Below are 286,161 nucleotides of genomic sequence, written 5' to 3'. Positions count from 1 at the left end.
GCTGTTCCCATACTTTTTTTAAATGTTAGAATGAATAGGGAGGATTGAGATCCTTTCTAAACAAAGAAGCTTTGGCTTCTTGATTTTTTTAAAAAAAATATCTATGTGGGATAGGCTTAGGATATCTGTAAGGCACAGTTATTATAGCATAACTCAATACTAAGTTCTAGTCTTTCTCTAGAAGCCATTTCTTGGTCTGGTTTGCCTGTATCTGGCTGACATGCATCTTGCAAACCTCAAGGCCCTTTACCCCCCTTCCCTCTTTGCTTGCTTTTGTCTGTTTCCCTCAAGGTCATATCCCAGATTCTCTACATCTTCTGCATCCTGTTGTCTTCCAGTTGTATTGACATGTAACTACATATGTAGTCCTCAACTTAACAACCACAACTGAGCCCAACATTTCTGTTGCTAAGTGAAACATTTGTTAAGTGAGTTCTGCCCCATTTTACAACTTGGCATCATTGTTAAATGAATTACTGCAACTGTTCAGTTAGTAACATGATTGTTAAGTGATCCTGGCTTCCCCATAGACTTTGCTTCTCAGGTCGCAAAAGGAGATCCCATGATCCCCGGATAATGCAACTGTCATAAATATGGATCTGTTGTCAAGTGTCTGAATTTTGATCATGGGGATGCTACTACAGTGGTCATAAATATGAAAACAGTCGTGTGATCATCTTTTGCGACCTTCTGAGTAGCAAAATCAAAGGGAACGCCATATTCACTTGACATCCAGGTTACTAACTTATCAACTGCAGTGACTCACTTAATAACTGTGGCAAGAAAGGTTGTAGAATGGGGCAAAATTCACAACAAATATCCCTCTTAGCAACAGAAATGTTGGGCTCAATTGTGGTCATGAGTCGAGGATTACCTGTATAGACAATTTTGACCATTCATATCCACATCTGACTTTTAGCATGGGTTCGTACAACATAAGTTAAAGAACTTGCAACTGCCTTTTCTCAACATAGCAAAAGCATGATTAAATGTAATTTTAATGTGTGTTTTATGGTTTAGTAAGTTGTGCAAAGTCAGCTTGGAAAATCTGCCCTACTTATTGTGTGCTTGTCCCATCATAATGCAGTAGTGGCCACTAGATCAGTTTCCCTACTGCCATCATGTGTTGTATTGGGGATCCAATTCAGAGGTGGGTTGCTGCTGGTTCGGCCCAGATCAGGCAAACCGGTAGTAGCGGCGGTGGGAGGCTCTGCCCGGACACTTCTGCGCCTGCACAGAAGCCTCACGCATGCAGGAGCACACCCAAACTGGTAGTAAAAGAATTAGCAACCCACCTCTGATCCAATTCCCAGAACTTTGAGCCAGCCTAGCCAGGAGAGCCAGTGGAGTTCATGGTTAAGGAACTTTTTCAACCTTGGCAAGTTTAAGATACCTGAACTTCAATTTCCAGAATTCTCCAGCCAGCCATATTGGACTAAAGTATTAAACATCAACCTCTCTCCTAATTCAAGTTCCTTTTCACCCTGAAAATTCCATAGGCCAATTGTAGAATGTAATGGAAGGAAATACCATCGACATTATGTAGTCAAGGTGTTTTAGATTTTTTTAAGCCATACCATACAAGCTTTTTAGAAAAACCAACTTTCTTTTACTTCTAACAATTTTGATTTTTAGTACTTTAAAAAAAATGCCTTAAAACTTGATTTCTTTACATTTTTTCTCTGTTCCTTCTCACAAAATTTTCCGAAGCTTTAACAAGCCTTTTTTGTAAATCCAGCGTAGGAAAATTATCCAGGCAACTATTGGTTTCTTATTTGTATATTTTAATTATTAAGATATCAGCCAATTTCTTTTGTCCAGTGTTAATACCTTTTTCCATGTCATTCTTATAGCCTGCCATTTTTAAATTCACGATCAAATCATTTTCAATCATGTCAAGTAAAATTTTGGCTTTTCTATAATATCTTTTAAACATAGTCCATCTATAGAGACAGAGATTCTTAAAATTCTTAAAACTAACTTCTTCCATTATTCAAAAATATGTCCAGTGTTAAAATATTTTGTTTCATTCTGTATTTGTAAGTCAAGTTTCCCTTGTGGTGTTCTTTAATTGTATTCTTTAGATCCTTCTAGTTTCCTCTAATGCTCAATTTTAAGTCTTACCTTTTTTAATAATTCAAAATAAAATCATTTTTCCACTGGAACTATTCTTTATAATTAAAATCTTATTTCAAATTTAACCAAACCCTTATTTGTGACTTTCTAAAATTGAAATTTTAATCATTGTTTTATTTGTATGCCTGTGATTAAAGCTTTGATTTATATACAGTCGTACCTTGCTACTTAACAATTTTGGAAACTTATTGAATTTGGTAAATGCATTTTTATGCAACAACTTTGTCCCGACACTCATTGTTTGCTCGGTACTGAATGCACAAGCTAGAACTTGTCGCTGTCAGCTGCCTTGTGACTCACTATTCATTATTCCTTATGGGAAAATTTGTTCGGTATCTTTGGGATATATTTTTCAAGCAATTTTCAAAAGGGATTAGAAGAGAAAATATCCAAACCCTTTCAAAGATGCTGACCACAGATTGAACAAGATGGCAACTCCCTTGTCTTCTAGAGCTTAAACATACTGGAGATTGCCACTGGTGTCTGTATGATGATTTCAAGTCCTTTCCTTTTTGGGAGAAATTTCAAAGGGTATACTTTTAATCCCACTACAGTTGTTTGCCTGTTTTCTTCTCCAGAACTCCTTTCTTTCCTACCCAGATGTAAAACTTTACATTTGCCTTGAAATTCATCTTGTTGTTCACCTATCCCTGCTCTCTTTGTGTTGTTCACAAATGTCATACTAACTCCTCTTTAAGGCATAAATAACATTGAAGAACAATGTCTACAGTAGGCCAGAATCCTACTGTAAGCCACTGAACACTTTTCTTTGGTTTCATACAGAGCGATTGATATATAGTTATTCCGCACATTTGTCCATCCACCTCTGTATCCATTTAGCATTAGCATAATGCAATCACATTTTGTCATTTTCTCTATTAGAAGCCCATTGAAGTTTGTTGTCAAACATTTTGCTAAAGCCAAAGTTTCTATTCTTCTATTCTTGTGTTCAATTATACTGATCATTCTATCACAAAAACAACAGATTGGTTTAAATTATCAGATAACCAATGCAGTTTCCTGCCAAGCAGCGCACTTTTTTTTCCAAATTTTTGAAACCGCTTAATAATTTTAAAAAGTCACTATTTTTCAAGGCAGTTCTTTTCTACTGGGAGATGGGGAAATGAAAAGAAAATGGAGGGGAGAATGCACGCGCACACACACTTCCAACTCCTGGGTAAATGATAGTATTGAAGTATAATTGCAAAGTGGCAGAAAAATGAAGAAAAATTCTTGCTGGCAAACAACTCCATGAAAATCCCTAGTCCTTGACAGAGTTGTAGTAGCTCATCTACAAAGACATTTTTGAGGATTTTCGCTTTTTTAGTGATTATTGTATGCTGTCCTTCCTTCCATGAAATGTAAATGGAATACATAAGGTTATTTAGGAAGCTCCCCACCTTGGTGTATTGGAGACAGAGTTACGTCGCTACACACCAAAATGACTATATCTAATGGCCTAAAGGGAGACCTGGATCTGGGGTTGAAAATAATTATTTTTCAGCAAATTTCTGTAGAGGAGAATCCCTTAACGTGGCAACGCTTCATACTGGTAATTGTGATTATTAGCTACAATGCAAATCTGGACTTCAATACCCGTCATTTCACATTGAGAACCACATTCAACATTTGTTTTTGCAATCACTCCGTTGTGGGGGTTCTCCATTTTAAATATACTTTATTTTCAAAACAGCATCTCCTGGCCTGTGCCAACTATTCCTTTAGAGATGCATTCTGTTGCAGAAAAATAACTCTTTTTACAGTATTGTGCAGTTGGCTATGTTTCAGTTGGAAAACCACTGCCTCACGCACTCTCCCCTTTCGTTGCACCTGGTTATGTGGTCTCCCTATCTGCTGTAGATGTTGTGGGGAGCTCTATGATCTTTCAGTGAAGTATTACCTTTTAAAGACAGCCACTCCCACTCCTTCCCAATGTTGACTTCCTCCTGCAAAGATGAATCGCTGCAGAACAATGTTGCATGGGCTCAAAGACCCATTTGCACTTGCGCCTGATGGCGAGGCCTATTACAGATTGGTGTGGCCTGACACTTCACAATTTCAAACAGCCTTCAGTGACTTTGGGATGCAAAGAGCCTCTCCAAATCTTGCCTGTCAAATATGCAGATGGCAGAAATTGAAGATGGTCCTTGACTTATGATTTTAATCGAGCCTGATAATTATGGTCATAATTTGTGATGGTTGCAAAGTTGATTACATGGCTGGACCCATTTTTTACTACTTTTCTTGCGGCGATGGTTAAGCAAACACCGTGGTTGTTAAGTAAACTCAATGTTTGCTGTGGGACAGCTTTTACTGGAAACCATAAGTAAATGTCGGTTTCTGGCAAAAAATGTTTTAAATTGCAGCCATGTGTCTGCAGGAGACTGCAAGCAGCTCTAAATGGGGGTCGGGGCTGAAGTCAGAATTTTGGAATCAGGTCATGTCCCTTTTGAGGGGGAGGTCTGCCATAACACTACATGACTAGTCAAAAAGGGAAAGAATACCTGAACTAAATATATAACAATGAATCAGATTCATTGCTTTTAATTTCATTTAATTGTAAAGATATTAAAATGTTGTTGCAATTGATTATTATAAAGTGCATTTCTCCTAGCATGCCACTCAGAAGTCATGGTTGGCCCAAACACTGCATGGTTTTATATTTTAGCACTGCTCTGAAGATCATGTGCTTAGAAATACTTCCCTAAGACTGGCCCTTTGAAGGAAATTAAGGAAGTATCTGCACCATTTGTCTAAGAAACATAGGGAAAGAACAATTTATTCCAGCATTCTGAAAATTATTCCTTTCTCCCCATAATTGATGCTTCTACTGGCAATTGACTATGAGCACTCTGTAGTCTGGGACTGATACTTAATAGGGTTATGGAGTGCTTCAGATTCAAAAGCAAAAAAAGAAAAAAGCTTTGAGATGCACGTTGCTCATGTAGCACTAAATCTCCTCAAATCAGCTGTATCTTCTCCTGAGATTGGGTGATTTTCCACAGTAACTGCAACTCAGTTTTAGGAAAAGATACATTTGGTTTAAGAAGTGGCAGACAGATGTTATGTGGATGCTGCATGGTGCTCTGAAGACTTTTCATTTTTGAATCCATAAAAACACCCAACTTGCTTCCTTTTTACCTGCAACTCATTGCCTTAATTATTACAGAACAATTTGGGGATTTTAATTATTAAAATGTGAAGAGGAAGATTTGATTTATTCAAATTATCATTTATGTAAAAAATCCACTTTACCTTTTGTTGAAAATTGGCCAGAGAGTTTCCCACATTTTGAGAGAAATGTGAAAATAATAGAATAAGTCTTAATAGAATAAACCTTTAAAAAAAAATCCTCAAAGAAGCATTGTCCTTTTTCCTTTTTTCCCCTTTCTCTTCATATGGTCCCATTACTTTGGCATCAGTATCTTATCTGCTGAAGCCTGTATGTTCCCAAATATGTTAAGAACATATTCTGGACATTTAAAAAAAAAAGCCTATCTTGCAATTAATTTGCACTGGATTTAATGAATTAATTTCTGCATTACAACAATACATTGAATCATAAATTGACAAAACAAGCCAATGAATGAAAGCAAATATATGTGTCCTGGGATAATGATGCAAGATTGAATTTGGGTCGGTCACTGGGACCAGAAGTTTTGTCTTCTGAGCTTTTGGACTCATGCTGAAGCCCATATTCAGGGAAATTCTCTCTGTGCTTTACCAGAATAAACCAAAGCATGTATTCCAGTATAGAGAAGTTCTGTGAAGATGGACTCCAGCATAAATCTAAAAGCTCGGAATAGTGCATCTCTGGTCCTGGTGACCGGCCCAAATTCAATCTCAACGCAAGCCAAGTTTATCTCATGTGCTAAGCCCATCTCCACAATTGAAACTAAGCAAAATGCTGTGTAGTACAAAGGCCATTATTAGGCCTTTTTCTAATCTGGTTACATCCTGTGAATTCAATACAATTCAGCTTCTTCCTAGCATCATCATCCTCTTTTTCATTTTTCCGACAATCATAAAGCAAGAGTATAAAAGGCATGTCACTTTTGAAGCATATTCCCTCTCCTCCACTCTTACTGGCTGCCTGTGGACTTTCTATTTGGGAATGTGGTTTCTGGTTTTTCTAACAAGTGTCCACCATTTTAGAATTGCCATTCACCTGACCAAGCTAGTTATTAGGGCACCAGGTTAGAAATCAGAAGACAGTGAGTTCCAGTCTTGATTTAGGCATGAAAGCTGACTGGGGGATTTGGGGCTAATCCCTCTCTCTCAACCCAACTATCTCACAAGGCTATTGTTGGGGAAAATAGGAGAAGTAATAGTGTGTTTGCCACCTTGAGTTATTAAAATAATAAGGGGAAGGAGGGAGGGAGGAAGAAAGGAACCTAATCCTCAGAAAACCTACACTGTATCTTCTATCCTTAGGCGCCCTTCCTTTTTTTATTCCTTTTGTTTTATGTTTCTACTTAGTGTTAAAAACACCAAATACTCTCCAAACTAAATTCAGAATAAGAAATATTACTTATTACTTATGAATGCCAAAGAAGGATATAGGAGACAAAAATGTTTATATTTGCTTTATCAACTTTCCTCTAATTTGGTAATTTTTCACAGGGTTGTTGACATGTTCTACTAGCCTGCTCAATGCTATATTTCACTCTGGATTCTCTGCCATCCCAAGTCTACAATCTCTACTATCAGTTTGCAGGTGCCATGGATATCCTCCACACGGGTGATTTCTTCTGGATGTTGGCACTTGCAATCCCAATCCTGGTGGTTCTATTGGTACTGTGTACTGATTGCCGTGATGCTGATTTAGACAGTTAAGTCTTGCCCTCCCTGTTCGAAAAAGTTTATTTTGGGGAATAGCCTCCAGTTCATAAATCCTCTATAACGCTTTTCAACTCAAGACAAATTGTAGGGATTTCCTAATCTCATTGGTGTGCCTGTTTCTTTTTCTGAACAGCACCTGCTATTGGTGACTACGAAGACAAGTGAGTCCATGACTATCTTATCTTGGGGCAAAATAAAGAATGGGGAACCAGAATTCAGGCAGATTTAGAAAGCAGAAGTAAAACGAGGTCTTAGGAACAACTTTTGTCCCTGGGGAAAAATAGGGCTCTGTCTCCAAAATGTTCTCTTCTATGCAAAAAGAATTATCCTACTTTTGTACGCTCTCCCTCATCAAATGCACACTCCAAATGTTATGGGGATACTCTGATCGAGGTAGCCATCAAAGAATCTAGAGAGAGGCCATAGTTGTCTAGTGCCACACATTTTTTGAGTATCCCATTCAACCCTTGCCATCTCCCAATTTAAAATAGAGGTGAGGTAGGAGGTGATAGATAGGAAAGCTGCCTGTCCCCTGAAAACATGATGCCATAAGAACGTGTCTTTAATTTTTACTTCAGCTTTTCCACAGCTAAAAAGATTTGAAGGTATATTGAGATGCCCTTGTGAGTGCTCCAAATTTTAAGAGTTTATAGAGTGTTGAGCCTCTTTTCAGTCTTACCTTGAAGTACCTTACAGAATAAATAAACAGAAAGAGGCTTGGCCAATACACAGACTGACAAACTCAAAACTTAACTCTATCAGCCATTTTATCAAGCTGGATTATTGACAGTCTTCTCTCTGATAGGGAAGATTATAAAGGTTATAAAATCCATACAAAGCAGTGTCAGTTAATGACAAAAGCAAAATGCATTGCCAAACACAACATCTAAAGCATTTCAGTAATAATGTAACAGAGAAAGTAGCAGCAGTGAAGAAAGTGAAAACAGTGAAATGCAGTTATGTTGGAAAAGATTCCAGAAATATACTTTATTATGACTGTTCTGAGAAGTGACTATTAAGTTTTTAAAAAGGCTATCAAGTTATGAATTGGCTCACCTATAGTGCAAAGTCAAACTGTGGTTTGTTTAGTTTCAATTAGCATCTTCTGTGAACCCTGTCATTATAATTGTGATCCACGGTTTATTGTTTAGTGTGTTATGCGAATGAACTTAATACTTATTCAGGAATTCATATTAAGAAAGTATGGCTTAATTGTGAGTGACCCCTGTCATAATCTGATACATCCACACAACAGTTCAATAGATGAGATTACGAAATGTTTGAGCTGTACCATTTGGTAGCATCTCTAAGGAGATGTATGGGTAAATGGCACCAATAGAGGAGAATTGTATTCGTCTCTCTGTCCATTGCCCTTGCTTTTTATTTTTATTTTTTGGGGGGGAAAATTAGCAGCATTCCATAATATTATATTTTGTATACCTTAAAGTGATACAGCAGTCTGGAACAGTCTTTGAACCTATTCTTTTGGATGAGCTGCTGCTATGAATATATAGCTCAATTCAAAGGGTGTTACAATATGAGTACAGTTGCTCCCTGATTGGTTTCGCCCCACCCCCATTACACAGTACTTGGAATGAATCAGAATTATGTGAAATATCTTGTAGCTATATTTTGGCTTACAACGAGTCTCCTGTAATTCTTATCATAAGCAGCTGCAAAATATGGTTCTAATTTCTGTTTCAAACCAAAGTACTGGTATATTCCTTTCAGCAATGATGTTTTGTCCCAGGACTGATTTGAGTTGCTTTGTCCTGATAAAAAAAGAACAAGGCAGTTATAATTTAACATTTTTTCAAGGACATTCAATGTGGATTTTCTCTTATAACTTGTAATTTAAAAAAAAAAATCTCAGAATTTGCAAGTCCTCAATGAAGAATCTTAAATGGGTCAAGAAGAAGAGTGATAGTCATAGTTAGGGGGAAATTGACAGCAGTGTTAAATAGGAAGATTAAAATATAAATGTAAGCAATTTACATTTCCATCTTGCTTAGCTTAGCAGCATAAGACTACACGTGGAAATATTTTTCTGGTTTAGGCAGGGAGGGACTGGATTCACATATCAAATTGAAGCAGGACATGACTACATCTCACATTGGCTGGATTCACACAACATCCAGCTATTGATCAAGATTTATACGTTGCAATGATTGGATTCACAAAGTGTACGATAGTTGGGATAGTTGTTTTTATTTTTTGTGTATTATTTTTATGCTAACTACTCAATTATTCTGGGAAACACTAATCATACAATTTGATAATTGGGTAAAGCAGAAAGAAAGGAAAATCACACCATATTTGGCTTAGCATTATATATAGATTAAGAGTGGCACCAAATGAGAAGAGCTGTAGCTCAGTGAAATAGTGTGGGTGCTCTGCATGTAGAAGAAGCCAAGTTTATTTTTTGGCTCCTCTGGATATTTGTGGGAAGCGCTTCTATTTTAAAGCTTTCGCAAACAGAAGCAGAAGCATTGCGAACTCAACCACAGGTGTCAGGTTTGCAAAGGCTTGCATAGATGCCATGGAGTGATGAGCAAATCACTCAACAGAGTCTAGAACAGCTGGAAAAAGATTCTCATGATGACTGCTGAGTAAGGTTGTTGAAAAATGATAAATGCATCTTTCAGATTTATGTCCTTTAGAAAATAGTCTCTGAATGATTTATTATTCTCACAGGCCTTCCACTAATATTCATTCCCAGACTTTCAGAGTGTTGAGGCGTCCTCCCTGTAAGTAGACCTCAGTTTTACCGTATTTCAAAAGTGACCTGTTTAAGAGGGTTTCAACATTACCTCTTCACTGACTTTGTTGCTGTTTTTTGAATATTATGGTTTAAAATTTGGGGAAGTGGATCCTCCATCTCAGGATTCAGGAGCCCTGCTACTAAACTCTCAGTTTTACCATTCTTTTGAGAGTTTGAACTCTCAGCATTACCATTCTCAAGCCATTCTGCCTTCCATTAATAGTTTTCAATGTAAGATGCCACCTATGTGACGAAAGTGGCATTTGATGCTGAAGGCTATAACTTACTACCGTAGTATAGTATTTGAAAGGGTTGAAAGTGTTTGGACCTGATTTTAATTTGGACAATCTGTTCTCCAGAAGTTCAAGCCAACATTTAATATTATATTGTGCTGTTCATCTGTTCATTTTTCTTTTAGCATGCGGGGTTATGTATATTTATACAAACCCGTTTGTGCTTAACACAGGAAATGTTTTTCTTAAAAAAATATTGGCTTAGATCTAACATGAACTAAGATTTGTAATGCCAGTGAACAATATTGGGTGGATTACAGGTGTAGTTAAGTTTGGATCTTACCATTGGTGAATTGTGTCAGGCAGAATGGGATGGCTAGCTGAGGCCATTTTCAGCTTGAACAGAAGGCAGAAAATGATTAACTACTATGCCAGTTTACCATTAGTGCTCTGGCTGTTTGTGGGATGGCTTGAGATCACATCTCCCTGCCCTGAACCAAGAATGGTTGGAGAAAAATATTTCTATTGCTCTGTATCAGTGTACTATTGTTTTCTCACTCTTGTTAGAAAAATATCTATTGATAGGAAGATGAAATAAATAGTGTGAGTTGATATGTTGAAGAAAAAGCTGAGTTCTTGGTAACATTTTGTAAATAAGCCCATATTCTTAAAATTGGAAAGTGCCCTTGTTTCAGTTTAACTCCTACTTTTCCCCAGAAGAAAACAATCGGGCAGCTACAGCAAATTTGAATGAATGAATGGTGGCACACAACAACACTCTCTCCTTACATGTGTAGTTTTTTAAAGATATGGAATCTTGTCTAGCAAGCCATTCAGTGGTGGGTTCAATACAATACAACAGCAGAGTTGGAAGGGACCTTGGAGGTCTTCCAGTCCAACCCCTTGCCTAGGCAGGAAACCCTATACCATTTCAGACAAATGGCTATCCAACATCTTCTTAAAGACTTGCAGTGTTGGGGCATTCACAACTTCTGGTTCCTACTGGTTCAAACCTGTCCGGCTGAACAGGTAATGGTTTGGTGGCCTGAGTTGCTGGAATCAGCAGCAACCCAGGCCTGCTATGTCCCCAAACCACCATCTGCCATTTGCATGTGCAGAACATTTTTATTGCACTGCGCTTGCGCACACAGCACACATCAAGTGTGTGCATGAGCAAACTGTCAGTAGTGCCTGGTGGAATCCACCCATTCATTCCCTCCTGCCAGTTGTTGCTTTGAGCCACAGAAAGTAAAAGAGGAACCTAGGTCTTTTCTGAGATTGTTTCTTTCCCCCCATCTCCTGTCTCTGCAGCGCCACCTTGGTCTGCCATCCAGTCCCAGCCAAATTTGCAAAGGTGAGTTGCTTTCCTTCCCACTGTTCTCTCTATATCATAGGTATTATGAAACATCTGCTTGAGATGAAGGATGCTGGGAGGCAAATAGCAGGAGCAGCAAAACACTAAAAGGTTCAGCTTTGTGTCTTTAATCACTTGCTGCATGCCGCCCTAAATTACTTGGCTCCACTTAGCTGCATTGTAGAAAGCTGTCCTGCTTATGAGCTGCAATTTGATTCAGTTGTTAATGGGAGCACATTTTTATTTAATGGAAGCAGACTGTCAATCTGATTTGCTTTCGATAGCAAATGCTTTGTCACTTTGTCTGCTGTTTCTTATTCCTGTAAGGCCCTCCCTAGCTGCTTTTCCATGGGGAAACAGTAATATAGGCTTAAGGCTTCCTACGGGCGAACTCACCATGCCATCTTGCCTTGGCCAACTTGACGCAGTCATCTTTTTGCACCCAACTTGCCATGGACAACCTGCTGCGGCCAGTTAGCTGCAGGACAACTCACCGTGGGACGATTCCACATGGGATAACAACACGATAAATGTTATCTGCAATCGTTTCTTTGACATTTATTTCCATTGACAAAAATGGAAATAATGTAGAAGAAAAAGTGGCAGTCAACATCATGTTGAGTTATCACACATGGATTATATTGTGATGAGTAATCCCGCAATGAGATGGCCATTGTGAGATGGCCACACCAGGTTGGCCGCAACGAGTAAGCCATGGCAAGATGGAAACGCCAGGTTGGCTTCAACGAGATGGCCCTGTGAGTTGGCCGTGATAAAATGGCCTTGACAAGATCGCTGTGGTGAGTTGATCTAGACCCTCCTGTGGACTACATCTGCTATCTTGCCAGAATAGTGAGGAATTGTCCTATTAGGAAATGTTGATGGGTTCCTTGTATCAAGTTTGGGTGTACTGGTGTGAGGGACTGTAGGTGGGAATTCTTGGGGAAATGGATAGGAAACTCATATAAGCTTTATGTTGAAGAGGCTAGAAAAGGGGAATGTAGAATGCACATGTCCCAATAACTTTTCTTGTCATCAAAGATTCTGCTTTGAATTTGAGTAGCAAATCCCTGCATTATGGAAGTGTGAGGAGTTTTTTTCCTTTAAAAAAGAGTTATAGTAGATGTACAACAGTTTTAAGAGTTTTAAATAACTTTCTTCACAGTAAATAGCAAAAAAAGCAACATTTTCTCTTTAACTAGTGATATCACAGCATCCTTCTTATGTACGAAGAGATTCTTGACAGATGACAGAAATGACTAAAAAAAGTTTTTTTAAAAAAAGAGGAGCCCATTTCCATGTTAGATCATATTCTTGTACATGTATTAATCACTTTCTTCCTCCTCTGGTTTGCAGCACAGGCTCTGCATATAGCTTCTGTAGTCAGGCACCTCCATTCATCAAAATTGAGGATAACGGTAAGTTGTAAAAATTCATATATTTATGTGTGCATTTACACAATATAATTGAGCTTCCTTATGTGTATATGTATAGAAGAAAATGGGGGACTACCCATGTTGTAGCTGCTCTAGGACGATAAACCCTGTTGGAATAAACAGCCTTTGGGGGAAAAATTGTGAAACAGAGCAAGGATACAGGTCAGAAATGTACCTTTGAGAATCTGCTGTCAGGTATCGTGACTACCTAATCTCCATTACAAACATTGTCTCTTTTCAGAAAGTGTTCCCAGTTATGAAAATGAAGGTAAGTAGCAGCATAATACAATAGATATTCTTTTTCTCTTCCCCTTCCCACAATCTTTGCCTCACTTTTCTTGAATCTTTTTGGATTTGTGCGTAGTGCAGATGATCCTTCTCTCTATTCTCGGAGCTTCTTCATAGATTCAGTGGGGTTGTGATTTCAAGGTGAGAAGTGAGGGTAGAACTCATTTATATCTAAAGAAGAGTGTCTAATCTTTTTGGACTTTGTCTTCCCAGAATTATGTTGTCCCACTGATGATGATGAAAATTATGTTCCTGGATACATGTAAGTCTTTGGGAAGGATAGGAGTCAGGGCAGGGGTGCTGCTGCTGGGGGTTCGCACAACTTTCGGTGATCCTCTAGCTGGGATTCTGCCCAGTTTGGTGAACCTCCAAATGCCACCCCTGGCTGGCGACGCCCACCCCTCCTCTCCCACTGCCCCAAGAGTCTCCACACGGCCCATTCATCATGCCAGATAAGTGCAGGGCATACATGGAGGTTCGGGGAGGGGGAGGGAAATGGGCCTACTGGAGGTTCCGGAAGTCCGGAAATGGGCCTGTTTCCGGCATCCAGAGGGCCTCCGGAACATGGAGGAAGCAGCTTTCAACCTCCCGGAGGCTTGAGGAAAGCCTCCAGAGCCTGGAGAGGGCAGAAAATGCTCCCCCACTCACCATGGTATAGGAAGCTGGCTGGGCCACCCCCACCAACAACAAGGCAGCGAACCCATTGCTGCAATTTTTGAAGCCTGCTCCTGAATCAGGGGAATTTTCAGTCAATATAGTGCTACTTTTAAGCTCCAAATCATTTAGTCCATCATTCCCAGTTTGCGCAGAGAATAGCCAGAGAATGTAACTACAGTTATAGATAGTTCCTTATTCCCTAACTATTCATTTAGTAAGCGTTTGAAGTTACACAGCACTGAAAAAAGTGACTATGGCTGTTTTTCACACTTATGACTATTGTAGCACCCACATGGTGATGTGATCAAAATGCAGATGCTTTGCAACCGACTCATATTTATGATGATTGCAGTGTCCTGGGGTCATGTGATCAGCTTTTGTAAAGTGTTGATAAGCAAAGTCAATGGGGAAGTCAGATTCACTTAACAACTGTGGCAAGGAAGATTGTAAAATGGGGCAAAACACACTTAGAAACTATCCGACTTAATAACAGAAATGTCCAGCTCAATTGTGATTGTAAGTTGAGGACCACCTGTATAGTATTGTAGTTGACCTGGAAGATGCTACCCTTGTATGTTTTAAACATCTGGGTGAAGAAATGACACATACTTTGTATGAAACCCACCTCCATTCTTCCCTGTGTGTGTATTTGTGTGTGTGTATGTGTGTAATTCAGAAATTTAATATTTATTTGTTTAATATACAATATATTAATACATTTCCTTTGTCTGCATCTGAACAGTTTAGATGTTTTACAACACAGAGACTCAAAAAGTTGTTTAATGTAAAAATATAATCTAGAAGTTGTATTAAAAATTGTGGATCGTAGATGTGTGGGATGAGTTAGAATGTATGAACTAGAAATTTATAGAATGTCTTGGTTCCACACTTGAGAGTTCTCTTTCCTGGATTGCCTCCCACCCACCCAATTGATAGCATTCCTTGTCAGTTAATTCATGGCAGGTCAACTAATTTAATAACTATTTCTTAGCAATTTAAGAGAGATAATACAAAAAGGAAAGAATGAACACTAGAAATAGAGACCAATACCAATTTATAACGGCTTAATGAAGGCAGGTGTGGGCAAGGACTAGCAATATTGATTCACTTGTTCATTCTGCTCTTACTGGCTTGGGTCTTGCTTGCCTTCAACAGAGAGGTGTTGCCTGATGTCCCAATCACAGAACAGAGGAACAATGATCATGCCTCGTCTGGTAAGTTGGCAACCAGGAGGATTCTTTTGTCCCTCCTTGTCATAGCCTCTTTAGTGTGGTTGCATTAAGTTGCCTTTCTTTGCCTTTGGGTTTCTCCTGCTGCTCTCACATAGTTTCGCATGGCACTAGAATTGGAAAGAGAGGAACCTCCAAACCGAGCAAGATTTAAGAAGAACTAAGGGAGGGAAAAAAAGGAAGGGAACCCTTAGAAGAAAAGGAAGTTGAAGAAGAAAACAGTCTACCCAAATACAGATATATTCGTTCCATGTTGCATGATGCTGGTTTTTTAAAAAAATAGTCACACGCATTCCCCATAGTCATGTGATCATCATTTTGAATGCTTGGCAGGCAACTCATCTCTATAGTCCTTTGCAGTGCACTGTCGTCACAAGATTGTGATTTCGATGGGTTTTTTGCTAGTTTCCAATGTTTACTTCCCATTTCCAACAAAAAAAAAAATGCCCATTGGGTAAATGGATTTGCTTTACAATTGCTGCCAAAAATGTCATGAGATTGGGCACAGATTGCACTACTTGATGTGTTTAAAGCTTTGGTTTTCTGAAAAAAGATAATGTGTTTTGTAATTACTATATCAATTCATTATCTTAATTTATCTGTCAACAATCCTGAGTAGTATGTATTGCTTTATCCCTTTTAAACATGTTTTCTTCATCTATTTCCCCTCCCCCCCGCTAGAGTCCATAATGGACCAATATGAAAATGTGCCTGAATCTCAACGGCATTCACTTGGTAAGTAGAAGATATGGACTGATAGGAGGGACAGGACTAGCAAGAAAAAAAGATGTAATGGTGGAGTTGAGTTTAGAAGATGGTCTGTTTGACACATAGTGGAACAAAACAAGTTATAATGGTATTCTCTTCTATGAATGAACAAATAATACTATCCTACAGCTTTAATCATTGTTCTACAATGATTCTCATTTTTCCAGATATATTAGAAGGGTATTTTGTTTTTATTTCATTTATGAAAAATTTTAAAACCTCACAGTAGCCGAAGCCTTCAGGCATTTTATAACAAAACACATTCAAATATTCTTTTTGGAAAAAACATGGAATAAATACGTGTAGTCATTTATAAATAAAATGCAAAATGAAGGCACCATACAATAAAAGCAGCAAAAAGGTGCTCATCTGGAATAAAAATAAATAAATATAAAATTTAAAAACCAATAAAAAGCCTGGGAAAATCGATCTTTGTCTGATACCAAAATGATGCGAATATCATCTCAATTGGACTTCTTTAGAATAGAATTCCATATATGGGATAGCACTATAGAAAAAGATCTCTCACTGTAAACTTTAATGAACAAGAGCAAAGGAAAATAAGATCCATGTTACATTTGCAAGGATTCATTCATATATAAAAATGCACATTTTGAAATATTATTATGGTGAATCTCAAAGAAATATCATAGAAATATCAATTTAAATAGAGATACAGTGAATTTCATGGGAAAGCAGTTCCTAATTTTTGCCTTACAATCTGCCTCCTACGTCTTTTGAATTATAATCACCATAATTTCTAGGAACTGTGAATTTATTATGTTGGCTGAACCTAGCTAGTAGTGGTTTATTAAATAACCCATAATTGAAATAAACTCTGATTCAGTCTGAAAGTGCGATGCCAGTCACTGCTGGAAAAGTATTTTTGTGTGCCTCCTGATTTATTCCTGTTTTATTTTGGTTCCCCACCCAAGCCTTTCCAACTAATCACGTAGGTGTGAGGCAGGAGGAGCTACTAAAAGGGAAAAGAAAGCAAAATTCTATGACATCAAGAAGATGTCCTAATCAAGGAGAGAAGCAACTTAGAACTGAGGAGAAATTTCCTGACAGTTAGAACAATTAATCAGTGGAACAGAAGTTTCCTCCAGAAGTTGTGAATGCCCCAACACTGGAAGTCTTTTTTTTTTAAGTTTTATTATTTTAATTAAACAAAAACACAAAAAAAGAATCTTCTTTTGTTACATCTTGTATAAAGCATGTCGATTGGTTACAAATACATTTCATGTGTTTCTTCCACAATCATTACGTACACTTCATTCAAATTGAATTGTACATTTTAAATAAAAATAATAATAATGTATTTTACTATCAATGTACCACAATTCTCATTTAATTACAATTATTTAAAAGTGCTTTTATCTAAAATCATTTGTATTTAAAGACACAACCACCTACTGGCATTCATTCGCAATTTCAATAAACCTCCAATAACATTACACCTTTATGACATATTCTGAAACAAATTCAGTTAGTAAGTCTTTAAGAAGATGTTGGATAGCTGCTTGTCTGAAACTATATAGGGTTTCCTGCCTAGGCAGGGGGTTGGACTAGAAGACCTCCAAGGTCCCTTCCAACTCTGCTATTGTATTGTACTGACATGAGCCATAGCTATTTTGCCTGCAAAATTTATTCTACCTTTTTCAGCAAATCATGCTGGTTAGGACCTATACTGGGGAAGGCTGTTGTCCTCTACTGACATTGATATGGGATTTAATGTCATTCATTTTTCATTTTTCCTTTCTCCTGCAAAGGTGAATATGTGAATGTACTAGAACCGGAACCGATCATACTAGATTCTTGTTTTGGTGAGTGAGGGAAGCTAAGAGGATGGGCAAGGGAAGAAGTCCTTATTCTCAGCAGTGCATTCAGTTCCTTTGGCCCATTGTTAAAAAAAACAACCAGCCTTTTTAGATTCAAAATTGTATTCCATACTGAACGGTGAGTTGGTGTCTTATTCTTACACAGGCAAATGCACAGTATCCCTTGAGCCTTCTCCTCCAAGCTCTTTCAAAACAGGAGGAAAATAAAAGTCCTTCCTTATTTGCCAGTCCCCTTTTGCATTGCAGCTGCTATTGATTTTTGGGATGGCTATACTTCTACAGCCATAATAGTAGAGATTTCTCAGAGCTTTCTATGATAGAGACAACTCTATGACCATCAGGCTCTATATGAATGGGGTTTTGTTGTTGTTGTTTGTAACAGTAAGTCGGGAGAAAGTGACAAGTCACTGTGACAGGCAGAGCAAATGACCTGGAGAGCCACTTGTAGCCTTGGGCCAGGAGTTATTGACTGCTGGTTTAGTCTCTCATTAACCAATTATCCCCCCCAAGAGCTATTAAAATATATGCGCAGACATGTACATACTTTAATACACTTCATTGTTTCTCATTTTCCAGTAGTTGGCACTAGTGACCGAGAAAGTGAAGATGATGTTCCAGACTATGAGAACGTCTGTTTTGGAGTTTGAGGTATCTAGACCCCTGGAGTAAATAAGACTTGAACTGTGATAGCAGTTACAATGTGATAATGGTTTGTATTAATCCCAGCATTGCCTTTGTTGTGGCAACATCAAACTAATTTGGCTGATTTCGAAAAAGCTAATCATGATTGAACTTGATAAACACCATCCCAGAATTGTGGTCATCAGAAAAATTCCTTGGAAGTCACTAAGAAAATACTGTGGATGTGTCCGAATAGTTAACAGAAGTTGAGCTGAGCAAGAGTTAGTTTTTTAAATTAAGCAGCCTAGAGTTGCCCCAGATAGCAAGCTGGGCAGTATATAAATTTAACAATTAATTAATTAAAACATTTCTACTATATTTGTAATAATGAGGGAAGGACTACAATACAATAAACTGCACAGTGGAGATGCTTGTGGTACTACTACCAGGTCATGCATGTCGACCTCTGTGTTTTAAAAAATAAACTAAAAATGACTGTAATTTCTAAAATGTGGTCATTCTTTTAAAGCCCGTGATAGTGTCTGTTGCTGAAAAGTTTGCAAATCCTGCTGTATCCAGTCTAAGGTATCATTTCCTTTTTTTCCCCCTTCCCCCTAGGTTGAAAGGAGGATTTTAAAGGATCAGTTTTGCATTGGTGGATCTATTCATCTTTGGGAAGGATGGATCATTACGCAGGACACCTTCTCCTGAACAACTTCCAATTTTGCCATATCCTATTTTTACTCCTTTGCACTTTGGATGACACATCCTGAGAATTTCTCCCAATTACCAGTAGCAGTATTTCGATGGACTTTTCCCAAAGCAATTCAATTTTGATTTTAAGTTTGGATGACTAATAAAGAATCAATAATTGCACCATCTTTTCTATTTGAGAGATAATTGATCCAGGGAATGGAGAGAAGTCTGGATTAGTTTATTAGATGGTAACAAGTTGATCAATGTGAACAACTGAGCAAATGAGTCTTAGTGATTAAGTGATGCAGTAGAATCAGCCCTAAACATTAATTCCATTAAAAATGAAGCATTGTGTGTCATTTTTTTCCTCAAAGAGACAGTAGTGTTATTAATTATGTAGATGTGACAGCAATGAGACATACAATGTATTATATAATGTTTGCTTTATTTGTAAATATGCAAATAGCTGCACCCTCTGGATAATAGTCTATATAGCCCAGTAATTGTGTACCGGGCAGGACATATCATACAGTTAAACATCAATTTTCATATCTTTGCAATCTTCAGTAATTGAACCTGTGTCTTTTTCTAGACAATGGAATTATTGAAAGGAGAAGAATATATATGGGACTTTTTGTTTAGGTAAAGTTATGTATTCCTGAGCTTTGATCCCATTTCAACAGCAGGTTTGGAAAATTTAAGCAATTTGCTCTAGGGTTTGCATTAAGCTCAAGGTGAAGCTAAAAAAAGAACAATGCCTTTTGAGAGACTAGGTCAACATAATAAACTATAATAATAGTCCATATCTTTGGCATAGCATATTATATAAATGCAACAATTGTGCTGTATTAAGTCAATCACCTATTTTGTATGTCACCATCACATATTATTCAGTAGGCTTCCCAGGCTGATAAAATCTTGTGAAATGGACCATTGGTAACTCCCATATATATTCTTGGGAGTTCCATATTTAGCAGTGTCTCTTCTCTTGCTCCCTCAAATTCTGTTTCAACTTTCTTCCATTCCAGCACTCTTTCTACTCCCCCCCCCCTTTATGAGGTAATGATCCTGGCATCTTTGTTTCTCCTTCCCCTTAATTTCCTGACTTGTTTGGCTAATGAAGAGGGTTAGAGCAGGGGTGGGGAACTATGCCCCTTTTATGACTTGTGGACTTCAACTCCCAGAAATTCTGAGTCAGCCATGCTGGTTCAGGTATTCTGGGAGTTGAAGTCCCCAAATCAGAAAAGGGGCCATCGTTCCCCACTTCTGGGTTAGTATGAGTTGTGAGATACAAAAACGGGCAATGCCAGTTATTGCAGTGAGCACAACAGACTTGTTGACTTTGTTCCTCACTTCTAGGACTCCGTGGAGGGCTTCAGTGATGGGCTCCTACTGGTTCAGCCAAACTGGTAGTGGTTTGTCAGCCTGGGTCACTGGAACTGGCAGCGACCCGGGCCTGCCATGCCCCCAAACAGTTTCTCCAGGCCCCGTAAGTGCCGCCATCTTGTTTTTGGCTTCTGCACATGCACAGAACAAATTTTATTGCACTGTGCATGCACGCTCAGCACACCCACGAGCGAACCGGCAGTAGTGCATGCCAGAACCCACCCCTGGAGGGCTTAGCAGCTATCTCATTCATTTGTTTTACGCTTCTTAGCCAGTTGAGAAACTGTGACTCCAGACAGGCCTTTCCTAGGTGGAAACTGCAGCTGGAGATGACATTCAATTGAAATGAAAATTTTCTGTACGTGGTCCTGTAGCAAGTTTATTGTCCTCAGCTTCAAACCAGTTGGTGGTGTTGAAGATGATATGGCAATCACATACTGAAAAGAGGTCAGGCTGAGCTAAAAAGAACTGGGGAATGAAAATGCAAAACACATTTCCCTCCATTCTCACAGGTTGATGTGAAATACTCCAGCATTCACAGGTGTTGCCACCTACTTGCCAAAACTATATAGGAAGTCCTCAACTTACGGCCAAAACCGAGCCCAAAATTCCTGCCTCTAAGCCAGCCATTTTTTATGAGTTTTGCCCCATTTTACAACCTTTCTTGCCTGAGTTGTTAAGTGAATCACAACAATGGTTTAGTTAGTAATATAGTTATTAAGTGAATCTGGCTTCCCCATTGACTTCGCTTGCCAGAAGGTTGCAAAAGGTGATCACGTGACCCAGGGACACTGCAACCATCATGAATATTAATCAGTTGCCAAGCATCTGAATTTTGATCACATCACCATGGAGATGCTGCAGTGGTTAAAAATGGGAAAAATATGACTATTTTTTCCGTGATGCAACTTTTAATGGTCAGTAAACAAATAGTTGTAAGTCGGGTCTACTTGTACTATACATTAGGGAAGTGAGCTTGCATATTCTTGGTCAGAGAGCTGGAAACCAGGGGAGGGAGGGAGGGTGGAGTGCTGTGTTTTATATTTTAAAAAGCCTCTTTCCCCCAATCCTGTAATGACTAGACTATCTAAAGTTATTATTCAATATTATTTCTTGGTAGGACCAAAAGTATTATATTTGTATAAGAGAAAAAGAGAAAAGCACTATATTAATCATTACTGTAAAAGAGAAAAGCACTATATTAATCATTACTGGATAACTAGACTTTGCTTCCAGATATCCTGGCTAAGGGTAGATCTCAGTTAATGGAGTGATAACACCAGTTACTGCCGTTTTGTGGTGAGGGATCATGAAAGTTCATTAGCAATTCCTGAATTCCTGGGTTAGGATTTTTGTTACTCTGGGACCAATGATAGCTCTAAGGTAGGACTCTGTTTGCACTCTTGTATTGTTCATCTGGAGGGGGAAAGGTGAGCATTAAGAGATGTGCAAAACCAACTACAGGTAATTCTTGACTTACAACAATTTGTTTAGTGACCACTCAAAGTTACAATGGCACTGAAAAAAGTTACTTGTGATGTTTTTCATACTTATGGCTCTTTGGCACTTATGGCCAATTTCACTGAACCACCTTGTTACTAACTTAAACAACTGCAGTGGTTCACTTAATAATTGTGTCAAGAAAGGTCATACAATGGGGCAAAACTCACTAAAAATAAACTCACTTGGCAAATTTTGGCCTCAACTGTGGCTGTAAGTCAAGGACCATCTGTATGTACGGAACAGAATACTCCAGTGGATTCTGGAAAGTTCTGCTGCTTCTCTGGATCAAGCTGGTTTGTGGCCAATGCATTATTTTTGGAAACTCACGGTGCCTCTCCAGATTAGCCAGCTCAGCATGATCCAGAGAAGGAACAGTAGATTTTGCCAATCCCTAGTAAGCATTGATTTGATTCGTCAAGCTTTGGCCTTTCAAGAGGGAATGCAGGAGAAGTGGCTCCTATTTTCCCCTATCTTTAAATAACGGTCACTCGATAGTGAGATGGGAGGCATATAAATGAAATAAATAAGTAGATCTGTAGTCTTAACACTCAGCATTCATTCTTGAGTGCCCCATAGCATTCAACAAACTTTGAGAATAATTCAGAACATTTATTTTCACTGCTCTCCCCGCCCCAATGCCTTGGCTGTTCATGTGTCCTGAACAAACTAGATCAAATGTCAAACGCTTTTGAAACAACTTGGAGCAAACCTTCGGGAGCTTGCCAGGCAGATTCCCACAAAATGTTCTAATGCTGTTTCCCAACAGCCCTTGCCTAACTATTTTTACACCGCCTCATACTTAGACTGGATTCAAAGCCACTCATCTGCCTGTCTCCATTCCATTAAAGGGAAATTTGCAGCCATTATAGGTCCATGACAGGATTTCAGTAGCTAACAAATCATTAGCTGTACAGAAATCCAGATTGGAGTCCAAATGAGGATTTAGAATGTGCATAGCCAGGCTTTTTAAAAACTGTCTCACAATGTTTGCACACTTCCAGGAGAGTAAATCCTTAACTTATGACCATAATTGGTATTAGTTCTGTTGCTAATCAAGGCAGTTATTAAAGGAATCATACCCAATGTTACTACTTTTTTTTTACCACAGTGAACCCCTGAAGTTGTTAAGTGAATCTGGTTTCCCCCATTGATTTTCCTTGTTGAAAACCAGTTGGGAAGTCACAAATCGTGACCACATATGTTCCCAGCATTGTAAATACTGACTGTCAAGCATCCAAATTTTGATCAGATCACCATGGGGATGTTATGACAGACATAGTGTAAGGACTGGGATGTCATTTTTTTCAGTGGTGTAATTTCAAAAGGAGACTATTTCAGAAGGATATTTTTTAGTACATTTCAATATTAAGCCAGTTTTTTTAAATGGTTCAACTATGTAGGTAAATATTAGATATGATTAAAGTATTTGCATCTCAACATGCTGGCTGAGGCGTTCTCAGCTTAACATCTTAAAGTTACTAAGATTGAGAAACATTGATATAGAGTGGGGATGGGGGGGTCTATTTGGCAACTTTTAAGACTTGTGGACTTCAATTCCCAGAATTTCTCAGCCAGCCATGCATGGGAGTTGACGTCCACAAGTTTTAAAAGTTGCCGGGCTTGGAGACCCCTGTGTAGAGAGACTGAAGTAGCAACCTTATAACAGGAGTTCTCAGGGATCTGAACTGTGATGGGAGAAAGAAGTTGACTGTATTTGAAGCAGGTGATTTCCCTGAATTTTGGTCAAGAGAGGTGAATATGGGGCGCTGCCCACCAGTTGTCCTTTAAACACTTGAGGCAATGATTCATAAGGCAGAAAACATCATTTGCATTATACTGAGGCTGTATCTCGACTTCTTTTTATTGTGATACTAGCTGGTTCAATATAGCAATTGCAGCCCAAAGCATTTATAAGGCATAAAATGGTGAAACATTGCTGCTGCTCAGTAGCAAGAGATAAATGACCTCTTATCAGAGAGCAACATTTTTTTCCTATTAAACCTCAAATTTCAGGGCACAATTCTTAGGATTGGGAAACAAACAGCAATAACATTCTTGAGACAACAGATTATGAACAACTCTGGCATTAAAGACTGAAAAACAATTATGTGCTAAGGCAGAAGAGATTGCCTACAAAATTGTACCCAAACCCCTTACTGTAAATCTTAACAGTGTTTACTCTAAACTATATTGTTTCCGGTGGACCTCTATGTTAAGAATAGAGTGAATAGACTAGTGTCATGCCTGCCTCCGTTCAAAACTCAAGAAAGAAAACCCCTGGCTCCATTGAATTAGAGAAGAGGATTTTTTTTTACTAAGTTTGAAATGATAAAAGTGAAAGCAAAGCAAGATCTGATTCAAAACCCTCCCCCTAGGGTCCAGCACTGAGAGTCTAATCAGCGTCCAGTATGATGTTATTGAAAAGCTCTTCAGATCTTTTTCGCATCTGGAGTCTCGGAGATGGTTGACCTTGACGGAGTATAAACAACGCCACTCAGCATTGTCATAAATCATGAGTACAAACCTCCCTTCCAGTTCTCATGGGATTTTTATATGCCAGTTTGCTTCCCCCTCCTAAATGTCCATTCCCTCCACTCCCCTGTTTCTATGGCAAGAAGTGGGGGCATGCAGATAGCAAGCATGCTACAGAAACCCATGCTGGAGAACGGGCTGACACTAGGAGCAGAGAATGTCCTTTGAAACCCAAACAACCAAAAGACAGATGAAAGCCGTGAAAATGAAACTCTCCTTTGAAGCAGTACCACTCCCCCCACCCTGACGTTTTAACTTCTTATGGTCTAGCCCAAGGTTTCTCAAGTTGGCAAATATAAGCCTTGTGGACCAGCTCCCAGAATTCTATAGCCATCATGTTGACTAGAAAATTCTGGGAGTTGAAATCCAGACATCTTAAAAGTTGCCAAGGTTGAGAAACACTGGTGTAGCAGGGTTAAGTTTTTTTGTGAGTAACTTTTGTTCCACGTACAATAATTGCCCTACCTGGCCCTACTTTGTGTATGTATAATTAACTGGAATCCAGCTGCTAAATGCCATATATAGGAGTTAGCACGCCATAAATTAAGACCCATGATGAAGAGGGATGAGCAATCTAGACTAAGAATTTTCAAACATTTTCAGGCCACAAGACCTGTTAATTACAAAAAATAGAAGTCCCAAACACCTGATCAAGAGGCAAAGCTCTAGTGATAGAAAACCAGCTGCATTGAAAAGAATTATCTCACAGTTCTACCAAATTCTCTCTGCACTCTGCAGTTCCATGAAGCACAATCTTTCCTGATGATCTAAAACCAGTATACCTCAACCTCAGCCACTTTAAGGTGTGTGGACTTCAACTCCCAGAGTTCCCCAGCCAGCATGACAGCTGGAGAATTCTGGAAGCTTAAATCCACATACAGGAAGTCCCAGTGGTGGGATTCAGCCAGTTCACACCACTTCGGGAGAACTGGTTATTAAGTTTCTGAGCAGTTTAGTGAACTGGTTGTTGGAAGAAATCATTAGGGCAGAGAACCGGTTGTTAAACTATTTGAATCCCACCACTGGGAAGTCCTCAACTTACATCTGTAATTGAGCCCAAAATTTGTTTCTAAGTGAGACATTTGTTACCTGAGTTTTGCCCCACCCTACCACCTTTCTTGCCACAGTTAAGCGCAGTAGTTAAATTAGTAACACTGTTAAGTGAATCTGACTTCCCCATTGACTTGTGAGAAGGTCTCAAAATGGCAACCACATGGACCCTGGGACACTGCAACCATCAAAAGCACGAGCCATTTGCCAAGTATCTGGATTTTGATTACGTAACTATGGGAATGCCACAACAGTTGCCAGTGTGAAAAATTGCCTCAAGTCACCTTTTTCATTGCCATTGTAACTTTGAATGAACTGTTGTAAGTAGAGAGCTACCTTTACTTTAAAGATGCTGAGTTTGAGGAACACCGATCTAGTCTCTCTTTCCTCTGCAACCAGCCTGTGGAATCTAGAAATCCTAGAGATCTGTTAGGACAGGGTTCTCCAACCTCAACTTGTGGACTTCAACTCCCAGAATTCCTCAGCCAGCTTTGCTGAGGAATTCTGGGAGTTGAAGTCCACAAGTCTTAAAGTTGCAGACCACTGAACAAACCAATCCCCTGAGCCTCTTCTCTGCACGTCCATCTTACGTGATGCGAAAATCAATGAGTTATAAAGAGAAAAACCTTTCGGGCAGCGACATGAAATCTCACCAAAGCGCTGCCAGAGGGCGGGGAGCGGGGACGGACAGGCCCAACACAGTTGCGGAGCAGGGGAGGGGGGAACGGATTTGTAGGCTCTTTCTGTTTAAAGTCCTCCAATTGGACGAGTGGAGAGGATAGGATCAGCCCGTCGCCTGGAGAGTAGTTTTTCAAAGTCGGACGGACGAAGACAGAGCGATCGCCCCCCCCTCCCCGTAGTCATGGATGGCTCGTAAGCAGTTGTTCGCACCCCCTCTACTTCGCCTGTTAATAATCAGTAATCAATCATTAATCAATAATCATTGATTTATATTGATTGCTTATTTAGTATCCTCTAAAAATCATTGCGTTGTATCTTATGATTGTGTTTTAGTCTTATGATTTATCACTAGTTGCTTGTACGTACACTGAGAGCGCTGGAGACAAATTCCTTGTGTTCACACTTGGCCAATAAAGAATTCTATAAACATGCAAATGTGTTCGATTCCTGTGGCTTTTCTCTGCAGGGCAATTGCTTTAAGAGCACGTCGTCCGCCAGATCCTCCTTTTTACCTTCTCATCTGATTCCTCGGCTTCCGTTTCCTTACCTTTTTTTTTGCAATGTGGTTCTTTCGCGGTTCTTTTAGGAGAAAGGGCGTGAGAATCCGCTAACGGCTCATATCGCGCCTCCCAGACCGCAGCAATATCACTAGCTTCAGATCGCTTTCTCCAGCAGGTAGCATTCTTGCTTAGGGAACTTGCTATCGTAATAGATGTAATACAAGGGCATCCTATTAAGCCTGTGAAAGCGGCGCTGTACATCAGTAGAATGGAGCTCTTTTTTAAAACTCCACGCTCTGGAGTGGGCTTTCTCTTGTGTAAGTTTCCATAGGATCACAGTTGCGAACTTTCCAGATTTCAAATTATTCTAAAACCTTCCTTAAATTGAGCTTCTCTGCTGGTTGTTTGATGGATGCGCTCTTTGGCAGAAGTACCACAATGTGGTTTTGCTGTTACAGGATCTTGATTTGGAGGGTGTTTTTATGCAGCTTTCAGAGATCAGCCACAAAATTAGCTAGTTAAATTCTTACTGGAAAGTTACTACAGGTAGCCTTCGAGCCATTTGTTTAGCAACTGTTCAGATTTACAATGGTAGTGAAAAAGGTGACCTACAACATGTCTTTGCACTTATAATTTCTACAGCAGTCCTACAATCATGCGATCAAAATTTGGATTTTTGGCAACTAGTATGTGTTCACAATGGTTGCAACATCCTAGGGTCATGTGATCACTATTTGTGACCTTTTTAGCTGGCCTCCCCCTAGCAAGTCAATGGGGAAAGCTGGATTTGCTTAACAATCATATGATTGACATAACAAGTGCTGTGATTTACCAAACCATGGCAAAAAAAAAAAATTTTTTTTTTGGTAAAAATTGGAGGCAATTTATTTAACAATTGCCTTGCTTAGCAATGGAAATTCTGGTCGTAGTTGTGGTTGTATGTCAAGAACCACCTGTACAGCACACCTTCAGTTTAAGCTAATGTCTAACCTTCCTTGTATATAGCAACTTTCCCATTTTTATTACTCTGATCTATAACTGCTAATAAAATATCAATCTAAATAAAGAGCTGCTGAGATTACAACATAGAGTCTTTTAATGTATTTTATTTTGTGCAAACTATTATTTTGTGTAAACTATAATTTTTATTTTGTGCATGCAAATTTCAGGTTAACCCTGGTGCAATCATGGCATGCTGGTTTCAAAATACTAATTCCACTAAATGTGTACCTTCCTAAGGACTGGCCAGTTTAGTTGGGGAAACGGGACGGAATATGCAACTTCAGCTAATAGATCCTAGTGAATTAATACAAGTTGCACATTTCAGAAGGATATTTTTTAAATACATTTCAGTATGTTGCAACACATGCATGGGAAGGTTTTACAGTGTGTGTGTGTATGTGGGTGCTGCCTTTTGTAATATATTTTTTCCCTGTAGCTACTGTACTCCCTCCCAAGAAGCCTATCGTGCAGCCATGGTGCTTTCTGGAGTTGGTGATGCCCTTGGATATCGCAACCAGCGCTGGGAATATTGTACTTCGGGGCCCCAGATCCACCAAGAGCTCCAGGAAATGGGGGGACTTGGCAAGATACATGTAATTCTTCCTGACTGGCCAGTCAGTGATGACACTGTGCTGCACCTGGCGACTGCTGAGGCCCTTGCTACAGGTGAGTAGTTGGAAGCAATGAGAAACCCTGTAGTCTTATTTTGCAAATTTTGGTTTCCCCCACCCCCAAATAATACTCATCTCATGACACTTTATAAGAGTTGGTGGTTTATACAATTTATTGGTAAAATGTTCCCAGGTGCATCTGTCTCTTATCCTAGAAGGCCCTGCAGGACTTATCTAATAGTAGCAACTCCAGCTTTTTAACCAGCAGTGGCAATAGATCACCATTTTAATTCCTTGCCTGATGTTGAAAAAAGTAAGGAGGATATAAGCTGGTTAGTACTCAGCTAGGCGAATAGCAGGAAATACCAGGGTTACAGCCTAGATTAGCATTTCTTAACCTCAGCTACTTTGCATGGGTGGACTTCAATTCACAGAATTCTCCAGCCACCCTCCTTAAAGTTGCTGAGGTTAAGAAACAGTGACTAGATCAGGAGTCACCAATCCCTGGGCTGCAGCCCACTGCTGGGCTGAGGCCTATTCGCAACCAGGACATAGGCCAGCACACAAAGGTGTGTGCATGCAGCTCGACTTGCAGTCATGCTGTGTGTGTCCTTGATTGTATGCACTGGCCCACTGCTCATGCAAGTCAAGCTGAACGCATGTGCCCGTCAGCCCACCACTCGCACAGCCCATTTCCCTACCTCCAGCTGGGCTATCAAGCTGCAAAAGTTGGTGACCACTGACCTAGATGACTAGAAGTCAGAAGATAATAGTGGCAGACTACTTCTGTACCGTTACCAATTAGTCAAAATGGACATGGTCAATAGGAACAGTAGCTACCTGAAATGAATTGGAGTATCTGGGTCATAGTACTTAAACAGACATTCCTAGGATACTGGCTTGCAACTAGTGCTACAAGCCTTCTGAATTTAGATTTTGGGATTATAGTATCATTTCATTTTTTTAGTTCTTTGTTCAGTTTTACATTGCTGCTTTTTTTTGACATTTGTGTCTTTGTGTAGCTCACATCATTTTAGGGTACTCACACTCTTAAGGTGGGTGATTCAAGACAGTGTTGAGGTATGAAGGCTCATATTCTTAGCAGTGATAACACAAATGTTTTTCTCAGCAACCTTTCCCAATTGGATGCGGTAAAGTTTGTTGGCCTACAAGTTTTACCTCTACAATCTGCATTGTCAACAAAAGAAATACGTATTACAGGGAAAGGATTCTTCAGAAGATCCCTGGATATAGGAAATTTGAGAAAGCTTCTGTTAATGATAAACTGCATCAAGATAAGTCCTCAGCAGAGTCTCAGAGTTAAAAATAAAAATGGTTCTCTTGTGTTATCTTTTTTGCATAGGGAAGACTGGAGAGTCCTTGTTCCAGGAGCTGGCAAGATGCTATGTAGAGGCCATGAAAGATATGGAGGGAAGAAAACCTGGGCCCACCAGTATTCTGGGTAAATACACCATATATTTATTTTTGCAAGTTTTAAGTACAGATAGTCCTTGACTCATAACCATTCATTTAATGACTGTTCAAAATTAGGAGGTCACTGAAAAGAGTGACTTATGACTGGTCCTCACACTTATGACCATCACAGCATCCTCACAGTCACATGATCAAAATTCAAGCGCTTGGCAATCAGCATGTATTTACAATGGTTGCAGCATCCCATCTTCATGTGTTTGCCATGTGTGACTTTTCCAGCTGGCTTCCAATAAGCCAACTCAATGTGGAAAACAGGATTCATTAAACAACTTGGAAAGTTCAATCCTGACAGACAGACCACACTTACGATCTTCACATTGTAAATTGCTCTTTGAGTTAGTCTAATTTTTAAAAAGGCATGTTCGAAATTCCAGCGGATGCTCTTTATTGTAGTAAAATAGAATAACAGCATCTTGAAACCTATCAGTATTTCTCTCTACCCCAGTGTTTATCAACCTTGGCAACTTTAAGATGTTTTGACTTCAACTCCTGGAATTCAATAACATGTCTGGTTAGTGAATTGTTGAAACTGAAGTTCAGATATTTTAAAATTTCCAAGGTTGAGAAGGAGTGTTCTACGTGATCTTGTGGCAAAACAAAATTCAGCTGGGTTTATTTTGAATTTCTCACACTTTCATCTTCTTTTCTGCCTTAAAAATTCATTCCTTTCTTTCCCTGTTTGCTTGCCCATTCCTTCCCCTTCCCAACTTTAGCTGTACATTTCTTTACACAAAGAGTGAGTAACACCCTAAAGTAACACAGCTAATATATTGTAGTAAAATAGAATAACAGAATCTTGAAACCTAGCAGTGTTTCTCTCTACCCCAGTGTTTCTCAATCTTGGCAATTTTAAGATGTTTAGACTTCAACTCCTGGAATTCAACAACATGTCTGGTTAACGAATTGTTGACACTGAAGTCCAGATATCTTAAAGTTGCCAAGGCTGAGAAAGAATCTTTTACGTGACCTTGTGGGTTTATTTTGAATTTTTTAGACTTTCCTCTTCTTTTCTGCCTTAAAAATTCATTCCTTCTCTCTTTCCTTACAGCTTATCTATTCCTTCCCCCTCCTCCAAGGTTAGCTCTAAATTTCTTTACGGAGAGAGTGACAGCATAAGGTTACACAGCAAATATACAATAGAAATTATAACTAAACAATAGATCTTTTATCACCACTCAGTCAGAGCCACAATTAAAAACAGTCATGTTATGGATGACAGTTATATTTTTGTTCACTTTTTTGTACAATTTTCATTAAAACATTTAAACAATAAGATAAAACTAATACAAGCCAATGTAAAACATGGAAGAAAAAAGAAAAAGCAAAAAGTGCAAGAAAGATGTAAAACAGAAAAGAAAAAATGTAGAGAGATGACTTCCGATGTTTTTCACAACAATTATAAATACCAATATACTTTATCCTTTCTCTCGAAAGTTATATTATTCTATCATGTCTAATCATCACCAATAGAACTTAGACTTATATACCGCTTTACAGTGCTTTATAGCCCTCTCTAAGCAGTTTACTGGGTCAGCATATTGTCCCCAACAATCTGGATCCTCATTTCATTAACCTTGGAAGGATGAAAGGCTGAGTTAACGTTGAGCCTGGTGAGGATCAAACATCTAGGAGTGAGCAGAGTCAGCCTGCAATACTCCAATTTGATTGGGTCTCTTGTTGATTGGTCGTTTGAATGGTCTTCTTAATGTATTAATATGCTGGATCTACATCAGACCTATCAAATTGGCCCACAGGCCGGATATGGCCTGTGTAGGCCACACCCACCCCGGCTCCACAAAGGCAAAAAACATGATACATCAATACAATACAATAGTAGAATTGGAAAGACCTTGGAGGTCTTCTAGTCCAACCTCCTGTCTAGGCAGGAGACCTTATACCGTTCCAGACAAATGGCTATCCAACATCTTCTTAAAGATTTCCAGTGTTGGGGCATTCACAACTTCTGGAGGCAAGCTGTTCCATTGGTTAATTGTTCTAATTGTCAGGAAATTTTTCCTCAGTTCTAAGTTGCTTCTCTCCTTGATTAGTTTCCATCCATTGCTTCTTGTTCTGTCCTTAGGTGCTTTGGAGAATAGTTTGACTCCCTCTTCTCTGTGGCAACCCCTGAGATATTGGAACACTGCTATCATGTCTCCTCTAGTCCTTCTTTTCATTAATCTAGACATACCCAGTTCCTTCAACCGTTCTCTCAATATGTTTTAGTCTCCAGTCCCCTAATCATCTTTGTTGTTCTTCTCTGCACTCTTTCTAGAGTCTCCATATCTTTTCTACATCGTGGCGACCAAAACTGAATGCAGTATTCCAAGTGTGGCCTTACCAAGGCATTATAAAGTTGTATTAACATTTCACGTGATCTTGATTTTATCCCTCTGTTTATGTAGCCTAGAACTGTGTTGGCTTTTTTGGCAGCTGCTGCACACTGCTGGCTCATATTTAAATGATTATCCACTAGGACTCCAAGATCCCTCTCACAGTTGCTACTATTGAGGAAAGTAACACCTATACTGTACTTGTGCATTTGTTTTTCTTGCCTAAATATAGAACCTTACTCTTTTCACCATTGAATTTCATTTTATTAGATAGTGCCCAATGTGCAAGTTTGTCAAGATCCTTCTGTATCTTAAGCCTGTCTTCTGGAGCAATGTTGGCTATTCCTGCCAGCTTGGTGCCATCTGCAAATTTAATGAGTTCCCAATTTATTCCCTCATTCAAATCATTGATGAAGATGTTGAAGAGTACTGGGCCTAAAACAGAGCCTTGGGGTACTCCACTACATACTTCCCTCCAGGTAGATGCAGTTCCATTGAGGACTACACGTTGAGTGTGGTTGGTCAGCCAGTTACGAATCCATCTGGTGATGCTGTCCAACCCACATTCTTCTACTTTATCTAGTAGTAGGTTATGGTCTACCTTATCAAATGCCTTACTGAAGTCCAAGTAAACTATATCGATGGCATTCTTCTTGTCCACTAATTTTGTCATTTTGTCACTTTGTCAAAGAATGCAATAAGATTAGTCTGGCGTGATCTGTTTTTGGTAAACCCATGTTGGCGTTTGGCTATTACTTTGTTTACTTCTAGGTGTTCGCTAATTCGTTGCTTGATTATCTTTTCCAGAATCTTTCCCGGTATTGAGGTCAGCTGATAGGTCTATAGATTCCTGGATCTATTTTTTTTCTCTTTTTTGAATATGGGAACCACATCAGCTCTTTTCAGTCCTCTGGCAGTTCCCCGGTGCTTCAGGATCTCTGAAAGATATAGTTCAGTGGTTCTGAGATCTCATCTGCCAATTCCTTCAGAACCCTGGGGTGTAATCCATCCGGTCCTGATGATTTGAACTCATTTAGGGTACACAGGTGCTCACTTACCATTTTCTTCCCTATTTTAATTAGTGTTCCTAATCTGATTTTTGTGGTGCTGTTTTTGATAGGTTGAACTGTTTTATTCCTTTGTGTAAAGACAGATACAAAAAATTAGTTAAATAGTTCTGCTTTCTCCCTGTTGCTTGTCACCTTCTTGCCACTTTCTCCCAGCAATGGACCAATTGTTTCCTTAAACTTTTTCTTGTCTTTAACATGTTGGAAGAAGCTTTTTTGTTATTTTTTACTTTTGTGGCAAGCCTTTCTTCATTGTGAGCCTTAGCTTTCCTTACTTCATCTTTACAGGATCTGGCTATTTGTTGATATTCTGCCTTAGTTATGTCCCCCTCTTTTTACTTTTTATACTTAACTTTTTTGTCTTTCAATTTGTCAGAGAGTTCTTTATGCAGCCATGCTGGTTTCTTTTGAGAGCTGTTGTTTTTCTTCTTCATTGGTATTGTGCTAGACTGAGCTTTTATAATCTCATTTTTCAAAATTTCCCAAGCTTCTTGAGTTGTTTCCCCTTGAGGATTCTCATCCATGGAATTCTTCCCAAGCTCTCTCTAAGTTTATTATCACAATCTGATTTGCATTGCAATTAAGTTTTACACCCCTGATCTAGATCAATATGCTTACATGAATACATAAGAAACCAGACCATTCAAATGACTAATCAATAAGAGAACCAATCAGCTTCTCAGAATTTAAATGTAGGTCCAAACAAACAACCAATCATGCGATCAATTGACCACACTGGCACACAAGACATTTATAAGCTAAGGAGAACAGGACAAGACAATCCTACTGCTGATGTTACCTAGTCTGGTAATGAAATGTTCAGAAACTAAATTGAAACAATCTTGGAGAGCAAACCACTGCCAAAATCTAAAACCTGAGCTACAAGTATTTTCTATAATTTCAAAATAGTCAAGTTTATTTAGCTATACACAAATCTTCCATTTTAGATCAAAAGTCTTATTGTTTTGTAAACGAGTACAATATCCAGGACAAAGGATGTCTAACTGAAAATCCAAAGTCATTTGGCCAATAAAAATATCAGTCCCCCCCCCCCAATCTGCTTCTAGGAACATCTCAGCTACGTCCAGGAGAGCCAGGTGGATATCACATTCCCTTCAACTCTTACGCAACTGGTTGTGGTGCAGCTATGAGATCCATGTGCATTGGGCTGAGGTAATACATGTTGGAGAAGAAAATTCGTGCAAAGTAGTGATAGCAGAATGATCAAAGGTCAACACAAGATCATCCTGATTCTCAACCAATATCTCTTCCAGGTATCCTCAGCCTTCTGATCTCAACACCTTGATCAAAGTCAGCATAGAAAGTGGAAGAATGACGCATCACCACCCCACAGGTAAAGGGATATACGGGGCCATTGTTGCATGACTGACTGAGCTCAAGGCTTAAGAAAAGTAAAAGCAAAACAAAATAAGGTTATATTTATATTAGGCAGATTTTCTACAATACAGAAAAATTGTCCCAGGGTTGGGCCTGCAGTAGTAACACAGGTTGAGCAGGCTTCTTTCCATGTAACAGGATGTGGTGGTAGAGCCTGAAGCAGTACAGTTGGCTTTTTTGAGGTGTAGATGAAGGACCTGTTGTTGTGCTGTTGAAGTTTTCGGAGTTGCTAAACACGAGTGATTGTTATTGCGTTGATGACATCACAAATACTGTATAATACATACGTTTCCTCTCTATCTTCCTTGATGTAATCTGAATGGGATTTTTTTAAATAAATAGGGCCAAACCATTTCCCTCCAAATTATTATTGGAAAAATTCTGTTTGAGTGTATTCCTAATATGTAAAATCCTAGGAAAAACCAGACAATTTCTATGTGAATCATCTTTTAGAGATTCTAAACCCTTCTTCACTTGTGTAGTAGCCAAACTCTATTGCCACAATGAAAATAAGGCAAATTTGGTCTCAGGAATAAATGCTTCTGTTTTATTCATCGATTCAACTTTCAATCAATCAGTTTTTATTATAGTTACAGATCAGAATTATCAATTCAGCTTTACGTCTTAGTTTTCTTGTTTTAGGCAATATGTGTTCATAGTGGGAACACGGTGGCTCAGTGGCTAAGAGGCTGAGCTTGTCGATCAGAGGTCGGCAGTTCAGTGGTTCAAATCCCTAGTGCCACGTAACAGAGTGAGCTCCCGTTACTTGTCCCAGCTTCTGCACACCTAGCAGTTCGAAAGCACGTAAAAAATGCAAGTAGAAAAATAGGGAACACCTTTGGTAGGAAGGTAACAGCGTTCCATGCGCCTGTGGAGTTTAGTCATGCCGGCCACATGACCATGGAGACGTCTTTGGACAGCGCTGGCTCCTTGACTTTGAAACAGAGATGGGCATCGCTCCCTAGAGTCGGGAATGACTAGCACATATGTGCAAGGGGAACCTTTGCCTTTTATTTTACTTCACAGATTGTAATATTTTAGATGCACTGTTTACACTTGCAGTACACATAGTGTAGTCTTTATGAAATTTCTTGTCCTATGAAAATCCTTTGGGGATGAGCTTAGCTATGTTGTCTGTTTCCTTTTCTCTCCTTACTCTTTTGGTTCTAGAAATTTTTGTGAAGCCTCACAACACACCCATTGTCAAAGCCAACTCTCATTCACATGCTCTTATCTATGTGGTCCCTAGAAGTGGAAAACAATTTGATAGCGCATAATCGATCATAGTACCCTATGTTACCCTTTTATTACAGAGACTCTTGCTATGTTCATATTTTATCTCACCCATTTTATTTTATTTTTGCATTGCACGTTTGGCTGGTCATTGAACAAGGTTGTTATACAGGCTTTAACTTTGGAAGCTTGGGTTAAATGTCAGTAATTCAGTCAAAAAGAAAAAAAAGAGGGGGGGGGTGGACTACAGAGTCCTGAAAGACACGTCCTTTCTCTACTTCCTCTGTTTAGGTTATCTGGGATCTCTGGCTTCGGCTCTCTTCACTGCGTATGCTGTCCAGGGACTGCCCCTTGAGCTATGGGGATGTGGGTTGCTGAAGACTCTGCCCCTTGCCCTAGAATACATCCAGGCTGCTGGGATTGACACTGAAGCCAATGTAGCAGCTTGGCCCTATTTCCAAGAGAAGTGGGAATGGTAAGTAGTTGGGGCAGGAGACGGAACAAGGAATGCAGGGTTTTTTATTACAACTGGGAGCTATAGAAGAGGGCAAATGTGATTCAAAAATGTGGTTGGTAGATAGGTAGGTAGGTAGGTAGGTAGGTAGGTAGGTAGGTAGGTAGGTAGGTAGATAGATAGATAGATAGATAGATAGATAGATAGATAGATAGATAGATAGATAGATAGATAGATGGATGGATGGATGGATGGATGATAGGTAGGTAAGTAGATAATCACATACACACACACAATTTGAAGAACAATTTTTTTCAGGATCTACTTTTCCATTTTGGGACTATTTCAACTGGTACGGAGGAAGGGAGAAATCATAGTTCCTAGTTTGCAAAGTTTTTTGCAAGGACTTTTATGTTCCTTCTGCTCCTATGCTTGTGCCAGCGAAGGGTCAGAGTTCATGAGTGTGCTGATAATAACGCATTAATATCTATTCCCTGAGCCAAGCAGGTGAAATATTGTGTGTTCACTGCTTTGAGTTATTTATAAAAATAATAAAGGCAGGATATAAATAAATAAGATCATCTAGGAACAGCTATTAGACCAGAATATGGTGGCATGGGAAATTACCAATGCATCACACTAAACCCATTTAACACTACAAGCTTCACTAGCTTCCTATAAGCTTTCAGGTACAATTCAAAGTGCTGGTTACCAACTACAAATCCCTTTTAAATCCTGTCTGCAGTTATCTCTATCTGCCCCCTGGGATCCAGCAGGGTGAGTATGTGTCCTTCTAGGAAACAAAGTCATTAAGTGGGAATCAGGAAGTGTGCCTTCTCTGTCTGAAAAACATCTGCTCTTTAAAGCAGCATATTCCTCCCCCAAATTCCAGAGGTCTCTGAACCTGTTAGCCTTCCACCTGTTCCCCAAGTATTGGACCCGAGGTTAAAGTTGGGCCAAAGAGTCCACCTGAGAATGATTTGAGGCTCAGTTTATGTCTATGGAGATTCTCAGTTATCCAGGTCATAGTTGTCCAAAAGTGCTTTTTCAAAAGGCAAGTGGAGCCAGAGGAAGCCTCTTTTAGCATGAAAGGTAAATTATGCAGAAAAGCGAGTGTCTAAGAAATGGTGGCACCATTTATTGTCCATTTATTGTTGAATGGCTGGTTCTTCCACAGTGACCTTGCATGGTTGCTCTACCCCAGCCAGGGATTCACCCAATTACTTCAAGAAGCAATCTGAGAGCATACGGCTACTCAGGGGAGCAAAAGGGTTGACTTCCAAAACCTCCCCTTTCCCAGGGAGGTTTCTAGAACTGTGGAGAATCTGTAGCAGAGGTCAAGGAATTTCCTACAGCCCAGGGGCTTCTTCTGCTGGCAAAAAAACAACAACCACCGAAAACCCCAAAGTCCAGATGCCTTTTGAAAAAAGCACTTTGGGGGAAGATCAGATTATGTTTACTCTTCATGCTATATTGTGCTGTGCTTTGTCCTTTTGTTTACTTTGTTTTTTTAGCCCTATGCCACCCTCCCAGAATCCCTATTTGCGAGCTGGGCAGCCGTATAACTAGAATAAATAAATGTAACTTCATTATCCCACATTTAGGTACCTCTCAGAACGGGGTCTCATCGATGGCCGGGGCCCAGTTCGATTCCCTCCTGCCTACGGTCCTGCCGAACGGGATGTCATCTACAAAACCTTCAGCCTGGATGGGTGGGCTGGGCGCAGCGGCCACGACGCCCCCATGATTGCCTATGATGCCCTCCTGGGCGCTGGGAGCAGCTGGGAGCAGCTCTGTGGACGGTCCATGTTCCATGGTGGTGAGTGAAAACCTCCCCTGCAAAATGCTTGACCCTAGAACTAGCTGACAATGTGCTGTTCCAAACACACACACACACACACACACACACACACACACACACACACACACACACACAATAGGTGTTAGGAGTCTTTATTAAGGCTTCCAAGCCTGTATTAGTATTCCCTTGTGCCAGCACCAGCTCAATCCCAAAGAGTTCCACAGGCTACTTACAAGAAGCCAACACTAGTCCTCAAGGCAAAGGCAAATCCCCAAGGCAAAGGCAAGGCAAAAACAAACCCTCAGGGCAAAGACAAAGGCAAGGCAAGAACACACAGCAAAGAAATGGACATGTCGTTCCCAGCATCATTTCGCTTCCCTTACTGAGCTAAATAGCTGCTTCTTGGTGCAGTTCATCAAGAGGGGTGAGGCTGCCTCCTCCTGAGTAATCTGGCTGACCTTCTTTATGCCTGCCTCCTCTCAGGCCTATATGTTCTCTGATCTAGAGGAGGAGGTAGTTCTTCTTCATCTCCATCAACCAGCTGGATGCCCTCCCAACCCAAAGCTTCTGGGCTTCCCATCTGCAGCTGTGCCTCTCCTGTCTCTAACTCAGCCGGCTACTTGTCCGGTTTTTCCCCTGTGCTCAGCCCCTTCACTCCTGACTCATAGCTCTCTGCTACTGGCACATCCTTCTCTGAACTAGCATCTGTAGAGATGTCTGGGGAAGCATTCAGAGGAATTATTACAGCCGTTCATAATCTCTCTCTCTCTCTCTTTGTATGTTTCCCATGTCCTCCAGGAGACAGTGATTCCACAGGGGTGATCGCAGCTTGCTGCTGGGGCCTTACATATGGTCTCCAAGACATCCCATCTGGAAATCACATGGAACTGGAATACCGAGACAGGATGGTCTCTGCAGCTGACTCTCTCTATCGCCTGGCTTGGGAGCAGGGGTCTGTTTGAGAAGCCGTTCCCATATCTAATATCCTCAATTCCTGGGAAGGCATAAGCTGAAAACTTTCAATAGATTGAAAACTGCTGTTTTCAAAATAAATTGTAGCTGTATTCTGTCTTGCTTTTATGAGCAGCAAACAAGTTCGGCATCCATTCCTATTCTGACACAAGAATGCCAGCAGTGCTCTTATTAAAAACAAATTATCGTAAATATATTTAGGTGCATCACCTTTATTAAAAAAGCTAATAATGAAGCCTAAAATTGCAGGTAACACAGGCAGAGGCATTACAAGGTGATGTTCATATTTTAGCATGGCATCTGTGCCTCCTTTTGAAGTTCAGGCAATCATGCTTTCTCATTTGTTTATTTTTTTATTTGTAGCCCCACAATTATTGCTTTTACAAAGAGGGCAGTATATTTACTGCCTTGAGCTATTTGTAAAAATAATGACAGGATAGAAAAATAACTAATGGTCCTCTCACAATAACATTCCTGTAAACTGACTTGGGTTGAGATAGAGTGACTGGCCCAATTCACCCAGATGGCTTTCATACCTAAGGAGAGAGAAGAATTCACAATCTCCCATTTTCGAGCCTACTGCCTTAACCACTAGATCAAACTGGCTCTTCAGTTTGGCTTTTTAGCCAGAGCCCTTTTTAAAAAAATGTGCCTATTCATGAACTAAACAATTGGGAGCGTATTTGGAATTCTGTGGTGTTGGCAAGTGTTAAAGCAACAAGCCTGGATGGGAAAGGGGAATATGCAAAGTATTTTAAGGATATTCTGTCTTTTCTCTCATCTAATCAATATCTTGTTGCTTTCTGATGCATCAATTTTACAATTAGAAACCCCACCCCGCAATAAATATGTTTTCACTTTGCCTGAAGTTCTTGTGATATAGTGGGGGGGGGGGCATGAAAAAGCTACTTTGCAAAATTAATGTCTCACAGGTTTAGAGATCACTTTCTTGTCATCCATGCCACTTTGGATGCCTGAGATTTAAAGGCAACACCTGGATCTTTAAACACTGGGCTGTTTACCAGACCATAGAGGTGGCAGGTCCAACCTCATAAAACAGCCCAGGCTGCAGGACACCTGAGCCAGCCTGTATGAATAAACTTGCATAACAATGTTCATTGGCAAGGTTTCATTTGTCAGAGCTTATCCCTGGACTTTGACTTTGCTTGGACTCTGGAATAGTCAGGGCATTGACTGGCATGAAAAATGCTGAAGCAGCAGTAAATGGGGCAAAAGGAGGCAGGGCAGTTGCTGCAAAAAGCTGCTTGGAAGAGAAAACAGGAAGTCTCCAGCATGGAAGATCTATAAGGAACAAATTGTTCACCTCTCCTCTTCAAAACCAGAATGCTTTATGTTCCTGAATCTAAAGCAGCTTCACTGGGGCATCCTACATTTTAAAAAATAAAATAAAGCAAAGCTATAAAATGCAACAGTTTTGAAATATTCAATCTCTGCCTCAATTAAGAAGTGGTAAACTCTAAGCCTGGTGTGCCTCCTTTTTAATTCCATTGTTTATCTCTGCTGTGTTTGGGGAATCTCTTGTTCATTTTACCAGTCATGATTTATATTTAAATTGAACCACTGCGACCCTTTTTAATATTTCCTACCATCCCCCCCCCACCATTGTTCAACCAACTTGCCAAGCCCTTTTGCTATGCAACTCAACTGAGAATGGAATGGCACAGTGAATGTGGCCGTAAGTTGCCTAATACTTGCACCATGCAGAGTACACCAACAGATGTCAAATATTCTCTTCCTCTCCCTTCTGTTGTATGAACTGTGTTCCCCAGGAGTTCTTACAATCTAGATCTGTAGCCAAAGATGCAGTGGGTGGGTTGGGCTTTCTCACATATTTTCTTAACTCAGTTGTACAATTAGAAATCTAAATAAGCCCTTTTTTAAAAAAAAGATTCCCTGACTTCCTTATGAACCTTTGGACAGTGCAATGCAAAGTTTTCCCATTGACTTTGCTTGTCAGAAGCCAGTTAGGAAGATTGACTTTGGCAATCCCATGCTCGCAGGATAATGCAACCGTCAGAAATGCACAGTGGCTGACAAGTGCTATAACCACAATTATGTGACTGTAGGGATGTTGCAATGGCCATTGTCTTTATTCAGCAGTCATTCTAACTTTGAAGGGTTGCTAAGTAAAAGGCCATAATTCAAAGACTTCTTGTATATCAGCATTTCAATACTATTGAAACTAAAAAGGTTTTCCTGAGTGTGGGTTATTTCCATATGGAAGGGGAAATCAGTTCCACCACAAAACCGTGGACGACAAAATCGCGGTCGACGAAAGCGCGCATTTGACATCATCACAGCGTGACGAAAACATCACGCTGTGATCAAAAAATGTAAAAATAAAGCGAAAACCTTACCCTAACCCCCCCAAACCTAACCCTAAACCTAACCCTTAACCTAACCCTAAATCTAACCCTTAACCTAACCCTAAACCTAACGCTAACCCTTAACCTAACGCTAAACGTAACCCTAACGCTCTAAACCTAACCCTAACCCTTAACCTAACCCTAACCCTAAACCTAACCCTTACCTTTATGTGAATCGGCTTGCTTTAATTTTAATTTTATTTCAATTTTTAATTTTTTTCGTCGCGCTGTGATGACGTCAAATGCGCGCTTTCGTCGAGCGCGCTTTTGTGGACCGCGGTTTTGACGGGTCACGGGGGAAATCAACTCCTCCATCAATTGAAAAGTGGTCTACAGAGATCAGATTGATCGTCTACTGGCAAACCAGACAGTTTGGTGTGACAATTGAGGTACTGGCCTAGAAAGCAGGAAAATGTTTTAGTCCAGAGTTTCTCTCATTTCTCGGTATCAGATAACCCCTTTGATCTGGAAAACCTTCTCTCTAATCTCCAAGGTACCAATGGGTGCTGTGAATGCCCAGTGGTGAGGGAAATGCACCTTGTGCCCTATCTAACAAAATGAAATTCAGCATAGAGAAAAGTAGACTTTTACACTTAGGCAAGAAAAATCAAATGTACAGCTACAGATTAGATGGAACATACAGATTAGCAGTAACTGTGAAAGGGACCTTGGAGGACAGTCACTTAAATATGAGCCAGCCATGTGCAGCAGCAGCAGCAGCCAAAAAAGCCAACGCAATCCTAGGTTGCATTAACAGAGAGATAGAATCAAGATCACGGGAAGTGCTAGTACCACTTTATAAAGTGAGAACAATTAACCAAAGGAACGGCTTGCCTTCAGAGATTGCCGGTACTCCATCCCTGGAGAAGAGGCTAGACAGCCACTCTCCTGCTTGAGCCTAGGGTTTGGAATTTTGGAATTTTGGAATTTGGAAGTTTATTTATATGCCGCCCTTTTCCCTGGGGGGACTCAGGGCGGCTCACAATCCAAAAGGAAAGGGGGGAAAACAGACTTTTTACATATAAGACAATACATAATTAAAACACAACATTCATACCATTCGGGCGGGTTACAATCTTAGCCCCAGGCCTGACGGGATAGCCAGATTCTGAGGGCTGTGCAGAAGGTCTGGAGGGTGGTGAGGGTACGAATCTCCACAGGGAGATCGTTCCATAGGGTCGGAGCTACCACCGAGAAGGCCTAGGGTTGGACTAGAAGATCTCAGAGGTTCCTTTCAATTCTGTTATTTATCCATATTATTGTTTCACATCTTCAATGACAGCCCCAGGAATGAAATCCTTAATACATAATTAAAACACAACATTCATACCATTCGGGCGGGTTACAATCTTAGCCCCAGGCCTGACGGGATAGCCAGATTCTGAGGGCTGTGCAGAAGGTCTGGAGGGTGGTGAGGGTACGAATCTCCACAGGGAGATCGTTCCATAGGGTCGGAGCTACCACCGAGAAGGCCTAGGGTTGGACTAGAAGATCTCAGAGGTTCCTTTCAATTCTGTTATTTATCCATATTATTGTTTCACATCTTCAATGACAGCCCCAGGAATGAAATCCTTAATACATAATTAAAACACAACATTCATACCATTCGGGCGGGTTACAATCTTAGCCCCAGGCCTGACGGGATAGCCAGATTCTGAGGGCTGTGCAGAAGGTCTGGAGGGTGGTGAGGGTACGAATCTCCACAGGGAGATCGTTCCATAGGGTCGGAGCTACCACCGAGAAGGCCTAGGGTTGGACTAGAAGATCTCAGAGGTTCCTTTCAATTCTGTTATTTATCCATATTATTGTTTCACATCTTCAATGACAGCCCCAGGAATGAAATCCTTAACCATTTCAAGGAATCCAGGAGCCTTAGTTCCTCTCTGTTACATTTCTGTTCAAATAGATCCCATTTTCTTCACCAGAGACCTAGGATTACTAGACACACACAAGGGCTCAGCCAAGATGTTTTATTTTGGCACCAAGGCAGGCTTTTTTTAGTGCAGCCACCCTAGGAGGTGGCTATGAAAAGAGAGAAAGAAGTGACGTAGAAAGCTTAACCCCCCCCGAGCCAAGATGGAAACTTAAGGCAGAAATACTGGACGCCTTTTCCCCTCCAGCGGTTGGATTAGAAAACTGTTCAGAGGATGATGGAATTCTCTGAAATCTGGTGGCTTTGGGAAGCATTTCAAACCCCAGATGGTCCTCAGAACAGGCACTGTCAATTTAATATGAAGTGTAAGACAGACGTGGCCAAGCAAAGGTTTGAAACAGCAAGGCATGTTGGGATTGCCAGCCCCAATAGATGGAATATCAGCCGCAGAACTAACCTAGTTAGTCCCCAGTCCCAGGAAACAAGATGTACATTTCAAGATTTCTTTCACAGAAGATTGCATGTGGTGAGAGTCCCAGAGCATTGGGCCCAAGATCAAAACAAAATGTCTCCCCAAAAAGCAAACCATGATGAGATGATTGAAACAAACTGTGATGAGATGATTGAAGCAAACCATGATGAGGTGATTCCAGCAGAACAATATCTCCAAAGGATAATGGCGAGAAGGGATTGACATCAGCACAGCATGATGAAATGGAGCACATCCAATCAAGCAGGAGTCTCTATGGACAGACCATGATTCTGTTTGTCCAGAGAAACAGATGATGATGGGGAGATTTTGCATGATTTTGACTGACTTCTGGGATCCTAGGAAAGTAAGTCATGGTGATCAAAGGCATTGGTGGTATCCTTCAGGTGGTAGCAAGAGTTCCTCGCAATGATAAAGGAAGGCTTCAAGGTTTAACTGGAGTCTGTGCAAGATACAGGAAGTTGTTGGAAGTTGCAGCTAGGACTCCACGGCAGCTGATGTGGGTGCTATAAACACCCCCAGGCAGGTCATTAAGTACCCCTGTGCTCTGGAAAAAAAGAAGAAAAATGAAATTAGAAGAGCCTTTAATGAACTATTTTTCAGACCTGGCAACTTTTAAGGTATGTGGATTTCAACTCCCAGAATTATCTGGGGAATTCTGTGAGTTGAAGTCCATATATCTTAAAGTTGCTGAGCTCAAAAAACAGACGAGATAGATAGATAGATAGATAGATAGATAGATAGATAGATAGATAGATGATAGATAGATAGATAGATAGATAGATAGATAGACAGACAGACAGACAGACAGACAGACAGACAGACAGACGGGCACATATATGTATACACACATATATGTGTACACACACACACATACATTCACATGTATATTAGCCCCTGCCATTTTTTTTTGATTTACAAGCTCTCCTCTACTGAACAAAAGAAAGAGGGCAGAAATCAGCTGCTATCACTACATGTTTCTTTTCTTTGGAGTTTGAAGGCCAAATATAGCCTTTTAGGTTGCTGCCTTGGCGTGCATATTTTCCAATGAGACAGGCCAAGACAGGAATATCATTTAATTACAATTTATTCAGAACATCCTGATTAAAGGGGAGCCTCCCATTCAGATCCTTAGCTTATATTCCATTTTATAATTAACACATCAAAAAAAAATGCAAGAGGAAAGCTGATTGGACAGGATGAAAGCTCTCCTTTGCACAGTAAATCAACTACGTGTAGTCAAACATGTTACATCCATGTCCATTTAAATGAGTTCTGGTAACAAAGGGTGTAAAATTTAAGATGTTAATGAGAAAAAAGGTTGTTTGGAGTTCACGAAGAGACAAATCAGATACCAATTAGCGTTAACAAACTCCAGAACACCCTATTAAGTCAAACATGATCCTATCCTATCCTGGCCTGGGGAATTTATCTTTTCAATTTAGGAATGTTAGAAACCATCAATCTATCCACACAGCAATAGGATAAAAAGTTTTCCTACATTCCAGTCTGCAATGGTTTGGTAAACCTTTATCACAATTTTAAAAAGAGAGAAAAATAAATTAAAATACAATACAAAACAACTATATTAGTTAATAACAATACAATAAACTCCATGATGTTGATACCACAAAGTCCATGTTGTGTGGTCCTCAAGTTCCTGGAGACTAAACACAGGGTGCAAAAAAAGAAGTTCCATTCACACATATCTGCTAGTCATTCACGACTCTAGGGGGCAGTGTTCATCTCCCTTTCAAATCCGGAGAGCCAGCGCTGTCTGAAGACATCTCTGTGGTCATGTGGCTGGCATGACTAAACACTGAAGGCGCACGGGATGCTGTTACCTTCCCACCAAGTGGTTCCTGTTTTTCTACTTGCATTTTTACATGCTTTCGAACTACTAGGTTGGCAGAAGCTGGGACAATTAATGGGAGATCACTCACTCATTACGCGGCGCTAGGGATTCGAACCGCTGAACTGCCGACCTTTCTGATCGACAAGCTCAGCGTCTTAGCCACTAAGCCACCGTGAAACACCCGCCCTATTACAAAGCTAAGCCCTTTCCTACAAGGATTAGCAAAGCTACCTTACCATGAGAATTCTTCTGTCAATGAGTCGACACAAGTTGTTCCGACTCCCACCAGCTACAATGTAGTCATTGCCAAGGAAGTGGCAAGTATATAACTGAGGGGAAGGCAAGAGAAAATTCTTCATTAAACTAATCAAAAAAGAACCTTATTATCATTTTTTTTTTGCCAAGAATGATCAGCTTTCAGTTGGCAGATGTGTATCAGTGATGGGTTTCAAATTTTTTAGAACCTCTTCTGTGGGTGTGGCCTGCTTTGTGGGAGTGGCTTGCTGGCCATGTGACTGGATGGGAGTGGCTTGCTGGCCATGTGACTGAGTGGGAGTGGCTTGCCAGCCATGTGACTGGGTGGGTGTGGCCAACTTGTAAAATGTGGTGAAACTCACTTAACAACGCTCTTGCTTAGTAACCAAAATGTTGGCTCAGAAACTCTGGCATTTGAAGCACGCAAGTCTTAAAGCTGTCAAGTTATAAGACTCTTGCACCCCTAACCCTTTAGAAAACAAAAACCCCAGGGGTGTTCAAACTTGACAGCTTTAAGACTTGTGGACTTCAACTCCCAGAATTCCTCCTCTCGCTCTTCATCTGGATGTTATGTGGATGGGCGGGGGGGGGGGGGAAGGAGCTGGAACCGGTTCTAAACTGTAGGTTTGTGGAACCACTTCTATAGAAGAGGTTAGAACTTGCAGGAACCCACCCCTGATGTGTACCCTTAAAAATCACACTGATACACAATCTAAATAAGTGGACAAGACTACATGATGGGGCGACAGACAGAAGAAACCAAGGCTGTTGAAATGAGGCATTCTCACTTTTACTCCCCAATCCTGGAAAAGAGTTTTCTTGCAAATATCTTCCGCCTCCTTGCTATTGCAGGACTGAGAACCAGCAGCAGAAAATACCAAGTCTACCCACACTCCAATTGAAAGATTGTGGTATGAAACAGTCGTGGTGATCCCAGTGGTTTATAGATATGCTATATTCAAAAATCTTGGATGGCCCTTAGAAAATCTGCGCATTGGCAAATTTTCCATCTGTCAATTGCAAAAGGCCATACTGCTTGGAGCCACTACTATAGTATATACCATATACTATGTTCAGAGGTGGTTGGTCCTGGTTCAGGCTGGATCAGGCAAATCGGTAGAAGCGGCGACGGGAGAGCTCCACCCACTCATCTGAATGCTTCTGCACATGTGCAGAAACATTACACACACACATGCACGAGTGCGCCCGAACCAGTAGTTAAAAAATTGGCAACCCACCACTGATTATGTTGATACATTGCAATGCCCTAAGTTCTTGGGAAGAACTTGATGTGTAAGCAGCCAAAACCAGGTAAAGAGCTGGCAGCTGTGATTTCACATTGTTGGGCATACAATCATAAAACAGCAGTCTGGTCTGGTTTGTTTTTCAGAGGAAGAAAAAAATTGATTGGGCAGTGACCATTTATCCATCCTCCTTATTCCAGGAAAATAAAGCCAGGATGGAAAACCATTAAGCCACTATTCCCATTACAAGAACTACAAGGGCTGCTGAAGTCCAAAAGCCAGGAGAAGGATAAGAGGACAGTTCCCTCTGAAGAGGAAGTGGGCTATGAGAGCTCCAAATTCAGAGAACTTGGTCTTGCACCACAGCTGGGGCAAAATGAACAGTCTTGTGGAAGAAAGGTAATGGTGTCAGATTACAGGGTTGGAGAGGTTTAAGGTGGAAATTCAACTTCAATGGATAATTAGAATGACAGAAAAAAATACTGCATAATGTATACTGTATACCTGCACAAGTCAAAAAGAGGGCTGTGAAAATATCTACAGACTTCCTCATATCCTGGACATAAATTGTTTCAACTTCTACCCTCCAAATGACGCTATAGGGAACTGAATACCAGAACTACTAGACACAAAGGCAGTTCCCCCGCCCCCCCATATACCATTACTCTGCTAAACAACCACTGTAATTCCCACAATATTGTCAAATAATTTACTAAGACTGCATTACTATTATTCTTCTCTTCCTTCCTAGTATCTATCTCTAACCACTTATGACTATAACCATGTTGCTTGTATCTTTCAATTTATATTGTTTTTATTTGTTTCCTAGTATGATTTGATAGCTTATTAGTAACCTTGACTATCACTAAGTGTTGTATCTTTTTATTCTTGATGAATGTATTTTACTCTCCTTATGTAAGCTGAGAGCATATGCACCAAAGACAAATTCCTTGTGTGTCCAATCACATTTGGCCAATAAAGAAGTCAGTCAGTCTGTCTGTCTGTCTGTCTGTCTGTCTGTCTGTCTGTCTGTCTGTCTGTCTGTCTGTCTGTCTGTCTATCTATCTATCTATCTATCTATCTATCTATCTATCTATCTATCTATCTATCTATCTATCTATCTATCTCTTATTCTTCACTTCCTTCCTAGTGTCTATCTCTTCCCACTTATGACTATAACCATGCTGCTTGTATCTTTCAACTTACATAGCTTTATGTGTGTACTAGTACGATTTGATAGCTTATTAGTAACCTATGACTATCGCTAAGTGCTGTTTCTTTTACTCTTGATTAATGTATCTTACTCTCCTTATGTACACTGAGAGCATATGCACCAAAGACAAATTCCTTGTGTGCCCAATAACACTTGGCCAATAAAGAATTGTATTCTATTCTAAATATTAAATCCAAGTGGATTTTGCAGTGAGAAGATAAGAGAAGGGGTTTCATGCGTCTTATAAATTTGGTGGTTTGGTAGCTATTTTCAGAAAGGAGCCCTATTGAAAAATGTATGATGGGTTAATTTCATTCTTCTCCTTGCTGGTTAGAGTTTATGCGAAATGACCCAACACTTCTGGAGACCCCAGGCATTGAGAAATGTTGGCTTCGTCTGAGTTTTGGGAATAATGAGAAATAGTTCTTCAACCTGTGAGTGACCCCGAAAATCTTCTGGAATGTCCATTATCTTGCCACATGATTCAGCATCCCAAATCTAGGGTAGAGACAAAAAAATATATGTATTTGTATTTCATTATCTGGTTTCTAGATTGTATTTCCAGATTTTAAACCTATGGCTTGTCAGAGAAACGTTTTGTGGGTTGGTTTCTGAACATTTCATTACCAGGCTAGGTAACATCTGCAGCGGAATTTAGGGGACGACAATGTCAGTGTTCTTCGGTTTATTATACGGGCTTCCGGTGTGATCAGTAGGTCTTGTGATGGGGAGGTCGCATCAGGTGTGGGTCATGTCAGGGGAAGGTCTTGTGATGGGTCAGGTGTGGGCTGCCTCAAGTGAAACATTCAGAAACCAACCCACAAGCTCGGAGAATGAACCTTTGCCCTCATCCTTCGCCCGAGCTACATATATTCATCCTTATTGCAAACCTATCCACCTATAATGCTAAGCAATAAATCATGCCTGACAAAGCAAAATGACAGGTTTTAAATCTCTAACCAATCTTAGTGTGATATTTAAACCCAATGGATCAGAGGTAGTATTCAGCTGGTTTGCACTCAATTTGGTGAGCCGGTAGGGGAAATTTGGCCTGGATCGCCAAACTGGTAGCGAATTCTGCTTGACCATACCCCATGCCCAGTTGCCAGTCAGTCACCCCGCCCACCTGGTCACTGCTTGCTCACCCTGCCCACGTGGTCACTGCTTGCTCACCTTGCCTGCCAGCTTGATGCTCGCTCCGCCCATCCCAGCCCTATACATGTTGCCTTTGCTTTGTGGCGTGGCCCAGCTACTCGCCTTGCCAGTCGCCTCCATCCCTTGTCTGCTCCGCTCAGCTCACCAAAGGTAAGTTAGCATGCTGCCTGCGCCCTCTTCACCTTGGGTCAGGGGCCCCAAGGATTTGCCATTCCCTGAGGCCTCGGAGCAATCGCCCGCCTCGGGCGGGGCGGGAAATGTACCATTCCCTGGCTCCAGCCTTGCCCCAGAGTCACCACCTGCTCGCCACCTGCTCTCCCTTTACCAGTCGCACACATCTCCCAGAGGTGGGTTGCTGCCAGCATTACTGCCAGGTAATTTTGCATGCACCGAAAATAGGTAGGTAGAAATTTTTTCCTACCTTTTTCTTTAGGGGGTGGCTTGGTGGGAAGGGTCATGTGACTGAGTGGGCATGGCCATAAGTGACGTCTAGTTGGCCACTCCCTATCAGACACAGGATGCCCCTAGCCACGCCCACAGAACTGGTAGTAAAAAAAAATTGAATCCCACCAGTGCAATAAATGTACTGCTCATTCATGAATTTTATAGAGCTTATAGAATTACCTGAAATGTGTATAAATATACGACACATCTGCTGTTTAAAGGGACATTTGAATGATTCATATTACATCACATCTCATTTATCTTGAGCAGTAGAGTCAAACTGGAGTTCCTGCACATATATGTTGTACTATATAATGCAACAATAGGAAAGTGATCTGGGAGCCTTCCCTGCAAATTCGTTTCACTCTGCACAAGGAAATATTGTTCTACGTCAACTTTGGAGCTTCAGAAGATGTCTTTTTGCCACTCTTACCTGCAGGGTGTTATGCCGCCTCCAGGATCCCGTCAAAATCTGTGAGCCCGTTTTGTCTATTGACAGAGCATCCCCACAGATATGGGGCCCTGAGATACGCCTGTGAGAAGGGCAGAGCAAAGGAGGGGAAAATGTAAGAACAGAAGCTACAGGAGAAGAAACAATAGCTTAGAGAAAGAAAGAAAGAAAGAAAGAAAGAAAGAAAGAAAGAAAGAAAGAAAGAAAGAAAGAAAGAAAGCAGAAATGGAAGATGGAGGAAGGAGGAGTGTGGAGAGTCCCCAAAGGATGAAGTAAGAGTACTGAATGGAGAAGTAGGGGAGATATTTAGGCCTACCGTTGCGAATGTGGAAGTTGTGTGTTCCAAAACTAGAAGGAAAAAAGGCAGAAAAAAAAATGTTGTTAGATAACTTCACACCCTCCAAGGCCCACTTGATAACATTTCCCTTGCCTGATCTATCAACTATAGCAGTGGCCTCCAACCTTTTGGGCACTAAGGACCAATTTCGTGGAGAGGGGTTTTCTGTGGACCTCAGGGGCCATGGTTTTGTGTGCTGCCTGCATCTCACAGAGGAGACTGTGCTTGTTTGCATGGGCCAGTTTCTGGCATTCTGCTGCCCCGTGCTAGTCCATGGCTTGGAGGTTGGGGACCCCTGACCTATGGAATGATTAATGGCGCCTATGATTCCGGGATGCATTTTAAGGTATGTCTCTTGAGACAAATTACACAATCTATAAAATACGTATACATCAGTGGTGGGATTCAAATAATTTAACAACCGGTTCTCTGCCCTAATGAATGGCTGGGTGGGCGTGGCTCAGTGGTCATGTGACTGGTGGCCGTGGCCAACTCAACGTCACTCACGTCAATGGGCGCTTCATCTTAGCAGTTACAATGTAGTAAGGGTTAATGGGAGAGGCAGTTTCTGTAAACAGGGCAATAAAGATTAGGCTAGAAATAACACCAGAATGTTTCCTTCCTGCCTTCCTTACAGGATTAGCCCTGTAAAGTGGAAAGAAACAAAAGGAGATTTTTTCCCCCAGCAACTGGTTCTTCGAACTGCTTAAAAAGTTAACAACCGGTTCTCCCCCAATAGGTACGAACTGGCTGAATCCCACCACTGGTATACATCCATCCTTTTGATTTTTTATTTTATTTTATTCCAGTCCTAGGCTGCCCAAAGCCCAAAACTCCCTGTGGCCTGCAGATATCTTCCTACCAAGTTGGCAAACCTAAACCTTACAGCTAAATTACCTATTTTGGACTACATGATTAAAAATTTAAAACCCCCCACTTTTTTCTTTTAATAATGTTACACATCTTTTGGAAGCCACCTGACCAATCTGCCGAAAAATCCAGCCTCATCCCCTCCAGAGATGGCACCACATTGCTACCCATCTGTCTGTAATCTTCACCTGATGCCCTTCGAAGATCAAATTAAAAAATATATATTTTAAAGATTCCCCAAAGTTGCACTCCCATAGTCCACACCTTTGGACCTTTTAAACATGGAATGAGGCAGGGGGAACCTAATCTTTTCCTTTAAAAAATTCCATACATCCCCCCCCCATTATAGAGACAAATGACTTATTTTTAAAAAGAGGCTGGGGGTGGAGATGGGGATATTAATAGCTGTGGTGGCACAGTAGTTAGAATGCAGTATTGCAGGCTAATTTCGCTGACTGCTAGGAGTTTGATCCTGACTAGGTCAAGGTTGATTCATCTTTCCATTTTTCTAAGGTTGGTAAAACTTGAATTGTTGGGGGTAATATGCTGACTCTGTAAATAGCTTAGAGAAGACTGTAGAGCACTATGAAATGGTAAATAAGTAAATGCTATAGTTATTGCTATTAAGCTCCACCCCAATCTTCCTATTTTGAATCAAACCAGGAGTCACCAACCTTTCGGATCTCAGGGACCACTAAGTTCATAATTTTAAATCCTGTGGACCACTAATATGATTTTTAAAAAAGATAAATAGTATTTAGTGCAATATAAAAAATGCAAATAATTTTTCTGCGGACCACCAAAATTTTCTTGCGGACCATCAGTGATCCACAGACCACTGGTTAGTGACCACTGAATCAAACCACCATGAATGAAGGTGGAGCAGCACCAATGGGTATTTTGCATATTTTCTCCTTGCATTTGTGTGCAAAATAGTGGTCAGCCTGGCTGAGGTTTTGGGTTGTTCAAACCTGGAGCTCTACAATAACTCTGATATTTTCAGGATAAGACACTACCAGCAGCCCCCCCCACCTCCAAATAAAAAAAGCTGGGATGGGTGAAGTGAGAATTATTCCCAGGCAGGTTTTCCTTTTAAGGTATGTCCTGTAAATAGAAAACGTTATTTTTCATGGGCCATTTTCTGTACTGGATCCTGAAATTTCCATTTGCCAATTCTCAACCCCATAACTGCTCAGCAGCACAACCCATGTTCCTGGTTGAGTCCCAGAGTTTCACCTGCACGGTGTCATCCCATCCTCCAGAAATGAATTGTTCATTGTTTTCTGGGAAGAAGACCAAAGCATAGACTCGGGACATATGCCCGTCCATCACAGTTGGGGAATCGCTGGAGGAAAAAGATGGACATAGTCAGCTCTCTGAGTTAGTCCATATCAGGAAACCTAAGTTATGCATGCAAATACTATTTTTATCATAAGGCTGTAATAACACAATTTTGCAAATTTGAATGAGCTTGCTCCCTCCTCCCTTTATCTTCATGTGGTCTACAGAGAATATTGTCTGAGACTCAGGTTACCGTTCTATCCCAAACTCAGAGTTCCTTTGACCTCCAGTGACCTTTGAATGCCATGACCAATCAATCACATGGCCTCATGTGACCTCCAACCAGCACGACTTCCCACCCATGTCATCTTTGCATCATGTGACCTGTCAACCACACAGCCAACCAACCACATAACCACACAAGACCATTTAAAAGCAGAGGAGAACTGAAATGAGAAACTTCAACCAACGTTCTGCTGATGACTTTACCTACCCTGGTGACAAAATGTTCAGAAGCCAAACAGCGACCTCGGGGAACCAAACCAACAATAACAGCTGCAAATATTTTCTTTTATCTGACTCTTGTCTTGGTTGGAGCTCTTCCTCCTGTTACTTCTGCCCATTACAATTGCACTCAAAAGCCGAAAACCATCCACAAAATTTCCTACTAAACTCATTATTTACCGTATTTTTTTGGAGTATAAGATGCACCAAGATTTTGAAGAGGCAAATTAAAAAAAAAAAGTTTTTGCACTCTGCAGACCTCCCCAAAACGGTCCATTTTTTTGTCAAAAAAAATATGGCATGCATAAGCTTTAGGAGGCTTATAGAGTGCTCCTGGGAGCTGCGGGGGACAAAAATGAGCAAGAAATGGCCTGTTTTTCACTTGTTTTTACCCTCCCCAGGAACACTCTGGAAGCCTCCTAAACACTCTGCATGTCCATTTTTGCAAAGGGGGCGGGGCTTCGGAAGGCCAAAAATGCTGTATTCAGTGTATAAGACACACCCAGATTTTCACCCTCTTTTTTGAGGGAAAAGGGTGCTCTTATACTCTGAAAAATACGGTGCTTCTTACAATTTCTGACCCTCTCAAGAGCTAATATCAAAAACTTAATAGTGTACCTGGGCAAAAAATTCTGCACTTTATTCAAGGTCTGAGTGTCATACATGTAAATTCCAGGTCCTGCTCCACTTGTGAGAAACTTGGAGCCGGAAGGATTGAAACAAGCCGCGAGGGTTTGGTGATCTTCTGTGATGGTGCACACGCAGGTGTGAGTAGAGACATGCCATAGTTTCACTTTCCCGCCAGAATCTATGGTTGGGGGAGAGCTCAGAGATGTAATGATATTTATTCAACTGTAGATAGAGAACATTCTTTTTCATAAGGCAGCAGAAGTCAAAATGGAGCACAAATAGGAAGACTCCTTTTCTGACTTAAACAACTTTGCAAAACATCAACAATTAGACGATCAAGAAAAGTACAAATGGCAATGCTAAATAGTTCCATTCCCATATCAAGCTAAACCAAATAACAGAATAACAGAGTTGGAAGTGACCTTGGAGGTCTTCTAGTCCAATCCCCTTCTTAGGCAATGAACCATTTCAGGCAAATGGTTGTCCAATCTCTTCTTAAAAACTTCCATTGTTGGAGCATTTACAAATTCTGGAGGCAAGTTGTTCCATTGATTAATTGTTCTAATTACCAGGAAATTTCTCCTTAGTTCTAAGTTCTAAGTTGCTTTTCTCCTTGATTCCACCCATTGCTTCTTGTCCTGCTTTGGAGAATAGGTTGGCTCCCTCTTCTTTGTGGCAGCCCCAGAGATATTGGAGCACTGTTGTCATGTCACCCATAGTCCTTCTTTTCAATAAATTTAACATTTATTTTATTAGAAGGCTTAGTAATATTCAGAACAGTGCATATTCCAAACAAACAAAAAATGAATACTGTGTGCAAGAAGTTGCAGTCAAACTTCACCATATCAGAAAAGAGTTACTCACAGGTGGTGAGTAAGACATCTCCATTGTGGGCAGGTCCACGGGGCATAAAGTGCAGCGAGGTAGTGGGAAGTCCTAGGGTTGTCGTTTCATTATCAGCAAGAATGTGATGAAGTGATCCATCATTGACAGAAAAAACCTTCAGCACAGGAGAGAAGACAAAAAAAAATATCAAGAATAAACCTCGAAGGCAGGCGAGAATAAACTGGGCACAGGAGAGAAGAGATATCAGGACGACAGGAGGTTAACAATTTACACTTGAGAGACCGCCTCCTGCCAATTACCTCCTTGCGACCGATTAGATCGCATAGATTGGGCCTCCTCCGAATTCCATCTGCCAGTCAGTGTCGACTGGCAACTACACGGAGGAGAGCCTTTTCAGTTGCAGCTCCGACCCTTTGGAACGATCTCCCCGTGGAGATTCGTACTCTCACCACCGTCCAGGCCTTCCGCACAGCCCTTAAGACCTGGCTAGCTCGTCAGGCCTGGGGATAAGATCGCAACCTGCCCCCTCCCGAATATTGAATGAATGTTGTGTACTATTTTATTCTTATGTATTGTTTTATGTTTATTGTTTCGTATTTCCCCCTCCCTTATTTTATGTAAGCCGCCCTGAGTCCCCTCAGGGAAAAGGGCGGCCTATAAGTATTAATAAAATACTAAAAAATACTAAAATACAAGAAATGGATAATAGTCACTTAGCAACAGTATTACTAACTTAACTGCAGTGATTCACTTAACAACTGTGGCAAGAAAAGTCATAAAATGGAGCAAAACTCACTTAACAAATGTCTTACTTAGCAACAGAAACTTTGGGGTCAATCATGATCGTAATTATCTGTATACTGTTGGAGATCTAATTGTAATGATAACATGAGTCCATCAAATCACCATTCATTGCAATTCTATGTAGATCTGCTATGTTTCCCCGAACATAAGACAGGGTCTTATTTAATTTTGACCCCCCCAATAAATACTTGGCCTTATTTTCGGGGTGGGCTTATTATTTTTGAGGTGCAGGAGGCTGCTGCTGTGTTGCAATAGGGAGGGTTTATTTTTGGGGAAAGGCTTATTTTAGCGCATGCGCTCAAAAGCCTGATCAGGCTTATTATCCAGGGAGATCTTATTCTCGAGAAAACAGGGTACTTAGATGCAAGTCCTTTGGAGTTTGGTGGTTTTACTCTTTGCTAAATATATTTAACATTGCAAAACTCTGATTAGTATAATTGGTTATATTTATTATCTCCTTTAGAATATCAAAAGTGGCAGATGAGGGGGTTCTCTCTTCATTGTCAACCCCTTTGAGGTGATTGAGAAGAAGGCACTGGCCCAAAGTCATCTGATGGGTTTCCATACATCAGAATAAACTTGCATCTAATTTTCCCCACTCCTAGTCCAACATTATAACCTAGTGTTTCTCAACCTTGGCCACTTGAAGATGTCCATTCGCTGGCTGGGGAATTCTGGGAGTTGAAGTCCAGACATCTTCAAGTGGCCAAGGTTGAGAAACACTGTTATAACCACTTCATCACATGAGCTCCTCTGTTGTTGTAAATTATCCTTTCTTTAGTTCTGTAATGCTTTGATGTACTCGTGATTTTGTTTTCAAGCAAGCGTTGTGCAGAATGCTTTGAGCTTGCTGAAAATCTGTGATGATGGATCAGATGCCAAAAAAGAAAGGGCAAAGAATTTTGTAATCTCTGATCTCGCTCATCCTCTGCTTTTGATTTCCAGCAGGCAGAGCTGGGTATTCAAAAACTCTACCAGTGTTACAAGCCTGTTGCTTTTCAGATGGAAATTGAACTACACCTCAGCCTCTTGGAGTATGTAGCACACTTTGGAGAGGGAGCCAGGTAAGGTAAGGCCACCGAACATGGAAGCCAAAGAGTGTGTGTGTTTGTGTGTGTGTGTGTGTGAGGTGCGACTTCATTTAATAATCAGGAAAGAAACCACCCAACTCCATTTGATTGAAATTAAGTGTACTTTTACTAATTACAAATGAACAGTAGCGAAGCGAAGCTGAATCTGGTTAATTAGGTGTGAAAGCAAAGAATATCATGTATAATTCAATCCCCTCCCCTTGGCACCCCAGTCCATAGTCCAATTATAATTCACCCAACTGTCAGGTGGGAGATATCTTCAAAAAACATCACCAGGATGGAATACTGGACAGTTAACCTTGGCGGGAAACTCCCTTCCTCCGCATGCGCAATGAGATGGTCAGACCAGGGTCTAGAATCTTCCTCCAGCACATAATGATTCCCTTCCCAAATACCATGCCCCCACTCCCCATTTCAATGGCAGCCGAAGCAGCAGCAAAGCAGAGGCTGACAGTGTGTGTGTGTGTGTGTGTGTGTGTGTAGAGTTAGGAAGGCAACTGCGGCTATTCAATTTCTGCTTGGGAACTCTTTTTAAAAAAAAATATTTGTTTATAATATAAAATATAAAAAATACAAAAACAAATAGGAAAAATAGGTGAGGGAAAAGTGAAGAGTGAAGAAAAGAAGGGAAAAAGAAAGAAAAAGGCATTGGCTTCTGACTCCCTTGGTGCAGTAAAATAAGATAGTAAACATCAAACCTCAACTTTTGACTTTTACATAGTAGTATAAACTAGCCATTTCTAAATCAACAAATCTATCTAATTGGTAAAACCCAAAATCAAAGTTTCATTTTTTACCATCTCAAGCAGAAAGTCCAGAAATGGTTTCCAAGTAAAAACAAAAGTACTTTTTTTTAAAAAATCAAAGCAGTCTGCTTACTCCAACAACTTTTGCAGCCATTCTTCCATTGTGACGATGGAAGTGTCCTTCCATTTTTGAGCTGCGGCTATGCAGTTGAGATCTCTCTCATACACACATATATGTAACATATATGTGTCATATATGAAAAAGAGGCAGAGCTTCAGTTGCACGAGTGTGGCCGTGTTCTTCACTTTTTTGATTGCCCCTCTAGGGACAACCTTAGTTTCTGGAACTTTCCCTGCCTGACACTGACCTTAATGGCTCCAGTACGTAATCCTGCTGCAACTCTGGTCCCATCGTTATTGAACTGACAGCAGAGAAGCTGATCTCCACAGTCTCTGTTTGGGAAGGATGACCAAAAATATTCGCATTTAGTAGCTTTCCTCTTTTGTCGCTGATGATAATAGCAATGCTAAAATCCAGGAACCTCCCATTTCAAATTACAGAGGTTGAAAATCCAACATATTTGCAAGCTGTTCACACCAGATAAATAAGTCATAATTTTTAAAAAGGATTCAAATATAAGCTGAACAGAAAACAAAATAATAGCCCAGCCATAAACACCAAAGGAATAAATCAGGAAGTCAGCAGAAGGTAGCCAGAAATCTAACAATGCATCAAGGTCAAACCGAAAAGCCTTGCCATGTCATAGCTGTAGGAATTGCCAGGAAGGGATGTTTTTTTACAGCTGCTTCTAAAAATGCTGGCTTAGAGCAGCATCAGCCTGATCTCTGCTGAAACATGTGAGCCAGCGTTAAACAGTTTTGTACAGGAAAGGATGCACCTTACATAAGGACACCAGGGATGGGTTGCTAGCAGCATTGCTACTGGTTCGGTGTCCCAAAAACTTTGCTACCCACATGTGTACATTTGCAAATAAAAAGGTCTGTGCATGCGCAAAACCTTAAAAAATGAAAAAATAAATAAAATTTTCCGCTGAAAATTGTTCAGCGCATGCACAGAACTGAAAAACAAGATGGCAGCTCCATAGGGGAACCGGTTCAGGGGCATGACAGGCATGGGTCGCTGCTAGTTCCAGCGACCCAGATCACCAAGTTACTACCTGTTTGGCCGAACCTGTAGGAACCCACCTCTGAGGAACACCCCCACTTATCCAAAGCTTTAAACAACCAGCACTTTGACCTCGTCTCAGCCAGCTAGAAACCATCCGTTGATGGGAAGAAGAAAACATCATCATCACCTCCTTCACCTAGTTACCTACATTGTGTGAAGGAGCCGAAGATCACCAGATATGGAGGGGCTGGTGGTAATGGTATCTTGGGGTTGGGTGCTTGGCCCTGCAACGGACAAGCGCCCCCGGCGTCCAGACTGCATGGCCTGGGGGGTGCAGGTCTTCAAGGAGAAGGACAAGAAGGGAGTTAGACATTTTGCTGGGTTTTTACATTCCTATTTTCTCAACGGATCCCCAACATTCTGGGGGAGATTGAACAGTTCAGCCTTGGAGCATGCATGTTGCATTCAGGAGCCCTCTGAGTCGCCTTTTAAACCACAGATCTCTCCTTCAGTGCCACTACATTTAGGATAAAATACCGAGTTAGGTGAGCAAATATACTGTGACGCCAAATGGCTACCACCCTTCTTTACATTCCCTGACCTCCCAGGTGATTGAGCCAAGAGCCCTTTCCCTCATCCATGTCTTTAATTCCAAGTCAACCACTTGACAGCTATGCAAAGTTCTTCCCATCCCAACATCCCCATGTCCCACACTCCCAACTGCCTATAAAGTCTTCTGCCCCTCATCCCTGCACCAGCCTTTCTCTCTCTTCCGCTCTCTTTGGTTCTACTCCAGCTCCTAGCAACCAATGAAGGAGAAGGAAGAATCTACCTGGTTACTATGACAGCTGTCAAGGAAGGATGAAGAGGCTCAGTGGCTGGACCCACAGCCTGCTATCTTCTCCTTTGTCTTCTCCTACATGTGTGTGGCTGATGTGTGTGTGTGTATGTCCTGAGCGAGATGGTGAGTATCAGAGACTGGACTCATCTCCCTTGAGATAACGAGATAACTTTACAGAACAATAAGAGTGGGAAGGGACCTTGGAGGTCTTCTCTGCTGAGACTCTGCTCAGGCAGGAAACCTTAGAGTTGCCGCCACCTTTTCTCCAATTTTAAGAAGCACACTTAGGGGTTGATTTAGGTCATGACTGTTCTGAAGCTCTCAAGGTTCAAATGAATCTACAAATTAGAGCCAATTCAGGTGCAGCCGGCCATAGCAGTATTTGTGTTAGCACAGTGGTGGGCAGACTTTTTATGGCTAAGGCCATGTATTTATATGCCAAGTGGACAAACCCTATTTCTTACAGCTCGGCTTTTGACACCCTTTTGCCAGACATCCTTATCGAAAAGTTGCCTGACTTGAATTCCCCTTCTCTCACCTGTGATTGGATTAAAGACTTTCTGATGGACCAGTCACAAACCGTGAGAGCGGGGTCTTTCACATCCTCCTCCCTGAAGCTCAGCACTGGCTCTCCTCAGGGCTGTGTGCTCATTCCCTACCTGTTCTCCAGTGACGTGCAGTGAGGTTTATGGCTGGTAAGGCACTTACACAGGGGTTTCAAATTTTTTTAGACTTGTGGACTTCAACTCCCAGAATTCCAAAGCCAGGCATGCTCAGTTCCGATTTAAAGCGACAGCATTTTTTCTCCTTTGTAAAATAAGTTTTCCTTCATTCTTTTTCTTCTCCCTCCCCCTCCTTCCTTCCTCCCTCCCTCCCTCCCTCCCTCCCCCCTCTCTCAAACAGACACACGCACACAGAGAAGTTGGACCCTCTCTCACTCACTCACTCTCAAACAAACACAAACACAGAAGTTGGATTGGATATATTTTCCAATGACTTGAAAGCAGATCCTCCACTATACCCCCCAATTCCCCTGCTGCCTTCCGATCCGAGCCTTTGATTGCAGGTGGAGCCACGTTGCCTTTTCAAACTTGTAATCAGTGAAGTTGGGTTTATATACTTTTATGCAGCTGTTTGTGTTTGTGTGTGTGTGTGTGTGTGTGTGTGTGTGTGTTCTCATTGTACACATACAACTGCATATCTTCCGATCCATCTAATATGATAATAAAGTTTGCATGATGATACCACTCTACTGGATCTTATTACAGGAGGAGACAAATCAGTATACAGGGAAGAAGTCCAGAGGTTATCCACATGGTGCTCATAAAACAACTTGCATCTAAACACGAGCAAGACAAAGGAGATGGTATTAGACTTCCAGAAGCATAGAGAGGAACCTGCCCGATTTTACACCAAGGGGGGCTGTGTCGAGAGGGTTTCCTCTTTCAAATTTCTGGGAGTCTATCTTAGCCAAGATCTCACCTGGAAAAATAACATGATCCAGGTGGTCAGGAAGGCTCAATAGAGACTCCATTTCCTTAGGGTCTTGCGGAAAAATCAGCTAGAACAATGGCTGATGACTTCCTTTTACTGGTCTATGACAGAAAGTGTCCTTACATATTGTGTTATGATATGATATGCTGGCTTGCAGCTGTGGACAGAAAAGCATTACAGAGGGTGATGAGCACAGCACAAAAAATTATGGGCTGTCCCCTAAAACCACTGGATGAAATTGCCAGGACCCGTTGCCTCAACAGAGTGAGGATACAATAATATAATACAATAGCAGAGTTGGAAGGGATGTTGGAAGTCTTCTAGTCCAATCCCCTGCCTAGGCAGAAAACCCTATATTGTTTCAGACAAATGGCTATCCAACATCTTCTTAAAGACTTCCAGTGTTGGGGCATTCACAGCTTCTGGAGACAAGCTGTTCCACTGATTAATTGTTCTAACTGTCAGGAAATTAGTTTCCACGCATTGCTTCTTGTTCTGCCCTCAGGTGCTTTGGAGAATAGTTTGACTCCCCTCTTCTTTGTGGCAGCCCCTGAGATATTGGAACACTGCTATCATGTCTCCCCTAGTCCTTTTTTTCATTAAACTAGACATACCTAGTTCTTGCAACCGTTCTGCATATGTTTTAGTCCCCAGTCCCCTAATCATCCTTGTTGTTGTTCTCTGCATTCTTTCCAGAGTCTCCACATCTTTTCTACATCGTGGCAACCAAAACTGAATGCAGTTTTGGAAAATCCTCAGGGATGATTTACACCCTGGTCAGCACTTCGTTATTCTCCTACCACCGAACAGTAGATATAGAAGCATAGCCAGATGAACAAATAGGCTGAAAAATAGTTTTTATCCATGGGCTATCAGACTTCTGAACACAACATAACACCACAGTTAGGTTTAATATGATAGACTCGCAGGGCCAATGCAACATGCAACATGTTCATACCGATAATATAATATTACATACATATAGGTACATGGGAATGTGTGTTAGTTATTACTTCTTTGGGTTTAGGAATTCTATTTCATTTATTGAATTATTGAGATGTATTTTGTCTTTTGGGGTGGGGTGGGGCTACACCAAGGGAGGCTCATTCAATTTCATTGTACGCATGTTGTGCATTGACAATAAAGGTTTGATTTGATTATGTGGGGTTTTCCTCTGAGATTTGGAGAGTGTGGAGGTTTTCTATATTTTTACACCTAAACTTTTTTAAAAAAATAATTTATACTGTGGTGGAGTTTTAAGTATGTATTTGGGGGGATGTGTGCTCTCAAGACATTGTTGATTCCTCATGACTGCCTGGACTAGTCCCCACAATTTTCTTGGCAATAGTTTGCCATTGCCTCCTTTCCAGGGCTGATAGAGAGTGACTGGCCTACCCAGCTGTATTTCTGCCTAAGCCAGGACTGGAACACACGCTCATCCAGTTTTTAGCCTGATGGCTTAATTGCTATCTATCCCTTTCTACACCATTTTAATGTTCTGGAAGCTTCTGTCTCCATAATTCCTGAGAAGCCAAGCGGGTCCAGGCTGCCAATTTTCACCGCGTGGCCGATGTTAATCTGGGCAAAGGAGGAGAGATTTATTCTACAGATGTCACAGCCTGGAGAAGAACAAAAAAGGCCTGGATGGAGGAGGGGTCGGAAATGAAGGAGAGATGATCTCTTTCTCCCTCTATAAATCAGCCTCTTCCAAAGAGCCCTTTTTCCCCCGCTGCTGAAGATTGGGTGCCAGGCAGGCTGGCTGGGGACTTGGCGACTGGACTGGGACCCGCATCTCTCTGTACCATGCAGAACGGCCTGGGACCAGCGTGCATCTTCTTGCGCAAGAACATTGCTGACAAGCAGAGGGTATGGGTCAACCAGTGGGGACTGGGTCATGGGAATTGCTGGGGTAGCCCTACAGGTTAGGGAAAACGCACCGAACTGGACTTCTGTGTTTTTTTCAGTAAAAGCACAATTAATCAAAAGTGGTCCAGGACAGGATTGTAATATTCCTAGGTTTCACTCCCTGCCATAGGAAAGTATTTTGTTTTTAATTCAGGATGCGCAATAGGAATGGATCACGGGTCCAAATTAGGCAGAAGACAGTAGAGGTATGGAATGGTGGTGGGAGAGATAGATAGATGTCTGGGTTTTCTTCAAAAGAAATCTAAAGAAACATTCCTCAACCTTTTAAAAATGTATTGAGCTCTGAGCCCCAACCAATTTGCCCAGAATGATGGGTGTTGTAATTCAACTGTACTGTAATTCAACAGTGGGAAGACAATACTGTAAGTAAGAGAAGGTTGACCAAGATAATTGTATTTTACAAGTTATTGTTAATTGATTAATTAGATTTAATTTAGCATATGATGAGAACATGACAGAAGAAAAGTAAATATATGTACATATGTACATAGAGAGAGAAAGGCAGTTGAAAAAGACATGATTGCTAATGGTTTTATGTCCACTTGTGGCAAATCACATAGGATTTACAAACAATGGAGATGACAGAAATATAAGTTTGGTTCATGTGAAGTGGTGCTTATCTTCCAACTTCTCTTTGGTTTTCTAGTTGGACGGCTTGTTCCAATCACTAGCAAAGTTTACAAGAAAAAAGCTGAATCTTTTTGACCTTGTAAGCATCTTGGTTTAGGCTGTTTTCTCAAATAATCTTCTTTATTTTCTTAATCAAAGCATCCGTAGTCTATTGCAGCCTGATCCACAATCAGTAGCTAGCAAATACCTGAACTATCTATAAGACTTGCTCTCCATTGCATTTATTCATCTCATTGAGGAAGGATCCAGTGAATCAGAAAGCCCAATGGCTTTAGCTTTTCCATCTCCTGATAGTTATTTGGGTTTTAACCTGCTATTTTGGAATACTGCTGATTTCTTGTCATTCAGTGCAATGTTTTCCATTGGCCCAGGACAAAAAAAAATGCTTTAGTTGAGTTGTTATGGTTGGGGTCAGTTGGGTGGAGAGTTAAGTATAGAATTATGGTGACTAGGTCCTTGATTTCTCCAATTCCCCCCCCCAAAAAAAGGGAGCAGTTTTTTTCTAAGTTTGGAATCATCAGTCTTGGCTTCTGAGTTCCTTGTTTATGTCCGTCTATTGCAGTGAATGTCTTTCTGCTATTTCTTTTTTGTTTTTTTGTTACAGCAACGTGAACTGAGTGGAGATGAAATTGAAGGTAAGTGCAAACTTCTGTTTGTACACATATATGATTCTGACTAATATATTAAACTAGTTCTCCAAGATATACTGAATTCCTTTGGAAGGTTAGGAAAGATTGAAGAGACATCAGTAGCAGATAATCTTCCTTGAGAAAGTGTGCTCTCAGAACTCTCCTGGAGACTATTAAAAAAGACGAATAGTTGTGTGCTGAAATGAATTCACGAAGAGGGATGGTGAAGAAAGTGCCTTTCTGGACCTACTATTTGAAGTCTAACTTATAAAAATAAAGGCGGAATTAGTTTAATTTTCTCAGTAAATGCAGCTTCAGTGGGAGGTCTCTAATTGGAAAATGGACATACAATGCATGAAGCAAAAGCACATTATTAACAGTGTTTAAAACAATGAGATTCATGGACTAGGTTGTTAAAACATGCTTGCTTGTGTAACAGTCAATCAATTAATGATGTTTCTGTGTCATTCTGCTCCAAAATGGCTCCAAGCTAAATACAAAAGGTTAACAAAACACAAATGATATGCCCAAGCATGCGAATGATATTATGGTTTATGTGGTGATCTGGTATACATAGCATGCTAAGGAATGAGCTCCCACAATACTCTGAAACTTAAATTACTCAAGTATGTTATGAAAACCCAGCTATGATTTTATTTGATTCTTTATCATCGTCGTCATCATCATCATCATCATCATCATCATGCAAAAACAGAACTCTGTGAAGCCTTTCAGGAGTTTGACAAGGACAAAGATGGATACATCAGCTGCAAAGATCTGGGTAACCTCATGAGAACAATGGGGTACATGCCAACCGAGATGGAACTCATAGAGCTGTCTCAACAGATCAACATGAATCGTAAGTGCTTGTTGGGAAGAATGAGGGAAACCTAAGTCTGAGACTCTCCAGATATCTCTGGACTCCAACTCGTATCAACTGTAGCCAATACTAAGTGATGGGAAATATACTTCAACCACTGTTGGGGATCTATGAGTTCCCAATCATTGTCTTATCTTTGTGTGCAGTTGTCTCTGAAGGAAAGCTCCTACTTCGGGGGGGGGGGGAGGGAGCTGAAGGGTTTTTTTTTAAAGGGAAGTTACTACTGGCTTTTGGAAACCATGGTATAAATTGGTTAAGACTGAAAAGTCTATTTCGGATCTACCGAAGAACCCTGGCCAGTGATTGTCCTTCAGGGATAAATTACACAGGATGTTTATACATCCTGTTTAATTTGGACCTTTTTTTAAATGAGCAAAGATCAGCTGCTGAAAGGGATGATTACAGAAGAAAGGAGAGATTCCCTTTTACTATACTACAAGTCTTCTCTTCTGAAACAATTATTTGCATTGGGAAGAAAGTTCCCTCCATTTTGTTCCCACAATAAAATAATGGCTAAGGGGAAATATTTTTATAAAGACTGTAGCAAGTCCAAGGGCTTATATTAATTCTTTCTTGCCCCAGGATCCTATTCTCCAATTTTTTAAGGAACAATAATGGGAAACTTCTTCTGAGTTCTTTCAACAGTAGTTCGATTAGTAGATCACATTATTTCAAAAATAAACTGCATTTATTATAATTATGCCATTCCTCTTTCTGATAGAAATGATCTCATGTGGTCTCTGATCCAGGTGTTTACCAAATCCAAAACTAAATTATTAACATGATGCTTTGGGGCTCACTTAGGAAGTGGGAGGATTCAGAATTGATCTGTTTCCTATTATTTTCTCCCATATATTCTGAAAAAGCTTTTAATCAAGGAACTGAAGTAGAAAGCAAAATATCTAGGTGTTCTTATTGGTGATGGTTTTTTTTTAAAAAAAAATCCACTTTAAGCAGTAAATGTCACTTTTCTCGTTGCAGTTGGGGGACACGTAGCTTTTGATGACTTTGTAGAGTTGATGGCCCCAAAATTACTGGCAGAAACAGCAGGCATGATTGGCGTTCAAGAGATGAGAGATGTCTTCAAGGAGGTAAAAACAGATGACAGGACACAGGAGTTAGATCCAGAAAGGAAAGGTAGATTAGATGGGCACTCCTTATCTTAAGTTTATTTCCTAATTTCTTGATCTGAGCAAAACTTCACCCAGACCAGCATCTTCTTATGGTTGTACAAACAAAATGTAAGGACAATCTACCCTTAGCCATAGTTTCTGCCTGTCTGGTTTTCTGTAGGAGACTGCCTCTTGTAGAGAGTAAAGAAAACGACCTTGACAGAGAGAAATCAGATCCATTCCCAGAGAGATGAATAATTCAAGGCCACTTCAACCTGTGGGGAAAGAGGAAATGGCTCAGACTTCTCCTTAGTTCCTTCTTTGTGTCCCTCTATTTGGGATTTGTTTATTGTAGCGACGTGGTGCCTGAGTGGCTAAGATGCTGAGCTTGTCAATCACAAAGGTCGGCGGTTTGAATCCCTAGTGCCACGTAACGGAGTGAACTCCCGTTACTTGTCCCAGTTTCTGCCAACCTAACATTTTGAAAGCACGTAAAAATGCAAGTAGAAAAATAGGAACCACTTTGGTGGGAAGTAACAGTGTTCCGTGCGCCTTTGGTGTTTAGTCATGTCAGCCACATGACCACAGAGACATCTTCTGACAGCGCTGACTCTTCGGCTTTGAAACGGAGGTGAGCACTGCCCCCTAGAGTCGGGAACGACTAGCACATATGTGTGAAGGGAACCTTTACTTTTATCTTTATTTGGGGAGGTGTGTGTGGGGGGGATAAAGCGCAATCAGACTTGCAAGTTGCCATTACTATAGCAGATTTCATATTCTGAATCCCCTTTCAAGTTATTTTCTAGGTCGGGTGTACATAGTGGAGCTAACAGCTCCTAATGTGTTTATTTTTATAGACATAAATATAGGAGTCAGACTAAAGTTCAGGGCATATCTAAAATACCCCTTTTAAGAACAGGTCTACATGATGTAACTGTAGTCTCTCCAAACCATTGCTGAGGCTAATTTCTGATCCTATATGAAATTAATGTCTCCCTTAGGGGAGATGGAGCTGATGACATAGAAGAGGGTATGATATGCCCAGCTCATTTAGTTGCTTTTGACTGATGTGAGCGTGCTCTAACCTACCAAGTCTCTTGTGGTGTGTAGTGACTGACAAATGTGGATGTCATATTTATTTCCCTCCCGGATGCTCTGAAATCTGTATTGGTAGGTGGGATGTGATAAATTGCACAGGGTGGCAGCATTGACCAAAGTGGGAAGGGTGTCTTCAACAATTTTAGCAGTTGTCATCTCCCCCTCCCCCAAATGTAGCTTGTCAGCAGGTTGTATGGATTATGGATTTCATATAAAGGTGAAGTTTCCTGAAACTTTTCTCCCAAGATTTGATCCACAGAATGGGGTAATAGAAGCTGCCTTTGGTACAGGCACTTATGTGACTACATAAGGGATTGTGCTGCCTGAAATGGGCCATTCCCCCCTATCCCCAGTTCAGCTAGGGATGTGTTCACAGTTGTGGTGGCACTGGCTAAAGCCAGCTTCCAGCTAGCTATCTAAGCTTAGCATCTTATCCAGTCCTAACCAACATTTGAAAAGGGATTATTAGACATTTTTGTCCCACCAGTACAGGAATTTTTTTAATCGCTGTATATTAATTGCCCTGTTAACACACTGTCTTGTTAACAAGGACAAATAGCAATTGGTTATGTGTACCAAGCAAATTAGTTCTGGTATATTTTGTGCTGCCTCTTAGACTAGATAATAGCACGCTCCATTGGCTATCTGGATAGATGTGATGCCCATGGAGACCATGGATATGGAGAGGCTTAGACTAGATAATAGCACGCTCCATTGGCTATCTGGATAGATGTGATGCCCATGGAGACCATGGATATGGAGAGGCTTAGACTAGATAATAGCACGCTCCATTGGCTCTCTGGATAGATGTGATGCCCATGGAGACCATGGATATGGAGAGGCTTAGACTAGATAATAGCACGCTCCATTGGCTATCTGGATAGATGTGATGCCCATGGAGACCATGGATATGGAGAGGCTTAACTTCCTTCTCTCTTCCTCAATGAAATTGCTCATCCCAACATTCCCTTTCAAAAGTCTGAAAGAGAATTCCGTAAATTGCACTTCCAGGACATCTAGAGGAACCCAACTGGAACAATGTTTCTCAACCTTAACTGTTTGAAGGTGTATGGACATCAGCTCCCAGAAATCCCCAGCCAGCCATGGAAAGTCATCTTGGAGGCTCTAATCTTGTGCTGTTAAAATTAAATTTGCAAAATTTAAACATGTCTCATTCAGCACAGAAAAGGATCATGCTAGCTAAATGGTGATATTTGTAGTCCGTGCTTGGAGAGTGAAAATGGTCTAAGGAAAAGGAAAAAAAAAACTATCAGGCCTACCAGAATCTTGATAATTAAATCTGTAATGTCACCTATGGAAAGTGGAGGTTTGGAAATTAATGCTTTTCCAGCTAAGACCAAGGCATCTATTTCCAATTAGCATCTGTCTTGTCACATATGTACGAAAGCTGTGTTCTTTCTAAATCACATCAAACAGTCCTACTGTTAATATAAAGTGGTAGGTGATCATAGTCAGTTTATGGCATCTGGCAGGGAGCAATTCCTGCACTGGAGGGTAATGTTTAATATGTTCCAGAAATCTGAGAAATAGAATAGAATAACAGAGTTGGAAGGGACTTTGGAGGTCTTCTAGTCCAATCCTCTGCTCAGACAGAGGGTTGTCCTATCTCTTACAAAATCCCAGTGTTGGAGCACTCATAACTTCTAGAGGCAAGTTGTTCCACTGATTAATTGTTCTAACTGTCAGGAAATTTCTCCTCAGTTCTAAGTTGCTTCTCTCCTTGATTATTTCCATTCATTGCTTTTCGTCCTACCCTCAGGTGCTTTGGAGAATAGGTTGGCTCCCTCTTCTTTGTGGCAACCCCTTAGATGTTAGACCACAGCTATGGTGATTGCTCTCTCAAATGCCATTACTACATTGGTCCGCAGCTAATCCTCCTTTTGGTTCTAATATAGAAAATATGCATGGATAGTCTGAATAATTCTGGGTCTTCTTTCCAGTTTGACACAAATGGGGATGGCAAGATCACCTTGATTGAACTGCGTCAGACCATGCAACGGTTGATGAGTGAGACAATGACCCCTCAAGAGATTAACGATATGGTGAAGGATGCTGACGTTAATGGAGACGGGACTGTGGATTTTGAAGGTGATATATAGCAATATAAGATTGATGGAAAGAGATTACAGGCTTAGGGAAATCAGGGTGAGAGATTAAAGTATTAAAGCTCTAGAGAGATAGGATTTAGAAGCACAGAGTGACAAGATACAGGCTTAAATGGGTTTGGATAATAGATTTAGAAATTTATTTATTGCGTTGTTCCAATTTCATGGAGATTGGCTGCAATTTCCCCCCACCCAGAGCATATTTTTGAAGTTTGAATGACTAAGGTAAATATTATAGTAATATTTCTTATTAAGCTGTATATGTCTCTTTTCTAAGAGTTTAGTGTGTTCCATCTTTAAAATGTAAAAAACAGGAACATTCTAGTAGCACCCCAATCCATCCCCAACCCCTTTGCATTATAATTGTATTGAAAATATTTATTACCAGAGATCTGAACAAGAGACGAAGAGAGGGGGAAAAACTTTGAACTGACTGCTGATTGAGGGGTGATACGAGTTGAGGTTAGCAGTTTGGAAAGATTAGCCTCTTTTAGTAGAAAATCAGAAGATCACATCTTAAGATCTTAAGATGAAGGCTCTGTGCATGTGCCATTTCCATAGTTTTATGATATGATCAAAGGAAATTTGATCTGTACCTAATCAGGCAACATCATAAATTTAGATCAGCTTATTATTCCTTAACAACTGCAAAAAGGGAGACCTTAGTTGCTTTAATTCCCCTATTGTCACATTCCTGACAGTTATGTTCATATCAGAGACAGAAACCAGTTGAGACCATTAAGCAAACTTCATGGATGGAGTAAGGATTTGATATTAAAACAACCTATTGTAAGTGTACTAATATTATCTCTCATGATATTTCCCTTACAGAATTTGTCTGGCTGATGTCACGCTGATGCAATCATCGGCCTTCCTCTACTTTCAAGGAGTGAAAATACACACCGCACTTTAAAAATAAATAAATAAATGCGCATTCTTTTAGTTCTTGAGTTTCAAAAACAAAAAAAAGTATGCTTGCACAATTTGGTGTACCCTATAGTCATATTTTAATCTGCTTCAATAAGGCGGCTTGTGAAAATCCTACCTTTATTTTCCACTCAATGTCACCAACCAGAGAGGGCTGGGGTGGACACCAAATCCTGTGTTTAAAATCTAAAGAGGCAAGGTTAAGAAAGTGGGCAGATGCCTCCCAGAGTAGCCACCTTTTGAATTTCCCAGATGACAGATTACTCAAATGGAGATGTTCCCTCTGGGGAACAACTTGACATTCAGGATATTTTTGAATTATCTGATTTCCGGAAGACCAGGAGGACTGTGTTAAAAAATGGCCACCTGAAAGCTTAATGGGATGAAGTAGAAGTGTAGGATGAAGTAGTGAGAGAGCTCCCCCCTGCTTTATTCTGGGCCTCTTCATCTCACCAACTTGTCAACCAAGTTATTTTTGGACATAGCTTTACTAATATTCCAGAAGACCTGTAAAGTAGTGTCCAAAAATATCTCAGAGGACAGGTCAGTGGGATAGAAGAAGCATGTGAGTTTAAGAGGAGGGAAGCTTGCAGGGCATATCAGAGGAGAATATTCCTAGTTCAACCATTGTCCATTCCAGCAGTCTATCATCCAAGCTATTTTTGGATACAGGTCTACTGATCTTCCTCTTTCTTGGGAAAGGGCAAACTTGCAGAATTCTTCTCTATTTCATTTCAGCTGCCAATTATCTCTAAATGGCAGTGCTAGCAGCATTTGGCAATTGCTAACAGCCCCTACAAGCATCCCATTGAATACACAAGATGACTTTGGAGATGCAAAAGGTCTTCATTCCTCAAAGAAATAAGGAACCAAGGCTGTGTAAGAACTCTTGTTGTCAGGAGCCGTGGAAAGCCTGTAGGGCATTTATTTAGAACAGAACCGGCAACCCACAGCTAGAAAAATCCAGCTCTCATTTCTAGCTTGATTATAGACAGTGATAGTCCTGTTTTTTTTTTAAATTAAAGATGTATCACTTTTCTTCGGGATTGAAAAATGCATATTAAAAACAGAAACTATTGTATTGCAGAAGAATGCTAAATATGTTTGTATAAGAAGCCTATGTAATATCTGCCTGGTGCTTTGCAAAATACTGGTCAGGTATCAATAAGCCAGTGCTTCTGTGGAAGCCATGTATCTGATCTCTCCTTCAAACCCAGTAAAAATGATCAAGGAACATAATGGAAAGAGGCAACTAGAGGAAAGGAGTCCAAGGTTGTGTTTGCAGTATCTGAGAGGGGCTGATAGGAACTAGGTAGAACCAACCCATGGCACTTAATTAAGAAGTCATCATGGGATGTTCTTACAAGATGGCTTGGTTCAGAAGAAGCAAAACACTACTGATAAACTGGCATTGCCAAAGACAAATGGCTTCCCAGGAAGTTGGAGATGAGATAAAGGCACCATTGTTCTCTAAAAATGATCAGTAGAATATCTTCAGTTAATCGTAAGCATGGATGGGCCCAAGGACTGGAGAGACCCAGAGTCATCTACTCTTGGCCATGGGAAGTTAACAGGTGATTCTAGCTGTCACACTCTCTCAGCCCAACCTAATCTGTTCTTGAGCTGTATAATATGAACAAAAAACCTTGTCTAAACTGGGAAGTGAGGTTAAATAACTCAGTGTATACAAAAGATTGGGGGAGGAAACAAGTAGATTTCTTAAATTCTTCCCAAATCATGGATAAACAACTTGAAATCCATATATAACTCCAACCCCTTTTTGTAACTTAAAATTACATTACTTAAGAATAGAATAGAATAGAATAGAATAGAATAGAATAGGAATAGGAATAGACTAGGAATAGGAATAGGAATAGGAATAAGAGTAGAGTAGAATAGAGTAGAATAGAATAGAATAGAATAGAATAGAATAGAATAGAATTATTTATTACCCGGGTGTGATTGGACTCACAAGGAAGTTTAAACAAAACACCGATTTTCAGAAGTGCATCCTAAAATGGGGGGTTTTAAGCCTTCACTAAATGTCATACAGCCATTTTCTATTAGTATCCCTCCTGATCCCTATAAAAATGGTATTTCAACATCACTGCCATGTACCTACATCTATTTTAAAAAATGTGCAACTCCCTCAGAAAAGGATTCCTCTTCAATCCCTGCTTTGCAAATCTTGGCAGAACTCAGGGTTTCCTTTTCTCATTATCTTTCATCAGATCAGTCTTCTATCCATTGTACTAATGTACAATAAAGTCTTCCTTATACAGAATTCTCTCAGGCTGCAAGTGGCGCATTTCTAACAATCCAACAACCACAATTATCAGTTGCCATTTGCAGAGGTCAGAAACATTGTCCAACAAGTCAAATGTGACCCTGACCAAAATGGTTTTGCATTTGATCCATTGACTAACGACAGGAATGAAGAGATTAAACGGAGAACAGACAGTTTGTGTAACTTGAAAAATATGGAAACTTTTGAAAAACTCTGCTGAGAACTTGAGCATCTGTATTTGAGTGTCATTGCCCAGGAAAAGCATGTGGGCCTTCTGATGTTCCCAGGACCTTGTTTAACCCGGCCTATTCCAAGGATTACAGCTCCAGGCTGGCTGGCTTCCATCAATCACCTTTTTGAGATTAAGAGCTGTGGGAACCAAAACAGCTGCTGCCACCCCTCCTTTCCATCCCATCAAATTATGAGGGAGGTCCAGAAGAGAAGCTGATGATATCAAGGGTAAGCCAAGGTAATGACTCTCCCTAGAACAGGAATGCTCCTAAATCCTTGCTTTTACGCTTAGCCATCACCTCACTGAGCCATTCCCAGATAATAAGAGATGCCCAATAAAGGAAGGATTTTTTCATTGGAATCCTCAAAGCCCACTTTCAACTCTTCTATTTATCTCAGCTTTAAAAAACAAAGTTACAGGTTTTCAGAAAAGGAACTTGGTCAACACAATTTTAATACAGTCCTGCTGTGGCACCCAGTTCTTCCTACATCACGGTTTTTCGTTGTAGCCCACTGGCAAGAGAAAAATCCCATTTGTCCTGATTACTGTCTTTAACTATTTTTAGAAAAAAAAACAGCTGGTTTTAATCCAGTTTAGTGCTGCCTGTATGTGTGGAGATCTAGTTTGTTAATACCTAAAATTCATTAAGTCCATTATATAAGGGCAAACCCTCTTCTTTCTCCCCCCGCCTCATTCTGCCTTGCTTAAACAGGTCAACACATATTCAAACTACAACACACATTAGTTAGGAAACAGCAGAAAGCTGCTGTCAAACATAACAACACATTAAATCTCTACTGCAATTGCATCACTGTGTAGGGTGACCAAGGAATCTGCTAAAATCAGATGGCAGATATAAAATGAGGAGTCCGCCCAAAAATGATTAGGTGACTGGAGGTTTTAACATACGAAGAATGGTTGCAGAAACTGGGTATGTCTAGTGTAGTGAAAAGAAGGATTAAGGGTGACATGATAGCAGTGTTGCAATATTTGAGGGGCTGCCACCAAGAAGAGGGGGACAACCTTTTTCTGAAGCACCAGAAGGAAAGAGAATGGATGGAGAGGCAAACTAGAAGTAAGGAGAAATTTCCTAACTGAATGACTAACCAGTGGAACTGCTTGCCTTCAGAAATTATGGGTACTTCATCACTGGAGGCTTTTAAGAAGAGACTGGACAGCAACTTTTCTGGAATAATATAAGGTCTCCTGCTCAAGCAAGGGGTTGGACTAGAAGATCTCCAAGGTTCCTTCCAACTTAGTTATTCTGTTATTTTGAGTCAATCCTAGAATCAAGAAGACAAGGGAACAAGGTGTGCCTTGACAAATTGCATTCTCTCAAATGGTATAATATGCATTCCATAGCACTTTAAAACTTGTGGAAAGTTTTGCATTTGGAAAAAAATGGGGAGACCAGAAAGATAAGGCAAATTATTCCCACTTCTTCTCTGTTGTGGATTGCTTTCAATGAACTTGATTGTGTCACTGATGATTAAAAATTCACCTGAAACTCAACCTCAATTCCAACCTTAGAAAGTGGGAAATGGATGCTTGTAGGCTATTTCCATCTCTGGTGCAAACACTGAATTGCTATGTCTAAGATGGGCACTCAGTACTGTAAACAGTAATTGTTAGGAAGGAAACATGCAGTTGAGTTGCACAATCTTAATATTAATCTTTACAATCTTATTTAAAAGTATCAGGGCACTGAACCTCCACCAAGCACTCCACAATTGATTGCCATCGCCAAGAGTTTCCTTAGCTGGTAAACTTGGTTATAAGCAAATAATCTTCAGTCAATATTGAAAATTCTTTTGAAGAAGAAAACAGAGAAGGAGCTAAAACACCAAGCTAATATAAACTAACCTATAGAAACCCATCTGGGATTTGGAGTAGATCAGTGGTTCTCAATCTGGGTTCATGGACTCGGCGGGGGGGGGGGGGCTATAATGTCATCACAGGTGGTCCATGAAGGCTTGAAGAAATGTTATGATTTAAATTTTGAGTCTTGGTGGTACATGATGATGGTATGTGTGGCACAAAAGATATTTAAAGGGGGTCCATGGTGAAAAAGAGGTTGAGAACCACTGTAGTAGATCATCAAGGCTTTCCAAAATCAATACTTTTTAAAGTATTATTAAAGCACTGTGATTAAGAAAATTTGAGGCAACCAGGTATAGACTTGACACTTACAACAAATAAAACACTAGATACTTATTCCATCTTTCTTTTTTAAATGGATCTTCTGCAATAGAAAAAGGAGTGGAAACCCCAGTAGGAAAGCACAGGAAGTTGAACAAATGTAATAACACAATATCTTAGCCTCCTGTTAGATCTTGATTTGGAAGCAACCATGATTCTAGAAAAAAAGGGACGGTCTTTAGTACATGCAAATTCCATCAGGGCCTCCTTAAAATCCGCCTCCACAGCTCCGTGCGAAGCAGATCCCGTTCTTTTCGGATCCCAAGCAGAACACTCTGGTTCTCGTGAGCACGCCGGATCAGGTAAGGGATAACCTCTTCCACAGATCCATAGGGGATAGATTTGTAGATGGCAAAACCTGCTTGACCTATACTTGGCCGGAGGGTGAAAACCAAATTAGAGAAAGGAGGTGATTATATCACAGGAAGAAATGAAAAAAATCATAAAGAGCATGGAACAATACTCACCTAATGCCAAGGACACTTGGTCACACATACCCAGCAGCTGCCCAAAGCAAATGGGTCCAGCATTTTTGTTGATGCCCATCTCTGACATCCTTAAGAAGATAAAACAAACACAGACACAACGATGGGCATGAATTTATTGTAGAATGGCATAAACTGAAAGCCAGAAGTCCCAAAAGTGCTCTTGAAAAAGCACCTTTGGGACAACTGTGACCTGGAAGAGAGAGAATCCCTATAGACATGTAAGCTAGAAGGCTTCTACCAAAGAGATGGGTATTCCAAAATCTGCCAGTTTGGTATATGGCAAACAGAACTAATACACTTGTCTCCTATTTTCCCCACAACAGCAATCTTTCAAGGTGGGTTAGGCTGGGAAAGAGTGACTAGCCCAAAGTCACCCAGTCAGCTTTCATGCCTAAGGCTAGCCTAGAACCCAAAGTTTCCTGTTTTCTAGGTCAGAGCATTAACCGCTACTAGACCAAACTAATTCTCATGTTGCTGAATGTCAACCCTCAGTATCTCAGCTTGTATGGCCCAAAGTGACAGATTCTGAGAATTGTGACTCAACAAAATCTTGAGGGCTCTAGGCTCCCTCTGCTACTTTATGCAAATCACATAACCATAAATATCAGTTTCATTTTTTTTTTTTGCCCTAATTTCTCACACGTTTGAGGAGAGCAAATGACTATTTACTTGCCTTTACATGTGCACTAATGTTTTTAAGCCTCTGGTTATTTTGACCTTTCCCTCTCAGTTGTGTTAAATTGGAAAACATGTCAATCCTTGAGCGCAAAGTTTGTTGCTTCTGGTCCAACCTTCTGCTAAAGGCAGGAGACCGTGTACCATCCTGGTCAAATGATTGTCCAGTTTGTTTTTCAAAACATCTAATGATGGAGGACCCCCCAACTTGGGAGTCCGGCTATTCCATTGATTAATTGTTCTCACTGTCAGAAAATGTATCCTTACTTTCAAGTTAAACCTTTCTTTAACAAATTTCCACCCATTGGTTCTGGTGCTTTGTACAATAAGTCAATCCCCTCTTTCTGTGACAGCCCCTCAAGTCCTGGAAGATGAATGCCTTGTCAGTCTTCAGCTATATGGACAAATTCCTAGAATTCTGAGCAATGTCACTACTGAGTAAACAAGGTTGACGCTTAGAAATGTGGAGGGCATATGACTTGAACCAGTGATCTAAATGAAATTTTTCAGGGTTCATAACTTATTGCCTTATTTCTCCTCTTCCTCTTTGCTTTCACTTTTTCAGTTTGCTACTTGTGCATGCAATTTCTTGTACAAATCATTTAAGGAAGTAGAAAGGGCTTGTTCACAGAATCATGCAACATAAATCAATCAATCAATCAATCAATCAGAATAGAGCTGGAAGGGACCTTGGAGGCCTTCTGGTCCAGCCCCCTGCTCAAGCAGGAGACCTTATACCATTTCAGTCAAATGACTCTCCAGTCTCTTCTTAAAAACCTCAAGTGATGAAGCACCCACAACTTCTGAAGGCAAGCTATTTCGCTGATTGATTGTTCTCACTGTTAAGAAGTTTCTCCTTAATTCTAGGTTGCTTCTCTCCTTGATTAGTTTCCATCCATTGTTTCTTGTCGTGCTCTCTGGTGCTTTGAAAAACAAATTGACTCCCTCCTCTTTATGGCAGCTTCTCAAATACTGGGATCCTGCTAACATGTCCCCCCTTAGTCCTTCTTTTCTTTAGACTGGCCAAACCCAATCCTGTAACCGTTCTTCATATGTTTTTAGTCTCCAGGCCTTTAATTGTCTTAATTGCTCTTCTCAGCACTTTTCCACTCAATATATTTTTGTAGATGTTTTATTTGTAGATGTGTTATTACACTTTTCCCCCTCTCACCTCTTTTTCGTTACTATACCTTTGTACAGCATGTGTCACAGAAGCTTCATTGTGTGTAGCCACAATCATCTCAAATCTCTCCTTGACTTGAGATACTTGGTCCAAGCCAAAATCCAGACAACGGCGGTAACTGTTTGCCAAGGAAAATGAAAGGGGTGGGGGGTGGGGGGGTAGGAGAGGGAATGTTACTACAGGAGGAGATTCTCAACAGAAATCATTACAAGTAGCACACAGCCTGACATAACCAAGGCTCAAAACAAAAGAACTGTTCTAATGAGAAAAAAAAATCCTCACCTTTCATTGGTAGCTTCCCAGCTTGGCTGTACAGGATCAGGGTACCCCTTTTCCTTTGCCAATTTCCGTTCTTTGTTCAGATAAGCCCCCCGGACCAGCTTCACTCCAAAGCATACCCCCAGGCGTCCTGCAAGGGCCACATCTTGCTTCAGGCGCTCCAAAGTGTCCTGGAGGAAAACTTAACTAGGTCAACAAACAAAACAACTGCTATGGAACTTTTTTTTAAATTGCCCTAGCACCACTTAATTGTTCTGATGAAAAGAGCATTATTATTTTTTTATTCCCAGGTAGACGTGTGATGAAAAAAATACAAAGGAGGAGAGATTCTAGGAATAGACCAGTGGTGGGATTCAAATAATTTAACAACTGGTTCTCTGCCCTAATGACCATCTGGGTAGGTGGGGCTCAGTGGCCATGTGACTGGATGGGCATGGCCAACTCAAGGTCACTCAGGTCGATGGGCGCTTCGCCTTAGCTGTTACAATGTAACAAGGGTTAACCGGAAGGGCAGTTTCTGTAAGCAGGTCAATAAAGATTAGGCTAGAAACAACACCAGAATGTTTCCTTCCTGCCTTCCTTACAGGATTAGCCCTGTAAAGTGGGGGGAAAAAAAACAAAATGAGATTTCTTCCAACAATCGATTCTCTGAACTACTTAGAAAGTTACTAACCGGTTCTCCCGAATAGGTGCGAACTGGCTGAATCCCACCCACTGGAATAGATTCAGGGATGGGCTTCAAAAATTTCAGCAATAGGTTCTCGCCCGGCTGCTGTGTGGGCATGGCCATGGTTAGCCTAGTTGGCCTCCTGCACCAGGACGGGGGGGGGGGGGTTCCTTCCCCAGGCTCCGGAGGCTTTCCTTGAGCCTCTGGGAGGGTGAAAACTTCCTCTCCCAGCCTCCGGAAGTCTGGAAATGGGCCTGTTTCTGGCCTTCCGGAACTTCCAGGAGGCCCATTTTTCCCCCTCCCCGAGCCTCCGTGTGAGTCCTGCACTTACCTCGCATCCAAAACGAACCACGTGGAGACTCTTGGGAAGGGATGGGAGGGGTCAGCTTGGGGTGGGATTTGGAGGTTCTCCGAAGCAACCATAATGTTAGCTACGGTTTCTCCTGAACCTGGGCGAACCTGTAGCAGCCCACCCCTGAATAGACCAACCTTGAGATATGCTTGATATGTATTCCAAATCCAAGGCTTTTGGGTGTTCCAAGTAGCCATCATTGCGATGGTGACTAATGTCAAGGCAGGATTGATGTAAGTATATTCTGCATCTACCAGAACCCGGACTCCTTTTTCTACAGCATACTATATGGAGAGAAGAAAGGCCACATGATTCATACAGAAGACATATGATTGATTATCCTGCCTTCAAATACTGGGGTTGCTGAAGATTTTATTTAGTTCCATTCAATCCCCCAGAAACCTACTGAGATTGAAGAATATGCTATTGTATAGTAAAGAACCACAGATTCCTGAAGGTTCCTTTGCAAACTCCAACAGAGAAAATAGACCTCTGTAAGGCATTTTCTCCCAACTATAGCGATGTGGAACATTATGTTGCAGATGGATATTTTCAAGCAGCAGCCAAAAGAATCAAATCTGTAGTGTAAGAAGAGTTTAGAATTTCTAAATGCACTTGGTTAAAACCTGGGCTATATTTTGGTAGGGGACTTTCATCTTTGTTTCTGACAAAGCTACAAAAAAGTTGTCTCTTTGCTCCCATCTAATGGTAATCTGGTTTTATGCATCCCAAGTACAGTATTCTTGATCTTACCTAGTTTTCCTTTACTTATTTCTGCTTGCTAGGTAATTGCAAAAGGTATATTTGATTATCTGGTAAACCTGCTAATGTCTAAAACACAGACAGGTAATTACTGGTATGCCCTGCAAATATTTTGGATTGCAGCTGTCAGAATGACATTGGCCATTCTGGCTAGACTGGATAGTAGTATTTCTTCTTCTTCTCCATGCTGAAAAAAGCAGCCATCTCTGCATCTTTTCCTATGCGGTTCCCTTCTTTAACATATGTGAAACCTTGCTATATCCCCAAGTTTAATCCAGTCCATCCTGATTTCTGGATGGTTTCCCACCAGCTGATGACATTCAGAAAACAGGAGGGCAACACCAACTATTTTCCTTCACACAACTTACACCTATGTCATCAAGATATGTGGCAGCAACACAAAGAAAAGGTGGTAGATGCAGGATAAAGATCACCAACGGGGAGAGCAAATTTTATGCTGGAAAGCTCTTTGCTGATTCAAGAATGAGAAAGAATTCAATAGTGAGGAAAGGGCCCATATCAGCCATACGTCTCATCCTATTCACACCAGAAGTTCTCTAATTTCTCATTGCAACTGCAATCCTTTGTGATTCTACGGAGGAATTATTGAGTCTGTCATCTGCACCTCTATAACTGTCTGGTTTGGTTCTGAAACCTAACAAGACAGACACAGACTTCAGAAGATAATCAGAACTGCAGAATTACTGAATTACAGAACTATTACTGCCAGCCTGCCTTCCATTGAGGACCTGTACACTGCATGAGTCAAAAAGAGACCCATGAAAATATTTACAGACTCCTCACATCCTGGACATAAATTGTTTCAACTCCTACCCTCAAAACACCCCTATAGAGCACTGCTCACCAAAACAACTAGACACAAGAACAGTTTTTTTCCCCAAACGCCATCACTCTGCTAAACAAATAATTCCCTCACCACTGTCAAACCATTCAGTAAGGCTGCATTACTATTACTATTAGTCCTCTCATCATTCCTATCACCCATCTTTTCCTACTTATGACTGCAGGACTGTAACTTAGTTGCTTGTATTCTTATGATTTAAATTGATACTGATTGTTTCCTGATTGCTTATTTGTACCCTATGACTATCATTAAGTACCTTATGATTCTTGACAAATGTATATTGTCTTTTTATGGACGCTGAGAACATATGCACCAAAGACAAATTCCTTGTGTGTCTAATGACACTTGGCGAATAAAAAATTATATTCTGTTCTGTTCTGTTCTATTCTGTTCTGTTCTATTCTATTCTTCTGTGCATTCAAAATATTACCAACTTTTTTTGTCTTGTTTCTGAATCTGGGTTTTTGTATGATCTTGGGAAAGCTGACACCTGGCACGTCAAGGAATGGAATAGGGCCATTATCCCACAACTGAAAAATTCTGGCTACTGAAAAGGTCACAATCACCTTTCTCAATCAGTGAAATCAGGATAAACAAGTTTTGTTTTTTTTAGCCTCTTGCACAAAAGAGAGAAGAGCAAAGGGATTCAAAAAAATCAACTGCAACATACATACTGAAGGGACAGGACTGAACATGATGTTGTGGTTGCCATTTTTAAAATGCCACTATGGAAGCTCGTTCCATCTAATTGTAAGGCTAAGATTGATTTTGATTGTTAATGTTTGGCAAGGAACATATAAGCCTCTGTCCAAAGGACAACAGCTGAGTTAAAACAATCAACTGGGCACAACCCAATTATTGGGCTTCAGTATTGGATCTGTTGTTGACAACTCAGGTTATGACTTTGCAATTTAATAGCAATAGCACTTAGACTTATATACTAATTCACAGCTCTCTCTAAGCAGTTACAGAGTCAGCATATTGCGCCTAATAATCTGGCTTCTCATTTTACCAACCTCGGAAGAATGAAAGGCTGAATCAACCTTGAGCTGGTGAGAATCAAACTACCAAACTACAGTTAGCAGAAGTGGCCTGTAGTACTGCATTCTAACCACTGCACCACCACAGCTCATCAAGCTTTAATACTGTTGTCAGAACGAGTTATATTTTCATAACTTCATGGCCTAAACCAATGTAAATGTCATGGGTGAAACTTTAGTTGGTTTGGTACCTGTGCTACAGAATTCAGGCGCCTCAATGATTTTTGGAAATGCTGGTTTTCTTCTTGGGACAAGCAGCTGAAGGCAACTTCCTGGTAATGGAAGAGAACAGACAACATATACATTTAAAAAACAATTCTTTGTCCATAGAGAGAGTGAAAAGGATAGAATCAAAGCAAACAGGGAAACAGATAAGAAAACATGAAATGGGATCTGCTCACATGTCCTGACATGGCAGCCATGACTTTTTCGATGCTGAGGTCCGATATCCCCTCCTTGTTTTGTAAACAGAGGGTAATTGTTTTCTGTGAAGAGAGAGAATAAATCCATGCTAAATAAAATCAGAGTACTTGTCCTCATTCTCATCTCATACTGCAGAATTAGGAACCAAAATGATGACTTTTTTTATAGTCAAGGAAATATAGGTAGCCCCTGATTTACGTCCACAAGACAGCCCAAAACTTCTGTTGCTGAGACATTTGTTAAGTGAGTTTTGTCCCATTTTACAACCTTTCCTGCCAGTTATTAAGTTAGTAGCATGGTTCTTAAGTGAATCTGTCTTCCTCTTGACTCTGCTTGTCTGGTCACAAAGAGTGATCACACCATCCCAGGACATAAATATGAGCCGTTTGCCAAGGGCCCAAATTTGGAGACCTGTTTATGGATATGTTGCAATGGTAGTAAATGTGAAAAACAACGCAAGTCACTTTTTTCAGTATCTTTGTAATTTTGAACGGTTACAACCATTCACTAAACAATAACTAAACCGGGCAATAAGCAAATTGTTGAATATTACCTGTATTATAGCTTTGCAAATTTTTCACTTAAATCTCCTTCCCATAAGCTGAAATCTAGCACACTTACATCCTCTCCTTGTTTAATAGGGTTCCACCACAAAACCGCATTCGACTAAAGGGTGCTCGACAAAACCGTGTAGCTGACGTCATCACAGCGCGATAACAGCGCGGAGAAAAAAGCACGCTGTAAACGCTAAACCTAAAATTAACCCCTAAACCTAAACCTAACCCCCCTAAACCTAATCCTAAACCTAATCCTAAACCTAACCCTTAACCTAAACCCTAAACCTAACGCTAAACCTAAAGCTAAACCTAATCCTAACCCTTAACCTAACCCTAAACCTAACCCTAAACCTAACCCTTACCTTAACTTGAATCGGCTTGCTTTCAAAGCGCTATTTAAAGCGCCCTTCTTTCTCCGTGCTCGCTGTTGTCGCCCTGTTGATGATGTCAGCGACGCGGTTTAATCGGGCGCGCTTAAGTTGAGCGCGGTTTTGTCGTGCCATGGTTTAATAGTCACATTTTATTCCAGAAAAATGGTCACTGAACAAAATACTCACTAAAATGACACTAAGGAGCGCCTACCATGACCACTGGTTGCTGGTGCCTCATTTATACAAAAGTTCTTTCTTGCAGCAGCTCCAGTGTGACTCTCTGACGTTGTTAGACACAGATATTTGAACATAAGTGATTGTAAAATTATTTTTTACTACCATTTTCCAGCATTTAATACCACTGTATTTGTGAACGATGTCTGCTTCAGGTAGTTATTATATGAGAACTGACTGTGCTGGATTGGAGGCAGACCTTGCTTATCACCTCCCACAGACCCATTAGATCTCACAGGGTTGGCCTCCTCCGGGTGCCATCTACCAGCCAATGCCACCTGGCTATTACCCGGGGGAGGGCCTTCTCTGTGGCAGCTCCGGCCCTCTGGAATGAACTCCCCGCAGGGATTCGGACCCTCACCTCTCTCCAGGCCTTCCGAAAAGCCGTCAAAACCTGGCTTTGCCTGCAGGCCTGGGGGTGATGAGTTCCCTCCCCTCTCGACATGTATGGTTGTGCGACTGTTGTCTACTTTTATTATCTGTATTTTGTCTTTTATGTTACCCCTTTTTTTTCCCCTTTGAATTGTTCGCCACCCTGAGTCCTCCCGGAGAAGGGCGGCATACAAATAATAAAATACCAATACCAATACCAATCAACTGCCTTATTTAGCAGCCATTCAAACTTACAATGGTGCTAAAAAAATAACTTCAACAATCAGTTCTCTCTTTTATGACCATTGCAGATGTCCCCACAGACACATGATTGACATTTAAGCGCTTCACAGCTGACTTTCAACAAGCAGAATCAAAGGAGAAGCCAGCAGTAAGATTGCAAGTCATGTGATGTCTCACTTAACAACCCACAATGATTCAATTAATAACAGAATGGGAAATGACATTGTTAAGTCCATCATGGTCACTTGCTTAACGACCATATCACATAATGACAGTTCCAGTAAGTGAGGACTGTAGGGTTATTTTACCTGAAGTGCTGAATTTAGTTTGACCAGTTTTAAAAAAGGAATGAATCCATCATGATGTTTGTCAATTTTAAGACACACGAACTTGTCACATGGACCTGTCAATTTCAGTTCTGGAAATTGAAATCCTTGTGTCTTAAACTTGTTAAGGTTGAGAAACACTGCCTTAATATACTTAACCCATTCAGCCCTTAATCCTTTCTGCTGGCAAGGTAACTGAGCCAAAGATCATATTTTGGGCGAATACTATGCCTCCATCCACTTTTTTTGAAAGAAATACGTAATATCCCATGCGTCCTTCCATCAAAAGAGCAGGGTCTTGGCTTCCTAATAGTGATAGTGCCTCCTCAGCCAACTGGGACACAGCAGGCATGGCGAAATTAGCCCTATCAGCCAATCCACATTTGGGAATCATCTTACCCTGTTTAGCACTGAGCGCTCAATGGAGTAGCTAGTATTCATAGCTTCTCTTTCATTTCAGATTGTTTTGCTGGGAGTGGGGAGCTGGGAGGAGTTGGTAATGCCAACCGCTTGGGTTGGTGTTTGCACGCCAAAGCTAATTGTGTTAATATTGTCTTCAAAGTGTAAACTAACTCCATGCTCTCAATATGCTACTGCTTGAGGCATCCCAAAATACTCACACAGAGTTCAGCTGCCATCAGGGCTGTCACCTTCAGTTGCATCATGGGATTGGGGGCACCCCCCACTGAGAGATCCAGGCAGGTAATCATGGAGTGGGCATTCTTGTCATACCACCCTTCCCTGGTGAGGAGAGAGCAGAAGGGTAGCACTGGAACCCTTTCAGATCTGGCTTTTGGTATTTCTGTTGGTTGCTCACCAACTCTTATCTATCTAATGCCATCCTTTTCCTCTGGATTTGGTTTCATATGATTGCTGTGCTAGTATGTGATGGAATATTGCACCTATTTGGGTGGTGTCAAGTTTAAGATGGGTGGACTTCAGTCCCCAGAATTCCCACACTGACTGGGGAATTCTGGGAGATAAAGTTCACCCATGGCCATCTTGCTGATGATTTATTTATTTATTTGTCCTGGAAAAGTTTCTGCAGGGTTTTTTTTTTTTGGCAAGATTTCATTCATTTTCATTCATTAATTCAATGAATGAATGAATGAATGAATGAATGAATGAATGAATGAATGAATGAATGAATGAATGAATGAATGATTTCAGAAATGGTTTTCCATTGCCTTGCTTTTTTTAGGGCTGAGTTAAGGATTGACTCAAGGTCATCCAGCTGGCATTGTGCCTAAGGTGGAACTAGAATTCATGGTCTCCCAGTTTCTAGCCTGATGCCTTAACCAAAGTAACTGTCCTTGGGGGTATACTGACTAGGAACTCTGAAGAATCCTTATGACCTAGAGAAGGAAACATGGTAGGGAAGTCTGATTTATAATGAGAGAGGTGATTTATATTAATTAATGATGAGACTATGAGTAATACTTAACCAGGAAAATTCAACAGAGTTTCCAAATCTCCCAGCAAAAATCAAAATTGCTGGAGGAAGGTAAGGATATTCCTGCCCCCCCAAAAACAGGCTTTATTCAGCTGGTCAATTGGACTTGTGGGGCTTTCTTTTCTCTAGACTCAGAAAAAATTAATTATTCTCATTTTTTTTCTAGTTTTGAGTAACAGGGTTCTGTGCATTACATCAAAGCTTACAGTAGTCAAAGTATGAGAAATTACTCTTAACACTGATAACCACTTCCTCAAACAGAAAGCCAAGGTTGTAGATATCTCTGTATGGTCTTAATACATACTGGAAACACCGGAAGAGGATGTATGAATCATGTTTCCCTTCTTAAGCTCAAAAATGTGTGACTCTTTTCACCTTTTCAGAAGATGTGTGAGCTCTCCATATCTCCATAAAACACCCCCTCAATGATTTACCACCCACAAACTGCCAGGTGGCTAATTTTTTTTGTACTGTAAAGAAACCTTCCCTCACTCCAATGTCCACCAGATGAATTGGAAAACATCTACCATTATCTGCCAGTTAGCAAATCCAGGAGATGATGATGGATAATGTTTGAAGAATGGTATAACACCTGAAATGAGATTCACTCTTTATTTATTACTAAAATAGTTATAATATCCGGAAATATTGTGGGGAATAGAGGCAAGACTTGGGAGAAGGGCGGCATATAAATCTACTAAACATAAACCTAAACCTACATCTACCAGTACAACTTTTTAAAAAAGAACTTGAATCAAAATGTTATGCCTTTATACTGTACAAAAATTTGGAGCTGCCATGACCAAAACAGAATCCTAAAGATTCTAAAATAAATCCAAAATTAGGATCACATAAAATGTTCTCCCAATCCCTGAATTTACTCTCTTTCTGCAGATATGTATTCTTCTAGGTACAATTTTTCTGTTCTCCATTTTTTTTTCTAGAATAACCTCTACTGTTAGGTAGATTAAGATTGGTGTCTAAAGTGACATATGTTTATCACCTCAATTGTTATTTATATCACAACCAACTATTAAAGCTCAGGTTGTAGTGAAAAACACATCTGTAATAAAATTGAAATAAGATTATGTGGTCATCTGGTCAAGAATTGGCAGACCACTTTGCCTTATCTTTTTCCATCTGCTCAAAAACTGCTCTACTGCTAGACTAACTATCACCCCTTCCTTCCTTACCCTTCTTTTTCCTCTCCTACATCTTCTTCTATGGGGACAGCAAGGAGAGGCCGGACCCCCAAGTGTTGGAGTCTTTGCAGTGTTTCTTTGATCTCTTTGTGGGTCTCACCAGCCACAAACTGCCCATACAAAGTAAGACGAAGTGCAGAGGTCCAGAGGCGACGTCCCAGAATATGCCGAGTGAAAGAAAGGAGCTTGGAGGAAAAAGAGAAATAGAGGCTGTGCGGGCAATTTCCAGATGTGAAGCTGTATTTACTTGGAAAGAGAACCCTGAGTAAAGCTACCCGATTTGGCCTGAAAAATATCCAGATGATGGAAACAAAGAGAGTTTTCTACATCCCTTTTCCTCCATCTAGTGATTATCTGGATTTTTGTAGGCTCAATGGTGCAGTCCATCTTGAGACACCTAAAAAGTTAACAGATGGACTATAGATTAACTGTTAACAAATTAATTACTACAGATAATTTATTCCAATAAAGATATAATTTGTGCATCTGGACAATGGACTTTAGTCCAAAAAAAAATGTCTACCAATTGCCGTTTGTTAGTCTTTAACACCAATTATTAACCTGCAATCTATGCAAGAAGTTGTCACAACTATGTTTAATCGTTTGTGCAAGTGTCACAAATAATTTATGACTTATTCTGCACAAATTACTGCAAATTACAATTTATTCTAAAAACTATTATCACGTCCCCAATCAATAGAGCACTCAGTTTAAGTCATTGGGGGCAAATTCCAGGGTCATGCTCATGTGGAGATACAAGGGGACTTCCAAAACTTAAACCAAGTTACATGTTTATCATTTTAACTGATCTCCTGATAAGAACATTAAAATTATTTTCTGGTACATCCTTCCAACCACACATCATAGAAACCCAAGATTATTGATGACAATTGAGACAAAATGGGTTATGGGTTAGATCAGGAGTCAAAATCTCACCTTTGGTGCTTTCTGCACCAGCCATGGAGAAGAACAGAGAAAGAAGACCAGCAGTCCACGACTGAGTTCCCACTTGGTCTTGAGGCGGAAAACCTTCCCATCATCCAGGTTCAGTGAATTAGAAGAAGGTTGGGGTTTCTTTGAAGCGGTTTCGGGGATTGTCTTGGAAGATGAGGATTTCTGGGTTGTCACTTGGGGGCTCCAGAGGGTTAATACCCTCCGGTGCATGAAACGAACCCCACAATGCAGCATGCCACCAGCTCAGTCTGAAGGGCACAGTGCCACCTTTGAGAATGTAGCATCTGGCGTTTATCCCATTGCGTATGGGAACAAGCTGGAAAGATGGGGAGGGTGGAGGAAAGAGTGCAAACACAGCCCAGTAAGGTGCAGTTTCAGCACATTATTGGGGGTAAGTGGGAAGCAATTCACTAGGGCAGAAAACCTGCTAAGGAGAAGTCATTCATTAACATGAAGATTCCTGGCATTTCAACCTTATTGGCTTATTCTATTCTTTTCTGCAACATGGTAGTTTCCAGATCTGTTCACTTTCTATAATTCCCAGCAATTATATTAGATGGGAGAATATGGAAGGTGAAGTCCAAAACACCTGAAGACCACAGATTAGGGAAGGCTCCTGTGAGATTTAGAAGGCACTTGACAAATCTGAACATTGGGCACTATCTAATAAAATGAGATTCAATGGTGAAAAGAGTAAGGTTCTACATTTAGGAAAGAACAACGAAATGCACAGGTACAGTATAGGTGGTATCTTGCTCAATAGTAGTAACTGTGAGAGGGATCTTGGAGTCCTAGTGGACAACCATTTAAATATGAGCCAGCAGTGTGCAGCAGCTGCCAAAAAAACCAACACAGTTCTAGGCTACATTAACAGAGGGATAGAATCAAGATCACGTGTTGATATAAAGTGTTAATACCACTTTTTAATGTCTTGGTAAGGCCACACTTGGAATACTGCATTCAGTTTTGGTCGCCACGATGTATAAAAGATGTGGAGGCTCTAGAAAGAGTGCAGAGAAGAGCAACAAAGATGATTAGGGGACTGGAGACTAAAACATATGAAGAACAGTTGCAGGAACTAGATGTGTCTAGTTTAATGAAAAGAAGGACTAGGGGAGACATGATAGCAGTGTTCCAATATCTCAGGGGTTGCCATAAAGAAGAGGGAGTCAAACTATTCTTCAAGGCACCTTCTTGTTCTAACAAGAAGCAATGGGTGGAAACTAATCAAGGAGAGAAGCAACTTAGAACTGAAGAGAAATTTTCTGACAGAACAATTAATCAGTAGAACAGCTTGCCTCCAGAAGTTGTGAATGCCCCAACACTGGAAGTCTTTAAGGTGTTGGACAGCTATTTGTCTGAAATGGTATAGGGTTTCCTGCCTAGGCAGGCGGTTGGACTAGAAGACCTCTAAGGTCCCTTTCAACTCTGCTATTGTATTGTATTCTAGTTTCTTTAGAGTGGAAGTTAGCACTGATATTCCTCCAGATAGAGCCAAACTATATTCCAGAGCATTTCTTGTCATTTGATTGCCAAGAATCAAAAACATTTCATATGAGTTGATTCTCAAGTATTTATGTTTTTCATATTTTTCTGTTTATCAAGAGCCCAGTGGTTAGAATGCAGTATTGCAGGCTAACACAGCTCACTACAAGCAGTTCAATCCTGATCGGCTCAAGGTCGACTCAGCTTTCCATCCTTCCAAAGTCAGTAAAATGAGGACCCAAATTGTTGTGGGAAATATGCTGACTCTATAAAACACTTAAAATGGCTGTAGAAACAGTATTTAAGAGCTGAGGTGGCGCAGTGGTTAAATGCAGCACTGCAGGCTACTTCAGCTGACTGCAGTTCAGCAGTTCGGCTGTTCAAATCCCACCAGGCTCAAGGTTGACTCAGCCTTCCATCCTTCCAAGGTGGGTAAAATGAGGATCCAGATTGTTGTTGGGGGCAATATGCTGATTCTGTAAACCGCTTAGAGAGGGCTGAAAGCCCTATGAAGCGGTATATAAGTCTAACTATTGCTATTGCTAAGTTTAAGTGCTATTGCTGTTTATTATCAAAGGATTCAATTATTCTCCTCATGATAATTTGGATCCTATGCATTTGGAATTCTGTTGTACCTTTTCCCCCATTTAACTCCATAATGTCCACAAACTATTGGTCCTCCAAATATGGTAGATAAGAACCAATGTCATCCTCTCTAGCCATCTGCGGAAAATGCTCTGTTGATAGCTATTTTATGTAATGGAACATCTGCTATTTGTCTCATTTTTTCAATTGTCCATGAAAACCAAAAGTGGAACTGTCAAATGCACATACAACCATTTGAAATTTAAAATGTTTTGGACCCGAGATAGCTGTTGAGTTTGAAACGGCTTGTTTTGACTTTGCCAGAAATGTTCTATACTGACCATTTTTTTGTTGTTTGTTGCAAAGTCGATCCAACTCATTGCAACCCCATGGACAACCTTCCTCCAGGCCTTCCTGTCTTCTACCATCCTCTGGAGTCCATTTAAGCTCACACCTACTGCTTCAGTGACGCCATCCAGCCACCTCATTCTCTGTCGTCCCCTTCTTCTTTTGCCCTCCATCTTTCCCAGCATTAGGCTCTTCTCCAGTGAGTCCTTCCTTCTCATTAGGTGGCCAAAGTTTCTGAGTTTCATCTTCAGGATCTGGCCTTCTAAAGAGCAGTCAGGGTTGATCTCCTCTAGGATTGACTGGTTGGATCATCCAAGGGACTCGCAGGAATCTTCTCCAGCACCGCAGTTCAAAGACCTCAATTCTTTGGCGCTCAGCCTTACTTATGGACCAACTTTCACAGCCATACATTGCAGCTGGGAAAACCATAGCGTTGACTATATTTTGTTGGCAGGGTGATGTCTCTGCTTTTTAGTATGATGTCTAGATTTGCTATAGTTTTCCTCCCCAGGAGCGTCTTTTAATTTATTGGCTGCAATCCCCATCTGTGGTGATCTTGGAAGCCAGGAAATAAAATCTGTCACCACCTCCATTTCTTCCCCATCTATTTGCCAGGAATTGAGAGGGCTGAATGTCATGACCATTTTAGAATTTTTCAAGCTCAGAAGACTTCTAATAAGACCACAAGATCAGTGTTGTTTTGTACCCAGAAGACACAAATTCAAAATGTTTCACTCACTAATAGTCAACAGAATTGGAGGAACACCAGGATGAGAAAGGCTTGCTGCAAGCAGAAAGATGCTGCCTTTAGAATAGGGTTTTCCAGCGTTTATGCCACTTTTAAGATGCATGGACTTCAACTCCCGAAATTCAACCCTAAAGAATCTGATCACTACATTTCAAAACACCTTTTTTAGTTTTTGTTCATAATAAGAAAACAAAATGTACAACCAAAAATGGAAACATTCAGCATTATTTTTCCAATGGAGGTTGCTGAAGTGATAGAACTTGCTGAGATGGCTATATTCAATTTTTTGATTAAAGAAAAGACAATATGTGTTTATTGGTATGTGAAATGAACATATGATTAATGATTCTGATAATTAGAATATAGAAAGAATTATATTGCAACCAGTAAGAGGTAAATTTATCATTGTACTTAAAACTATTGTAAATTTTAGAAGATACTTCTTTGTATCTTTTATTTCTTGCACTTTTAGCTTTTATTTTTTTTTCTTAGTTTGTATCAATTTACAGGTTTTAAATTCTTTAATAAAATTATACAAAAAAACCACACCCATCACTCAGTAACCATTACTTGAAAAAATTAGAAGGACATCTTGTTTTGAAAAAGCAGAGAACCTTGAAAATGGGGCAAAATTAGAGGGAAGAATATGATTTTGGGACTCTAGGGCAGGTGTCAAACTGACGGATGCGAGCCAGATATATCACGCACAGGCCACACCCCCTGGTTCCGCAAAGGCAAAAATGTTATGTGTCACGTGATGCGATTGAGTTTGACACCCGTGCTCTATGGCTATGTGTGAATGCCAGGATCTCATGCCAGCTAAGGAAGTGGCCATTCGGTGGGCAAAAGACTCAAATGGCCCCAAGGCAATAAAATTCAAATTACACATGAAATCGGTTGAGTTTTGACTTAGTGAGATGTTGAGTTTATAGCTGACATTTTTCTAAACCTATTCTCTCAAGTATACTGGAGCTGCAGTTCAGTGTTGTCGATCTTAATATCCATGTTGGTTAAAGATTCCAGATGTCACAATCCCAATGTGTGAACGAACTACTTCCCTCCCAAGGCAGTTAAAACTACCGTATGTTTCAAAGTATAAGACGCACCAAGATTTTGAAGAGGTAAATTTAAAATAAGTTTTTGCACACTGCAGACCTCCCAAACCCTCTGCACGCCTCATTTTTTTTTTTTTTTGGTGAAAAACAGAGCATGCAGTGTTTGAGAGGCCTGCAAAGTGCTCCTGGGGGCTGGGGTGCAAAAACAAGCAAAAAAACCAAAAACAGGGCCCATTTTTTTGCCAAAAGAAGGGCATGCATAGCCTTTAGACAGCTTGTAAACTGGTTTTGGGGGTTGGGGGGGCAAAAACAAGCAAAACACAGCCCATTTTATGCTCATTTTTGCCCTCTCCAGCCCCCAGAACCACTCTACAAGCCGACTAAAGGCTATGCATATCCATGTTTGTGAAGGGGGCGGGGCTTTGGGAGGCCAAAAACGCTGTATTCAGTGTATAAATCGCACCGACATTTTCCCTTTTTTGGGGGGAAAAGGTGCATCTTATACTCTGAAAAATACGGTAAATGTTATACACTCACCATCAAGAGCTAAAGGAGCACCCCATTATCAGGATGCTTTCTTGGGGGTGGGGGGGGTGATTGTCCATTAAGAAAACACACTATCCCAAGTGCCTGACTCTCCACAGATGTTCTAGAATTCTTTTGGCACTTATTGGAAACTCTCGGGAGCCTTAAGTGTTTAGTAGCAATATTTTAACACATTTACTATTTTAGTTTTCATTATCCTTTGGTTTTGAATGCTTTCAAATGTTTTTAAAACAGCTTTGGCTGTTTTGCCATCAGTATACATTACACTGATAATTTTTGAAAATGATGTTTATTAGGGAATGTGTTTCGTATTTTAATGCATTCTGAGTTTAATAACTACCGAAAAACTTGCTTCAAGCGCAGTACAAAAATGTTACAAGCAAGCAGAAATAAATGGCTGAAACACACACACACACACCTTCTCTAGGATGAGTTAGTAGAGGCTTTGGAAAGGCCTTAAATGTTTACATGGCTAGTATGTTGTGGCAAAGGCAACAGAGACAGCAGGAAAGATAGCGGCCATTTGAAGTGGACAGAAAGACAAAGCCCGTGTCACTTTTCCTTGTATTGTACAAGCATATGGATGCAATAAATAAACGAGTGGTGCTTAATAAGTAATGTGGATGAAGCCTAATACTGTAACAGTTGGACTTTGACTAGAGACTGCAGTTTAAATCTCCATGTGAACGAGGGAAATCATTAGATGACTTTTTCCACCAACAGATGGCTGCCCCGCTCACAAGACTGTTGTCTGCTGCTAAATCAGCCACTCACCAACAATCATCCAAATAACATAAAAGCTGTGAATTTCAAGGGAGTTGCTGAGGATGAGTCTGCATGACGAGTGAGAGTCTTGCTAAGACAGTAACTATTTTCTCAGAATTTTAGAGCCAACTTGTTAAAAGGCTGCATTAGGGAGGGGGGGGGGAGAAACCCTGCAATTTACAATATGGTTGCCTCCCTGCTAGTCCAGAAACAATGACAGGTAGCAAAACTATTTTAAAGCCAAACAGGCATGCTCACACTTATTGTTTATTTAGTTTCAGATACATTCAACACAAGCAATGCTCCAGCAAAGGTTATTTGGGGTTGTTTCTTCAGATCTGATTTTTGAGAACACCACTTTTAACAAACATTCTCTGAGGAGAAGTTCCTTGTCTTTAGGCATTTCTGATCCTATTAAGACTGAAAATGAAAGAAACCTCAGTCTAGGACCCCTTGCTACGGTCATCCTTTCTTTCCAAGGTTCAGGTAGTAACTACTAAAGGTTGGGAATGTAATGGAGCCTGATGATTCACATTCATTAATTTATCTGGGCTGTTCCCAAGGACACTAAATAGACTTCCTTTTTAGCAAGTTTTGTTTTATTGGACAAATGGTTCTCATTATGGTCACGGTATCCTCTCTCTCTCCAAATAAAAGTGGCTCTTTTATTTGGAGAAAGAATAAAATTGAATAAAAGCGGTTCTAAGTTTAGTAGTTGCTCTGACGTTCTTGCTGCCGATATCCTCCCCGACGCAGGTAGCCCCCTTCGTTCTTACGATAGCCATCCTTTTGGTCTGCAAGATAAGACATGAGCCGATTAGGAGGTACCAGCAGAGGAGAAGACAGCAAGCAAAACAGAAACGAATGATTTTGTAGCAAAATATGGACCAGGGACAAGGAAACAATAAATGGCCATAGAATTAATGTTCTGACCTAGGCTTCCCAAGAAGCAAACTCCTTGTCCCGACAAAAAAACATTTTATTAATTTATAAGGAATTCTGCTCATTCACATCCAGCAAAGTCTTTCAAGGGAGGATTTACAGACACAGACCTTATCTGGCTTGGAGAGTTGACAGGCCAGAATCTGCAAAACCTGGCAAGGAATCTTCAAGAGTCATGAACCAATTAAGCGAACCGTCTCCTGAAACTCCACTCCCCTTGCTCCTCTTTTATTTCCTCTGGGAGGGGCCATTCATCGTCCACCTGTGGCCTTACTCCCAAGTCGATCCCTTTAGCTGTTCCTTTGTCTGGCAACTCTGCGCATGCGCAAACTGGGAACAGGCTCCAGCTGTTCATCTGCCTCACTGATGTCTGACTCTGAAGGCAGCTGACAACTGGCATACGGCTCTGGCCCCCTCTCTGCCTCCGACACAGAGTCCACATCAGAGCCTTCCCCAGACTCCAGGACTGGCCCACGCTCCTCCCCAACTTCCTCACTGTCTGAATCTACAGCCAGTTCTCTGGCTGGCCACAACAATAAATATCATTTCGGCTTTCAAGGTTTCATTGGGGTAGAGGGCAGGAAGCAAACGGAACTGACTGACCAAGGGATATTAGAACAAGATGGACTTGAATCCTGTAATGAAAAGAAAGGAAGTTTCCTGCTCCGATAACAGGGAAAATAAAACAGTAAAGGAAACTTTCAACGTATTTTCAGATTGTGTTCTACAGCCGCTGAAATATTTTTCCCTTTGTTAAAGGGTAGTTCAGACATGAACGTGTTTATGCGTTGTGCCTATATGTAACAGTTAATAGAATGGAAGAAAAATAAGGCGCCAGCAAAAATAGTTAAGTACCAGGGACACCAGGGCTTTAACTTACCCCGAAAGTAGCCACCGTAAGTGCCTTGCTTCTGGTCAAAGACCCTCTCATTGTTCTCCACAAGGCTGCCCAGCTTCTCAGCCAGCTGCAATGCCAGGTTTTGTTGGGTGGTGGGCTCTGTTCGATGCATCACAACTGTCTGGGTTGGCTGATCTAAGGAGGCCTAGAAAAGAAAGGCACAGAGCAGCTTGTACATATTAGAAATCTTTAGAAAGAGATTCCTTTCCTATGCTGTGACTTCCTACTTCTGCCAAAATGAAATTTCTACACAGAGCATGAAACTGACTCTGACCTGAATGCTGTATTTCTCCTACCCACCACAAGGTTTTGATCCAGTCTAATTTCCCCTTGTTTAATGGGGTATTTGCCAATGCAGGTAGCCCTATACTTACAACTGCAGGTAGTCCCCGACTTACAACAGTTTGCTTACCGATCATTTGAACCTACGACACTGAGAAAAGAACTTATGACCATTTTTCACACTCATGTCCTTTGCATCATCCCTAAGGTCATGCGATTTAACATTCGGATGCTTGACAGCTGACTCCCATTTATGAAAGTTGGAGTGTCCCGGGGTCATGTGATCACGTTTTGCAACCTTCTGACAAGTGAAGTCATCCAGATGCACTTAAACAACCATGTTAATTTAACAACTGCAGTGATTCACTTCACAAAAGTTGTAAAATGGGGCAAAACTCACTTAACAAATTTCTCACTTAGCAACATAAATTTTGGGCTCCATTGTGGTTGTAAATTGAGGACTATTTTATTCTTTGAGTCAGCAAAGCTACAATGGCTTTGCGGACTAAAAGAATAGCCTCAGCAGTGAAAAAAGTAACTTATAATTGGTCTGGCCACTTACAATCCCTGCAGTATTCTGGGAGCCATGAAATCAAAACTTGGGAAATCTGGCATGCATTTAGCATCCTGGGATCAGATGATTGCCCCCTGCAACCTTCCCAGCCAGCTTCTAGTGCCAAGTCAATGAAAATCCAGATATGCTTAATGACTGTGATTCACTCAACACCTGCAGTGATTCACATAATGACTGTGGCAAAATTAGTCTTTAAATCAAACGCAACTCACTTAACCGCCTGCTTTGCAATGGAAATCTCGGTCTTAATTGTGGTTGTTAAGTCAAGGACTACCCATGTAACTGTTTAATGAGGTTGTTCTTGATGATGATGATGACATGTGGTATTATTACAAATTAGGTCTGTGACTAAAGATTCTCTCTGTGTCTTAGCTCTTACATAGCCTTGTCTTCTTGAAGCTGGTGCAGAAACTGTCTATGGATGGATGGGCCTCTTCCTGCTATTCTTTGAAGCAGGTCATTCCTCCTGCCCCTTCCTCCTGATGGAATTAGTTCCTCTAGCTGCCCCAGCCTGCCTTACACAAAGTTCTCACCATCAACTCTTCATTGATGATCATCTTGCTAATGATGCTGTGCACAGTGGGCAGGTCCAGCTCAAACATATCGGACAGGATCTCCATGCTAGGAAGGTGGACCATAGAAAGCAGAGAATTGTGAGAGTCAGCTATTTAGGATTGATAGATTAGCCTCTTGCCAAAAAGGAAATTTACTGAGAAAAAAGTAGGACAGATGGGTCTGCAACTAAGGACCAGAGTTACACTAACCACCAAGTACTGCACAGATAAGTCAGATAATTGAAAGGGAATTCTGAAACCCGTTGTCCACAGTCAACTTTCTTATCAATAGAATATATGCAGTCCCATATTCAGGGCAAAGTGCTACTCTGCAGAAATGCCATCACTGTCAACCGTGGACCTCTTTCCTCCTCCGGACCCCCAATATGACTGTACCTGATGGAGTCATAAACACTGCTGTATGTGAAGAGATAGGTTCGGAGAGACTCCTCTTGGATCTTCCTGTTGAGATGAGGACGAGAGAGAAAAAGCAGCAGCAGTGAGAATGAGGTATAACAGCCTCTCTACACTTAAATTTCTGTCCCCAAGATTTTACCCTTCAAAATCACAGATACATTTCAGGTCTCCAAATTTCCACCCCATCTTTGCTGCCACCGTTCCAGCAATATATTGGAGCAAAACTGGAAATAGTTGTGCTTTTCCTAGAACTATGGGAGGCCCAAAATCAATAATAATAGATGGCAATTCTTCCAAGCTGCGTTATTGTTTTACACCTCTATAGAGAAAATCTTGCCAGATGGAGGGCTCTATCTGCACCTAAAATATACTCCATGAACTGTTAGGGAGAAACTAAACACCCTTTTCTCTCACATGTAATATCCAGACTGAGTTGTCTCTTACACTTCAGAAATGCAGCCCCTCCCACCTGGGAATCTCCCACCTCACTACATTCCATCGCATCTATGACTCCCTTCTCTCACAATATATCCCTTTTGCAACTGACCGGACAAGCATGTTGCGCACTTTATCAGCCTCAGGAAACAGATCCCAGACTTTTCCATTCATTTTCTCATTGACAATGAAACGGTGGCATGTCTTCCAGTCACCCATCTTCATAGCCTTGGATGCTGCTACAACGTGTTCTCTCATCGATTCAGGGGGGCCTGAAGCAAGGAAAGAGAGAGAGGTGGGGAAAGATAAAAAGGATGTTCCTCAAATGCATTAGAAAGAATTTTAATTATCTAAATGGATAAGCCACAATCCCTTAGGGAGAAAAAAGTATTACATTGCTATTCCAGAAAATGACAGATTTCATGTTATAAAAGAATTAAACCATGTATTTAACTATAAGGAATAAGCTGTTATGAAAGCAGATGAGTTCCCCAGATATTAGTTGATTTATAGATTAAATTTGTCAGAGGAAAAAAGCTAATTTAAAAAACCATGAAGGCTTAATTCCCCCCAACGTACTGTGTTTCCCTGAAAATACAACAGGGTCTTATATTTTTTTGACCCACAAAATATGGCCTTGGGCTTATTAGGTGACCATGCTCACGAGCAGCCACCCGGCAAACCCCCACTCCAGGCAGAGCGCCCTTCACTGACCTAGGGGGTATCCCTAAGGCGCCAAACCATGTGGCGCTCTGCCCGCTCCCCAGCTTGGCACATAATGCTCTATGGTTATGGTCAGGCTTTTCTGCCCATAACCATAGAAAACACTCCTAGAGCGGCCGCTGCTGGAAGAATCGGAAGCAGAGTTCCGGAGTTCGGAAGCCAGAGAAGAGGTTTTGCTCGGAGCTCGGCGGCTGCTGCAAGGACAAGCTGGCCCAGGGCAGGGTGAGGCTGGGAGGCATGTGAGCTGGGGGCGGAGCAGGCGCTTGCACAACTCCCCCCTCCAGCCAGGCAGAATGCCACTCCCCAACCTAGCGATATCCTGAAGGTGCCAAGCAATGTGAGTGCCTTTCTTCTGCCTCCTCCCCCCCCCCCCCCGGGCTTGGCCCTTTCGGGATACCGCTAGGTCGGTGAGTAGTGCTCTGCCTGGCCAGGGTGTGTGTGCGTCTAGAAGGCTTATTTTCCGGGGGGGGGGTGTGTGTGTGTAATATTTTTGCCCACCTGAAAAATGTGGCAAGGCTTTAGTTTCAGGACATGTTGTATTTTCTCCCAACATATTACCAGTCAGGAAGGCTAAATATTTCTTCCAGTATCAAATGATGGTTAATGTCATACATTATATCAGAGCAGAATATAGTTTTGTTTTGTATTCACAGAATACAACTATTTCCTTGGTAAGCTGTGGTTTGTGTGCTAGCAATCTACCTCAACTTAACCACCATGGTTATTCATATTATAGGTAGTTCCTGACTTAAAACCACTCAGTAGACTGTATCTACTGTATCTCTTACTAGTACTTTCTGGGGAACACAAATGGAATGACAATGTTGCCTTCATTTCGTCCCTGTTGGTTTCTATCTGTTTCTGGTTGGCAGAACCAGATTCCCTTTAATCCTCTTAGATGTAGATGTACAACAATTTTGTTGTATTTATTTTGGACAATGACAATAAAGCCTATACTAGATGATGGCTGGAACTGCATCTTTGGGGGGTAAATCAAGCATCCTTTGGACCGCTTACCAAGAAGAGGCTGGCGCTCGCCCACCCGCAGCTGATGGTGGAACTGCTTGCTGATCATTCGCCGACGGGCATCAAACTCATGAGCAGCCATGTAAGGGATCTCAAGCAGCATGGCAGAGACCAGGTAGACACACTCCAGGAGTTCCAGGTTGATGTGCATGTGGAAAGGAACCTGCCGGCGCTTCTCGATCTTCTCTTGCTCCTGGTTGCGTTCTTGCATGCTACGCATCAGGAGACCCTGCCCCAGCAGCTCCTTCGCTCTTCCGCTGGACTGAATGTCCAGCAAAGCATTATGAGCATCTTTGATCAAGCCCTGGCGGAAGGCACAGATCCCCAGCTGAACCATCGTCCGGTTATACAGGATCTGGGATGGGGGGGGGGGGGAAACAAAAGGGTTTGAAAAGGCGAAACTATCAGCATCTTTTTTCCTATTATCTGCCCTCGGATCCCATGGAGAATTCAGCAGCTGCTCAAATAACTGATTCTTATTGCTGCCCTTCCACAGTACATATTGTCAAGCAGAATTTTAAGCTTCCCTCTCTCCTAGGCTGCTTGGTTGAATAAATTTTGTTTAGAGGAAGCTGTGGCTTGCCCCATTGGAGAGGTCTCCAAGCAGACCAAAGAGAATAGGACAGCAAAAAAGTCTGCTGTCCATCCAAATTCTGTGCTATCACCACCACCACTACAATCAAACAGGCAAGTTCAATATTGGTTCTCAATGGCTACCAAATTGCTTGTTCCTCTCTAACCTGCACTGGAGGGTCTGCATGCTGGATATTATCTTGAAGGTGGCTCATGAGCATCAGGTCACGGGCCTGGTACCAGCGATCATGCAAGGCATGGTGATAAATATGGCAGAGAATGGCACAGGTACGGATCCGGTCTGTCCGATCCTTGGCATAGATGAATTTGCAAAGGCGCTCCATCAGCACTGCAGAATCTTCCCCCTCGTTTTCTGCTTGGTCTTGTTCAGACTGAGAGAAGCAGAGAGTATAAATTAGCCCCAGGATCAATAAATCACATACTTCTAATGCAAAGTGTTCGACTTGCAGTCTCAAAGCTGCACGCAGCCTTTTAAAGCACTCTTGAAGGTTTTAGCCAAACTATGATTTGTATTTTGTTTTGCAAACATATTTGTTATTTTTCATAAGTGAACATTAAAGTACAAACTGACATGAAATGGGGGGGGGGGATAACAGGACAGAAGAGTGACAGAAAAAATATGTTGAACAAATGTAAAAGTGATCTTAAATTATTTTCAATACAAAGGTATTATATAATGCAACATGTCTCTGGTTTCAATGAATATCCAGTATTTAAACTATTTTTAACATATAGTAAATTGTCATATATGAATAAGCATACATTAAAAACCCCAACTTTAACCCCAAGCACAATATTTCTCTGGTCAGATCAGACTGAAATCTCAAATTCCAAAAGTTCCCTTTTCTCCTTATCTTGCAAGAAATCTAACAATGATCCCCAAGTCACAGGAAATCCAAAGTCTAATTTTTAATATAACAGGAGGGGGGGGGGGAAGTGTATTTTTACCAGTATGGTCCTTGGTCACAAATACTGCACACAGCTCTGCCCTAACAAACCAATCTTTCTCTAACCTCTGCTTTCCTCTTGGGGATGTCTGAGCTTGTATTGATAATGTTATTTAGTCTGGTAATGAAATACCTGCAGGAAAACCACCAAACTCAGAAAATATCACTAACTCAATAGTTAAATCCCAAACTACATATAAGCTCTACTATATGTTACTTTCGTTTGCCAGTGAATACAAAAATGCTGCTTAGAACAAACTGTTTTTGTTACGGTTTAACATTCCGGATTCCCAACAAGGGAATTTGTTATATGATTGGAGGACTGGCCTCAAATGCTGGACGCTGTGGCTTTGTAACAGAATGTTTAATTCTCAACTTTGGCAACTTTAAGATGTGTGGATTTCAATTCCCAGAATTCTCCAGCTATCCAGCTAGCATGCTTAAAACTGCCAAGGTTGAGAATCACTGGTCTATGAAGTTTCCTAGAAACCGATTTCAAGGTGTTATTTTTATTTCATAAAGCTGTATGCTTTGTAGGGCATAGCTTCCAAATCCAATCCCCAGCATCTGTCAATCAGCAGAAGGTGATGGTGATGTGGAAGCACTGACCTAGACAGGCAAATTTCTCTCTCTGGAGAGGGAAGATCCTTTGCAAACCAACTACAGATGTTCCTTGCCTACCAGAGGGGCCATCTTACCTTGCTGTCTCCTGCTGGGCCTTGCTGGCGCTGGTGAGCCTTGTAGTCAAACTTGTAATAGGTGTGGAGGATGCAGCGCAGGTAAACACGGCAGATCTCATCCGTATTTGTCTTGCTCTGCAGGTAAGTCTGCACCCGTTCTATGATCTTGCAGACTCGGCCCTCGTCCTTCAGGTGGTCCACATATTCTAGGAGAAAAGTGCCACAAATGCTTAGCTCGGTCATTTACAAGAGGTGAGGGTGGAAAGTTTCCCTTGTTTGATTAGGTGGAATCTGGCAATGCAGTCGTGCAAAACCTCAACTCCCCATCAGCTTTCATTTTGGTGGATATGGAGAGGTGGTCAAAATATGTGTGGTTTTTACACCCTTACAATTATGTAATTTAAAAAAGCAGAAACAGGAAGGCCCTGGATCACCAAGCCCTTTTATGCTGACATATAACCTTTTTGTTATCTACAATGGAAGCACAATGGCTCAGCAGCTTAAAGACGCTGGATTTGTTAGCTCCCTGTATTCCAGCATATTATTTAGGGCATTATGCTGATTCTGTAAATTGCTTAGAGAGGGCTGTAAAGCACTATGAAGCGGTATATAAGTCTAAGTGTTAGAGCTATTCTTCTGTAAGCAAGGCATAGTAACATGAAAAAATAAGGGTGAATTTCAACTTTGCAATTTAACAGGCTCCAAATTTCTGAAGAAACCAATCCTCCTCTGTCTGGTTAAAAGAGGCAATTCTGTTGGAGAAAACATTCAACAGGAGCCAAATATTCCTATTATCAGGCAAGGTATCCCTGTCCCAACCCACTGCCCTTCATTACCTCCACTTTCAATGGATGCCCTTCTTCCCTCACCTCTCAGACACCACTTTGTGATGGACATGTTGGTGTACAAACTCACTCACCTTGAGAATGGGGGTCTGTGTTCTGCATGATTTTCACAAACTCCTCATCCATCCGCTCCACCAAGGTCAAGATGCATCCACGTATGCGAAAGGGCTGGCCATGGAAAGGCAGAAAGGAAGGAGTGGGGATTAGGACAAGCAGACTCATCTTAAGCTTTCTCCAGTGTGGAACTTTCCTACTGGACTGAGTTATTATCACCATTACTCCCAGTTATAAGGATATGGAGGTGATCGGACTGTCCATGCAGCATTCTTGGGAAAGTGGCATAAATAAAAACACTTTTTTCCCCTTGGTCTGCCAGTGAAGCAGTATCCTCTTTGATCTTTGCAGATTTCATTCAGCCCTCCCTACAAGTACCGTATTTTTTGGAGTATAAGATGCATCAAAGTTTTGAAGAGGCAATTAAAAAAAAAAAAAAAAGTTTTTGCACTCTGCAAATCTCTCCAAAACGGCTCATTTTTTTCCACCCCAAAAAAGGGGCATGAATAGCCCTTAGGAGACTTGTAGAGTGCTGGGGGCAGGGGCGAAAACAAACAAAAAATGGTCTGTTTTTTCATTTCTGCCTCCCACAGCCCTCAGGAGCTCTCTGAAAGCCTCTTACAAGTTATGCACGGCCATTTTGGTGAAGGGGGCAAAAATTGCTGTATTCAGTGTATAAGACGCACCCAGATTTTCACCCTCTTTTTTGAGGGAAAAAGGTGTGTCTTATATTCTGAAAAATATGGTAGTCCTCGATTTATGACTGTAACAAAGCCTGGAATTTTCATTTGTGTATCATGATGGTTGTTAAGTGAGGCATCCTTGTGACCAACCTCCTTTTATGTTTTTTGGGATGGTCATTTAGAGATTCCATTCTCTGCATTGGGTGCTTTTTTTGCCAAAACCCAAAAATTAACATCAATTTCTAAGGGGGGGGGGAGCCCTTTGTAAATCATGATCACATGACCATGGGATGCTGCCAATAGTCATAAATGTGGGCCAGCTGCCAAGTAACCAAAATGTGATCATCATGACCACAGGGAAGGGCGGCAGCCATTAGAACTTTGAATCCAGATTGTAAGCAACTTTTGGGGGAAATCCATCTTAACTTAACAGGCGCTAAGCAGCCAGTCCTAGGTTAAAGGCTACCTACATAATATATAGCTGGATGATTGATAGGTGGGAATGCCCTACAGAAACCCACCTCCTCAGGGTTGTCCAGGTTTTCAGAATCCTCTGCAATGTTCTGTCCAATGTCGATGTCGTTCGCAAAGAGGATGTCCAGCAGCTCATCAATGCTACTGAGACATTTCTGCCACATCTCTGGCTGCAAACAAGGAGAATGAAGAGGAAATCATTAACAACCATGCTACAGGTAGTCCTCGATTTACAACAGCTCATTTAGTGACTGTTCGAAATTACAACGGCACTGAAAAAAGGCACTTATGATCGTTTTTCACACTTGTAGCATTCCCATGGACAGATGATTTACATACGGATGCTTGACAAGTGGCTCATATTTATGACAGTTGCGATATCTCTGGGTCACATGATCCTGTTTTGCGACCTTCTTACAAGCAAAGTCAACGGGGAAGACAGATTCACTTAACAATCGTGTCACTAATTTAACAACTGCAGTGATTCAATTAACAAATGTGGTAAAAAAGTCGTAAAATAGGGCAAAGCTCACTTAACAAATTTCTCATTTAATAACATAAATTGTGGACATGATGACTTCCTGTATTATAGGAATAAAACAACCAACCTTCCATGTCACATCTCTCACAGCCAATGTGGGCAAGGGACAAACTCTTGTGGCACATCGGAATTAATTTCCTTTCTTATTCCCCCATACCTTCATGTATGTAGCTAAGTTGGGGTTGTAATCATACAAAGAGGCAACAATGTTGAACTTGATTTTGAGGTCAATGGCTATTCCCAATTTGTTCTCTGCTGCAATTCCAACCAAAAGCTGCAGAAGATCGATCTGGGCAGCCCTGTGGAAGATCACAAAAAGGGTAGAGAGTACTGTGACAATAGGTGTGAGGAGATGGCAGATTATTATTTTGAGTTAGTTCCTCAAACTCAGTGCAGCCCATTGGACTTTGTTCTAAAGCCTTTCACTTAACCATTCTTAATCATTATGAGCCATGATGGTGCAGTGGTTAGAATGCAGTACTGCAGGATACTTCTGCTGACTATCAGCTGCCTATAATTTAGCAGTTCGATTGTTGCCAGCTCAAGGTTGACTCAAACTTCCTTCCTTCCGAGGTGGGTACAATGAGGACCCAAATTGTTGGGGGCAAGATGCTGACTCTGTAAACTGCTTAGAGAGGGCTGTAAAGCACTGTGAAGCAGTATGTAAGTGCTACTGATATTCTAACCATTGTATCTCATCTGTAGCTCCCAGAACACCATTATGTCATTCCAACAGTGTTCAGCAACAAAAATGACAATTTTGAAAGGTTTTTTTTTTTTTGCTCAATTTGTAAGTGTCAGCTCCTCTCCATTAATTAATTAGGAAAGAAAGACCACGAGACTCCATGTGTAGAAATCAAGTGTACTTTTACTAATTAAGAATGGTTAAAGGCAAAGCGTAGCGAAGTCTGATTATTTAGGCGTGAAAGTGATTGATATATAGAATAGCCCATTCCCCACCCCTTGGCATCATAGTCCCAGTCCAATCATAATTCTTTCAAGTGTCAGGTGTGAGATAACTTCAAAAGGCATCACGAAGATGGAATGTCGGTGCCGTTAGTCCTGGCGGGAAACACCCACGCATGTGTAGTCCAATCAGTCGGTTAACTCCAGAACCTTCCTCCAGCACAATGAGTAACCCCTCCCAAATACCATGCCCTCCCTCCCCGTTTCATGGCAGCTGAAGCGACAGCAAAGCAGAAGCTGACAGTAAGTTTGGGAGTAAATTTAAAAGTAGATATTGTAATCTATGAAGCCAAAGCACTTGTCCTTCTAAAAGTGAACATAAAAGAGGATGGAAATGTTTGGCCACACCCCTTCTTATGCAGAAGTCCTTCTCAAACTTCTCTAACAGGTCAAGAGGCAGAATCATAACCTCAACCTGGAACATGTGGCCCCTCCCTGTCTAGTCTGGCCTGATGCAAACAAGCCACAGCAAATTCTAGACACAGGCCTTAAGCCCACTTCCATGGTGTGGTGATAAAATGGTCAGCTCCCCATTTCAATTAGCCATCTTTTAACATGTCACAAGTTTATAAGATGCACCACTGTTTCTTGAGATTGGATAATATAATAAAAACTGGGGTTAGTTCCAAAGGTGCTTTTTTAAGAGGACACTGGACTTTCTTTGTTTCGTTTTTGTTCTCTGTTTTGTTTTTTCCTTGAAGACGTTTCGCTTCTCATCCAAGCTCTGAATAAGCTTCTTAGATGAGGAGCGAAACATCTTCAGGGAAAAACAAAGGAAGTCCAGTTGCCTCTTGTAAAAGCCCCTTTGGGGCAACCATGGCCTGGATAACTGAGAAACTCCACAGACATTTTGCTGAGGCTAGTCTAAAACACAAGTAAGTGTTGCTCAATTCCTTACTATCCCACTGATTAAAGAGGAAGTCTGCTTCAGTGCAAAGCACGTTGCCTTGTGTATTAATATCCACATGAAACTCATAACTGACCAGATCGTTTCAGAGGAAAAGATTTCAATATCAGGCAAGGTGGACTTTCCCTGTGTAAATATTTACTGTCATCTCAGATTTGCTGTTTTCATAATTGACTTCTGTACTTTCGGTCTTGAAGTTAATTTGCCTGACTCCCTTTTCTTAAAACAGATTTTGACTGAGGAAAGGGAAAGGGAAGGAGAAAGGAAAGAAGGATAGGGAAGGAAAGAAAAGGGAGAGAGAATGAGAAAGGGAAGATGAAAGGATTGTGTTATTGTCAATCCTTCGATCTTTCCTTTCAAGAATCTAAACCAGGTGTGTCAAACTCGATTTGATTGAAGACCATATCAGGGTTGTGTTTGACCTGGGGGGGGGGGAATGTGGAGGGGGGGGGGAATTGCCAGCTTGGTGGACTCCAGCAGGCCTGTCAGCTAAAACGGTGTCTGAGAGGACCACACATGGCCTCCCCGAGCTCCATTTTTTGCTGGCACAGGGCTGCAGGAGGCCGTTAGCAGCCAAAACTGGAGCTTGGGGAGGGCCGCATGTAGTCCTCCCAACCAAATTTTTGCTGGCAGTGTCACCAGCTGCAGGCCTTGGGTTTGACACCCTGATCTAAACCGGATGCCATCTGAGAAACGACCTGCTTATTTGCCTCCCAGAAGAAGAAAAAAGCAAGCGGTCAATTTGGGGATGATTTCAGTTACTCTTTCCCAGCAATGTTAAGACGTCTTTGTCTCACCTATCAGTGCCTTTCTTCCCACGAGCCTGTAGAATCTCGTTGAGTTTCTTCACTACCACAGCATGGTTGATCTCTGTGCCCTTAGCAAACATCTTTGGCTTTTCCTACAGGGGGAGAGGGGACAAAAAGGATAAACTGCCAAATCCCTTCTATTCCCTCTCTGTCTAATCTCCTGGATGGAAATAAAGGCCACTGGCAATGCCTCACCTTAACCAGAGGGACGCCTCCTTTGACTTGTTCCCATCCACCTTCGGGATCGCTTCCATCGCTTTCATACCTTTTGGATTTACGGTCTTGTTTTTTCTTTGCTTTATCTTCTTTTTTCTTCTCCAGAATCCTCTTTTCCTCCTCTGTGCCAACTCTAATTTTGGAGGATTAAACGTATCAGGTTTTTCCCCTTCAGGTGTGATTCTAAAATCTTGAGCTAGCTATACGATTTAATCCCAGAAACATTGTTGGCTTTGAATACTTTCTTTCCATCCCACAAATTGCATCTGAATCCAAACCTTCACAGGCGAGATTATTTTACCCCAATAGACCAAGATTTCCCTGCTATCTACCTACCCTTGCACAGAATACTGGTCTGCTAAGATCGGAATCAACTTCTAATAGATCAACTTTAAACCTGTAGGAAATCTGCAAGTTTTGATACCAATTCTAAATGATATCATCGGCACAGTGTCCTATGTCCGTGTTGCTTAATGACAGCAATTCCAGCAGTTCTGGTTGCTGTCATGAAATGAGGACTGCAGTCATTAGCAGGGACCTCATATGATCATGACTTCCAAATTCCTGCCAGCTTCCCCCGACCTTGCTTTTGGGAAGGCAGCAGGAAACCTGGAAACCGTGATCACATGATATGATTCCCACACTGCAGGGATTCTACAATGATCAGCACTCCAAGGACCCATCGTAGGCCCTTTTCATTCACTGTGGTGGCAACTTTGTATGCTCCTTGAAGAAACTGTCATAACCCAAGGACCGCCTGTGTAGAACATGCACACTGGTTAACTCTAAAATTTAAGGAATAAAAATCCTGTAAAAAGAGCTAAAATTGAAGAAGGCGGGGCTTAGCAGTGAGAAGACAGACTTTCAGGCTACTCCTGAAACTCCTCTATTCCAAAGCATTTGGACGGTCCCTTTTTGGACCCAAGCTGTCCCAGAGACAGTGAAAGGTAGGAGGAAATCCAATGGTCCCAGAGATGTTCGCAAAAGTCTCTGGGGATCTGGAAAATAACCTCCTTTGCCAGTGACTTCCGGATTAGCCATAAGGCTAACTGAAACTGCAGATAGCCCTAAAGAATGTCGAAAGTGTTTCCAGCTGGTAAGATTATTTTATTACTCAGAGAAAAACAGTCTGCCTAAAAATTCAAGCTAATTTAAATTAAAGAACAGAAGAATCTAGCGGCGATTTTGATCTTTTTATTGGTTTTTGGACGGTGGTTATCCTACCTTTTAAATGTTTTAAATGTTATTCACACGGACAAAGGATAGATTACTCCAACATCTCCTCTGATCCTCTGCAAGCGGGCTGTAAACCAATTCACTATAATTTGTTGTTTACAACTTGACACTTTTATTGCTTGGCTGTATTGGTCTAAGATCTGATAAGATTGTACAGCTCCCAGCTGCGTTTATTTGCAAATACCTCAGAGCTCTCAAGAAAAAATACTAATTGCGTACAAACATGGCGCCTATTCAAGCGTCTATTCAAATGATTTTTTCAGCGTTACAGAAATTATCTGCTACACAAGATAGAATTGAGAGAAAATTGGATTATTTGGTGTTTTTAGCAACAAAATATGAGGAAAAAACTGAGAATGTTCTTCAAATACAAACTAAGGATGTCAGAGATAAAGATTCTCAATTTGCTAATATTCGGGGCAACTGGTTTACTTCTGAGGGAGAAAAAGATGGAATGTCTGAAGGGGAAGCAGCCACACAGAAGATTTACTTCAAAAGACAGGGCGCAGAAGGAGTGAGAAGCATTAAAGAATTCATACTTTATGAAATACCATCTGCAAAACATTTGATACCACCACTGAGAATTAAAGACAAGCTGATAAAGGAAATAAAAAGAGGGCGGCAGCATTATATGAGAGGCACCATAAACAAAAAGGTGCAAAGATTTCTTCGTATGGACTTGCTCATAAAGATGTTTGGAGAACTGGACCCACGAATGGCAACAGATTTAAGGCTGTTCTGTTACTGGAGAGACACAGGCTGATAGATGGAAGAGTATAATTTAAAATTAGCTAAACCTAGTTAAATTCATTTGTAATAGGTATAGTTGAATAATAATTGATAATGATAGTAATGTATATAATGTTGAGTTGCTATGATAAATAATAATTGGATATGAGAAGGGAAGGTTAGAAATATCTTTGGACTATATATAAAAGTTATTAATCACAATAATAATTATTATAAAAAATAAAATAAAATTATATACAGTTAAAATTTAACTAATAGGGGGAAAATGCTATGATATAGGACATAACTAAATAAATAAAGGAGAATGATAATAAATTATATATATGGAGGATGAAATTTTTGGTATTAAATATTATGGATGTTTAGCTAAAACAGGATATGAGGATTTGATGTTAATGGAGGATTTTATAAATAAGTAAATGAAATGCCAGCATGTGGTTATGGATTAAATCTTTGGTATAGTTAAGGATGAAGGATATTTAAATAACTGTAGTCAATTAAAAGTGGAGGTATGATGATGTTAATATAGTAAACATTTGAATTAAGATATTTGAATTAATATGAATTAATGGAAGAGATGCACAAAAACTTGTTGTAACCAGCTGATATACTTTTTTATAACATATACTTGTGTTTTTTGTTTTTTTTTGCTGTGAGTGTTTTTTTAAAAATTGTTTTGTATATACATAGTGTGTCTGTGGGGGGAAATATAGTTAGGATAAACTAGTAAAGGTAAGGGAATAAGAAATGATACTAAATTATATCTGAGTTGGCGGAAGTACCATCTCAACATAAAGGGATGGTAAACAAAGCAACCCAAACCATATATTACCTATTCAATGAAATAATAAATGTATAAGAATGATAAATTGAATTGAATTGAATTTATTTCATTTATATGCAGATATAAATGAAATAAAACACCTGTAACCAAATGACATGCTATATGTGTTGATGGTTTTTTCCCCCTGTTTTGTTCTTGTTCTTTTTTGCTTTGTTTTTTTCCCCACTGTTGTGGGTATGTGTTGTTTATGTAACAAAAAAAATAATTTAATAATAATAATAATTAAAAAAAGAGCTAAAATTATCAACAATCTAGGTGATAAAGTCTGGCTGAAGGAGAAGGCAAGGATTTTTCTTGTAAGTAAAAAATGAGAGAACCATGGTGGATAAAAATTGATGATTTTTTAATAAAAATTTAAAAATTGGGTTTTTTTAATAATTTAAATCAGATTTTTTTTATCAAATTTATCTTAATAAAATGCTTTTGGAGTAAAGATCTATCTAAAGACAGTTTTCTATTTCTATTTAGTTTATTCAGCATGAAATGGAGCTGAGTTATATAGCATGAGGCTGTATATTCTGCAATATTTACATTTTTGATAAACCCATTCAATGAATCCAAGCTCTGCAAGCTAAATAGGAAACCTTTAGTTTGGTTTGCAAATAATAATATTAAAGATTCTAACTACCAGCAAGAATGAGTCCTTACATTTAAAGAGCACCTGTCATTTCAGACAGATTTGAAAGCAGAGACATCTTTAAGGAGGCCTCCCCTCCTGTTGACAGCAGATAAGAATAGGCAGCTGTCTGTTAAAGCAGATCTACATTTTAGGCAAAACCTTCATTTTGACTTATAGTTGAAAAATGGGCCTAACTCTACCAATGTAGGCAAAATATGATTTTGCTTTTGCGAACCAGTTAGTAGCTTAGTTGCAACCTGTGTCATTGTAAGATTTCGGATGTTCTTCAAAAATAACAGGTAGAAAACAAAATTATAATAATCTACCCATAATGGAACTATGGCATAGGTAACTACTGCCAGACTTGGCAGCTTAGAAGTCAGAATCACAACTACTATCTCAATTTCTTGATCCAAGTACTTCCTGGATCTAAAGTATCAGTCACTGATATTTCACACCATGAGGGAAAATAAAAAAACAACACAATAATTAAGCTTTTAAGATGCCTGGTTATACAAGAGGGCTCAACATAAACCACTGGGGCTACTGGCTATAACCTCGAACATCTGCCCTTGAGAGACGTAAGCACAGGCATAGAAGATTAAAGGCAAAAGATTAAAAAACAACAAGATAAATATGATCAGCTGGGCCTGAAACTTCAGGAGCACAGCTATACACAATTAGTCCTCACTTAAGAACCATTTATTCAGCGACCATTTGAAGTTATGACAGTCCTGAACGAATGACACACGTATGCCCGATCCTTGAAGTTATGGCTGCTGCAGTGTCCCTGCAGATATGTGATCAAAATTCTGGCACTTTGAGCCTACTAGCAGAGACCAAAGCATGTTATTACAAACCCCTTATCCCTCCCCTTTTGGCCACCCTGCACTCTGTCATCCTGCTACAATGCACCCGGCTGTTCTCCCCCACCCCCCACCCACCCACCCCGATCTTTGTTGTCTTCTTCTTACTACTGTTCACAAAGTGAGCCTGGACTGGCATGTCGCCAGGCAACTGCTGTCTGTGGAAGGCCTCCTTCCTGAGGCTGTGTGCAGCCTTCTCATAAGGCTTTAGGAACGTCATAGGAAGAAGACCTTATAAAGAGCAATGCCATGCATGCATAAGCAATGGAACCAAGCCAGTTGGGAGTGGCAAGGATTGCAGAGCACAGGACAGCTTCTGCATCCTCCCACTGCCAGCAGCAGTTGCTCCAGGCTGGTTGCATGTGTGGCATCACAGAAGTTGCTTGCCCACCTTCCCATCCCCAGCAGCAGCCATCTCCGGTCTAGTGGCTATTTCTGTGCCCTTTGATCTCTGGCACCAGCCACTTATCCGCCTGGGACTCCTGCCTTCCTGCTGGTTTCCCCATTGAGTGTGCTGTTGGAAGCTAGCAGGAAGATCCAAGAAAATCCTTGCTTAACAGTCTAGGGTAATCGATTAACGACAGCAATGGGGACTGCTATGATTGTGGTCACTATGGGATGCAGTCACATCACTACAACTGCAATGCTGAGTGACTGAAATTCCAGTCCCAGTTAGCATCATAAACCAAGGACAACCTGTAAGGCATGATGACACTTACACAAAGGTAAGGTTCCCACTTCCCCTTGCCTCTAAGGCAGTGTTTCTCAAACTTGGCGACTTTCAGTCCTGTGGACTTCAACTCCCAGAATTCCCCCAGCCAGCTATGCTGGCTGGGGGAATTCTGGGAGTTGAAGTCCAAAGGACTGAAAGTCACCAAGGTTGAGAAACACTGCTCTAAGGAATGTTGTCCTTACTTCTTAAGGAACTTTGAAGCCAAGGAGGTGTATTTGCCGTCTTCTTCATCTGACTCTGAATCAGATTCCGAATCCGATGAGCCCCAATCTTCATCATCATCTGACTCTTCTTCTTCCTTATCTTCATCCTGTCAGAAAAAAACATATGTATTAATCCAGCAAATCATCTTCCAAAGGAATTTTCTGCCAAAGTACAGCAAAGTTCCTCCTAGCAGAAAACTGCTTTGTCTCTAATAAAACCTGACTGACATGCATTAATCTGTCTGAGAAAATATGGACATTTCTGTCTTATGTTCCTAGAGGGGCTTGGATTCTCCTACTTTGAGGGAAGCCATAAAATCTTTCTTAGAGGCTCTTTCCTGGAACTCTCACCTCTATCTTTTTGAGAAATTTGCTGCGACTCTCAGGTGCTCCTTCTTTCTTTTTCAAAAAAGCTGCTGCGCTCATTCCATCATCATCACCATCTTCACTTGAGGAAGAGGATCCTGAAGGCGGAAAATGGAAGGAACCATTGAGAGAGGAGATTTCACACACCAAATCATAAAAACGCCTGCTCAGGACAGAGGGCACCCTCCAATTGCATGGTTCTTTCATCAACACTTACCCTCTGAATCATCACTTTTCTTGTCCTCATCTTCATCAGCTGATAGTTCAGGATTCTAGGAGAACATGACCAATATGGTGAGATCGTGATATATATTATTCTACCCTACCCCATATTACCCATACGGACTTTCTTGCCCATTGCAAACAAGGCTATTCAAGTCCTCCCTTCAGCCAGAATGCTACGTTTGCTGTTAGTGTGAATATGGACAACCCATCAATTCCCCACAGTAGTTGTTGTAAAATACATCTCTGCAGCATCTCCTCCATGCGTCAATACCTGGCGATGAGCAGTTATCTGGGTTTCATAATCTCGATTGTACTTCCGGATCTTCTGGCGGAGAGTACTCAGTGCTTTGGCATTGTTCTTGTTCATTTTTTTCTTGCCTTCCTTGTCCTCCCAAAGCTACAGAAGACAAAATAATGCATATGGAGAGCAGCACTGGTTGCTTCCTCAGACTGCAATACCTATTTCATTCAATAATTACTCCCCTAGAATCCGGCAAATATTGTGCATACAGCACTGGCTTACATGCCCTCTTATCATCAAGGTAAGTACAGAAATGGCAAGTATAAATGACTATGGTGATAGCATTTTCAAATGCCCAACAGATACAAAGCATTGAGTTTGTTACACTTTGGGATAGCAGAAGAGTTCTTTCAGGCCAGAGCAATGATCACAAAAAGGCTTAAAACTATGAAAGAAAAATTGGGAAAATAAACAAACCAAACTATCAAAAACATACCAACTCCAAAATCCAGACAGACGCTAAAACTACTATTAATTGATTAGAATTAAATGAACGTGGAGAAAGATATGGAGGGATATAAATGAGCCAAAGAAGTTCTATCTCTTGCTATAGCTACATAATCTCTAAAAGCAGAGCTCTGATGATGACCTTATTTCAATTTGATATCCACCAGATGCTGCTCTCCAATTTCCATGACTTCCAGCAGCACTGATGATCATGGTGGTTGAGTATCATGCACAGTAGATAAATGCATTGGTAAATAATGACTGGAGGGGCTAATTAATATAATCTGATGATAACAAAAAAGGCCCATATATGAGTTGGGACCTCTGACTGTGCACCCCAGTGTACCAGAAGTTTAAACAGCTTTAGAAGAAGCTTTTCGCTTTAGCTTTCACAATGTGTAACATAATGCCCCCTTTTAAAACATCAACCAATGTTACTTTCAGATGTATTGGTTACCACTCACCTACAAAGGAAAAATGATTAGAACACCATGATTTCTAAACTTTCTGAAATGTTACATGACTCCACTATCTATATTATATTGTAATTAATTCATTATGAACCAGCAACTAGCTAGAAACAAAGAGACATGATTAGAGTCAGGAAAGATTATCTTTACGTTTGCCTCAATTCTGAGGTTGACTATTATGTGGCCTGAATCAAAGACTTTTTGGAAAAAAGAAGCATAGTGGATCTTCTGGATGAGATATCATCCTATTTCTTTTGTATCACAGGGAAAACATGTTTCAACACATTACAGAGGCACTTTCCTGATAAACAAATTTGAATGTGTAATCCTTTCTGATCAGAAACAAAAATCAAAAATGTTCTTGTCTATCGTGCTCTCCAGCTAATACCTCATTGAGATAGTCCTCAAGATCTGCCAAGATACGGATATAAAAGTGAGGCACTCCTTCCTTGTCGACAATACTCTTGGCCTTTCCATAAGCCTTGCCCAGCAACTCAAATTCCTCCAGACATTTGGTGACATCTCGGATCTTCATAGCATTCCGGATTGTTTTGATCAAATTGGTTAGTTCCTCAAATCTGGCAGACAGGAAAAAGAGGACAAAAAACAATTAAACCAGGGGAGTGAAGAGAAAGGCAAAATAAGGAGATATACAGTATTTAGGACATGAATAAAGGCTATGGCCTCAAAGAAGGCTATGGCCACCAAACCCAATGTAAACCGGCCACCAACAGGATAAGGCACTTTCCAGAGATTGAAAAATATAATTTTGGTTCAATCCTCCAAACTTTAAGTGCCCTTCTTCTTCCAGTATACATCACCTTTTGTCTTTAGCACTACGCACAACTCTCTTTGTATCTTCTTCATCCTCACTCAGCATCAAAGGCCTACAAGACAAGAAGGAAAATAGTTGATAGATATCTATGAGTAATTGACAGAAGAAACTGGAAGTCAGAGGGGAATAAGTTTAAGAGGGACATCTTATGCCAACATTTAAAAAAAAATCACCAAGAGGATTGTTTTATAATATATTTGAATGCATCTTTACAGGGATGCTTCAATAAGTAACATTAACACCAGAATATTTTTGGGCTATTTTTAATTGTGGATGAGATTAGCTTTTGCAGTTCTGCAGTTAATGCTATTCAGAGATTAGACTAGAAATGCAAATTGCAATATCATATACTTTCACTCAATAGCCTGAACCAATATGCAAAATTTGTCATAAAAATCTCACTCTGCCTATTTTACCCAATCTAATTATTTTCTAGGAACCTAGAACCCACCTCTCCAATCCTAACCATCCCTATATATACTTACTGTTTCCCAAAATTGCCTCCAACAGGCTTGGTTACTAATTCATCTCCAGAGAGCGATGATTCTGACTCACTGTCTGAGCCAGTAGTAAAAAAACGTGACATGGCAACAAATTTGGATTGTAACTCAAGTACAATTTCTGACCCTAGAGGAAAATATAAAGATTGAAAAGTCCAGTGAGTATATAGCATTTTCATATTCATACAGCTATTTCTATTGATTTGAAAAATGTTTGGAATATAAATTATGTTTCCATTCTTTGATCCAGAAAAACTTTACTTGTACAGAAAAGAAATGTTAGATGTAACTGAACCATTATATGGATGAGATTTCTAATGCTTGAGATTAGGTATGAAGTCTAGCCAGCTAGTCCACTCACTTTTGATATAATCAATAAAAACAATTCCACAATTACAATAGACAGCCTAATGCAGACTTATCACAATAACCAAAGACAACCCTCCCATCTCTCATCAAACAAAATAAAAAACAAACAAAAAAGCCTGATGTGACACTGCATATCATTGTCATTCCCAAGGAATCTCCTTCAGAACGTATTAAGCACCGCCCTCCTCCAATAACATAATTTTATAACTTTTTTTAAAGCCTTAGTAAGGCCACACCTGGAATACTACATCCACTTTTGGCCACCACATTACAATAAAGATGTTGAGCCTTTGGGAAAAGTGCAGAGAAGAGCAACTAAGGTAATTAAGGGCCTGGAGATTAAAACATATGAAGACTTGTTGCAGGATTTGGATTTGGCTAGTCTAGAGAAGGACGTGGAGGGGGCATAATAGCAGTATTCCAGTATTTGAGAGGTTGCCACAAAGAGAAGAGGGTCAACTTATTTCCAAAGCACTGTAGGCAGGACAAGAAACAATGGATGGAAACTAATCCAGGAAAGAAAAAACCTGGAATTAAGGAAAAACTTCCTAACAGTTAGAGCAACTAATCAGTGGAACCGTTTTCTTCAGATGTGGCTACTTCATCACTGGAGATTTTTGAGAAGGGGCTAGACTGTCACTTGTCTGAAATGGTATTTAGGGTCTCTTGCTTGAGCAGGGGATTGGACTAGAAGACCCCCAAAGGTCCCTTCCAGCTCTATTCTGATTGAAGGCTCTTCCATCCTTTGGCTGAAATGTTTACTGGGAGTCAATGACATTTTTAAAAATGTGTCTTCTCTCTAGTCTGATGCCACCCAGCTATATTGGACTTCCTCCCACAATCCTTAGGCCCCTTGGGAATCGTAATAGTTGAAAACCAACACATCTAGAAGAACATATGGTTGGGGAAAAGTGATAGGTAATCATTCATAACAACACCCATTACTATACATAAACTTTACTAAATATCGTGTCCAAAACCCAACTAAATAATATTTGAAACCAACCGGTCACAGAAAGGCAAGGCATGCAGGAGAAGAATGTACTTTGACTATTTCACCCTTTTACAGATCGCTCAAATACTCTACTGTCGCTTCCCCTCCACCACCACCGCCACCCTCCAGCTCTTCCACCCATCTTCCCCTTCGCCTCCTCCGGCCTCCAGGGCCGAGCAATCGGCCTCAACACGCGCTCACCTCGGGCCTTGCCGGGAAAAAAAAGCCTCACACCACGCAACCACTGGGCAAGCGCAGGACTTCACGTCGTCGCGTCCGGGAACGTACAAATAAAAGCTGCAGGAAGTCTTTGTCGCAGAATCGATGACTTTTTCCGCTCATAAAAAAACTCCATTCCCTGGCGACTTCCGCTTGCGAAGAACCACAAAGTTTTGACCATAGAGTTGCAGCCTCAAGTAGAGCTGTACTGCTCTAGCGCCCCCTTGGAAGTTGATTGAAAGGGGCCGCTTTCAAACTTTGCCGGAAGTTTATGAATGTGTTGTATCTTTTAGCTATCCGCGCATTATCGTATTTTCTGGTAAATAATTACAACTTTTTTTCACATGGATTTTCTGATTGAATCGGAATCCCCCTCTCCGCTGTCTTTCATCCATATTGCGTCACTTTTTTTACTTACACTCTCAAAAAAAAAACAAAAAAAAAAAACACCCCACCCCAACCTGGGTACCGTATATTCACTGATATCAATTCACGGTATTCAGTAATTCATAACAAAAATGATATTTATCAGTTTATTCGATTTACTCGACAAAAAAAGTATACAAACATAACAGTTTTTAAGCAGCTACAGAAAACTATACTTTTGGGGCATATTTTGCAAGTCCCACATTTATATAACTGCCTTCCATTGGAAAGTTAGCAAAAACTAAGTTAAACTATTAATTATTAAATGTACACCCCACTAATGACGTGCATACATTTAAATTAAAATAAATGTGGTTAATAGAATTTATTCCACTGTATTCAATGTTTCCTTCCATTACATTAAAAATATGTATAATGTATCCATGCCCTTGGGATATGAACCAATTATAATTATTAAGCTAAAACAAAAAAGACTCATTATCTTCAGTGCCATTTAAACAAAACAGAACAAAACCAGCATAGTTATGAGAGCTTTCGCTCCTTGCTTACTGAAACAGATTTTGAACACAACAAATGTTTAATACTCATCTGTATATTATACATTTCATAGAAACAATATATCTTCTGTGTTTCAGCAAATTAAGCCTATTAAACACACTGATTGCAAATATGTAGGAATCTTGTGTTGCAATTGGGTTGCATTTAAAGCATGCTTTATTGGAATTAGTGAATATTGCAATTTAATAACTAATTTATAATCTCATGTTTATTTGGCAAAGTTCTCTAGAATGCCAGCTAGTCAAGTCTGTACTAACCCACTACTGTATATGTGCCTTTGGTTCTGGAATATTACACTCATTTATTTACAATTATTATAAATGGTTGCAGATGGAACTCACTTGTGCAATATTTAATTCCCATCTTTGCACATTCAAATTAAAGACATTAAACATAACAGTATAATTATATAGGCCAAATCAATAGGAAAATGGGTGGATGGGGGCAGGAATTCCAGAGTTAGTGAACTGTAACTTCAGTTAATAAATGTCAGGTTCTTTTGCTCATTACAGGTAGTCCTCAATTATGACCACAATTAAGCCCCAAATTTCCACTGCTAAACAAGACAGTTGTTAAATAGGTTTTGCCTCTTTTTACAACTTTCCTTGCCATAGTTGAGTAACATGTTAAGTGAATCTCACTTCCCCACTGATTTTGCTTTCCAGAAAGATGCAAATGGCAATCTTATGACTCTAGGACACTGCACCTGTCATAAGTCAATTGCCAAGCATCCAAATTTTGATTGTATGACCATGGGGATGCTGCAATAGTTGCAAGTGTGAAAAATACTTTTTTCACACTTTCACTTTTTTTCAGTGCTGTTGTAACTCTGAACAGTTGCTAAATGAATTGTTGTAATTCCAGGACTACTTGTAATTACATCAATCACTGCAAAATTATTTCAAAATGTTCTTCAACCATGGGGAAATTTCATTAATCTCCATTGGCATAAGTCTTTTTGCTGTTGTTTTTAAATGTCGGATATTTGATCTATGTTTCCTATACAGCAGGATCCCAAGCAAGAAAAGCCCCATCCCTGCACACACAGCATCCAGGCAAGGCACAAAACCACGTCTTCCTGCCCCAGAAAGAAGCACCCTCCACAGAACTGTTCCCTGGCACTCAAAAGGTGTGGGGGGGGCACTACTGTAAAGTGACAACTACAAATCTTAGCTAGTTCTGAGAACAGGAAAGCTGCTACCAAAGGAAGTACATTTTCTGGAAGCTAAATACTCACTTTGGAGTATTAAGGGTGTTTACCTTAGAGAAACTTCAATGTCAGTTTTAACACAGTGTCGTTGGACTGTATCTCTGAGAATCCAGTCATTCACATTAGAAAAATTTAGCCCAGCTCTATCCTTATTAATCACAAGAATCCAGAAATCAGTTGGAGAACAGTTTTATTTACTATTTAGCTGGCATTTTCTCTCTTGTAACTTCTGCCTGTAATTCCAATGTCTATTTCCAATTTTTGCTCAGTCATTTCAAATAATCACAGAAGTCCACAAATGTAAACTTACTAACTTTATCGTACTCTGACATAGAATAATCATTCAGCAACAGTAACAGTTCTCCGACAGTTTGCCTTACTGACTAAATTTAGAAAGAAGCAGATCGTGAGCATCTGATTTCTAACATACTCACTTATGAACAAAACATAGAATCACTTTTCTCTCTCTCTTGAATCCAGTTATTTAGAGAGGCATCTTCTGAACTGTTTTCATTTCACTCTGTTCTTCATTAAAAGTATTACACCTTTGAGAACTCTATAACATGATTCCATCCAACAGCAAGTGCGTTTTCCTACTTTAACCCTGCTAAATCCTATACAATGTGAAGAGGAAAAAACACAACTGGGCTCATTAAAAACATCTAATTTCCCAAATCAGAATGTTCAGGAAATTAAGCCAAGAGGATAAATTCCTAGCAACTTCTGATACTCCTTTTTTCTTGTGCTTGGAGGTCAGTCAATACTAATAACACCCAGGAGTTTCCCCTCCATACAGTTGGGCATCAGCCTACTGAAGAACAAAGATGAATTATGCCAAGACAACTGTTGATCCCGCTGGAAAACAGACTTCAAGGAAGGTGACAGAAATAGTTGTGCACAGGGATGGCAATGGCCCCTGAAAGCGAGATGCCCAAAGTATCAGCTATGCAAGCTACTCCCATGGCAAACTCTCGATGTTCTGGCTTGCTCTGCATGTAAGAAAAGAGGGGGGGGGGAGGAATCATATTTCTTTGCCATGACACTGGATGTATTGAAACAAGTTGGATAACCAAATATCAAAGTCTTCAAAGAAATTAACTGTTCCTTTCAACTTCAGGATTGCCCCCTAGCTGAAATGCCCAGTTCTCCCCATTTCCAAAATAAGTGATGAAAATATTTGTTGTTTCCTATACTAGTTAAAGAGGACCATTGAGTTTGTTTGCAGAGAAGCCCTGCAAATCTTATAATTCATCTTTTATTCTAGGTGGGAGTACCTTCTGGTTAAGAGCCACAATTTATCATCCTTTAGCCAGCTGAGGAAAAGGCCACTATGAAATAGACTAGATCTGGGAAGTTACTTTGATGGGTGGTTACCATATTTTTCAGAGTATAAGATGCACCGGAGTATAAGATGCACCAAGGTTTTGAAGAAGCAAATTAAAAAAATGTTTTTTGCAGTCTGCAAACCTCCCTAAAATGGCCCATTTTTTCACAAAAACAGGCCCATTTTTTTGTCCAGAAAAAGGGTATGGATAGCCTTTAGGAGGCTTATAGAGTCCTCCTGGAGGCTGGGGAGCATTTTTGCTAATTTCTGCCCTCCTCAGCCCCCAAGGAGCACTCTGAAAGCCTCCTAAAAGTTATGTACAGCCATTTTGGTGAAGGGGGCAGGGTTTTGGGAGGCAAAAAATGCTGCATTCAGTGTATAAGATGCACCCAGATTTTCAGCCTCTTTTGAGGGAAAAAAGGTCTGCCTTATACTCTGAAAAATATGGTAATTGTGAAAGGCTATATTTAGAACCTATATTACAATTTTGATGTGTTTCCTAATTAAATTGGGGTGGGATGATGTGGGCACTCTCTTGCCAGTGTTAAGATATTATGGTCAGCAGGATGTCAAGGACTATGAAAGAAGGGCAATGCAGTGTCATAGGATGCTTATTTGTTCTACACATTTGAGCATGAGATGCTCTCTTCTTTCCACCCAACATGTAACTGATCTTCCATCCTTCCAACCCCACCTCTTGCTTCTTCCCTCAAACTCACCTCTTCACTGACACAATGGAAAGTGTTCACATAGCCAGCTCCTCCCAGCAATCCCTCATACAATATCAGCACGAAAACCAAAAAGATACTGGGTAGAAACAAGTAGCTCACGGCAAATAGGAGAAACACCATATTCAGGCACTAGGGGAGAACAAAAGAAAATTAGCCTGGTAAAATGGTAGCAATTTTCTGGAAGCCAAATCATAGACAAGACATAGTTTACGGTGGCAGGTCACAGATTATTCCAATAGAGGCTCGCCGGTTCTTTTTTGTTTTTAATCAGCCTTGCTCTCAGGTTTTTAAAATCAAATACCTTTCACAGATATTAGTAGCTTATGCCCCTGATGAATACCTCTTGATTGATTCTGACAGCTATTCATGATGTTAATGGAATGCTGAATTGTTTACGCTAGTCAGATTTTGTTATTTTTATTCATTTGCCTGATGCAAACCACCTTGAGCCTATGAAAGTATGCTGAATGTAAATAATTCCAATACATAAATACAAAGCAAGTGGGAGGAATGGAATAAATCTTACAATCAAGAGAGGACCTGTTTTAAAGAGATGGAAAGGAATCATTACATGGAGAAGAAGGGGAAACATTGGTGAGCGGATTTTTTTTACCTGCAATATAGCCAGAAGCCATATTTTTCGGATCCGTATACAACTGGCAGAGGAACGGGAAATAAAAACCCCTGCCTGATAGAGCATCTGATACCTGCAAAAAGACAGAAAGAATTCGGCTTAAGCCACAATATGGTTGGTTAAATTGTTACTTCTATATATGAATATACTAACTGTAAATATTAAAAAATCCTCCAGAAGTCACACAAGAGTTTTCACATCTAGAGGTAATCCTTAACTTGTGACTACAATTAGGACCAAATTTTCTGTCGCTAGGCAAAGCAATTGTTAAATGAGTTACTCCGGATTTTACAAATGATTTTTGCCACAGTTGTTAAATGAAGAACTGCAGTTGTTAAGTGAATTATGCAGTTGTTAAGCAAATACAGCTTTCGTATTGACTTTGCTTGTTGGAAGCTGGCTGGGAAGGTTCAAATGGCGATCACATGATCCCAACTGATCATAACTATATGCTCATTGCCAAGTGCCCAAATTTTGATCCGGTGACTATAGTGATGCTACAATGTTTGTTTGGTGAAATGACTGGTTGTAACTGATTTTTTCCCACTGCCGTTGTTGTCAACCCTGAAGCTGACTTAACCAAAGACATTTTTGACAGCTTCAGCATTGCCACACTGGAGCTGAGGGATAGGGAGGGGGGATTTGAGATAATTGAGATTCTGTAGCCAAAACAAAATATTTTCTCTTTAAAACCAAGGACATTCTCACACCTAGTCGGAGGAAGGCAGAGTGATGTCACCTGGCAGCCAGAATGCACTGTGATTGGACCATGTGACTGATTGTTTTGAGAAAATGGGAAAGGTTTGACTTGTAATTAGGTGAAAACTGCGGAAGTCTTCAGAGTCAGTTTTCACCAGATTTGTGCCAATATGATATTTCCAATAAAGCTACTCTTTGAGGAATCTATCTGCCTTGGAGTTTTGTTTAGCATGGACTTGTTACTTGGAACCCTGACAGCTGTCACTTTGAACAATTGCTAAACAAATGCTTGTATCTTTTTTCTAGCCTACCAACTCTTCTCACTCAGTTAGTAATTCATTTTTTCTCCACAAAGTTATATCCAGTTATCTTATTCAGTGTTGGATGAGGCTAATGGGAGGTTACAGTCTAACATTTTGAAAGCACCAAACAAAAAGTAGCTATTTTATCACCTTGCCACTTACCAGCGATATTGTTGGGGATGATTTAAAGTTGTGTTTCGAAAATACAACAATTCAAACTGGGGAAAAAACAAGGCAGAGAGTCAATGTTAAAAAGAAAAAGCCTCAAAATTTTTTAAAACCTCTTCTAAAGCAGTGCGGCCTGCTTTGTGGGAGTGGCTTGCTGGCCATGTGACTGGGTGGGAGTGGCTTGCCAGCCATGTGACCGAGTGGGAGTGGCTTGGCAATCATGTGACTAGGTGGGCGTGGCCAACTTGTAAAATGTGGTGAAACTCACTTAACAACGCTCTTGCTTAGCAACCAAAATGTTGGCTCAGAAACTCTGGCATTTGAAGCACGCAAGTCTTAAAGTTGTCAAGTTACAAGACCCTTGCACCCCTAACCCTTTAGGAAAAAAACCCCAAGGGTGTTCAAACTTGACAGCTTTAAGACTTTAATGTTTATATAAGACTCTTAGAGGTGGGTGGGGTGATTGGTGAGCCAGCCAACGGCGGGCGGGGCAAGCGTGGTGTGGATGTGCGGGGGGAGGGAGCTGGAACCGGTTCTAAATGGCACGGTAGATTTGTGGAACCTCTTCTATAGAAGAGGTTAGAAGTGGCAGGAACCCACCCCTGACCAGCATCGACTACCAATAAAGGAATAATTCCACTCACCAGACCCTGATTGATGAAGTATTCGGCAAAATACACCACAGACAAGGGAATGAGGTATTTTAAAAGACCCTGAAAGAAACAAAGTGAATGAGTTCATTGTGTGAACAGCCAAATTGTTTAAGAAACCATCAGGCCCTTCTTCCTACAAGTAACACCATCATCAACCTAACCATAATTTGGAAATATTGTGTTATGCGTGAATGTTTGCATATAAATAACATGCAGATACCGCAAGAACTGCTTCTGAAAATTCTTATAAATTAAAGCATTAAAATGTTAAAGCCAAAATGTACAGGTAGTCCTCAACTTACAACCACACTTGAGCCCAATATTTCCACTGTTAAACAAGACAAATTATCACATTTTATGACCTTTCTTGCCACCATTGTTAAGTGAATCACTGCAATTGTTAAGTTAGAAACATGGTTGTTAAGTGAATCTGGTCTCCACATTGACCTTTCTTGTCAGAAAGTCACAAAAGGTGATCATCTGACCCGGGACACTGCAGCTGTCATAAATATATGTTAATTGCAAAAATCTGAATTCTGATCATGTGATGTTGCAACAATATGAAAATTGGGCATAAGTCACTTTTTCAGTGACATTGCAACTTTGAATGATCACTAAATGAATGGTTGTAAGTCAAGGACTACCTCTGTCTTAAAGTACCAAATCACATGGATTACTTGAAGTTCCAGGAAGAATATATTCATGTGATACAGTTACAGTCCATGGACAAGGTTGAGGTGATGATGTATTAAATTTGTATAGCACTCAACTCTGAGTTAATAGAAGCAGATGTACTTCAGAGTTATAAACTTAGTGAAACACATTATTTTTGTTGTAAACTAGGCCTTGTGCATGAAGGCCTAGATTTCAACAAAAATAATGTGTTTTACTAAGTTTATAACTTAGTGCATGAAAACCTTGTGCATGAAAGTTACAATATGCATGATGTATGTGTGTGTGTGTGTGTGTGTGTGTGTGTGTGTGTGTATAATGTTGAAACCTATGTTGTCACAGAAGATTGCAACTATAAACCATAATAAACGATCACATCTTAGGTATTTTTGATGACAGAAATATGGGAAATTGTATAAATTAAAGGTATAATTAAAAAAAAACATGAGTTTGAAAGGCAAGAACTGTATTAATGGTTGATTTCCAATAGAAATTAATTATTTGTATATTGTCCATCTACTGTTCCCAAAATGTGTTTTGATCCAGTCTCTGTTTATTATTAAATTTATATCATTTGTTTTTTGTTCGGAATTGAAGGGGAAATACATGGAGTGATCTCTCCTCATATTTTTTCCTCACAATTACATGCCTGTGAGTAAGTTGAGCTGAGAGGAAACAAGTGACCCAAATTCACTCAGGGAGTTTCCATGACAGAAATTGAAGTAAAACTTGAGCCTTTCCACTCCTAGTCCAGCGGGCCTCTTTCTGGTTTTTTTAAATCCTCTTTTTCAAATTTAAGATACTTCTAGGCTTTTACTGCACAACTGCCCTATCTTCTTCACTAATATTTATAAAATGTATTTAAGTAATGTTCTTTCTTCTTGCCTTTTGCTGCCATGTTTTTAACCCACCTCTTTCCAGAGAACAATGAGTCTGCTTATAGGAAGGAAGTACAAGGGCTGACATTGTGGTGTAAAGAAAATAATCTTACACTTAACACCCAAAAAGCCAAATAACTTATAATTGACTTGAGGAGGAAGAGAGATGTACATTTACCATTGTACATAAATGGCAAGGAGGTGGAGAGGGTTGGTAGTTTAAAATTTCTGGGCATTTATATCTCAGAGGACCTCTCATGGACCATGAATGCTAACATGCTTGTGAAGAAGGCATAGAAGAGGCTATACTTCCTGAGAATGCTAAGGAAGATAAATCTATCTCAGCATCTATTTCTATCCTACTATCACAGCACTATTGAGAGTGTCCTGACATGCGGCATTCTTGCATTGTATGGGAGCAGCTCTGCAGCGGACAAAAAAGCTCTACAGAGAATCATTAAGACTGCCCAGAATAACACTGGGCTTTAGCTACCAGCCCTGGATGACATCTTCGCATATTGCTGTTTGAGGAAGTTGCACAACATTTTCAGAGACTCTTCTGCTTTTTAGACTGTTGCCTTCTGGCAGAAGGTACAGAACAATTAAAACTAGGGCCACACGTCTTCTGAATAGCTTTTATCCCAGAGATATAATTGCACTCAACAATGAACTAAAGGGCCACCATCAGTGAGCTATTGGACAACACCACTTAGTCTGTTGTGTGAATGTTTGGGTGGTTTAGGGGCAGGGAATGTTTTTTTGGTGGAAGGAGGGTGTTTTGGGATTGTTATGTGTGTTGGGCCTGATCTCTGAGTGTTATGTGAATTTTGTTGTATGTGTAAACTGTGTATATACGTACAATGACAATAAAGTAAAGTAAGTAAAGGAAATCTATGACGAAAAGATTAAATAGCTGTACAATATTCTTACAAAAGAGATCCTCCTAAAAATGCTACACGTATCAATTGTTCCCTAGGCACACTTAACATTGGTCCCCACTTAACCACCTACAGGAACCACCTATTTACACTTGCACAGCTCAAAAGGTCCTTCCCACTTTCTCTAAGCAGGCTTCTTACCTTGGCCACCTGTTCTTTTTCCTGCAAGGTGAGCTGAGGTTTTTGTATCACTGGAGGAAGGAGAGAGTAATTGAAATTATAATGACAGTGTGTTTTCCTCTGAGAAACACACAAAGCTGTGGGGAAGCCCACAACCAAAGAGTGACCTGATGTTAACTGAGTTAGCATTGACTTATGATCATCTGCTTAGCAACTGAACTTGTGATAGATCTACTTCAGGGTAGGGGGACTTATGAACTGGATTTGAAGTGTTGCCACTGTTCGAGGCCCCTCGATGATGTAACCATATTTTGGGCTCCTACAAACCAAGTTGCATTTGCAGCTGTTTGCATCATCCCAGTCATGTGACTGCATTTTACGATGCCACCATCATTTACTTCCAGTTTTCATCAAAATCGCACCCATCACGAACTATTTATTTGCTTAATGACCATGTTTGCATAATAACCAAATTTATTCACTTAACGACCATTGCAAAAAAGATGAGAAAATTAGGTTGGTCATTTTACGACCATCACAAGTTATAATTGTGATGGGCAGGCTCCATTATGGTCGCAACTTGAGGAGTCTCTGTGTTTTGTTTGATTTGGAACATGGGGGTTTAAAGGAATTAAATAGTCTCCCTGAGCAACAAAGGTTTAATACCACCACCACCCTACGCCCATGTGTTGTGTCTTAAAAACCTACAACTCCCCCTCCAAACATTGAGGGCACCGAGCAGGCCCTTCAAAAGAGGCTTCATGGTGTGGACGCAAGCAGTTTGCCCATAATTAATTAAAAAGATGACAAGATTTGCAATAAAATAATTCCTACCTTTGGCCTGAGCAGAGGGTGTCCCAGTGAAGGATGCCGCAGGGGCATTTTTCAGAGAGAAGAACATGCATTAATGGAACACGCTTTCCACTTCTGAGATCAGGGGAGCCATTCACAAAAAAAGTCACTTACTTTGAGGGTGTGTCAACCTGTCCCCGAGAAGAGGCTGTTGAATCACAGAAGGGGCACGTGGCGATTTTGGCTTGCAGACCCCCCAGCCACAGCGAGGGGCTTGAGGAGGGGGAGCCAGCAGGAAGCAATAGCTATGGAGGTGGAGAAGCAGGGAGATGGTCAGGGGTCATAACAAGTTCCCGCCAGGTTGATGTTACAGTTATTATCCCCAAAATAAGCCATAGCTTGCTTGTGACTAGCAAGATTACTTTAAGATTTCATCAGATTGTTCGCTTATTGTTATTATTCTCATCAGCTCAAACAATGGGAAGGATCCTTTTTGTGTCTAATGTCACATTTAAAAAACAAATGTTTAAAAACCAAATGTTACCCAGTGCCCCTCTTCGAGGGCACAATGGGTGGTCCAGAAACATGAAATATAAATAAGAGAGAGAGAGAGAGGGAGGGAGGGAGGGAGGGAGGGAGAAAGGGAGGGAGAAAGGGAGGGAGAAAGTAAAGGAACACTTCAGTGGCAACTATAGAGGGGGTAAGGGAAGAATTTCTGGTTGATTCTTTGTTCCCCATTTTCTGGGGTAGGTGCAGGTAAAACTCATTAATGTAGTTATTAAGACTCTCTCCCCCCCCTTATTTTTCCTTGAAAATGGATCCCTGTCTTGAGAGGGTTGGCTGGGGAATTCTGGGAGTTGAAGTCCATGCATCTTCAAGTGGCCAAGTTTGAGAAATACTGATCTAAGAACTGCAAGCCATACAGGCTCTCCAATCCTCAATTAAGGTGTGAAGTATAAATTAGAGAGACTACCTAAAATTCTATAATCTTAGGAACAGTTAAAACAAACATTTTTGAAGGGGATGGAGAAGGACTGACGTATATTCAAATGTAAAAAAAGAAAACAGCATCTTCACAAATATCTTCTCATTGTTCCTATCATGCATCTCCTCCCACTTATGACTGTATGACTGTAACTTTGCTGCTTGAATCCTTATATTGATACTGATTGTTTCCTAGTTGTTTATTTGTACTGTACCTTATGATTCTTGACAAATATATCTTTTTTTATGTACACTGAGAGCATATGTACCAAAGACAAATTCCTTGTGTGTCCAATCATACTTGGCCAATGAAGAATTCTATTCTATTCTATTCTATTCTATTCTATTCTATTCTATTCTATTCTATATGATCACTACTACCGGTACAAAGTGATGATGCTTTTCTGCTTCTTCTTAAAATAATTTTTCTTTATAATAATTCAATTTTATGACAGACCCCAGCCAATACATTCAACAATATAAAATTGAAATACAACTAGATCACGTAATACAGAATAACACTGTAACTTTTGTTTCTATGTAATTACATTTCATTCTTCCCTAAATTGAAGCATTGGATCTAATGAGCATCTAAATAAAACTTTGCAATTTTTTGTGAGATTCTAGAACCTTGGTTGGCAAACAACAGCTAGCAGAAAAATAATTTCATTGACCATTTTGTATTTTGTAAGCTATAGAATATAACGAAGTGCTACAAAAAGAAGCAAGATGAGCCAGTATTTTTGTCACTTTCTCCCCACAAGGACACTGAGACTTGCAAGATTGTTGTCAGCATTTCAAGACAGTCTACATCAAGAAATCCAAGTTATGAACACTAAAACTAATTTTATTATAAGATTATAATAATAGAATCTTGCAAGTCAGAATGTGCCTCCTCCACTCCTGCTTTTATGTTCTACAAAACAAGGGAGGGTTAATTCTGTGACTTTTCTCCAGTTACATTCCTGTTTGGTATTTAGATTTATCAGATGTTGTGTATATTGTGGCTTTTCCTCCTGTCTCTCAAGGTTATTCTCACATCCCATTGCAGCTGCATCAGTGGTGGAATTCAATTTTTTTTTACTACCGATTCTGTGGGCGTGGCTTGGTGGGCGTGGCATGGCTTGGTGGACACGGCAGGGGAAGGATACTGTAAAATCTCCATTCCCATCCCCTTCCGGGGGAAAGTTACTGAAAAATCCCCATTCCCTCCCGATCAACTGGGACTCGGGAGGCAGAGAATAGATGGAGGTGCGGCCAGTCAGAAATGGCATTTAATGGTTCTCCAAACTTCTCAAAATTTCCACAACCGGTTCTCCAGAACTGGTCAGAACCTGCTGAATACCACCTCTGGTATCTTCCTGCTTCAGAGGACTTTTTTGATTCTGGGTCCAAAGTACAGCACATTCATATATTTCATATGCAGTCAATATCCTGCTTCTTGCTTCATTTTATGCTTTCCTAGTCACCATCATTCATTCATTGCCCATCTTTATTATTTCCATAAATACTCGTTCCTCTTCCTATTTTCCCCACAACAACAACCCTGTGAGGTGAGGTGGGCTGAGAAAGAGTGGCTGGCCCAACGTCACCCAGTTGGCTTTTGGCTAAGGTGAGATTAGAACTCACAGTCTCCTGGCTTCTGGACTAGTGCCTTCACCACTAGACCAAACTGGCTCTCAATTTGTCTTCTTGACAATGTTTTCACCTTTCCTTTTTTTGCATCTGCATGTGGCTCTCTTTGCACGCCCTGTTTTTAGACCTCACCTGGCCAGCATGATAACAGGAACAATGGTCATAAAGAGGAGAGTATCCTGCGGAGACAGGCCTATCTGGGTCAGCCCGAGGTAGGAAAGGGCCCCAATCAAGCCAGCCCCACCTGTTCCAGATGACCAGGCAGACACCACAGCACTTGTGGGAAGAGAAGCAAAGGAAACAACATGAGTTGGAGAACTTTTTGTATACAACTTCCACATAATCACTTCAAATCTAACCACAGTTCTTGTAAGCAAGAAAAATAAGGGATTCTTTGGCATTAGATATCTTTTTTAAATGATGCATATATCAGAGATAGTATTCTATTTTCTTCACTACCGGTTCGGTAGCAGAAGTGTACAGAAGTATGCACAGAAGTGGGAGCATGCGCAGAAGGTCCTTGATGACATCAGGGTGGGTGGGCGGAGCCTCACGCCACCACCACTACCAGTGTGCCCGAATCAGTGCAAAATGGCAGCATACCACCACTGGCATATATGCACTCTAGAGATGCTCATGCTTTACTAAAGTAGTTTTTAAGTCAAAAGCTGTTCAACATTTCTCATGAGCATGCGTTATCCAGGTACTAGCCAATAAGAACTCTGTTTAATTCATGTTTCTAAGCTCAATTTAACTAGGTTGGATACATATAGCTTATTTTTTCCAGAGAGAAATACACATCTTATGACTACTTTCCAACCAGACTGTTTAATATAATACATCTATCTTCTTTAAATCTTATTAACAGAATTAAGGCAAAGAAAATGTCACCTATTAACATGCAGAAATGTATTTAATAGTCTCAGCAGTTCAGTTTAACATCAAAGCACATGTGAATCCGGTCACACTAATAAATAATTACTGAGTTCTGGTGACTGCAAAGTTTATCTATAACTGCTCCTCTCACTTCCTTCCCACCAAATGTTTCTGGGCCCAATTAAGCATAAAACTTTCTTCACAGCCTGCCCAGCCAGATAGCAAAAATTATTTTGCTTGGTTCACTATATGTATCCTATCTGAATAATTACCTTTTTGGAAGGGGAAATAGTTTTGACTATTTACAGCCTATTTTGGTGTTTTATAAGTTATCCAAATGGTACATATTTTGATGGCTGTTAGATATCTCTTCCTGTCATTTCTGAGTACCAAACTTATAAAGTTAATGCACCATATATATAATCATATAAGCAAAGATCCACGAGATCAATTCCTAGTAAAGGATTTGAACCACTCGGAATAAAATCTAATATTTGAGGAGTCTCAATACAGTAAGGGCAAGATTAGTCAGATGGTAGCACCTGATGGTCAGCATAACCAAAAATACCACACAGGATATACCGTGTTTGTGTATATGAAGAGAGTTGTGTCTATTTGCTAGGAGGGTGGGGTGAGGGGCTGCATTTTTGAGACCACCAGCACTTTTATTTTTCAGTTTTGCCAGTGAGAATATATAATTTGACTTTGGGATTCCAAATCCAGTTCCTGCCTTCACGCTCATTTTCTTTTAAGGAAGTTACTTAGTCTTACAACGAAGTTGACTCTCATGACCATCACTTTGTGAAGGTGGTGCCCCTGACAGTTTCTCAAATTTTCAGTTGGATCTACAGGCCTAGAAAAGCTGGGCACCTCAGCAACAAAGGCTAATTTGTTAAGCAAGCAGGAGCTGCAACCTAACTCTTTTGTAAAGTGTCATTCACCATCCAAATCAGTGTTTCTGAACTTTGGAGACTTGAAGTCCTGTGGCTGGGGAATTCTGGGAGTTGAAGTCCACAGGACTTCAAGTCTCCAAGGTTGAGAAACACTGATCCAAATCCTACAATTGCCCTTCTCGATGTTTACCTGTTGAAAAATGATGTGAGTGCCAGGAATGTTATTTCACCAAGACCAGAGGATATACTGGCAAGCACGACACCTATAGCAGTGAGGAGAAAAAAAAGGAGACACCACACGTAAGCAACCTGTCCTATTGTTATCAAATCTCTGAACTGTGCAGAAGTCAGAACAGGACTGGGCTTAGTTTCTTCTGTCACAAATGTATCAGTTGTATGCAGTATGTTCATCTCTGTGCAAGTTTTACAACTTCAGAACTTTGGCAGAAATATTTAAAATATACACATATTTTACTGATTATTTGTTTTGCCTTCCAGAAGGAATACTTCTACTTGGAATTCCGGTCAGGTTTCCCCTTCTCTATTATACTCTATTCCATATCCACATTCCCTTTTTAAGGAATATTCAGCATTCTTTTGCCAGTGAGCATGTTCTAGTTCAGGGATAAGCAACACGTGGTTCTGGAGCTACATGTGGCTCTTTCATCCTTTTGCTGTGGCTCCCTGTAGCCGGTTGGCTCCACAATTGATAGGGCTTTCAGTAGGAGAGGTAGAAGAAAAAGAATGCCGGGCTAGGAAGAGACTGTATGGTGGGGGAACCGGACTTCTGATCGACTCCAGAATTGAACGAGGGGCTTCCAGTTAGGACATTTGTGGCTCTTTGAGTGTTTAAGGTTGCTGACCCCTGCTCTAGTTTGATATTTTGGCTTCTTTAAAATATATATATATATATATATATATACATATATATATATATATATATATATATATATATATATATATATACATACATACATACATACATACATACATACATACATACATACATACATACATACATATATATATACATATATATATATCTGAAGATTTATCCAATCATTTTAACTACTTCTATTTTATTTTTTTTACTTTCGATGTGTAGCAAGTAATGACATGATAAATCAGTTACGATAAACCACAATTCTGGCATATCAGGACAAGTAAATTAGGGTTATTGATGGATCAAAGCCAGGTCTGTTGCTTTTGGTTATAAATATAGTCAAAGGGACTTTGGTATTGAAAAAAATGGCTTGAGTTGAATGGCAAACGCACTTGTTTCCTCCAAAATTTGAATAATCATCTGTTTTAAGATTATACACACATGAAAACGATACTCACCCAGGAGGCTTTGTGTTATGCTGGTGGAAAAGGCAACTAGTAAAAAGCTGCCCCAAGCTGAGGTGACACAAATGGCAACACGCAAGCTGTGGAGGGAGGAGAGGGGAGGGGAGGAGAGAGGGAGAAAGAGAGGGGGGAGGGGGAGGGAGGGAGGGAAGGAAGGAAAAAAGAAAGAAAGAAAGAATGAAAGAAAGAAAGAAGAGGATTAGAACAAACTACCAGGCAATAAACAAAGGGATTGCTTCTTATGCATTTCCTTTCTCGGCTGAGCCAAGGTGGCGCAGTGGTTAAATGCAGCACTGCAGGCTACTGCTAGATCAGCAGGTCAGCGGTTCAAATCTCACCGGCTCAGGGTTGACTCAGCCTTCCATCCTTCCGAGGTGGGTAAAATGAGGACCCAGATTGTTGGGGGCAATATGCTGACTCTCTGTAAACCGCTTAGAGAGGCCTGAAAGGCCTATGAAGCGGTATATAAGTCCACTGCTATTGCTATTGCTATTTCCTTTCTCGGCTAAAATTTCCTAATTCCACTTATTTCTTACCTTGATGTAAACATACAGCTTTCTCCAATAGGAAAAAAGCACCTATAAACACATTTTCTTCAAAAGACAAATGTAACCCCTGTACAAGCAAATCATACAATAGGTCGGCATCAGAGGTGGGTTCCTACCAGTTCGCACCTATTCGGTAGAACCAGTTCGTCAAATCTACCGAACGGGTTAGAAGAGGTTCCACCAGTGGACCCGGAAAGCAGGCCACACCTACAGAAGAGGTTCCAAAATTTTTTGAAACCCACCACTGGTCCTTGGATATGATTATTCTACACTATCATACTCATATTTATAAAACTCAGTGCCTCTGTGAAAGGTAAGGATGACTACTGCGTTTGTGGTGCAATCAGAACATTGCGTGTGTTGAAGTTGTTTTAAAGCAAACCAAAGATGCCTTTTAAAAAACAAGTTTACATCATATTCTTATGCATGCCAGTGTTGTGTGTGAGGTAATTTAAGGTGGTTCTGACAAGTGTCGTTGGCATCTTCATATCCGGTCACATGGGCGGCAAGCCGCTCCCACAAAGGAGGCCACACCCACAGAGTAGGTTCGAACAATATTTGAAACCCACCACTGGTCGACATTCTCTAGAGCAGTGTTTCTCAACCTTGGCAAATTTAAGATGTGTGGACTCCAGCTCCCAGAATTCCCAAGCTAATTTCTGACTGGAGAATTCCGGAAGTTGAAATCCATACAATGCAAAATTGCCAAGGTTGAGGAACATTGCTATAGACATTGATTTCCAGGTATGCTGGAATACCTTTATCTGTACTACCAGTAGATATGGCCAGGTTGAAAAAGAGAGCCCAAGACACGGATCCTTTTTTTGAATGCAAAGCATGACAATATTGTGCAGCTTTCCCCGTACATCAAGAATATTCTTTTTAATGTAAAGAAAATTTCCATTAGGAGTTCAGGCAGGGGTGAAATGCTATCGGTTTCACTAGAACTGGTAGTAAAAATGCTACCGGTTTGCCCGAACGGGTATTTCTAAGGATCAGATGTGACACATGATTTATATTAGCTAGAATCATCGGATTTCCTGCTTTTTAGATTTACCTAATCTAAATCACCTGGCACAGTGGATTCCCACCCCCTTGCTGTTCTACCTATCTTTGTAGGCATGCTCAGTAGCAGGCTCATCCTATTTTGACACTCTGTGCACGCGCGGAAGGTCCTGTGCATGCGTGGAAGTAGTGCGCACTGACATTTGTGAACCAGTAGCAAAGGTAACTTGATTTCACCCCAGAGTTTAGGTATAATATTTAGTCATTAAAATGCTAGCTAGGAACCAGGAGAGTTCTTGAGTTCTAGTCCCGCCTTAGGTATAAAAATCAGCTGGGTGACTCTGGGCCAGTCATTCTCTCTTAGCCCAACTCACTCCAAAGGATGGTGGTTGTGTGGAAAAAAAGGAGGAAGAAGCCTTGAGTAACTTATAAAAGTAATGGCAGGATAAAAAAGTTTAAGAAATAATAATAAATAAAAATACCTTCCCTTCTCTTACCTGCAATGATATGCTAATTATTTTGCACCAGTGCAAACTTACCCATATGGGAACAAGTGGATGCAAAAAGGAGCACTGAATTTGATGAAGAGAGTTGGCAAAATGTCTGCCAGCAGTACCGCCTATACAGGATGCAAAAAAAAAAAAAAAAACCTGGTATCAAAACCTCAAAGTACCTCGCTCCTTCCCCTGCCTGATCTGGCTTTTACACTTACCCCAGTCGAAATGGTGTTGCAATCATACCCAGAAGTATTGGTGGTGGTATTCTCTGGAGAAGCACTGGGGGGAATCTGAGTGGAAAGCAAAAGACGGCAGCGTGTGTTTACTCAGCAAAGTTCCATGAAATCAGCAAATCTCTGATGAAAACACTCTAAAATCTCATTACATCTGACAATCTCAAAAGGTCAACATGTTTTGTGGCCCGTCCAGCTGCCAGCAGGGCTAGCTGCGGAGTCAGATGAGGAGGAGGTTGAGGGAGAGCCTGGCCCAGCTTTGGAAGGCTCTGATAAGGAAACAGAATCGGAGGCAGAGTCGGGGCCTCCCCCAAGTGGGGACGCAGCTATCTGGGCTTCAGGGCCTGAGCTGAATGAGGGAGAGGAACCTATGGGACCCATCCCAGATGAGCATATACACAGAGAGAGGAGAGGAGAGCAAAGGAAAACAATAAGCCGGCTCTCAAGGAAAAGCAGATGTGGACACTAGTCAGCCCCTCCATGGCTGGGAAATAAACAGTAGGGGTTTGGGAGTGGCCAGCAAGTGGGAGTGGCCAGAAAGCAATTCAGATTTCAAGCCAGAACCAGGTCTGTTGGGACTAATTACGTTTGGTTTTTTGTTTATCCATGTGAATAAAAGACTATTCCTACCCTGTTTGAAATAGGGGTTGTGTTTACTCATGAGTAAGCAGCTTATCATTATTTGCTGAGGCTGGGTCAGAACAACATATTTAAATATGTGTATGTAAATACAGGTAGTCCTCCACTTACAGCAGTTCATTTAGTGACAAGTTACAATGGCATTGAAAAAAGTGACTTAAAACTATTTTTCACATTTACAATCTTTGCAGCGTCTCCATGATCATGTGATCAAAACTCTGATGCTTGGCAACTGGTTCATATCTATGACCATTGCAGTGTCCAAAGTTTATGTGATCACCTTTTATAACTTTCTGACAACTGGGTTACCAATTTACCATCTGTGGTTAAGTGATTAACTTAACAACTGTGGTAAGAAAAATCATAAAATGGGGCAAAACTCACTTAACAAATGTCTCACTTAACAAGAGAAATTTTGGGCTCACTTGTGGTCATAAGTCGAGGACTACCATGGATAAGTCAAGGACTACCATGCATACATATACAAGAGTATCTAGATACTGTAGTACAAAAAAAAACTGGAGGGGGGGATTCTATGGATAATATCACTGGAAGCCCTGAATTATATCTTCCTGAATATTGCATGAGAGAATTCTAAGATACAGAATATAAAAAATGCCAAGAGTCTCTTTATCACCATCTTTGACATAGTGCCTCCACTCCAAGCTTGCTGTGTTTTAATACAGATAATCCTTGACTTACAACCGCAGTTAGGATCAGAATTTCTGTTGCTAAGCAAAGCAGTTATTAAGCTAGTCACATTCAGTCTTGCAACCTTTTTGCCACAACGGTTAAGTAGATCACTGCAGTTGTTAAGGGAATCCAGTTTCCCCCAGTTTGCTTGTGGGAAGCCAACTGGGAAGGCCAGAAATGACAATTACGTGATCCTGAAATGCTGTGACCCTCATAAATATATGCTGGTTGCCAAGTGCCTAAATTCTGATCATGTGAGTGTGGGAATACAGTGAAGGTTGTGAGTGTGAGAACAGCTGCCACTTTTTTTCAGTGCCACTGTAATTTTGAATGCTCACTAAGCAAGTAGTTGTAAGTCAAGGACTTATTGATCCAGATAACCAAAGTCAAACAGCTCTCTCTGCTAAGACATTTCTGCCAAAATGTATTTTCTACCTCACAGGTAATCTAATAAAAGGGACTTCAGCCTTCTCAGTCTCTGGTTATTGGCTCAACTGGTTGAAACTAATAGGAGAAAAAATCCACAGATAAGCAGTCCTGCTTTATTTCACATTTGTGTACTTCCTTATTCTTTCATACATTTTTTCCCTTGTACTTATTTTCTACGTATTTATTTCTTCCTGTAACTGACATTTTCTCTTGACCTGTTCCTCATTCTGCTTTTATACAAATATACACACAGACTTCTTCCTTGCACACTCACCGGTGCAGTCCCATTATGGTCTGGCACCTTCTGATGGCTGAGGATGTCATGAGCTGCACTCAGCATCACCACGTAAGCAAAATTGTTGCAAAGACCAAGTACCCTGTGTGAGGAGACAATTTAGGAAACATGGAGGTTACCACATATGCATACATCAGTGTTTGGGTTCCTAAAATGTGTTAACCTATAGAATACATACTTAGTTGTGGCTTACTGGACTGTAAGAACCCAAATATTGTGGTTACTGCAGTGTTTTTCAATCTCAGCAACTTTAAGATGTGCGGACTTAAGCTCCCAGAATTCCCCAGTCAGCATGGTTAAGAGCCAAGGTGGCGCAGTGGTTAAATGCAGCACTGCAGGCTACTGCTAGATCAGCAGGTCAGCGGTTCAAATCTCACCGGCTCAGGGTTGACTCAGCCTTCCATCCTTCCGAGGTGGGTAAAATGAGGACCCAGATTGTTGGGGGCAATATGCTGACTCTCTGTAAACCGCTTAGAGAGGCCTGAAAGGCCTATGAAGCGGTATATAAGTCTACTGCTATTGCTATTGACTGGGGAATTCTTGGAGCTGAAGTCCACACATCTTAAAGTTGCTGAGATTGAAAAACACTGCTTTACTGTATAAACTTGGTTGCAATCGATCCAACCAATTGTGGCTTTTTAAGTACTAAGTGAACTATGTTTTACCATAGTGTGAACCATATCACTGCTATCATTTTGTTCATTTTTTATTCTATTATATTTTTTATTGTAATTACAGGCCCCACTTTCTTTCACAACACCAGCTCAGATGCATGTAAACAGGGTTCAAACACTGATTAGATCCAGATCAGTTTAGCTCTGTTTGTAGCATCACTCATTTCTTCAGACTATATAAAACACTATCGCCACACTCAAAATTCCACGAAGCTTGAATGCATGCAACGTAATGCACGCCACTAGTTGTACAAAGTGCGCTGCAAACAAATAGGATGACGACGGCCCAGTGGAAGAGGAGGTGTAAAAATATCAAGTTTGTAGAAAAGATACTTAGAAAATAAATGTGGGCACAAGGCAGAAGTGCTTAAGCTGATGTGCTATAACGTGAAAAAGAAGCTAGTTTTCACACAGCAACAGAGGTGAAAGTGGTAGTAGTAACAACTGAAGACATGCTATTGTACATCCTGCATCTCCTTGAACCAAAGAATTAGCGTAAAGGAATTCACCAGAAGCCCGCATTGTTTCTCCGCTGGCTGCAAGCATCCAGGGTGGCTTCGGATTCCGCAGAGTGCACCACACTTTCATTTTCCTCTGTTTGTGGGGGGAGAAGAAGCACAGCTGTCAGAAGTGAGGAGACATTGGGGGGGGGAAGGGGGAAAATCTGAACATGAGAACAAACTCACCCTCAGAATCACCCGAGGCTTCCTGCCATCTGCCCCCAGCGTGCTCCATGGCATGAGGCAGAAATCAGAGCACAAGAGGGATCACCTAATATTAAAAAGGGGGAAGAAAGAGGAGGAGCATGAATGCACAACAAATTTCTGGGACTTTCAGGGATGCATCGAGATGATCCCTCTGGCTTGTGCCCCACCTCGTCCCGTTCATCCCTCTGGCTAAAGCTGCGCCGCTACCTTTAAGAAAACGTTTCAATTAGACTTCTCTGCAAATCTGAGAGGGCTGAAGATCGGAAAAACTGAAACCGAAGTTGTAGGCACGGCAACCCTCCTGCGGCTCCTACTTCCTGGTTTGATAGCACTTCCTCCTGCCACGCAACGTCCTCAGCTGGGCTTTGCTGTCAATGGCGAAGCCGAGAGCGCGCACAAGAGAACCAGGGAAAGCCGGCTGCGCGCTCCGGTAGGCGCAGGATGGCTGCATTGAAAAGACCACGCGAAACCCCCGTTAGTGTTGTTTAAAAGAGAGGGGGGTATCTGCTATCCAGGAATTCCGGCAGATGTTGATGCTTTTAAACAAGTTTGCCCGAGCCTTACATGCCACATGCCTGCTTATTCACCCTAAAAGATGCGTGGCGGTGAAAGGATGTGAGTTTCCTCAATGTAGGTTTTCACTATAGTTGGGGTTTTTGGGGGGAGGGGGGCTTTCAAAGTGGCGAAGGGCGGGGGAAGGTGTAAAACCTGATTTGCAAACCTGATTTGCAATACAAACCTGATTTGCAATACAAATCATCATTATGGAATTGCTATAAAGCCTATACTGAAATAGTAGCTTCTCCCTGATGTAGTGAGTATCATGTGTTATATTATGGAAAGTCTGGGTTAAGTTTCACTCAGTCTGAAACTTACTGGGTGATTTGGGATTTTTAGATCAGAATGATCATGCAAGCCGCCAAGATATTCCCTCTGACACTCTGGAAGTGAAAGTTGGTCTTTGAAGAAGTAGGATAGGAAGAATATTGACACTTTTGGACTTGGTTGTTGGAGAAGACTCCTGAGAATAGAAAGCCAGAAAACAAATGATCATCAAATAAATCAACTCAGAATTATTACTCGTGGCACAGATGATCAGGCTCAAGTTATCTTGTTTTGGACACATCAAACGAAGATCTAGCTCTCTGGAAAAAGCTCTAATGATAGAAGAAAGGTAGAAGGAAAGAGAAAAAGAGGACAGCCAGCAAGGTAGATGGATTCAGAGATGGTGGTCTTTTGGAAGATTTGAAAGATTGTCATGGATAAAATCTACCTATGTGGTTGCTAGGGATTGAAAATGATTGATGGCACATAATCCATCATATGCTTTTAGGAGAAATACACTAACACAGGATAAAAATGCAGTCCATAAGTCCCACATAGGTTGAAGTTACCTATTCAAGAAAAAAGTCTTCTTGATGTTATTGTAAACAAGGTCTCATATCAGTTTAAGGTGAAACTAAGAGCCACTTCAGTTTTAATAAACAATGACTCAGCTATAATATCCATAAACAATGAGATAATTAATACAGTGATGTATTGTAAAACAGGATAACCAGCCTTCCCAATACTGAAGTGGAACACTGTACTCTTAACTATTTCCAGTGGGCCAATAGACATGATTTTAAGTATCCTGGAATTAATTAAGAGTATTCAAATTCCCATGGTGTTCATGTAGGTATGCTTCTACCATGTTTTTTTAAATAAATTGTTGTCATATTTAATGTTTTTAACTGTATCTCATTTGCCCAGAGCCATATGGCAAGTAGGAAGCTATATAAATTGAAAAGCACAGTACTGCTTTATTCTTTTCACAATACAATTGGGATTACGGTGGTTTTTGAACTGAGATCAGCCTTATAGTTTATCAGCCATTCTTGGTACTTTTCCAGAGGTCAATTAAACAACACACTTATTTATGTTAGAAAAAATCCACTGCTTTGCCAATGAACTCAGAATAATGCATTCCACAAAGGCTCAGCCATTCTTCCGGTAACTTACTCAATTCTGAAACCATTTCTTCTTGTGTACTTTTCCACCCAATAATACACCATTTTGGGACCAGCTCTGGATCTGATCTTATGATGTCACTGTCTCAAGGAACTGAGTCAATCTATTTCTATCTCTTTTCTTTTACAAGAAACCACAACTATACTGAAATTTTATTATGAATTGCCGCAGTTCTGCAAATCCAGTATGTTGGCAGGAATCTGTACTTCTCTCTCCCCACCCACCCCTCTGAAATTCATTATGTTCCGGGAGTTTGTATCTTCTGTATGCAATGTTCAGAATTTTTCCACCACTATCACCCAATCTATATCAAGATCCTAATCCAGTGCCTATAGGTGGTTGGGGTCTGAATGGGAAGGAACAACTCAACCCTTGTGAGACTGAATGTCTATGCATATAGAATTCTTTATTGATTAGACTCTGGTGCATGAGCTCATAGTGATAGATCATTATCATAGTCATTGTAAAAATACATTCATCATAAGACATTAGATATAACAGTGATACTCATGGATACTAAATAAGCAATTGACATAAATCATACAAGGATACTAAGTAAACAATATGATTCTAAGATACAAGCAACAAAGTTATAGTCCTAAGAAGATAGGGAGATAGGGAATAGGGAATATGAGACTAATGGTGGTCTTTCTAGATCGGGGTAGTCAACCTTTTTATACCTACCGCCCCCTTTTGTATCTCTGTTAGTAGTAATTTTCTAACCACCCACCACTTCCACAGTAATGGTGATTTATAAAGTAGGGAAGTAACTTTATAAAATTTATAAAGCAGATTTACAGCAAACCCCTACAACCCACCATGAAAGCTGGAACGCCCACTAGTGGGCAGTAGGGACTAGGTTGACTACCACTATTCTAGATAGTTTGACAGAGTTATGCGAATTAGTTGTTCAGCAGAGTGATGGCATGGGGGAAAAACTGTCCTTGTGTCTAGTTGTTCTGACGTGCAGTGCCCTACAGCCGTGATGGCTAGCCTACGGTACATGTGCAAGGAAGTGGCATGCAGAGCCATCTCTCCGGCTGGTCTTTGCATTTCAGGGGGTGGGGCGAAGGAAGACATAAATAAAATAGTTTCAACCATCTATTTGCGGGAGATTTTGAAGAATGTTTAACTAATTCGAATACAGTTACAACTTTATGGAAATTATTTATTTATGGAGATTGTTACATTTCCTCTAGTTTGTGGTTGATTTTGACTATGCTTGATAGTGAGTGATTGTTCAGATGCTTCTTGTTTCTGTAGGATATGCTGTGCTTTTGTTCCTTCCACAGTTATGCAAAGCCAGAACAAACTATGGCAAACTACAAGGCAAAGGAAGAAAAGGATGTGGTCAAACACTTTAGTGACGTTAACTTCCCTCTCTGAGGAGAAGGGGAAGCCACTCTGTACCTTCTCTCCAGCTACCCCAGCAGCATAATGGAGTATCTTCGATCGCTCTTTGGGAGCCTGCAACAGGCTTTGGTTAGTGGAATCCTGTCATCTCTCAGGCTTGGGAGGGATCCAGAATTTCCGGCTTATGTTAAGTGGGTTTTCTGGCTTCCTGTACTAGAAGTACCTATTCATTGTTTCTTTCTCTTCACCCCATTTTCAGGATTTTGTTTCCTCATTTACTACTTACCTTTTTGGAAATGAACCTCATCCAGGAGCAGAAGAGGTAGGAAATGGAAGGGAGATGAAGGAGTCCAGAAGCCACCATGATTCTGAAGTGGAGACAACATACTCCGGGTAACAAGAATCTCATGTGGAATAATTGTTTCTGTTGGAGTAGAATTATCTCTGACCTGCAATTGGACTTATTTGTCCTTACCCTCCTGCTTTCTTCTGCAGGGATGTTTCTCCAAGGGAGGAATTGAAGGTCACTGAAGGTCCTTTCACAGCGGAGGTAGGTGTTGGTTAAGAGGAGGTGGAGCAAAATCCTTCTGTGCTGCACCTTTCCTTCAACAAAGCCCTTTCTTTTCAGATACCCCTACTCAGTGAGGAGATCCAAGGAACATCAGAAATTGTGGTTACTGGTGATCAGGCAATGGAGTCCTTTCTCAGATCTTCCAATTTTCCCAACAGTTGTGAGGGACAGGAAAAATCTGAACAAAAGTTCTCAGGTGACTGAAACTTCTGGAATGTGGGTGATGCTATATTGTGAGGAATGGGAGATTCTATTGGTTCTGGGTTTTTTTGCTAATGGGTTTTTGTTATTCTTTCTCTATGGACTTTAAAACAGCATAGATGGTAACATTAAATTAAACTAGCATTTGTCTTTCTGCATGCAAAAAAACTGTCAGACAAAAACATAAAATTTCTGAAAGACACAAAGTGAAGTAATTACACTTCAGTTTTGGTCAACACGATGTAAAAAAGATGTGGAGACTCTAGAAAGAGTGCAGAGAAGAGCAACAAAGATGATTAGGGGACTGGAGGCTAAAACATATGAAGAAAGGTTGTAGGAACTTTATATGTCTAATTTAATGAAAAGAAGGACCAGTGGAGACATGATAGCAGTGTTCCAATATCTCAGAGGTTGCCAAAAAGAAGAAGGAGTCAAACTATTCCCCAAGGCACCTGAGGGTAGAACAAGAAGCAATGGGTGGAAACTAATCAAAGAGAGAAGCAGAACTGAGGAGAAATTTCCTGACAGTTAGAACAATTAATCAGTGGAACAGCTTGCCTCCAGAAGTTGTGAATGCTCCAACACTGGAAGTTTTAAAGAAGAGATTGGATAACCATTTATCTGAAGTGGTGTAGGGTTTCATGCCTAAGGGTAGGGGTTGGACTAGAAGACCTCCAAGGTCCCTTCCAACTCTGTTATTCTTTTGTTCTATTCACTTAAAGAAATTGGAAGAGTATACATTTAAAAATATTTGAAAAATTAACATAACTAAAAGGTACTATAATGAAAAGTTGTATTAAAACATCTCTAACATTTTTAAATTATAAGGAGACATGGGCAAAGACACAGTATTAACAGAAATGGCCAATGTTTTCCTACAATTTTTCTTCAGTGTTTATAAATGTATTCAAAAGTCTGCTGAACTTGAAAGATTGCCCTGCTAATGTGGATTGTAAAACAAGCTTGCACAATTCCCAGAGCTGTATACTTCCTGTCCTTGTCTGTGTGTATGTATAGGAAGTTGTTTTTCAGTTGTGAGTTTTGCACATGATCTGAAATATCTGATTTTATTGACAAATCCCTGTGACCTCTATAAGGGGCTAAATGGTTTTAGACCAGTTTATTATTCTATTTTATCATTACATAATTTAATAGGAATGGAGAATCTAGATTTCATAGTTTTCACTTGTAATCAGTTTCTCATGTTGGTTTTCTCCCATCATTTTCTGAACATTCTCACATACAACCCATTAAAGAGGAAAGGATTAAACAGCACAATGGTGTTTCATCACAGATAACAACAGGATCTGGGAGTATCCTCTTTCTTTAGCATTGTATTTATCTTAATTTATATTTTTCTCAGAGAGGACACCAGAAATGAAGGGTCTCTGTCATCACTACACAAAAACTGGAGATGAATTAAGTTAAGATTTAAAAAAATATATTTGAGGGAGCCACATGGCTTAGTAAGGTCCAAATTCTTCACCAGTATCATTGATTCTCAAGCTATGTGATTCAGCTTACACTGAAGAATGCTGAAAATTATATATGCATAATTATATTGGCCAATGTATATGTATGTGCATGTATACCACTTTATTACCATGATTTGACTTTAAATAGTCCTCTGTAATTTCAGATTATCTTGTGATTTGACAAAATAAATTGTCAAATTTTTCTCTCTCAGCTCTGAATTTTTTTAAATGAATGTATTAGCTTGCTTGAAAAGGATAAAATAGGGTTTTTTTTTCATATATAGCAAGAAAAACATGTGAGAGAGGTGATTTCTATCCTTGGTTGTTCTCTATGGTATGTTCTTCGACTCTTCTTGAGTTGGCTTTTGACTTCCATAATTACCAACTAACAGGCTTTTTATTACACTAGCTGTGAATTATGTTAAAAGCTAACATACTTGGCTGGGAAAGGCTAATATGAAGCAATTATCCTGTTTTTAAAATGCCCAGAGATAGAAGAACATTTATTCTATATTCTGCTTAATTAGGACAGTATTAATTGGCCATACTAAATCAGAATATTGAAACTACTTGTATGGGTAAAAGGAGCAGAGCCCCAGTCGCAGAAAACTGCTTTAAATTCTTAGATGATCAGTCTTGGGGGGAAACCTAAGATCAATTATATTCTTTCTTACTTTTGTCCCACAGTGTCTTCTGTATGCCTCAGTGATACCCCTGAACTAGAATCAACAACACCTATGACTGACAGCATTGAACAGTCCCCCTTAGAGGCACCAAGCATGACTGGGAGATTCTATCAAAGAAAATCTGAAGAATTTGCTTTGGTGGAAGTTGCACAGGAAGACATGACAGAAGAGTTGGAAGATGCCATTTGTAGTCAATATTGTAGTCAATTGAACCCAGATGAACTTTTGGCAGAAAGGAGAGAACTTGGGCAAATGGAAGAGGCAAGAAAGACAGAGATGAGTCAGGAAGCAGAAGAAGACAGAAATGTATTAGCTGAAGAGATTGAGCAAGAAGCACTAAATTGGGCAGCATCTGTAGAACAAAAAAGAGGGCTTGAAGGGACAGGGTGGACCGGGGAGATGGTTCAAGGTAGTATGGAAGAGACGGTTGAGATGGATAATCAACAATTGGAGGTTGGGAAAGAGCAGGAAGAAGAAAATGTGGGTGAGAAAGTGCAGGGAGAGATAAATATAGCAACACTAAACCAGGCAGAGGATAAGGTGCTTGAAGAGGAAAGAACGGTTGGAGAAAGCCATCTGTGGGATAAAGAAGCAGAAAAAATCACAGATGATCAGGAGAAAGAGTTGGGAAATATGTTGTGGAATAAGGGAATTCAGCAAAAGCTCCTAGATTTAACACAGCATAGAGAGGAAAAGCAGAGAGGACAAGAAGATGCAACATGGAGTAGGGGGACTCAGCAAGGTAGATTGGAGGAGATGGCTAAGATGGCCAGAGACCAGCAGTTAAATGTTGAGAAGGAACAGGAAGAAGATACAAGAGTGGATGGGAACGAACAGGTAAAACCAAGTGTGACAGCAGAAATTGAAGGAGACCAGGTGAAGATGCTAGAAGAGAAAAGGAAAGGTGAGAGAAGCTGTAATTTGGAAGAATGCTTAGGAGGAACTGAAGAGGGGAAGGAGAGAAAGCTGGATGAAGATGAAAGAGAACTAGAGAGAATCACTTGGACAAATAAACTTCAGTATGATGCACTAAATGTTACAATAGTGAAGACCCAGGATTTAGAATCTGGGGAGGAACAGAGAGAAGGCATAAAGCTGGATGCAGACCACCAGATAATGAAAGAAGTAGTAACAAAGAACGAAGAAGTTCAGCAACCACTATTGCACAAGGCAGAGATGGAAACAAGCCAGAAGAAGGCATTAGAAGGGGAAGCAAAGGAGAGAGATTTATACTGGGAGCCCAAAGAAACTGAGATTATGATAGAGCAGGAAAGCGGGGCACCAGAATTGGAAAAGGGGAGAAATTGTAAGCAGGGAGATTTATCTGAGAAAGAGGAAAGAGGACTAGAGGGAGTCACTTGGACAGATAAATTTCAGTATGATGCACTAAATGTTGCAATAGTGAAGACCCAGGGTTTAGAATCTGGTGAGGAACAGGGAGAAGGAATAGAGCTGGATGCAGACCACCAGATAATGAAGGAAATAGTAACAAAGAATGAAGAAGTTCAGCAACCACTACTGGACAAGGCAGAGATGGAAACAAGCCAGAAGAAGGCATTAGAAGGGGAAGAAAAGGAGAGATATTTATACTGGGAGCCCAAAGAAACTGATATTATGATAGAGCAGGAAAAGGGGGAACCAGAATTGGAAAAGGGAGGAAATTGTAAGCAGGGAGATTTACCTGAGAAAGCAAAGACAGAAGAAAATCTGAATCAGGAAGTAGAAGAATCTGTGAAAAATGAGATACTTGTTACAGGGGGAAAACAGGAACAGCAAATAAAAGAAGAATGGTGGGAAAGTAACCAGGAAGAACAGCCCGAGTTATTGGTAGGCACTTGTGGTCTTAGTGTAGACATGCTGGAAGTGGCTGAGACTACATCAGACCAGTCAAATCAACTGGGAGAGACCACAAAGAACCTGGTGTATCCAACTTCTCTTGATACGGATCTCATGGCTGGACCCAGAGCTTTCCCACATGATGTAAGCATAATTACAAAGCAAAGGGGAGCATGAACATAGTCAGGAGATTGAAGTAATCATATCCATCTCTATTCTGCAGGTCACAACACTGGATAGCAGTGCCCAGAAGGAACGGGTGTTGCTACGTCGTAAGAGCTCCATTCGACGAGCACCCAGCTTGAAGAAACCAAAGATATCAACAGAGGCTCCAACAGAAGAGATAAAGATGGCTGAAGATGCTCCATCTTTATTGGAAGTACCAAAGAGACAAAACCCAAGATTGTCTGGGTAAATCTCACCACCGCATCCACTAGTAATTGAATAGGAGATGTTAGTTTTGTCATCTTGAATTTTGTCTTAATCTACCCATTTATTTTGCTTTTCTAGGTTTGGGCCTATGCACCCCAATATGATGGCTGAACTTCAGATGCGCCTGCAAAAGCCAAAGTGACTTGAGGTTTCAAGAGCTTTATCCGTGACCCGTCAAAACCGCGTTCCACAAAAGCGCGGTCGACGAAAGCGCGTATGTGATGTCATCACAGCGCGACGAAAAAGATCGAAAAATTGAAATAAAAATTAAATTACAGCAAGCCGATTCACATAAAGGTAAGGGTTAGGGTTAGGGTTAGGGTTAGGGTTAGGGTTAGGGTTAGGGTTAGGGTTAGGTTAAGGGTTAGGGTTAGGTTTAGAGCGTTAGCGTTACGCTTAGCGTTAGGTTAAGGGTTAGCGTTAGGTTTTTCGTTAGGTTAAGGGTTAGGTTTAGGGTTAGGTTTAGGGTTAGGTTAAGGGTTAGGTTTAGGGTTAGGTTTAGGGTTAGGTTTGGGGGGGTTAGGGTAAGGTTTTCGCTTTATTTTTACATTTTTCGATCTTTTTTGTCGCGCTGTGATGACGTCACATACGTGCTTTCGTCGACCGCGCTTTTGTCTACCGCGGTTTTGTGGTGGAACCAGCTTTATCAACTAATGAACTTGCATGTTTTTGGCTCTGTCATGGATCAAAGCACCCTAACCAGTAATTTTGAAAGCAATGGAGGCACCATCTCTATGTTCTCTAAAAATTGAATAAATTAGACATCCATTGTAAATTAAATAGTTAGTGAGGAAACATTGTGTACCTTATGAATGGAAAATCTGAGAAGTATTGTGAGAATATCTCAGCAGATCTGATATCTTTATCTCTTCACCTGAAATGAGGAACTCCACTATAGCTTTCATTCTATTCATACCATACTTTGGAAAAACAAAGTAATTAGGTGGAAACGACCTAACAATTTTGGAAGGTTATCTTTACATTCCATTATATGGTATGGAGTCTATCCTCAACATGCAATCAATTTAAACTCATTCTATATTTTACAAGAATTCAGTGAAACTGAAACATGTCTGAAGAGATTACTGTGTGCTGATTAATGATAAGGACTGAGCTATTATGATAGTATGTGGGAAAGAGTTTGGAATACTAGACCAAGAGATACTGCTAAGGGAGCAATCAGATAAGAGACATTAGAGCCCTCATCTGGATAGTAGGCAGGGCAAGGGGCTCAAAAGGGTCCGTCCCTAGTTTCTTGGGCTATAAAGGAAACAGGAGAGATGCAATTTCAAATGTATAAGATTCTGTCAATGTAGCTTTACAATGAAGTATAATTAGCTCATATGGTTGTGATTCCTATCTGGTTTACCCCGTGAGGCCAACAGCTACAGTTTCAGAGGAGAACTGGCAGCAGATAGCATATAGTGTATTTAATCTTTAACTCGTCTGTCAGAGTTTTCCCATGTTGCCCCTCCCATCACAGTCTTTCTCCCTACCCAGATTAGGATTTAGGAAGAAGATTGAAAAGATAACAAATATCTGATTGATCTGTATTTTTACTTCCAGAAGAACATAGAGATGCTTGTAGGATTTTCTTCCAGCAAGTTTTCACCCAAATAACTTGGCCTAAGCTTGAATGTAATGCACTTTTGTGGAAAAGGCTTCACTTGATATAACTACTTATTTTTGTTGGTCTTGCAATCATTTATTTCTCAAGTGTGAAAATGCTGTTCTCAGGCCAATGGCTACAGGACCACTTTCCTGGACCCAGTTGAAGACATTTTTACCTGTTCAAGCTTGGGAATGATGGTTTTGTTTTTACTGTACTTATTTTATTCAACTTTAATTGCTACTTTTCATTTTGTTTTTTCACCCATAGTATTTTCACTTTTAATTGGTTTAAGAATAAGGTGAAATTCTTAATATTTAAGTTTAATTGTTTTGTTATCTTTTATTGTATTATTGCAACATAGTGAATGTAAATACCATAATGTATTATTAGTGCAATAAAATAAAAAGTTGCTAGCTTTGGCAGTCAACTGCCCTTGAACTTTTAAATAAATCAGTAAAATGCAGTTGTCAAACCATTTGCATGAAACCTTATCAGTAATTCCTCACAGGGAAATAACGAACGAGTGTTTTGTCATTTGCAAGTAAGCATTAGACAAATGAACCCTGGGTGGGTGGGGGGAATCTGCTGGATCCCTTTGAGGTCTTCAAATTTCTCACTCATACTTGATGGAGCCCAAAGGAATATTGTACTTAACTGTTCCAAAGTTAGAGTTGGTTTTCCCTCTTAAGTGGGCAATAGCCCATGGTAGTTTTCAGATGAATGCTATCATTCATCCATCCATTCTGGTGTGGTGGTGATTTTGGAGGTGGGGTCAGTTTGCCATCTATTGGCCACTTCAGGCTGGTGAAGGCAGTCCCTTTATCCTGAGAGCCGAGGTGGCGCAGTGGTTAAATGCAGCACTGCAGGCTACTTCAGCTGACTGCAGTTCTGCAGTTTGGCTGTTCAAATCTCACCGGCTCAAGGTTGACTCAGCTTTCCATCCTTCCGAGGTGGGTAAAATGAGGACCCGGATTGTTGGGGGCGATATGCTGACTCTGTAAACCGCTTAGAGAGAGCTGAAAGCCCTATGAAGCGGTATATAAGTCTAACTGCTATTGCTGTTGCTATTGCTATGACCCTATACAGTATCTTCCAGAATTGTTCTGGTTTGGGCAAGAGGAAAGTCCTCTTTACATCTATCTCTTTAATCTAGAGGTTGGGAGAGGTGTTGGTTCCTTCATTACCTCCCCAGGATCTGGGAAGAAACTCACAGTGTTTTGAAGGAATTTTCTTTTCCTTTTTATCTGAGAATTTATTTGAAATTTTTCAATTGAGGTTCACTAATTGGAGAGTTGATATTTGAATTTTCCATCCCAACATTGAATCTGGCATCTTATTTAAAGGCAGTGCTAATAATGAAACTCTTTCTGAATATTTCTATAAAGTCAAAGGTTATAAGTGTAGCGCTACCCTGGCAAGGGCTGCTGGAGTCTGGGTTCTCCTGGCCCTCTTTGTATGGCTGCCAGTCCAATCTGGGCCCTCTCTGATGCACTTCTACTTTTCAGGGTCACGTGATGGGGTGGTGGTTAGCCTCCTCTCAGCAGGCAGCTCACAGATAAGGTGGTATTCTTGTGGCTGGTTGGAGCTTCTTCCTCTTTCTCTATCTTCCCTTTCTCATGAACTGCCTGCTAAGCTCTCCTTCCACAGCCTCTGCTCCTTCGTTGTTTTCTCTCCTTGCCTCCTTTCACTCAAACTCTTTTCTCCCTCAGGCTTGTCCCACAGAAGCCTCTGTTATCCTATTCCCTTATTTTCCTCAGGCTTGGCCCACAGCAGCCTCTGCTATACTATTCCCTCCCCACCAAGGCTTGGCCCACAGAAGCCTCTAGCCTATTTCCTTATTTCCTCGGGCTAGGCCCCCTTCCTCTCACTTCCTCTCTCCATGCTTTCCCCCAGCAAGATCCTCCTTCCTCCCCTTCCACTCCTCCTGTCTCCTTCCCTTCCTCCCAAACTTTCCATTTATAAGTATAAGTAAGTATAAGTATAAGTGTAATCTTTATTGTCATTGTACTTAAATACAACAAAATTAGTTTTAACCTCACTGGTGCAAAATTATAACAGAAACGAAAAAAGAAAGAAAAAGAAAATAAACTAGCGTGTGCATGAGGTGATTGTGGTTGTATTTAAGAGTCTGACAGCCGAAGGATAGAAACTATCTTTAAACCTGTTTGTTCGGCTGGCTATGCTTTGATGTCTTCTGCCTGATGGAAGAAGTGCAAAGAGACACTGACCAGGGTGTGAATCATCTCTGAGTATCTTCCTTACTCTGCTAAAGCAGCGAGACCTGGCGATGTCATCCAGTGGTGTCAGAAGACAACCAATGGTTTCTTGTGCCGAATTGATCACTCTCTGTAGTGCCTTCCTGTGCGCAGCAGTTAAACCAGCATACCATACTGTAATGCAATATGTGAGGACACTTTCTATGGTGGACCAATAGAAAAAGGTCATCAGCCGTTGTTCCACCTGATTTTTTTGCAGGACTCTAAAGAAATGAAGTCTCTGTTGGGCCTTTCCAATCACCAGAGACGTGTTGTTTTTCCAGGTGAGATCTTGACTAATAAGCATTCCCAAGAATTTAAAAGAGGAAACCCTTTCCACACAGTCCCTCTCGATATACAGTGGGGCAGGTTCCTCTCTGCGCTTCTGGAAATCTAGCACCATCTTCTTTATCTTACTAGTATTTAGATGTAAGTTGTTTTTTGAGCACCAAGCGGATACCTTCTGGACTTCTTCCCTGTATGCTGATTCATCCCCTCCAGTTATGAGACCCAGCACTGTTGTTTCATCTAAAAACTGTATTATGATGTTGGATAGATCAGAGGATATGCAGTCATATGTATACAATGAGCACAGGTATGGGCTGAGCACACAGCCCTGAGAGGAGCCTGTGCTGAGCTTCAGTGTGGAAGATGTAAAGGACCCAACCCTTAATGTTTGTGGATGATCCGTCTGAAAGTCTTTGATTCATTCACAAGTGAGGGGAGGGAAATTCAGGGCAGTCAACTTTTCAATAAGAATTCCTGGTAAGATGGTGTTAAAGGCCGAGCTATAGTCTATAAAAACCATTCTGACATAATTCCCAGATGTCTCAAGGTAGCTCAGTGCAATATGTAGAGCGTTGGTGATGGCGTCCCCTGTCAAACTGTTGCTTCTATAAGCAAACTGGTGTTGATCGAAATTTTGTGGAAGACAAAAGTGAGGTGTTGTAGAGACAGTACCTGAGGTTGTAGGGTTTATTCCCTCCCCCCTGCTACATAAGCATAGATCTCAGCATTAGAAGGACAAAGTCTATGGATTATGGATAAGAACTTATCATATTTTTTTGACTGTAGAAAGGAGTTCTGAGAGGGGAAAGATAAAAGAAAGTGGCCAAGATTGAGGACCTGGGAAAGGGTGAAGAGTTTTACAATGGAATTGCGGCCAAACAAGAAACCTGTACCAGGTGAATTCAGCCATCAACAGGAGATTTCCTTTTGCTGATGAATATGAGTTAAACAGATATAATGCAATGTTATATACTGCTTAAATATATTGACATTGAATTTTAGATTTAAATACAGACTAATTGACTAATCAACTATATGAAATGACAAACTCTCTTTTAATCAGCGAAAGATACCACCAATAAATCAGGCAATCAAATTTAACTAAAATAATACTTTTATTAACAAAAATTTAAAAGTATGAAATGACCAGTTCAAGCTTAGAAAAGCCAGTATCATTCAAAACATATAGTTTATACCACATGCATATTTACTCAATCTGTTTTAGAAAATTTAGGAATAGTTTCTCCATAATCCATTGGGATTATATATTATATATCTTTCTGTAGATACTCTCAAGATTCTCTGGCCCATTTGAGTAAATAGCCATTACAAAAATAGATAAAGTAGTAGCCACCCATATTTTTATGGATAAACACAATATTTGAAATTCTGTGCAAACTAACGGGCAATTCTTTCTGACCTTTGGGGGGAAAAACGTCTACATTGTCATGAGAAAGTGCATTCATTAAACAATTGCTCATTTGAACCTGTCAAAACACTGCTTTAACAAATAAGTTAAAATAATAAAATATTTAGAAAAAATAAATAGATATATAAATTAGATATTTTAGATAATTTACAGAACACTGAGATACTGGAATCCCGGTATCTTAGCTGTTTGGAATAAGGTGATGGAGTTTAAAACAGGAAATGTTAAGGTTAGAAACTCTTGGAAGGTAAAGCCACTTTTGGCACCCTCATCCTGAGCATCAAAAAATCTCGTGCAACTCGAACCAGGAAGCTTTCAAGAGAACGAAGGACAATATATACTTCTTGGCGGTTCGCCCATTGATTGCGGTTTCGAAGGATCCGAGGAATTGATATAGGCTGGGTATCAGATGATAGGCCCCAAAGTGTAATCTATAAGAAAAATGAAAGCTGAGTAACACAGCCAAAACCAAAAGACAACTTTCCCTCATCTACACCCCCTGAAAAAAATGGTAAGCTACCTGGTAATCCACTTGATGACCAAGATCTCGGAGGTTAACATCAATATCTTCAAACTGAGAGAAAAAATTTGAATTTTCTTTGATTGCTTCAAACTTCCTCAGCTGTTGAACTAACTTGTGATAAAATGAAATGGTCTTGGCTATCTGCAACAGGCGGCTGGCATCCTAGAGAAATATTAAAATGCAAACAAAACAAAGTCAACCATTGAGGTACTCAAGCATTATTCTCAAAAATAGACAGCTCTGAAAAATGTTAGAGACATGATTCTGCTCCCTGCCATCCACCTCAACAAACATACTAAAAATTGGAGACAGGAGTAACAGGATATTGGTATCAATACCCCCTGTGGGAGGTAAATGAGTAATGAATGTCATGTCTCTGTTTTGGGAGATTGTGTACGAGGCCTACATCACACAGGAAATGGGTCTACATGACACAGGAAGGCCAGGTATTTGGGGATGATCGATAAGTTGGCTAAGAGTATAAAAGACTGTAAACAACTGCCCTTCGGGGTTCAGATTTTGCTTGACCAATCACTCCTGAACCTTTGAGCAAATAAACCTCTCCCTCTGACAAAGAGCTGGTCTTGTCTCATTTTCTGCTACAACAGCACCTTAAAAACCGATGTGCTGTGACTTTTGAAAGATGAGATCTATTCTATCTATACTTCAAAAATCCACAGGGCTATTAAATGGTGACAGAGATATTGAAAATTAATTCATTGCTGGACCTCCAGCATTTTTTGTAGCCCAAATTCACAAAGCTTAGCCTGGGCTCAACCTGGTATATTTTGTGATTGGTGCTTGTAATAAATTCCACTCTTTCTTTTAATGGCCTTTGGGAGAACTTTGAGAATTTTATTGCATAGTACAAAATGCAAATATTATATACATATACTATGAATGAATGAGTATGTATGTATGTATGTATGTATGTATGTATGTATGTATGTACTGTGTGTACTGTATATATTCATATTCTTACCGAAAGAGAGAGCCATGTGTGAAAATCAAGGCTGGCTGAGGGCAGGCGCTCCAAGTGGGAAATATGAGGAACCTCAACTCCAGGTAAACGGTCGAAAAGCTGGAAAAAGAGAGTGAGTATCACTGTAAATAGATTTTCAACCAACCTTGTAGTAGACCATTAAGAAGCATATAATACTTGAGTAGAGAACGGTATGATTATTGAGTAACTCGGAACTATCACTCCAAGAATGTTGAACCACAATATCTGCTTTTTCCTGCTGAATTCCTAAGCTAAGTGAGATAAAATGCAGAGAGCCAAGATTCCAACAGTTAACCAATAGTTAACCCAAAGGAAAGGTTTGGGACATGTGATATTAAAGCTCTTTGTCTTTAGTCAAATATATTTTCCAAAACTCAGTACCTGGTTTAAATACAGGTTGCCCTCTAGTTATAACCATAATGGAGCCTGCCCATTATGGTTGCAAGTTATGAGGATCGTAAAAGGTGTTGTTAAGCTAACATTGGGGTGATTAAGGAAGCACATTTTCTCTGGGTGAATTTTTTCCAAAAACCAGATACAAATTCTGGTTTTCAACAAAAACATCATACAATGCAGGCACATGACTTCAGGATGGCTCTAAATACAGGATGGCTAGTGAACATCCAAAATTTAGTCACTTGGAGTCTGGATAATTGAACTTTTAATTTGGGTCATAAACAGCTTTTTTCAGATCTGTCATAATTGCAAACAGTTGCTTAGTGACCAGTCGTAACTCAAAATCTACCTGTAACAGTGGTGGCTACAGATATTTACAGTAATTCCTGGATAGAAGGAGAAGCCCTGTTTTATGAACAGCAAGCTTTTTTTTATAATTCAATGCAAAAAAAAAAGCATATTTGAGCTGTTCTTTTCAAAGTGAGCAATATACATTGGTTTCTCAGTCTCATTTATTGAGTCTCTCTGCATTATCCTACATTCCACATTACTAACGCTCCTAATTTCACATTACAAAATAGAAAAGTTCCAGATTTGGAAAAAGATTTGATGGAGGAAGCAGCAAAAAAAGCCAACTCAAAACTTCAGTTTTTCTACCATTCTTTTAAGACGCTGATATACATTATGGATTCGTTCTGATTTTAACAAAATCCTATGTGGTAAGATTACCGGGGAGACACTTTGTGAAGAAGCCCAAATGGAAAGTCCTTGACTTATGACCACAACTGAGCTCAAAATTTCCACTGCTGAGCAAGATAGTTGTTAAGTGAGTTTTGCCCCCTTTTGCAACCTTTCTTCCCACAGTTGTTAAGTAAATCAGTGCAGTTTTTAAATTTTAAATTAGTAAATGAATCCGGCTTGTCCATTGACTTTTCTGATTAGAAGGTCACAAAAGGTGATCACATGACCCAAAGACACTGCAGCCATCTTAAATATATGCCAGTTGCCAAGCATCCTAATTTGAATCACATGACCAGTGGGATTCTGCAATGATCAAGTGTAAAAAATGGTCATGTCGCCTTTTTTTGGCTGCTGTTGTAACTTCAAATGATTAATAAATGAATGTTTGCTTTCTCCCCATAGATACTCATCCAAATCTTAAATTCTTCAGAAATTTTTCTTGCAAGAGCTTTGCCAAATGAGGCAAGGCAGAAAATAATTAGTGAAAACGCAAGTAGATTATATAGTGGTAAATACCCTTTCCCAGCAGTTAAAATTACCAGCTCAACTATAAAAATTTAGAAAGCCAAGGAATGCTGATAAGTGGAGAAGAGATACAGGTTAGGTCAGGAGATCCTCAAGAAAGTAACTACCATGAATTATGTTCATGGTATAACTGCTCCTTTGGCATTTCAAACCCTCATTATCTTGTAGTTTTGCTCTAGTACAGCATTTCTCAGTGATAGTGTCTTTAAGTTGTGTGGACTTCATTTCCCAGAATTCCCAGTCATTCCCTGGGGACAAGCACTGGAAATGATGGGGAAAAAAAATAGCCTGACAGAGAAGGGATGTGAATGCATAGATAAGAAAATGAAGAAATATTGTGCAAGAAAAAGAAGCGCACAAATTAGTGTTCCTTCACAAAATGTTATATCAGCGGCCTCTAGGGGCCTAATGATAATAAATACTGAAAACATATGGGCCCAAATGTTGAATTTTTCCAATAAGAAAAGACTTCTCCACAGGAAAACTCTGACTTTGAAACAGTCTCCAATGGCACCTATTAAATTGACTTATGGGTGCAGCATAGCACTTCTCTCAACCAAATGTTATAAGGGGGGAAAAACACGCATAAAATTACTGTGATTTTATTTCCTGCACCCAAATCTAATTTTTGACTGTGAAATTTCACACTCACATTTTATTCAACTTTCATTTAGAAGACAGGATGATAACCACATTTTAAAAAATCTATTACTTATATCTTATCGATCAGTTATTACTAATTTGGCCAATTTATTAACCAACACATGAAGTAATATATTTAAAACATCTGTTTAGTTCAGTGAGGGTGGAAATTTTGTAAGTTTCTCCATTTATTCTCCACATGTCCATATGGGAGATCTTTGAATGAGCCTGGGCCAATCATTCTACCTCGGCTCACCTTACAAGGTTGTTATTGTGGGGGAAAGAGGAGGAGGGAATGTGGAATATGATACTTCGAACCCCTTTACAAAATGTGGAATATGAATCAAATAAGCCAGAAGTGGCACATTGTGCATGAGGGTGAGCAATGAGAGAACTAAGATTCTACGCTATCCTCTGATGAAAACTGGAATTTTCAGGAGGAAGAATTTTTCAGATTCTAGTTTCTAGAGGAATGGTAAAAGTTAGCTAAAGAGCTAAAGAGCTATGCAAAATTTCTTTTCTCTCTCTGTTTGTTTTAAATAATCTTTTTTCTCTGAGGGTCTTTGCTTTTATACAGGATTATTCCTTATATGCTTTCCACGGATTGAGACCTCTTTACATCACAGTTGCTTCTAAAAGGGAGCCACTACCAGGTTATCATCCTCATCTTGGGGTCTTCTCGGAACTTTTCTTTCTTTCTTTCTTTCTTTCTTTCTTTCTTTCTTTCTTTCTTTCTTTCTTTCTTTCTTTCTTTCTTTCTAAATTTGTATTTTCCTATTTATATCTTCACTGTCCCTGTAATTTTTATTTCGGCGGTTCTTCTGTCTCTGATTTAAATCACCCAATTTTTTTCTCTTTCCAATCACTGAATATTTCTTTGAATAATGGGACTTCCAGTTTTCCCTTTAAAAAAACTAAACAAAACCCATGGCTCTCTATGTTTATTAGGAGAATGGCCTATCTCTCCATAGAGAAATATGGACTGATTTAGTACTGTATCTCAACATTACCGAGCCAGGTGATGGCATAAATTTTATTTCCTTTTTACAGGTAGGCCTCAACTTGCTACCAGTTCCTTAGTGACTATTTGAAGTTACCACAGATTTGAAGTGCTGACCGTCCCCTCTTTCTTGCCCATAATCACATGGCTGCACTTAAGGTATTTCGCAACTGGCTGGCATTTACAACCATTTGACATTTTATAACAGTTTTAACAAAAGCCAGCATTTACTTCTGGTTTTTGGCAAAACCAACCTATAGGAAGTATTGGCTTGCTTAATGACCATGACATTTGCATAACAACTGCCACAATTCAACTGGTGGTGTATGCAGGACTGAATGCAATACTCTAAGTAAGGTCTTACCAAGGCAGAGTAGAGCAGAATAATTATATATTGGTAGCAGTAATTATTCCTAAATTATATGAGGTAGAAGGCAGAGTTAGAGCATTGTCGGCAGCAGATTCGGACAGTGAGGAGGTTGGGAAGGAACATGGGCCAGTCCTGGAGTCAGAAAGGCTCTGATGAGGGCTCTGTGTTGGAGGCAGAGAGGGGGCCAGAGCCGTATGCCATTTATCAGCTGCCTTCAGAGTCAGACATCAGTGAGGCAGACGAACAGCTTGAGCCTGTTCCCAGTGTGTACATGTGCAGAATTACCAGACAGCTAAAGAACAGGGGCCGACGTGGGAGTAAGGCCATGGGTGGACGATGAATGGCCCCTCCCATAGAGAATAAAAGAGGAGCAAAAGTGGAGTGGAGTTTGCGGGAGACAATTAGTTCGCTTAATTGGTTCGTGACTCTCATAGACCCCTTGCCAAGTTTTGCAGATATCGGCCTGTCAGCTCTCCAAGCCAGATAAGGTCTGTGACTGTAAATCCTCCCTTGAAAGACGTTGCTGGATGTGAATGAGCAGAATTCACAGTCAATTAATAAAAGAGGGGGGTTTTTTTGGTCTGGACAAGGAGTTTGCTTCATGCTCTTGGGAAGCCTGGGTCATAACAAGCATTTAGTTTTGGCATGGGGTGGGGGAGAGGCTCTGAGAGAAGGGATTTGAGAGCTCTTCCCTGGGTATGCAGCCTTCTGACCAAATCACTAACTTCTGTTTGCCATACAAGGGATGGAAGCAGCCATTATTCCATCCTTAGTGACATTTATTGATTTATATATATTTATCTATTTTTCACATTTCTCTTTGGCTAGACAATAAAATCTAACTAAGGAAAACAACCTCTGTAAAATAATAAAATACCAGCATCCAAACATGTTACTATGAACTATCAAAATAAAGTAAAGATGACATAATAAAATCAGAGGAAGTTTCTTCAAAAAATTCTCCCTTTAAGAAGCATCCAATACATATGACAAGGATGGGATATGATTTCTACTGGAAGCTTGTTCCATAGCATAGACATTGCCCCAGAAAAGCAGAACTGTCTTGCTTCAGTTTCCCAATGTGGTATCACTAATATATTCTCTAATCAAATTCACTGAGCCTATATTCATTGGAGCAGGCAGTCCTACAAGATACACAAGTGTTAAACTATAAAATGGTTTATAGGTTAAAACCAATATCTTGAAGTATATTCAGAAACTGATAGTAACCAATGCAAGTCCACAAATCAATGTTAGACACTCCCAAGAACAGGAGTAAACACACAGGACTAATTGTAGTTTGCAAATAGTTTTAAGGGCAGTCCCAAATAGAGTATATTGCTGTAGCCTTAGAAACAATGATAATTGGTTAATAAATTGGACATAAAAAAGAGAATGGAGGAACTAATTCAAAAGTAGGAGCTGCCTTCTCCTTGGGGTATCTTTTAATTCATCTCTGCTAACTTCCGATCTTTGAGAAGATAGAGTAGTAGACTTACATAGTATCTTGTAAGATCCTTTGTTTTGCGAAGTAGTTGTCGTGAGAGTTTTAAGCTCATGGTAAATTCTTTCTGCAGATCCAGTTTCTTTTCAGGGGTGGTCTCAAGTCCAGATCCCTTCTCCTCTTGGAGTCCAACTGAAGGGGCAGCAAGAAGGATGTCAAACTTGAGAAGGACTTGAAGGAGGAGGAGGACAATTGTACCTAGAAAGAAGATTGAGACAGTTAGAGAGAAAGTTAGAGAGAAACATTTAGTGGGAAAGTCAGTAACTTTGATGCTAGTGTATTTAAGCCAGAATGGTGTACTTATAAAACACTAGTGTGATCATCGTTGTGAGAAAAATAGATATACATTCATATCATATACTTTGAAGATCCTTCTTTTTCTGCAGAGATAAATCTCAGTGTTTACATGTTTACCACACCTGTATATTGAACCAATGGGGGACAAAAATATAAAAAAATATGAAGAAATCCCCCACCCCTAAATCATTCAATCCACAATCTAAAATTAGCTGATTCATCTTCTGTTGGGAAGTGAGTTTTTCCCATAAAATTCCTGCTACAGCATCTCAGGAATAATATCTTCATCCCAGATTTGATCTGCAGATTTGTCATGCGGTCATCTCATCATTCATACAGGGGAAATCCATTTGAGGGGAATTTCATTTTGCATAGATGCTACCATACAGAGACCTTTTCAGTTATGTTGAGGTTTCGGTTAATTTCTTTAAAACCGTAACTGAGATATTAATAGGCTGTGTCTGCATAGCTGAGAAGCTGCTAGGAAAATCAATGGAACTAAGAAAGATGTAACCCAACATTGAGATGGTAGCTACGATAGCCACAATGAAAACATTAGTTTAGCCTTTCCCAACCTGCTGATCAAAACATATGCCTGGCTACAAGTCTATTTAGCCTCAGCCAGAATAAGCATTTTGGGAGCCTTAATCTGAAGCAGTTTAAGAAAGTCTTGGATTACAGCAGTGGACACAAGTAGAAGGTCCTTGATCAAGTGTTCAGTCCTCTCTGAATCTTGATGCTCATGCTTTATTGTTTTCAGAAGGAAATGGGAAGGCTATATCTCAATCATTCAATCAGTTACAGGTGATTATTTTGTGGAAGACTCTGTTGCATATGATAGGAAGTCCAAATGTTCTTTCTTTCTCTGACGATAAATGATAGTACAGTAATGAAACTGACACCAGCCAGTGAAAAGAAAAACTCAAAGAAATAGTGCAAGGTTGGAAGATATGGAGAGACCTGACCCATCACCAAGAATGGGACTTGACTAAATGGATATCATCATCATCATCATTATCATCATCATCATTAGTACAGTAATAAACTAAATATTCTTGAACGGATATCTATTATTATGTATATTCTCCTTTTCCTCCACGAAAACTCAATTGTGCACATATAGACTGGTGATACCCTGCAGTCCAGACCTGCCATGTCATTAGAGCAAGTTTATAATAAGGACATCTGATTCATATTCTGAAGTAGGTGGAATAGTACACATTATCAACTAAACAGACATCTCCTGTAACATCATTAGGCCAAAGGCTGAGATTATCTACCTGCTCAACTTTGGTATTGGAGAAGACTCCTGAGAGTACTGTAGACAGCCAAGAAAACAGATCAATGGATCATCAAACAAATCAATCCAGAATTCTCTCTCAGGACTCAAATGACAAAGCACAATTTATCCTAGTTCAAATACATTATGGGGTGACCCAGCTCTCCAGAGAAGATTTTAAAACTGGGGACAGTAGAAGGAAAGAGATGACCAGGATGACCAGTGATGACCAGCAGCAAGGTGGATGAACTCAGGCACTGAGTACACCATTGAAGGACCAAGTTATGGATAGATCATGATGTGGAAAAAAAATCTATTTTTGCGGTTGTTAATAACGTGATGGCACATAATCAACCAACTAATCCAGGATATTCCTGAACTGAAATCTCTGTCTCGTTAAACTTGAAATACATATCGGAGTTTATATTTCACGTTATACCAAGCTACGACTTATAAAATGTAACATAAAACTGCAATCTTAGGTGCTGTACACTCCTTTCAGCTAATGTGATCCTGATGATACCTCTTCTTGTCATTGACTCATCCAGGCTGGCTTCCATGGCAAGAAACACAAGCATCTTTTCACATAAGAACAACAGGTAAAAGCATTTTTTCCTTTCTTATCTTACCGCTTGTGTGCATCCTGAGGCTTTCCACTTTGTGGGGGGATCTCTGTTCGCCTGTTTGAAGAATCTAATCCTGTAGCCCATTCTGGGAGCCTTTTGAAGAAGAACACCGGCTTTCATTTTCGTGGGACACAAAATGTCCAAGATTACACTGCAGTTTGGAGTTCTGATTATCTGGTTTCAGGGGCAAAAAATCCCTCACCCCCTCCAGTTATTGTTACTAGAGTTTCAGGGCGGAAGAGTAACGTATTGGAAGAGTGAATAATTTTTTTTTAAGTTCCCCTTTTTTTTCTGTGAGGAAAAAGGAAATACGTCCTTGATCACGTGAATAAGGTCCCCCTTATCCTTTAGATTCTCTTCTCTCTCTCTCTCTCTCTCTCTCTCAACATGGACTTTTCTGAAACCACCTACGCATTTCAGTTTTGCTCTCTGTTTACTCCTAGTGACACCACCTCCTTTCTTTTCTAGTTTTTGTCTAAATAAATTTTTATTTTAAACACATAAGCACATCAACAGAAACAAACACATAACGTAAAAACAACTTAGGAACAATAAGTTCCACCGCATATCATACCGCAGTTCCGAGTCGGTTTCTTTGCAGTTAGTGTTTTCCCTACTATACATTTCTATCTCGCATTCATAATTTCCTTGTTCGTTATCCATTTTTATGTACAATTCTTTATTTAATTATACTTAGCTACTTATGACCAAATATTATTTACCTATATTATGCTTTATATTTTTACTGTCATTTATTCCCTCCTTTCTAGCAAACTATATTAGTAAAAAGTGCTGTGATTCCTAGATCAAGTTTCCCCAAAGCAAGCTTCCCATGTCATGCTATCTGCCATAGATCCTTTATATTTTTGGCTAAAATTAACAAAGGCACCACACATCTTTCTAAAATTAGAATAGAATTCTAATTCTTGAGTTGGAAGGGACCTTGGAGGTCTTCTAACACTTCACGTCCAGTGTTGGAGAACTTCTGGAGGCAAGTTGTTCCACTGATAAATTTTTCTAACAGTCAGGAAATTTCTCCTTAGTTCTAGGTTGCTTCTTTCCTTGATTAGTTTCCACCCATTGCTTATTAGCAGACCTAAAGTTATATGTAGCATATTGACATTAAAAGAGATCTTGAATGTCATCTCCCTACCAAAACCTACACCATCGTACAGATTGGCTTCTCATCTCAACTGATGTTTTTTTAAACAAAGGAGGCATAAAGAGATAGTCCTTGACTTATAACAGTTTGTTTAGTCACTTTTCAAAGTTACAACAATACTGAAAAAAGTGAGTTATGACCATTTTTCACGCTTGCAACTGTTGCAGCCTCCCAAAGGTTACGTGATCAAAACCAGATGCTTGGCAGTGGACTCGTGTTTAGGCTGTTTCCTGTGTCCTGGAGTCATGTGATCTCCTTTTGCGACCTTCTGACAGCCCTCTCTAAGCGGTTTACAGAGTCAGCATATTGCCCCCAACAACAATCCGGGTCCTCATTTTACCCACCTCAGAAGGATGGAAGGCTGAGTCAACCCTGAGCCGGTGAGATTTGAACAGCCGAACTGCAGAACTGCGGTCAGCTGAAGTAGCCTGCAGTGCTGCATTTAACCACTGTGCCACCTTGGCTCTGACAAGCAAAGTCAATGGGGAAGCCAGATTCACTTAACAACCTTGTTACTAATTTAACAACTGTAGTGATTCACTTAACAACTGTGGCAAGAAATGTCATAAAATGCAGCAAAATTCATTTAACAAATGTATCACAGCAACAAAAACTGTAGGCTAAGTCGAGGATTATCTATATTTTTTTAAGTGCTTATTTGTACTACAAATAACTAATACAGTATTTCAACTGAATGGAATTTTTTAAAATCTTCCATAGGGTTTGTCTTTAATTCATCTTGCAAAAATGTTATAAAATACATAATTGGGATATTAGGAAAAATAGAATATTGCCTGAAGCAAAGCACCAATGTCAGAATGATGACAGAATGGTGATTAAGTCATCGTACAGCTGTCATTATTTACTCCTTTTTGCTGATGCCCCTTAGCTTTCATCATTATCTTAGCCAAACACATTATGAAAACTTCCAACTTTTTCTTTACTGTTCGCAACTGATTCTAGCTAGTTGTGAAATTAATACTATTGTACAATAGTTTGCATATTCTATTAAGTGTCCCTTTTTGGTATTGGAATGTAGACTGGTTTCTTCCAATCGGTTGGCCAGTATGATGTTTTCCAGATTTGCTAGCACAGATTGGTTAGAAAGTTTACTGATTCTTCGCTGTTCTTTGTGATTTTTCTATGGTATTCCATCAATTCCTGTTGCCTTCTATGTTGTTAATGATCAGAGTACTGATTTGACCTTTCTAGAACTAGAGATTCTTATAAGTAGGAAATATCTTCTGAGATAACTTGGATGTTGTCATCTCCATTGAACTGTATTTCAGTATATTTCTTCCATCCTCCTTTGATCTCCTTTGAATCCTTTGACAGAATTAGTACCTGTCCATTAGCATTCTTTAGCATATCAATTGGAGATTTGCTAGTGAAACTGACTAGCACTGGAACACAACAATTAGAGCACAACTGCCAGGGCAGGACAAGGACAGGATGGGTTTATTTTTGCTTCCTGACATAAATTATTGGTCATGAGATTATTATTTTTTTAATGTGACATTTCAGGAAAAATTGTATCTATGAAGAAAGTCTGACTAAAATGACTTTACAGATAAGCAACCACATTCTTCAATCTACTGATTTCCAATCACCAAGGGCCTTTCCTTTAGTTTCTCGTGATCACAGACAGTTCAGTCCAATCCCATGTTCCGTGAAGGATTCTGGTTTAAAGCAAGCAGAATCTTACCTTTAAAGCCCTACGTGGCCTAGGACCTAGATACCTGCGAGACCGCCTACTGCCACATACCTCCCAACGGCCGATAAGATCGCACAGGGTGGGCCTTCTCCGAGTGCCGTCAACCGCACAATGTCGGCTGGTGGCTCCCCGGGGGAGGGCCTTCTCTGTAGCTGCTCCGACCCTATGGAATGAACTACCCCCAGAGATCCAGACTCTACCCACTCTCATGGCCTTCCGAAAGGCTATCAAAACCTGGCTATTCCGGCAGGCCTGGGGCTGTTGACCTCATGACTGAGGTCCAGCCCCGACCAGATTGGGCGCATGATGTGGTTTTGAATCTGTTTCCTCTGGTTTTTTTGTTTTTTTTAATTTATTTTCTGTAAGCCGCCCAGAGTCCTTCGGGATTGGGCGGCCTATAAATTTATTAAATACAATACAATACAATATACAATGTGCCTTCTTGCAGGTTAGACTTTGTGTACAATTTGATTTTGTGACCTATACAGCAGAGAACAAGTCCCTTTCAGATGGATAGATTGATGGATGAAAGGTACAAAATAGATGGACAGCAAAAAAAGCAGGAGGATGACCATCTCTTTTGTAGGAAACAGAAGTACTAGAATGCTACAATATCATATTTTTCCAAATTTTAGGAACTGTGTGTTGTTCTCATTCTATAAACACAATTGATATTTCACTATATTGTTTGCTATGTGCCCTCTGAACAGCAATTGAACTTGAAATTATTTTTAATGTAATATCTTATCTACACACAGAGAAACCTATTACAACAGAACGTATAGATCTTTTCCCATATGACTCTATTTGGAGGAACGATAGGATTAAACTGTATTACGTATTGTTTATTAATAGACTTGTCTTAGCTATGCAAAAATTTAGAGATGGTTATCTCAGTAGAATGATCTTTGTGTTTCATGATGATTCATCACAGAGCTGAAACTGGAACTGGGTTTCCCACTTACAACTCAAAACCTCTCGTTGCCATTATAGAGGAACAAATGATTACTACAAACCTACCAAGAAAGTTAGAAGCAGAACGCTGACTTAGAGAAATTTCTACAGATCATTTTTAGGAACCTGTTACTAAAAATAATGTTTACAAGAATGATGTCCTGAAACCATGACTTAAATCAGTCCAGTAGCAAAAGGCTCACACAGAGGAAACTTCCTGTTGCATCTCTTAATAACCACCGACGTTCGTACGTGAAAGTAAATGAGTTGGGCTCAGTGTGGATTTAGATGATAGAAGTCTGCAGCATGAATTTTTCAGAAGGACCAGTACACATGAGAAAAAGTGTTACTTCCCCCCCCTTTTTTTTGTCTAAAGTCTCAATAAAAGCTGTCCTGGTAAATGGTAAATGAAGACATTTAGTACAGAAATATTAATAGCAGTTGAAGGTCTAGTTTTGATCTGGATCATATTCCAGCTAGCATAATCAATGATTCAATATAATATACCTAATCTGGTTAGAGTTAGGGTTAAGGCTGTCCTAAACATAGCAGCACAGCTAACTGCTATTAATATCAAATAAATTTTGATTTGACCTTTAATAAAGCAAAAAAAAAATCCTGCTTATAAAATCTCCCTGAATCTATGATTCAGGAGATTCATATGGTCATGAAACTCCCTTATATTTATGTCATTAAGGAAGATTTCAATCTAATTTTCAGTTTCTTTTCAGATGCAAACTGGCAGCTTAGTCATGATTTCAAATGACCCAATCCATCAAAACATTTCACTGGGCTGCAACTGTTACTTTTCAAAGGAGAGTCATATTATATTGTATACATAAGAAATACTTGTTCACTTTCAATTATATCTTAGTTCAAATTTTTTGATTGGGCATCAGCCAAAATCTTTGGCCTGAGGAGTATAAAAATGTTGTAAATAAAGAAATAATACCAGCTTCCCCTATTTTGACTCCCAGATCCTTCCAGAAGAATGGGCCACTGATGCAAAACCCTGGAACTGAAATACATTATGAATCAGATAGTAATCTACCATATCAATGAATTTACCAAAAGGTTTGAATCAATCTGTACCTGAGAGATCAATCAATATCTATACCAGTGTCATCCTTGAGCTCATTTCTTTGAAATAACTTTTCCAATAAATACAAATGTTTGGAATCTGCTCCCTGAACTCAAGATCTCTCTGAATGCTGAATTCATGACTAAGCTGCCAGTCTGAATTGATTTACCTAAGCCATGGTCTTTTTCCAGGACTGACCTTTCTTTTCTATCTAGCAAGATTTCCACTTCTTGTTCCTTGCATATCTTCAACTTATTGTCCACATAATTTGCTCCTTTTATTTTACAGTCCAAGACTAATATTTAAAAGAAGATACTGAAATGACTTCAATGGATAATTAGAACTGCAGAAAAAAACAATTGCTACCAACCTGCCTTCCATCAAGGACTTGTATACTGCACAAGTCAAAAAGAGGGCTGTGAAAATATCTACAGACCCGTCACATCCTGGCTTCAACTTCTACCCTCAAAACGACACTATAGGGAACAGCACACCAGAACAACTAGACACAAGGACAGTTTTTCCCTGGATGCCATCATTCTGCTAAACAACTAATTTCCACAACACTGTCAAATTATTTACTAAGACTATAGTACTATTCTTCTTCTCATCGTTCCTAGTAACTATTTCTTCCTACTTATTACTATAACCATGTTGCTTGTATTTATATTGTTTTATTTGTTTCCTAGTATGATTTGATTGCTTATTAGTAACCCTATGACTATCATTAAGTGCTTTAACTTCTGATTCTGGATGAATGTATTTTTTTTTCTTTTTTAACACTGACAGGATATGCACCAAAGACAAATTCCTTGTTGTCCAATCACACTTGGCCAATATATAATTCTATTCTATTCTAATCTATTCCATTCTATTCTAAAAACACATACATTATGGATACAGAAAAACATGAAGCAATTAATAGGGGAGAAAATGATAAGTGAGCACCTGTATATCCTAGATGAGTTCAAATCACCAGGACCGTATGGATTACATCACAGGGTTCTGAAGGAACTGGCAGAGAAGATCTCAGAACCACTTTCTTTCAGAGATCCTGGAGCACCGGGGAACTGCCAGAGGACTGGAAAAGAGCTGATGTGGTTCCCATATTCAAAAAAGGAAAAAAAAATAGATCCAGGAAACCTCAGACCTATTAGCCTGACCTCAATACCAGGAAAGATTCTGGAAAAGATAATCAAGCAACAAATTAGCGAACACCTAGAAGTAAACAAAGTAATAGCCAAAAGCTAACTTAGGTTTGTCAAAAACAGATCGTGCCAGATTAATCTTATTGCATTCTTTGACAAAGTGACAGAATTACTGGAGCAGAGGAATGCCGTCGATATAGGACTTCAGTAAGGCATTTGATAAGGTAGACAATAACCTACTACTAGATAAAGTAGAAGAATGTGGGTTTGACAGTATCACCACCAGATGGATTCGTAACTGGCTGATCAACCATACTCAATGTGTAGTCTTCAATGGAACTGCATCTACATGGAGGAAAGTATGCAGTGGAGTACCCCAAGGTTCTGTTTTAGGCCCAGTACTCTTTAACATCTTCATCAATGATTTGGATGAGGGAATAAATGGGGAACTCATCAAATTTGCAGATGACACCAAGCTGGCAGGAATACCCAACACTCCAGAAGATAGGCTTAAGATACAGAAGGATCTTGACAAACTTGAATATTGGGCACTATCTAATAAAATGAAATTCAATGGTGAAAAGAGTAAGGTTCTTCATTTAGGAAAGAACAACTAAATGCATAGGTACACTATAGGTGGTACTTTCCTCAATAGTAGTAACTGTGAGAGGGATCTTGGAGTCCTAGTGGACAACCATTTAAATATGAGCCAGCAGTGTGCAGCAGCTGCCAAAAAAGCCAACACAGTTCTAGGCTACATAAACAGAGGGATAGAATCAAGATCATGTGAAGTGTTAATACCACATTATAATTCCTTGGTAAGGCCACACTTGGAATACTGTATTCAGTTTTGGTCGCCGCAATGTAAAAAAGATGTGGAGACTCTAGAAAGAGTGCAGAGAAGAGCAACAAAGATGATTAGGGGACTGGAGGCTAAAACATATGAAGAATGGTTGCAGGAACTGGGTATGTCTAGTTTAATAAAAAGAAGGACTAGGGGAAACATGATAGCAGTGTTCCAATATCTCAGGGGCTGCCACAAAGAGGAGGGAGTCAAACTATTCTCCAAGGCACCTAAGAATAGAACAAGAAACAATGGGTGGAAACTAATCAAGGAGAGAAGCAATTTAGAACTGAAGAGAAATTTTCTGGCAGTTAAAACAATTAATCAGTGGAACAGCTTGCCTCCAGAAGTTGTGAATGCCCCAACACTGGAAGTCTTTAAGAAGATTATTGGATAGCCATTTATCCGAAATGGTGTAGAGTTTCCTGCCTAGGCAGGGGGTTGGACTAGAAGACCTCCAAGGTCCCTTCCAACTCTGCTATTGTATTGTATTGTATTGTATTAATAGCGTAAGGAAAGCACTGAGTGATCTCTGAAAGCCATGGCTAGTCTTAAAAATTTAGTAGCTTTATTGGAGATGCAGCCTAATTATAGCTAAGTAAGAAAATTAAGAGTGAAATAAGGAATCCAGGTTATGTCCTATAAAAATTTTGATTGGATAGCTTCCAATCTAAAAGCATCTTTAGAAATATATCATGGGCATAAATTAACCTTGAATAATTTGATAGCTGTTCCTACATAGTTCTTACTGTGAGGACAGGCATATGCAATAATGGCGAAAGATGCTTTTTGGACTCTTATAATGTGATTATTTGCTTGATTGATCCAGTGATGATTTAAAGTATATGCCTAGATACTTAAAGGTGATGACTTGCTCAATAGGTCTATTATTAATCTAGGTAACCAGGGATGTGAAAAGCTTCCTGGAAAATAGCAAGATTGTTAGCAATCTCCAACCTTTCCGGTTATGCAGACTAGTAGGGGGGATGGTTCTGCACACACATGTGCTAGCCCACTACTTCTGCAGTACGGTTCTGAATGGGCTGTGCCCCGGTAGTAGGCCACAGCCAGTGCGTTGTGGACCCCTGATCTTACCACATTCTCTAGGTCAATAGAAAGATGATGCTTTAAAGTATCTAGATAACTTGGTGCAGCCAGCTCAGCAGAGCCAGCTCACCCCTGCCAAATTGCCTCTGCCAATTTACTACCACCAACCCAACGCAGCCAATTCACTGCAGAGACAACTTGCAACAGGCAGAGAGAGGGAGAGCAGGGCAGGAAGGTGGGCGAATGGGCCTGCAAACAGGTGGGCAGAGCACAGAGCGGCAGCAGTGGCCAGGGGCTTCCCACTGGAGGAGGAGATGAATGGATGGGTGAATGAGCAAGTGATGGCAGTGAGGCTGTGAAAACGAGGTGCCCTGGCTTCTGCTGCTTCCCACGCTGCCTTCCTTTCACACTGGTGCCACCGCCACTCTTCCCACCTGCTTGCTTGCCTGCCTGCCCACCCTGCTCTTCCTTTGGCTGTCCATGGAAATTGTTCCCGCAGTGAAATGGCTGTGTCGTGTCATCTTGCAACGACTTGGCAGCAGTGAATTGGCAAAGGCAAGTTGGTAGTGGCAAACTGACTGCAGTGAGCTAGCTGTGCTGAACTGGCCATGCCGAGTTATCCCATTCTGTCTACCCAGATCCATCTGTGCTATGAAGAGAATAGCTGCACCATCAGCATAGAGAAGGACGGGAACCATGAGCATTGAACAAAAATGGGAAATTTTGGCAAAAACTTCAAGCATATTATTAATATATAAATCAAACAATTATTTGCTAGACTGTAGCTTTCCTTTACATCTTTTGGGATAGGCTTAGTGAGATTTCCTTTACAATTTATTTATTTTTTATTATTCTGAAAAAACTCACTGTAACCCATATACCCTAATGGGCGATTATATAGAATATGCATGGACCGCTACATATTTCACTAGTCAACGTCATCCTTTCCTTCCCCTCTACAGTACTGACATTCACTTCCTTGAAATACCCAAATAGTGAACAATTGTACAGGTGTTTACGACAGCTGTAAATGTCCCAAAGTTGCTTTTTCAAGAGGCAACTGGACTTTTTGTTTTTCTCCTAAGACTTTTTCACTTCTCATCCAAGAAGCTTCTTCGGCTCTTGCTGGATAGTGGAAAATGGAAGGATTTATACTCCTTGCACACAGCTTTGCATTCTTTTAGAGAGTCATTGAGGCCACCTGTAGGTTTATCTGTGTCTTTTGGGTCATCTGAATAGTTCAAATGGGTATGGAAGAAGCTTCTTGGATGAGAAGTGAAAACAGAAAAGCCAGAAAGTCCAGTTGCTTCTTGAAAAAACACCTTTGGGACAACCGTGATCTGGATGACTGAGAATCTCCATAAAGTTGTGAATCACATTTTAAATTTTCAGCACTATAATTATAGAATCACAAAAAGTTTCTCGTGACTGTGCTTTTTGGTAAGTTGTAAAAGCATAATATCAGGAATTCTTTGTTTTCTAACAGGGACATAAGTCATTTACAATGACAAGATTCATAAGAACAGTTAAGGCACATTAAGGTATAATGGAATTATCCTAAGAGAATAATGATTTAGACATGAATTGCTTGGCATTCCCTCGCAACTCAATCTGTAACATACCCACGCATTCAAAGATTTATGATTCTGTTTTTTCTCCCTAAGAGATTCTTCCAGCTGAGAGAAAAACAAGCTTAAAACCAGAATGATTACTCTGCACATTTCAAAGAAGATTATACTTAAAGCAGCCTAAACAGAATTAAAACAATTTAGAAAAAAAGTTACTGCAACAATTTCATAAAATGCAAAGCCTTCATCGTATTATTTATTTTCTTTACAGATCAACCTGCATATTATAAGAACATTCAGTTTAACCGAAGGAGAAACTTGGGAAAACAATCTTTTTTTAAAAAAAACAGAATTTATTACCCAGTTATTCCTGATAGCATTATGTCACATCAGTGACGTGGTTCAAAGCTGTAAACTTTTCTTTCTTTTTTTTCTACAAATTACATAAAATGTATAAGTAACATTTATAATGAATTCTAAGAGTGAGATGGGCATACCTAAATTTGACAAAATAAAATAATAGTAAATAGTAACATTACTTACTATACTGCATGCACTGTGGTACAGACACCTTCATATTTTTAATAATGTGTTTTTTGGCACCGATGGCCAAGGCATCTCCCAGCATACAGAAGAAAAGATAAAAGGTATAATCCATCCATAATATAATTAATTGGGGGTTCAGATCCAGAACTTTCCTGTATTCTGAGAACACCCAGCACCTCAAGTACGGTAACTAAGAAATTCAATAATCTACTGTGGACCTTGGCACAATCCCCACAACACCAATCTTAGTTTCTCTTTCTTTCTCTCTCTATATCCTTGGACCTCTGACGTCTTGTTTGCCAAGACAGTTCCAGTTTCCAGAAGTCTCCATGTATTTTTTTGCTGATGGATGCTCGTTAATGAAATGTTGTATCATGCTTTTATGTGATTTTTTTCCCATCCCAAGCAAGTGCATTTCCTTTTCTATTGCTGTTATGGGAGTACTCTTTGGTCATTTTCTGTCCTCGGATTTTCAATGAAGGCGGAGACAAAGTGTATGTTTACATCAGAGGTGGGTTCCTACCGGTTCGCACCGGTTCGGTAGAACTGGTTGGTCAGATCTACTGAACCATTGAGAGGAGGTTCCACCGGTGGACCCGGAAGTAAGTTCCAGAACGCCTGTAGAGAGGAAGGAAAGATTGACTTTGACTAGTGAAATATGTAGTGGTCCATGCATATTCTATATAATCCCCATTAGTGTGTATTCTGAAAAAACAGTGAGTTTTTTCAGAATAATGAAAAATAAATAAATTGTAAAGGAAATCTCACTAAGCCTATATCTATCCCAAAAGATGTAAAGGAAAGCTACAGTCTAGCAAATAAGACTGTAAATATAGTATCCCACCCACAACTCTTTAAAGTAGATATTTCATGAATCCAGGAATGCCGCTGCTTTAAAAAGTACCAAGTAGATGCTGTGGGCTTTACATTCCTATATATTCAAAAACAGTGCATAGCCCTAACAAACATTATTATTTAATGAATTTTAAGTTGTTGCCACTGCTTTGAAGTTAAATTCAGATGTATGGATGCCTCTTTTTTTCTGTGTAATTTATACCTTTATCTTGACTGGGAATGCTGACATCATCTTGGCCACTTCCACCCAGTCAGATGGCTGGCAAGCCACTCCCATCCAGTCACATGGCTGGCAAGCCACTCCCACAAAGCAGGCCACACCCACAGAGTAGGTTCCAAATTTGTTTGAAACCCACCACTTATTTACATAACTCTCTCCAATGTAGGTTTTATTCAAATGGCCCAACCTAGCTACAGTAATCCATGCCCTGATTACATCGCATTTGCATTCTTATAATGGGAGTCTACACCCAGAACTTTCAACTGTTGTAAAGAGTAGCAAGCAAACTGCTCATTGCCTCCATATCATGTTGGTCTACTGGAGTCCTCGTCTCCTCCCTTGGAAAGTGACCATTTGCAGTTGCAATGATGATGAAAAATAGCCTTGTGACCGATGCCTTCATTTATGACCTTCTCAGATCTGTAAAAGGAAAGTCGAAGTAAGATCATAAGAACAGTTGCAGCCATGTGATTTTTTCACTTAGCAACCACTTCATTTAACAAATGAGTTGCTAGTCCCATTTGGGGTCACTAAATGAGAACTATATTATAGAACCTCTTGTTCTGCATGCACACAACATTGTTGCTGAATGCAATTCAGTAATTGATTTTGACATTTAAAACCTAGAGGGACAGTGCTCATCTCCATTTCAAAGCCAAAGAGCCAGCGCTGTCCGAAGACGTTTCTTTGGTCATGTGGTTGGCATGACTAAATGCTGAAGGCGCACAGAACGCTTGTAACCTTCCCATCAAAACTGGTTCCTATTTTTTGACTTGCATTTTTTTTTTTACATTATTTTGAATTGCTAGGTTGGTAGAAGCTGGGACAAATAACGGGGAGCTCATTCTGTTACGCGGTACTAGGGATTCAAACCGCTGAATTGCCAACCTTTCTGATTGACAAGCTCAGTGTCTTAGCCACTGAGCCACTGCATCCCTTAAATTTGATATTTAAAACTTCTTAATTTTTAAAGCTTAGGATCCGGCTATCAAAGGGTCTACTTAAGTCAATAAAAATAGGAGAAATTATTAAGTTTTACAGGAAAGCTCTTCAAGGAAACTGCCCAGGACAACTTTTTCCTACCTGAGTAGTTTCCAGATGTGGGGACGTCAACTGCCAGAATTCTCACCAATAGGAAATTCTAGGAGCTAGAGATCACATATCAGATCTGTTGCCCAATAGGGAAACCCTACCCTAAGACTACCATGCCTCAGCTGCAAAATCTGAATAACCTTTATGTGATCATAAAATGTTCACCTTCTGGTATTCCTTTGCTACCATCCAATGGTATTCCAGAAGTTTGGAAACCAAATACAGTAGCTCTAATATTAGCACTTTCAGAAATTAACGAGGAAAGGACTTTTTCCAGCAAAATGTATCTCCTTCAGAGCTGCAGTTTCCTTCCAACCTATGTGGTCGGAATTCAAATAACAAGTTTCCATATAACTTGGACTTTTAAATTATCTTGAGTGTTTTATTGCTGCTTTTATGAATTTATGATGGCTACATAGGCATGTTCATAATGCATTTATTATTTTATTCTTAGGTTTACATGCTGCCGACCAGCAAGGATATTAGGTGGTGCACATAATTTTCCTTCTTTGGCATTTCCTCCATAACTACAAGATTCACTGGATTGAGAATGATTGACTGGTTCAAAAGTTACTCAGTTCAGTTACTAAAGACAGTTTTGATCTTGGTTCTCCTCTTGCTTACAGAGATTAAACATAGTTGGTAATGATGAAAGGCAGATGAACAATATACAATAAATGGGGAAACTACAGATTATCACAGTTTCAGAAGACGGGTTATTGCGTTGATTGTGAATTTCCCTTCTTTTTTCATTTAATGAAAAATAAATGTTCACAGAATTTCAGACATCAACATGGTTGCTTACAAATGCTGGTAGCAGTTAGGTGACTTCATAAGTGATAACTAGTGCTCCTCCAAATATTTATCTCATAACGTTTAATCAGCATGGTCTCAGTTCCCACACTATTGAGTAAAGTTGGCTGAGTCACCATCCAACAGATCTTAAGGGCTCCATGAGGAAAAGCAAGGAGATCAAAACCACTTTTTAAAAGAAATCTGACAGCTGATTTTCACATCAGATGAGTCTGCCACATTCCTGGAATTTTACAGAAAGTCCATTTGTTACAATCTTTTCTCCGTTCCTAACCACAATGATGCCAAAATCATAGAACTTGCTTTGTGACATCACAGTACAAATTCTACTCTTTCATAATGGCATTGTAAATGTATGCAAGCACAACACGGCATGTGTGGTGATTGTGCATGTTTCATCATTCCCCACCCCACTAGTGTCTATGCTGCTACACATGTTCAGCAGGGACGTACAATCAAGGGAGGCAGGGGAGGCAGAGCCTCACTAGTGTCATGATGAAAAGAAAAGAAAAATTAAAAGGAAAAAGGCTAAGGTAGTTGCTGCCAGAATCACAGTGGATGACTCTGCTTAGTGCTAACTGCAGGGGGAGGCGAGAGAACTACGTGTCTCCTTTGCATAAAGAATTTTTCGCCTTTTAACCCTTGCTCAGAGTTAAGCAAGGGTTAAAAGGTGAAAAATTCCTTATGCAAAGGAGGCATGTGGTTCTCTTGCCTCCTGCTCTGGCAGCAGCAACTCTTGCCTAAGTTGCCTTTTTCTTTTTACATTTTCATCATGGCGGACAAGAGGAGAGTTGAAATCCTCTGGAAAAGGTATGTGGGTCGGAGGGAGGGGGCAGGGGGGAGGAATTCAAAATTATTTGTAAGTAATTGTAATTTGTTTTATTATAAGTAATGTGTGTGTGTGTGTGTGCGTGTGTTTTACCCGTCTCTTCTGGTGCGCTGGCTGGCACTTTTTTATTTTTTATTTTTTAAAGCCATGCCGCCGTGCCTCACATATAGCGGGTCCCGTTGTTTAAAGTGCCAGCGCACCTCCCGGCCATAAAGCAGGACATGTTTTGCTCTATGGCAGGGCGAGGCGGCATGAAGTTTAAAGTGCCGGCTTGCCTTCTGGCCATAAAGCAGGTCCTGCTGTATGGCCGGAGTGGCGGCATGCACTTTAAAGTGCCACGCGCCGGGCTGGGCGAGTCCCAGAAGACGGGCGGGTGATGGTGCAGGTGTCTGGAGCCCCTTCTGTCACCGTCCCTGAGGAGCCACCGCCACTGCCTCACTCCTCCTTGTCTTCACCGCACGTCACTGATGTTCAGCAATAGACCTGTAAAACTGCCATAAAGCAGGTGACTGTAAATAATGTTGTGTACGCATGGTTCATTCACAAAAGGTCATATGAAGCTCCATTATTAATTATACTAGCAATGGGCTATGCCAAAAAGGCGTTTTGCATAAGCCACTTACCCATAATTAATTTAAATGTGTTTAGAAAATTAAGTAATTTGTAAGGCACATCGAATCATAAACTAATTACATGGAGTAGATTTGCACAACACACTAATTGAATGTGGCTCATCATGTTAAGCAACAGAATCACAGAGTTACAATAAAGCTTTAACACCAAATAAAATACATATTACAACATTGAACCTAGCCCTGTTTGAAGGTAGGATTCAGTGCTGGTTGCATGCAAAGCAACAGGTTACACACACACCCAAAAAATGGTGTATTTCCTATTGCTTTGTCAAAATTTAATTAAATCAATGGGCACATATAATATGATATTTTTTAAAAAAATTAAGGACATAGTTGTATTTTCACAACCAGCCCCCTCCACCCCTGATAGCAATTAATATGTTTTTGACAAATAAATACTCAGATAAATAAACGACACTATCTCATGTATATTCTACCAGTGGAGGAACTGGTACCAGTGACTTCCTGGAAATTCTAGCACCACAGCCTCTGGAGAAAGCCCAGCTGATAAGAATCAGAAAAATAATGTAAAAACAAAATAATTATACCCATTGATAGAGAACTTTGATACTGTGGTACAGAGACCAAAGATATTATATCTCTCAGTAAATAAATCATGCAAGGTATGAAGGACCGGGAGAACTAAGGGGATTTTAGTTAAGTAATCCAATGGAAAATCCCAAAAACAGACAGCAGAAACCAAAGGCAGCTTCTGTTACTGTTTAAGTATTACTGATTCATGGGTAACATTAGCACAGCTCATCCTTGAGTGATTCTCGGCTCTTTATTCTATCATACTATATGTCATTCCCACCAGTGGTGAGTTCCGGATCCCATTGCAGCCGATACAGTGAAATGGGGCCTGGCGTCCACCACAATGCATGCAGTACGCACGCACATGTGTGCAGTGCACGCATGTGTCCTTATCTCCCGTGATGCCTCCACGATGCTCCAGCTGCTCAGCAGAGCGTCACTCAGACGCCATATGTTCCGTGCATGTGCGCGGAAGCTCCAAAGAGCTCAAATACAGGTAAGTAGGGTGGACGGGCGCGTGGGCCCTCCGGAGCACCATACCGGAAAGGTTCCTGATGCTCCTGGCAGGCACCAGTACGCCCGTACTGGGGCATACCATCTGCAACCCACCACTGATTTCCACCCACTCAACTTTCAGCATCCAGAAGGTAGCTGCCCTATTTTTTCTTTATTTATTTGAAAAATAGGTTAGCTTTGCAACATCTTGCAGCTGGTGATCTCTTTGCTGGCCCCAATTGTGGCTGCCTCTGGGGAAACAGGCAGGTTGAAGCTGAAATACACTCAGGCCACTATGCACAAAGCCGGGTGCTCTGGCATCTTTTTGTTGTTGTGGTTGCGGTTGTTTTACGAGCAGAAAAAGAGAAAGTAAAACCTGCAGCAATAATTAACCCATTTCCTAGAGCAGCCTGAGTTTCTCAGCAGGAGTGGGAAGAGTCCCACTCCACCCACAGAGCTTACCGAGTTTCTCAGCAGGAGTGGGAAGAGTCCCACTCCACCCACAGAGCTTACCGTCAACAGAGCCTGGAGTGGGAATTGAATGGTTTGGGTTCTCCCTGATAGTTCTAACAGTGTTGTGGTGGGTGCAATCGTCAAGCAGGGGATTTTTTTTTCTAATGGAGTTCAAGCTTTTAAAAATTGCACAATACAGTACCGCATTTGGAAGAGGGGTGCAGTCAGCTGGCAGGCTTCCAGTTCTGCAAACCTAGTGGAAAGATTTAATCAGTAGATTACAGGAGTTGGGGGGGGGAGAATATCGTGGTTGAATGTAGTCCCACTCAGTGGAACAGGAACAAGACCTATCAAGTCAGCTAATGTTTGCACCTTTTTGGCTGAATGAATGAAGGGTATTTAAAAACCAGGCAGCCCAAGCACTGTTTAAACACAAGCCAAAATAATTAAATTGCAGGCATTATATAGAAGAAACAATTGCAAAGAGAGTGACAGATATGGTGTATGGAGAGCAGAAGAGCCAATAATTGTTTTTGGGAGTTGATGGTAAGATGAATTGATGTAATAGCAATAGCAATAGCAATTAGACTTATATACCGCTTCATAGGGCTTTCAGCCCTCTCTAAGCAGTTTACAGAGTCAGCATATTGCCCCCAACAACAATCCAGGTCCTCATTTTACCCACCTCGGAAGGATGGAAGGTTGAGTCAACCCTGAGCCGGTGAGATTTGAACCGCCGAACTGCTGAACTGCAGTCAGCTGAAGTAGCCTGCAGTACTGCATTTAACCACTGCGCCACCTCGGCATCATATATATATATATATATATATATATATATATATATATATATATATATATATATATATATATATATATATATATATATATATATATATATATATATATATATATATATATATATCGCTGTAATGCAAGTCACTGAAAAGATGCGGTGTTTAGGGCAATATAGATTTGGTGGAGAACAATAATATACCAGGGTAAAGAAGGGCAAAGATTTATGTATGTATATATACTTATCAAGCTATTTCCTTCAAGCAATATTATAGGGCAGAAAAGAAGTTTGTAGAAATAAGCCAAAGAAATTAAAGGCATGAGGTAAGAAAACAAAAATGCAGTTAAATGTCATGTATACTTCAGAAGTGGTATTCAGCAAGTTCTGACCAGTTCTAGAGAATCAGTAGCGTAAATTTTGAGTAGTTCAGAGAACCGGTAAATACCACTTCTGACTGCCCTTGCCCCCAACTATTCTCTGCCTCCCGAGTCCCAGCTGATCAGCAATGCCATGCCCACCATGCCTACAGAACTGGTAGTAAAAAAAATTGAATCCCACCACTGGTATACTTATACCATCCCATTTTGTTTTATCACTTCAAATCATCCTTGTTTCTTTGTGTATACCTTGACCTTTCTTCTTTAAACTCACCTCCTTTTGAAAAACTAATAAATACTGCCGATCTCTAACTTCTTTTCCAAGAGAATCTATTCTCTTCAAGTTAAAATGGCAGGCTGTGTTCTCCTTCCTCCGCTGAAGTCGCACGACGTTTTCATGAGGATTACAAAGTAGTGTGTTTGTTATTATGAACCATTGCATTTAATTCGTATTTTAAAAATGTAATAGGCTTTACAGTAGTCCATTCATAAGTACAGGTTGTAAGTTGATGTTCTTAACCCAGGCATTGCCTATACTCCTCTACCTACTTTCTCACATTCATTTTCATAATAACCTGTTGAAAAGCAAAAAAAAAAAATGTTCTGTATGGCCCTTGCCTAGCATAAGGCCACATTCTTGCAAAAGCACTACATATAGCCAAGTACAGTATCACTTTCCCCCTTCAATCTAGTAAGTAAGGAATAGAAACATGCACACAAAATATAGCCAGGATAGTACAGTGGTCAGAATGTAGCATTGCAAGAAAACTCTGCCCACAAATTTCTATCTGGATTTCGATTGTGACGGGGCTCAAGGTTGACTTAGACTTCCATCCTTCCGAGGTCGGTAAAATGAGGACCCAGGTTGTTGGGGGCAATATGTTGACTCTGTGAACTGCTTAGAGAGGGTTATAAGCACTGCGAAGTGATATAAAAGTCTATTGCTATAGATGTGCTCTCTCGCACATAATCCATGTAGTTATTTGGCCCCATAGAAAATGTATTATATAAATTAGATTAAATGTTCTAATTGGTTGCCATTTTCTTATAATCATTTGTTTGATGCATGACTTTTAAACCTTCCTGTAGAAACATTTTATCCTGAAAAAAACAACATATTGCAACTATCTAAGGGGCCTGACTTTTGGTATACCCTGTGAATCACATTCATCCAAGCTTGTCTATAACTCCAGGACTGGTATAATTTCCCTTTCCCCAAAGATTGCTAGTAGTAGGAACTATCTTTATTTTCATCCATTTCCAGCATCATTGACTTAAATCCTGTTAAAATATTCATGACTGGGAGAGACATGGGAAGAAGTTCAATGAATAGGCATAGGAACTAAGTCAGCCAATGGGAGCGTAAACAGATCTGAGTCTGTGCAGAGAACTGAAACAAAACCTTAAGCAGTCTGCTGCTCTGAGAAGTAAACTACCAATCTGTTTGGGCATGTCTGCTGAAATGAAACTAGCTGCTTGTGTTTGCCTGTAACTCTCCTGCCTTGTGTTTACTTGGAAGAACCACCTGTTGGTATTGTACATTTATTCATCTATTCCTATGTATATATAGAATTTAATGAATCCAGCTGAATCAGTTATCTGTGTGTGCTTTCTGGATTTGAATTTTTGCCAAAAACTCTGACAAATCCCTCTTCCTGTTTACTGCAACAGAATAGCATCTCAGTGGTTCTGAGAAATCAGTGAAGCAACATTGTATGGTTTGCAACTGGAGATAAGGGGCTTAACAGTTAACCATACCCAATTTAACCTACTCTTTAATAAGTTAATCATCCTCACATGAGCCTCTGTGTTTCTCGGCTTTGGAGGCTTAAGATGTGTAGACTTCAACTCACAGAATTCCCCAGCCAGCAGGTTGAGAAACACTCTTCTAACTTCTAGGATGGACCATGAAAAAAAGAATACGTCCACCTGGCAGTCAAATGATTTGGGCCAACAGAACCTGAATGCCAAGAAATAACGTGGGAGCAAAACACCTACAATATTATTCAGGGATGGCTCAAAAAGAACAAAATACCTGTAGCTCAGGGGGTTCTTGGTGTTCTCTGAGCTTGAGTGTTAGCCTGCAGGGGTTTCATTACCCAAATAAGTAACAACAGAAGTCCTCTCTAGAGCAGGCCTGCCATCAGTTTACACCCTGTTGATTAAAGCCCAGACACATTGGGCAGGCCATGTGGCAAGGATGCCAGACCACTGCATCCCCAAACAGCTCCACTATGGTGAGCTGTCTCAAGGAAAGCGATTGCACGGGGGACAAAGGAAGAATCCTCTCTCAAGTCCCTGGATATTGATACCACCTCCTGGGAAACCCTGATACAAGATCGATCGACATGGTGCACCTTGATCAACCAAGGTCTGCCTGACATTTGAAGACAGGACAACCATAGCACAACAGAAGGAGGCACTACACAAAGCCAGAGCTGCAAATGCTGCAATAGTGGTGCCAACACCTCTGCCCAACATGTGGCAGAACATTCCATGCCCGTATAGGCCTTACCAGTCACCTGCAGACACACCGTGGACAACCCACAACCCGCTAGATGTCAAGGTCCATTTCAAAAACAATGGACAAACATCACCCTCAAGTAACATCAAGTGGGCTAGTGTGAAGTTTGCTCCATTAATACAGAGTAGCTTGCCTTGCCAAGGTGCGGTTTTCTCGATAGTTCCCATTTCCAGAGAAGCATGGATTACCACCAGCAAACAATGAAGCTGAAAGTAATACCCTAATCAATATAAACAAGGGACAAACTCCACACTGATCCGCATTGTTAGTGTTATCTAATTGGGTAGCAAAACATCTGCAAGCAAACAACTAAGCTCAGAGAGCACCAAGGACTCCATCATTGGGGATGGTTTTAGCACTGGTGAGCAATTAGAAAACTTGCACAGAAAAGCAAAATGTAAAATGTGATTGGTTGCTGTTTTCCTCAATCAGCCATAAGAGGGAGCTGGAAAGACTGTTAGCTCTCTGTTAGATGCTGGGCTGATCTGATTTGAGTGTGTTGGAAGCTGGCTGTTAAAAAGTGCTATTGTAAGTTTTGCAACTGGTAGCAAACTTTGAGGACCAGACTATTTGTATGATTATGGACTATATTATTTGGATTATCCCTTAACTGAAAGACATTAATGACTGACTGTCTTATCTGTGTATGACTTGAACTGTTTGATGGACTCTGATATCTATATTTCCACGAAAGTAAAAGCCTACTTAAATTGCAGTGTCTCTGTATGCTGGTTTGTGTGTTCTCCAACAACACTCTCACAACGCTTCTCTGAACGTACTTGCTCTCCCAATGGAGAGCTTATCTAAAAGTATAGCAGCTGATGAGCATTTAAACATTCTTACTTCTGCAGGATAGGGATCCTGATAAGCCTTGCCTATTTGCAAATATTGTTTTAGCAGTATGCCAATGTTTGTAATTGTAAAGCTACTGAGTTAATCACCCAGATTAACTCAGATTTAATGGGACACCACAATTTAAAACAGATTATGACAGGGCACGAATACCATTGGTGTAGCTTTGTCTCTCAATTTCTTGCAATCATGCTTTTCAAACGTCACTTCTTTGGAATCATTGCCCATACAACCGAAAGAGTATCTGTGTTGTTCTGATGTCTGCCTTGTTCTCCAAGTAAAAAACAGAATGGCTGTCATCTAGGGCAGTGATGGCTAACCTTTTTGATGCCGAGTTCCCAAAGCATGCTAACCCTAAACCTTAAAATGCGAGTACACCCTGCACATGCGCTGCTCCCGCGCATGTGCCCCCCCTCGCCCATTTGTGGCTTCCAGGTTGTTGCAGATGGATTTCCAGGCCCAAAACAGGGCAGAGGGGTTAACGCGCATGCACGGGAACCCTCAAAATGCAATGCAAGCACCACCGCATGCCTCCCCATGCATGCACATCAGAGACCAGCTGGCCAGTGGCAGGCGTGCACGCACGCATGATGGAGCTGGGCTGGGGCAATGGCTGGCGTGCCTATAGAGAGGGCTCTGCGTGCCACCTGTGGCATGCGTGCTATAGGTTCGCCATCACGGTTCTAGGGTATGAAGCCAACCCACCAGAAAAGCGCACATTTACACGTGGTGTCTTCTGTAGAAAGTCTATAATCTGAGGTGCAAACAAGTAGCATATGAAATTGCATAAAATGTTCCATTTTGATCTTCAGTGCATCGAGAGGACACGAATTACAAATACCGAAATAATATACAGCAGTCATTGACTCTCACCCAATATAAGAATTAAACAAAAACTCAGTTTCAAGTTTATTTACTGTTTTACTTTTTTAAAAAAGATTTTCAGTGTTTTCCTTTTTAAAAAAAAAAAAAAAAATACTGTTGCAGATCCTTGAACTACAGCCCAGGGCCTCCAAGTCTGTTTCTTTCTTCCTTAATCCCCAGAAGGCTTGAAATGCTTCTAAGCACCATTTCCCCAAATGGAAAATTATTTGTGTTCCCCACTTTACTGGAACAGGAGGTGGAGGCGAGGGGAAGTAAGCAAAAGGACCCTGAATTAAAGAAAAGGTCCCAGTGCTGCTTCAAAGCAGAAAAATATAGCAGGAAACTGTCCCACCAAATATTGATGCAGTTTATGCCACGTCTGAAATTCAGATCAAGTGGGAGACATATTTCTGCCTGTAACTGGCCCTGCCTAGTGGCATGTTTGACTCCAACATGTAGCATGCATAGGAAAATTCCTGGAGTGGAAACTTCATTTTTACCCCACCACCACCTGCCCCCAGTTTGGAAGCTGAATGGTTTCAAAAAGGGAGAAACAGTTTTCATGGGCGGCTTAGAAACTCTCCACTGTGAAAAAGAAACTAACTATATTCCTAACTTTAAATTGCCCTCCTCCCAATTCAAACCTTTTTTGTTTTGTTTTCCCACTTCCTATAAATTCCCCACCCACCCGCTGAAGTATGATTCTAAAGAATATTCAGATTAATGTTATTAATATTCATGCATTGCTGACTCTGCAGTGTGAAAAAAGGAGATGCCCCCAGCCCCTGAAAGGTCCTTGGTCCCTTTGATATCCCATTCATGCGGTAAGGACACCTATTAATCCATGATCAGTTAAGTAATATGCAGCAGTTTCATGGGGGTTCCCAGGTTGGTAAAATCAGGGACAGCTTGGAATATCTTAAGACCAAGTAGATGGAATGAAAGAAAGAACTCATCTCCTTCTTCCTAGTTGACGAAAGGGAGGAAGAAGGAGAAGGCAAAGTCCCACAAGGAGAGGTCCAATCTCAGGTCAGAACTGGCACTGCATCTAGGGTAGGAAAGAGACAGGGAGGAGTGAGCAAAATGTAATATTTTCTCTACAGAGAAAACTTGAGTCTAAACCTGATCGAGCTTAGTGAAATTCAGCTTTCTTTGACTCACACTCCGCATAAACAAATAGGGATGTTCACACCAGGCCTTGGGTGGCAACTGCTTGTGTGTCTTGCTTTCTGTTTTTGGATGCTTGGATGGTCTATTCAAAACTCCACACATATGAAACAAAGGACAGGCAGCCTGTGGAACCTACCCCTGTTTTAACTAGAAAAGTATTTCTTGACCTTGGCAACTTTAAGACACATGGACTTTAACTCAATGTTTAATGTTTAATAAATTTATATGGCGCCCAATCCCGAAGGACTCTGGGCGGCTTACATAAAAAACAATTTAAAAGAATACTAAAAGATTTAAAAAATAAAGAGACAAGGCAGTTAAAAAGACACAACATGCACTCAACCTTAGTGGGGCTGGACCTCATTCAAAAGGTCAACAGCCCCAGGCTTGCCGGAAAAGCCAGGTCTTAATAGACTTTTGGAAGGCCACGAGAGTGGGGAGGGTCTGGATCTCTGGGGGTAGATCGTTCCATAGGGCCGGGGCAGCTACAGAGAAGGCCCTCCCCCAAGGGCCGCCAAACGACATTGTCTAGTTGACAGCACCCAGAGAAGGCCCATCCTGTGAGATCTTATTGGACGCTGGGAGGTATGTGGCAGAAGACGGTCTCAAGAATTCCCCACCCACTCCCGGCGTCTACCAGCAGCAGGAGAACGGAGCTCCCCGTCCTCTACATTGACTTCTTGTCCGTGGGCTTTGAAAAAAGCCAAAACCTCCTTGGAGGGGAGGTGAAGTTAAGGAGGATCGTCCTGTGAGGTTCCAGGAGAGATCGCAACTTTCCTGCAGAGCCCCAGGGCTTTTCCCCCCTGTGCCACATCAAGAAAAGAGACAATCTAAGATAGCTGTCAGAAAGCTGGCGGCAGCTTGACATCCAAGAAGAGTGCTGGAGTGGATTTGGTGAACAGTGTTTGGAACTGGGTGAGAAGAATCCTTTTTAATTCAAAGTGTAACCCCAAAAGAATTTTCAGGAAAGAGAGACTCAAAATTATTTTTAAATGGCAACGTCCTAGCTACTTTGAGTAAAACTTTAGAACTTTGAAATGGAAGACAAAAGGATTAAAGGAAGAATTTTAAAAAAAACTGTTAAAATACAGAAGATTGGATTTTTATTGGACCTTTCTTTCTTTAATGATTCTATTTCAGCATTTCTTTGATATTAGTGTAATTCTTGTCCTGCAGTGAGTTGTCTGTAAGTTGACCAAGACAAATTGGCCAAGATGAACTCCCTGTAGTGAGTTGCCCATGTCAAATTGTCATAGACATAGTTGCCCAGATTGAGGAACACTGAGCTAGGATCTTGAGTTCCATTAATCATCCAATTACAAAATAATTGAAGGAAGCTTGGAGAATCAGTCCCTGCTTCCCTTGAACTAGACACTATAATATGACCAATTTACATTATAGTCGGCATAGATCAGGAATTCTAATGTAAAACACCCAGTTGAACTCAAGGAAAAGGCCTTGTTGGCATCCCTGTTACAGAAATTAAATACTGCTTTCAAAATATACACATTGAGCAAAATTCCAACTATGGCATTTTATCTTAAATTAAGAATATTTTTCTTGCTTTCGTTAAACAATAGGAAGTTAAAAACCTTTGCTCCTCTATTACAGTCATAAAGGTGTCCTCTGCAATCCTAATGCAACTTCTGACCAGTTTAGATCTATCTGTAAAATATGTGGTCTTAGCTGATGAAGATTAAGACGGTGGAAGGTGTGAGTACAAACCATTCCTCATTACCAAACACTATTTTTTCTCAATTTCACTCGAATGAAAGAATTACTTTAAAAAATATGAGGCCTTGCTTTGAATCTTCAACTAGCTAAAGAGTTCTGGTGGCGCAATGGTTAGAATGCAGTACTGCTGGTTAATTCTGCTCACAGTCTGGAGTTCAATCCTGATAGGGCTCGAGATTGACTCAGCCTCCCATCTTTCTGAGGTTGGTAAAATGAGGACCTAGTTTGTTAGGGGCAATATGCTGACTCTGTAAACTGCTTAGAGCAGAGTGTCAAACTTACAGCCATGGGCCAGATGCATCATGTGCTGGCCCCACCCTCACCAGGGGGGAAAACTCCCGATATGTCACATGATGCCACCATGATGATGGGAGTTTGACACCCCTGGTTTAGAGGGTGCTGTAAAGCACTATGAAGAAGTATATAAAGTCTAAGTGCTAAATGCTATTGTTATTTCTAACATATAGTAAGTCCCCAAAATAAGGATTTTTTTTAACCTTACCACTGTGGAAGAGATTTCTGCGCCCCAAACTTGTTCTTCAAAGAGGTCCTTTCAATCAAAATGTTTGCCATTCTACTCTTTTAAAGCAGATTATTTGCGGCTACCTTTTTTATTTCATCTGTGCTTATCTTCTATGTTTTAAAGTGGAATTTATAGTACAAATTAATTTAGCATTCTTTAAAAAACTTTCTATGGGCTGTTTCTATTTTATAATTACATAAAGCAATTTAGACATAAAAATAGAGTTTAAGATGAATGCTAACTGAAAGATTTAAACCAGCTTTCCCCCATCGGATGCTGTTCAGATGTTTCAGATTATAATTCATAGGCTGGCCAAGAACAAAGGGAGTTTGAACTCAACACATCTGAAAGATACCAAACTGAGGAAGTTACATTTATGCTTTGTTGATTAAAAAATATAGCTAGCATGAATCTGCAAAGCCTATTCTTTATTTGAATTTATAGCTCTAATCATAAGGTTTCAAAAGAAATGCAATGCAAATTGCAAAGTGGCCTTAAAATATCCCTACTAACTTTAGCTTTATATACTCATCTCTCACAAAGATGATCTATATCATATTGACCACATCTGCACAGCCAGATCTCTGCTAAGCAAGTTGTGACAAATCTTTTCCTGTTCATGCAGCCCTCTCACAGTTGATTCAAGTAAGCCAGGAAATCAATAATTAGATCTAATTTCCTGTTCAAGCCAAATTTTAAATCATGAATTAATACCCTAGCTTGCCCTAAAATAGACATATTATTTTGTTTTGTTTTGTGCCTTTGAGTAAGCGTTGACTTGTGGTGACTGCCTGGATAAGTATCTGCAGTTATCTTGGCAAGATTTTTCATAAGTATTTGCCATTGTTTTCTTTCGGGGGGGGAGTGGGGGGTAGAGAGAATAACTGGCTCAGGGTCACCCAGCTGGCTTTGTACCCTAAGTGGAACTAGGACTCATAGTCACCTGGTTTCTAGCCTGATGCCTTAACCACCACACCAAAATGGTTCTCTATAGCTAATTATAGTCTTCTTGTTTTAGTTTACTTGCACTGTAGTGGCAGGAGCAAAGGCTGTGTATGGCAAACATCTTGCATTTCTATTGCACTAAGTTGAGACATAAGCTTTTGAATAAATTCCCTACATTTTTTCCAGCATGCTATTTATTCCACTCCTGCTTTTTCCAACCTTGTCATTTCTTCCTCTAGGCAGTAGGGGGCACTCATTCATCTCCGACAGTCATGCCTCTCACTGTTCCCTTCTGGCGGATCTGCAATAGAATACAGAATTTCTGGTTGAATGGCTTTCTTGCAAGAATAATTTCCTAATGGGTTTGACCCACTTTGATTTCTCCTAGCCTTGTGAAATAAAAACAATTTTGTGTTTCCTAGTAGTAATCAAGTACAACTGAATTCAAATGTATTTCCATATTTTAATCATAGATGGCTGTTTATGAATGTACAATGAAACAGACAAATATGTAGAACAGTGTTTTTCAATCTTGGCAATTTGGACTTCAACTTCCAGAATTCTCCAGCCAGCATGGCTGGCTAGGGAATTCTGGGAGTTGAAGTCCTCACGTATCTTCAATTTGCCAAAGGTTGAGAAACACTGCTACAAAAGCAAGACACTACCTCTCATTTTTAATTAATTGGTATCAAAAGCACAAAATAGCAATATGGGAAATAACTGGGCCAATTTTTAAAAATCTATTTGAAAAGATTTTTGGTAGTGGGTTGAAATCTTTTCAACTCGAAATAGATGATTTAAGCCCTTAGTGACACAATATAGTATCACTAAAATCTGGTGGTTTTGCTGCTGTTAGTATACTTGCTCTTATTCCAAAAGCTGAGAAGTAATGTTTTAATACGAATTCCAGCAACAATATCTTGGAGAAGTATAGCAGACACAAAAGGATGGGAAGACATTGCATATGAAACACATATACCCCTCCCATACTATAGATTATTAATGTAATATTTTTACATCTTCTTACTACAAAGAAAAAGTCTTTTTTTTAAAAAACTTTATTATTTGCAGTCTTTTAAGAGTAAAACATGATTTTGAAGAAAAATAAGTGCTCTTTTCATTTTTTTACCTAGGATGCTTCATTTTATAAAATATCCTTATATTAATTTCATTCTATAGAAGAATAAAGGCTTTGTCTCTTGCTTCAGCAGAGACTTTCCTTGGGGAAAGAAAGCTACTCTGCTACCCCACCTAATACATACACTACTCCCAGACTGGTAACCATCCTTAGTACCTCATCAAGCTCTTTCTGCGTCTCGTCCTCCATCCGTCGGATGTCAGCCATGCTTAAATCCACCCACTTATCCAACCAGCAAAACAGCTGCCTATGGAAGTTGGTAAAGAGGCGTCTTTCTTGCTGTCCAAGAGGAAAGAGAAGCTTTTAAGAAACTGAGATGCTGAGAATACAAGATGGCCCAAATTGGGAACCAAAATAAGTTTTCTAAGCTTTCAGATATCAAAGTCACAGCAATAAATCTAGGCTAGGTTCTTCAGACAGAAAAGCAAGAGACTGGCAGACATTTTGAACCACAGATAGTCCTCGACTTACGACCAACAATTGAGCCTCCTTTTTTTTACTAAGCAAAACAGTTGCTAAATGAGTTTTGACTCTTTTTACAATCTTTCTTGCTATAGTTGTCAAGTGAATCACTTCAGTCGTTAAAATAGCAACACGATTAAGCGAATCTGGCTTCTCCATTGACTTTGCTTAAACACATACCATCTGCCAAGGGTCTGATGGTTTATCATGTGACCACAGGAACACTGCAACAGTTGTACGTGTGAAAAATGATTATGTCACTTTTTTCCGTGTCATAACTCCAAAATAGTCACTAAACATACGGTTTGTAAGTCGAGGACTACAGAACCACTGAACTATATCTTTCAGAGATCCTGGAGCACCGGGGAATTGCCAGAGGACTGGAAAAGAGCTGATATGGCTTCTATCTTCAAAAAAATGAAAAAAAAAATAGATCCAGGAAACCTCAGACCTATCAGCCTGACCTCAATACCAGGAAAAATTCTGGAAAAGATAATCCAGCGACGAATTAGCGAACACCTAGAAGTAAACAAAGTAATAGCCAAAAGCCAACATGGGTTTGTGAAAAACAGATCATGCCAGACTAATCTTATTGCATTCTTTGACAAAGTGGCAGAATTAGTGGACCAGAGGAATGCTGTTGATATAGTTTACTTAGACTTCATTAAGGCATTTGATAACCTACTACTAAATAAAGTAGAAAAATGTGGGTTAGACAGCATCACCACCAGATGGATTGGTAACTGGCTGACCAACTGCATTCAACATGTAGTCCTCAATGGAACTGCATCTACATGGAGGAAAGTATGCAGTGGAGTACCCCAAGGTTCTGTTTTAGGCCCAGTACTCCAACATCTTCATCAATGAGTTGGATGAGGGGATAAATGGGGAACTCATCAAATTTGCAGATGATACCAAACTGACAGGAATATCCAAGACTCCAGAAGTTAGATTTAAGATACAGAAGGATCTTGACAAACTTGAACATTGGGCACTATCTAACAAAATGAAATTCAATGATGAAAAAAGTAAAGTTCTACATTTAGGCAAGAAAAACGAAATGCACAGGTACAGTATAGGTGGTACCTTGCTCAACAGTAGTAACTGTGAAAGAGATCTTTGAATCCTAGTGGACAACCATTTAAATATGAGTAGCAGTGTGCAGCAGCTGCCAAAAAAGCCTAAATAGTTCTAGGCTGCATAAAAAGAGGGATAGAATCAAGATCACGTGAAGTGTTAATACCACTTTATAAGGCCACACCTGGAATACTGTATTTAGTTTTGGTCACCATGATGTAAAAAAGATGTGGAGACCTCTAGAAAGAGTGCAGAGAAGAACAACAAAGATGATTAGAGGACTGGAGGCTAAAACACATAAAGAACAGTTGCAGGAACTGGGTATGTCTAGTCTTATGAAAAGAAGAACTAGGGGAGACATGATAGCAGTGTTCCGATTTCTCAGGGGTTGCCACAAAGAAGAGGGAAACAAGCTATTCTCCAAAGTACTTGAGGGTAGAACAAGAAGCAATGGATGGAAACTGATCAAGGAGAGAAGCAACTTAGAACTAAGGAGAAATTTCCTGAGAGTTAGAACTATTAATCAGTGGAACAGCTTGCCTCCAGAAGTTATGAATGTTCTAACACTGGAAGTCTTTAAGAAGATGTTGGATAACCATTTGTCTGAAGTGGTGTAGGGTTTCCTGCTTAAGCAAGGAGTTGGACTAGAAGACCTCCAAGGTCCCTTCCAACACTGTTATTCTATTCTATTCTATTCTAATTATTCTATTCTACTCTACTCTATTCTATTCTAGTTAATTCTATGCTTCTGAGAAAATGGCCCGATCTTTACCTCTCTATCTTATATTAAGTGATTTCAGCTGGATGTTATTGGTGGAAGAGGGGCTTTTCCCCTCAGAGTTTTGGGTTCCACTTCTGTTCAAACCTGCAAATTTTCTCAAACTGGAACAGGCAACTTGAACTCACCTTTTGGATAAACTTTTCCACCCTTCCCTGAAGGCCCCACCAGCGGAACTTCACAGTCACAAGTTTGTAGGCACACATGTGGGGACAATCTTCATTATTGGCTAGTTCCAGCTAACAGGAACAACAACAACAAAAAAGTGGGGAGGGAGAGAATAAAATCAGAAGAGTTAGGGAAGACTGTGTTACTTCATCCAATCCAAGAGCTCAAAGTCACATTCCTCCAAATGGATGGGCCAGAACACAAGTGAAATTCAATTTCACAGATTTGGTTTGTAATTAAATACAGACATTGGTAATCCTTGCTTAGTGACCACATTCGGGGCCAGCCACGCCATTGCTAAGCAGATAATCACCTTACTGCAAAAGACTCTGAATGTTATTACCCAGTTGTTAAGCAAACTACCAGTCACTGAGACATCATGTGACCACAACCTGTGTATATCTGTCAGACCTGGAAGCTATATTTTGCCTTTTGGATTTCAGGCCTGCCATACTTTCTACTGTGGGAGAATGGGAGGAGGGATTATATAGAGCTGGGTGATGGGTAGCCATAATAACATTCTTTCTCAGAAAATCAAGATCACATTGTTTCTTCACCTGGCTGGATGTGGATAGGAGGAATCTGTTTTCGTAGCAGTGAAAGATTGGACCATGTGATGGACTTGTGGGTGTTGGGACAAGATCTTGAACTTTCAACTGTGTGGGAAAACCTGGAAACTTTCAGATTCGGGCTCAACATGGCTCTTTTAACAAATTGGAATTTTGAGGAACCTCTTGCCCCGGATTCTTATTTTATTTTGGATGCTATTTGGAACCCTGACAATATTCTTCATTCACTCTGCTTGTTAGATACTTGCTGTGAAGCACATAAATGGCAATTGCGGGACTGCACAATATTATAATGGCTGTAAATGCATCTCAGCTGTGAAGCACCCAAATGGCAATCATGTGACTGTGGGACACTGAGATAATTGTAATTGTGAGACTTGGTCACAAAGCAAATTTTTAAAAAACGTAATTATAACTAGCAATTACTAAACGGGGCAGTCAGCAAGCGAGGGCTACCTGTACTACCATCTCATTGCAATCATGTGTGGGGTGCTCCTTCTGACACAGGAAAGCATGCAGAGCACATGGAATTTGAAAAATTAAAAAGGAAGGAGTCCTTAGATGGAGCATGCAGCATCATCTGAACTCAATGGCCTTTCCCATTATAGTGAGATATGGGAAAAAAATTTCTGGACTTTTTTCCCCCTCTTTAGTTCTTGGCTGGATCTGGCCTCGTTTTAAACTCATGCTGGTTTCTCCTACATACCAAATTTGGCCCAGTTCTTGTCAGAGTGTTTTCTGATGACAGGCAGGTAGACTTGAATTACAAGCCACTTCACATAATTCCCCATTTCCATCATTCCAATGAATTGGAAATAATTTATTTAAGAAAGCCTAATATCACTCAAGGCTTGAGGGGGACATAGGCCTTCCCCACCTCTCATCCTGAAAATTTAAAATAATGTTTTCTTGGGTGAAACACCTGAGAGGAACTTGAGGGAGGCAGAAAGGGCAGATAATACTAGATCAAAATATCCCACATGAATTTTTCTTATCCAGTTTGCATTGCTCAACATATAATATACTTGGGAGAAAAAACCTTTATTACTCTTCCAGACAACCCTTCAAGCAAAGAAAAGCAAGATTGCTTTTCTTTAAGGAATTCGTGTTAGGCTGAGAACGCAGTGGCTGGTCTGGGACCATCAATTGTATTTTAAGCACAAGGCAATCAATCTAGATCTTCATGCTATTAATCTGCCATCTTCATCCTGATGCTTTCCAGATGTAGGCTGGGGATGATGGGAGTTGAACAGCAACATTTTCAGAGAGTGTCAAATTGTGGAAGGCTAGTCTAGTACAGCAGGTGAGTTCTGTGGCATAACAACATCTCTAAAATGTATGGGGCAACTTAAGCAGCCCAGCAGGAGAGCACAGTGTATGAGCAAGTCTTACAGAAAAAAGCAGGACTGAACTCCTATTTTGGATGAAAAACAACCTGATAACCCCAAATACTTGGTTGGTCAAACTAAATTTGGGGTACTCTAATGAGGTTGCTTCCCATCAAGCCTCTCTTGGAATCTAGAATGCCTGAAAGCTGGGGGATGGGGAAGAATTGGGAGGGAGACAGGCAATCCAAGATGTACTAAAAAGCCAGTTTCCTTCTTTTCGCGAGGTAGATATTACCTTCCAATCAGGACCAAGTGGGCCTCTGGCCGTCTTCAGAGATTTGAAAAGAGCTGGATCTTCATCTGGTTTGTAATCCTGAAAGAGAAAAGAGTTGAGAAAAGGTAGCAGTATGCAGGACAAAATCCTAACAAACAGTGATGTAAGGAAGAATCCAGATATCTATTTTTTTCCTCCATTCAGTAGATGAGAAAAAAATTAAAAAAATAGTTAGAACAATTCAGCATGTCTCCTGCTGTAGCAGCTGAGCAGAAACAACTAACTTAGCTATAGAGCTGTGATGGTGAACCTATAGCATGTGTGCCACAGGTGGCACGCGGAGGCCTCTCTGCCGACACATGGCTGTGACCCCAGCTGAGCTCCACCGCGCATGTGGTGTGCCTCCCACTGGCCAGCTGATTTTTAAGTCTCTTCAGCGCGTTAAAACACTATACAAGCCATTGAGAATATAACCAGTGACGTGCAGTCAGGGGAGGCAGGGCCTCACCACTGTCATGATGAAAAGAAAAACAAAATTAAAAGGAAAAAGGCAGAGGTAGTTGCTGCCAGAGTCACAGTGGATGATTCTGGTTAGTGCTTAACTGCAGGGGAAGGCGAGAGAACAATGGACCTCCTTTACCCTAGCTTTATGATTACTTGAGCAGAATTAAGCAAGGGTTAAAAGGTGAAAAATTCCTTATGCAAAGGAGGCACGTGGTTCTCTCGCCTGCTCCTGCAGAGGGCACTTTGTTTAGAGGCTTTTTTTAAACAGTTAAGCAGAGTCATCCACGTGGTGACTCTAGCAGCAACTATCCTAGCCTGGCTAGAGCAGCTCTTGCCTTTTTCTTTTTACATTTTCATCATGGGGAACAAGAAGAGAGTTGAAATCCTCTGACACAGCTGAAAAAGGTATGTGGGTCGGAGGGAGGGGGTGGGGGGTAGGAATTCAAAATTATTTGTAAGTAATTGTAATTAGTTTAATTATAAGTAATTTGTGTGTGTGTGTTTTACCCGCCTCTGCTGGTGCACGGGCTGGCACTTTATTTTTTAAAGCCATGCCGCCGCGCCGCGCCATAGAGTGGGACATGCCAGCTTCTGGCCATACAGCGGGTCCCGTTGTATGGCCGCGGCGGCGGCATGCACTTTAAGTGCCAGCGCACCTCCTGGCCGTAAAGAAGGATATGTTTCGCTCTATGTCGGGGCGAGGCGGCATGCACTTTAAAGTGCTGGTGTGCCTTCCGGCCATTCAGCAGGTCCCATTGTATGGCAGGGGCGGCGGCATGCACTTTAAAGGGCCAGCACGCCTCCCGGCGATAAAGCAGGACATGTTTCGCTCTATGGCGGGGCGAGGCGGCATGCACTCTACAGTGCCGGCATGCCTTCTGGCCATTTAGCAGGTCCCGCTATATGGCCGGGGCAGCGGCATGCACTTTAAAGTGCCAGCGCACCTCCCGGCCATAAAGCAGGACATGTTTCGCTCTATGGCAGGGCGAGGCGGCATGCACTGAATGGCCGGAAGGCATGGCGGTACTTTAAAGTGTATGCCGCTGTGCCCCGCCATAGAGCGAAATATGTCCTGCTTTATGGCCAGGAGGCGCGCTGGCACTTTAAAGTGCATGCCACCACCCTGGGCCCGACCATACAGCGGGCTGTATGGTTGGGCCCGGGGCAGCGGCATGCACTTTAAAGTGCCGGCGTGCCTTCTGGCCATAAAGCAGATCCTGCTATATGGCCGGGGCGGCGGCATGCACTTTAAAGTGCCGCACGCTGGGTGAGTCCCGGAAGACGGGCGGGAGATGGCGTAGGCGTCCGGAGCCCCTTCTGTCACCGTCCTTGTGGAGCCACCACTGCTGCCTCACTCCTCCTCGTCTTCACTGCACGTCACTGAATATAACTATCTACATCCAACAGGAACAAGAAGTGCCTCACAGGAGCAAATAGAGGTAAATCCTAGAGAGGTAGAAAATGCATCACTGAACCATGGAGATGAATGCTAGAGAGGAATAAAGCTGCATACAAGGCAGACATAACACCTGTATCAGCGTACGCATGCATGGGAGGTGGGGGAGCATGGGGGGGGGCATTCCCCTGTGCCCTCCTCATGCCCCTTTTTCTGGTCCCAGGAGGCTTCAGGGACGCCTGCTAGGCCCAAAACGGAGCGCTGGTGGTGATGGGCATGTGCGCATGCATAGGGGTGATTGGAGCACGTGTGTGTGTGTGATGTGTGCAATATACGCATGCACTCTTATAATGGATATCGGCATGTGGGCATGCACAGTCGTGCACACTTTTGGCATGCAAGGATAAAAAGGTTAGCCATCACTGTTATAGAGGAAGGTTGAAAAAAAGGCAATGTTTAACATCCAAAAGCCAGTGAAAAGCAAAAGAGACTGAGGATGACAGCAGAACTTTAGCAAGCAGTTAGTAGAATGGGTATAAGACTATAAGTCATCATCACTGTTGCCACCAGAAATGAAGCCCACAGGTTGTGTAGCCCACAGGTGTTTCCCAGTCTTCTTTTCATGACCCAAAATTTCCCAGCTTTCATCTCAGGTCACCCATCATGCCAACTGCCAAAGGACATCCCAAACAGTATCTTCTTACATCATCTGATACTTGTGTCCGATCACCAATGTCTATGTGAACAACTTCCACATCTTTCCAAGTATCTGCATCCAGGCCATGGACCTGCAAAGGAGAAATTTTTAACAGTATCAAAGACCAATGATTCTGGAGAATGTCTACTTATGTTTTATACATACTGTACTGATGATATTTTAGACAGCGGCTGAGTTCACACTTCATAATAAGGCAAGCCAATTTTTACAAATTAGCTTTTGAATAGGTGGGCTAGAATTGCATTCCAAAAAGAAGTGGGTGGGACTGCAAGCTAATTCTGCTGACTGCCAGCAGTTCGATCCTGACCGGCTCAAGGTTGACTCAGATTTCCATCCTTCCGAGATGGGTAAAATGAGGATCCAAATTGTTCGGGGCAATATGCTGACTCTGTAAACCACTTACAGAGGGCTGTAAAGCACTATGAAGCGGTATATAAGTCTAAGTGCTATTGCTATTGAACGTTAATTATAATTAAAATTATATGATTGCTCTGTGTTCATTAATTGAAAAGCTTAAGAAATCATCATTAAATATTTTAAATGAAAAATGTAATAAATTCCCATTTCCATAATTTACAGTTTAATAAGGTCTAGATATGGATCACCCTGTGGCCACTTATGAAGTACAAACAAATTATTTTGATGGGCTTTTGCTCATGTTAATGCATATATATAGATCAGACAATCATGGTTTCAGAACACTCAACCAATTTGAAACTATGTTTTTGTTGGCTCACTGATTATAAATATAGTATATAATATGGCGTTTGTACAGGGCAAGTATTCATGATTTTTTAAAATTCAATCATAGTTTGCTATAAGGCCTTTTCCATGCATCTAACCAATATATAGTTATGTAAGTCAAGAGTTGTTGTTTTTTAAAGAAAAAAAGCTTGGCATTACCTAGGAAATTTTAAATGAACCATGAAATGTTTGCTTGTCTAAAAGACAGGTGTATATCTCTAGTTTCTTTAACAAAAGAAATATGACTAGCATGTGGAAATGCAGCCAGTATCTAAAATTGCTGCCAGCTTTCTTTTAATCTGTTAGAGACTCTTCTCTAACTGCCTTCCATTAAAGAACAGGTGGGTGACATATGGGAATGCTATCTTGGAGACTTCAATCAACTTTTGGAATATTTTGTCCAAGACTGTTTCTAATTTTTTTTCTACAACATATTGTCATTAAGCCTTTTGCATTTCCTTGGACTTTTAAATAATTGATACTTTGAATGCTAACCTATTTAGGTTTTGTTTTATTCCCTTTTGTACATTGCCCTATAAAATCTTGTTTCATTTGGCTACTTTGTACATCATCATTAAACATAACTCTTTTGATTTAGAGCTCCTGCACCAAGCAAGCTCTTGCTCCAGCTTTGCTTTAAAAAAAAACAAAAAACTTTACTCTAAGTGCTTTATTCCCTATTAAATTGTCACACATTGCATGAAAATCTCACTGTTGACCCCCTACCTAGGCAACACAAACCAGTTCTGGAGAGATATATTTATTTCTAGAAAACCATAGTCACTCCCTAAAGAATCAAATGAGCCTTTTCCAGAACTCCCAAAAAGAACACTGGCATGTTCTATGCCTCAAACGTTGAGTTTAACACATCCCTATGACAATAACCCACAGTTTGACGGTAATTAAAGTGGACTTGTTAAATGAAGTGGACTTGTTAAATACAAACCTTAATGGTTGGATTTGAACAATATGGCAAGCCCCAAGGAACTAAAGCACAGCTTAATTTCCTGTGTCACAATAAGCACATAATCTTAACAATTGAAAATCTCTCTTCTACATAATTAGCCAGACGGGAAAATAACTGTTGATAGGGATACGTTATCTGAACTGCGATGATTCAACTGTTCCAAAGGTTTTCTGGAAGATAACAGTACAACCCAGAACTAGTAAATGATGTATTCTGAATGTTCCCTAATCACTGCTAACCACGATTATATTTCTGGGCAATAAAACTTGAGTCCAACAATACAAGATCTAATGGCCTATACAAGTAGTCCTTGACATACAACCACAAATGAGCCCACAATTTCTATTGCTAAGCAAGTCAGAGTGAGTTTTTGCTCCATTTTACGACCTTGTTTGCCCAAGTTGTGGAGTGAATCACTGCAATTGTTAAAGTGAGCAACATGGCCGTTTAGTGAATCTGGCCTCCCCATTGACGTTGTTTGTCAAAAAGTTGCAAAAGGTGATCACACATAACACATTACAACCATCATAAAAGCTTGCCAGTTGCCAAACGTCCAAAGTTTGATCATATAACCATGAGGCTACTGCAATAGTTGTAAGTGTGAAAAATGGTCATGTCAACTTTTTTCGGCGCCTCTATAACTTTGAACAGTCACTAAAACAAATGGTTTTCAGCCGAGGACTGCTTGTAAGAACAGAATTCATGGGATTTAGGCACCCCAATTCTTTGGACAAACAACCTATTATATTTGCAGGCTTACATTTTCTTGTTCCCCTAAATCCGGTTTATGCCATGTTTCAATTTTGACAAAGAAATCGTCCTTCATGTATTCGTTCTATGGAAGAGGAGAAGGAAACAAGGTTACAAGAATTCTTGGTGCTGACAATAGAACCTGCAAACGCTAAGGCCATATAGCACTTGTCAGGGATATGTTACCTTGAAATCCTCTGAGTCGATTTGTACAACTATGAATTGACTGTAACAATTCAACTCATAGAACCAATAAAACCCATAGGAAGGAATTAGAGCAGGAATCCCCTGCCCCCAGTCTGTGGGCTAGATCTGGCCAATGGCCCCAATGGGACTGGGCTACGCAAGGGGCAACAGGCACATGAAACCCCATTTGCGCAAACAGCGAGAGAGCATGTGAAACTGTCCCCTCTGCCCTCCCACTCCTGCCAGCAGTTCGCCCAGCCCAAAAAGTTGGGGATGGCTATATTAGAGGAAACAAATGTACTCAGAAGTCTAGGGATGTTTGTGGACGGGGAGGAATAACCAGGGAAAATTCCCACTCCTAGAGCTATTCATTTCAGAAGTCACTTACCGTAATAACTGCAGTAGATGAAGCCAAAATAAGGGGAAAGACAAAAAGAATATTAGTGTAGCAAAGCAAAACAGAAAATCTTGCTAAATTACATCTTATTATTCTGCCCCAACAATAAAAGTACAGTAATAATGATACATGACTTAATGCTAGAATCAAGCACCCAGCAAGCAGGATGCTACAGGTATCAGAGCTGAGAAGTTCGAAATGGAGAATGCTTTTGTGTCCAAGCATTGCATTTAACATTTTTGGGAGGGCTCAGGGCCCAGTGGCCTGAAGGATAATGCCAAGAGAACAGGCTATGTGATTCAGAGCCTAGATTTTTTATTTTTCTCCTGGATTACAGAATAGAGTTTGGACACTTTCCTTTTTTAAAAACGATGCTAAAACTTTTATTATGGATCTCATTCATATTGCTGATTTTTTTTTTTAGCCGAGTGCATCTGAAAAAGGACTCAGGTTGCCAATCCAAGCTATTGAGAATTAGCAGGCACGTATTCATATGATGCTAACAATGTAGAAAGTGAATCAGAGAATACAACAGGAATGAACTCATGCCCTTCTAAATGCTCCATTGCCCTATGGCCAATTTTGTAGATCTTTGGTATTTTCAGATTCCATGCAGCAACAACAATAATAATAAAAATAAGTGAAGATCTGTTGGCAAATAATTCCAAGCTCCATCCACTAAGCAAGCAAGGTTATACTGAATGGCTGCTCACTCGGTCCTCTGCCGAGACACTACCTATTTGCCATTGGGAATGTACAGGTAGTCCTTGACTTACAACAGTTCATTTAGTGACCATTCAAGGTTACAATGGTACTGAAAAAAGTGACTTATGATCATTTTTCACACTTATGACTGTTGAAGATCCCCATGATCATGTGGTTTATATTTAAATGCTTGACAACTGACTCACATTTATGACGGTTGGAATATCCTGGGATCATGTGATCACCTTTTGCAATCTTCTGACAAGCAAAGTCAATGGGGGAAACCAGATTCACTTACTAACTGTGCTACTACCATGTTTCCCTTCATCTTTTGACCCCCTGAAATAAGCGCTTGGCCTTATTTTCAGGGAGGTCTTATTATTTTTGAGGTCCAGGAGGCAGTGATCATGGTCACCTCATAGCTGCGGTTCACCGACAAAAGGGCGAATGACAAAACCGCGCCTGACTAAACCGCGGTGACAAAACCGTGAGTTCTAAAGCACTCCGACGGATGAGCGCTGAATCGCGCCGACAACAGGGCGGCGACAGAAGCGCGCTGTAAAACTAAACCTAACCCTAACCCTAACCTTAACCCTAAATGTAACGCTAACCCTAAACCTAACCCTAAACGTAACGCTAACCCTAAACCTAACACTAAACCTAAACCTAACCCTAAAACTAACCCTAAACCTAACCTTAAACCTAACCCTAAACCTAACCCTTACCTTAACTTAAATCGGCTTTCTGCTGACGCGCTGTTGTAAAGCACCCTTCTGTCTCCACGCTGTTGTCGCTACGCTGTTGTCGGCGCGTTGATGACATTGTGGTTTTAGCGACGTGGTTTTGTCGGCCGCTTTTGTCGTGAACGCTTTTGTCGGGTCACGCATAGCTGCTGCTGTGTTGTGCGTCACTGGGCCTGCTGCTCTTTGCGGCGCCATTAGCGTGACAGAAGGTGCGCAGTGGCTAGGGTTGCGGGAGCGGCTGTTAGGTAAGGGTTTGTGGGGTGCATGGAGCATGTTCCCTCTCCCTTCCTCCCCTCCTGCCTTGCCTCCTCACTTTGTGTTGTTTTTGTGGCAAGCAATCAAAGGAAATGTTGGGGACTGGCTGCCCATGCGGTTAAATATTTTCGGGGAGGGCTTATTTTGGGGGGAGGGCTTATTTGAGCGCATGCACTCAAATCCCAATTGAGCTTATTATCTAGGGAAGGCTTATTTTTGGAGAAACAGGGTAATTTAACCGTGTTACTAATTTAACAACTTGCCACATTTGCCACATAACAAATGTGGCAAAAAAAGTCCATAAAATGAGGCAAAAGCAATTTAACAAATTCCTCACTTAACAATATAAATTTTGGGCTCAGTTGTGGTTGTAAGTTGAGGACTATCTGTATACCCAAAATAAAATTGTCTTATTCAATGAAATATGGAAGTCTGGATGTTTATTTGAATTACAATGCTTGGAACTCTCCATGCTGGTCAATAATTATTTCTGCCAATATTAAAGATGTCTCTTTTCCCCTCCTGCAGGCTTACCTGTCCGACAATAAGGATAGGCATTCCAGGCTCTTTCGTGGACAACAAGGGACCCTTCTGGGGCAAACATCTTGATGAATCCTGGAACTTTGCTGTGAGAGAAAGAAGCAAGAGAAGGCTTCAGATCCAGCATCGTCATCACCTGTCCACACCCAGGATGGTTCTTACCTCTGAAGATGGTAGATCTTATGGGTGTACTGCCCCTGCTCTCCCTCGTGTTGGTAGGGTTCATTTTTCAACACCTCAATTCCTTCACCACCACCGGTGTTGTTCTTACTAGCCTCAGCCACAGAAAATAATTGTCCCACTTGATACTGAAGATGACAAAAAGACACATGTGTGTGTGTGTTAAAATTCTGTTTCCCCCTGAGGATAGGAAAGAATATTAATATCTATTCATGAGTGGAAGGCAAAGCAAGCCAGAATATAGCTAATTCTGGACTGTTTTATAAGAGCCCAATGGTACCCACAAGCTTTATCAGTGGGGCTAAGAAGGTTGTGGAATTACCTAGGGGCAAGTTTATAACTCACCTCTTCTACAGAGCAAGGTAGTACCACCCGACTAGATTTTTTTTGTTGTTGTTGTTGCAGGGAAGGAAAAGAAAGAGAAGGAAAATAGTTAGATTTCCCCAATTTTCAGTCTCTCCCAACACTACTTTTTACATAAAAGGAGTACACAAATATACTCATGCAAATACAATATTTAGGTAGAATAGAACCAGGAGTTTGATCCTGACTCAAAGTTCATCCTTCTGAAGTCAGTAAAATGAAGGCTCAGATATTAGAGGTAACATGCTGACTCTGTAAACTTCTTAGAATGCGTTATAAAGCACTATGAAGCGGGATATAAATCTAAGCCCCATTGCTATATTTTGCCAACAGGTCAACCACGAAAATACACTGAATGATCGAGATATGAAGGATTCTCCACAAGTCTGCTTACCAGACCAGATGGAACATATTCAGATTAGATTTTTAGTCTTAGTTTGTTTTTAGTAGATCTCACAAGGAAAAAAAACTTCAAAAGGACTTTATCCTTTGGATTGGCCTGCAATAATCACTAGAATATTTATTCTCATCTTTCCTACCTAAAGAGACCTGAGAGAAGGACCTTTCAAATCATTTTGCTTCAGCCACAGAATTTTACAGTACATACAAAATCTTTCCACCTTTTCTTATCATTAACTCCCTTTTAAACCCCTTCCCTTTTTCTGCATTAAAATGTCATGAGGAAATTATTAAATTGCTACATAGGTATAGTAACATACAATTTTGATTGCTAGCACTAGAAGCTATCCATCTGAAAACATTTTAAAGGATGTGAGTTCAATGGATAAAATCCATAACTATATTAAGTTACAAAGCAATTTATATTGGATCCTGCAACTTAATTAATGGACATTATTATTGCACATTGTTTCCCATTAAAAAAAATCTCAAAGCAGTTATAAACATATATGTAGAGCACAATTGCTTTATATTATACTCTGAACAGGAGGCTTATTTTCAAAATCATAAACTAAGCTGGTCGGCAGTCACTTCTCTATGCTGATTAGATTTGCAAGGCCAGCTAATTGCAATGTGACCTTAAGGAAGAGAACAAAAAAAAAAGGTTACAAATATCAAATAACAATAAAATAACACAATAATAAATTATCCCCATTTTATTTCCATATGAGCTAAGGAAACTTGTTGCCCAAGTTTTTTTTTTAATAGTAGCAAATAATACACTTGTTTAGGGTTTTGAGAGGACAAATGACTAGTTATTTGTGTACCAGAAATTGTGCCTCCTTTTGCAAAGGTAACACAAACGTATCGGTGCCTAAGAAGCATAACAGATCATTGAAAATTTTGCAATTTCAGGTATGTATATTTAAATATTTATTACATGTGTTAAGGTCACCGGACTCAAAAAGAGTCTGGGCTGATAACAAAATATCAAATATAGGCAAAAAAGGAAGTTAAAAACTATGCAGACAATACCGTATTTCCACGAAAATAAGCACTTGGCCTTATTTTTGGGGAGGTCTTATTATTTTTGAGGTGCAGGAGGTGGTGAGCGTGGTCACCTTATGGGTGGGTTGTTGTGTTGCAATATTTTCAGGGAGGGCTTATTTTCAGGGGAGGATTTGTTTAGCACATGTGCTCAAAAGCCCGATTGGGCTTATTAGCCGGGCCGGGGGGGGGGGGTGTTCTTATTTTCAAGGAAACAGGGTAATAACATCAGAAATACAACAGAAGTCCACAAGCAAGCTAAGCCCCAAATTTAGCAATCCACATTTTTAACTAGGCAGGAACAAAGCTATTACCAAAAAAGCTTTTAGCTTTTATGAGCCCACAGAATAAAGGAAAAATCTCTGAGTCCAATTTGAATCCTAATGGTTTCATATGGATTTCTTGGATATGATAAAAAGGTGGGCACTTGTGCGCTATTCTGGGATTTCTTTTTTAATTGTCTAATCTATCACAAAATATTGGTATTTCCTCTTGGCTCTCCCATGCACTAGCCTGAGTCAACTTAAAAAGACTTTTGAGCAGGAAAGCAATAGAAATAAATGTATTCCTGTAATTAACTGTATTCAGAACATCTTGTTTTTTCCACAGAGATGATCATGACAGCAGTCCCTACAATCAACATAAGATTATGAAGTGAAGGTTGAAGGTTATGTTATCTAAACCAAGGTTTTTTACATTTTTACCCCTCAGGATCCTTTCCTCTCTTAAAAATGATAGGGGACATCGAAAGAGGTTCTGTTTGTATGGATTACATTTATCAATATTTATTATATTAAAAATTAAAATTGACGTATTTGCTGCCACTATTACTTCTCATAATTGTATGATGGGATTTTAATTTGTATTTTTTTAACATAGGGTGGCAACAAATTTGATTTTACAGAGCCCTGAGAATATCTAGAGGGTCCCTCCAGGGGCTCCTGAACCACATCATGAGAAATCCTGATCTAAAAAGGCAAATGTTCCCCTCACACATATGTGCTAGTTGTTCCCAACTCTAAGGAGTGGTGATCATCTCTGTTTCAAGGCCAAAGAGCCAGCACTGTCCAAAGACGTCTCCATGGTCAAACTGCTTTCAAACTGCCAGGTTGGCAGAGTAATGGGATCTCACTCCGTTACAGCACTAGGGATTTGAACGCCGAACTGCTGACCTTTCTGCTTGACAAGCTCAGCGTCTTAGCCACTGAACCACCCCATCCCTATGATCTAGATTCTGATCTAGAGGCATGCGTACATACTTATCCAGAATAGAACACAACATTTCAGCCCAGATCCCACACTCTTTGCTTAATCATAGTCTACTGACTAATGTACAATTTGCTGAATTCATACAAAATGCTAAATCAAATCATGGTTTACAATCAATGGCTGAGTTCATACAATACTAAATCAAAGCCAATACATCTAAATTAATAAACTGTGTGTAAATCACACTTCACTGTACATGTCTATTAAGGGAAATGTGTGATATATCCACTCCGGCTGGGAACGGGGAAGAATATTAATTATAAAAACAGAGGTCAGAAATTATGGCTCAAATCTCACTAAATTAGACTCCAAGTTTTATTAAAACCCTAACCAAAATAGCCAGTAACTGATTTGATGGGATATAAAATTCAACACCATCTGGAAGTAATAAGTTGCTAATTTATATTGTAAAATACAACTGAATACATATTATTCAAAACCAAAACCATTGGGTGAAATGGGACAAATGCCAGGACAGCAATATTCCTTATATAAAATCCTCTAAGATTCTATTGCTTGATTAAGATGAAACAGAAAAGTAGAGTTTCATTCTTGCTATCTCAAACACCTTTTCTCTTTCGATTTCCTGCTCTTATCTGTCCTGACATGTTAACAAAGAAAAATCTGTTGCAAAATTCCCCCTATACTATCTAACCATAATTTGTGGTGATACTTTGCATTGCAAATGTCTGGGTTTATTCTAATTAAGTTCCGTTAAATCTATTCCTAAAATACAACAGTTTCTAGATTGAAAAAAGGCAGCCAAGAAACTATTGTGATACTCCCTAGCAACCTCTCCTATATTTTCTTACTGAAGATTAGTAAAATAAATATTGATGTTAGGAAGGTGGTAATTAAAAAGAAACTATCTTCTCTGGAAGGAAAGAGTGAGTCAGTTCTAAGTTGCAAACAACTGGCTGTGTGGCAGTGGATTTATTCTTAGTCTCCTCAACTGGATGCCATCTGCGAGCAGGAGAGAAGCTGGAAGAACTGTGGTGCTTTCAGAAGTGGTGAAACAGAAGAGGCATGTTGGCTGGGAATAAAGAAGTTTTAATCCAACTCTCCAGTTGAGGCTGTTCAGGAAACAGGGGAAAAGTGCTACTTTGAACTCAAAGTAGTCAAAGACTCCATTGCATCCAAATGTCAGATCTAAACTAAAGTTGGTAATATTTTCACAGCATCCAAAATACAACATAAAATAGTTCTGGACTATACAACCGTTAAGTGCTATATAAAACAGTCAAATAAAGAGGGGGGAGGGGTAATCGTGTACAGCGGCTTCTGAGACCCGCAGTTAGCTACCCTCTTTTTATGAGCCACTCCCCACCTTCCCATTAACCCTTCCCTCCCATGCGCACCTCTCACCCACCCTTGCCCCTCTTGTACTTACAACTCTTTAATGAGCACCATCCCTCACACCCTTCCAGCGCCTCGCACGCCCAAAGCACCCAGTCTTCTCTTCCTAGTTCTCCCCTCCCCGGCCATTAACGCCATTTCCGCCCTTACTCCAGCAGTCACTTGCCCAGACCAGTCCCTTAAGACGCCATTTCCGCCCTCAATCAGGCTTCCTTTTTTCCGGCAGAAGCCGACGAAGCAATGAATGGGTTGCCGCTTTAGGAAGAGGCAAAGCGGAGGCGGGTCTTCCTTTCGGACATACTATTGCCTGTTGATTGACAGGATGGCCAATTCTGAAAAACGAATACAATACCCCTCCTCGCGAGGAGAGCTGCGCGGTTGAGTATTGCTAGGGCATGTGAAGATTTCACCCTAAAATAGAAAACCAGCAAACTCCGCTGCTTTTATGTCTAGGAAGATATCGCTTTTAGACAACACTGAGCCACGTAGTACAATGTAAAAAGATGTTGAGGCTCTAGAACAGAGGTCTTCAAACTTGGCAACTTTAAGACTTGTGGACTTCAACTCCCAGAATTCTCCAGCCAGCTCTGCTGAATTCTGGGAGTTGAAGTCCACAAGTCTTAAAGTTGCTAGGTTTGAGGACCCCTGCTCTAGGAAGATTGCAGAGAAGACCAGCAAAGATGATTAGAGGACTGCAGGCTAAAACATATAAAGAACAGTTGCAGGAATTGGGTATGTCTAGTTTAATGAAAAGAAGGACTAGGGGAGACATGATAGCAGTGTTCCAATATCTCGGGGGCTGCCACAAAGAAGAGGGAGTCAAGCTATTCTCCAAAGCACCTGAAAGCAGGATTAGAAGGAATGCATGGAAACTAATCTAGGAGAGAAGCAACCTAGAAGTAAGGAGAAATTTCCTGAGAATTAGAACAATTAATCAGTGGAACAATTTGCCTCCTGAATTTGTGAATGCTTCAACACTGGACGTTTTTAAGGAGATTGGACAACCGTTTGTCTGGAATGGTGTAGTTTCCTGCCTGAGTATGGGGTTGGAGACCCCAAGATCCCTTTCATCTCTGTTCTGTTCTGTTGTCTTTGTTTTGAATCAGATCATGGTAGCCTCAGGATGCATTGAATGTTCATGTTTATAATCCCCTGATGGTTTGGTCCTCCTCCCTTTTGAGTCACATAACAAGGCAGTGGTAATGCAAGAATGTTTCACTGAATACCTGTTTGATCACTCTTGATTGTGCTTTGTTTCCTTGGCTTAGTTCTTTGTGTGACCCCATCTTCAGGTGAATAAATTCTTCAGCGTATTATATAAACCCCCCCCCCCCAAATGGCTTGATTGAGTACAGTCAATAACTGTTCATATTTGAACCTTTTCTGGTTATAGTCTCCTCAGTCCAGAACGGTAACTCTGACTCTCCTCCAAGGCAGTCAATGCTGGGAGTGACACCCTAGCTAGAAATGGCTCTTACTTTGCCGGCCTCTGCTCTAAAAAGCTCTTGGTGTTTTTTGTGACATTCTCAAGGAGGCAAGAGGCTTGGACATTCAAGCTTTGAATTCCATACTTAAGCCTGGGGGAGCCTGTATCTTTCCAGGTCTTGGACTACATTTCCCATCCATGGGGGTTATGTTGAAGTTCGAAGAACAGATGAGCCGTGAGGTGGCTGAGGGAGTGAACAGCTATTTATTGTAAAACACCAACAGATAACTATGTACAGATAGGATTCAGCACCTCGCCCTACTTGATAGCTATTTATACAGGAGCTGTCAAGCAGGGCGACCCATGGGAGCGCCTCTGGCAGCCTGCGCTCAGCCAGCTGCATCTTAGCCAATCAGGTGCGGCTAGGCTGTTGCCGGCTGTCAGTCGTAAATTGAGGACTTGCGGCCAGTTGTAAGTCGAGGACTTTAGGACCGGTTGCAAGTTGAGGACTTAGCACTCCTTCCTGCCTAGCAAGGGCGCATGCGTGAAGGTTGCGCATGCGCAATTGCTTAAGTAGGCGGGCCGGCAGCGGACCCGCCCAGAACGCCTCAGTTCCAGCATTGTCGTCGACGGGATAAGAGGTCCCTGTAGAAGCTCCTCCCCGAAGGGAGTGTAGCTCTGGGTGATGTCATCTGGGCCTACCCCCAAAGGCGGATCCAGCAGCAAAGGTAGGGCGGGGCAAGGGGGCACGTCCGATGTAGGTGAATTAGATCGTGGCTGCCGGTAGGCGGTGGCTGGATAGGTGAGGCCTGATTGGGTGAAGGTCTCATGTTAGGGAAACCCAGGAGGAGCATTGACGGATGGAGCTGGAACTTGGAACGGCTGCTGGAAGGAAGTAGCAGGGTAGGGGAGGCCTGACTGGGTGAAGGCCTCAAACGGAGCCACATTTGAAGGAAGAATTGCAGGCCACAGCGGTACTGGGGCTGGCTGCTCGGTGATGGCGGCTGGGCTCGATGGGCCGGACTGAGTGCAGCCTCAATTTGTCCAGTTCAGCATCAATCTTCGGCCTCAAGGCAAAATGCACCCTGAGAGCCTTCAGCAACCTGGGGGTCTAAATTCAGGGAGATAGAGGTCCCCTTGTATTTCCCCAGCTTACCATTGAAGACGTCAGTGAATTCCGCAATGACGTCTTCAATTCTAGGGGAGACTGCCAGGGTCTGATGCACCCCCACAAGTGATAGGCCCAGCGAGGAGAACCAATCAAGCCCCAATAGGGCTGGTAGCAGCTTCTCCACAACTAGATGGGAAGCCTGCCGTGGAAACCCTAATAATCTACCCACAAGCATGACAGCCCAGGGTGGGATTTTGAGTCCCCTGGTAGTCTTTAAGGGTAGTGTCAGGTGGTGACAGCTGGTCTCGGACATTCGGACACAGCTGTGAGAAGGTGGCACAAGACAGGAGGGAGCGGGAGGAACCGTGATGCAGGGCAATCCCTCCAACAGCAGGGACACAGTAATTTTCTAGAGTTTAAATTTAGATTTAAAGTTTATTTATATGCCGCCCTTTTCCCTGGGGGGACTCAGGGCGGCTTACAACTTAAAAGGGGGGGGGGAGACAAACTTTTAACATATAAGACAAATACATAATTAAAACACAACATTCATACTATTCGGGCGGGTTGGCCGTCGCCTTGCTGACCGACTCTGCAGGGGTATTTGGAAGGGCCCGGTTGACAGCGAAACAGTCGTCTTTCTGCTGCTGCTGGCGATGGGGCTGTTGTAGGCATGGCTGCGCCGGCTGGCCATAGAACTGCGGCTGGGCGTCCAGTTGCGGGGGAAGCGGCAACATGTCCAGGCAGACCTGAGCCAGGTGTTCCTTCTTGTTGCAACTGTGGCAAATGGCTGCCTTGAAAGGGCATGCGGAGTGAGTGTGGTTGCCCCTGCAACCCAGGCAAGCAGCGATGGCTGAGTGGCTAGGCTGCTGCGGCGGTAGGCGTCTGGGCACTGCTCTCAAATGGTCCACCTGGTCCTCTTTGAGCTCGTTGAGGGGCATGAGCTCATCAATGAGACAGGTTCTGTGGGGCGGTGGAGGCGGCAGTTGGATGTGATGCATCTCAGCCGTGAACTGCTCTGATAGTTCGGCGGCTCTTGCAATTTTATCTCTGCCCTTGCCAACAGTCTCTGTTTCAAACGGAAGTCTTGCACCCGGCACACAAAGTACTCCATAAGCGAGTTGTTGAGGTTGACGAACTCGCACTGGATCGCTGCCGTCCGGAGAGACTGTAAGAACTGGCTCACAGTCTCGGACTCTTTTTGGACACACTGACGAAATGCGTAGCGGTGGGCGATCGTCGATGGTGTGGGAGCGTAATGGTTTCTAAGCTTCGATATGAGGGTGTCTCAGCTGAGCTCATATATGGCCTGAGGTGAAGCGAGAGCCCTGGCCAAATTGAACATTTCCAGACCGCAGGAGCTCAAAAAGAAACTGCACTTGCGGTCCGCAAGCAGGTTGTGGTTGTTGTTAGCGATTATAAAAACATTCAAAATGCTCCAGGAACCTGGCCCAAGACTCACCGGCGGTACCAGACTGAGCGAAGGGTGAAAGCGAAGCCATGACTGAGCGTGAGGTAAATCACCGTTTTCTTCAGAGACAGGAAAAAACCCCACTCCCTTGTTTTTATATTTTCTAGAGCTGTTCAGGCGGCACCGTCAGCATCCCATCCTCGTCACCAGTGTTGAAGTTCGAAGAACAGATGAGACATGAGGCGGCTGAGGTGAGTGAACAGCTATTTATTGTAAAACACCAACAGATAACTATGTTCAGATAGGATTCAGCACCTCGCCCTGCTATTTATACGGGAGCTGTCAAACTGGGCGACCAATGGGAGCGCCTCTGGGAGCCCGCACTCAGCCAGCCACATCTTAGCCAATGAGGCACGGCTAGACTGTTGCCGGCTGTCAGTCTTAATTGAGGACTTGCGGCCAGTCGTAAGTCGAGGACTTTAGGACCAGTCGCAAGTCGAGGACTTAGCAGTGTGGAATCTAATATTGGTTCCCTCCTTATTTTTTAGATCAGGAGTTTCAAAGTTTTCCAAGCTATTCCAAGATTCCAACACCTAGGAGTCAAGATGGCTGCATACATGTATGCTGCAGCTAGGCACTCCTTTTTTCAGTATGCAGTGTGGTCAAGGGGCATCTATAGTTGGCAAGCCTTTATTTAGCCTATGGAAAAGCTGGCCACAACATCATCCTTCAACATCTCTTGAAGGAGAACACACAGAGGAGCTTAATGAATTTAAGTTAGTTCCAACTGCCATTCAAGATGGCTGCACACCTGGATGAACCCTGTGGGGCAAGGGGCATCTATAGTTGGCAAGCCATGTTATAAATTGAATTGAAATGTGAAAAGACTATTAGGACAATTTTATACGTTCTCATAAAATACCAGAGGAGGCAGGTAGGCTCCTGGGGGGAGCCATGGATTAATATCCCTGCAGGAAGGAGGAGGCGGAGAAAATGGAGGGACAAGAAGAGAAAGAGAGGATGTCATGCAGGCGTTCTTTTTAAGCTGAGAGGGGTTGAAGATATATGTGGAACATCATCTTTGCAGAAATAATAAGGTTGTCCCCCTCCCCCAACATTCTTTAAAAAAGTATGAAGACATAGTTTTGCCAGCAGGCCAGAGAGCTCAGGGCACTATGGAGCCCACCAAACGGTTGGTGCGATTGTTGTCATCAGGAGCAGTGACGTGCTGTGAGCTTTATGGCTGGTGAGGCAAGCGGGCAAAAGCCACCATATGTCTACTGCCCTATGTCTGCCAGCACCGGGGCTTTGGCGGGGCTTTCAGAAAGCCCCGCCAAAGCCTTGGCACGGCTTTTCAAAAGCCCCACTGAAGCCCTGCCACTGTGTCCACCATACAGGCAGGATGCATTCAGCTCTATGGTGGACACAGCGGCAGGGCTTTAAAGCCCTGGCGCTGTGTCTGCCATACAGGTGGGATGCGTCCCGCTCTATAGCGGACACGGTGCTTGGGCTTCAGCGGGGCTTTCCGAAAGGGCAGCACTCCGAACGTGGCATAAGCCACGGCTAGGGCAAAGGGGAAAGCGGCGGCAGCGGCAGCCCATGAAGTTCCTGTGTCGCAAAGTGCCCCGCCACCGCTGAGGCCGACATTCACAATGCCGCCGATGCCGCAGGCGGGCGGCGGCATCGGCGGCAGGGTGAATGTTAGCCTCGGTGGCGACGGGGCACTTTGCATCGCAGGAGCCGCCAAGCGCCTTTGCTGCAGCCCCGCAGCCCAGAACCATACCCGGGTCTGCAGCAAAGGCGTTTGGCGACTCCCAATTATTTATCAATTATTGGGAGATGATCTCACAAAAAAAATCATGCATTGTTTTTAGAAAACCAATGAAAAAAATTGAAAAGCCCTGAACTATCCAAAAAGACTTGGATCACAACACCCTAAAACCAACCAGCCCAGCATCAAGTTTAAGACTTAAGGGAGAGTTTTTGAAATAAGGGACCTCTAAGTCTTCTGATGGTTCTGCTCTTGGCAGCTCCTGCGATGCAAAGTGGAGAGTTGAACTTGCTCACACAGATGTGTTTTACAAGCAAGGCTCCTGCTGCTAGATTGCGCAGTCGCTCAAGTGCAAAGCATGATTCTCTGCTCCCAGATCAGGAGGCGGGATAATCACGTGTCTCCTTTGCATACGAAATTTTTCGCTTTTTAACCCTTGCTTAACTCTTAAAAGGTGAAAAATTCCTTATGCACAGGAGGCCCATAGTTCTCTCGCCTCCTCCTATAGTTAACACTAAGCCAAGTCACTGTGACTTGGAATCTGGCAGCAACTACCTTGGCTTTAATTATTTTTTAAAATTTCTTTAAAATTCTTTCCTTTTCCTCATGACTGGTGAGGCCACGCCTCCCCTGCCTCTAGTGACTGCACGTCCCTGATCAGGAGTATCATTATGCTTTGTCAACCATGAAAGACAGGGAAGGGCTTTTTACTATACAGGTAATCCTCACTTAGTGACTTTTTGTTCAGCAACCATTCAAAGTTACAACAGTGCTCAACACGAAGACTTATGGCCGGTCCTTGAAGTTGTGGCTGTCGCAATGTCTCCACAGTCACAGGATCATGATTGGGGCATTTGGCAACCGGCACACAGTTACAATGGTCACAGCTTCCACAGTCATGTCATCACCACTTGTGATCTTCACTGCCAGCTTCCAATGAGTCAAGTCAATGAGGAAACCAGCCACCACCTGATGTTGTGCTTAATGACTGCACATTATTCCTTAATAATCACAACCTGAACTGTCATTGTACATTGAAATTGCATTTAATTTCATTGTACAAGGTGCAATGACAATAAAGTAAACTAACTAGCTAAGCTATGGGAAGTTTTAAAAAATATCCAAGAATCCCTGATTGAGGAGCAAGATTTATGAGTGTCAGCTGATAAGTTAACTCACTTTCAGATGTACATCAATGACTATAGAGGAAAAAACAGGTTTTTTTTTTACTTAGCCCCTTTCAGAATCCCCCTCCCTTGTTGTCATGGAATCTAATTCAGTTCTTCAAGGTGGACTGAACTAGGAGACTAAAATTATGAATATTAATACTATTTGTATTATACGGTTATAATAATGGAATCTTGCAAGTCTGAATGTATTTTTCCTCCTCCCTTCCTTTAAGAATAATATAGAGGGTCTTAGAGAGAGCCGAGGTGGTGCAGTGGTTAAATGCAGCACTGCAGGCTACTTCAGCTGACTGCAGTTCTGCAGTTCGGCTGTTCAAATCTCATCGGCTCAGGGTTGACTCAGCCTTCCATCCTTCCGAGGTGGGTGAAATGAGGACCCGGATTGTTGTTGGGAGCAATATGCTGACTCTGTAAACCGCTTAGAGAGGGCTGAAAGCCCTATGAAGCGGTATATAAGTCTAACTGCTATTGCTATTATCTGAGACATTTTCTCAAAGTACATTTCAGTTTTGGACTCAAATATCATTTGTCTGATTGTTGTCTTGGTTGCAACTCTTCCTCCTATCCTTTGAGGCTACTTTTGCAGCCCATTACATATCTTAAAGTCTTTGCAGAGCCCTAAACCTCCACAGAACCCAGTTTGACAAATGTTTAGATGGCAGAGCCCCACTGAGGTGTTCTGTTCTAAAATTCTCTTATTTTTTATTATATACAATATATATCTATTGTTTTATCAACAAAAATAAAAGGCAAAACAAAAACATACATCCAACACTAACAACAAAAAAAGAAAAAGAAAAAAAGTGTGTACAAAAAAGGAACAGAAAACGACCCAAATCTATATAAATAAAAATGTAAATGTTCATTTATTCAAAATCTTAAATCTCCGAAAGTTCTTCACCGATTGCTTTGAAACTTTGACACAACGTTGTCAAAATACGCACATGTTTTTATATACCTATATTATATAGATGTCACACCTGTGACAGGTAAAACATGCTTTTTGGAAAACCAGCGCCATCTATTGGACATAAAAGCAACATACGCTATACTAAATATTTCACGATTCCACGTCAATGTTTCCGATTGCATTGTTATATCGAATTTTCATAGATTTTGATTTATTTTCATTTTGATTTAATTATTTCGTGTGACATTGCGTTGGAATTGAGCAGTGTCGTTTACCATAGTATTCATTTCGTGAGTATAGTATATTCGGAACAGTTCGGCCTCTCTCCAGCTTTGTCCCGACAGTCCCTTTATATGTGTGGCTGGGCTGTGGCTACACCCTTTCCCGTTTCCGCCCCTCCTCCGACGAGCTTCGGTCATTTCCTCCAAGTGGAGATGAAGCCCTTCGGCCTCCCCCTTCCCTCTCTCCCCTCCCCTCCTGTTGGGCCTTTGCTGTGTGTGTTGGGGCGGCACCTGTGCCATCCCTCGGCTGCCTCCCCCTCGCCCTTAAGCCGGCCTCCTCCCGCCCAGCCCAGTGGAGCTCCAGAGGAGGAGGAGGCAGAGCGTCTCCTTAGCCCAGCTGGCCGCATGCGCTCTCCCTCTCCCTCACAGCAATCCAGCTATGGCCTCGCCAAGTAGGCCCCAAAGGGGCAGTGGCAGCAGTGGCAGCCTGAGGCACAGCAGGGCTGGGGCGGCCGCTGGGTGCCCTGTGAGGCGGCAGCTGCAGTGGCATCTCTGGATGGGACCGCAGCTGATGGGGGCTGCCTCGCATACGTGTTGCCACAGGAGGCTCCTTCCTATTCCTCCTGCTCCTCAGAGGACACCAGCCATCTCCTCTTGCCACCGCAGCTGAGGGAAGCTGGGTCAGGGGCGGTGGCTGCCACCTCCTCTCCTCAGCCTGGCAGGCTGGCACCTAATGGAGGCATCATTGTCATTGATGGCGGCGTCAGGCTTCCTCCTTCCAGCCCCAATGCAGCAGCAGCCACAGCAGCAGCAACCTGACTCAGCGGCGGAGGTGCAGGAGAAGAAGAGGGCAGCAGCGCCACCTGCTTGGAGAACTTCCTGCCCAGCCTGCTGGCCCAGCCGACGCCGTCTCTCCCAGCCTCCACTGCCGCCTCTGTCTCGGTCTCCTCCTGCCCTCCTGGGGCGCCTCCACCACATAACCTGGTGCTGCTCTTGCAGGGAGGAGGAGGCATCCAGGGCTCCCAGTTGAAGAAGAAGAGTGGCTTCCAGATCACCAGCGTGACCCCAGCGCAGATCTCAGCCAGCCTCAGCTCCAACAACAGCATCGCCGAAGACACGGAGACCTGGACAAGTCGCACACCGAGGATTTCTCCTCCTCCGAGATCGTGGATGTCTCGCTCTCCTGGGCCACCGACTTGGGGGAGCCCAAGCACAGCTCCTCCGAGGAAATGCTCAACAACTTCCACGAGGCCAACAGCCCTGGCGCCGTCTCCCCCAACCAGCCTCGCCCGGCCCAGCAGCCCCGAGGCCTGACCAATGGCAGCACCCACCCACCACCCCACTATACCCACGGGGAACACTCCCAGCCTCCCTCCCATGCTGGGGTCCCCCTGCCCATGTCCGGAGGGGCTCCATCCAGCCCATCGTTCCGGAGGCTGCCCATTGTGGGGAGCTTGGAAGGCACCAGGCCGGGGCCTGTGGGAGCATCCTCCGGGGCGGCTCTTCTAGTGGTCACCATGGCTCACTTTCATGTGAGGGCTGCCTCTGCCGGGGGAGCCGTGGCCGGTGCAGTGAGTGGCAGGGCCCGCCAGGTTGGCAAGATCATCACGAACCTTGCCGCTGCTGGCAATGGCATGATCCTGCCGGGAGGGAACCACCCTGGGAATGTTGGTAAATGTGCCCGGTCCAACGTCTTTCCAGCAATTGAAAATTGTTTCTCACAATGGACAATTATATGTTGCGTGTTCTAGAGTCAGCAAATCAGACAATTTCTGTATCTGTACAGACAATGGGACAACAAAAAATATTGTATGCCCACAAGCATTGTGAAATTAAACATATTAGAAACTTGCACTTTCTCTTTTCTTTCTTTTCCATTTAACCAAACTGGGCCCCAGCAACGTGTAGCCTGGTACAGCTAGTATCAAATAAGTTTAACATGGGGCATTCTTGATCCACCCTGGTTGGATGCTGAATCTTTTCTTTAAAAAACCTGATAAATTCTTCTCCCCTTACATAACAGGTTTACAAATAGTTAAACAACATTTAACAACAAAAAACATTACAGTATATAAACAAATACTCCAGATGAGAAGATCTCTAATAAGTAAATCGATCCAGCATCTAATCATAATACACATTAAAAAAGGGGGAGGGGGGAGACAGTCAATAGGTTAACCCAAACATTATTCTTCAAATCCTATTAAACATTTCTTCTTGCTAGTGATTATTGAAGGTAAACCATAAGCTTATTGCTTTCTATTTAGAATAGAGTTGGTTGTCAAACTCAGATGGATTGGGCAGTTTCTACTAATGATAATTTATGGGTGCTGGATGAGATCAGGGCAATGATGGGGGAGAAAGGTGCTGAAAAGGTAAGGGCATTATGGGAATCCTTCTACCTTGGCATCAGGGCTTGGCTGGGATTGCAAAACAGCAGAAGAAACATGATCAAAAGTTTCTCTGCCAAAGATTTCCCTAACAACCAGTCACCTGTTATCTCTTCAGCCTAGGAATGGAAAATAAAATACCAACTCATTTCATAAATCTTTTCCATCGATCTAGAATGGTGACTGGGATAGAACTACTCATTAGGGACTATGAGGGAGGTGCATAAACATTAGGATACACCTTTATTAGGTTTACGTCATATCGTATTAAGAGATGCTTACTTACAATGTTTTTGAGAATAAATAGAAGTCTGGAAAAAATGTGTAAATGCATGCAGATAGTCCTTGCTTAACTACAATAATTGGGACCACAGTTTTCATTGTTAAATGATGCGGTTGTAAAGCACAATGTCATATCACCATGCTGCTTAGAACAGCCATTCTGGCAGTCCCCAGCTACCCTTGTTAAATGAGATCCTCATATGATCATGACTTCTGACTTCCTACCGGCTTCCCCAATGACTTTGTTTGTGAAAAACCAGCAGCAGATTGTGTCACCATGGACACTACGAGAGTTAGAAATACTGGCCAGTTGCTGAGTGTCTGGATGGCAATCACATAATCATGGGAGCATTGAAATGGCAGGAACTTCAAGAACTAGTCATGACTACCAATCATGACTACCAAACATCCAGCACTGCACAAAGTTTGAAGGTTGCTGAATGAATGGTCATTAAATGAGGACCACATGTAAAGCTATGTGCGGTTGACTGAGAAAAGAATGCAAAAAAATTAGTAAGACGGGTAATTCACAATGTTCGTGCATTGCTGGTTTCAAGTTTCACTAATTAATTTTTTTGCGTTTTTCTCTAGCCTTTAATTCAACAGCATGTCATACCTCAATCAGATCCTAAAAACTGTGTATTTGTGCATTTCTTGTTGACATAGAATATATAGGACCTGGCTGCTGTTAGAAGCCCGCCACTGATATCTATCCTTTTACAGTTTAATCCATATTTAACAACTGCTTTATTTAGCAGCTGCTCACAGTTGTGACGGTGATGAAAAAGTAATTTTCTGACTAATCTCTTGCATTTATGACTTTCACAGGTCTATAAAGCAAAGGAAAGCTGGTGTAAGACGATAAGCACAGTCACATTCACACCTATTGACCAAGTTGCCAGTCCCAGTTGTGATTGCTAAAGAAGAATTATCTGTAGTTTTCATTCAGCACTATATGGACAGTTGTCTTAACAACTAGAGCCAGACACTAGGACTTGTTCAGGTACTATTGCTGAACCTGCCTTATTCTGGGGTTCCTTCTAAGGGTGTCTTTCCTCTTGAGGAGCTTGTTGGCCTTGTGATATTCAGCACCTTCCACAAGGATGCTATGCCTAATAGAGGAGAACTGGAAGAAAGCTATTTGGCTTCTTGCATGTTGTTGACACTGTTGCTGGTTCCTCATCCATATAAATCAGAATGTTTACATAATATACTTTGTTCTGCTTTCCAATGTAGATCACCACTTCTCTGCTGGACTGTATATTGTTTTCAATGTCAGTAAAAGCTGGAAGTCATGCCTTCTGTGAACAATAGGCAAAAAAAGCCATATTTGCAGGAGACTCATCTTGAAATGAGAGTTCTATGGGAGCTTAGAACTAATGCTTTTTTTTAAATGAGCAGGGATCCCCAAACTTGGCAACTTTAAGACTTGTGGACTTCAACTCCCAGAATTCCAGAATTCACAAGTCTTAAAGTTGCCAAGTTTAAAGATCTCTGATTATGAGGCTGGCTCCCGGAGTCTTCTACCCCTGGAGAGAAAATTTGGGGTTTGTGTGTTTTGCTTCCATATGTTAGGTATCTGTTAATTGAAAAGATGTGTTTTAAAAAAAATGTGTGTAATCTGAAGCCCCTATAAGATCCTGTAACAGGCCAATTGCTCAGTAAAAGACTTCATGAAAACATCCAGTGAGTAAATACTCAGAAGTCCAGCCTCCTTGGGCGTTCCTGTGTCCTGACACTCTAATTGGTTGGTAAACAATGGGTTGGGCTCATTGAAATAATAGAATGCAAAGAATTTCCTAATGCTGAACTCTCCTGAGGAAATACTAATGAGAACAGAACAAAACTCTTTTGAGATACAAGGGCTGTGCAGGAAACGGTGCCTACAGTTAAGAGGGAGCAAGGGCAGCTTTCCTCTGAGAGAATAACTTCGGAAAACTTAAGAGAACTGTACAACTCTCAACCCTGAAAAGGCATCATGACTGAAAACCAGGACTACAATTCTCTTTTACATAAGCATTCAGATGTCTTTTATAGGTATCCGCTGACACTGGTCCGTGGAATCCCCCTGATGGAACCTATTGCAAATCAATGGGATCCCATTGAAAACTTCCAGGCAAGACCAGATGATTTGATCATCTCAACTTATCCTAAAGCAGGTGAGATGTTATGGGGCAATATAGTGGAGGGAAGGTGGCAAGAACAAAAGTCAGGATAATAAAGAGAAGACCTGAGCACTGATCACACAAAAATGTAACAATCGCTCTATCCAGATGTGACAAACAGCTCTTAGAATTGGGGCATATGGCATGTGCTGAAAAACTGAGAGTAATGCATTTTTTTCTTGCACCTTTTGAATCCGTTTTGGCTGAAGGATTGTCTTCCAACGGTAGATTTTTTTATGAGTACTTGTTTTGATAATGCTGGAAGTACACATTAGGATAAACTAGAACCAACTTTTAGAGTTTCATAAATCGGTGTTTATATGGATTAAGTGTCATATGATACTTCCCAAAGACATAAAACCAGTTGTTTTATAGAAATAGAACACAGGTTTGATTTTTTTTTTTTTTGTAAAAAAAAAAAAATCTGCTTTCAAGATTTTGCTTTTCAACACTGTCTTAGAAGTAAAAGGGTTGAAGGTTGTCAATAGGAAATTGTGTCTATAAGTAGATTGCTTGTTAATTTGTATATTACTATTTCAAAATGCATGAAACAGGAATGGAAAAAATAACGAAAAATAAATTGTGATAATCATGAGACATTTTTCTGTCCTGTATTCTCTAAGCTTCTTTAGATGACCTCAGATGCAATGAATGCTTCCATTCAGGAAACTCCATTCTTCATTTTTCTTTTTCCATTTCTACCCTCTAACAAAATATATTCTGTTTACAAGAGCATATGAATTCCTCACTGGGCTTTTTGGTTCCCTCCCCCCCCCAACCCAGCATTTACTATATGATCTTTTTCTAAAAACTGTTCTTATTTTCACAAATCTTGGGTTCCCCCAATTTTGCTGATACTTTTTTTTGTCATGTGCGGATGGTGCAGTTTTAATTCATATGAAATGAAATATTTATTTGTTCTTCTACATGTAATAGCGCATTTGTTGAATGGTGAATATTAATATTGCACCATTTATACAACTTAGTATATTGGCAAAATATAAGGAGGTGGGACCACTGTCGTGAATTGTAATGGTGGGGAAGGTTTGTATTGTCACCAAGCGATTGTCCAAATTGTTTCTCTCCTCTGGGCTTTCAGGTACCACATGGATGCAAGAAATTGTGGATCTAGTATTGAACAAAGGTGATTTGGAAAAGGCACAGAGGGCCCCCATATATGTGCGGATCCCATTTTTAGAAATCTGCTCGCCACCTCCTATGCCTTCTGGTAAGGCCAGGAAGCTTTGCTATCTTGATATCCATCTCTAGATATTGAATATATAGGCTGTTGGACTGATGTTGTCTCCTATTCTGCTTCTTCTTCCTCAGGAGTTGATAAGTTGGTGAATGCTCCATCTCCTCGTGTGATCAAGACCCACCTCCCCTTCCAGCTTGTCCCTAAAAGCTTTTGGGAAAATAACTGCAAAGTACTTTCATTTAAGGCTCCTCATATATTTGTCCCTCTCTTCAGCCCTAATCTATTGTCACATGCATATCATTCTCTTTTCTATCCCATTACAGATGATCTACGTTGCTCGCAATGCCAAGGATAATGTGGTATCCTATTACTTCTTTGACCAGATGAATTTAACTCAGCCAGATCCAGGGGCCTGGGAAGAGTATGTTACAAAATTCATGGAAGGCAAACGTAGGTAGAAACCAGTGGTCAGCCTGTAGCCAATGCGTCCATCAGAATTTAGAGTCGAAAGCTCAAACTATAGCAAAATGCCAAAAACAATTTTTAGAGTAATATATTGTAAGAAACAGAGATGCACCACATGCATTCAGCTTACCAGGAATGATCCGCCAAAATGACATCCCTGAGCTGGCATTGTGTATCTTTCTAGAGTTCACCACAATTCAAAATATCTGGGAACTGGGGTTTGCCTCCTTTTTATAATTTTCTTAAGGGAGAGTGAGTGCACACAATAATACCTTAAATAAGGCATCCTCTCCAGCAGACAATATTTGAGGATGGTCTGATGATTGATTTTGTCAATATGTTGGGGAGTCCAACAGCTGAACATTTGCTGAGAATATTTTTAGGGAAAGTATTTCTGCTTGGTTTCCTTCCTTAGCATGTGTTAGATCAGAGAACTTGGTTTGTCTTATTATCTTAATTAATTAAGCAACACTGTATCGATTTAAAAGCAAAGGTGATTTATAGTACCATGAAGCAATCTGCAAAGCTTGCTCAGCAATACTTTTGAAATGTAGATGTGGGGAATTTGTAATATCAACTTGGCTATTGCAAGAATTTGCAATAACTTATTGGAAAATTGATCTTCTGTTTGCTAAAGGCCAAAAGTGGATCTCACCATTAGCTCCTTGCCAGTCTTATGAGATGCCACCACCAAAATTTTGTTTTGGGACACAGGTCCCCAGTTTATTCTTACTTAGGCCCTGGATATAAATAAAGATAATACCGGAATTCTGATTTTGGAGGCAGAGAATTTTAACGTTAGGCTAATGAACTTTGCCTTGTATAGAACTCTTCTTGAATATCTACTTGGAAAATAAGAAATGGTTTTCTTTTCATGTCTAGTGCAGCATCTTTTTCCATGTTCCTCTTGTAGTCTGTGACTTTTAAAATCCATTTTTGGACCAGCCTCAGTCTCGTCTGGCCAAATTTGCTCCTCTTCTATCACATCTTTTAAATACAGTCTAACTACAGAGGCAGACAATCTTAAAAAGATTTCTTATAATTAATTCCAAAATCCTATTTCAAATTCATCTGGACCCTCAATCCATTTGTAACTTTATAAAACCAAATTTTCAATTAACCTTTTGCTGTTTATTCCTCACTCCAAATTATTGAAGTCCTTAAACTTGCAATTTAAAACTTATTTTACTAAGTTGAAGGAAATTTACCCAGAATGGTAAAATACAGATCCAAAGTTCCTAATAGCTGAAAAGCGGTCAACAAGCGATTTTGAAAGTAATTAGAAAAGGAAGTACACAAAGCTGTTTTTTTTTAAAGGCACTGATCATAGTTTGAGAAAGATGGCTATTCTCTCATCTCCCAGAGTTCTAAAACCACCAGAAACCACTATCTTGTGATCTTCTCAGGAGGAACAGTTGTATGAAGTACTTGTAGATGATCTCAACTCCTTTCTTTATCTAGAGGTGAATTACATCTACTCATTAATTCTTCATTCAGCCATGATCATTTACTCTGTATTCTGTTAATTTTTTTCTTTCTGTGGGCAATCCACTTCAAATACCTTGCCATGAAAAATGGAAAAGTTTTCCAGGCAGCCTTGTCAAGTCAAAACTGACTCAATGGCTACCCCCCCAAAAAATATCCTTCAGAAGTTTCTTGTCATCCACACCCTTTTTTTTCATAAACTGATTTTCTCTAATCTGTTTCCTGCTATGTTATCCACCCTTTCAGTCACTGGGTTTAATTTTATTTGCTAAAAAATTGGCAGTGCCAACTGCTATCAAGGGATTTGATGTCTCTACAAACCTTTCGGGAGTCACATGTGTAACTTTCAGGTTATATTGTGTACCAAATTTTAATTGTTCATAATAAGGAAACTCCATCCTAAAGTAGGTTTTTTTTTTACTGCAGCACTGGATACTGGCTCATATCCAATATTTTTTAATTGGAAACTGCCTTATATAACAGAGGCCATTGCTTTTTCTAGTTGACTCTTGTTCCAATGATTCACCCTTGTTCCAATTATGTTTGAAGTTCGAGAAAGAGAAGAATGTTTCTCAGTCCATTCTGGAGATATGAAGTCTGGAACCCCAAACTCAATCAGTTTAACCTGCTTATAACTAATCTTTTTTTATTTCTACAAAACATTGATCCCTAGATCAGTCAAATGGTATGTGCTACTTAAGTCACTAAAAACAGCCAAGGTTGAAAATAACCAAGCTTAGCACGATGTGTAAATACAATTTCTAAGTTTGTGTGAAAACAATCTTGGGTGCAGAGATGATGCCCTCACAATAGTCTTTTATCATCTGTAATTATTTAAAGTAAGAGTTTTATTCTCTTTTGTATTTGATTTCTCTTTCCATTTCTCTTAAAATCTGGTTTCTGTTACAGAATAGTTCAAATGTTGGTTGAAGGAGAAAATGTTTGCAAAAGTTGTAGTTTTAGGCAGAAGGTTTTCAACTGGGGTTGTTATAGAGCCGATCGATCCATTATACACACAGAAAAAAAATCAGTTGCCTAAGAAGCATATTTATTTTTCATTTTTTAAATGTAAGTAGCTTTTGGAAATTACTATTCTCATCATTCATTGCATGCTTCCTCTCAGGTGATGCTATTTAGTTAAAATATATGCAAGTAAGCTTGGTAACAAAATATAAATTGTTTACAAAAGTATATATTCACCTATGCAGATTTAATTAAGTAATAGAATGATAAGTGACTCCAGTATTATATGTACAGCAAAGAGAGGGGTGAGTGGTTTTTTGTGTGGTTTTTTTTTGTGAGGGACTGCATTACCATTTGGATAATCTACCTGGGATTAGTGTCAATTTAAAACAGGAAGAGTAAAAGCCTTATATACACCACTCTTGCATTTATGCCCAATTTGCACACTCTGCCACTTGCAATCGCTCACCCAATGCAACACAACCATTCATTTACTGACCATTCAAAGTTGCAGCCCTGAAAAAAGAGACATGCCTAGTTTTTACACTTTTGACAGCATCTCCATGGTCACCTGATCAAAATTTGGGAGCTTGGCAACTGGCATGGTTTTATGGGATAGCAACAGCATTAGACTTAGACTTATATACTGCCTCATAGTGCTTTAGAGCACTATTTGTAATCATTTTAGCTGGCTTGCAACAAGCAAAGTCAATGGGGAAAGCAAGATTTGCTTAATGGCCACATGATTCATTTAACAACTGTAGTGGGTTTTTTTAACAACAGTGGCAAAAAACGGTTGTAAAATGGGGCAAAATTCCCTTAACAAATGCCTTCTTAGCAATGGAAATTTGGGGCTCAATTGTAGTCAAGGATTATCTGTATTTCCTCACTTCCACTCTTCCGTTCATTCATGTTCCTTCCTGAAGTACCTTTCTGTTGTTTTATATAAGTCCGTCATCCTTTTGTTCTTTTTCATAACTTTCATCCTCCCATAGAAATACATTCTGAACCCAAAGTCTAGTTCCCATTGTTTTCCCAGTTACTTCTCTCCTCTCTTTTGCCATATTTTCTTTGAAAACCTTATTGGGATATAGTAAATGCCAATGAGTCTTGTGAGATTGACAGGTAAGTGACTGTGTATTATTGCACTGCTATTGATCAATTGATTTCATTAAATGAATGATGATCCTTGTTTTTCCATCTTACTTTATAACTTAGTTGCCTGGGGATCTTGGTATGATCACGTACAGCGTTATTGGGATGAGAAAGATAATCATCGTATTCTCTACGTCTTCTATGAAGACATGAAGAAAGTAAGTTCCAAGTGGTGGAGAAACCGAATCCACATAAAAGAGTGGTGGAGAAATCTTTTCAATATTGCACAATCTTTGGGATTAGCAAAGATCTGAATCACAGTTTCTTAATAGTGTCTGTAGATTATTGCTTTCATGTCCTGGTTAAGGGGTTTCAAAGGTACAGCATTTCATTGACTGTTGTGGAAAACAGAATGTTGTGATAATCAGTAGCCTGATGCCAGGGATTCTGCCAGTCCTCAAACAATACCTACAGCATCCCACAATGTTTATACACACTCACAGCCACCCCAGTGAAATCTCATGAAGCATCTAAACTTCATAGCTTCGGCGAGAATGAAAACTTTCCAGTAAGAAAGTTGAAATTTTATGAGACCATAATGTTTTCACAGTAAAGATTATGAAATTTTACTTTCTTTTTTAATAGTATTTTATTTTTTAAAGGGATTGTAATTACAACAGCAAAACCTTAACAATAAAAACTGTTGTGATTGGAAAAAGAGAAATGTAGAAGGTGCAGAAAATGATGAAAAATAGAAAGAAATAGAAAAGAAAGAAAAATAAGAATATAGTAAATAAAAATAAAATAAATATACTTTATTTTACTTCCCACCTTTAACACAAGTATAAAAAAGTATAAAGAAATTTAATAACTTTTCTCTTGAAGTAAAACAAATTGTTCCCATCTCTTACCTTATTAACAAATCCATAAAGTGTCATCATTTCAATCCTAATGTCAGCAAAAGTCCATTAATAACATATTGAGAGCCAGTTTAGTCTCATTGTTAAGGCACAGACTAAAAACCAGAGACTGTGAGTTCTAGTCTTGCCTAGCCATGAAAGCTGATTGGATGACTTTGGATAAGTCTCTCTCACATTTGAGGCTAAGGTGACAAGTTGACTGACGAATTCCTGTTGCAACCAAATGGATCAACCCTATGTTGAACAGGAAAAACAAACAAACAGGCCTTGCATTTATGGGGAAATGCCAGCAATAAAAAATAAGTAAGTAAGCAAAGAAGTAAATAAATAAATATCTATTTTAACTTTGATCACATAAATCTTTATATTCCTTCTTTTTACTTCAATCAATCTTAATCTTTAGACCCCCTCAAATAATTTTGTAGTATTTTATTTCTTTTCCATTTTTATTTGTCCCTTTCTCACAAGTTTCTTCAAAACTTTAACAAGCCTCTTCTGTAATTGCAAAGTAGAGAAATGTAGAAGGTGCAGAAAATGATGAAAAATAGAAAGTCATTATCTTGGCTTGTTAATATGTATATAATATTAATTATTTATTAAGACATCAACTGGTGAAAGTCCAGTTGCCTCTTGAAAAAAAAAACACCTTTGGGATCACCCAGTGCTATCAAATGTCAATCCTAAGGTTCCTAATAGCTGAAAAGCAATTAAAGGTTAGCAGTATTCCAATATTTGAAAGATTGCCACAAAGAGCAAGGGCTCTACTTATTTACCAAAGCATCTGAAGGCAAGACAAGAAGCAATGGATGGAAACTAATCAAGGAGAGAAGCAACCTGGAATTAAGGGGAAACTTCCTAAAAGTGAGAATTAAACAGTGGAACAACTTGCCTTCAGAAGTTGTAGATGCTTCATCACTGGAGTTTTTAAAGAAGAGACTGGACGGTCACTTGTCTGAAATGGTATAGGGGGTCCTGCTTGAGCATGGGATTGGACTAGAAGACTTTCAGGGCCCCTTTCAGTGCTATTCTGATTGATTGATCCCAAAAGTGATTAGAAAAGGAAATATGAGAAGCCAGTGTCCTTTCAAAAGTGCTGATGAAGAGAACATGTTTTTTCCTCTTGTCTCCCAGAGTTCTAACCTGACACATCTCAAACATACCTTTGAAATCTAGGAACTATACTTTTTTTTTCATATTCTTCAATTAAAATTAATTAAATTATTTTATAGAACTTTTTAAGGGAAATCTCCTACACTCCAACCGTTTGGACCCTGCATGCTCTTTTGGATGCTACCAGCCATGAGAATGAGACTCAGTTCCAGCAATTATTTCTTTACAGTACTAGTTAAAATGGAGAGCTTACTCATTATTGAACACTCTTTACCGTTTCAGTCCACACCTCTCTCCCATCTGTGACTTGTCAGCCAGGCTAATTTTAGATTTAGTTTTAAATTAGGATAGATCTGTATTCAGAAATAGCCTGACCCCTCACAAATGTGGAGTACCTCTGCACTTGTGAACTGTTAGACAACTTAAGAAGGTTAAGCACCATTCCAAGTACCCCACCTACAAACATCCTACTCTGCTTCTTCAACTCCCCCTACCTCACCATCACCCCAAATTAAGTGAGTGAATGGTGGGTACTTTTCTGCCAAATGACACTTGGTGGGAGAAAATTGAAGCCAAAGAAATTCACCAATTACTGTCCTCAGTTTGTCCTATATTTAAGAATAGCGGCAACTCTAGTCTTGTTAAACAAAGCAATAGCCTGAAAACTTTTCTGCACTTGACTCAAGGACTAATGAATTTCAATCTGTCTGAAGGTTTCAAGATTACTTCATAGCATTAGGCAACTACTTTCCTGCCTGGATGTCTTGAAAATGGAAGAATTCCAGAAAACCATCAGTTGTAGAGAAAATAATGTGTAAAGAGGGAAATATTATTTTGACATAAAGAATGACTAAAATGATCAAGTTACATTTTTACCCGGTTAAAGATATGTTGAAATATTTTGGGTGGATCATGGTAACACTAAAGTTACTGGAAATGTTTTCGAAATCTGTTTTTTTTTCTGATTGGGAGATAATATGCTGAGTGGCTTTGCATAACTGAATTTAACTTTGTTTTAGTAACAAGGAGAAAAGGGGCGGGAGGAACTCGGGAATGTCTTTGCTTTAGCTTTGTCTTGTTGATTTTATTTTGTTTGCCAAATCTTCATTTTTCTATCAAATTCAATTTGTGTCAACAGGAGTAAGAATAAACATGAATAAGAACACAGGAAATGGGTAACAAATAAACGGGTACAGTAGGACAGGGACGATAGGCAGGCTGGTACTCGCTTATTACGGACCTCTTAGAAAGGCAGTGAGGTCCATGGTAGACAATTTAAGGTTGTTTTGTTTTGTTTTTGCAGAGGCAACGGTGGGGGTTTATTTTATTTATAGTATTTATATATTAGATGTATCTATTAAGATAGGTACATCTAATTAACATTATGTTGCTTGGTTGACACACTACACAAAGCTGAGCTTTGTAAAACCATGATTTATTGAATAAATCACAGTTTTGAGGATTCAGCCAAGTGAGCAATCTGGTGAAGACGCTTTCCTCCCACTCAGAAGGTTGAAAGTTCAATCCTAGGCAGAAACAGATGTTTCTCTCTCAGGATGCAAAGAGAAATTATCTGCTGTGAACTCCATACACAGCATAATTAAATCAACCATATTACAGATTGTTTTGGACTTACAACTGTAATATAGCCTGTTCATCACAGTTGTAAATCCTGATGGTTATAAAATAGGTTGATCACGTGACCAATCTGATTTTACAAGGTTTTTTTTTGAGGCTGTCATTAAGGGAATGCCGCAATTATTTAAGCAAACCAGTGGATTGCTATGGATATGGTTTTGCTTAAAAACGGAAGTAACTGCAAAACCCTCATAAGACATTGTCATGTGACCACAGGATGATATCAGTGGACATAAATATAGTCTGGTTGCTAAGTGCTCAAAATTCAGTCACATGATTTTGCCCATTGTCTTCTTATTAGTCCATTCCTCCTCTTTCTTAGCCTTCACATCTTTTAAAAGTGCACATTTATCATAAGAAAATGCCCATTTTGCATTGAAGTTGTTCTCACACATCTAGTTGCTTCCTCCAAATTAGTGTCCAGGACAATTGTGAGATGCTAGGAGAATAATATAGGTAAAGTAGTAGATCCAAAGGTCATCTTATTTGATTCCTAGAGGTAAAACTATCTCTCCATTATTTTCTACATCCTCTCACCAAACTTTTCAGCATCAAAGAGCATGCAGTGAATTAATTTCATATTACTCACATTGTGGCCTTTTCCCCATCCATGCCTACTTTCTGCCAGGATTTAGCCCGTGAAGTCCGCCGTGTAAAAGATTTCCTGCAGGTCGACTTGTCTGAAGACATTGTTCAGAAAATAGTGCATAAGGCAACATTTGAAAACATGAAAAAGAATCCCATGGCAAATTATGAAACCGTACCCAGTTCCATCTTTGACAAGTCAAAAAGTTCCTTCATGAGGAAAGGTAAGATCAAGAACTCAAAATGATGTTCTTTTATTTATAGAGTGACTTTCATTAAAATAAGAAGAAAAACTGGCAATTTAAACTAGTTCTAAATTAGGAACCTTTATATCTGGAATAAGCAATGTTTTGGTGGCCGTTGACACTGAAGATTTTTGTGAAGGTTAAGGGCTATTGAATGGATGAAAATCCAGTCAGACATGGAGATGTGATTGCAATTCCTTGTTTTTCCCTTGTTTTTGAGGGAAGGAAATAGAGTAGGAAGGGCTGTATTCATTCAGTATTACTAAGTTTTACCGCCTTAATATAACATGAAACAGTGTCAGTGATTTAGGAACTATGATTTAGGTATGTGCTGGAGGCTTCAGGAAACAGATTTGGGGCAGTAAATTATCCACCTACTTTTATGTCAAATCCTACAGAGTTTCCTTATCCATGGTCCAAACTTTATAGGACTAGCCTTTGGGGGTCTAGGACTGTTCTCCTCGTACCCTTCGCCGCCCCTTTTTGGCCCCGGGTTCCACCCCCATCCATTCACCTCTACAATTTCTCTTCAACTGTTAGGACCCTAGCTGTTCACGCTGGCCAATGGGGCCCAGTCTCTTTAGTCCCAGACCCTTCATCATGGGCCATTCGGCGAAAAACTGTTCACCCCGGGCTTTTGGGCTCAGGTGACAGTTCACCGCCAGTCAATTGGAGGAAGGGAAGGGAGAAAGAGAGAGAGAGGGAGGGAGAAAGTGTTCCATGTGGAGTTTCCACTCGGGGGGGGGGTGTTTCTCTGCCCAGTTGCCTTGGGTCCGAGCTAGAAAATCCTTTGCACAGGAAAGTTAAAATCATGACTTTCTACTTGTCACAATTCCTCCGACTCCTTCTCTTACTTTTGCGCCAAAGCTGTCACCTGAGCCCAAAAGCCCGGGATGAACAGTTTTTTGCCAAATAGCCCATGACGAAGGGTCTGGGACTAAAGAAGCTGGGTCCCATTGGCCGGCATGAACAGCTACGGTGCTAACAGCGGAGAAATGGTAGAGGTGAATGGCTGGTGGCGGAACCCAGCTGCCTTTGGTGTGTGTGTGTGTGTGTGTGTGTGTGTGTGTGTGTGAGAGAGAGAGAGAGAGAGAAAGAGAGAGAGAGAGAGAGAAGGAGGGAGGGAGGGAGGGTGAGGGAGGAGTTGCAATCCCATTCTTGTCAGAGGCACTATTTAAGATATTTCTGGGTTAAAAGGAATATCTGGTGACATCACCATTGCCTTGGGAGCGCCCATGTCATATTCCCATTTCATATTCCCATCAAGGAGTTGAAGCCAAAGACGGGAGCTCACTCTGCCACGCAGCAGCACTTGGGTCTCAAATGTGGGCTAGCTAATCTTTAAGCCAGCTTCTTAACCACATGACACTTCAGATGTGTCAAGCTCTTCAGAGGATTTGATTTGGGCTGCCATCTTTTAAACTTTTCTTGGGAGTAAGTTGCACTTGTGAATGAATATGCAGAGGAAGTCTAATCCTGACCCAGAAGAACAAGTGAAATTAACTATGACACAAATGTTACATACAAAACCAAAGCATATATGGAAAGCCATTGAGGCATCGTATATATGGAAATTCTCAGTCATCCATGTCATAATTATCCCAAAGATGCCTTTTCAAAAGGCAACTGGAAAAGCCAGTTGCCTTTTGAAAAAGCATCTTTGGGACATTCAGAAATCATATGATGTATATAAGAGAGATGTTCCAGAATTTGTTTTGCTTTTTTGTTTTTGTTTTAATTTTGGGAAAAAGCAAAAGCAGGGTAACTTCATCACTGGGGCCCTACTTAAAGAAAAAAGGGAAATATAGAAGGTGCAGAAAAGGACTTCTGGAAAACAACTACCACTGGATCAATCCTGATTTTCTTCTGCCTTTTTCAGAGAAAGCTGGAGAGAAACGACACCTACCTTTTATCAAAGAATATGGGTGGTGATCTTAGATCTTAGGAGAGTAAATGGTGGAATGGAATTTGCAGATGTAACCTAAGGTTTTTCTTAATTCCGAAACTCCCTCTAAGTTTTTTTTTTTTATTGTTGTTGCATTTCTTCAGGTACAGTTGGTGATTGGAAGAATTATTTCACAGTGGCTCAAAGGGAGGTATTTGACGCACATTACCAGCAGAAGATGAAAGGGACAAGTTTACATTTCCAGGAAGAATAACAGATCAGGAAATTATCCTCCCTGGGACTTATCAAATAGTAAAATATAGTCCCTTGGAAAACACTATTGTAACTATCCCAATAAATTAGTTTACTATTAAAAATGAGGATGCAATGCACATAGGTTCTGCAGTGGTTGAGTGATTGAGAGAAAGGACCCAAATTCTCTAGATAAAAGTATAAAAGCTAGAAATAAAGATGTTGAGAGTCTAGAAAGGGTGCAGAGAAGAGCAACAAAGATGATTAGGGGATTGGTGGCTAAAATATATAAAGAATGGTTTCTGGAATTGGCCATCTCTAGTTAAAGAAAAGAAGGACTAGGGGAGACATGATAGCAGTTTTCCAATATCTCAGAGACTGCCACAAAGAAGAGGGCGTCAAACTATTCTCCGAAGTACCTGAGGGCAGGACAAGAAGCAATGGGTGGAAATTAATCAAGGAGAAAAGGAAACTAAGAAGAAATTTCCTGACAATTAGAACAATTAATCAGTGGAATAACTTGCCTCCAGAGGTTGGGGGTCCTCCAACACTGAAAGTTATTAAGAAGAGATTAGGCAACTATTTGTCTGAAATTGTATAGGGTGTCCCGCCAAAGCAGAGGTTTGGACTAGAAGACCTCCGATACCCTTTCAACCAGGGGTGGGTTCCTGCTCACATTACCACCGGTTCAGCGCCGAAAACTTTTTCCCTGCACGTGCACATTTGTACTTTAAAAGGTCTGCGCATGCGCACAACATTAAAAAGGGGGGGGGATTACATTTTTTTCAATGAAGATTGTTCTGCACATGTGCAAAACTGAAAATCAAGATGCCGCCACTGAGGATAGAACTGGTATGGTCAGGTGTCTGCCTGAGTTACTATCTATTCAGCTGAACCGGTCCAAACTGGGAAGAACCCACCCCTGCTTTCAACTCTGGTATGTAGCTATTCTGTTAAAGAGAATCATTACTGTACTTAGTGAGGAATTGGGGAAGGGTCAAAAACTCAAGCTCTGCCCTTTTTGTAGATGCCACACGCTGAAAGGGAAAAAAACTTAGATTGTGACACCATAATTGGGAGGATACTATCCAGGGAGTCCTTGACTAACAACTAGAGGTGGTATTCAGCCGATTCACACTGGTTTGCATGAACCGGTAGCGAAAATTTGCCATAGGTCGCCAAACCAGCAGCGACTTCTGGCTGGCCACGCCCCCAAACCAGTTGTCTGGTTGCCACTCACTCGACCCTCCCTGCTCACTCACCCTGCCTGTTTGCTTGCTCTGCCTGCTCGCCCACTCTGCTCATCCCAGCCCTATATATTTGCCTTCGCTTCACCACATGGCCAAATTATGCACCTCGTCAGTTGCCTGCATGCACTGCTCAGCTCACCAAAGGTAAGTAAGCATGCCACCCACTCACCCTTCATCTTGGGTCAAGGGCCGGTTCCCCAGGGATGCACCATTCCCCAAGATCCTGGAGCCACCACCTGCTTCACGCCTGCTCACACCTGCTCTCCTTCACCAGTTGCACACGTTGCCCCATTTCCCCTCCTTCTGCATCCCTGGCCCTAGCCCTGCTTCCTCCCCCCGCCACCTTTTTGTTTGTGCTCTTTACCTTCCTCCAGTCCTGCAGCAGCTGGTCTGGATTCTGGAAGGCAAGCTGACCTCGGTAGTTTTTGGCGGTCCCCAGCCAGCTGCTGTTGCTGGTAAATAGCTGGGAAAGAAGCTACTGAAAACTACCAGAGGCCACCCAAAAAAGCCACTGCCATCACTACTCTGTTCTTTGCACATGCACATCCCATTGCCTTGCAAGTCTGAGCGGAGCAACACAGCAGGCAATAGGATGCGCATGCACAAAGGACAGGGTGGTGACAGTAGTGGCTTTTTCGGTGACCTCTGGTAGTTTTCAGTGGCCTGTGGTCTCTTTGACAGCCGCTTTGTGGCTGCGGTGGCTGGCTGCAGGCCGCTGAAAACTACCAGAGGTGAGCTTGCCTTCCAGAGTCTGCACCAGCCAACACGGGACATGTAAGGTATGTAAGCAGACCGAACAAAGAGGCGGTGGTGGGGGACGAAGCAGGGGAAACGGGGCAACACATGCTAAGGGAGGGCCGGGAGGCATGCAGATAATTAGGTAAAAATTCAAAAAAAAAAAATCCTACCTATTTCTGTGGGTGTAGCTTGGTGGTGGTGGTGTCATGTGACTGAGTGGGCATGAATGACGTCAAGTTGGCCATGCCCGCTCAGTCACATCACTCACACACATCCCACCTAGCCATGCCCACCGAACCGATAGCGAAAAATTTGAAAGCCACCAGGTTACAGTGCCCTGGACATATGACCACTGCAATATTCCCATGGTCATGTGATAAAAATTCAGGCACTTGGCAGCTGGCATATATTTAGGGCAGTTGCAGGAACCTGGCATTGTGTGATTGCTATTTCCAACTATCCCAGCCGACTTCCAACAAGCAGTCAATGGAGGAAGTTTAACAACTGCATGATTCATTTAACAAGCACATGAGTCACTTAAAATCCATATGAAAAAGGTAATAAAAGTGGGCATGACTCATTTAATAACCAACATGTTTAGCAATGGAAATTCTGGTCCCAATTCGTAAGGCTAAGACTATCTGTAAAAAAAAAAAAACTTGCCCACTTTTTGGTAGGTTTTGATATTGCTATAAATCTCATACACACTAAAATCTATACTCATTTACCCTAGTCTATATTGCATCCTTAGACCAGGGGAAACTTGGTGATATTTTCCAAAATGTATTTAGCATGCTCCTATTTATAGCTAGCCTAACTAATCCACCCAAAGTTGCTTGGTAAAGAGATGGGCGGAATACAAATTTAACAAATAAATAATCAATATCTTTAAATTTTCTGTGCAAACTGATCTGAAAAGGAGTCTCTGAGTCCATAGTTTCTATTGAAGAGGGGAAAAAATAGTTACAAACAACCTAGTTGTTTTCTTCAGCAGAGAGATCATCTCCTACATCCATTGATAGTTTTAGTATCTTATCAATTGAAAGTATTTTAAAATGTTGATATTTCCTTGACAATTTGGAAAAAACACAAACAGCTATCACTGCCTGGAGCCACAAATTCCCAAATATTATTCTGTACTACATCAGTTGCAATGTTAGTAATTAGGATCCAGTTGCAATAAAAACAAAGTGAAGATAGATGGTGCTAGGGTGATTATTATTATGATTTAAGTTCTTAACCAGTTATAAGTTCCCTAGTGTGTATCTTACATTTTTCCTAAGATTGAAACCTGATATAATTTCTGTAGAGAATCACATGTGACTTTGCGGCTATAAATTAGATTCTAGTGGCACTTCCTCACTTCTTTGACTTTACTAGAAATGACTTTATAAATAAAGTGCTGAATTTCCTGGCAAAGTCTGCTTCAATCCATTACCAGTAATTCAGGACCTACCTTTTGCTTTAAATAAGCATTTAAACATTTGCAGGTTAACATTTAAACAGTTGCATAATATCCCCCCAATCTGGTAGATTACTTATTAACCTGTATCAGCCTACTGGAAATTGTCCCATATCTTTTACAAATATCTGTATATCTAAACAGTAGAAAAGGCAGATTTCAGGAAAAGGTCCACAGTGCAAGTATTTGGGTTACTGGGTTCCTTGCAGTCTAAATCATCACAAGATACGAAATTATATCCATGTGCATAGTGTAGGTGCCATTAATGCTATGGGCTCCATTAGTTATTTGGTTGCCCAGGTTTCTGTTGGAGGGGATCTAATATTGTCTTCAGGTCAAGTGGGAAAAGGGGACAATCAGTTAGAAAAGGAGTCTCCAACAATGGCAACTTTAAGACTTTTAGACTTCAATTTCCAGAATTCCTTGGCCAGCCATGCCATAAGTCTTAACATTACCAACACTGGAGACCCCTGACTTAGAAGAACTTGAAAACAGCTAAGAATGAGAAGCAGCTGGAATATATTGGTGGTGACAGGACAGGGTATTTACAATGAATACAGTAGGTGGCAAACATCTGTTCTTCCATTATCTAACCATTGGGAGGTCCATACCAATTACAGGACAGGCTGAAAGGGCAGATCAGTTCCTTGTGATTTACTAAGAGACACAAATCTATCTTCTGTTCACAACGTGAGGTGTCAAGGCCAATACATCTCATAATCTGAATATTTAATAAAAAGCTTATTTTCCAGAATTTTTTGTGTGAGATTCAGTGAAAAACAAACCGAATATAAAGTCATAGTCTACTTGGTTGAACAAGTGATAGAGGCTTGAATGTATCATAGAAAATTAGAAGCTTTTTCAGAATGGCTGAAGGAGAAGTTGTAGATGAACTTTGTGCTTGATTATTTGAGGCAATGGCCTGACCTTCCACTCCCAAGGCAAATTCACCTCTGTACCTTTCATAAAATCCACAATAAAAAAAACAACTATCCTTTTACCTATGTCCAATAAAACAAACCAGTAAGCAACAAATGTGAACTCCACAACCCTTTCAACATTATATATGTTGTTACTAAACTTAATTCAGGGGTGAAACTCAACAGGTTCTGACAGGTTCTGGAGAACTGGTAGCAGAAATTTTGGGTAGTTCAAAGAACTGGCAAATACCACCTCTGACTGGCCCCAGAATGGGATAGGAATGGAGATTCTGCAATATCCTTCCCCCAGGAGTGGGGTGGGAATGGAGATTTTGCAGTATCTTTCTCGCCACGCCCACAGAACTGGTAATTAAAAAAATGAATTTCACCCCTGACTTAATTACAAGGGAATGTTTGTGAAATGGAATCAATAGATTTAGTATTCTACCAGATTGGGGAAGACAAGAACTGGCTTTAAATCATTTCAAACATTCTCATCATATTTTGTTCAAGGCAGCCTTCCTGAACATGGTGCCCTTCCAGTGGTGGGATTCAGCCGGTTTGCATTGGATTGGCAGAACCAATACCTATTTTTTTTGTTGATTTTGGCAAACTGGCTCTGAAATGGCCAGACTAATGTGCATTCATGTGCCTGCAATCCCTTGCTTGCTGCAATCTGGCTTTGCAATGTTGGAGGCATGTTAGTCTGGTGACTCAAAAAAAATATCTTAATTTTAATTCAAACTGTAATAACTCAGCTCTTTAATCTTACTTTCTGAACTGCAGTTCAGACATGTGTTTTATACAGATGCGATAGCATTTACCAGCTGCTACTCCTGCTTGTTTACAGAGTTACGCACACACAAAAGATCACAAGACCTCGGGTAGCAAAATGGATTGTTCAATTTCAGAAGATAGGGTCCGCTTTCTCAATTGCTTCTCTAAATAACTTTTTTTTATCTACAAGTAGAAAAAACAGCAGACCCAGGTGGGGGACAAAAGAGTTTGAATCCAAACCCTTTGCTTCTTTTCATGCTGATTTCCCAAATGGAGTTTTTAATATCGTGGAGAAGAAGTAAATGACATTACAATTTTGATCCATTTGGAAGTGGTACACCCCACTTTATGACTTTAGAACTTTTTTGGGGAGGTCACGCTAGCTGAATTGCATGTTTAAAACTGGCATTTTTAAATCAGGCGAAGTGAGCTTTTTTTCAAATTTGATTTTTCAAGCTTGGGATTTTTTTTTCTTATTTGTTCCTATGCACCCATCCTTTTTCACTAAGAAGGGATACCTCTTCCTCTCAGTTGTGATGTAGACACAGGGTGTGTTGAGAGTTTAGTTTACTCATTTTGCATGCAACACCTCCTTTCTCTGGCTTAATCTCTCCAGACTTAATTCCAAAGCCCTAACTGCAGTGTCTAAGTAAGTATAAGTACCAGAAACTCTCATATTTAATTTTTTTTTATTAAGACTCAAAATACCATGTTTTCCCGAAAATAAGAAAGGGCCTTATTTTCTTTTGCTCCACAAAATATGGCCTTGGGCTTATTATAGGGAGAGGGCTTTTTGGGGGGGAGGGTTTGCCAGGTGGCTCCTCCCTTGTGAACTGGCTCCCGAAGAGCCGGGCACAACCTCAGTGGCGAAGCAGCCATGAGGTAACCATGCTCACGAGCAACCTCCTGGCAAACTCTTTCTCCAGCTGAGCAGAGCGCCATTCACTGACCTAGGGGCTATCCCTAAGGTGCCAAGTCACGTGGCACTCTGCCCACCCCTCAGCTCCCGCGGCTTGGCACATCCAGGATACTCCCTAGGTCAGTGCATGGAGTTCTGCCCAGCTGGAGAGGGGGGGATGCACAAGCGCCTGTTCTGCCCCCAGAAAGCATGCCTCCCAGCCTCACCATGCCCATAGTGCCCTCTATGGTGGTGGGCTGGCTGCCAGACAGAGAATCTTCCGGACAGAGAGTCTTCCAGCAGCCAGCCCACAACCATAGAGCGCACTCCTGGAGCAGCCCCTGCTGGAAAACTCAGCAGCCGAGTTTTAGAGTTTGGAAGCCAGAGAAGAAATTATGCTCCGAGCGCGGCAGAAATGGCGGCGGCACCCTAGCCCTGCAGGAAGAGCTGGCCCAAGGCATGATAAGGTTGGGAGGCATGCTTGCTGAGGGCAGAACAGGTTGCTCATGCAGCCCCCCTCTCCAGCCGGGGAGAGATACCTAGGGGGTATCCTGAATGTGCCAAGCCATGGGAGCTGGAGGGCAGGCAGAGTGCCACGTGACTTGGCACCTTCAGAATACTGCTAGGTCGGTGAACGGTGTTCTGCCTGGCCAGAGGGGGGGGTTGTCCAGGGGGCTTATTTTCAGGGGTGGCCTTATATTTTTGCCCACATGAAAAATGTGGCAAGGCGTTAGTTTCAGGACAGGTTGTATTTTCGGGGAAACACGGTAGTATACACTAATCCAGGAGTGGGGAAAAGCCCCCAGTTTTTTGAGATGCCAGACTAGTATGCATTCACATGCCCCCAACCTCCTTGCTTACTGCAAAGCTAGATTGCAACAAGCAAGGGATTGGATGCACATGAATGCACACTAATCTGGCCATTTTGGAGTCAGTTCACCAAGCTCAACAAAAAAATAGGTATCATTTCCATCAAACCGGTTGTTAAATTATTTGAATCCCACAACTGTGAGCTTTATATGTGGTGACTCCTAAAAGCTCCTAAAATTCCCTGCCTGGCATCTGGAAGGGGCGTATCTAAGGGTTACACAACAATTATTCTGGAGATGTATCATGTATCAAAGTAGGATATCCGACCTAGGGAACTCCCTTGTATTTTGGTCTGTTTCTCAATTTCAGCAATTTTAAGATGTAAGTACTTCGTCTCTCAGAATTCCCCAGACAGAAGGAAATTCTGGAAGTTGAAATCTAAAGTTGCTGAGATTGAAAAATGCCGATTTAAACTGTACTCTAGATTTCATTTTAATCTTGTACTAGTTTGCACGAAAGAGGGTTAACTTTCCTTTATACACAAGGCTCAAGTATACAGAGAAGTAGCTTTCCTCATTCTATGTACCCAACTTACAAGAGAATTAACTCCCAGAATTCTCAGAATGGTCAGACTGGCTGAAGAATTCTGGGAACCAAAACTTTCTAGGATGCCCTAATTGGGAAAGCCAATTGTGGGAAGGAATATCCATCTGGTTCAATTTCAAGCTGGGAGAAAGACACTGGAAGTATGGAGGCTGATTATTGATGAAGCAGAACCACATGTGATTCTGGGCAGTTGACAAAACGGCGTTGAAAGTGGGTGGGCTTTTACACCTTCTTTGGGCTTTCTATTTGAGCTTTCTGTTCCTGTGCAGAACATGTCCTCTAATATTCTATTGGCTGTTATCAGATTCCCATGGGGTCATGTAGGGGTCATAACTGGTTTTATAGGCAAAAGAGGAAATGCAAATCCTAGGTGCTTGTCTAAGATAATCTACTCAGCCTCTGGTTTATTGTTTATCTGAGCTCCCAGGTGAAGTTTGGACTGCTCGGGGTGGGGTGGGGAGTCATGCAATGAAGCGACTTGTGATTCTGAAAGGGTGTTTGGCAATTCCTATTGTGACTATGGCTTTCATCTTGTGTTGGATCTTGGGTGAGCAGCTGCTTCTTATTCTATCACTACCACACTACCTTTGTTAGCTTTGTTGCAAGGAGTTTCAAAATATCCTGTCTTGAATGGATTACCAAATCTGCATTTCTAAAAGCTGGCCTCCCCAATTTCTGCTTGGGGGCTATTAAGAAAGACTGAGTCTGATTTCTGTCTTTAAGAGCATATTTCTCCCTTTCTCCCCTAGGGAAATATAATATAATGCCTTTTTAATATTTCCCAAAATATTTCATTCTTCTTGGCGGTAGGTGCTGACTTCTATACACACAATCCAAGGTGAGCAGAGAAACTGTACAGAATGGCAATAGTTCAGTCCACAAGCCACATGGGGAAATAACGGGCTAAACAATATCAATTATTCTAGGTGGATATACATTGTGCATAGGATAACGGCTTCTATTATAACTATTAAACAAAAATGGGAATAAATGGAGCTGACAATATGTACAAGTAGTCATAATAACAGAATAACAGAGTTGGAAGGGACCTTGGAGTTCTTCTAGTCCAACCAGGGGTGGGATCCTACCGGTTTAACAACCGGTTTGCTGAGCACATGCTTGTGCCATATCCATCATCAGACGTTGGCTGTCATGTTGGCAATCCTATTTTTGTCAACAGCTGCGCGAGAAAGTGCTGCCGAGCTTAGTCCAAACTAGTCCTTTAGGTTTTGAAGCCATGATGTTCTTCTTGTGGCTGGACCTCATTTACCTTCAACTTTTCCCTGGAGGATTACATGAAATATACCATATTTTTCTGAGCATCGCATCACATGTCTAAAATACTCTAACTTTCGCTTTTCAGCACACGCTAGTATTTTTAAAATTATTTTCCTCAATTCTCGCTGCTGTCAAAACATGTAATATTAAATATACATTCCCTTTATTGTATTTTTCTGGTAAAATACTTAACAAAAATATTTCTGACTTAAAATTTATGTGTTGCTTTGTCATTTTTTCTTAACCATATATGTATTTTCATCCAAAAAGATTTTGCCTTTGGGAAAGTCAACCAGGTATGATAATATGATCCCAGTATCATTCCCAACATTTGGTGGATAATGTTTTTAGACATCTTTGCTAGCCTTGCCAGGGGCAACACTAGCAGTTTTTAAGAAGAGAAAGGACAACCATTTGTGTTTCCTGCTTGAGCAGGAGTTGGACTAGAAGAATTCCAAAGTCCCTTCCAACTTTCTTATTCTGTTATTCTGTCTTCCCTTAATTTTCAAGACAATTTATTTATTTCTCAGTTGTAGTGTAGCTCAATTTCAGATTCTGGAATTTTTTCACATCCATATTTGTGGAAAATTCTTTTCATCTTCCCCTTTTGGAATTCCCTTGTAAATTTCACCTTATTATTGTATCCGTTGTTAACCCATCTAGTCTGTGTCTAGCTCAAGGAATCCCCAAACCCCAATTAGCAGAGTAGCACTGGGCCATGGCATGCCAGCAACCGGGCCACACAAAGAATTGAAGCCCCACTTGCAGGATGCAGGCAGCACAAAAACAATGCCTCCTCCAATCTGTGGAAAAACCTTTCTCCATGGAACCAGTTGCTGGTTCCCAAAAGGTTGGGGGCAGGGGTTGAATTCAGCCGGTTCGAAATGGTTCGGGCGAACCAGTCGTTCCAGTGATCAGTTGGCCCTGCCCACCCATTGCTGCGCTAGTCTGTCCTATATTTCCTTTGTTTGAAGTCCAGCTGATAGGCGCAGCAGAGTGGATTGCCGCACCTCAGCTGCTTTACTCACCGGAACTGCAGTAGAAGGTAAGTTTTAGAGCTGTTTTCAAACGCACTGCGTGTGTGCGGAGCATGCGTTTGGTGCACACACACACACACGCACACAAAGTGCGCACTTAGCGAACCACTTTTATACCATTGGTTGAATCTCACCATCGGTTGAGGGCCGCTGGTTTAATGAATTAGAAACCCAGAAACTGTGCTTGAGTAATTGATCCGGAGCCACTCTTAGGTGTAAAAGCCAGCTGGGTGACTTTAGGTCAGCCCATCCCATCTCATGGAATTGTTGTGGGGAAAACAGGAGGTGGGATCTTTATGAATGCCACCTTCAGTTGTATAAATTCTGAAAATAACCTGAATCACCTTTGTATGTTTGTTCCAAGCTTTCAGGGACAACCCATTTTATTTTAATAATTAGTCAGGGAAGGGCAGTGGAATTTTCCACCTATGGTAGTTCTTTATCAACAAGAAACAAAACTGTCATCAACCTTACAAACTGAAAACTTTCCTTTAAACCATTTACAACACTTTTAAAGCCACCTCTGATCCAATCTCTCAAGGTGTTCCAGAGTATACAGCAAAACCAAAATCTTACCCCTGTGTTACTCAAGAACAATAGTATTTATTACACAAGAGAGTTGTGATAATGGAGAGGCTTGGCTGTACGACTTACTTGCAACAACACCATCTGGAGAAGTTCCAGTTTTGCATAAGCTGCTACAATGAACACTACACTTTTTTTTTTTTTGCATTACATGGACCAAGTAAAAGTCAGAATAATGGCTCTTTCTCGTGACTAAGTTAAAGCATTTTTCACTAATTCTTGAGCTGACCTTTCATCTGCTTAACTTTTGTTATCACTGGTGTTTCTGCCGAAATTACTCTCATTGTTTCTGCCAAATATCTCCCCTATCTTCATCTATGTTTTGACATCTGAGATAGAGTTCCAGTTCATCGATCTCTCCTTTCCGTATTCCATTATCATTTCCCTACACACTCGATTTGCTGTCTATGTCAACAATTTTCTTATCACTTTCATATGTCTCTGTAATTTTTTGAACTCTGTCCTCAAATTTCATCGTTGTTTTATACGTATTCTCAACTCTTCCCTCCATATTTTTTTTATTTTGATATTTTGTATTTTGATCTATAAATTCAAGACTCTTTTCAATTATCTCTGTAATTATTAAGAGTTTTTGAATTTCTAACATATTTTTTGCAATGTTAGTTCCTTTTCTTCTTCATATAGTGCCATTTTTCCAAGTAATAGACCCTGCCACTAAAACATCCAAGGTTTTTGCTAGGTTTCCAAACAAATTCAATGAAGTTTTTTCTACTGACTCTTTCAGTAAACCAAGCCGATAGCTTTGTAATATCAGATGTTGCCAAGCCTTTAGCCACTAGATGGCAGTATTACATCTTTTTCCTCCGTTTTTCTCTTTTCTAAACTCCGAACTCTGGAAAGGGATTTTCTCCGGAAAGAGAAAAAGAAAAAAAATTGTTTAAAGATTATGATCCGGCTGAGCCTTGTGAGGAAAGAGGCTTTTAATCCACAAACACGGAAAAATGGGAAAAGTATAGAGGAAGAAGGGGAAAAAAAGACCAGTTCAGTTTAAAAGTAAAAGGCATTTGTAAAAAGTCTGTCCATAAAAAACAAACAAAATTAAAGTGAAAAAGATAACACGATAGTTTTAAACCAGGGTAAATTCGCTACTTGTTTCCTTCTGTCTTCAATTTTATTTTCACTCTGAGTCTTTTGGGTTTTCTCTTCTCTAACAATAAAGATTTTTCTCACCATTTTGACACACACTCTCTCCTGTGCTGCTTCCGTTTCAGGGGCTTGTCTGAACCTTCTGTAGCCATATTGGCTGCTTCTCTTTAGCTGGCAAAAAGAGCTTTTTCCTGGATCAATCAGGGGCTTTGTGATACCCCTGAAATCAGCAGGACCCGCCCTTCACTATCACCGTTCCTTCAGAATGGTTTGGATCCAAAAGGATCATCCAGCAACAGAGATATGAACAGCAATCCTGGAGCCCCATGAATGCATGTTGTGTCGTTGTATGACGTCAAGCCCCCCCCCCCCCCCCCAAACTCTGTTGTTCTGTTAAAAACAAACAGGACTTCAAGCAAATGGTTGATCCATTAGTTTGGGCCTTTGTCCCTTCCCATGGATGGTCCTGATCCTGTCAGTGGTTCACAAAAATATCTGAATTCCACGTAGGATCTAAGAATACATAAAACATTTAACCTTAAGGAACTAGATGAGCAATAGCTAAATCAGCCAGAAGATCACAAGAGCTTCTGATCAAGAATGGGCAAACTTGAATTAAATGACCAGTAACCAAACAGCAATAACATTTCACATATCTTAACTCAATACAGGAAGTCCTTGACTTACAACCACAATTGAGCCCAGAATTTTATATTGCCAAGTGATAAATTTGTTAAGCGACTTTTGCCCATTTTATGATTTTTCTTGCCATATTTGTTACGTGAATCACCGCAGTTGTTAAATTAGTAACCCAGTTATTAAATGAAACTGGTTTCCCCATTTGCTTGCCAGAAGGTTGCAAAAGGGGATCACATGACCTCAGGACACTGCAATTGTCATAAATATGAGTCAGTGGCGAAGCATCCAAGTGTAAATCACATGACCATGGAGATGCTGTAACTGTTATAAGTATGAAAAACAGTCATGTCACTATTTTCAGTGCCGTAACTTTGAGCGGTCACTAAAAGAACTGTTGTAAGTCAAGGACTACCTGTACAGTGACTTATAATTCTGAACCCAATAATGTGCCAAACACTCCTAATAAGTATAGCAGATGCGATGATGAACTTTGCCATTTCCCTGCCAATACTTCCAGGAAACCATGCTAACTAGTCTGAGTAAACAGAAATTCTAATTGTTTTCAAAAACTATACTTCTGAATTGGAAGGGACTATAGAGGCCATCTAGTTAATACATCCCCCTGCTCAATACAGGATCCTTGCATCATCTCTCATGGATCATCTTTCGGCTTATTTGAATCTTCTACTTAAGAAGAACCAAGTAACATGACAGTGTTGTTCCACTGGCTAATAATTCTGAGTTCTGAGCCCCTGAATCTCCTTCCATGAAGTTTAGCCCATCACTTCTGGTCCTGCCTTCTGAGACAATAAAGTATAAGTCTATAGATAATCCTTAACTTACAACCATTCATTTAGTGAAGATATTGAGAGTCTAGAAAAAGTGCAGAGAAGAGCAACTAAAATGATTAGGTGGCTAGAAGTTAAAATATATAAAGACAGTTGCTAGAATTGGGTATGTCTACTTTAATGAAAAGAATAACTAAGAATAATAGTAAGGTTGTAAAAGCAGGTACAATTTCATTTCATTTATTATATTTATATGCCGCCCTTTCCCCCCGAAGGGGACTCAGGGCGGCTAACAAATCAAATCAGGGAAGGGGGGGGGGGGTACAGACAAAAAATAAAAAATAAAAACGATACATAACAATACATAATTTAAAAACACACAACAGTCATACCATTCAAGACGGGGGCAACAGCTCTTTAGCCCCAGGCCTGTCGGAACAGCCAGGTTTTAACGGCTTTGCGGAAGGCCTGGAGGGTGGTGACGGTTCGAATCTCCACGGGGAGTTCGTTCCAAAGGGTCGGAGCAGCCACAGAGAAGGCTCTCCTCTGGGTAGTCGCCAGTCGACACTGGCCGGCGGATGGAATTCGGAGGAGGCCTAATCTGTGGGATCTAGTCGGTCTAGTGGAGGTGATTGGCAGTAGGCGGTCTCTCAAGTACCCAGGTCCAATACCATGAAGGGCTTCATAAGTGACGACTAGTGCCTTGAAGCGTATCCGGAGACCAATAGGCAGCCAGTGCAGCTCGCGGAGGATTGGTGTTACGTGGGTGAACCGAGGTGCACCCACGATCGCTCGCGCGGCTGTATTCTGGACAAGCTGAAGTCTCCGAATGCTCTTCAAAGGCTGCCCCATGTAGAGCACGTTGCAGTAGTCCAGTCTAGAGGTCACAAGGGCACGAGTGACTGTTGTGAGGGCCTCCCGGTTCAGGTAGGGACGCAACTGGTGCACCAGGCGAACCTGGGCAAACCACCAACATTGAAGCATGTGATCACCTTTTCTGTTCAGGACTCAAACCATGTGGTCCTGCCCCCCATTAAAACCATCTTTCCAAGCAGCCTCTGTGTCTCCAGTGTCTTTTTCCCCACTTGGAGCCGAACCCAGAAGGACATTTCTTTCAACACCTGATTGCCAGTACAGAGGCCTTTGATTGAGTGGGTCATGGCCTAAGCAGATTGCCCACCCCCACCTCACTGTGGCAGCCCAATTTCACAGGAAACAGCTTCAGCCTGTGTTCCCAGGATCCCCCTTCACCCCAACTCAGGCCTAGGCCTCCCTCACGCAGTAGGCCTATAAAGCAAAGGCACCCTGATTAGGCCAGTACAGAGGCCTTTGATTGAGCGTGCTCCCTCACACAGTGTGCCTTTAGGGCCTAGGCCTCCCTCACACAGTACACCTATGAAGGGAGCCTGATTAGGCCAGTGCAGAGACCTTTGATTGAGCGTGCTCCCTCACACAGTGCACCTTTAAGGCCTAGGCCTCCCTCACACACTGGCCAACAAAGTGCTAGGATTGTAAACAGGGTGGGAAAGAAAAGTCCATGGGAGGGGGAATGAAGAGGGAAGGGATGATGGGCATGGGAGTAGGGGGAAGAAAGGCCCCTCTCAATGGCTCCATGTCAGACAAACACTTCAACGTCTATAAATACCCAGGCAACGCCAGGTCATTAGCTAGTCAAATAATAAAAACACACAAAGCAAACCTGAAAATTACAAAATACTGTAAACTGTATAAAAATCCTTGCACTCATGAAACTAATTTCTCGGTCCCAGAACTACATGCTGTTGTTGGTTCTGCTCATCAATAAACAGAGTCCTTTCCAAATTACTGCACCTGTGTTGATTTGTCAATTGCACAGTGGCGGGTAGGACAGCACTCCAGAGGGTCGCCATTGCTCAGAGGATCATTGGTTGCCTCTCCCCTCTTTGGAAGAACTTTATAGCTCCCACTGCCTTAAGAAAGTTCAAAACATTCTTAAAGATCCATCTCATCCTGGGCAACCTTTTTTTGAACGATTACCGTCTGGCAGGCAGTACAGGACAATAAAAACAAGGACAAAAAGGCTGAAAAACAGCTTCTATCCCAGGGCAGAAACTATTTTGAATTCTATGTATAGTACAATACTAGTGCAATATCAGGGTTTTCAATTCAATTGTATAGAATGCGTTTTTGTTATATTTTTTATGTATAATGTACCCTGAAGATGGTATTTAATTTTCTTTTATGAGGTAATAAAATAAAACAATAAAAAATAAACAGCTTCCATTTTACTTCCAGTGCCTTTCTCCCGAATTGGAACTGGACCTGATTTTTCTTCCTACAATTTGGCACGCCAGGTGGGACTCCAAGAAAACTGACCCATGGACCTGGCCTGGCTAAGCCTCCACAATGCTGGCAGCAGATTCCTTGTCTGTGGGTTGTCCCTCCGGACCTTGGCCATTTGGAGCAATTTGGCCATTTGGAGTAGTAAAGGGTAGCTTTGAGCTTATCAGCTGCTTGGAAAGAAGGTAAGTACCTCTAAATTTTAACTTTTATAGCCCAGAAAAGCATGGGAAATGTGTGTATGCCTCTGGGTGTGTGAGTGAGAGGACCCTTCTCCCAATCATAGCTGGATGCTGCTCCCTCTGTGTCTTTCCTAGCCTCAAAAACATCTGTTCAACCAACAGACCCTGGAAAGTAGGGGGGGTTGGCCAGAGTGCAGGACCTTCTGTTAGGGAAAAGGGAAAGGTTGTGTGAAAGTGGAATGGAAAAATGAGTGAGAGAGTCGAAACCAGGCAACTGGCTGAAATCTCTGGGCAAAGCTCCATTCTTTTAGGAAAAAGAACGAAGGCGGAGTCTCCCAGACCCCCTTGAAGTCTCAGACTGGGGCACAGGGCTAGGGTGGCTTAAAAGCCATCTTGGTTGAGCTCATGTGGCTTAAAAAGGCTGAAAGATTGCCTAACCAGGGGAAAGGGCTGAAAGATTGCTTTGCCGGGACAGGGGATTCCAGGAGAGGATCACTCTGGGGGTGCAGGAAGAAAAGACTCACTGTGGGTAAACAGGTCATAGTCTTGCCTGAAAATATGGGAAACTCTGATTCCAAAGTTCTGCGAATGTCTCCATTAGGGAGACTGCTAAAATCCTGGTATTACAATAGGTGATTCATATAGTGTAACATTGGGGTTTTTCTCTCTCTCTTCTATGCAACCACTTAATGTATTAAGATCTTTGCCCTTTCTGATTTAAGCTTACTAAGATTTGTCCTGAGAATGACCAGGGTGTGTAAACCTGAGAATTCTGCTATCCTTTTCTTTTCTCTTTCCCTTGCATTTGTCTGTGTCTAAGTCTTTTTGTGTTAGGTAAATGTAACTATTAAATGTCTCTAATCCCCAGAGACAAGAATTTAAAATTCTGTTGGAAAATAATGTTAAAATAAGCAATGAAAATAAAAATACATTTTCCCTAGTTCGGCCAGCCAAACAGGGTGAAGAGAACTGTGTTCCCTTTTTTCTTTCCTTCCTGTGTCTTTAAGAACAGCCCAAGGTTGCCAAAGAAGGGAATGTTAATTTAGCTCATTTAGAAGAAAAGTTTTGTTTTTTTGCATTTTCTGTATGTGTTGTAAATGGGTTTTGTCTGTCTGTCCTTTTCCTGAAACATGAGGTATGTCCATCCATAAGAGCCTCTCAAGTTTGCTTGAGAGGGAAATAAACTTTTTCTTATTTAGGTTACTTTTATTAGCCTATCAGTAGTCAGTAAAATTACTATGGAACTAATCCTGGAACGTATAAGCATCTTTCAGTCTCTAAAATAATGTGGTCTTTTCATCTAAACTGTGTACTTGATAATACTGGGCCAAATGCTATCAGGATGTTTAAATATTGTAAAACAAATGTTAAAGGTAGACCGGGGTGGGTTTCAACCGGTATGGCCTGGTACGGCCGTATCGGATGGTGAAATTTAGCGTGCCTTCCCCTACCGGTCAGGAGGCCCTATACTGGAACACTCCCTCCCCTCGTTCACTCTTTCACTTGCCCTGCCCATCCTCACCATACTGCTAAAAGGTTTTCAGAAGAAGAACCAGAAAAAGAAAAAACTAGTGAGTGGCTGGGGTGGGGGCGGGAGGATGTTGGGGAAGAAGGAAGAGGCAGAGGGGCTGCTAGAAGAGTGTGTACGTGTGCACAGGCTGTGGGTTTCAAAAAACTTCTGAGTGAATCCAGGAAGAGGGAAGAGGCAGAGGGGCTGGAAGATACTATAGGAACACATGCTTCCAGCCCCTCTGCCTCTTCCTGGATTCACTCAGATGTCTTTAAAACTCACAGCCTGTGCACATGCACACACTTCCAGCCCTTCTGCCTCTTCCTTCTTCCTGCATTCACTGAGACATTTTTAAAACTCACAGCCTGTGCACACACAAGGCGTTTTTAAAACTCACAGCCTGTGCACATGCACACACTCTTCCACTCTTTTAAAAATGTCTGAGTGAATCCAGGAAGAGGGAAGAAGCAGAGGGGCTGGAAGTATGTGTGTAAGGTGGTCAGTAATGTTGAAGACCGGCAAGGACAGCCATATTTCCTCTCTAAGTAGCTGTTTTATTGTTTTGTATACTTATTTTATTATTTAAATAGTAAGTGTACAAAATAATAAATTTCATTTTTTTATATCTTCTTTTTGTAGGTCATTCTTTGGGGCAAAGAATTCAGTGACATCGACTTGACCACTCCCACCCAGCCACATGACTGCCAAACTACTCCCATCCAGTCACATGACCACCAAGCCACTCCCACCTGGTCACATGACCACCAAGCCACTCCCAGAAAACAGGTCACACCTGCAGAATAGGTTCTAAAAAATGTTGTAACCCACCACTGAGGTAGACCCTCCATGCCCCTGACAAACTGTACACATTAAAATATTAGGCTTATAAAATTATTTGGAACTTTTAGCATTCTTAAGCAGCCAGTCCTTAGGCCCTCTTTGTTATGTGCTTTACAAACTTTATGCATTTGTTCATTTTCAGAGATGGGACACTTCATCTTTTTAAAAATTCTCTTTCATCACCAGACATCTTTTGCCTTATTACCAGAATCCAGCTTCTCTTTTTTCTCATCTGTGGGGTCCATTTTCCAGGCCAATCTATTCACAAACAGAACACCTTCAACTGCAGCTGATGGAATTACGAAAGACAGGACATGACCGTTAAGACATAATAGGATTAACTCACCACCAATCAAATAATAAAAGCACACAAAGCAAACCTCAAAATTACAAAATACTGTAAACTGTATAAAAATCCTTGCACTCATCAAGCTAATTTGTCAACTGTCCCAGAACTACATACTGTTCTGCTCATCAATAAACAGAGTCCTTCTTTCCAATCAGTCACCATTTTATTTCCAGTAAGATGATGTACAATGCACCTAATGAAGGTCAGGAAAATTTTTATTGTAGACTACATAGCATTATTCGAGAGATGGGAAATGAAAATGTCTGTTTAATGGGTGATTTCAATGCTATAGTTGACCAGAAATGGGACTATAAAAGAAGAGAAAAAGAGCTAGGAGAATTTTGCCCAGGTCATTCTTCCAAATGGCTGAAGAATTAAATATCTATGATGTATGGCGAGAAAGATGTCCAGAGGGAAAGCAATGTATCGTCTACTCGAATAAACATGAATCCTGGTCAAGGATAGATATGGGCTGGATGTCGATGGAGTTAATTTCGGAAGTGAAGGAGATAGACATAGAACCCAATTTATGGGCCGACCACATGAGGATTATATGGAAAAAACAAAAGGGCAGTTATTGTTGGTTATTCAATAGAACAATCCTAAAGGATCAGGAATATATTAAAAGAGTTAATCGGGAATTAAGATTTTTCTTCAAAGAAAACTGCAAGGAGACACATCCATACAAAACCTATGGGATACTACTAAGGCATTTATTAGAGGGATCACAATATCGGCAACAGCTAGGAAGAAAAAAATTGACAATCAAAAAATAAGAGAGTTGAAAGAAAGGTATAGAAATTTAGAGAGTGAACTTCAATAGAAACCACAAAATAGAAGTATACTGTAAAAGGAAGTATGGAATTGATTAAACATGAATTGGCTATATTTGAAAAAGCAAAATTGGCACAGTCTATAAAAAAGCAAAACAAAATTTATTTGAGAATGCAAATAAACCAGGGCGGTGGCTATCCTATAGGCTGAGGAAGCAGAAGCAAGAGAATTGGATCAATAAATTACAAGTTGAAAAAGGCGAGATCTGCTATCAACTAGAGGAAAAGAAAAGGATTACCCAAGAGTTCTATGAACAATTATATAGAGAAAACCGAGACTATACAAAGGAAGGAATACTATAATATCTGGAAAAGTCAGATCTGCCAAAGATACCAGAGGAAATAAAAGATATGCTCAATGAAGAAATTAAAACATCAGAGATAATTGAGGCCATACAAAGACAAAAAAATAATAAAGCTGCAGGGCCAGATGGACTGCCAGCGGAAATATATAAATAATTCCAGGATATGCTTGTTCCAACCCTGTTGGAAGTTTATAATGCTGTGTTGAAAGAGGCGAAGACACCGTTATCATGGACGGAGGCTAATATTGTATTATTACCCAAGTGGACACAGACCAGATGTTTATACAAAATTACAGACCAATCTCACTGCTAAATGCAGACTACAAACTTTTTGCTCTGATAATAGCAGAACAGTTGAAAAAATTCCTTACATAATTCTTCCACACAGATCAAAATGGATTCCTCCCCAGAAGACAAATAAAAACAATATGAGAATTATGCTGAACATTCTCAAATATTATGAAGTGCATAATGAAAAACAGGTTGCACTATTTTTTTCTCAATCCCCAAAAGGCATTTGATAATGTGAACTGGGAATTTTTGCATCAACAATTGGAACACATGGAATTTGGGGATAAATTTATAAACATGATTAGAGCAATATATACAAATCAAAAAGCCAAAGTAATAATTAATGGGGATTAATGGGGAATTAACGCAAAGTATAGCAATCCAGACTGGTATAAGACAAAGTTGCTGCTGTTTATATTAACCTTAGAAGTTTTAGCCAGGAGTATATGTAAAGAGGAACAGATAAAGGGACTAGAAATTAAAAAGGAACAATTTAAGTTACAGGCTTTTGCGGACGATCTAGTGCAGTGGTTCCCAAACTTGGCACCTTTAAGACTTGTGGACTTCAACTCCCAGAGTTCTCCAGCCAGAAGAGCTAGCTGGAGAATTCTGGGAGTTGAAGTCCACAAGTCTTAAAGTTGCCAAGTTTGGGAACCACTGATCTAGTGTTTGTGTTAGAGGATCCTATAAAGTCTGGTATGAAACTTATTGAGGAATTGACAGTATGGGAAAGTAGCGGGTTTAAAGATAAATATGACAAAGACTAAAATGCTGGTTAAAAATATGACATCAAAATCAAAAGAGGAGTTAACGAAGAAATTGGGTAATCAAACTGTCAAAAAAAAAATCAAATATCTAGGTATACATTTATCTGCGAGGTGTGTGTCCATTAAAGAAGATAACTATACTAATTTAATCAATAAAACTAAGAAAGACTTAGAAAAGTGGAAAAACCTACAATTGTCCCTGATGGGTACCATCGCAGTCATAAAAATGAATGTATTACCAAAATTTTTTTTCCTATTTCAGAATATTCCCATTAAATTAGAAAAAGAGTTTTTTAAGGATTTGAATCAATTGGTTTTGAAATTTATTTGGCAAGGAAGAAAATCAAGAATAAAACTCAAGGCTATGCAAGACACTAAGGAAAAAGGAGGATTTGGTGTACCAGATTGGGAACTTTATTATACTGCGGCCACTTTAACACGATTAAAAGAATGGATAATGTTGAGAAATAAAAGATTACTCAAATTGAAAGGTCATGACCTCCAAGTAGGATGGCATGCCTTTCTTTGGTATGAAAAAGGATCTGCACACAAATATTTCAATAGACACTACATCAGACAGTCCCTGTTATTAATATGGAAACGAAATTAAACACAGCCATTGTACCAAAATACCCAAAATGTTTAAAAATCTGGCCCCAAATTGTTGGATGCGTAAAAAAACACTTTTAATCATATGTGGTGGACGTGCAATGAGGCAAAAAAATATTGAAAATGATTCAATCATGGTTAGAACAAATGGTGGGAGACCAAATCTTGTTTAAACCAGAATTTTTTCTCCTAGGTATAATACTGGAGGGGTTTAAGAAAGATACACTTTATCTAATTATACATGTACTAACTGCAGCGTGCATAACTTATGCACAATATTGGAAAAAATAAAATACACCATCAGAGCTAGATATAATCAGAAAAGTGTTGGCCTGTGCAGAAGCAGATAGGCTCACTCTTGAACTTAAAAATAAAGGGGAATCAGAATATTTCGAAGTCTGGAACAGATTTTATGATTGGTATAAGACAAGGTGACAAGACTGGAACAAACTTTATATATTGTGATTGGACAGAAGGATAGACAATGTACTAAGAAGGCTAATAGTTAATGGTTGAGACTAGCTGTATATAATGTGAATGTATGGTCACTTCGACTTCACGGTAATATAAATATATATTTTTTAAAAATAACTGTGCCCCCGTCCCCAAAAAAGGTTATATAATCTGGTGCAACTCATTGAACTACTGCCTTGCTTAGCAATGGAAATTTTGGTCCTTCTTGTGGTTGCAAGACAAGGACTACTTGCACCTGTAGGGATGAAGGGGTTGGGCCAGAATGCTTGCAGGATCACAGAGGGAAAAAAACAACTCCCAATTTAAAGACTGCCAAGGAAACTCAGAGGCAGTCCCAGCAGTGCAGTCAAAAGGGAATGACAAACGTGAAGCAGGCTCCCAACAGAAATATAAGCCGAAACTGAGCCAAAAGACAGGGAAGGGTCAGAACAATGTGTGCAATATTGATTAGTTGTATGCAGCAAGTAGAGGAAATTCTACAAATAAACTTCAGGACAGCATGCTCCTAGGTAAAGTGACCTTTGATAAGAAATAAAAAGGGCCTTTGTGTTCAAATTGACCGGATTTGGCTACAAGAGCTAAAGATAAAGAAAAAAAAAAAAAAGTCCACAGTGGTAGGAAATAGTAATCATAGAATCAGGATATAGAACAATAGGGATCAAGGTTGAACCGCTTTTGAAACATTTAGTTCCTATTGCTATTCAACTTGCCAAAGAACTGGGAGGAGGGGAGGGTGAAAGAATGCAGATGCTCCAGAGACTGTGAGAACCAGCAGGACACTGCTGCAAGTGTCCAGCAGAAAGTGAACAGTTCTCAAAACAAATGGATGGTTCCTAATTGGACTGGGGTGGGGAGAAGAAGAAGCTACTCTTTAGCCATGCAAGCATACAAGGGGCGGGGTCTGGTCAAACCCAAACTTTCGTGGGTCCCTTGCCGTCCCTGATCCCAACCCATGGACTAGCGGCTCAGGAACTGGGAGTCCCTAAGGGATGACCATCCCTTCTCAGGTGACCCTGAGACAAGCCCATGCCTCAGAGTGATGCGGGACTGCAAGCGCAAGTGATCTCACAAACATTCAATGGAAAACCAGATAAGTTATCTTACTTCCTAAATCAAGTCTGGAGCTATATGGATCTGTACGGGGCTGACTATCCAGATGTCATTGCATGTGTAAATGCCATCGCTGTGAGATTGGATGGAAGAAGGAGCTCTGGAGTTGGGAAATGTTGATGCTTTCATGGAAGAGCTTTGTGTCAGATTCAGGGACCCCTCACAGACCTGCTGGGCTGAAGCAGAGATACCCCCGGGTGGCAGCCCCTGTACTTTTCAAGGAGAAGAAGGATGAGTCCATGAGGCTGTACATGGGTTTCCATGGAATTAATGAGATGTGCGTCAAAAACATGTACCCTTTCCCCATGAAGGACATGCTGGGATACCTATCCAAAGGAAAGGTATTCACCAAGCTGGGTTTTAAGGAAGCTTATTACCAAGAAAGGATTAAAGTGGAAGACAGCTTTTAATTGCCTCCTGGGATGCTCTCAGTTCCATTTGGGATGCAGGAAGCCCCAACCATAGTCATACAATTAATAAACAAGGTGCTGCACAAGCATCTATATAAAGAAGTTCTAGTATACTTGAATGACATCCTCATTTACTCTTAGACAATGGAAGAACATGTGAAGTTAGTGCGTGAGGTGCTAAGGAAACTCCTAGATGCTAAACTCTACACCAAACTATTGAAATGTGATTTTCATAAAACTAGCCTGGATTATTTGGGACATCAGGTGTCAAGTGAGGGGATGGAAATGAATCCCAGGAAGGTAAAAGCCATGTTGCAGTGGAGGGTCCTTGAACCAGAAAACAGCTGCAAAGTTTCCTAGGCTTCGCCAACTTCTATAAAGAGTTTATTCCAGCTTTAACCCAAATCATTCTGCCAATCACCAAGCTGCTAAAGACAGGTAGAGGGGGAATAAAACCCAAGCCCAGTCAGCTGCTGAACTGGACCATGGAATGCCAAGAGGTTTTTGAGAAACTCAAGTTTGTTCTGGTGGCCTAAAATAAAGAAGGACGTGGAGAGCTACATGATGAGCTGCCCAATGTGTACATCTGTGAAATGAATGCTAGGAAACATCCCTAGCCAACCATGGGGAGAAATAACTATGGACTTGTGGAATTGCTGGAGAGTGGGAGAAGCACAGTGATTTGGACCATGGTCAGCTTATTTTCAAAGCAAGCCCACTTCATTGTGTTCCCCAAGCTTCCGTCAGCTTAGAAGCTAGCTAAACTGTTTGCACAACACATTTACCAGCTGCATGAAGTTCCAAAATGCCCATCTCAGACTGGGGGATTGCAGTTCAATTCAAAATTCTGGCAGGAGTTTTTAAAGTTAACAGGTTTCTCCCAGAGGCTTAGTTCCAATTTCCATCCAAGCACCAACAGGGTAGCAGAGTAAACCAATGCAATAATCAGGCAATATTTATGTTGCTATGTGAACTATCAGCAAACAAATTGGGCAAAACTCTTGCCATTCATAGGGATAATCTGTAATAACTATACAAGCATCAGTTCACAAGAGCACTGGGTTCACCCCACCCAATGTGGCTACAGGAATGGAGTGTGCCCATGTGAGAGCTTCCAAGTGAACCTCCCCCCTCAGTAACGCTGGTGGAGTGAATGGACACCCTAAGAAGCACTTGGGGAAATATGCAGAAATCTTTAGTGAAGGCGGGAGAGTCACAAAGGAAACAAAGATTGGAAGAGGCCCCCTAGAGAGAGTTCAAGATCAGGGATAAAGTATATTTAACCATAAGATACTTGAAATTAAGGCAACCCTGTATAAAACTGGGTCCTAAATGGTGTGTGCATCATCAGCCCGGTCACAGGGGAATAAAAACTGCAAAAAAAAAAACTAGGGAAGGGGTTCCACTGGAGGAACTGGAAGGGGTTCCAGTTTGTTGAATCCTGTTAAAGGCTCTAACTTGAGACAGGCTGGAAGGGAACTACCACTCTCTATTTGGGTGAGAGGAGAGAAGCACTATGAAATTAATAGAATTCTAGATTCAAGGTAATAGAAAGGGAAATTGCAATATCTGGTACAATAGAAGGGATGTCCAATGTTAGAAACAGAATGGGTGAAAGAAGAAGATGTTAATACTGGTAGGTTAGTGAGAAGATTCCATGCCAAGCTCCCATGAAAACCAGGAGGGGGAGTGAATGCTCAAGGAGCATGAATATTAATATTAATCTATCTCTGATGTCTTTCCAGTCTCCCCTTCTTCCCAGAGGGTCAATTTGCCAAGATTGCTATTCAGCTTGCCAAAGAACTGGGAGGAGGGAAGGGTGAAAGAATGCAGATACTCCAGAAACAGACTGTGAGAGCCAAGATGCTGCAAGGTACAACAGAGAAGTGAACTGTTCTTTAAACAGACGGACTATTCATAATTGGACAATATGATCAAGCCAGAGTGGGGGGAAGGAGAAGCTATTGTTTAACTATATAAGCATTGCAGAGTAAAAATCGGAGTTGGTTTTGATTCTTAGTGTAGCCAATAAAATTTTACTTTTGGGATTTAGGAGTTCCTGAGAGTGTCTACTTTTCTTGGGTTCACTAGTCAGACCACTGATTAGGTACAGTATATTGTGTATTAAATAAGATAGAAATTGTTTTAAGAAGCATAGACCTAAAGTGATCATAGAATCCTCCCTTAACATAGGCAATAAAAAATAAGAAAGAAAGTCTTAGGATTAAAAACACACATAGTTTAGTGTAATGGTTAAAATGTTGGGCTAGAAACAGGGAGGCCATGAGTTCTTTTCTTCAGGTGTAAAAGCTGGTAGGTGACTTTGGGATCTCTCGCTCTCTCAGCCCAACCCATCTCACAAGATACAAACCTATTCAGGAAAACATTTCCCAAGTCTCTGCTGTCTAGAAAATGTACCCATCATCAAATTTCCAGTCCTTGCAGAAATTTTAGGGAAGAAAAGAGAAAGTGGGTGGAGACAGACATGAATTTATATAGTGCAGGAAGACAACTTGACTTTGATTCATAAGGAACTCTAGAGCAGAATCTTTGCAAAACTGGAAGTCTAAATCCCAAAGATTTGTATTCACATCTCTGCAGGTTGTAAGCTCCCTTCTCCTGCCTTTTCCACTCAGTTATGGAGTATTTAAGAAGAGCATTGGAAGAGTTTGATCCTAGGTTACTCAAACACTCAAAGCTGGTGGAAGTTGAAGGAACTTCTTTACTTGATAGTACTGCTGCAAACCTGGAGCTCTTAAGGAATTTTAAAGCCCAGCCTGATGACCTTCTAATTTGCACTTATCCCAAAGCAGGTAAGTGGGAAGGAGACATGGAAAAGCATGATGGAACTTTTTTAGGAAAGAGATATAAAGTTTAAATTAAACAAGGAGCAGGACTTAATCTCTACATCAATCTATCTGTTCTCTTCATTCCTCATATCAGGGACTACCTGGGTGCAAGAAATAGTGGACATGGTGCAGCATGGAGGAGACAAACAGAAATGTGCAAGGGCTCCCATATATGAACGGATTCCCTTCATAGATTTGTTTCCTATGAAACCCATATCTTCGGGTGAGTAGCAAGGTACTGCTTCATGGAAGTGATGGGAAAGGTTTTCCTTTCCATGAGCCTGAATTATGTCCATCCATCTCCCCCTCCCATGTTGCAGGTTTGGAAATGGCAGAAGCAATGCCTTCCCCGCGCACTCTGAAATCTCACCTTCCAGTCCAGCTTCTACCACCTTCCTTCTGGGAACAGAATTGCAAGGTTAGAACAGCTGTTGATAGAATCTCAGTTTTTCAAGTTAGATCCAATAAGGAAATGAAAGTCATGCAAGACAATCCCACTTTTGTTATAAGGTTGTGGTAACAAAATCTTGCAAGTCTGAATGTATTTCCCTTCCTTTATCTTCATGAAAACTAGGGACAGTCTTGTCTGAGATGTTTTCTCAATAAGAGTTCTTGTCCAAACTCATATATCTTTTATCTGACCAATATCTTGATAGAAGATCTTCCTCCTATCTTCAAGGTCATTCCTTCTGCCTATTACATGGGGAAGTAAGTCTTAATTCTTATTTGAATTCATCCTCAGTATTTTTTTCAACTTCCTAAATTAAACCAAGAGTGTATATCTCTGGCTGGGGAATTCTGGAAGTTGAAGTCCAGACATCTTCAAGTTGACAAGGTTGAGAAACATGGTGAATATGATCTGAATAAATGAGAGTTTGGAGCTTGGATAGATTAGGATCATTTTATGTGTTGGAAAAGAGGCAGAGATAGGAATAAGGCAGAGCTAGATGTGTGTTTGTGTGAAGGTGTGTGTATGATTTGATTATTTGCCATCAAGTCTGTGTCAACTCTTAGAAACAACATAGATATATGTATGCATGAATATGAAAAGCTTATCCTAGAGTCTTTAAGATGAAGTCCTTGTTGCTTTCTGCGTGGCACGACATAACTGCGAACGTCAAAAGCGCACCGACAAAACCGCGGCGCTAAAACCGCGATGTCAAAAGTGCGCCAATAGCAGCGCGGCGACAACAGCGCGCCGACAGAAGCGCGATTTAAGTTAAGGTAAGGTTTAGGGTTAGGTTTAGGATTAGGTTTAGGGTTAGGTTTAGGGTTAGGTTTAGGGTTAGGTTTAGGGTTAGGTTTAGGGTTAGGTTTAGGGTTAGGTTTAGGGTTAGGTTTAGGGTTAGGTTTAGGGTTAGGTTTAGGGTTAGGTTTAGGGTTAGGTTTAGGGTTAGGGTTAGGTTTAGGGTTAGGTTTAGGGTTAGGTTTAGGGTTAGGTTTAGGGTTAGGTTTAGGGTTAGGTTTAGGGTTAGGTTTAGGGTTATGTTACAGCGCGCTTCTGTCGGCGCGGTGTGGTCGGAGCGCTTCAGCGCTCATTCGTCTCTGCGGTTTTGACGGCGCGGTTTTGACGGCGCAGTTTTGACGGCGCGGTTTTGTCACCACGCTTTAGTCACACGCGCTTTTGTCGTACGCGCATTTGTGGTGGAACCGCTTTCTGAGCTTGCTGGTTTTCTTGTAGATGTTTCATTACCCTAACTAAAATAACATAATCAGTCTTTATGACTTTCTGTTCTTTCTGTAGATCATTTATGTAGCGAGGAATATTAAGGATACCATTGTTTCCTACTTCCATTTTCACCGCATGAACCAGGCAATGCCAAAGCCAGGGAACTGGGATCAATTTTTAGAGAACTTCCTTATAGGAAAGAGTAAGTGGAAGCTGCAGAAATAGGAATGAAAAGCATGTGGGAAATGATTGCTTGCTGAATTCCTAGCAGTAATATGTCATCATGTCATCACCATCAGTTTCTTTATTTATTAAATTTTCTTGCCACTAGAAGACTCTGGATGCCAGTCACTATCGGGCCTATAGAAAACGTGAAGTATAGCTACCCAACTACTCTTGAAAAAGAAGTGTGGATCTCCCTGTACCAATGATAATTTTGTGACTCTGGGGAAAAAAAGTTAATGATTTCTCCCCTTAAATCTGAGAAGCTGTGTGCCATCATTTCCTGAAGAACTATAGTTCCTATCATTCCCAACCAGAATAGTTCAATACCCATGATGAAAGCCATTTTGAAGGGAAAGCTGGTAGAGCCTAGAGTTATGAAGCAGAAAGGAAAGAGAGGTAAATCAAGATTCTCTTGTCTTTTTTTCTTTCTTTTGCAGTTGCCTGGGGCTCTTGGTTTGAACATGTCAGAGGCTGGTGGGAGGCTAAGGAACATCACCCAATCCTGTATCTCTTTTATGAAGACATAAAAGAAGTAAGTTGCTTATGCCCCCCCTCCCCCCCCCCACACACAGAATACATTTCCATCAAATTTCAACCATGAGATAATGGATACAAGCTGTACTGCAGGGCGTAAGGGAAGCTCATTCTGCATTGAAAGCTATTTTTTAAAAATTTAGGAGCGTTATATGGCAGCCCATCTTACAAGCCATAGCTCTTGGTAGCTGTCAGCAACAGTAACAAGAACATTAAAAAAAAACCCTCAAAACAATAAAAACTCAAACCCCAATCTCCTAAACCAACACTCCGCAATGTATAAGAAACCATAAGCAGACTCGTATCGGCGGGGGGAGGGGCATCATTTTAAGTCTTCCAGAAAAGTTGTGGGGGGGGGGGGAGCTGCCAGATCTTGAGTGGGGGAACTGCTTCCTAGGGCGTGCTTCCTGGTCCCATTAGATGACATTTAAGGGAAGGGATCTGTATACACCAGTGGTGGGATTCAAATAATTTAACAACCGGTCCTCTGCCCTAATGACCAGCTAGGTATGCGTGGCTTGGTGGTCTTGTGACTGGGTGGGTGTGGCCAACTCAATGTCACTCAGGTCGATGGACACTTTGCCTTAGCTGTTACAATGTATTAAGGGTTAAGCCGAGAGGCAGTTTCTGTAAGCAGGGCAAGATTAGGCTAGAAACAACCCAGAATGTTTCTTTCCTGCCTTCCTTACAAGATTAGCCCTGTAAAGTGGGGAGAAAACACAAGGCGATTTCTTCCGATTTCTCCGAACTGCTTAGAAAGTTACCAACCGGTTCTCCCAAATAGGTGCGAACTGGCTGAATATCCCACCACTGGTATACACCCATCCTATTGGACATGATTGATAGAAACTTGGTGCCACAAACTGGTCCTGTAGCATGCAGGATTTTAGAGATGATAATCAACATTTTGAACCACACCCAGAAAGAAACTGGAAACCAGTGCTATATATATGATATAATATAGGCAGATATGGATAAAATACAAATGATTACAAGAGAAAATTTATATAAGGTACTCAGGGCAGGGCCTGAAGATGAGCGTCAAAAATGCCCATTTTGTTGGAGCTCAGAGCTTATTGTGGATTGCCTCTTGAGCAAGCTCCATTTTCTAATCATTCCAGTCAAGAAAGCATCAAAATAGCCAGAATTCTCTCCATATCCGTAATAGGATCCAACCAGAGAAATCCAGAAGATTGCTCACTTCCTCAACTTTGAACTCCCAGATCCACTTCTGAAGGAGATTGCGGAACATACAAAGTTTGAAACTATGAAAAGCAACCCCATGGCCAATTACCTCACTCTGCCTGCCTTTGTGATGAACCAATCCTTGTCCCCCTTCATGAGAAAAGGTGAGGGTCAGAACTGAAGCTGAATTTTAACTGCATCCAATAGGAGGGGCTGGTGAAGGTCTCAGGAATAGTGGCAAAAAACCCAAGCACAAAGCACAGGCATTGACTTCAGAATAGCTGTGAAAGAACACTGTAAGATTACATTTTGCAAATCTAATCATTTCAGAATAGAACATCCAACATGAAAAGCGCTAATAATTAATTTGGTGTGTTCAAAGATGCCTCTAAATATACCTTTTAGGGTATAGCTTCATTTATAATTGGTTAATAAAAGCAGCATACATGAACAACTGGTTGTACGTAATTATTAGGGATAATTAGGGAAAATATTTTACCCTTGGTGTTGTTTCAACCACAGACGCAACCATGGATAGGAGGAAACGGTTGGGAATAATAGATGAGACATAGTTGGGAAAGAATAGATGTGGATCATATAAAAAAGGGGAGTTTCAAAATAGAAATCTGTTGAGCATGCAAGAGTTTTTTCTACTTGGTCCGTTAGACACAAATAGTCACAATTTGTGGTTTATTTTTTGGGAAAGAAGGTAAAAAGTTGAATCTTTTGTTCTAGATGGTAGCTAGGATGTGAATTAACAGCATAACAGAATTGGAAGCAATCTTGGATGTCTTCTAGTCCAGGGATTCTCCAGGCCCTGGCCCACTTCTGGGCTGCGAGTTCTTCACAACCAGCCCATGGAAGTGTGTGTATCCCCACTTGCATGAGCAGTGGGTGAGTGATTACATGTGTTCCATTTATAAATAGGGCAGTGCGTACATGCACTCTTCTCATCCCCCATCCGGTCTACAAAGCTGGAAAGTTTGAGGATCTCTGTTCTAGTCTAAACCCCTGCTCACGCAGGAGCCCCTATATCATTTCAGACAAATGGCTACCCAATCTTGCTTTAGAAACCTGCAGTGATGGAGCGTCCACAAGTCCTGGAGGCAAGTTCCAAAGGTGTTTTTTGAAAGGCAACTGGACTTACTTTGCTTTTTTTCAAAAGCATTTCGCTTCTCACCCAAGTAGTTTCTTGAAGCTTCTTGAATGAGAAGCAAAATGTTTTCAGAGAAAACCAAGACAGTCCAGTTGCTTTTCGAAAAACACCTTTGGAACTTGCCTCGTGGGTATTCTGTCGCTTTTGCCTTTTGAAAAGCACTTGTGGGACGATCATAATTTGGATGACTGAGAATCTCTATAGATATTTGTGAAAGCAAGATTTCCCACTAAATAATTTTCTCACTGTCACAAAATTTCTCCTTGTTTTTAGGTTGGATCCCCTCCTTTATTAATTTCCATCCATTGCTTCTTGTCCTTCAAGTGCTTTGGAGAATAGCTTAATTCTCTTTTCCTTGGGGCAACCTCCTAGATATTGGAATACTGCTATTATGTCACCCCTAGTTCTTCTTTTCATTAGACTAGACATACCCAATTCCAGCAACTATTCTTCATATGTTTTGCCCCCTAAACATCTCTGTTGTTCTTCTCTGCACTTTTTCAACTTCTTTTTTATATCATGCCGACCAAGACTGAATGCAATATTCCAACTGTGGTCCTAATCAAGGGATAATAAAGTGGTGTGCACACTTTATGTGATATGTTAATGCAGCCTAAGACTACGTTGGCTATTTTGGCTGCTGCCCGCACACTGCTGGATCATATTTAAGTGATTGTCCGCTAGGACTTCTAAATCCCTCTCACAGTTACTGCTATTGAGCAGGTATCACCTATTCCTTCCAGAGATCTCTTCTAGTAGAGAAAACATTGAACCTCTTATGCTTAATTCACGAGCACAATGGTTCTCAGCTTGTGGCCAGCAGATCCCTGGGGGACCGCAATGTCATCACAGGGGGGGGTCTGTGAAGGCTTTGAAGAAATGTTGTAATGTATATCTTGAGTTATGTCTTGAGGTTATGTGGCCATCGTGGCCACAAAAGGTATTTAAAAGGGTCTGTGGTGAAGAAAAGCACTCAGTTGCCGTTTTAGAGGGGAAGACATTTTAGAGACAGAATTCAAAATGGCTCTGTCATGAACCATCTCAGTACAAGTACTTCCAACTTAGAGCCAATTGTTTAGTGACAATTCAAAGTTATGATGGATTTACCTGGGGCTACCTGTGACCTAGGTTCAAAGTTGTGATTGTAAGAAGTTTTATATCCAAGTATATTTTATTCTATATACTGCTAACATCTTCCCTTAAAGTATTAACAGGATCCACAATGGTGTGAGAATCAGTATCTCCAAGTTAATTAAATTAGCAAACTTTCTCAAACTCCAAAATAAGTTTCCCAGACAGAATCCACAAAAGGATAATAAAGTCTTTAAAAACAAAGTTAGGTAAATTACGTCTCCCAGAGGCATGTTCTCAAGAATAAACACACCTATGTACACCCCCCCCTCTCTCTCTCTCTAAATTGAAGACTACCTGTATTTCCCTGACAACCTGTACTGACATCCATATCCAATGTTCTACGTATAATCTTCCTGTGAAAGGAGTGGCCCAGCTGATCCAATTAAGGGCCAAGAAACCCTGAGGTGACTGGGGAAGGGAAGGGCTGCCCCCTGTTCTAGCTAAACCCACCCCTTCACTAGGGCTTATTTTCAGTGGAGGGTTTATATTTTTGCCCACTGCAAAAATCTGGCATGGCCTTAGTTTCAGGACATGTTGTATTTTCGGGGAAACACGGTAGTAATATATATATAAATATATTTGATTTAAAAATAGGTGATTTGATATGAATGGTAAGTGATGACTATGGAAGGGATGCATAGAAATTTTGTAACCAAATGACACACTTTCTATAATTTGTAATGAAAGATGCTTTTATGTTTTTGGTTTGTCTGTTTGTGTTTGTTCAAAAAATAAAAAATAAATGTTTAAAAAAATGGTAAATAAAATAAACATAAAATATATGAAATAGAGCCATATTTGCTCTCAACTAAGGGACATGATGGCTCAGTGGCTAAGACACTGAGCTTGTTGATCAGAAAGGTTGGCAGTTCAGCGGTTTGAATCCCTAGTGCCATGTAACAGAATGAGCTCCCATTACTTGTCCCAGCATCTGCCAACCGAGCAGTTCGAAAGCACATAAAAAAATGCAAGTAGAAAAATAGGAATCACCTTTGGTGGGAAGGTACCAGTGTTCCATGTGCCTTCGTCGTTTAGTCATGCCGGCCACATGACCACGGAGACGTCTTTGGACAGTGGTGGGTCTCTGGCTTAGAAACAGAGATGAGCATTGCCCCCTAGAGTCGAGAACAACTAGCACATATTTGTGGGAGAACCATTATCTTTACCTTTAAGGGATTGGAATATCAGGAAAGGGCTATTTCTGCCTTCCTCTTTTCTCCTTCCACTTTCCTTTTAAAATGTTTTTCCTACTAGTAATTTTTTAAGCAATAGGAAAGAAAATTTAAGTACAAATTAGAGAGAAATCTTTAAATTAAAAGGCGGGCAACCTTCCTTTTTCCATCATATACATATACAGTATAGAAAATGAGACAGAGAGAGAGAGAGAGCAAGCAACTCAATAAGAGAATTTCAGCAAAAGGGTTCATCAACAAATGCGCGCTCGACAAATGCGCGCCGACAAAACCGCACTGACGAAACCGTGCCACGCCAAAACAAACAACATTCTGCAACGTGAAAACAACATTATAACCCTAACCCTAACCCCTAATGTTGTTTTCGCGTCCCACTATGTTGTTTTTTTCATTGCAGCGCGATTTCGTCGGCGCGGTTTTGTCGGCACACATTTGTTGGGTCACGCAGCAAAAGGAGATTTAATTGGCAATGACAAATGCTTTTGAACAAGAATCAGCTTTTTGAAGAAATGCACAGTAAAGCTTGGATTGTCATTTGATTATGGATCCATGGCTTATTTTATTAAATGCAAGGAAGATTAATAATTTAAGCAGGCTTGATTGAGAAGGCTGTGTGGAGAAGAACTGCTTTTACAATTCTGTGCGGAAGGTCAGGCCACTGCCTTCCAGCAACTGACTACAGAGGCCATCCAGCTGCTCACTTTGAGACACTGTGAAGCATTCCTTCCAGTCACCAACAATACCTGCAGAGAGAGCGGGAGTAACAAAACTCAGTTGCCAGGTTTCCCCTGCTACTTTTCTGCTATTCTAATCCAGCAGGATTTAGATAACTCATCTTTTGTAGTAGCTACCCCCTCCTCCTGTTTGCTTTCCCACACCTCTCAGTTGCATTTCAACACTGCAAGGATCACCTTTCCAAAATTTGACACCCATCATGGGACTCAAGCCTTACCAGGTGGGAGCCTTACCAGGTATACAGACAGGAAAGGAGACCAGATAGGTTTATTCTACTTAATTTAAGGCTACACTGACAGAATCTTGCAAGTCTGAAAGTATAATTTCCTGCCATCTCTTTTTTTGAGAAAATTAGGGTGAGTCCATGCTGAGCTCCTTGCCCTACCTACTGTCCAGCTGCGGATTATGCTCTTATCTGACCATTCCCTAGGCAGCATCTCTTCCCCCCAACCTCCAAATGTGTTTCCCACACTGTATACTTTTACATCATGTCTAGTTCAATAAAAAGAAGGGCTTGGGGTAACATGATAGTAGTGTTCCAATATCTCAGAGGTTGCCACAAAGAAGAGGGAGACAAGCTATTCTCCACAGCACCTGAGGGTAGGACAAGAAGCAATGGGTGGAAACTAATCAAGGACAAGAAGCAACTTAGAACTAAGGAGAAATTTCCTGACAGAACAATTAATCAGTGGAACAACTTGCCTCTAGAATTTGTGAATGCTCCAAAACTGGAAGTTTTAAGGAAGATGTTGGATAACCATTTGTCTGAAACGGTATAGAGTTTCCTGCCTAAACAGGGGGTTGGACTAGAAGAACCCACTCTCCCCATCTGCCCGCTCTAGTTTCCACCCTCACCTTTTCTCAGGAAGGGTGACACGTTGTGGTCCATGAGACAGGGAGACACGTTACTATAATTAGCCATTGTGTTTCTTTTCATGGTCTCAAACTGGGTGTGCTCCAAAATCTGATTCAGAACTGGTTCTTGAATCTCTAATCCCAGGAACTGGGCTATTTTCCTCATTTCCCGAATTGGATCCTACGGAAAGGGCTGAAATGGTTAACGGGAAGGAAAAAAGCGATAAGGGTTACTGACAGGAGACTGGCCATGTGTTTTTGAACATCTCAATCCAAAGTCTTTGCCGGCCTTTCTCAAACATTTAGCTAGGAAGAATTCTTGAAATCATTTTCAGAGAAACGCAGCATAAAAATAACACAAACAAAGCGAAAGTTTCACTCTACAGTTCACATTTATCATCCAATTACAACAATAACAAAGTGACAAGCTGGCAGTTAAGTTGTGGTGCATAGACGCTCAAATTCTTATGAGCGTTGGCATTGCGCAAAGTTCAAGAAACAAAGTTTTGTCTATTTTTTATTCATCAACTCTTGTAAAACCTTAAAATTCCACGGGACCCAATTGAGAAAGACAGGCCTGTATCATTGAATTCCCTCCCTGAAACATTTTTGTGACAAGTTTGTTATGGAAAGGGAAGCTTCTCACCTCTTTCATGTCTTCATAAAAGAGATAGAGAATCGGGTGGCATTTCTTGGCCTCCCACCAGCCACAGACATGGTCAAGCCATGAGCCGCAGATAACTAGAAACAGACATCAGAGAACAGTGGAAAATGTACTTCAGCCTCTTTTCTCAAGGACAAATAAATAAAATATAGATAGTCCTCAACTTACAACAGTTCCCATAGTGACTGTTCGAAGTTGCAACAGCTCTGAAAAAAGTGACTTCTGGGAGTTTTTCACATTTAGGACTGTTGCAGCATCCCCAATGATCACAATTCAGATGCTTGGCAACTGACATATACTTATGACTGTTGCAGTGTCCTGGGATCATATGACCACCTTTTGCAATCTTCTGACAAGCAAAGTCAATGGGGAAGTTAGATTCACTTAACAACCATTTTACTAACTTAACAACTGTGACAAGAAAGTTCATAAAATGGGGCAACATTCACTTAACTGTCTCAGCAACAGAAATTTGGGGCTCTTTTGTGGTCATAAATCAAGGACTACCTGTAGAATATGACTCATTCACCACATTATGAAAAGGATGTTGAGACTTTGGAAAAAGTGCAGAGAAGAGCAAATAAGACGATTAAAGGCCTGGAGACAAAAACATATGAAGAACGGTTGCAGAATTTGGGTTTGGCTGGTCTGGAGAAAAGAAGACTAGGGGACATGGGTGGGTTCCTGCCAATTCTAACCTCTTCTACAAAAGAGGTTCCACAAATCTACAGTGCCGTTTAGAACCGGTTCCAACTGCCTCCCCCCGCCCGTCCGCACACCATCCAGATGAAGAGCAAAAGGAAGAATTCTGGGAGTTGAAATCCAGACCTCTTAAAGCTGTCAAGTTTGAACACCCCTGGGTTTTTTTTTCTAAAGGGTTAGGGGGTGCAAGGGTCTTGTAACTTGACAGCTTTAAGACTTGCCTGCTTCAAATGCCAGAGTTTCTGAGCCAACATTTTGGTTGCTAAGCAAAGCATTGTTAAGTGAGTTTCACCGCATTTTACAAGTTGCCTAGGCCCTCCTAGTCACATGGCCAGCAAGCCACTCCCACTCGGTCACATGGCTGGCAAGCCACTGCCACCTGGTCACGAGCAAGGGATTGGACTAGAAGACCCATAAGGTCTCTTCCAGCGCTATACTGATTGAATTGAATTGAACTGAACTGAAATGCCTTATAAACAAACACTTCCAATATCACATAACGTGAAGGTCAGCAAATTGCACAGGGACCCCTTTTGTCTTTGATGAACCATTGCAAATCTTAGAGTGCTAATTTGCCTCCTAACCATGGAACTCTACTATCATGCAAATGAAGGGAATTACTACAAGCTAGTATATCCAACTATAAGATAGCACCCAATCTGCATGTCTGAAGAGTCTCTAAGCTTCCAAACTTTTTCAGTCATGGCCCCCAAATCAGCAACATTTGTACCCTTTTTTTCTCGATATTTCATTATCCTGATAACAGGTTATTTTGCATGGTTATAACATGGTTTTCAGTTGTGGAATGTGGCATGGTTTGGAGGAAATACAGGCGATCCTCAAGTTATGACCATAATTCAGCCCAACATTTCTGTTGCTAGGCAAGACATTTGTTAAGTGAGTTTTGCCCCCTTTTACAACCTTTTTTGCCACAGTTGTTAAGTGAATCACTGCAGTTGCTAAGTTAAGTACCATGGTTGTTAAGTGATTCTGGCTTCCCCATTGACTTTGGGTGTCAGAAGGTCGCAAACAGTGATCACTTGACCCTTCGATTCTGCAACTGTCATAAACGTGAGTCAGTTGTCAACATCTGAATTTTGATGCTGCAATGGGGACCAAGGGGATGTTGCAATGTGTGAAAAATGGTGATAAGTAATTTTTTTCAGTGCCATCATGACTTTGAATGGTCACTTAAACTAACTGATATAGATCAAGGATTTAGCTGTAATTCTCCAGGCAGGTTTTACGCACCTTTCCCAGCAAGGAACTTATCCAGAAACTCTTCCCAGTTTCCTGGATGTGGCAAGGTTTTGTTCATGTGATGGAAATGGAAATACGAAACCACAGTGTCCTTGACGTTCCTGGCAATATAGATTACCTGAAGAAAAGGGGAAAACAAGGGAGAATGCAAAAGCAATTTTCAGGCTGTTCCCCTCCCTATCACACCAAAGTGAGGTAATGCCCGTGCTCTATAGAGTTTGGCTCCAGAAAGAAGAAAAAGAAAGAAAAGGCCAACCCACAAATATTGTTGAAGAACTCCTAACCGCATACAGACTTTGAAAGTTGAAGGAGGAACATTGATTTGGTCAAGATTTTATAAATTCTTCACCAAGTCACAGATACCAAAGTTGATGCCAACATCGCATCAAGCCAGGAAATAGAAGGAGGTGCTGAATCTCGATTTAGATTAAGCTGCTTTCCTACCATTCCACACACACCCCTTCCAATTGCCCTGACCTTGCACTTTTGTTCCCAAAAGGATGGAGCCAGAAGATGAACCGGGAGATGACTTTTGAGTGAGCGTGGAGAAGGCCTTGCTTCTGCATTGTCCAAGTCTGAAACAACATTGTCCAAGTCTGAAAAACATTCAGGCAAGCTTTGACAAAGATTCTCATTGTTCTCGCCGCAGATGCTCACCTGAAGGAAAGGTGATTGGAGGAAACATATCCAGAAAGGGCATCCGCTTGTAGATCGGGGCTTGAGCACATCTCTGCAGATTGTCTGCATTTTGGATCATGTCCACAGTTTCCTGCAACCAGGTGCTCCCTGGAAAGAAGAAGAGTAAAGAGTTCAGAGGAAGTGTAAAACCTTGAGAGTCTACTCTCCTATGGGCATCCATAGGTGGATCAACAAAGTCAACATGCCTGTCAAGACCATGAATTGAAACCCTATCCCTCTCAGGTTTTAAAAGAGGTGGGGTTTTAGTCAAGGCTGCCATCTTGACTGCTTTGAACCCTTTCCCATTGTCTCTCCACCATCTAGATGTTTAGGCTTGCTACAGAAAAAGCTTCTGAGGAACCAACTTTTACCCTAAGAAGCGAAAAAGTAGATTAAGATTAAATTCAATAACAGAAGAAAGAAAGAAAGAAAGAAAGAAAGAAAGAAAGAAAGAAAGAAAGAAAGAAAGAAAGAAAAGAGGGAGGGAGGGTGGATGGGAGGGGGAGAGAGAGGGGGAGAGATATCACATCATCCCAGAGAGAAAATAGATGCAGGGAAAAGCAGAATACACTGCATCAGAGTACATACAGTATATTTCCATCAGTCTGGTCTACTGAATCAATTGTCATCAAACAATTTTTCTCCTTTTCCTTCCTCAAGCCTTTTCTTTTGCTCTAGTATCAGTTGTTTTGTAAGCCCAAGAATAAAAAAAGGTCCAATTACAATTTTTGTAGGTCCTTTTAACTAATGAATTCTTTAAATGTTTAAATAAAACACTTAAGCAGCACAGCATGTAGACCTTTACTTCCAGTACCTTTTTGGGGGAGGGAAACCCTCTCCCCACTTAGATGTCAGGGTCTTCCTATTTATCTCCTTGACATTTACCTGCTTTGGGGTAAGAGCAGATGAGGAGATCATCTGGCCGTGCCTGGAAGCTTTTTATCTGATCCCAGTGTTTTGCAGTTGTGGTGGGCAAAGAAACGCCTTCGATCTCTATCAGTGAGCAACATGTGACAAATTTGGGGTCCAAATCTTCAAGGCTAGAAGGTAGCTCCATATTCTGGTTGTGGAGAGAAAAGATAACATCAGAAAATTGTGCTTTTTGATTTTATCCCAGTCATCCCATTGGTGCCTTTCCTCTGCTTCATTCAATGTCTGATCTTACCAACGGGTAAAGCTTTTTCTGGTGCTCCAATGTTCTTGTTCTTCAGGTCTACAATAATTCTTCTTTTCATATGCCTCAGTGTTTGGCTTTCCTCCAGGTCTGCAGACCCCAACTGATGGAGTAGTTAAGAATGTTTGCTTATTAACATAACTTAATCCTAAATTTACACATTTAACCTGGACCTTCACCTATGTACCTAAGAGCCGAGGTGGCGCAGTGGGTAGAGTGCTGTACTGCAGCCACTTCAGCTGACTGCTAGTTCTGCAGCTCGGCGATTCAAATCTCACCGGCTCAGGGTTGACTCAGCCTTCCATCCTTCCGAGGTGGGTAAAATGAGGACCCAGACTGTGGGGGCGATATGCTGACTCTGTAAACCGCTTAGAGAGGGCTGAAAGCCCTATGAAGCGGTATATAAGTCTAACTGCTATTGCTATTGTTAAATGAACAACTTGGCCTCTCAACCTTTAAGTCCGCAGCTCCATTGTCAGTTGCTATATCAGTTAAGAAATGATTCCAGATGTACTGAATGTCAGAGATGCTAAAATGTTGTTGCCGTTTAATCAAATACTTATTCAAAATAAAAATCCTGATACCTCTAAATATGTGATAGTAAATAAATAAATTAAATATACTTTTTCCTAGGGTTTGAAATCTTTTGCATTATTTAGGGAAACTTCCATATCTATCCTGGGTGCAAACAGTGTTCTATACAACAGTGTTCTGTACCATTAGCTATGGTAGCTAATGTGACTGAAGCAAGTAGAATTCTTTGCTCCACATTTAACTAGAATATCTAGGATAGACAGAAGTTGTACGATACGTATGCAAAATAAGCTCTTCCAATCTAAAAATGAAAATTCAATGCCAATTCTGCCCAAGTTTATCCAAGAAAAGTGAAACCAAGATCTGAATCACTGCTCAACTGATACAACTGAGTTGGGGACTCAAAGATGCTGTATCATTCATTAAGGGTCTCCAGAAATAGGTTCTAGCTAGTTGAATTAATTTTACTTTGTACAAGTAGAGGAACTATAATTTAGTAACATATCCTCTGATTAACATTTAAGCAAGCATGTCTTTTTCTTTCAACTTAGTTCCAGGGAGACTATTGGATTGGAAACGAGGAATTTTACCTTCTTTTATAGAGATTTTTTCCTGCGCTGTCATGTAGTGCATCTTAAATTTGAGTCAGAGAGAATTTGAAACAGACCATCATACACCACAATAAAGAAATATCTTCTTCCAATGGTACCAAGAAGAAGTTGGCATTCATTAGAATTTCACTTTTCACCTACTGACTTTCTTACTTGCTTTTATCTCAAGTACAAATAGCAGTGCTATGGAAGAGGAACAAGATTAACTTGACAAGGTAATGGTGAGACAGAAATGAAAGACATTATTTGGAATCTGATGGCCACTGGTTTAATTATGGAATGTACATATCTATTTTCTTACGCCATTCTACCAGGAATTTACAGGATATAACAAACGAAAGATAAGTTCCAATATGCATAACTACAGATTTATGTTCAAGTTCACACAGCTGACAAATTATTTTTATGGAGCAATTCATTCCAAAATCTCTAACAGGTGCAATTGCATAATTTTTCAGAATACGGGGTAATTTATATCTCTCTTTGTCTGAGTTACTAAATAGAAGGATAAATAAGCATTCGTGTTTTTCTATTGTTTTGTGTATTGGATTAGTGTTCAGAATGAGGAAATATTCTTTTTTCCTTATTTTTCAAGAAAGCCAAAAACCGTATTTGCAAGTGTGCTTGCCTTGCTAATTTAAAGATAAAATTTTCAGAGCATTAATAAGTTAACCCTATGCAATAACAAACAAGCATCATGTGTATTAACATTAATTCAGTTTCTTTGTTTGTGCTCCACAGTTCATATGCCCATGTGGTGCGGGTGCATGTGGGTACTTTACACTTCCCCTTTAAGTGCTAGGGTATGGATTTTTGTTTTTGTTTGTTTGTGTATGTGTGTTTGAGTCAGTGTTAATTTCTGGTGGCTGCCTGGACAAGTTCTTGCAGATTTTCAGAAGCAGTTTGTCATTGTCTGCTTCCCAGGGCTGAGAGAAAGTGACTGGCCCAAGGCTATTCAACTGGCTTCTTGTGGAACTAAAACTCAGTTTCCCAATTTCTACCCTGGTGCTTTAACTGCTACACCAAACTGGCTCTCCTAGCAATAGCACTTAGACATAGGTATATACTGCTTCACAGTGCTTTTACAGCCCTCTCTAAGTCATTTACAGAGGCAGCATATTACCTCTAACAATCTGGGTCCTCATTTTACCCACCTAGGAAGGATGGAAGAATGTGTCAACCTTGAGCCTGATGAGATTTGAACTGCCAAATTGCAGGCAGCTGACAGTCAGCAGAAGCAGCCTACAGTATTGCACTCTAACCACTGTGCCACTGCGGCTCTTCCTTTTATTGTACTGGGTGGGAATTTTGCAGGATAGTAATTTTGTGTAGTTATTAAAGATGAGCCCATGAGTTCTAGTTCTGCCTTAGATACAACCCAATTGGAGGATTTGACACCAGTCATTTGCTCCTAGGCCTGGGACAAAAATACAATTAAGCTACTCCCAAAATATTAAAAAAAAATCCAGCATGGATTTATTCCTTCAGTCACCACGAATCAGGGTTGACTCAATTAACCTTAACAATCTCACAAAAACTTCCTGGGACTTAATTACTAGGATAAATGTTTGAAAAATAGATAAGGTTGGCGGGATCTGCAAGAGATAAATTAAAGTCAATGTTAGATTATTTCTAGGCCCTAGAATCATATTTGGCCTCAAAAATGCATATCTATTATCATACTTCAAAAAATAATGGAAAGAGATCAGAACCAAAATTATTTTTTTCCCAATTAAAAATCCAAGATAAAGTTTTATTATGAAGAACCAAACAAAGATGTTTGACCTTGGACTCAAAGATAATGATTTGGTCGACTTGTGGTAAATAAAAAAACCCTGTGGACTTTCTATACATAAATGACAATTACAGACTGTTAACAGAGTGCATTGAACTTTAACTTCTTTGTTGCTTAACCTGTAAACTATTTTCTTTTCAAATATGTAATGTATGACAGATCAATTGTGTTGCAAATAGATGTACTCATAAATTTTGAACCTGTTTGCCGGAGGGGGAGATATTATTTTGCAATGGATTTAAACAGCATTTAACTGGGAAGGATAATTTGTATTTTTGTCCTTTTTTTAATTCAATTTTTTCAAAGTTTAGTTTTGCTTTGTCTTTAATCTTTTTCTTTTGGATTGTGTATTTTAACCTTTTGAATAAAATAAAATTGTTGACGAAAAAAGAACCAACATTAAATTTAATTTTATATACCATATATTTCATACCGATGGGAGACCAATAGTTATAAGCTTTGTCTAAAGGCCATCTATTGGGAGACTCATGGGATCCCGTGTGCAATTGGTTTGCCACTGTGAAAACAGACTGCTGGGCTAGAGTTGCCAGGGGTCTGATCCAACAGAGCACTGCTTACATTCGTATGTTTAGATTAAATACAGTTTGTACCATAACTTTTCACTCAGGTCTTCTGGATGCCTTACTTTTGCTTTGCATAGTTAACACATTTGGTGAGGAAACCAGAAGTCTTGATCAGCAACTTTTGCACAAAATCATTTTATATGTAATCCATTGAGCTGAAAAACAGATAGAAGCTGGATGCCCAATTTACACATATTTACCTGAAACATACAAGTATTTTCAATTCTGCCACAACGGACATGCTCCACCCATATCTATTGAAGTTGAATGCCAGTTTTGGCAGCTGTTAAGAGGGAGGAGCAGTAGGAAACCTGAAAAGTCCATAGCAGGGATGAAAAAGGAACTGAATTTGACACTGTACATCGTGGCAACAGTGGCACAGGAAGCAGAGCGCTGGCAGAGGTAGCCAAGAAGTACAGTAAAAACGTTTCTGCTGTATTGTGGGTGGACTTCAAATCAGAGATGGAAAGTTTGGATGCTATCAAACGCCCCAAACTGGTGGAAATTGAAGGAATTCCAATGCTCAGAGAAACATTAGAAAATTGGAATCTAATAAGTGGCTTTCAAGCTCGGCCTGATGACCTTCTTCTCTGCACTTATCCCAAAGCAGGTAAAGAGGAGTTCATGTGAATGATTGGCAGAGCTGTGGGAGAAGGAGAACCAGGAAATGTGGATAGCCATGGCAGGTGGATGAATTCTCTGTTTCCTATAGCTTTTCTCCTTCCTTCCTGCTAGGGACCACGTGGATACAGGAAATTGTGGACATGGTCCAGCATAGAGGAGATGCACAGAAATGTGCCCGGGCACCCATTTACGAGCGGAGCCCCTACATAGAACTTTTCCCTCCAAAGCCCATGCCTTCAGGTGAGTCTCTCAGCCACAGAGGGAAAAAAGTAGAATTAAACACTGTACTCTGCAATGTGTGACTGTCTCCTCTGATCTTGCAGGCTTTGAACTGGCAATGGCAATGCCATCCCCGCGAACCCTCAAATCTCATCTCCCAGTTCAACTCCTGCCAACTTCCTTCTGGGAACAAAATTGCAAGGTTAGGCTTTTTTTGGGGGGGGGGGTGTTATTCAAAGATCTGGAATTCTTTACTCAGTATATCAAATGTTTACTGTAGAGTTTCATTACATAATGCTTTCCCAACCTACAGCAATACACAGTGGGCCTAATTTCTAAATTAATTATTTGATATAAGTGAATTAAATACAGTTAATGAAATAAAAAATACATAAAAGTCACAGCAGCAATCAAGAAAGAAAAGTTTCAGCAGTCGAGAAGGAAAAGTCTGAAATTTTTACACTAAATTTTGCTTTCCATTGGATCAGATTTAGGTGAGGTTACATCACCTAATCAACTTTGATTAATCTTGAAAAATTAAGCAGAATTTGATTTGATTGCTATGTGGAAGGGGTTTCACCCATGGCCCAGACACAACAAATAGTTCCCATAAGTCGAACTTCCTTCAACTTACGTTCCCTATGTTTTATTTTCACAGATCATTTATGTGGCCAGAAATGCCAAGGACTGTGCTGTTTCCTTCTTCCATTTCCATCGCATGAATAAAATACTTCCAGATCCAGGAAAGTGGGAAGATTTTCTGGAGAATTTCATTGCTGGGAAAGGTAATTAGAAGCTATTTATGTAAAGAACAATGCTTCTTACCTGAATGTTTTAGAGGGGCAGGTGATCCCGATAGCTCTTTCATTAAGTTTCATGATACAGGAGACAAGTGGAACTTTCTGGTTAATAACATACATGGTGAAGATTGAACAAGATCTGCTAAAAAGAGTATAAAAATACAGGAAAATCTGGTGCTAATTTTTTTTTTTAGATTTATAGTTTAGACGTACAGTTTGGTAATATTTAAACTTTTATATTTCTAATTCAAGTTTCTCTTTGCAGTTGGTTATGGCTCATGGTTTGACCATGTTCGTGTTTGGTGGGAGGCTAAAAACCACCATTCAATTTTGTACCTCTTTTATGAAGACATAAAAGAGGTAAGCATCTCTCATATATTTCTATGTACAAACATACTTAAGTGATAATTTCCATTAAAGAGAACCTTAGAACTTCTTACTACTAATGTTCACCAAGAAGGCACACATTTTTTTTCTATAGATGGTCCTTGATTTAAAACCACAATTGGGATAAGAAATTAATTTACACTATTTAAATCAGAAACATAACCTGACAATATTGAATAGTAAACTTATTAAAAACCACAATCCTAAACAATGGGAATAAAAATATAGCACAATTTCATGTAAGATTTGGGGGGGGGATCACTTAAAAATTATGGTCTGGTTCAAATACAGATATAGTAATCACAACATTATTACATGTACACACCAACTATAAAACAGTAGACTTGCATCTGAAGTACAGTGTATAAAAATTCACCCCACTGTGTGTGATATCATTGTTTGCAATGCAAAGTTCAAAAAATTGTTTTTATTTTTTATTTTTCAATTGCAATTACTTCCGTAACCCTGGGATTCCGTGCATTTGCAGTTGAAAAGATAGATATATAGACTGCTAAGCAGATTTGTATTTCGAAGGAGAAAGGTGCATCTACTTTTCATTAATTCTTTTACTCACTCTCCTATATCTACTGCTCTGTTGTAGTCTATCACAATAAATAGAAAATCTGAAAACCTTATTGATCGGTCAGTGAGAAAACAAGTTACTTTGAGAAAAGCTAAATGAGTAAACTAACTAGAAGCTTCTAATTATGACAACAAAACACAAGGAGGGTGAAGACCACATAAAAACATCTTTTCTCAATGAGACTTTCTATATTCTCACAACCTAATTCACGTTATGTCTCGTTCTAATCTTTCTTTTCCTTCCCAGAATCCAGCTCAGGAAATCCAGAAAGTAGCTGAGTTCCTAAATATAGAGCTTTCAGCACCAGTCCTGGATCAGATTGTGCAGCACACTAAATTTGAGAGCATGAAAGAGAACCCAATGGCTAATTATAGCAACATGCCTTCCTCGGTCCTTGACCAGACAGTGTCACCCTTTATGAGAAAAGGTGAGGAGAATAACAAAATTCTAGCTCAGGGGTCAGCAACCTTAAACATTCAAAGAGCCACAAAGGTCCTAACTAAAAGCCTCCTGTTCAATTCTGGAGTCAACCGGAAGTCCAGTTCCCCCACGATAGAGTCTCCTTCTAGCATGGCGTCCTTTTTCCTCTACCCGTCCTAACCAAAAGCTCTAACCCTAACTCTATCAATTGTGGAGCCCACCAGTGAAAGGGATTCGCAGCAAAGGGATGAAAGAGCCACATGCACCTCCAGAGCCGCAGGTTCTAGATACACCTGATGGGAAGGGGAGCATTTGGGATTGTATTAAGCAGTGAGAAAAATAAAAAGAAAATATTATATTGCTGTCCAAAATAATTTCCAAAGTAACTGAAACAAAGGTGACAGTAATAGAATAACGAAGTTGGAGCGGACCTCGGAGGTCTTCTAGTCCAACACCCTGCTTAAGCAGGAGACCCTGTACCATATCAAACAAATGGCTGTCCAGGTTCTTCTTTAAAAAACCTCCAGTGATGGAGCACTCACAACTTCAGAAGATAAGCCATTTCACTGATTAATTGTTCTCACTGTCAGGAAATTTCTCCGTATGTCTAGGTTGGATCACTCATTGATAAGTTTCCAACTTATCCAATGTGGAAAGCAGTGGTGAAATCTAAATTTTTTGCCCACCGTTTCTGTGGGTATGGCTTGGTGGTGGGGGGTCATATGACTGGGTGGGCATGGCCAACTTTTTTTCACTTTTTAAAGTATTTTCCTCACCTATTCGCACAAACCAGGAGCAAAAAAAATGCTTTAAACATCACGGGGAGGGGGAGCTTCCTACGATCATGCAGATCAGCTATGAGCCGTGCGACTGTCAGAAGCTCCACCACCACTACTTTTTAAAACATTTTTTTTCCTGCCGGTTCCGGCCAAATAGGCAGGGAAAAGTGCTTTAAAAAGGAGGGTAGAGATGAAGCTTCTGACGATTGTGCGGCTCATAGCTTTTTTTTTACTACTGGTTCGCAGAACCAGGGACAATTGTCTCTACCAGTTCGACTGAACCGGGCCGAACCGGGAGGATTTCACCCCGGTGGAAAGGCTTCTTAGCAATCAAACAGCACTGAGAAAGAGTGCTGAAAACTGGGTCAGAACAGCATTTCTCAGCTGGGGCCAATGTGAGGATGTGTTGACTTCAATCCTCAGAATCCGCACATCTTAACAAGGCAAAGATTGAGAAGCACTGAGTTTGAAGAAAGAAATCTGGAAATCCAAGTTGTTGAGAATGTTTTTTGTCTTTCTCTAAATATTTTTCTCATCTCTAGGCACCGTTGGGGACTGGAAGGAACACTTCACAGAGGCTCAAAGCCAACAACTAGATGAAATCTGCACCCAAAAACTAGGTGACAGTGGCTTGGAATTCCGCACAGAGCTATAAACAGACTTCACTATGCCTTCAAGCAAAACTTTTTCTCGGACTGATTTCTACTTGATTTAAAAGAAATAATCACAAATTTACATGCAAGGAAGCCATTTTGCGATGGATGGGCTTGCTATTTTATAAGCCTTTCCCTTGGGAAAAAATTCCTGAGAGAAAAGTAAAGAGTTAGCCTCCTAATCACTCTCTGTGATGGGGAGATAAAAAATGAGTACATTTTATTTGAATAACCTTTGCATTATGTCTTTTCCCAAAGAGAGAGGCAGACATAATTTGTGGTGAGGGTACATTTTATCCTTACAGGAATTCAGCTTGTAGATTGTGCAAGAAAAAAGAAGAAAAAGAGAACTAAGATGATCAAAAATCTAAATTATAGCCAAACACAGCATAGCCTGCTCTCCTTGCCCTGATCACATCTGTTTTTGGAGAAAATTTGCAGCAAGTGGCCAATATTCAAAAATCTTGCCAATCCAAACTTCTCCCTCTTGGCTATGCTAAGTAGACAGGTAGTCCTCATTTAACAACCACTTGTTCTGCAACTTTTCAAAGTTACTACAGCGCTGAAAGAGTGGTACTTATGACAATCCTCCAAGTTGTGGCTGTCCCACCAATCTTGCGATCATGTGATCCCAGTCTGAATGACTTGAACCTATGACAATGGCAATGTTCCACAGTCACGTGATTGCCATTTGGGAGCTTCCCTGCAGGCCTTCTGCAAGCAAGCAAAGGAAGCTGTCAGACAATGTTGCAGATTACTTTGGGCAAGTTGCCTGCACACTCCAGTATCTGACAGCAGCAATCCCTGGCTGAAGAAGAATTATTGAGAAAGAAGGCAAATGTTATTTGCACTGGTGATAACATTAAGCAAATAAATCAACCATTCCTTCCTTCCCTTTATTTCTAACTTAATCCTTAAAATATTGATCACATTACCATGGACAATAGATCTAGTCCATCAACATCAAGGCTTATGAATAGCAAAATAAAATAAGAAGGCAAGAGAGTGTTATTTACGATTGTGATCCCCACTGATTAAGTAAATTAATCAGCCTTTTCTTCCTTCCCTTCTTCTCAAACTTAATCCTTAAAATGTAGCTCACATCATGCAGAATGGATCTAGACCAGTTTAAAATGAAGGTTTATGAACAACAGAATAAAATAAGATAAATATCTATCTTTTGTGGGATGATCTTTATTTTTAGTCCTGGAGAGCATAATGTAGAGAGTCCCCAATTGTCTGCTAAATGCTTGGAGTAAACTTGTGTTTGGTTCAAGTTCAGAGAAGAAAACCAAATCATCATGGGGTTCAGAACTGGCAGCTATAAATTATATCACAATAACAATATCCATATTAACGTCTTAAGGAAAGTGGTTAAGGCTCCAGGCTAGAAACCAGGAGTTGTGAGCTCTAGTCCCATTTTAGGCATGAAAGTCAGATGGCTGATTTTGAGACAGTCACTCTTTCTCAGTCCACAATGTTCAGCTTCGGCGACAAGTCTGTTGGTCAATTCCTGTCACTACCAATGGATCAGTTGATCTGGAAAAAATAAGTGGATGCGGCACTTATTTTTAAAAAATGTAACAATAACTTTACAATAATTTCCTGGTTTTTTATTACTATACTAAATGTACAGACTTTCAGCTCATTTCTTTATTCTTGGGACCAACACAGAATTAACATCCCACCCCACCCTGTGTAAATGAGTAGTTACAACCAGGCTGGATACATTGACACTTAAAGCTTGAAAATTAATGCAGAATGTGTAACTCCTTAGCATCAGAGCATGTTAATATAAGGTAACTGGCAGTTGGAACAGAGTACTTTTCAGGAGGGGAGGAGGAGTAGAATGTCTAAACTCCCAGCCCACAATTAGATGAGTCACCTACTGGCCATGCCCACATAAGGCAACTGGAAGTTGGAACACAGAGTTCCTTTCAGGTGGGGAGGGGAGTAGAATGTCTAACTCCTTAGCATCGATGTGTGTTGATATAATACTGTATAAAAAACATTGATGATCTGATGGTCATTTTGAAAAATCCTTTCTTAGTAAGCACCTAAAAGCCAAAAGGAACATACATGCTGAATTACAAGTTTGTAGGCTTTACAGTTGTGGACATTTTGTGATGACTGAGTGGTATTTGGCTGATAGATAGATGATAGATAGATAGATAGATAGATAGATAGATAGATAGATAGATAGATAGATAGATGATAGATAGATAGATAGATAGATAGATAGATAGATAGATAGATAAGATAGATAGATATAGACAGACAGACAGACAGACAGACAGACAGACATGGAAAGGGTGAAAGAGAAGGGCAGTATGAGAAAGAGAGAAAGAAAGAATTATATTCTAATTCCATTTGTCATAATTTCCTTGACCATAGCAGAATTGCAAACTACACAAGCAGAATTGGAAGCTACTCAAGAATCTTAATCTTAGATAGATTTATAGTATTTGTGAAAAACAAAGCAAAAGACCCTGCCTTCTGATATCATAATGGCATTCACTATTTATAGTGAAATTGAGGTTTAAATTTAGGATAGTTTCTACTGTGAGCATCAAAAGAGATGTCATAGAATTGAAATCAGTCTCTTTTTTGGAAAAAAAACCCAAAAGGCCAGGTTCTACATGTCCATAGTTTAGTAATAGAGTAATATAGTTATAGCTGCTTTCTGATCTTCTGAGAACCTATTCTCACACAGTGCCACCATTATGGCATTAATAAGACCTTCTTTCAACATGAGGGACCCTGGTGGATTTCCTTAGGAAAATAATCTGTTTCTAACAATAAAATCTACACAATAGTCGTCAATATTTGGGTTGGACCTAGGAAACTCCACCCTGTCATCACTCAGCCATTTAGCTCATTGGATACTCTGTTAGCCCATCCACATCCAGAGGATTGTTGCCATTTTAGGAATCAACCAAAAGGAGAACTTCAAAGACATAAGCCAGGGTAAATATGCAATAGATAAATTAATGTTGATGTTAGGTTGTTTCTAGACCACAAAAAGTCATGCTAGTGCTCATAACATCAAACATTTATTACATGAGAACTGACATTAAATTTTATTTTATATACTGTATATCTCATTCAAATGGGAGATCAATAGATATTAGTCTTGTCTGAAGACTATTTGCTGGGAGACCAGTGAGAATGGACTGCTGGGTGAGATAGGCCAGGGGTTTGATCCAGCAGAGCACTGCTTATGTTTAGATTAAATAGAGCTCATGTCTCCGTGTTTTGCATAATGAAGAAATGTGGTGTGGAAATCAAAAGTCTTGGTCAGCACAAAATTGTTTTATGTGTACAATTCACTCATCCAGTTGAAAAGGAGACAGAAGCTGGTTACTCAGTTTTCATATATGAGAAATATTAACCTGAAACTTAGTATTTCCAAATCTGCATCAACAGATATGCCCCACCCCGAAAGTTTGGTAAGAGGGAGTAGTAGACAGAAAGCTGAAAGTCCACAACAGAAGTGAAAAAGCAAGTGGATCGGAGATTGTATATTCTGATAACTCTGCTAAAGGAAACAGAAGTGACTAAGAAGTACCATACAATAATATCTCTTTTGCTGTGTTGTAGGTGAGCCTCAAGTCAGAGATGGAAAGTTTGGAAACCAAATCTATGAAGCCCTCTAGCCTGGTGGAAATTGAAGGAATCCTAATGCCCAAAGAAACGTTAGAAAATTGGAATCTAATAAGTGGCTTTCAAGCTCGGCCTGATGACCTTCTTCTCTGCACTTATCCCAAAGCAGGTAAAGAGGAGTTCATGTGAATGATTGGCAGAGCTGTGGGAGAAGGAGAACCAGGAAATGTGGATAGCCATGGCAGCTGGATGAATTCTCTGTTCCGTATAGCTTTTCTCCTTCCTTCCTACTAGGAACCACGTGGATACAGGAAATTGTGGACATGGTCCAGCATAGAGGAGATGCACAGAAATGTGCCCGGGCACCCATTTACGAGCGGAGCCCCTACATAGAACTTTTCCCTCCAAAGCCCATGCCTTCAGGTGAGTCTCTCAGCCACAGAGGGAAAAAAGTAGAATTAAACACTGTACTCTGCAATGTGTGACTGTCTCCTCTGATCTTGCAGGCTTTGAACTGGCAATGGCAATGCCATCCCCGCGAACCCTCAAATCTCATCTCCCAGTTCAACTCCTGCCAACTTCCTTCTGGGAACAAAATTGCAAGGTTAGACTTTTGTGGGGGGGGTGTTATTCAAAGATCTGGAATTCTTTACTCAGTATATCAAATGTTTACTGTAGAGTTTCATTACATAATGCTTTCCCAACCTACAGCAATACACAGTGGGCCTAATTTCTAAATTAATTATTTGATATAAGTGAATTAAATACAGTTAATGAAATAAAAAAATACATAAAAGTCACAGCAGCAATCAAGAAAGAAAAGTTTCAGCAGTCAAGAAGGAAAAGTCTGAAATTTTTACACTAAATTTTGCTTTCCATTGGATCAGATTTAGGTGAGGTTACATCACCTAATCAACTTTGATTAATCTTGAAAAATTAAGCAGAATTTGATTTGATTGCTATGTGGAAGGGGTTTCACCCATGGCCCAGACACAACAAATAGTTCCCATAAGTTGAACTTCCTTCAACTTACGTTCCCTATGTTTTATTTTCACAGATCATTTATGTGGCCAGAAATGCCAAGGACTGTGCTGTTTCCTTCTTCCATTTCCATCGCATGAATAAAATACTTCCAGATCCAGGAAAGTGGGAAGATTTTCTGGAGAATTTCATTGCTGGGAAAGGTAATTAGAAGCTATTTATGTAAAGAACAATGCTTCTTACCTGAATGTTTTAGAGGGGCAGGTGATCCCGATAGCTCTTTCATTAAGTTTCATGATACAGGAGACAAGTGGAACTTTCTGGTTAATAACATACATGGTGAAGATTGAACAAGATCTGCTAAAAAGAGTATAAAAATACAGGAAAATCTGGTGCTAATTTTTTTTTTTAGATTTATAGTTTAGATGTACAGTTTGGTAATATTTAAACTTTTATATTTCTAATTCAAGTTTCTCTTTGCAGTTGGTTATGGCTCATGGTTTGACCATGTTCGTGGTTGGTGGGAGGCTAAAAACCACCATTCAATTTTGTACCTCTTTTATGAAGACATAAAAGAGGTAAGCATCTCTCATACATTTCTATGTACAAACATACTTAAGTGATAATTTCCATTAAAGAGAACCTTAGAACTTCTTACTACTAATGTTCACCAACAAGGTTCACATTTTTTCTATAGTGGTCCTTGATTTAAAACCACAATTGGGATAAGAAATTAATTTACACTATTTAAATCAGAAACATAACCTGACAATATTGAATAGTAAACTTATTAAAAACCACAACCCTAAGCAATAGGAATAAAAATATAGCACAATTTCATGTAAGATTTGGGGGGGGATCACTTAAAAATTATGGTCTGGTTCAAATACAGATATAGTAATCACAACATTATTACACATACACACCAACTATAAAACAGTAGACTTGCATCTGAAGTACAGTATATAAAAATTCACCCCACTGTGTGTGATATCATTGTTTGCAATGCAAAGTTCAAAAAATTGTTTTTATTTTTTATTTTTCAATTGCAATTACTTCCGTAACCCTGGGATTCCGTGCATTTGCAGTTGAAAAGATAGATATAGACTGCTAAGGAGATTTGTATTTCGAAGGAGAAAGGTGCATTTACTTTTTATTAATTGTTTTCCTCACTCTCCTATATCTACTGCTCTGTTGTAGTCTATCACAATAAATAGAAAATCTGAAAATCTTATTGATCGATCAGTGAGAAAACAAGTTACTTTGAGAAAAGCTAAATGAGTAAACTAACTAGAAGCTCCTAATTATGACAACAAAACACGGAGAGGGTGAAGACCACATAAAAACATCTTTTCTCAATGACACTTTCTATATTCTCACAACCTAATTCACGTTATGTCTCGTTCTAATCTTTCTTTTCCTTTCCAGAATCCAGCTCAGGAAATCCAGAAAGTAGCTGAGTTCCTAAATATAGAGCTTTCAGCACCAGTCCTGGATCAGATTGTGCAGCACACTAAATTTGAGAGCATGAAAGAGAACCCAATGGCTAATTATAGCAACATGCCTTCCTCGGTCCTTGACCAGACAGTGTCACCCTTTATGAGAAAAGGTGAGGAGAATAACAAAATTCTAGCTCAGGGGTCAGCAACCTTAAACATTCAAAGAGCCACAAAGGTCCTAACGAAAAGCCTCCTGTTCAATTCTGGAGTCAATCGGAAGTCCAGTTCCCCCACGATAGAGTCTCCTTCTAGCATGGCGTCCTTTTTCCTCTACCCGTCCTAACCAAAAGCTCTAACCCTAACTCTATCAATTGTGGAGCCCACCAATGAAAGGGAGTCGCAGCAAAGGGATGAAAGAGCCACATGCACCTCCAGAGCCGCAGGTTCTAGATACACCTGATGGGAAGGGGGGCATTTGGGATTGTATTAAGCAGTGAGAAAAATAAAAAGGAAATATTATATTGCTGTCCAAAATAATTTCCAAAGTAACTGAAACAAAGGTGACAGTAATAGAATAACGAAGTTGGAGCGGACCTCGGAGGTCTTCTAGTCCAACACCCTGCTTAAGCAGGAGACCCTGTACCATATCAAACAAATGGCTGTCCAGGTTCTTCTTTAAAAAACCTCCAGTGATGGAGCACTCACAACTTCAGAAGATAAGCCATTTCACTGATTAATTGTTCTCACTGTCAGGAAATTTCTCCGTATGTCTAGGTTGGATCACTCATTGATAAGTTTCCAACTTATCCAATGTGGAAAGCAGTGGTGAAATCTAAATTTTTTGCCCACCGTTTCTGTGGGTATGGCTTGGTGGTGGGGGGTCATATGACTGGGTGGGCATGGCCAACTTTTTTTCACTTTTTAAAGTATTTTCCTCACCTATTCGCACAAACCAGGAGCAAAAAAATGCTTTAAACAGCACCGGGAGGGGGAGCTTCCTACGATCATGCGGATCAGCTATTAGCTGTGCGACTGTCAGAAGCTCCACCACCACCACTTTTTACAACATTATTTTTTCCTGCCGGTTCCGGCCGAATAGGCAGGGAAAAGTGCTTTAAAAAGGAGGGTAGAGATGAAGCTTCTGACGATTGTGCGGCTCATACCTTTTTTTTACTACTGGTTCGCAGAACCAGGGACAATTGTCTCTACCAGTTCGACTGAACCGGGCCGAACCGGGAGGATTTCACCCCGGTGGAAAGGCTTCTTAGCAATCAAACAGCTCTGAGAAAGAGTTCTGAAAACTGGGTCAGAATAGCATTTCTCAGCTGGGGCCATGTGAGGATGTGTTGACTTCAATCCTCAGAATCCGCACATCTTAACAAGGCAAAGATTGAGAAGCACTGAGTTTGAAGAAAGAAATCTGGAAATCCAAGTTGTTGAGGATATTTTTTGTCTTTCTCTAAGTATTTTTCTCATCTCTAGGCACCGTTGGGGACTGGAAGGAACACTTCACAGAGGCTCAAAGCCAACAACTAGATGAAATCTGCATCCAAAAACTAGGTGACAGTGGCTTGGAATTCCGCACAGAGCTATAAACAGACTTCACAATGCCTTCAAGCAAAACTTTTTCTCGGAATGATTTCTACTTGATTTAAAAGAAATAATCACAAATTTACATGCAAGGAAGCCATTTTGCGATGGATGGGCTCGCCATTTTATAAGCCTTTCCCTTGGGAAAAAATTCCCAAGAGAAACGTAAAGAGTTAGCCTCCTAATCACTCTCTGTGATGGGGAGATAAAAATGAGTACATTTTATTTGAATAACCTTTGCGTTATGTTTTTCCCCAAAGAGAGAGGCAGACATAATTTGTGGTGAGGGTACATTTTATCCTTACAGGAATTCAGCTTGTAGATTGTGCAAGAAAAAAGAAGAAAAAGAGAACTAAGATGATCAAAAATCTAAATTATAGCCAAACACAGCATAGCCTGCTCTCCTTGCTCTGATCACATCTGTTTTTGGAGAAAATTTGCAGCAAGTGGCCAATATTCAAAAATCTTGCCAATCCAAACTTCTCCCTCTTGGCTATGCTAAGTAGACAGGTAGTCCTCATTTAACAATCACTTGTTCTGCAACTTTTCAAAGTTACTACAGCGCTGAAAGAGTGGTACTTATGACAATCCTCCAAGTTGTGGCTGTCCCACCAATCTTGCGATCATGTGATCCCAGTCTGACTGATTTGAACCTATGACAGTTGCAATGTTCCACAATCACGTGATTGCCATTTTGGAGCTTCCCTGCAGGCCTTCTGCAAGCAAGCAGAGGAAGCTGTCAGACAATGTTGCAGATTACTTTGGGCAAGTTGCCTGCACACTCCAGTATCTGACAGCAGCAATCCCTGGCTAAAGAAGAATTATTGAGAAAGAAGGCAAATGTTATTTGCACTGGTGATAACATTAAGCAAATAAATCAACCATTCCTTCCTTCCCTTTATTTCTAACTTAATCCTTAAAATATTGATCACATTACCTATGGACAATAGATCTAGTCCATCAACATCAAGGCTTATGAATAGCAAAATAAAATAAGAAGGCAACAGAGTGTTATTTACGATTGTGATCCCCACTGATTAAGTAAATTAATCAGCCTTTTCTTCCTTCCCTTCTTCTCAAACTTAATCCTTAAAATGTAGCTCACATCATGCAGAATAAAATAAGATAAATATCTATCTTTTGTGGGATGATCTTTATTTTTAGTCCTGGAGAGCATAATGTAGAGAGTCCCTAATTGTCTGCTAAATGCTTAGAGTAAACTTGTGTTTGGTTCAAGTTCAGAGAAGAAAACCAAATCATCATGGGGTTCAGAACTGACAGCTATAAATTATATCACAATAGCAATATCCATATTAACGTCGTAAGGAAAGTTAAGGCTCCAGGCTAGAAACCAGGAGTTGTGAGCTCTAGTCCCATTTTAGGCATGAAAGTCAGATGGCTGATTTTGAGACAGTCACTCTTTCTCGGTCCACAATGTCCAGCTTCGGCGACAAGTTTGTTGGTCAATTCCTGTCACTACCAATGGGTCAGTTGATCTGGAAAAATTAAGTGGATGCTGCACTTATTTTTTTAAAAATGTAACAGTAACTTTACAATAATTTCCTGGTTTTTTATTACTAGACTAAATGAACGACAACGTTGGTGTACAGACTTTCAGCTCATTTCTTTATTCTTGGGACCAACACAGAATTAACATCCCAACCCACCCTGCATAAATGAGTAGTTACAATCAGGCTGGATACATTGACACTTAAAGCTTGAAAATTAATGTAGAATGTGTAATTCCTTAGCATCAGAGCATGTTAATATAAGGCAACTGGCAGTTGGAACAGAATTCTTTTCAGGAGGGGAGGAGGAGTAGAATGTCTAAACTCCCAGCCCACAATTAGATGAGTCACCTACTGGCCATGCCCACATAAGGCAACTGGAAGT

At 40.6% G+C, this 286,161-nt stretch overlaps 15 protein-coding genes across 17 annotated transcripts; 8 read left to right on the top strand and 7 right to left on the bottom strand.

Annotated features, from left to right (window-relative positions):
• The first annotated feature begins 6,760 nt into the window (after positions 1 to 6,760).
• On the top strand, positions 6,761 to 19,045 carry LAT (linker for activation of T cells). Its single transcript, XM_087713795.1, has 12 exons — positions 6,761 to 6,967; positions 7,112 to 7,139; positions 9,673 to 9,725; positions 11,284 to 11,326; positions 12,683 to 12,744; positions 13,004 to 13,030; positions 13,264 to 13,312; positions 14,863 to 14,921; positions 15,618 to 15,671; positions 17,477 to 17,530; positions 18,125 to 18,193; positions 18,785 to 19,045. Exons 1-11 carry the CDS (start codon positions 6,790 to 6,792, stop codon positions 18,190 to 18,192), a joined length of 675 nt encoding a protein of 224 aa, XP_087569921.1. The 5' UTR covers positions 6,761 to 6,789; the 3' UTR covers position 18,193; positions 18,785 to 19,045.
• Positions 19,046 to 26,011: 6,966 nt separating this feature from the next.
• Positions 26,012 to 39,744, top strand: LOC106557080 (ADP-ribosylhydrolase ARH1). Its single transcript, XM_014076196.2, has 8 exons — positions 26,012 to 26,206; positions 27,953 to 28,182; positions 29,491 to 29,589; positions 34,086 to 34,191; positions 34,293 to 34,372; positions 35,941 to 36,124; positions 37,708 to 37,922; positions 38,703 to 39,744. The coding sequence occupies exons 1-8, from the start codon at positions 26,196 to 26,198 to the stop codon at positions 38,864 to 38,866; spliced, it is 1,089 nt and encodes a 362-aa protein (XP_013931671.2). The 5' UTR covers positions 26,012 to 26,195; the 3' UTR covers positions 38,867 to 39,744.
• A 3,475-nt stretch (positions 39,745 to 43,219) lies between these two features.
• LOC148046296 (WD repeat and HMG-box DNA-binding protein 1-like) lies at positions 43,220 to 59,144 on the bottom strand. Its single transcript, XM_087711969.1, has 10 exons — positions 58,690 to 59,144; positions 57,721 to 57,805; positions 54,730 to 54,865; positions 53,854 to 54,043; positions 52,687 to 52,795; positions 50,560 to 50,591; positions 50,226 to 50,325; positions 48,626 to 48,691; positions 45,718 to 45,810; positions 43,220 to 44,173 (listed from the first exon to the last, which is right to left on the bottom strand). The coding sequence occupies exons 1-10, from the start codon at positions 58,800 to 58,802 to the stop codon at positions 44,051 to 44,053; spliced, it is 1,047 nt and encodes a 348-aa protein (XP_087568095.1). The 5' UTR covers positions 58,803 to 59,144; the 3' UTR covers positions 43,220 to 44,050.
• Positions 59,145 to 62,421: 3,277 nt separating this feature from the next.
• Positions 62,422 to 70,159, top strand: CABP5 (calcium binding protein 5). The gene is made up of 6 exons (XM_014076188.2): positions 62,422 to 62,682; positions 63,977 to 64,007; positions 64,717 to 64,860; positions 65,863 to 65,972; positions 69,053 to 69,200; positions 70,049 to 70,159. Exons 1-6 carry the CDS (start codon positions 62,620 to 62,622, stop codon positions 70,072 to 70,074), a joined length of 522 nt encoding a protein of 173 aa, XP_013931663.1. The 5' UTR covers positions 62,422 to 62,619; the 3' UTR covers positions 70,075 to 70,159.
• A 4,715-nt stretch (positions 70,160 to 74,874) lies between these two features.
• Positions 74,875 to 87,694, bottom strand: PRODH2 (proline dehydrogenase 2). Its single transcript, XM_087713793.1, has 10 exons — positions 87,291 to 87,694; positions 86,346 to 86,539; positions 84,320 to 84,440; positions 81,575 to 81,658; positions 81,365 to 81,445; positions 78,644 to 78,790; positions 77,491 to 77,657; positions 77,216 to 77,326; positions 75,330 to 75,418; positions 74,875 to 75,229 (listed from the first exon to the last, which is right to left on the bottom strand). The coding sequence occupies exons 1-10, from the start codon at positions 87,540 to 87,542 to the stop codon at positions 75,060 to 75,062; spliced, it is 1,416 nt and encodes a 471-aa protein (XP_087569919.1). The 5' UTR covers positions 87,543 to 87,694; the 3' UTR covers positions 74,875 to 75,059.
• A 5,727-nt stretch (positions 87,695 to 93,421) lies between these two features.
• LOC106557081 (eukaryotic translation initiation factor 3 subunit C) lies at positions 93,422 to 116,470 on the bottom strand. Its single transcript, XM_014076199.2, has 21 exons — positions 116,367 to 116,470; positions 114,788 to 114,929; positions 114,289 to 114,354; positions 113,856 to 114,045; positions 112,521 to 112,646; positions 112,242 to 112,296; positions 112,010 to 112,122; positions 111,638 to 111,765; positions 106,387 to 106,540; positions 106,180 to 106,283; positions 103,667 to 103,808; positions 103,016 to 103,138; positions 101,832 to 101,925; positions 100,931 to 101,118; positions 99,432 to 99,656; positions 98,683 to 99,046; positions 97,055 to 97,214; positions 96,487 to 96,552; positions 96,070 to 96,157; positions 94,663 to 94,825; positions 93,422 to 93,634 (listed from the first exon to the last, which is right to left on the bottom strand). The coding sequence occupies exons 2-21, from the start codon at positions 114,886 to 114,888 to the stop codon at positions 93,549 to 93,551; spliced, it is 2,736 nt and encodes a 911-aa protein (XP_013931674.2). The 5' UTR covers positions 114,889 to 114,929; positions 116,367 to 116,470; the 3' UTR covers positions 93,422 to 93,548.
• Positions 116,471 to 118,712: 2,242 nt separating this feature from the next.
• On the bottom strand, positions 118,713 to 138,245 carry CLN3 (CLN3 lysosomal/endosomal transmembrane protein, battenin). Its single transcript, XM_087713792.1, has 16 exons — positions 138,113 to 138,245; positions 137,885 to 137,969; positions 137,708 to 137,792; positions 136,504 to 136,606; positions 134,451 to 134,525; positions 134,278 to 134,357; positions 132,180 to 132,265; positions 131,029 to 131,101; positions 129,202 to 129,345; positions 126,625 to 126,755; positions 125,680 to 125,729; positions 123,042 to 123,110; positions 122,392 to 122,447; positions 121,208 to 121,301; positions 120,583 to 120,723; positions 118,713 to 119,528 (listed from the first exon to the last, which is right to left on the bottom strand). Exons 2-16 carry the CDS (start codon positions 137,931 to 137,933, stop codon positions 119,409 to 119,411), a joined length of 1,356 nt encoding a protein of 451 aa, XP_087569918.1. The 5' UTR covers positions 137,934 to 137,969; positions 138,113 to 138,245; the 3' UTR covers positions 118,713 to 119,408.
• A 95-nt stretch (positions 138,246 to 138,340) lies between these two features.
• LOC106557082 (uncharacterized) lies at positions 138,341 to 148,506 on the top strand. Of its 3 annotated transcripts, none has more exons than XM_087713791.1 (9): positions 138,341 to 138,520; positions 141,208 to 141,397; positions 141,528 to 141,661; positions 141,764 to 141,818; positions 141,897 to 142,035; positions 144,203 to 146,181; positions 146,261 to 146,448; positions 146,548 to 146,766; positions 148,036 to 148,506. In XM_087713791.1, the coding sequence occupies exons 2-8, from the start codon at positions 141,353 to 141,355 to the stop codon at positions 146,609 to 146,611; spliced, it is 2,604 nt and encodes an 867-aa protein (XP_087569917.1). In that variant the 5' UTR covers positions 138,341 to 138,520; positions 141,208 to 141,352; the 3' UTR covers positions 146,612 to 146,766; positions 148,036 to 148,506. The 3 variants fall into 3 exon arrangements, with proteins under 3 accessions (XP_087569917.1, XP_087569915.1, XP_087569916.1); XM_087713789.1 differs by having other exon boundaries at positions 138,341 to 138,535; XM_087713790.1 differs by having other exon boundaries at positions 138,341 to 138,535; positions 141,179 to 141,397.
• Positions 148,507 to 151,731: 3,225 nt separating this feature from the next.
• IL27 (interleukin 27) lies at positions 151,732 to 162,127 on the bottom strand. The gene is made up of 5 exons (XM_087714664.1): positions 162,123 to 162,127; positions 158,753 to 159,029; positions 153,559 to 153,657; positions 152,574 to 152,738; positions 151,732 to 152,484 (listed from the first exon to the last, which is right to left on the bottom strand). Exons 1-5 carry the CDS (start codon positions 162,125 to 162,127, stop codon positions 152,284 to 152,286), a joined length of 747 nt encoding a protein of 248 aa, XP_087570790.1. The 3' UTR covers positions 151,732 to 152,283.
• Positions 162,128 to 182,460: 20,333 nt separating this feature from the next.
• Positions 182,461 to 205,185, bottom strand: LOC106557084 (phosphatidylinositol transfer protein beta isoform). The gene is made up of 12 exons (XM_014076206.2): positions 205,079 to 205,185; positions 200,956 to 200,986; positions 200,593 to 200,738; positions 200,425 to 200,516; positions 198,179 to 198,186; positions 197,615 to 197,689; positions 195,130 to 195,213; positions 192,547 to 192,624; positions 190,315 to 190,425; positions 188,026 to 188,148; positions 186,951 to 187,032; positions 182,461 to 183,407 (listed from the first exon to the last, which is right to left on the bottom strand). The coding sequence occupies exons 1-11, from the start codon at positions 205,096 to 205,098 to the stop codon at positions 186,985 to 186,987; spliced, it is 816 nt and encodes a 271-aa protein (XP_013931681.1). The 5' UTR covers positions 205,099 to 205,185; the 3' UTR covers positions 182,461 to 183,407; positions 186,951 to 186,984.
• A 12,382-nt stretch (positions 205,186 to 217,567) lies between these two features.
• LOC106557085 (sulfotransferase 1B1) lies at positions 217,568 to 229,899 on the top strand. The gene is made up of 7 exons (XM_014076209.2): positions 217,568 to 217,912; positions 219,018 to 219,146; positions 219,248 to 219,345; positions 219,440 to 219,566; positions 223,248 to 223,342; positions 227,421 to 227,601; positions 229,672 to 229,899. Exons 1-7 carry the CDS (start codon positions 217,732 to 217,734, stop codon positions 229,779 to 229,781), a joined length of 921 nt encoding a protein of 306 aa, XP_013931684.2. The 5' UTR covers positions 217,568 to 217,731; the 3' UTR covers positions 229,782 to 229,899.
• Positions 229,900 to 254,418: 24,519 nt separating this feature from the next.
• LOC106556681 (sulfotransferase 1C2-like) lies at positions 254,419 to 261,137 on the top strand. The gene is made up of 8 exons (XM_087714663.1): positions 254,419 to 254,526; positions 255,255 to 255,466; positions 255,597 to 255,725; positions 255,823 to 255,920; positions 257,247 to 257,373; positions 257,834 to 257,928; positions 259,099 to 259,279; positions 260,995 to 261,137. The coding sequence occupies exons 2-8, from the start codon at positions 255,292 to 255,294 to the stop codon at positions 261,135 to 261,137; spliced, it is 948 nt and encodes a 315-aa protein (XP_087570789.1). The 5' UTR covers positions 254,419 to 254,526; positions 255,255 to 255,291.
• A 1,989-nt stretch (positions 261,138 to 263,126) lies between these two features.
• LOC106557070 (sulfotransferase 1C1-like) lies at positions 263,127 to 268,558 on the bottom strand. The gene is made up of 7 exons (XM_087713786.1): positions 268,378 to 268,558; positions 267,472 to 267,600; positions 267,292 to 267,389; positions 266,806 to 266,932; positions 264,835 to 264,929; positions 264,189 to 264,369; positions 263,127 to 263,341 (listed from the first exon to the last, which is right to left on the bottom strand). The coding sequence occupies exons 1-7, from the start codon at positions 268,547 to 268,549 to the stop codon at positions 263,229 to 263,231; spliced, it is 915 nt and encodes a 304-aa protein (XP_087569912.1). The 5' UTR covers positions 268,550 to 268,558; the 3' UTR covers positions 263,127 to 263,228.
• A 2,070-nt stretch (positions 268,559 to 270,628) lies between these two features.
• On the top strand, positions 270,629 to 277,755 carry LOC148046295 (sulfotransferase 1C2-like). Its single transcript, XM_087713785.1, has 7 exons — positions 270,629 to 272,800; positions 272,926 to 273,054; positions 273,138 to 273,235; positions 273,692 to 273,818; positions 274,099 to 274,193; positions 275,050 to 275,230; positions 276,545 to 277,755. The coding sequence occupies exons 1-7, from the start codon at positions 272,653 to 272,655 to the stop codon at positions 276,655 to 276,657; spliced, it is 891 nt and encodes a 296-aa protein (XP_087569911.1). The 5' UTR covers positions 270,629 to 272,652; the 3' UTR covers positions 276,658 to 277,755.
• Positions 277,756 to 280,256: 2,501 nt separating this feature from the next.
• Positions 280,257 to 285,402, top strand: LOC148046294 (sulfotransferase 1C2-like). Its single transcript, XM_087713788.1, has 7 exons — positions 280,257 to 280,427; positions 280,553 to 280,681; positions 280,765 to 280,862; positions 281,316 to 281,442; positions 281,723 to 281,817; positions 282,668 to 282,848; positions 284,161 to 285,402. The coding sequence occupies exons 1-7, from the start codon at positions 280,274 to 280,276 to the stop codon at positions 284,271 to 284,273; spliced, it is 897 nt and encodes a 298-aa protein (XP_087569914.1). The 5' UTR covers positions 280,257 to 280,273; the 3' UTR covers positions 284,274 to 285,402.
• Positions 285,403 to 286,161: the final 759 nt, after the last annotated feature.

Source organism: Thamnophis sirtalis, unplaced genomic scaffold (genome assembly GCF_051295495.1).
Source record: "Thamnophis sirtalis isolate CommonGarterSnake01/CBP01778 unplaced genomic scaffold, rThaSir2_p1.2 scaffold_4, whole genome shotgun sequence".
Lineage (NCBI taxonomy): Eukaryota > Metazoa > Chordata > Lepidosauria > Squamata > Natricidae > Thamnophis > Thamnophis sirtalis.
The sequence above is the reverse complement of the archived record's forward strand: the minus strand, read 5'-3'. Positions and strand labels throughout refer to the sequence as shown.

Coding starts and splice junctions, on each gene's coding strand:
- LOC106557070 (XM_087713786.1), bottom strand. CDS start 268,549: ATGGAGCTACCTTCTAGCCTTGAAGATTTGGACCCCAAATTTGTCACA. Junction 267,390..267,471: donor TCCAATCACCTTTCCTTCAG/GTGAGCATCTGC, acceptor ATGTTGTTTCAG/ACTTGGACAATGCAGAAGCA. Junction 264,370..264,834: donor TTTATGAAGACATGAAAGAG/GTGAGAAGCTTC, acceptor CCCTTTCCGTAG/GATCCAATTCGGGAAATGAG.
- LOC106557081 (XM_014076199.2), bottom strand. CDS start 114,888: ATGTCACGTTTTTTTACTACTGGCTCAGACAGTGAGTCAGAATCATCG. Junction 112,123..112,241: donor GAAAAGTGATGATTCAGAGG/GTAAGTGTTGAT, acceptor TTCCGCCTTCAG/GATCCTCTTCCTCAAGTGAA. Junction 103,809..106,179: donor GGGAAGAAAGGCACTGATAG/GTGAGACAAAGA, acceptor GATCTTCCACAG/GGCTGCCCAGATCGATCTTC.
- LOC148046295 (XM_087713785.1), top strand. CDS start 272,653: ATGGAAAGTTTGGATGCTATCAAACGCCCCAAACTGGTGGAAATTGAA. Junction 273,236..273,691: donor TCTGGGAACAAAATTGCAAG/GTTAGGCTTTTT, acceptor TTATTTTCACAG/ATCATTTATGTGGCCAGAAA. Junction 274,194..275,049: donor TTTATGAAGACATAAAAGAG/GTAAGCATCTCT, acceptor TTTCCTTCCCAG/AATCCAGCTCAGGAAATCCA.
- CABP5 (XM_014076188.2), top strand. CDS start 62,620: ATGCAGAACGGCCTGGGACCAGCGTGCATCTTCTTGCGCAAGAACATT. Junction 64,008..64,716: donor GAGTGGAGATGAAATTGAAG/GTAAGTGCAAAC, acceptor ATGCAAAAACAG/AACTCTGTGAAGCCTTTCAG. Junction 69,201..70,048: donor CGGGACTGTGGATTTTGAAG/GTGATATATAGC, acceptor TTTCCCTTACAG/AATTTGTCTGGCTGATGTCA.
- LAT (XM_087713795.1), top strand. CDS start 6,790: ATGCTATATTTCACTCTGGATTCTCTGCCATCCCAAGTCTACAATCTC. Junction 9,726..11,283: donor AGTGTTGAGGCGTCCTCCCT/GTAAGTAGACCT, acceptor CTGTCTCTGCAG/CGCCACCTTGGTCTGCCATC. Junction 17,531..18,124: donor CATACTAGATTCTTGTTTTG/GTGAGTGAGGGA, acceptor ATTTTCCAGTAG/TTGGCACTAGTGACCGAGAA.
- CLN3 (XM_087713792.1), bottom strand. CDS start 137,933: ATGGAGCACGCTGGGGGCAGATGGCAGGAAGCCTCGGGTGATTCTGAG. Junction 136,607..137,707: donor AGAAACAATGCGGGCTTCTG/GTGAATTCCTTT, acceptor CTCCTCACACAG/GGTACTTGGTCTTTGCAACA. Junction 120,724..121,207: donor GGCTTCTGGCTATATTGCAG/GTAAAAAAAATC, acceptor GTTCTCCCCTAG/TGCCTGAATATGGTGTTTCT.
- PRODH2 (XM_087713793.1), bottom strand. CDS start 87,542: ATGCTGCATTGTGGGGTTCGTTTCATGCACCGGAGGGTATTAACCCTC. Junction 81,446..81,574: donor TGGCTGCCATGTCAGGACAT/GTGAGCAGATCC, acceptor TTCCATTACCAG/GAAGTTGCCTTCAGCTGCTT. Junction 77,327..77,490: donor TGGGAAGCTACCAATGAAAG/GTGAGGATTTTT, acceptor CTTGGCAAACAG/TTACCGCCGTTGTCTGGATT.
- IL27 (XM_087714664.1), bottom strand. Junction 153,658..158,752: donor AGGATCTTACAAGATACTAT/GTAAGTCTACTA, acceptor CTCTTTTTCCAG/CTTTTCGACCGTTTACCTGG. Junction 152,485..152,573: donor GTCATCAAGTGGATTACCAG/GTAGCTTACCAT, acceptor TTTTTCTTATAG/ATTACACTTTGGGGCCTATC.
- LOC106556681 (XM_087714663.1), top strand. CDS start 255,292: ATGGAGTATTTAAGAAGAGCATTGGAAGAGTTTGATCCTAGGTTACTC. Junction 255,921..257,246: donor TCTGGGAACAGAATTGCAAG/GTTAGAACAGCT, acceptor TTCTTTCTGTAG/ATCATTTATGTAGCGAGGAA. Junction 257,929..259,098: donor TTTATGAAGACATAAAAGAA/GTAAGTTGCTTA, acceptor TATCCGTAATAG/GATCCAACCAGAGAAATCCA.
- LOC106557085 (XM_014076209.2), top strand. CDS start 217,732: ATGACTGAAAACCAGGACTACAATTCTCTTTTACATAAGCATTCAGAT. Junction 223,343..227,420: donor TCTATGAAGACATGAAGAAA/GTAAGTTCCAAG, acceptor ACTTTCTGCCAG/GATTTAGCCCGTGAAGTCCG. Junction 227,602..229,671: donor AAGTTCCTTCATGAGGAAAG/GTAAGATCAAGA, acceptor GCATTTCTTCAG/GTACAGTTGGTGATTGGAAG.
- LOC106557082 (XM_087713791.1), top strand. CDS start 141,353: ATGGAGTATCTTCGATCGCTCTTTGGGAGCCTGCAACAGGCTTTG. Junction 141,398..141,527: donor GGAGCCTGCAACAGGCTTTG/GTTAGTGGAATC, acceptor CCCCATTTTCAG/GATTTTGTTTCCTCATTTAC. Junction 146,449..146,547: donor CAAAACCCAAGATTGTCTGG/GTAAATCTCACC, acceptor TTGCTTTTCTAG/GTTTGGGCCTATGCACCCCA.
- LOC148046296 (XM_087711969.1), bottom strand. CDS start 58,802: ATGCAGTCTGGACGCCGGGGGCGCTTGTCCGTTGCAGGGCCAAGCACC. Junction 54,866..57,720: donor TACGTACTGGAGCCATTAAG/GTCAGTGTCAGG, acceptor CCTGTGCTGAAG/GTTTTTTCTGTCAATGATGG. Junction 54,044..54,729: donor AGATGTCTTACTCACCACCT/GTGAGTAACTCT, acceptor CCCCAACCATAG/ATTCTGGCGGGAAAGTGAAA.
- LOC148046294 (XM_087713788.1), top strand. CDS start 280,274: ATGGAAAGTTTGGAAACCAAATCTATGAAGCCCTCTAGCCTGGTGGAA. Junction 280,682..280,764: donor TCCAAAGCCCATGCCTTCAG/GTGAGTCTCTCA, acceptor CTGATCTTGCAG/GCTTTGAACTGGCAATGGCA. Junction 281,443..281,722: donor GAATTTCATTGCTGGGAAAG/GTAATTAGAAGC, acceptor TTCTCTTTGCAG/TTGGTTATGGCTCATGGTTT.
- LOC106557080 (XM_014076196.2), top strand. Junction 28,183..29,490: donor TGCTGAGGCCCTTGCTACAG/GTGAGTAGTTGG, acceptor TTTTTTGCATAG/GGAAGACTGGAGAGTCCTTG. Junction 36,125..37,707: donor TTCCAAGAGAAGTGGGAATG/GTAAGTAGTTGG, acceptor TCCCACATTTAG/GTACCTCTCAGAACGGGGTC.
- LOC106557084 (XM_014076206.2), bottom strand. CDS start 205,098: ATGGTGCTCATTAAAGAGTT. Junction 188,149..190,314: donor TGGAAAAGTTTATCCAAAAG/GTGAGTTCAAGT, acceptor CCTCTTGGACAG/CAAGAAAGACGCCTCTTTAC. Junction 187,033..188,025: donor CGCAGAAAGAGCTTGATGAG/GTACTAAGGATG, acceptor ATTCTATTGCAG/ATCCGCCAGAAGGGAACAGT.